Source organism: Drosophila navojoa, chromosome 5 (assembly GCF_054131105.1).
Source record: "Drosophila navojoa isolate 15081-1374.11 chromosome 5, UAZ_NAV_1.0, whole genome shotgun sequence".
Classification (NCBI taxonomy): Eukaryota; Metazoa; Arthropoda; class Insecta; order Diptera; family Drosophilidae; genus Drosophila; species Drosophila navojoa.
This window is the reverse complement of record NC_142893.1, coordinates 7,171,028-7,415,322: the sequence shown is the minus strand read 5'-3', so window position 1 is coordinate 7,415,322 and position 244,295 is coordinate 7,171,028. Positions and strand designations below refer to the sequence as shown.

The 244,295-nt window shown below is 37.0% G+C and overlaps 19 protein-coding genes and 3 long non-coding RNA genes across 42 annotated transcripts; 8 read left to right on the top strand and 14 right to left on the bottom strand.

The window, feature by feature from the left end:
• Positions 1-19,197: 19,197 nt before the first annotated feature.
• LOC108655195 (peroxiredoxin-6) lies at positions 19,198-20,293 on the bottom strand. Its single transcript, XM_018106928.3, has 4 exons — positions 20,116-20,293; positions 19,681-20,055; positions 19,539-19,614; positions 19,198-19,471 (listed from the first exon to the last, which is right to left on the bottom strand). Exons 1-4 carry the CDS (start codon positions 20,196-20,198, stop codon positions 19,343-19,345), a joined length of 663 nt encoding a protein of 220 aa, XP_017962417.1. The 5' UTR covers positions 20,199-20,293; the 3' UTR covers positions 19,198-19,342.
• Positions 20,294-22,329: 2,036 nt separating this feature from the next.
• Positions 22,330-23,644, top strand: LOC108652996 (uncharacterized). Its single transcript, XM_018103218.3, has 3 exons — positions 22,330-22,533; positions 22,597-22,869; positions 22,935-23,644. Exons 1-3 carry the CDS (start codon positions 22,403-22,405, stop codon positions 23,635-23,637), a joined length of 1,107 nt encoding a protein of 368 aa, XP_017958707.1. The 5' UTR covers positions 22,330-22,402; the 3' UTR covers positions 23,638-23,644.
• Positions 23,645-24,785: 1,141 nt separating this feature from the next.
• LOC108653367 (Ran-binding protein M) lies at positions 24,786-31,628 on the top strand. 3 transcript variants are annotated; one of them, XM_089261303.1, is made up of 13 exons: positions 24,787-24,920; positions 25,792-27,154; positions 28,200-28,367; positions 28,445-28,635; positions 28,698-28,879; positions 28,944-29,056; positions 29,213-29,364; positions 29,428-29,657; positions 29,734-29,825; positions 30,705-30,773; positions 30,837-30,970; positions 31,039-31,150; positions 31,210-31,628. In XM_089261303.1, exons 2-13 carry the CDS (start codon positions 25,909-25,911, stop codon positions 31,344-31,346), a joined length of 2,826 nt encoding a protein of 941 aa, XP_089117429.1. In that variant the 5' UTR covers positions 24,787-24,920; positions 25,792-25,908; the 3' UTR covers positions 31,347-31,628. The 3 variants fall into 3 exon arrangements, with proteins under 3 accessions (XP_089117430.1, XP_089117429.1, XP_089117427.1); XM_089261301.1 differs by having other exon boundaries at positions 30,831-30,970; XM_089261304.1 differs by lacking the exons at positions 30,705-30,773; positions 30,837-30,970; positions 31,039-31,150; positions 31,210-31,628 and adding an exon at positions 30,313-30,452 and having other exon boundaries at positions 24,786-24,920.
• LOC149090995 (uncharacterized) lies at positions 31,371-32,463 on the top strand. Its single transcript, XM_089261317.1, has one exon. It carries the CDS (start codon positions 31,371-31,373, stop codon positions 31,833-31,835), a length of 465 nt encoding a protein of 154 aa, XP_089117443.1. The 3' UTR covers positions 31,836-32,463.
• A 273-nt stretch (positions 32,464-32,736) lies between these two features.
• LOC108653377 (succinate dehydrogenase assembly factor 2-A, mitochondrial) lies at positions 32,737-33,540 on the bottom strand. The gene is made up of 3 exons (XM_018103813.3): positions 33,409-33,540; positions 33,171-33,355; positions 32,737-33,113 (listed from the first exon to the last, which is right to left on the bottom strand). The coding sequence occupies exons 1-3, from the start codon at positions 33,424-33,426 to the stop codon at positions 32,843-32,845; spliced, it is 474 nt and encodes a 157-aa protein (XP_017959302.1). The 5' UTR covers positions 33,427-33,540; the 3' UTR covers positions 32,737-32,842.
• A 240-nt stretch (positions 33,541-33,780) lies between these two features.
• Galphao (G protein alpha o subunit) lies at positions 33,781-71,846 on the top strand. Of its 5 annotated transcripts, none has more exons than XM_018103808.3 (8): positions 33,781-33,933; positions 35,310-35,635; positions 49,362-49,546; positions 49,633-49,793; positions 68,404-68,532; positions 69,009-69,138; positions 69,211-69,364; positions 69,443-71,846. In XM_018103808.3, exons 2-8 carry the CDS (start codon positions 35,518-35,520, stop codon positions 69,628-69,630), a joined length of 1,065 nt encoding a protein of 354 aa, XP_017959297.1. In that variant the 5' UTR covers positions 33,781-33,933; positions 35,310-35,517; the 3' UTR covers positions 69,631-71,846. The 5 variants fall into 5 exon arrangements, with proteins under 5 accessions (XP_017959297.1, XP_089117438.1, XP_089117439.1 ...); XM_089261312.1 differs by lacking the exon at positions 33,781-33,933 and adding an exon at positions 34,055-34,152; XM_089261313.1 differs by lacking the exons at positions 33,781-33,933; positions 35,310-35,635 and adding exons at positions 42,565-42,684; positions 44,155-44,549.
• Positions 35,262-36,193, bottom strand: LOC149090994 (uncharacterized). The gene is made up of 2 exons (XR_016196962.1): positions 35,867-36,193; positions 35,262-35,762 (listed from the first exon to the last, which is right to left on the bottom strand). It is a non-coding gene; the product is annotated as an uncharacterized LOC149090994 (long non-coding RNA).
• Positions 50,846-64,684, bottom strand: Cyp49a1 (Cytochrome P450 49a1). The gene is made up of 14 exons (XM_089261310.1): positions 64,377-64,684; positions 59,021-59,301; positions 58,821-58,966; positions 58,572-58,737; positions 54,137-54,217; positions 53,943-54,059; positions 53,809-53,885; positions 53,512-53,707; positions 53,259-53,433; positions 51,942-52,111; positions 51,774-51,852; positions 51,593-51,692; positions 51,399-51,523; positions 50,846-51,333 (listed from the first exon to the last, which is right to left on the bottom strand). The coding sequence occupies exons 2-14, from the start codon at positions 59,245-59,247 to the stop codon at positions 51,220-51,222; spliced, it is 1,773 nt and encodes a 590-aa protein (XP_089117436.1). The 5' UTR covers positions 59,248-59,301; positions 64,377-64,684; the 3' UTR covers positions 50,846-51,219.
• On the bottom strand, positions 65,751-66,423 carry LOC149090993 (uncharacterized). The gene is made up of 2 exons (XR_016196960.1): positions 66,087-66,423; positions 65,751-65,983 (listed from the first exon to the last, which is right to left on the bottom strand). It is a non-coding gene; the product is annotated as an uncharacterized LOC149090993 (long non-coding RNA).
• A 2,111-nt stretch (positions 71,847-73,957) lies between the features above and the next one.
• LOC108652716 (putative ATP-dependent RNA helicase BoYb) lies at positions 73,958-76,278 on the bottom strand. The gene is made up of 3 exons (XM_018102910.2): positions 75,430-76,278; positions 74,895-75,365; positions 73,958-74,624 (listed from the first exon to the last, which is right to left on the bottom strand). The coding sequence occupies exons 1-3, from the start codon at positions 76,276-76,278 to the stop codon at positions 73,986-73,988; spliced, it is 1,959 nt and encodes a 652-aa protein (XP_017958399.2). The 3' UTR covers positions 73,958-73,985.
• Positions 76,279-76,284: 6 nt separating this feature from the next.
• On the bottom strand, positions 76,285-78,934 carry Caf1-105 (chromatin assembly factor 1, p105 subunit). Its single transcript, XM_018103805.3, has 2 exons — positions 78,220-78,934; positions 76,285-78,157 (listed from the first exon to the last, which is right to left on the bottom strand). Exons 1-2 carry the CDS (start codon positions 78,813-78,815, stop codon positions 76,438-76,440), a joined length of 2,316 nt encoding a protein of 771 aa, XP_017959294.1. The 5' UTR covers positions 78,816-78,934; the 3' UTR covers positions 76,285-76,437.
• A 13-nt stretch (positions 78,935-78,947) lies between these two features.
• Positions 78,948-79,821, top strand: LOC108653376 (peptidyl-prolyl cis-trans isomerase-like 3). Its single transcript, XM_018103812.3, has 3 exons — positions 78,948-79,052; positions 79,106-79,342; positions 79,398-79,821. The coding sequence occupies exons 1-3, from the start codon at positions 79,050-79,052 to the stop codon at positions 79,641-79,643; spliced, it is 486 nt and encodes a 161-aa protein (XP_017959301.1). The 5' UTR covers positions 78,948-79,049; the 3' UTR covers positions 79,644-79,821.
• whd (carnitine O-palmitoyltransferase whd) lies at positions 79,671-89,991 on the bottom strand. 3 transcript variants are annotated; one of them, XM_018103802.3, is made up of 8 exons: positions 89,786-89,991; positions 83,478-83,646; positions 82,473-83,410; positions 82,067-82,405; positions 81,542-81,607; positions 80,651-81,032; positions 80,231-80,590; positions 79,671-80,170 (listed from the first exon to the last, which is right to left on the bottom strand). In XM_018103802.3, the coding sequence occupies exons 2-8, from the start codon at positions 83,616-83,618 to the stop codon at positions 80,048-80,050; spliced, it is 2,349 nt and encodes a 782-aa protein (XP_017959291.1). In that variant the 5' UTR covers positions 83,619-83,646; positions 89,786-89,991; the 3' UTR covers positions 79,671-80,047. The 3 variants fall into 3 exon arrangements, with proteins under 3 accessions (XP_017959291.1, XP_017959292.1, XP_089117435.1); XM_018103803.3 differs by lacking the exon at positions 89,786-89,991 and adding an exon at positions 86,264-86,477; XM_089261309.1 differs by lacking the exons at positions 81,542-81,607; positions 89,786-89,991 and adding exons at positions 81,259-81,318; positions 86,264-86,476.
• A 122-nt stretch (positions 89,992-90,113) lies between these two features.
• Positions 90,114-91,340, bottom strand: trsn (translin). Its single transcript, XM_018103810.3, has 5 exons — positions 91,208-91,340; positions 91,059-91,146; positions 90,902-90,998; positions 90,708-90,823; positions 90,114-90,632 (listed from the first exon to the last, which is right to left on the bottom strand). The coding sequence occupies exons 1-5, from the start codon at positions 91,280-91,282 to the stop codon at positions 90,304-90,306; spliced, it is 705 nt and encodes a 234-aa protein (XP_017959299.1). The 5' UTR covers positions 91,283-91,340; the 3' UTR covers positions 90,114-90,303.
• Positions 91,341-91,358: 18 nt separating this feature from the next.
• Pef (penta-EF-hand domain containing protein peflin) lies at positions 91,359-93,150 on the top strand. The gene is made up of 4 exons (XM_018103811.3): positions 91,359-91,506; positions 91,569-91,788; positions 92,151-92,294; positions 92,355-93,150. The coding sequence occupies exons 1-4, from the start codon at positions 91,498-91,500 to the stop codon at positions 92,579-92,581; spliced, it is 600 nt and encodes a 199-aa protein (XP_017959300.1). The 5' UTR covers positions 91,359-91,497; the 3' UTR covers positions 92,582-93,150.
• Positions 93,151-93,850: 700 nt separating this feature from the next.
• Positions 93,851-99,325, bottom strand: pre-lola-G (zinc finger protein pre-lola-G). The gene is made up of 4 exons (XM_089262084.1): positions 99,320-99,325; positions 98,846-98,904; positions 96,475-96,581; positions 93,851-95,873 (listed from the first exon to the last, which is right to left on the bottom strand). The coding sequence occupies exons 1-4, from the start codon at positions 99,323-99,325 to the stop codon at positions 94,489-94,491; spliced, it is 1,557 nt and encodes a 518-aa protein (XP_089118210.1). The 3' UTR covers positions 93,851-94,488.
• Positions 97,887-171,196, bottom strand: lola (longitudinals lacking). 11 transcript variants are annotated; one of them, XM_030383706.2, is made up of 7 exons: positions 168,676-168,993; positions 158,930-159,390; positions 158,381-158,813; positions 157,648-158,313; positions 157,476-157,559; positions 119,367-119,465; positions 116,465-118,558 (listed from the first exon to the last, which is right to left on the bottom strand). In XM_030383706.2, exons 2-7 carry the CDS (start codon positions 159,101-159,103, stop codon positions 117,048-117,050), a joined length of 2,967 nt encoding a protein of 988 aa, XP_030239566.1. In that variant the 5' UTR covers positions 159,104-159,390; positions 168,676-168,993; the 3' UTR covers positions 116,465-117,047. The 11 variants fall into 11 exon arrangements, with proteins under 11 accessions (XP_017959272.1, XP_017959268.1, XP_030239566.1 ...); XM_018103772.3 differs by lacking the exons at positions 116,465-118,558; positions 119,367-119,465; positions 168,676-168,993 and adding exons at positions 126,074-128,200; positions 129,137-129,463; positions 170,520-171,196; XM_018103770.3 differs by lacking the exons at positions 116,465-118,558; positions 119,367-119,465 and adding exons at positions 126,074-128,200; positions 129,137-129,463.
• Positions 100,608-101,483, bottom strand: LOC149090991 (uncharacterized). Its single transcript, XM_089261319.1, has 2 exons — positions 101,460-101,483; positions 100,608-101,167 (listed from the first exon to the last, which is right to left on the bottom strand). The coding sequence occupies exon 2, from the start codon at positions 101,160-101,162 to the stop codon at positions 100,773-100,775; it is 390 nt and encodes a 129-aa protein (XP_089117445.1). The 5' UTR covers positions 101,163-101,167; positions 101,460-101,483; the 3' UTR covers positions 100,608-100,772.
• Positions 107,977-113,947, bottom strand: LOC149090990 (uncharacterized). The gene is made up of 2 exons (XM_089261315.1): positions 113,813-113,947; positions 107,977-113,567 (listed from the first exon to the last, which is right to left on the bottom strand). The coding sequence occupies exon 2, from the start codon at positions 113,506-113,508 to the stop codon at positions 112,621-112,623; it is 888 nt and encodes a 295-aa protein (XP_089117441.1). The 5' UTR covers positions 113,509-113,567; positions 113,813-113,947; the 3' UTR covers positions 107,977-112,620.
• A 17,205-nt stretch (positions 171,197-188,401) lies between the features above and the next one.
• Positions 188,402-242,671, top strand: psq (BTB-domain-containing protein pipsqueak). Of its 3 annotated transcripts, XM_018103769.3 has the most exons (10): positions 188,402-188,676; positions 188,746-188,910; positions 236,312-237,172; positions 237,462-237,600; positions 238,363-238,911; positions 238,998-239,207; positions 239,262-239,651; positions 240,775-240,877; positions 240,951-241,134; positions 242,034-242,671. In XM_018103769.3, the coding sequence occupies exons 1-10, from the start codon at positions 188,527-188,529 to the stop codon at positions 242,397-242,399; spliced, it is 3,117 nt and encodes a 1,038-aa protein (XP_017959258.2). In that variant the 5' UTR covers positions 188,402-188,526; the 3' UTR covers positions 242,400-242,671. The 3 variants fall into 3 exon arrangements, with proteins under 3 accessions (XP_017959258.2, XP_017959257.2, XP_017959255.2); XM_018103768.3 differs by having other exon boundaries at positions 238,998-239,651; positions 242,049-242,671; XM_018103766.3 differs by having other exon boundaries at positions 238,998-239,651.
• Positions 209,666-210,156, bottom strand: LOC149090989 (uncharacterized). Its single transcript, XR_016196961.1, has 2 exons — positions 209,796-210,156; positions 209,666-209,713 (listed from the first exon to the last, which is right to left on the bottom strand). It is a non-coding gene; the product is annotated as an uncharacterized LOC149090989 (long non-coding RNA).
• On the top strand, positions 242,421-242,671 carry LOC108653381 (uncharacterized). The gene has a single exon (XM_018103816.3). It carries the CDS (start codon positions 242,421-242,423, stop codon positions 242,613-242,615), a length of 195 nt encoding a protein of 64 aa, XP_017959305.1. The 3' UTR covers positions 242,616-242,671.
• Positions 242,672-244,295: the final 1,624 nt, after the last annotated feature.

Sequence of the window (244,295 nt, the reverse complement as noted above, 5' to 3'; positions counted from 1 at the left end):
GCTTTTGGAAAACTGGAGTCAGGGCCAAATATGTTTATTAATATATCTATTTATGTATCTGAGAATCTTCTTTACAAGTTCCTTTATATATGAAGATTATAATATAGCATACTTTTTAGAGTATAATATAGCATACATTTCCTTTTCAATTTTTATGAAAAAAATATTGTAATTTTTTTAGATATTAATTTACAAAAATAAAATATATATTGCTAGTAAAGAGGTATTTGCAAGTGTAATACACAACAAAGGATATCATTTCTATGACTCAGCAATATAGAATATATATATTATAGATTATCGACACGTAAATTAATTAAGAACGCAGCCCCTCATACTGCAAAGAAAATAACACAGCTACTGATTGTACAGCAACTCGAGGCTATGTACGTGGTATGAGTCAGTCGTCTGCTTTCCACACTCTCCTGCACAATATTTGTTTTATTTTTTGTGTGTGTACATCTTCGGGTAGCTAGGCACACGGCAGCCCAGCGAAGCGGATATCCTTTTGAATTCGAAATCAAACCGAATCAAACCGAATCAGGCCAAGCCAAGTGGAACTGAAGGATACTGTAGCTGCTTGCTAGACTGCCAGACTGACTGACTAACTGACTAGCTGATTGACTGCCTGACTGAGTGCGTGACTGACGTAGGGAGAGCCGCACTGAAATGGATCGCTCACTTTGAGTCTGGGCAGACTTATTGTAGCGACTGTGGTGTGCAGTAAACATAAACGCCGCACTTGATGCGGGCACGATTTATGCAAATTTTATGCGCAACGCTAAAACTCTTTAGTCCGCAAATAGAAAATTTCATTATACCAAAGCGAAGATTTTATGGCTCGACAGAATTGTCCGCCGCAAATGCTATTAAAATGGCGCGTGCTCACCTGGGGGCAGCTGAAATTCCATATTGTTGAAATATCCAGCAATGTTATAAGCCATGGTTGTGTTTCCGCTTGACCGAATTCACCCGATTCACTTTGAGCACTTCACTACACACTTTTAGCATTGCAAATTGATCAATTAACGAAAATTTATTAAGTTTGACGCGCCGGTTGCAACATATTTTTCTCGTTGATGATTGCCCAACTATCGATATCCGTGATCCATGTTATGCTCAACAGGTGATGTGAGAAATTCCAGTCACTGCTAAGTTATGCAGTGGAAGATTGTGAAGCTGAGCTTTAGGAGCGGCTGTTGGAGTTGGAATGGGCCTTAATGTTATGTTATGTTATGTTAACAGCGTAGAGCTGTTCAAGCTGACACACATATGCGATAATTTGTATGTATATAACAGTAGCCAAAGAAATATATTGACTGAATAACTGCATAATTCCATTAAAAAGTTCATCAACAGTCAATTTAACACACATTGTTCAATGCCAAAATGCCAGAGGGGAAACAGGTAAGAAGTTAATTAAGGCAAAAATATAAAATTCATTCAACTGGATCGATGAAAAACCAACTGCAGCAGCTCCACAGCTGTTAATTCGCATTGCTGACCCCCCCAACAGCTATATATTGTGTAATTATATACCATCTACACATAGTTTGGGGCTGAGCTGCAAAACGCTGTGTATATCAGCTATAAATAGAATTTAATCTATGCATAATACAACATTTTGTCCGCTTCCTCATCGAAGTACACGCAGACACGCACACACACACACATAGACTTACGCATGTAAGCGCCCACACACACATGCCAAATGCAGCGCTTTTGAGGGGCGTGCGTGCGAGCGAGATAGTGATAGTGCACTTCCAACTTCCCATCGCCATTACCGCTTGCCCACTTAAAGCTCTGCCTTCAAAGCGCAGAAATGCTTGTGAGAATGTGTGTGAATTTTGTATTTCATTCATTATTACTTTATAATTATAGCCTTGGACGTACTTGGGATTCGCAACTTAAGCGTGTTCTCGGCACATCAAAGGAAAATAAATGTAATAAATATTGGAGATGGGGGAGGGTAATTTTATATAGGTAAATAATTAATTTCATTTTATTTATTTATTTTTTTTGGCGAATGGGAAAAACGTTTCAAAATGTAAAAATATAATTATTTTGTCTGTTTATTATTTGAGGCCTTAAAGGGTATATAGAACATGCTACAAAGCTGATATTTTATAAATATGTTCACCTAATCTGCACCTATATTATTAACAAATATATGTATGAATATTACCTAAAAATATTGTGTAACCTGCTCCTCAACTATACATTTAGTTGGGGCAACTGAAAAACACCATCTGCCAGTGAGCTCACATAATGCATTCATTATGAATAGACAGCGGGTATTACTGAAGGGATTACGCTGCATGTTGTCCCGCCGTAGGGTTAAAACAAGGGGGGGTCGAAAAGTCGAGAGCTATGCAAATGATTGACGCAGCCCCGAAGTGTTCAAAGTTTTATGATTACACGAGTGCTCTGTGGATTTGTGAAATTAACTGCGAATGTCTGGCTCAAACACAAACATACACACACACACACACAAGCCCATATGGCTAAGAGTATTCCACTAACAATAACAAAAACAGAATAACTGTCAAAAGTTGGTAGTTTTTGGCTTGCATCGCATATATAAAATTCAGAATTTATATGAGCCAAGTTTCAGTTTTGTCGGATGCACAGTGGCCAAACTTGAAGCCACTTTAAGACACGCTTATGGCCAAGTCCCATAAAACCAAACAGGAATACAAACAAATTGCTGGTTAGTGGTGTCAAGTGCTGGTTTATCTTTACAACCTTTTAAACACCCTAGGTTCGGAATATAAGAAACGTTGTTCTGACATAATTTATAATGAAATAATATATAATCAAATTGCCTTTAGATATTTTATTACTATACATTAAAAAGCTATATTTATAATGTTAACATTGGCATTATTTATGAATGTGTTAACATATATCAGCCTTAACAGTCAGCTATCTAAAATTACATTGCTCTGATGCAGTGCAGCCAGCTTAGCCTATTTCAGGCTAGATCTGGCCTATTCTGTATATCTGTCTCTCAGTCCGTCCCCCTGTCAATGTCTGTGCCCCAAACTGTCTTTCCATCTGACTCCTTGTTTGCCTAGCAAAATCAAGAGACGAAGAACCACTGAAGATCATTTAAATTGTCTATATGTATGCAGCAGTATTCATTCGGTAGTCATATATAAGTAAACGAAGCTAGAGTGCTTGCAGAAGCAGAGAGAGTTCCCATTGGTCTCTTTATGCTCGACTGAAACGATGTCTACCTGTCGTCGGACTCAACTCTTGAGAGTGACTGAGTTCGAGTTCGAGTGAAGGTCTGCCTATATAAAGGGCAGCAGCTACAGCATTTCTTCAGTCAGTCTTCAAGGTCAAGTCATGCTGTGCAGTAAAGTAAAGTGAATTGTGTGATCGTGCAGCTGGGTATTAAAGTATTGAATAAAATACTAACAGGAAATACTAGCAGGAAATACTAACAGGAAATACTAACAGGAAATACTAACTGGAAATACTAACAGGAAATACTTAGAGGGAAATAGTGAGCGCTGCTCTGCTGCACAACTTAACAGGATTTACATTACAAAGGCCTCTGCTAAGACCTAAGTTAACAGTCTTGCACTGCATATCTTTACAGGGCGACTCACAGCACCTGTTGAGCATAACATCGTTGGAGCAAGTCGATAGTTCCGCCATTGTTGGTGGCGAAATGCAAATTGGCTGCTGCTGTAAAAGTTGCGAAAGTTTTCTAATTGATTAATTTGCTAAGTTAATTTATAAATTGAGTGTTAAGTGAGTCAGGTTAATTAAGTCTCTATAAAAATGCTAGACCTTGTTATACTTTTAAAGCAGTTTTCAGGTCATATCTCCATTTTTAAGTTGTTTTAATGTTGCTGTCGTGGAATTTTCAACAACAAAAAAGCCTTAATCATTTAAAACATCTAAAGCACAATACAATCGCAATTAAAACATGTCTAAAGCACAATTAATAGCTTAATATTAACCCTGCGGCTTAACACGACTGAAAATGAAACGCTGACAGCTTAGCGCTGTAAGATTATGACGAAGCTTAACAGTAAGTACATTGCTTACGCTATGTTAACTAACAGACATTCAGCTTGCAAGTTATTTAAAGAAAATATTGATGCTGCTATTATTATTATTTAGCGGTGTATTTATCTAAAACATAATAACCAAAATCTTATTTTGATTATCTTGTAATATCATTTACCGCAATCACTTTTTTTTTTAAAGCTAGAGCATTTAATCTTCGCCAACATCCGCTTTGCTTTCCTTTTGCTATGCTTGTTTTCCCCTTTCAATTTTTGTTTTTTCTACTTTGTTTTTGCTGCCACGCGCTTGTTTACACAAAATTGTGTTAAACGTGCGAAAAACTGAAAGAAGAAGAGGAAAAACAAGTAAGTAATTTGCCATTACTCAGCCGCAGCATCTTTTACCTGGAAACGCTACCGTTTACCTTGACGGCGATTTTTGCTGGCTTTTGTCTGGCTGGATATACATACTTATGTACGTATATATAAGCAACCCTTACTTAGTTATAATGAGGAAACTTTTCGCTGTATTAAGCAGTGTCTTGTGCTGGGAACCCTTTTTTCCATACTGTTGATCTCTGTATAAAAGCATTTTCTTATTATTTTTTTTCTTCAATTATTTTCTTCATCTCTTGTATAAACCTTAATTGAACATTTGCACTTATCTTGCCAGCAATTTTCCATTGTGAGCGTAAACATATTTTCCAAATCATTTCAAGTGCGCACTTGGCCGTGAAAAAATCTCTTGTGCCACAATTTGTTGGCTGCTAATGAAGCCCAAGTGGAAATATTTCGATGTATATAAATTATAAGAAGCATCAGAAAATTGGGCAAATTAGGATTGACCTTTAAGGCGCAAAAGGTCTGTGGAGATTAATTAGGCACTTATCGTCAGATTTAACAAGCAACACATTTTATAACATTTCATAATTTAACGGCCCGAGTAACCTTTCAGACAGTTGGAGGGGCAATTAAATGCCGGACGAGTGGGCACATTTTGTGCATAGTTTATGTGTTAGGATTAAAGCCATAAAATTTTGCATTTTCCCTGCACATAAATCTTTTGCGCTGTCGTCAGCATCGACGACACAAAGCAGCGCGTTTCGAGTATATAAATTAAATATATGCAGCGGCTTCTTCTTTGCCTTCGTTTCTTAACGTGCCCCAAAAAACAAAGCGCGACAGGCAAAGCCCAAAAAGGGTGGCCACAAAAGGTGCCACAAAGCCTTTAAGCCCACAAGCAACACGGCTTACAGATGTGTGACAACTGCTTCAGGGGAAACTGTGTATACTCTATGTGAGATTGCAAAGAAGAAAATGAATATATAGCCATGTGAAATGTAAAGGATAAAGAATGCTGATGAGATGTATGGAAACTCTTTTAGATATAAGAATATATAATTCTATATCTATTCTATATAATATATAAAAAATTCTATTTATAATAATTTTAATATTAAGTAAACTCTTGAAGTAAACCCTATCTAATTATTGGTAAACGATTTTCTATAGGATTGTACAAATAAAGAAATTAGATTCGAGGGCATTATAAAATATAATCTGGTTAAAGCTTGAATAAGCACAAAAATTATGATTATTTCAACTTTATATACAATATTTTCAATAGAATAACTATTAAGCTTATAAAAAAATATATTAAAAATATATAAATTATTAAAAAAAATATATGTATAATATATTACAAATATTAAATCATATTTAAAATATATAAAAATTATTATAGTACTTTATTTTATGGCTAAAAATTGTAGATTTATTCAAATCATATTCCAGTCTTTATTTAGCTCGCATTGCCAAATTTTCACCAAGTTCTCAGGAAACAAAATGTGATCAGATTGGGACAAGGTATCATTATCGCACAGCGGACGTGCAGGCATTCAGCGAGCCGGCTGTAAGGCAAGTGGGGCATGTGCCACAGCGCAGCGCGGCGAGCAGCTTTTAGTTTTGCGGCAGGCAGCGCGGAGGTATGAAGCCGCTCAAGTGGTTGGGGCCACGACGTGGCATTAGAATGGCAACTGCCACGGCCACTTACGCACGTCGCAGTCAGCTGAGCAATTCGGGGCTTATAAAAAATTAAAATATTTACGCCACATTAAATGCAAAAGGGCGAGCATTGGCAACAAAATATGATTTTGTGTGCCACGACACGCACACACGCACACTGGCATTTTATGGCCAGCACATACGCACCGAACGTTAGCTTATGGCCCCGCTGGGAGCAGAGCAAGGGGGCGTATGCGCAACTAATATTTGCAATATTTAAACAGCTTAAACAATTTACACGTGCCTCAAGCTGTCAAGCACATGTCCTGACCTGCTCCGTGTTCCTGTTGCTGTTCCTGTTCCTATTCCTGTTACTGTTCCTGTTCCTGGTCCCAGGTGCAAGGCCGACTCTAGCTGTCCAACCCAAATGAAAAGGATGTCAATAAATTTATTATTGTCACAATCTCTAGACAATTCAAGTTCAGTTCTGAGCTGAAAAATTCAAGTCCCTGAGATTGAAAACGAACAGGCGAGCACATATTTCCCTGAGGAGTATCGTAGTAGATGTGAGATATAAGGAAGTAAATCCAAATCAACTATCTGGGGATCTGACTTTAAACTATAGGAGCCAGAGTTACAGATATATATGCATATACATACACAGATACGCAGATACAGAGATACAGAGATACACTGGTACAGATACACAGATACAGATACACAGATATAGAGATACACAGATAGAGATACACTGATACAGATACACAGATACAGATACAGAGATACGCAGATACAGAGATACGCAGATATAGAGATACACAGATAGAGATACACTGATACAGATACACTGATACAGATACACAGACACAGATACGCAGATACAGATTCTTAGATATAGACACATAGATACAGATACGCAGATACAGATACAGATATTCGTTTACAGAATCATAATTATATTGTATATATATTTATATATATATATATATATATATCTACACTCATATAGATAAGTATACAGTCAGAGACAATAACATTTTTTCCAGCTACCTGAACACACCTTTTAACGGTTTATTTGAACCATTTCCTTTGGTTCGGCTGCCTGCCATTCAGCCGCCTATCAAGCGCCTGTCAAAACGGAATTGGAGCATTTATAAACTAATTAAAATGTATTCACATTAAAATGATGCACACATGCGGAAGATACACACTTTTGCTGTTCAGTTAATGGCCAAATAATTGTCGGATTAGTTGGGGCCGCCACGCAAATGACGTAAGTTCCTATACAACATATTTTGGGTTTACCAATAACAAGGTAGCTTAGCCGATGGGAATACCAGGAATTCTATATTAAATATCTAATTTATATACAAAAGTAACTGTTAAAGTTCTACGTCTTCTGGAGTGGTAAAATGTCTGTCAAATATTTGACAGGCAGCTCAACTCATAGCCTTGTCTAAAGTTGAGCTGTAACAGTAAACAGAATTTGGAGTTTGTTGACACGTAAAGGTGTTGATTAAGTTGATTAAATGAATAAATTTCATGAGAGATATTCTAATTTTTGTTAGAAATTATTTGATAGCTCACACATTGGTGTGCGGGAGATATGAATACTAAATATACTTAAAGTAGGTTAGCAGCATGTTAAAAGTATGTTAAGAGTATGTTAATACAATTGATAATCAGTGCGAAAATAGTTTGTACAACAATGATAATGATCATATTTATACATAACCCTGATTTACACATATGCTCTTCTTTCACATAAATAAATAAATAATTCAATAATATTCGTTTATATAGACCCATTCAATCACTGTAAAATTTAATTTGTATATTCAAATGTAGGACAGCTTAGCTGAAAGTATTTTTTTGTGTTTCCCACAAATAGATTTTTAAATAAAGCCACTCTAATCTTGACCACCGCAGCGGGATTGACCCAGTCAACAATGCAGCCAACACATATGTGAAAATATAACAATAGGAAAGAGCAAAAATGAATGAAAATGAATTGGATTTTTTTTCGGCGCTTCCCATTGCACTTCTAATTGTTTTTTAGCTTTTTCGTTTTGTGTCATTTCTGGTGACATCGATTGCACTTTGGCATAGAATCCAAATAAAATCTGTGAATATCGATTTGTTTTATGCACACGGATTAAAATTCGTTGAGCTGTCACTTGGTCCGAATGGGATTGGCATGGGAAGTTTAGTACTAAACGTATATATTCGGGTTCTGTTTGCTGTTCCAAAACATACGCGAAAGAGACTAAGCAAACTTGTATCGAATGACAGTAGCTGCAGGGCCAACGACATTTTATATATATATATTTTTTGTTTTACTTTCCTAATTTAAAAAGGTTAGACTAACTATGTTAGACAAACTATTTTCAATGTATAGATAAATAGTTATTTTCAGCCTTCCAGTATTCACCAAATATTTATCTAATTTCCATGTAAATAATTTATTTACTCAACTTATTTTTGGACTTAAATGAAAGCTCTTGATTTGATATCAACAAATCGTTTGCCATTACAAATTCAATTGTTCTCTTTCGTTCATTCATTTCGGTTTCGATTGTTCGATTCGTCTGTCTGTCGGTGCGTGTTTGGTCCGTCATCGGTGAGGGTCATCGCTACGGGTAACGCGTTTTAAGCCATATCAGGCCCGGACACGGCACCGACACTTTTTGCCATTTGCAGTTGGTAAATAATTGATGACAAAAGTGCGCGATTATTGAACCAAGGCGCGTCCACATATTTCACACATACAAAGGGGACACAGGCACACACACACACACACACACACACACACACACACACACACACACACACACACATGTATGCATGCATGCATACAGACACAGACAGTTAATACCTCAATATTGTCCCCGCCCTGTAAGCATGTCAAGTGAGAATCGATAAATCGATCTGAGGCAAAAGTGTCATAAATTATGTATATGAATACTTAGGCTACGCCCAGCCTGCCTGTGCAGTTAGCAAATGCAATTAACATTATTTTTAGTCCGCATTTAATTGCAATTAAGTAGAACGAAAAAGACGCAAAGCAATCGCAGTTAAACATTTATCAAGACCGCAAACCATGTACCCTAAAATTAAGTTTTGTTAGAGGGGAAGAATGAGCTGCGGGTAAGCTTGGCTTTTCGTATGAGAAGATTATAATAGAGTCCGTTTTGGGATAAAGTAATTCATATTCCTTTTGAAATTCTTTTAAATATTATATTAATATTTAGTTTTCATTAAAGTAAAATGTCGAACGCTTAGAGTACCAGAAAGATTTTTCCATGAAAGTTTTTTTTTTTTATATAAAAAGTGTCATAGGAATTTATAACATTTAAATTATTTTAGCTTTATTTAAAATGAGCTATACAAGTTTTTTCCTTTAGAGAAATGGGAAAATATTGAAAAATAATTATAAATTTATTTCTTACTAATTTAATTATTTATTCTTATAAATATTTATATTTTTATAATTATTATATGAAAAAAGGCTATATTTTTTATTTAAAATATTTATTTTGTTTACATTATTTTATATTTATATTATTTTATATTATGTGTACATATTATATTATATATCTATATTATTTAAAATATATTTTTTTACTTTTTTATATATTTTTTATATATTTTTTATTTATTTTATATATATTTTTATATGTGTTAAACAAATATTTCTTGCTCATATATATAAATAGATTTAATAGTAAGGCAATTATATTTTATTAATAATTATTTTTTCACATTTTCATTTTTTTCACAACATTTTATCTTCAGTAATTGATGCAGGCAACTAGCTGCCACAGCCAACACTTGAAGAGACTTGGCCATGGAACTGACCGTAAGTACATGTATTTACTTTATATACCCATTGCCATAAAGATAAATATATTATTCATACAACAGTCTCTGAATGTGTGTTACACACTTCAAGCGCTAGCCATGGGGCTCTCAACAAGCGCATAAAAAGTCGTCGACTGCAGCTGCTGCTGGCACAGCGACGACTCGGCGTATACGCAATATATTTGTAATTACGTGTAGTTAAGCTTTGGCAGAACTAAGTTAGAAGAAGTGCCACACAGCTGTCACGGACTGTGTGTATGTATGTGCGTGTGTGTAATATTATAAAAGTAAACCATCAAGTTGGCTCAATTAGTAGATAGAGAATTTTTTCACACTTACCTTTCGCCATCATCGTTGAATGAGAAATCGCCCAGCAGCAGATCACGAAAACGATAACGAGGCTGTACAATGCGTGACATGTTGTTGGTGTTGTTGTTGTTGTTGTTAATGTTGTTGTTGCTGCTCAAGTTGTTGTTGTTGATGTTTGTGGTCGTTATGCTTGGCACTTGCAATACAGCGACAGGCTGCTCGATCTGCCGCTCAGTTCCAGTTGCCTCTTGACAATCACTAAAGTCCGTCACATTAATTAAACACTCGGAGGAAGGAACACCAACAGCTGAAGCAACTGAAGCTGGAGTAGCAGCCGCAGCACCATTGGCAGCAGCTGCTGCCGCTCTAGCATCATCAGTTTGCCTCCAATCATCGGGCACTATGTCAAGCCGCTTCCGTCGTCCACCTGTCACGCCCAGCAGCTCATCCTCGCGCGCCGCACTTGTCCCCGTCAGCAGATAGCCGCCACCACTGGCCCGATTGGGCCGTGGCGAACGTAGGCGCGTCCACAGATTGGCGAATATCTTGCACCAGGCTTACACCTTGGCGCCTTCGCGTATGCGCTGCCTCCCCTCTCCTCCAATCGAGCCTTCAATCTATCAATATGGCAATCTCCAATTTCAATTTCAATTGCAATTTATTGCAATTGCCATTTGTCAGATTCGGTAGCCACTACGCTTTGAGCACTTCAGTGTGTGTCCTGTAAGTTGGGCAAACATAAAAATTAATTGAAATCACATCATTTAATTAAATATGTCTAATTATTGAGCAGCGTACTACATTTAATGTGATTATGATGAGAATTGCATAGAAAGGCGGTACTTAATAGAAGGATTTGGCTGGAGTAGACTTTGGCTTATGGCCTCTTATTAGCTTTGCAGCTTGCTGAGTTCAGTATTTAGACTCTTGGACTATATATGAAAAGAATAATAGACTTACGGTTGGGTTTTATTACAATTTATATACATATATTTATCAATTTTATAATAATTTCTCAATAATAATAAGAGACGAGTTTCATTTTTACAAATAACCACTTATACCTAATAGTTTTTATATTATTTTTTACTTTATACCACAGACCGAATAAAAACTCTAAGCGATCTATAGAGCAGCATAATATATTTACCAACATTTTAATCTGAATATATGCTAAAAAAAAAACTTTTAACAAACAAAAAAATATATATTTTGCATACATATATTTTATATATTTTTATATTATTTCCATATTTTTTTTTTGTACTATAAGCTATTCATTTTTCTATAAATATTACTGCTGAATTAATTATTTATAATATATTTACCAACATTTTAATCTGAATATATGTTAAAAAAAAAAAAAAAAAACCTTTAACAAACAAAAAATATATATTTTGTATATATATTTTATATATTTTTATATTATTTCCATATTTTTTTGTACTGTCAGTTATTCATTTTTCTATAAATATATCTGCTGAATTATTTATTTACTAAAGTACTAACTCTTATATAAACAACTGCTCTCACTCTATCACTCATCTAAACACAATCATTTAATTGCCAGCGAAGGAAGTTCGACATGCAAACGTTTAGGCAACACGCACATACATATGAACCCATCGATATGAGCACAATGGGATTTGATCCATTTTAATCCTTGAATCTATGGCTAAGCATAAAATCCATTTATTTTTGTGTAAAGCAAATCTTGATTATAAAAAGCAACAACAACAACAACAACAGCAGCAGCAAATTGACGCGGCCAAACAAATCAATGTCAAATCAAGTTTTTCTTGCTCAACAATGCAGACAAAGCAAACTCTCATATGAATGGGCAGACAGACAGACTGACAGCTAGACAGAGAAGGAGAGCGTGAGAGAGTGAGAGAGGGCGAGGGAGAGAGAGAGAGCGTGAGAGACAGATAGAGATAGAGCACAGCACAGCAGCTGACCAAGAGCTGATTTCTTCAATAAATTCCCTCCCCACCTGACACTCTCTCTCTCTCTCTCTCTCTCTCTCTCTCTCTCTCTCTCTCTCTCTCTCTCTCTCTCTCTCTCTCTCTCTCTCTCTCGCACACATCTTCGGTGCTCCTCTGATTGTTTGCTGTCTGCGTAATCAAATCAGCTGCCACAGCTTAGTCTTAGACCGGCTGTGGCACATAAATCGCGCTGCCACGCCCACTTGTTGTGAAAAATTTAAGCAATTACACACACACACACACACACACACACACACACACAGACAGCTGTTTCTATGCCAGCCAGGTGCACGTTTTGTTCTTGGCCAATATAAATTTTTGCGTCCTGCACATTAATTAGATTGTCGCCTTCCGAGTTTCAAGCGTTTCCCTCATTGCATTTCGGCCATAAAATATTTTGCGCCTAAAGCGTTTTTAATTAGTTACAGCAAATTCGCTGCTCGCCATTTGTCTCGCTCTCGTTCTCTCCCCCTCCCTCTCCCTCGCTCTGTCTGTGCAAATTGTGCCTAGTTTATAATTGGCTTACGCCGCAGCAAAATTTTCAAATAAGTTTTTCAATTATATTTATAGTTTGACGCGTGGCATTAATTCACAGGCAAATCTCTGGGCCCGATTTTGCTGTTGGCCACGTTAATTTGTTGGCACAGACGCGTCAAGCCGACACAATCTTTAAAATTTATGCCAAAATAAACAGGATTAGGAAGAATGTTGTATAAATACCAAGAAGAGAAATTTTATTTATGGAAAGAAAATTAACATTTTTATGGGCTGCCGAAGGAATTTAAATTTTCCAATATATAAGCTGTATTATTTATTAAATTCTTATGAATAAGAAATCAAATGAGGAGTAGGATAAACTATGCGCAGCTTGACAAGTGTTTAAAAATCTGTCCAATTTGTTATTTATTTTTATTTTTATTTATTTTATTTTTTTATATTTTTGTTAAATTTTTCTTTTTCTTCAAATCCTTTAACATTTCTACTATTGTAAATATTTATATATACATTTAAGTATATTTAAGGCAAGGGTAATGCCAATAAAAAATAAATATTTGCCTAAAAGCTAGCATTTATTTGTCAAGCAAACAAAACTTAAAAAAAAAATAAATAAATAAATAAAAATGTAAATCAAAGAAATTTAATATGCTAAAACGAAAGAAATATATATAAAAAAGATATGAAAAAATAGATGAAAAACTATATTAAAATAAATATAAATAAGAATGGAAACGCAACTCATAATCAAACAAATATGATCCAATTAAAGGAAAGAAAAAAATGGCTTCCCATATATAATATATTCATTTCGGGTAATCAACAAATATTTGCAGTAAAATCAAATGTAAACAAAAATTTAAATTTATATTAACATATTTATTTATGTATAGTATTTTTATACACATAAAATATATACATATTTGCATATAGCATTTTCTTTAACGCTCATAGCCGTGCATCGATTTAATGAACTCAAATTTAAACACAAATTTTAATTATATTGCGCTCAATATTCATTGTAAATAAAAAAAAAAAAAGGAAATGACAGCAACAACAATGAGTTGCCAGCAATACGTGACCAAATGAGCAACACATGAATTTAATTTCTAAACATTATTTACGATGGCAAAATATGAAAAATACAAAAAAAAAAAAAAAAAGACCAAAAAGCAAATGTGAAAGGGGAAAATGCGGTTGACCCCGCAAAATATGTGAGTAAATGTGTTTTTAGGCCATCATTTGGTCATCTATCTAATGCCTTAATTATGTGGTCTATACACAGACACACACACACACACACAAACACACACACAGATAGAGAGAGAGAAATTTTGATTTATAGACTACTACGTCGCCGCCAGAAAAGGACAAAGGACGTCGCAGGTCTCTGGCTTGCGCCTGGGACAGATAACAAATTATTGTATTTCATGCGGCGCTAACATTTCGAAAATAATACCTTTTACTATCCTCAACCCAGACGCTTACTTTTGCATTGTATATTCAACCTACTATTTGATGTTGAAGCAAAAGTTTCGCGTGCTGGGAGCTTAGCTTAGCGTACTTTTCTCTCTTCTGTTCATATTTTGTAGCATATTCATCAACAATAATTGCCTAGCTGAGTTTTTGTTTTCTCTGCCACAAGCCACAAGCCGCGGATCCCTTTTGGCCACTGACACTTCATCATCATCTCTTTAGCTACGGCTTCTGCTTCTGCTTCTGCTCGAGCTCGAGCTTCTTCTTCCTCATCCACACCCAGTTCATTGTGAGACAACCTGTACCCGTCTCCGGCCCAACTCTTGCCACATGCCCTACACTCGGCTCGTTAGCTGAGCATAGAGCGCGTGTTAAGTGCTCTGACTCACGCCAAAGGGATTTGCTGCCAAAGCTATTGATGTTATAAGAGCGATTTTAATCATGCTCAAACATTGATATATAGACTTAAGAATTCTTTAATTGTATAATAAAATAAATATTTTAAAATCAATTCAAGTAAATTCTCTGCATCAACTGGCACCATTAATGTTATTGAAAATGTTATGTTAATACATAATAATATTTATATCTTATATATTTTTCATAAATTAAAATTACTTGAAATATTTTTTAGAAAAGTGCGACGCTTTCAAAGACAAAAAACAATTTGAAAAAAAAAATAAAAACAGTTTGCTGTTCATATATATTTTTTGTATATAAAAAATATATATATATGTATATAATTGTAAAGTTAAAAACTGCAAGCCATTTTCAAGAATTTGTAATTAAAATCAAATTAAAATAGTTCTTAAATAAATAATAAATAAAATATAAATAAATATTTAACCAGGCTTTTAATTTGTTTTCTATTAATTACAAATTAGAAATGAACTAAATTAATTTAAATTAAAAATAAATTAAATCAAATAAACTAACATAATTAAAATTAATAAAAAATATATACTAATAATTTTTTTTAATTTAAAATTATATTTTTATTACATTATAAATTTAAAAATATAAACTAACATATAATTAACTAAAAGAAATAAAATTAATAAAAAAAAATACACAAAAAAATTTTGTATAATTTAAAATTATATATAAAAAACAAAAATAAAGAAGTAATATTAATAAAAGAAATTAATTAAAATTAACTGAAACAAAGACTGAAAAATATAAAATATATGTATATTATCGTGATTTAATTAAATCAGAATATAATCTTTAAAATTATGCAATTAAATTATAATGCTGCACTATTTATTATTAATAAATATTATATAAATAACATGTTTTGATTTTCCCAATTCTATTTCCTTTATAATTAAGGTAGCGTATACACAGTTTCCCCAGTTGCTTTGCCTTTGGCTGCGACTTTTTGTTTTACTTTCAGACAGCGCTCGGGGCTTTATTATTCTTTGGCTGACAATGTCCCATAAGAAGTCGTCAGTTGTGACTGTTTTTGTGTGCCTTTGAGCAGCATGTTGTTTGGTTAGATTATCCAAAGGCCTCCCTGCCGCCCCTGGCACAGCCAGATGCCTCTAAACCGCAAAGGTCGCCACGCATAGCGTTGCAGCTGGTGCTGCGGCTGCTGTTGCGGATTCTGCGGCTGCTGCTACTGTTGTTGTTGTTGTCTTTATTTTATCTTTTTTTTGGTGACTTGTCAAGCACTTGGAATATTTTATAAGAAAAACTTGACCCGCTTTATGCAACAGCAGTTAAAACAATGGACGCGCAAAATTCGCGCCAGCCCACCCACACTTCCGCAAAAAAAAAATGTGTATGTATATATAACATGCCCCAACACAACCAAATACCCACACACAAACACCTCTCCGCTCCGCTCTGCTCTGCTCGCACGTTTCCCCACCCACACAGCACACCTGTATTTCCTCTCAACCACATTCAGTTGTCCCTCTTAAGCTCTTCATCTTGTTCAGCTGCTGTTGCCCCCTTCGCATTGTTTTTATCTTTTTATCATTGTTGGACGTTTGCTCTCGCGATGTTTTCTTTTTGTGGCCCTCATTCCGGCTCTTAATTAAAATTAACATTTTATAAATCCCACTTTAGACGGCATAATTACAAAAATAAAAAAATAAAAATAAAGAAAAATAAAAGAAAACGAAAGTCAGCATTAAAAAATAAGTTGATAAATATTTAAGACTAAAGCTGTTTACAGTTCTTAGTCCAAGTGTCGCTCTCACTCCATGCCACCTCTCCCTCTCCATCCCTCCCACTCTCTCTGTCTCTTTCACACTGTCTCCTTCTCACTCACTCAATTTGCCGTCGGCTCGACTTTCTGAACTTTTGTGACTGCTTTTCGAATTATCCTCAATAAGCTTTAAATTATATTTAAATATTTATTTATTTAGCTTTTCTGTGTGTGCCTGTGCTTTGGTATTTTTTGTCGGTATTTTGTGTTGGTATTTTGTAAGAGGAACAGCACAAAAAGGTCAAATAGTTTAACCTTTTTGTCTGCCAATTTAATTGAGACATTAAATATGAGAAAGGTCTTCGCATTTGCGGTCCCCGCTCATTGTTGAAACGTTGGCCGAGATTAAAATTACATAGCTCTGGCTTATATTTTAATCAAGCATAATAAATCATTTAGCCTTAATACACACACACGCACACGCATACAAACTGAAAAACTAATTTCCACATAATTCTGAAAAAGTTCACTCATATATTTCAATTCAATTTAGTTGCAGGCAAACAGATTAAAAAATTGAATACAACAATTGGTGTTGGTAGAAAAGCTCTATGGGAGACTTGCTTAATAGTAAATATTCTGTTGCATAGTTTTAGGATTTGTGTAAATTAGTGGCTTCAAATATGTTCAAGATAAAAATAGATAAAAATAAAAATAAATCCTTAAAAATCACAAAATTATTATAAATAAGAAAGATTCTTTATTCTTCAAAAAAAAAAAAATTAAAGTAAATTAAAATAAAATAAATAAAAAATCATAGAAATTAAATATACTAAAAGTTGTAGATAATAATCCGTTTAAAATACACACCTCTTTGTCTAACTTTCTGGTGGTCATCAATATCTCTATTACATATTAATAAAAAAAAAAATTTATCATAATCCAAATCTAATTGTTTATAAAATTTCAACTAATCTCAACTTTATTAATTAAAAAAGTCTCAATAACAAAAAAAATCAATGTAAAGGATTCAGCTTTGCTTTAGTTTTAATTGATTTTTTTTCTCTCTCAAACCCAAATTTCATTAAGTTTATGAAGTGCTCTTCACCTGCTTCAGCTTTCGGTTAATCAATAAACTTTCCTTCGCCTTAACGGTAAATGCAGAAACCAATCAAATATTGTCGCCATCTGCATGCCAAATAAATGGTCTCCAATGCCCCAGAGACAAACGTGGGGCAAAGGTCGAATGCCCAAAAAAAAATAACAAGAAGAAGAACCAAAAAAAAACCTAGAAAAAATGAGAAAGTCAGCAGCTGAATATATTTATTTCTCTATTTAACTTTTGCTTCTGGTTTTTGTTTTTGTTTTATTCTAGTGCGATAATTGAATGCATTACTCAGAGCACATAAGAAAAAGAGAGAGAGAGACAGAGACATAGAGTGAAGTTGAGCATAAAATCTCTTACCTTTTAAGGCTCTTTAACACTTTACTGCCCGAGATGTAAATGTTTTGCAGCATATTTTATGCGAAAAGTCATCAAAACTTTTGACAACACCAAACTTTTTGGCTGATTATTGTTGTTGTTCCTTTCGTTGTTGTTGTTGTTGTTGTTGTTGCATTCACTGCATGGACACAAAACTTTTATGCGGCACACTTAGTATTATATTTCACAGTGTTTTCTTTTTTATTTGGCATCAATAGAGAATCAAGATGAGGAGAAAAAATCACTCACACACATGCACACACTCACACCTACACGGCATACACGCACAAACGATCAGATCACTTAGCAAGGCATTCGATGTGTGCCCTCCCTTTGCTGCTGCTGTTGCTATCTCACTCACACAACACACACGACGCGTACAATAAATAATTTGTGGGTGCCCAGCAGCAGTGACGGAGAGACGGTGAAAAAAGTTTTCGTCAAATGCAAATAGCGTAAAGTTACACACACAAAAACAATACAACGAAGTCCGTGGCCGTTGCCGTTAGCGCAACCGTTACCGTTATATTATTATAGTATTAATTCTTATTTCTCGTTCGACTGCGTTTGCGAACCGAACGCGCGCGAGGCTCAATAAGAACTGAGACAGGAGCGAAAGCCAGCGCCAAGCGGCGTAGGTGAAGAACGGTAAACGGCTGGCGCTGTTGTTGCGGTTGTCTTTCAGCCTGTTACTTGTTGTTGCTGTGCCCGTAGTGCTTATCAGAAACAGCTGCGCGCCAAACCTCACAGCAGTTGAAGCGCCAAGCTTTGCCAAAAAGCTTTACAGTGTGCTCAAAAATATTGAGCATGGTAGGATTATGTGAGGGAATTCGATGCATTTTAGGGCAAATGTGATTGACTTAGTAATGTTTAGATGATTCTAACTAAATTTAAAAGTCTTGTTAATAATTAATATAATTTATAAAGTTTTATTTATTTAATTTACTTATTAAATGTATGTAAAAAAGTAAAATATTAAGAAAATAGTTCTTGCAGCAAATTTAAACATGAAAAAAATATAAAATATATAAAAATAAAAATAACCTATTCTATTTGTATTTTCTTATGCCAATAGTCATTCCATAAAGTTCAATTTGTTTACATTCATAAAACTAGGCACCATTACAGTGCTGTCCAAAATAAACAAACCAGCTTAAATATTAATTGATGTCGAAGCGTAAAAGGTGGATCAAAGCTAATTCTTAATGTTCTAGCTGAAGAGTACATACATAAAAGGCTACTTTTAATAGCTAAAAAGCTAAGCCGGCAGCTCTGTCACCGCGGACAGCCAAATGCACTCCATGCCAAATTCAAAGTCAAATTCAATTTGAATGCACTCTACAGCTCAGCTGTCAATCAATATGCTAATATCGTATCGAGAAAATAAGGAAGGCAAATATTTCCATATACATATGTGTGTATAAAAAGTTAACTAATTTATTCATTCAAGGGGAATGTTAAAAAGCTTTGATATATACTAAAATTGTAAATATAAAAAATATAATTAGTTCGTATTATTTTTGGTCCATAATTGTTGGAACTTAAGAGTCCCCTAATAATTCTCAGTGGTGCGCACATAGTTGACGCCCGATGGCATGGAGACCTTGTCGAAGCCCTTGGGGAACAGTTTGTGGGCGTCCGCGTCGGTGACGGAGGGCAGGATCATGACCTTGGTGCCGGGCTACAGTGGGGGTAAGAATAATAAGTTAAGTTCCAAATGCTATATAGTCTAAGAATTATAGACTTACAGTCCAATTGGCGGGCGTGGCAACCACCTTTAGGCGATCGGTCAGCTGCAGCGAGTCAATGGTGCGCAAGATCTCACTAAATAAATTACAGGGTATTAGATAAGCATGCTTAAATTCACTGAAAGCATTCCACGCCACTCACTCAACATTGCGTCCCGTCGACATGGGATAGAACATGGACAGGCGCACCTTATGATCCGGACTGATGATGAAGAGCGCCCGTATGGTCTTGGCCACCTCGGGATCCTGCTTTTGCTCCTCATCAAGCATGCCCAGCGACACGGCCAAATCGCGTGTGGGATCGGCAATGATGGGATATGGAAACTCGCCGGGAATATCCAGACAATACGACTTGATGTCATTCACCCAATCGACATGGGAGTCCAAGGCATCCACCGAATGGGCCAAGCACTTGGTATTGCGCTTGGCAAACTCCGGCTGATGGACAGCGATGCGACCCAGCTCTGTGGTGCACACGGGCGTAAAGTCAGATGGATGCGAGAAGAGCACCACCCAGCTAGAGAGGCAGATATAGTATTTATAAATATGCAATAATATTAACTACTAAACTACTTACGAGTTGCCCTGCCATTCGTAGAAGCTAATGGGACCCTTTGTGGTCTCCGCCTTGAAGTTTGGAACAGTTGCACCCAGACGCATTTTGATTAGTTTTTCTTATTTTATTATTTAAGCGAAGAGCGAATATTCACTTTATTTGTTTCTCGCTGAACTATCGAAGTCAACTGAATGACAACTCGACTGCGCGGCGGCCTTTTATACACACACGCCAAGCACACACACATACATGCAAACGACGCGAGCATCAAAGCAGCAGAGAAGAAGAGCGAGGAGCAAAGAGCGAGAGAACGGATCAACAGCTCACTAAAGCAAAAGCAAAGCTGGCATACAACTGTAATATTCACGTGTGTTTGTGTGTGTAGCTGTTATGCATGCATAGAATTGATTGTTATACACGCTACAATGCTGTAACACAGCTCTGTTATACAGTTGTTTATTTACAGCCCAAGCAATTCAAAATAATAATCACAAATGCAGCTGCTTATATTATATGAATATAATATATACACATTTTATAATAAATAATTACACAAATCGGTTTTAGGTTTAGCTGATGAAATCGGCCAATTGGACAACACTGTTGCCAAGCTAACTCTAAATGTCCGATTGGATAATTCGATACGTAGACCACAAAAATGAAAACAAAAACCGCAACAAAACGTAAACAGAGAACTAAATGGAAGAGCGTAAAAGTTTCTTTGTTAGTATTGGTGATTGGCCTGCGATTTACAATACACTCACACATTTTGCGCTCTTCTCACGCTCTCTATACGAACCGTGTGAAGAGAGCGTCGCTGGCTTTGAGTGTATTGGTAAGCTGCATAGATTTACCAATACTATGAAACACTGACGCTCAGCCAGGGCTAACTGTGTGAGTTCGTATGGGAACTTCGTGGAATTGAGCGCCTAACGAAGAGCGCAACAAGTTGTTTAGCTGTATTAGTGCCGCCCATAGAAAATACCAATACTAAGGTAGTTTTACGCTCAGTTTCGAGGTGTTTTTCTATCGGTGTAAGCATATTCGGATCGCAGTCAAAGTAAAGCCAAACAGATGCCTTCAGGCTGCCATGCAGTTTAGATCATAGAATATAAAGGCAGAAATAATTCTTGAGGATCAAAGAAAATAACTCTAAAATAATATTCATTTCCAGTACAGTTAGTTCATTTTTGTAGTTTTTGTTTCTTTCTCAAAAAGTCTGGAATCTACGACGCAATAAACTTGCTTCCACTTGAAATTCTCGCTGGTTATTTTCCATTCCATATTTGCTTGTCCATAAAAGTCGAAAGCAAAAACAATCAACAACAGGCAATCGCATTTGTATGCCGGACGATAAGAAAGCCGCAGCTAGGAGTGGGGGAGCAGATAGAGCTGCAGCGGAATGGGCCACGTGTTGAGCTAAGCGTATTCAACTGAAGGCCTGTCAAATCTAATGATATTCATACAGGGTGCCTCAGCTGTTTGTTGCAGCTCAAATAAAGGCCATGCATATGGTAGGACTAAGTAAAGTTTTAGCAAACTCCAACTTTATTCAGTTTGCACGAATGCCGGCTAGCAGCTAGGCCGGCCTAGTCTTATCACAGCTATTTGTCCATGAGCCCAGCTGAGCGTCCAAGTGCCTTTGTATTGGTATTTTCTATGGGTTAATCTAATACAGTTAAACATTTTGTTGCGCTCTGCGCCATTCGCTCAATTTCACAAAGTTCCAATTAGCTCTCTCTTACGAACTCACACAGTTAGCCTCGAGCTGAGCGTAACTGTTTCTTAGTATTGGTAAATCTATGCAGCTCACCAACACACTCAAAGCCCGCGACGCTCTCTTCACACAGTTTTCGTATAGAGAGCGGGAGAAGAGCGTGAGATTGTGTGTGAGACTGTGCTGTAAATCGCAGGCCACTCACCAATACTAACAAAGAAACTTTTACGCTCTTCAGGTTTTAAAGAACGTCTGTGGATAAGTCTTTGCCAAAATTTGCTAAACTAATTAAATCTTTGTTATTATTTTCCGTTCTTAGTCACATTTTAGAATTATATTTTATATTTTAAGCAAGCAGTAATATATGTATTTATAGCAAATATTGCCACGTTTACATGGATAAACATTGCTTGCCATCTTCCATATCTTTTTTACCGCTCTCTTTGTCCCCTGGAAAGTGTATAAAAGCGAATGAGTGACGCCTCTCTCGCTTAGACACAAAGCTTAATTCGCTTAAATCTAGATACAATTTTAAAATAAATATAAAATATATATATTAATATACTATACTTTATATAATAGGATCAAATCATGTCTCTCGTTTGCGTTGCCGATTTTGAGCAAAAGGCCAAGGAGCAGCTGGACCAAAATGTTCTGGATTATTATAAGAGTGGCGCTGGGGAGCAGATAACGTGCGGTCTGAACCATGAGGCGTACAAGAGGTAAAACTGGATACGCAATATTATATGCATACTCAAAATATGTATATTCATATTCCATTTCAGATTACGCTTGCGTCCGCGCTGTTTGCGCGATGTTTCCCGGCTGGACATCCGCAGCAAGATTTTGGGTGCGCAGCTCGCTTGGCCCCTGGGCATTGCGCCCACAGCAATGCAGCGGCTGGCGCATTCAGATGGAGAAATCGGCACCGCACGCGCCGCTGGTCAGGCTGGCTCCATCTTCATTCTGAGCACCTTGTCCACCTGCTCCATTGAGGAGGTGGCAGAAGCTGCGCCAGAGACTTGCAAATGGTTTCAGATCTACATCTACAGGAATCGGTGAGTGAATACACATGCAAATATATAAATAAGCCATTTGTAAACCCTTAATCTCTAATCCCTAGCTCCCTCACCGAGCAGCTGATAAGGCGCGCCGAGCTGGCGGGCTTCAAGGCGCTCGTCCTGACCGTGGACATGCCCACCAGTGGCGATCGTCGCGCGGATGCACGCAATCAATTCAGATTTCCGTCGCACTTGAGTTTGGCCAATTTCCAGGATGAGTTCACACAGAAATCCGTGAAGTACGCTGGCTCTGGGCTGAATGCGTACGTGACCAGCCAGTACGATGCGAGCATCACGTGGCAGGATATCAAGTGGCTGCAGCAGCTCACCCAGCTGCCCATCGTGCTGAAGGGCATCCTGACCGCAGAGGATGCCCGATTGGCCCGTGATGCGGGCTGTGCCGGCATCATTGTCTCCAATCATGGCGGACGACAGCTGGACACTGTGCCGGCCACAATCGAGGCGCTGCCCGAGATTGTCGCCGCTGTGGGCAAGGATTTGGTGGTCATGCTCGATGGCGGCATTATGCAGGGCATCGATATATTCAAGGCCCTGGCCCTGGGCGCCCAGGCCGTGTTCATTGGCCGGCCCGCTCTGTGGGGCCTGGCGGTCAACGGGCAGCGTGGCGTCGAACAGCTCCTGAAGATCCTGCGACACGACTTTGAGACCACAATGAAGCTAACCGGCTGCGCCTCACTGAGCCACATACAGCCCTCAATGGTGGTGCATGAATCCAGCTATTGGCAACCCGGACGATTTAAATAGATTTTTGTATTAATAAAATATTTTTAAGTTTATAAAATATACATATTTCCTGATATACATATACAAAGTTTCGTTGTTAGTATTGGTGAGTGGCCTGCGATTTACAATAAAATCCCACGTTTTACGCTCTTCTCTCGCTCTCTATACAAAAACTGTGTGAGAGAGCGTCGCTGGCTTTGAGTGTATTGGTGAGCTGCATAGATTTACCAATACTAAGAAAAAGTTACGCTCAGCTCGAGGCTAACTGTGTGAGTTCATAAGAGAGAGCTTAATGGAATTCGTGAAATTGAGCGAATGGCGCAGAGCGCAACAAAATGTTTAACTGTATTAGATTAACCCATAGAAAATACCAATACCACAATAAAGTTACGCTCAATTTACAGATGCTCTTCTATACGTGTAGAATCATTCGGATCATGGCAGTAGCCTAAAACTGGCGACTTCTTTAGATAGTGCAAGCCCGCCAAGCAGTAAGGATGAAATTTTATGAAGCAATGCGAGACTAACTTAAAAATATATATATGTATGTACTTGAATTGTTGTGTTATACTGGTGTTTAAACGTGTACCGCAATAGAGCAGCCCAATCTATGACACCTGGACAAAGTGCAAACCCATATACTTATATATACTAAATGTATATGTAAATCTATTGTAAATCTATAATCAACTTTAATATACGCATTTCTAAAGCATTTCTCTATCCAACAATATTTTTAAACTTAAAACGCAATAGCTTCAGAGTCGTTTGCATTTCTCTGGTAATTTTCCATCACATTGTTGATTAACAAATGTGTTTGTCAACAACAACAACAAAACAAGTCATAGTCATATTTGTATTCATAGCGCTTCGTGAAGTTATTTGACAAGCGTAGCCGTAGATAAGAACCGGATTTTTAGCCAATAGAGAGAAAACAAGCAGTACCTAACACGTTTACAGTTTAGATCTATTTCAAAGGTTACAATTTGTAGCAAAATGTATTTATACAAGCCAAATATTTATGAAACAGCAACAATTTTTCAAGGTAATTTCAAATTTCACTCACTTTCTCAAAATTTAAATCAATGCGCCTTATCGATAACATTTCTGTTATTGAGCACAGCTGAAATGGTCACTCTTAGCACACGCAGCACGCGTTACAGTTCAATGTCAAATGACATTGGCATTATTAACATACAGTTGGCTACAATTGTCAGAGTCGGTCACACTGCGCTCAATTCGAGGTAAAAATCTTAAACAAAAGTCATTTGTGTGATTTTAAAGTGCACTGAACTTTCGTAAAGGTAACGCAAATTCAATGTTTAATACTCGCAGTCAGTTAACCAAAATGGCATATTAACAAAACAATATCACAAGCAGACCAAATAAACACCAGACCCAACCATTTGCAATGCATTTATTTGGCCACCAGCAAATTTTTTCTGTATGCATGAGTGTGTGTGTGCGTGTGTGTAGACGACGGTGTGTGTGTGTACGCGTCTAGTGGTATGAGTGTGATTAGTGTATGTGTGAACTGTGTGCGGATGTGTGTGTGTGTATATGTGAACTGTGACTGGCTGCTGCTGCTGCTGCTACTAGGGGGAAAACAAAGAAAACTTCAAAAAAGAACGACGTAAAACGCAGTTGAAACGCATTTTGTTAACTGTAAAAGAAAACGTGAAGTGAGCATTTGGCTAATAACGCAATAGTGCTGCAATTTGGTTATTGATTTTTTATTGCATTCGCTGCATGTAGTTGTAGTTTAATTGTTGTTGTTGTGGCTGCAGCTGCTGTTGCTGCTGCAGTTGTTATTGTGTGCGTCGAAGAAAAAGCTGTAAACTGCTGTTATTTTGCTATTGCTATTTACCGTTGCTGTTGTGCATAATATTGTTGTTGCTTGTGTGGGGGCGGGGCGGAGGCAGAAACTGAGGCATGGCCAAAGGACGTTTTGTTTGTTATACTTGTGTATAAACACATACACACACGCACGCACGCACACACATGTTTGTTGCTGTTGTGTTTTGCTGCTTTGCACCTGCATCTATTTGCCTTCCACTTCATGATGCTCCATCCAGCTCACACCCACACTCACACATACCTCATGCCTGCCCATAGCCAGCACACTTTCATTTGTTTTTCTGTTCGTCGCTTTTAATTGCTTCAAATCTCTCTCAGAGTACGACTCCAACAAGAACAACAACAAGCAAACAAACAGAAAGAAACAAGCAACATTAATAGCAAAAATCTGATATATAGAATACAATAATAAAGAACAAACAGTTAAAGCGAAATATGGATTTTGAGCATGCCGATAACGATAACGATAATGAGCATAATCCGAATTTGTCCATGGAAAACAGCAGCGCCAGCAACAGCAGCAGTGGCAGCAACAATAGCAATTTAACAGCAGCCACTGTTAATGCAGCTGCAGTCAGTGGCGGCAGCACAGCTGCAGCTCTGTTATTTAACATAGAGGCTGAGCAAAGGCTCTTAACAGACACTGAACAAGAACAGCAGCAACAGCAACAACAAATTGAGGCTGATGAACATGAGCATTCACCCACTCCTATTCAACAGCAATTACCACAGGCAGACGAATCACGTGTCGAGGCTGAGCAGCAGGAGCAGGCGCAGCAGGAACAGAATCAGGATCAGGTTGAGCAGCAGCAGCAGGAGCAACCGCAGCCGGAGATAATAGAGGCGGACACCATTGCCGATACGATTGACGCAGGCACCATTGATAACGATAACGACGCCGTCGTGGAGCGCATTGACGATTACGACGACGAGGAGGACGAAGGCGGTGACGACGACCTCGAAGCGGAGGAGGAGGAGGTGCTGGAGGAGGAGGAGGCCGCCGTTGAAGTTGACGTTGACGCTGTCGTTGCTGCGCAGCAGCAGGCAGCCGGAACAGCTCCACCACCAGCAGAAAGCGCTGCCGTAGCAGGAACAGGAACAGGAGCTGCAGTAGCAGTAGCATCAGCATCAGGATCCGGATCAGCCAGTGGTCAGCAGCGACTCCATTCTGTTGCCGTTTTGCCCAGCTATTCCACGGCGCGTGCCCCACTGCCACCATTACTGCGTGCGCCGCGTAGCAATCACAACAACAACAGCAGCACTAGCAATAACAACAACAACAATAATACCAGTAACAACAATAATAACAATACCAGCACCAGCAGCAGCAACAACAGCAGCAGCGCCGCAACGAGTTCACGACACACGCGTCACTTCTACAGCAACAACGGCAGCCACTTCAGCAACGAAATGTACGCCGGCGGCCACAAATCGAGCAGCCAGAGAGATGGGCACAGCCAGAGCCACAGTTCATCTCGGTTGGCAGGAGGCAGCGGCGGAGGTGGTGGCGGGAGCGGCACACGAAACGCAAATCAATCGGGCCATCAGGGCGTCGATCCCTTGCGTCTGCTCTATCCGAATGTGAATGAGAACGAGACGCCGCTGCCACGCTGCTGGAATCCACATGACAAGTGCCTCAACATCGGACTCTCGCACAACAATCTGCGTGTCACCTACAAAGGTGAGTGTTGGCCAATTATAACCAAAAAAAACTCATAATTTACAGACAGAGCATAGCATTATGTTAATGAGCTGCTGGAATTGTTAAGATATGTTAATTACAAACATATATGAGAACAGCTTCAGAATTTACACACGGCGTATGACGTCGTAAGTTAGTTTTACGGCTAAAATATATTAATCTTATAATTCACATGCGAAAACAGCTTAAGGATTTACATGCAGAGTGTAACATTATGTTAGCTTTTAGAACTTAAAATATGTTAATTCATGTTAATAGGAAGCTATGTTAACTCAGCTCTTGCACAAGTCCTCCTATGTTATTAACATAACATAGACGTGTTGAAGAATTCAATTGTTTTTAATTGTCGATAAATAAGTTTGACCGCAGTGAGTCATATATATCTGTTAAACATTTTATACTGATCAATTTTTATTGTATATTCATTCATACATATAAGCACTTTTATGTATTTAAAAACAATTCATCCAGTGCATACAAATTAAGCTTAATTAATTGATACAACTTCGAAATACAGTTTATTATTGTATTTGCTGCTACATCTTCCTCTTCCTCTCGCAACGCAGCCAACAGTAATAACAGCTGCTCAAGCTGCCATTTTTGGGCAAAGCAAGTGAAAACGCCAACGCGCTGGTTTCAGTGGCGACCCCACTGCATGCAAGACGCGCGCACACACACTGGTTGTCTCGCTTGCACTTGTGCGAGTGGTGGTAGCTACTGTTTTTGTTTTTTGGCGCCCACTTCTCACACGCTTATTCGCGTTCTGGCAGACGCTTGTGTGAGTGATTGGCAAACAGCTGATTGGCTGCATACACAAGCCACGCGCTGTGAACTGAGGCAATTACAGTGGGCATTCGCTGATGAAAAATTTGTATAAATAATTGTAAATGTAAAATACACAAATGTATTTACAGAAAATATCAGAAGTACTTTACAGTAATGTTTAGCCCATTTTTATAATAGTTTTAAGTAGTGTTGTGCAGTTAATCGTGTCCTCACTGTACTCACATACATTTCGTTGCAGGCGTTGGCAAACAGCACAGCGAGGCAGCTGGCTCTGTGCGCACCGCATACCCAATACCACCGTCCTGTGGCCTATATTACTTTGAGGTGCGCATCATTTCCAAGGGACGTAACGGTTACATGGGCATTGGACTGACCGCTCAGCAGTTTCGTATGAATCGTCTGCCAGGTACGTATTGTGGGAAATAGAGATAGCGAATTCATGTAGCAAACACACTCATCACACCATTTGATTTGTCTGAACAGGTGGGGATAAACAGTCGTATGGCTATCATGGTTACGATGGCAACTCGTTCAGCTCTTCGTGCAATGGGCAGTCGTATGGACCCACTTTCACCACCGGCGATATAATTGGCTGTTGTGTAAATTTTCTGAACAACACTTGTTTCTACACCAAGAACGGCTTCGATCTGGGCATCGCATTTAGAGACTTGCCGGTTCGTAAACATAAATTGACCTTAATTAAATATTATATAACATTAATTAATGCCCTTTGCAGACCAAACTCTATCCGACGGTGGGCCTGCAAACGCCCGGCGAGGAGGTGGATGCCAATTTCGGCCAAGAGCCTTTCAAATTTGATAAAATTGAGGAAATGATGCGAGACATGCGCGCCACCATCTTGCGCAAAATCGACAGATATCCACATCTGCTGGAGACTCCCGAGAATCTAATGAACAGGCGAGCTTGCAAATATTCATATTGATTAGGTATCAAATAAATAATTGATATTTTGTGTTTTCAGGCTGGTCTCCACATATTTGGTGCATAGTGGTTACTGCAAGACTGCGGAGGCCTTCAATGCCTACACACATCAGCCCTTCGACGAGGACTTGGCCTCAATCAAAACACGTCAAAGTGCGTAGCAAAAACTTGGTTTTTAGTAATAGCTGCCAGCAACTGTATTCATAAATTAATTTATGTATATATATATTTGCCATACACCCAAGGCAGCTGTTACTTAGTTCATCTTAATCTTAGCGTGTAGCTAATTCACATAATGTTCTCTTTCAGAGATAATCAAGCTCATACAGACAGGCAAAATGAGTCAGGCCATTGAGAATACGCTACGCGCATATCCGGGCCTCCTCGAGAACAATAAAAATCTTTGGTTTGCACTCAAGTGTCGCCAATTCATTGAGATGATCAATGGCGCTGACATTGAGGTGAGTCACTAAATATTTAAGCACATGCATTATATAAAACCAAGTCAATTTATATTTATCTAGCACGCCAATAACAAAGTGACCGCCACCACACAGACCATGCCCACAAATCAAACGTCAGTCATACAGTCGACCAAGGCGTTCAAGCACAGCAAATCCGGCGGCAATATTAGCGGCAACGGCAGCGGCAATGGCAGCGCCAGCACCAACACCAACACCAACACCAACCAGCCACAAAACAACACTGCGAACTCAGCTGTGATAAAACCAGGCGATAAAACAGATCCCAAAATGTTTGTATTGCAGCTAAAACAAAATAGCCAAAAGAAGTTCTTTTTTAATGCAATATAATATGCTTGGCATTTGCAGCATGATTATTGATGACAACTCCAACAAGTGCCCGGAGCATGATTCAAATAGCATGGATGTGGAAATGGAGCCTTGCAACAGTCACTCCAATGGTGCGTTTCCATTTAGATAACTAACTATTATTAAGTGGGTGTATGGAATGAGTTTAGATTATTATCTAATCGGGGTTAGCCAAAGTGTTTAGCTGATGAAGGGCATATACTACAGCAACATTGTATATTATACAGTTTATTTTAATGAATATATTTTATGTAGTATATGAAACATTGCTGTATATAGCTTTACTGATTGATAATGATTGAATTTTAGAGCCTGAACGAAAGAAGCCAGACAAACGAATTTTAAATTGGCATTGAACTGTAAACTGATTCAAATTCTATTTAAAACTAGTTAAGAGTAGTTGAGGGGTATTTACAAAAAAAAAAAATTATATCTTGATTTCCCATTTTCTATGGAAATTAAGGGTATAAAAAGGCAAACTTAAATGTTCCGCATTAATTCTATCCATTTTTGAGCTGGGCATATAAATTTAACAATATTATAATTGTTAATTAATTGTATGTTATAATTTTTAAGCAGATTCTAGTTCAAAAAAAAGCAAAGCTGAATGCATATTTATGTATAACATAGCTTCAAGAAATGCAAACAAAACTGTAAATTCAAGAAGACATGGAACCGTGACAAGAATTCAAGAAGAAGTCTAAAATTGGGTACTAACAAACTTAGGCAAAGATGTTTAAGAAATATCAATGAAATTTTGTTCAAGAAAACTGTGTTTACTAACCAAAGAAGAAGACGAAATGTGGACGGTAAGAAAAGCTCATACGATTGTAATTTGCCAAAATGTAGAACGGAGATGTCGAAACGAGTTCAATTTGATAATGAGTGTAGATATATACATATATATATATATATATAAAACTTGAATATATTTAAGCTCACATTAATAAACGCTTCATCCATCTATTCAGGCGACTCCTGTTCAAATGGCAATGCCAGTGTAGCACGTAACTCTCTAGATGCCATCGATGAGGAAATGGGTATGAAGAGAATATCCTATCAAATTAAACAATTTTATATTTAATTATTCTTCCCAGATGTAGATGTATCGCCCTCATCGCGCAATTATGGGCGTGTCATTGAGAAGATATTAGAATTCGGCAAGGAACTGTCTAGCATGGGCCAGCAGCTAGAGAAGGAGAACCTCATGACTGAAGAGGAGCGTCAAATGTTGGAGGTGAGAGAGGAACTCAATAGTAACCAAGAGTGAAATGATTTTAAATTTCAATTTTCTAATATATTTAGGATGCATTTAGCTTGATTGCCTACTCAAATCCTTGGTCCAGTCCCTTGGGCTGGCTATTGTGTCCCTCGCGACGTGAGAACGTTTCCACCACGCTCAACTCAGCCATATTAGGTGAGTAAACTCGAGCTGGATCTAATTGCTTAACTAATTTGTGTTCTATCTCTTTGTAGAATCGCTCAATTTTGAGCGTCGGCCACCGCTGGAGTATTTGGTGGCGCATGCGGCTGAGCTATTGAAGCTCATCGGACAGAATTCGTTGGGCGAGGATGCTTTCATTACCATCGACGATGTGTTCCCGCAAAATTGACCCAGTTCGCCGACGCTGCTGAAGATGTTCGAGACCACGCTGACCTTGCCGCGCACCAGCGTGCTAACCGAACCGCTGGGCAGCGTGCCAACCACATCGACGGCCGCTGTGCAAACCACCAAACGGCGGCGACGGCGTCGCAACAAGCGTCGTCGCAAATCGTCCATGTCGAGCAGCGAGGCGACCTCAACCCGAACCTACGATCCCGTCATGACAGCGACCAGCATACGCGGTGGCAATTCAGCTGGTGGTGGTGGTGGTGGTGGCAGTGGTGGTGGTGTTGGCGGTACAGCACGTCGTGGTCGCCATCGAGGCGTCAGCAGCAGTTCCGCATCAGCAACAGCTGTGGCAGCAGCGGCAGCGGCAGCAGCAGCAGCATCGGCATCAGCATCGGCAGCGGGTTCGGCAGCATCATCATCGGCCATGAGCGGTGGCAGCAGCCCGGCGCTATTTGTGGATCCGCACGACTTCTTCGAGACGCTCGACTAGATTAGGATAAAGATTAACGAAAACGATCTGTGTAATCTGCATCTCTATCTGTATCTGTAGTAGGTTAATTCTGTTGTTACTTTACCACTTTTTTTACACGCATCAACTGTGCGCCTATTTAAGTCCTTCTTTTAACTGATGCCGCGATAATTCATGCAATAATTGTGTTTCTGATTTAGCGAGATTTTTAAATGCAAAACAAAACAAAACTAAAAACAAAAAACAAACGTTTTACAACATATTTTTTATATACATTAGCCTTTCGGATATAAGTAAAAAATGGAAAACCGCAAAAAAAACAAACAACAAACAACAATTATGTGTAATATTATTCTTATGTATAATTAAAATTTATAATTGAAGTCCCCTAATCGGAAATTAACTGGCTAAAGTCGATTGTGTTTGTATTGTTTAAAACCAAAATAATGTTTACTTCTTTATTATTATTTAATTTAAATGGAGCTCTTTTTAAAATATTTAAAACAAATAATAAAACCTGTTCATTTAAATTTAAAACTAGAGTTTAAAGAAATTTAATCGCTTGAATCAACTGCTAATTAACGATATATAGATATATAAAGCTAAACAATTGTGAACAATTCAAATAAAATAGAATTCATTAACTTAATGTGTGATCGATTTAAGAGATCGAATCAATCCGACTTCTATATATGTACGAAAATATTTGGGGCGCAATAGCAAGAGAATATAAATTTCGATCAATTTTTCAAAAAGTGCAAGTTTTAACTGTAATAATTCGCAACTAAAGTGAAACTTATTCGATAAGCATATACATTCAGACATCGTTTATATATATATAATATAATAATATATATACATACATATATATATATATTATCATATCTGTATTACATGAAAATTATAAAGAAAAGACAAGAAATTGAATTTTCCTTTAGTTTTTGCTTTAACACAGAATTGATTTAAGAACATTTATAATATGCAGCATTGCTTAATAGCTTATAGATACTTGATTATATAATAGGAATTTACAAGTCCGGCTGCCTGATGCGCTGCACACGTTCCGTATTTTTGACATGTTGCTTCAACAACTTCATGACATCCGTATCGTATTCCGGCGGCGTTGGCTTCGTATTTGTTGCCCAATAATAGATATCCCAATCGTTGCTTACGCCATTGATGAGCTGATCGTATTGAGCCGTCTCCTCGGCATCGAAGTCCTTCAGGTATTTGGCCACGAAAGTGCTCAGGAGCAAATCATTCTCCAGCATTCCGCGTTTACGCGATTGATATAGGAGTCTGGCAGATGAAAATTGATTAATTTTTTGAACTATACTTGTAGTATAATCTACACACCTTTGCTTGCGTGTCTCAAGCGGCTCATCGGGTCTGATGGGATACTCTGGCACTGGTAAATGGGGCGATTCTTCGTAATCAATTATTTCCGGCGGAGTTGAGTACTCGATCTTGTCGGGCACATTTTGTTTGCCGCTCATGCAGCGTGTGGGTGAGACCAGTAAGCGGCGCACAGATGCAGAGTTCTAAGAGAGGCTATACTTATCTACTTTTTTCGTTAAATTAATTTATAACTTACCAAAACTTGACGTAACATTTTAGTTGTTTTTCTTAAATTCACAAACACGCAATTGCGGTCAGCTGTTTGTTGCCAGGGCTGCAGCAATGCATGCAACTCTTGTGTCAACAGCGAAATGGTAGCAAGGAAAGTCTGTTATTAACAGTTATCATTTAATTTGACTTAAATATCTACCAGAAGTACTTATAAGCTCTTAAATTTAGGTCTTTTTAAAATTTACAATAGCATTCAGTTGCAGTTTAACAAGTGTATATTCCGCAATATTGGTCTCATTTGAATTCCAACTGTTACACCAATAAGAAAGTTAACAGTGCTGCTAATTAGCAGAGTGATGCCACATACAGCGCGCGAAATGTAAACAAAGTGCATGGAGCTAGTGGTCTGGCAATGCCAGATTCAGTTTGAAAGAGACAGCGAGAGGCAGCAAAAGTGTGTTACAAGTTTTTGCACACCCGAAATATTCCAATTAAATTAGAATTAATGCAATTTGAAAGCAAAGTGCTAGTGCTGAACATTGTGCAACGGGTAATTGTGAAATCTAATGTGTTATCAATTTTCAAAAATGCCATGCAATTAAATCTATAAGAAACTGAAAAGCCAACAAGCAAACGGGCGGAACAAGAGGGTGGCCTCCGTGCTGCGCTGCTCTGCTCTGCTCAGTTCAGTTCTGCTCTGCTCTGCTCAGTTCGTGTGTGCAAGTGTTGTGTGTATACGCTGGCGCTGGAAACTAGGCGGTGGTAAAATGTAAAGCCGAAAAAAAAGAACGAAACGAAGAAAATTGCGCTCACGCTGCTCGCCCTGGCGGTGGGTGGGAGAATGTGTGTATGCGTATGAAAGTGTGTGTGTGTGTGAAGAGTGCGTGTGCGTGTGCGTGAGAGCGCGAGCGCGAGCGTGTGAGCAGCGCGGCATGAAACTACTAAATGGAAATTTATACAAGCGCCTAAAACACCACCCCCAAGCAACCACCCAACTATAAAAACCGAAAAACGCGACGCACCCACGCAAAAGCCGCATAAAAAAAACTAAATGTTTCCCCATCGAGTCGCAACAAAACGCAGCATCATCATCAAAATGGGCCAAAGGAGGCGCGGCGACTGGCAGATCGTCTCCAGTGTGACCACGCGTCGTCTTAGCCGGCTATGGCCAGCCGTTTAACACATTTTTTTTGCGCCCACGCCCACATCTTGCAGACACTCACACACACATATATGTATGTACATATACAACATATATGTATATATTACATATACAGAAAAAGCAGGACCTGGCCACACCATGCACAATATTTCCCAAAAACATGATAAATTGCCAAAAAGGCGGAAATTTTTTCGCTCTCCATTTCATATGTTTTTTTTTCGTAGTAAATTTCAATAGCATTTTCTGATTAGATAAATGGAATTGATGAACATCTATATAGATACAAATATATATGTATCTATATTTAGTATATTACATATTTTCCATTCAAGCCATATGTAAATTGGTTAGAGCAGTGCCTGCTGCTTGCTCTCATTGCTGTTGTTGTTGTTGCTGTCCGCTGATAACAGCGTAATACAACAACAACAAAAGCGCAGTTCAATTATAGCTGCACGCGCCCTATTGGACAGACAGACAGTGGCGGCCATAAAATTAGGCGCACTTGTCAAGTAGTTATCTCAATGCCGGTGCGTGGCTGTGGCTGTGTATCTGTGCGTATGTGTGTGTGTGTGTGTGTGTGTGTGACTCATTGGTCATTGAGTTGGTGTTGTTTTTGTTGCTGCTGTCACTTCCCGTGGCCGAACGGCTGAACGCTCAGTTATTATTGTTTATGCAGAACAAAAATCCAATTGGATGCTGCGCACCATTTCCCTTAAACGAATTAAAATATATAATAAATAAATAAATAATACCTCCGTTTGCAGTGTGTATATTTGTAATTTTAAGCATTTTGTAAATAAGACAAAACCAAAATAAATAACTAAAATAAAAGCTGCGCACTTGCTGTCCACCCAATAAGAAGAGATCCCCTTAACATAACTGACAAGTGCTGCCAAAGCCACAACAAAAGAAACAACACAAAATCAACCAATAAGCAAATAATATAAGCTAAACGCAACAAAGTCTAACAAAATGGGCTGCACTACATCGGCTGAAGAGCGCGCTGCCATACAACGTTCCAAACAAATCGAGAAGAATCTGAAAGAGGATGGCATTCAAGCGGCAAAGGACATTAAACTTTTGCTACTCGGTAAGTGCAATTTACAACAATTTATAACAATAACAACAATAATATATAATATAAGAATAACATAATGCAATCATATTTCCACTCACAACTTTCGCCCAGGAAGTCGTCGCTGTGCGTCGTTTCCCTCCTATGTTTTTTCCAAACAAAATAAGAGACAGAAAAAAAAAGAAAAAAGAATGCAAAAGCAAACAATATCATCATCTTCTTCTTCTTCTTCTCTTTGATACCTACATAAATGGAATTTCTTTATCAGTTGCGAGTTGCAAAGTGCACTTGAGTTGTTTAAAGTTCCTCTTCCTCTACTGCCGCTATCCCCCTCTCTATCTCGCACTACTGCAGGCTCAATTACTTTAAGGCCCAGGCACAGTGGTGTGTGTGTGTGTCTGTATGTGTGTCGGCCGTGAAGGTTTTATGGCTGAGAGATAGCATATGTTTTGTTATTAAATGAATGTAAACGGAAACGGCCCATTTTTGATAAATATTAATTTTATTGCCTTACCTTAACATTAAATAAATATATATTTTGAAGAAGAAATTTAGTTGGAATATGTATTTTCGATAAGGTTTTATTATTCCTCCTACTTTACCCAAACTAAATATTTCAAATTCTTTACCTTTTGCCAAATTAAACATTTAAAATACTTTTCCTGTCAATGACTGGCTTTATTCTTGGCCAATAAACTTTGGAGCTGTCAATGACAAGAAACTAAGCCAAAAAATAAAGAATAAATAAATAAATAAAATAAATATAAAAAACACAGCAGGAAAAGTTAAACGTAACTCAAGGCTGATGCATCATCATCCAGTGGCATGATAATTTATTCTTAGCGTGTGTTGCTGTTGTTGTTGTTTGTATTTGTTGCCTTGGCCACGCAACAAAAACGACCAAAAAGTATATAGTATGAGCCGAAAAAGAAACAACAATTGGGTCAAATGCGATGCTTGCATGTCATCCCATTGTCCGGCTCTCGTTTTCGTTTCTCACTCTCAGCTCCAAAACTCATCATTCCCATTTTCTTTGCTCATTTTCGCTCGAGCTGTTGTTGCTGTTTGCTATTGTATTTGTTGTTGTCTCTTCTTCTTCTTGTTCATGTTTTCTGGCCAGATTCAAGTGCTCATACATTATGCATTGCAGTCAAGTTTTCGACTAATGACAGCTGACAAATCGACGGGCATTTAGCGCAATGCATTTTTAAGTGCACTTAGACCACGGTGCAACAGTTGCAACTACAGCAGAGCGTGCCCGCGTGTATGTGTGTGTGTGTGTGTGTTTGTGTGTTTGTCTATGCAACAGACGCATCGCTGTTAAAGATGCGGCAGGCTCAAGTATGCGCCTTTGCCTATAAACAACAGCTACACTGAGAGAAAAGAGAAAAATTAATATTTTAAAATTCATATTTATTGTTAACAGAAATAATTATTTTTTTTTTTTTTAATTTAATTAGAGTTTGTATTCCATAAATTTTAAATAATATTTTAAAATGTTTATTTATTTATTAATTTTTTTTTTTTCAAATTTAAATGCATAAAAAATGCTTAAAAATTTAAATATTTCAAATATTTATAGATGTATTTTTATTATAGACTTTTACTTAATTCCTGCTGCACCTATTTACTCTCATTTCTCTATCACACTTCTTACTTTACTTCCCTATCCTATACTCACTGCATTTCTCTCAGTGTCTTTGCTGTCGCCTGTCTGCATCCGCCAAAACGTCACTTGACACTCAAGCGCCTGCACGTGTAGCTCAACCCGGTGATTGACATGGAACCGCAAGCCATGCGCCATGACACCAAACTAGGGAAAGGTTCAAGTGTGGTGCTGCGGTGCTGCGGTGCTGCGGTGCGGTGCTGCGGTGCTGCTGTGGTGGCTACATGACAACGGGTTCTTTTAAACGGACAACTTACCCGGCTGGCAGCTAAGCACTTAAGCAGTTTTGCAACCCATTGACATTGACATTGGTGTCGCGCGCTAATCCCGTTTACCTGAATGCCACGCGCCAGATCCCACACACACACACACACACACCCAAATAAAGAAGAAGTACGCGTTTCCGTTGGTCGTGCATATGGGTGGGATATCTACATATATAACAATCAATTGGAGTAGGTTCTGGGAAATTGGAGTTGATGGATATTGAAACTAAATTTAGTTGGAAGTAGAAAGTAATTTTGATCAAGTTTAAGTACTTGAAATGCTGTAATAACAAAGCAGATTTTTATTGGGAATCTGACTTATTGGATAATGATATTTATAGGCTCTCTTTAGAGTTCAATGAACCTTAAGCTTGAATGGAGTGATAGAAGAATATATTCAATAGGCCTTAACAGAATTACGAATCGACATCATATATTATAACCAAAATCTGATATTAAAAGAGTTTAGTTTTAGTTCCCATATTATAGAAGAAATTTGCTGTTGTTTTTCTGATTCCTCATTGCTCATTTCATTATTTCTTTTATTATTATTGGCATTGAAATTGCTTGTCAACAGATTTCAATGAATTTTATGGCTACAACTAAAGCCCTTGCTTCGTTTTTACGACTTGCTATGCGCACAGTGCTTAGTGCTCAACGACGTTGATATATAGACACATATGTTAACAGAGAAGATATATAGATAGAAGAGATAGAGTCTATTGCAAGCCTCTTAAACGAAACCAGCTTAGCGTACGTAATGTATTATAGAGAAGGATGAAACTGGCATTGGCTATAAAAGTGAAAGTTAACATTGTATATGAGAATATGATATAATATAAGGAAAGAGGCAGTCCATATTGGACAATAGATGCCTCTTAATATGCATGCTGTGAGTAAAACTGGAAATGGTCTCTACTCCAATAATGTAGAAGAATGTAGAAATATATAATTGATCATTTTATTTGACATTTAGTCAGTTGATACAATCAATAGCTAAACACTGCATAATATTTACTCATATAATAATGTCATATATAATTTGTTCAGCTTCCTTTCTTTATATCTCTATTCACTTGCCTTATCAATTTACTGGTTGAGCAATTAATTAAGTCAGCTCAGCTCAAGGTGTTAGACATCTACTCTAGGTGGCGCTAGCTCTTCAACACTTACTTCTGTATCAAATTCGTACTCTTTTCCACTCACTTTCTCTCACTCTCTCTCTCTCTCATTTGCTCCTTCAACGACCATCGCTTGTTGAGTGCATATTTAATATAACTGCAGGTAACGGCCAATTGCAATGGGGCCAATATAGTTCATGTTCCATTACAGTTATTGTTGTTGTTGTTGTTGTTGTGGGCACTGCACTTTTTGGGGAGCCAGGAGTCGAATGGCAGGCCGGAAGCCTCAAATGGCGGCAGGAAGCCGAACAACAAACAATGAACGACAACACGACAACTCGACTGCAACTGTTGCCAGCTGAGAGTACATGAGCTATGCCTCGACCTGAACACCGCCCCGCCCCACCCAGCATTCCCCCGCGCCGCCCCGCCCCGCCACGACCTGAACTGCTGTGGCATGGGTGTGGTTGGCTTTTCGGTCTGTGGACAAAACATCGATACACAAGTGCCAACTGGTCCTTTAGCCAGCTGCAGCTGCAGCTGCCCCGCCCACTGCCCGACAGCACCTTTGGCCGCCCTCTCGTAACGGATGCTTAAACACTTTAACATAATTTTGCAGGCCAAAAGTGCCTATCGAGGAAACATTTGCTGCTTGTGTTTTATGGCCCAAAGTGCACCAAGTGATGTGTGGCCCGGCCCGAAAACAAACAATATTGTGTTGCCTGAGAAGTTGGCGTTAGTAAATGCTATTCGAATGCAACGAAATGAATGGAAATGTCAAAGGATTCAGATTGAAAGCGGGCATAGATAATGTGAACTGTAAGACTGAGACAATGTGTAGATTATTTAGCTGAAAAGATGGGAAATTAGATAGTGAGGAATGATATTACAGATTATAGTTAAGTGAAAGATATGATAATTATCAATATGATTAGAGGTTAGATAAAGAATAATTTTTGTTTACATAGTTTTACACTATATAAATTCAATTGAAATTATCTCAGCAAAACTAAAAAAATATTCGTTGCCCTAATTTATTTAAAACTAAAAAATATTCTCTGCCTTAAATTATTTAATGCAGCAAAACTTCAAAAATTCTTTGCCTATATTTAATTTTAATTAAATATTTCTCTACTTCTTATCTAAAGAAATTTTTAAATTTTTTGCTTCTAATATATATGCAAATCTGTCACATCATTTTCTCTAACTCTTCCTCTTCCTTGCTTAAAGTTTACTCGTCCGAAAATGACTTTTCCAGCTAACTTATCTCGCTTCTATACAAAAAATTTGCTGACTAAAATCCTTTTTCCACTACCCAACGATTCAATCATCAAAACAAATGAAATATAAATGGAAAGTTCAAGGAAATTGTAAGAGGAATATGAAAAATGGTTTCACAATAACAATACCCAGAAACGATGGTACGAAGGTAATCAGTTCATTTGAGGAAAGCGTAAAATTGATTTTCCAGCTAAAAATGATTCACCGAAATTGCTGCTCGACTGGGCTGAAGTGAATCTTGTTGGCTGCACTTGGCTAAAGTCAATCAATGAGTGCATTTTACGAGCTGCCATTGCCATGGGGAAATGTAACCCCCTCCCCCCCCACTGCTTCGGCACTCGCCTGCTCCGTGCAAATAAACAAGATTCATTAAATAAACTAGGGAAAACATGCCAAATACAATACAAATCGAATTTAATTGACTCGAGTCAAGTGTCGCAAAAGAAAGTCAAAAGCCAACGAAACCCCCTTAAAGAGTGAGGCAGAGAGAGAGAGAGGGAGAGAGAGAGAGAGAGAGAGAGAGAGAGGTATATCGCCTCTTCTCCTTTTTTCTAGTTTTGTCATTTAAAAGAGTTCGCGTGATAATAAAAAAAATGAAAATGAAGCACAGAGCAGCATAGTTTTATAGAAGCACTCAATTTGCTGTTTGTCGTTGTCATTGGCTGCGGTTGTTGTCGCGCTAATTCCCCTGCTGCCCGCTGCCCCCACACTCTGTTAACCCCTTTCGTGACGCCTGTGGCCTAACCCAATTCATTCAATAATTTCATTTGCTATTCGTTCATTGTTTTCATTTTTGTTTTTTCGCCACTGTCCGTCGCTTGCAAATGATGATTCAATTGAATTTGTTGTTTTGCGTAGCCAACCTCCAACCCCAAGCCGAGCACCAGCCCCACCAGCCCCTCTCGACAGTTGCCCTGTTAAAGCAGGGCAGCCATTCGGACTAGGTCTCCAGCTTTAACACGCCATTTGTTCGTTTTGCCATGGAATGCAATTACCTTGCGGTCTCTGACATCGACGCCAATTATCGCCACATTTAACTGCTCCACAGAGAAGGACAGCCAGTGGGTTGAAGATATTGTGGTGTCGTTTTGGCTTAGTGGTTGCAACAGTTCTTGGAAATCTCGACAATGGCTTTGGCATTATCCGAACTACAATTCTCAGAAAGGTCTAATTAAAACTGGAAAAAAAAGGTTGAAGGTTGACTGCAATTCCATTTAATAACATCAACTTTTCAATTAAAGTGTTCAAAATATTAACTAAGAGCAGCAGTTAAGCTAATGCACTTATCAAATCTGAATAATCAGAGATAATGTGTAATTACAATTTTAATAAGCTTTTGAGTTAGGGGGAAGTTGAAACCTTATGAAACAATACAGAGAACTGTGAGCTGACATAATATAATATTTTATTTTATTGTTAGGCATATATATATTCCCTACTATTCTCTACTCTACCTCAGAGCTAACTTCAAACAAATTAAATACGGCATAACCCTTAATTAATAGCCAATAAAAAGCTATATTGTGAATGCTCGGGTCACCATAATTAGCTAAACTAAGGGCCAGGGCACATTTTGCATAATTGTTCGACGAGCCTTTGACGTTTTGCCTGCGCCTTTATGAGCCATGCAATAAGATTAATTGACTTATGTGGCGTGCAGTTGACTGTTGAGTGCTGCGCTCGTCTGGACGCTACCTGGGCATTGATTTGCTCGATGGCAATTCGCAAATTGAAATGCGATATGTGCGCTTGGAGAGCTGGGCAAAAAGCTTTTTGGTCAATTAACGCTGGCAGTCTGTCTGAACATTCAATCAAACAGCCGATGACAATGACTGAACACAATTGGGCCAGCCATCATCAATTGGGGTTCGATTTTCCTCCATTTTTTATCTAATCTGCCGCCGCCGGCATTCAATGTATTTGTTGTTCCCCACTGCTATAGTTTTCCGGTAAGGGGGGGACGGAAAATAGAATGAAAATATACTCATCCTGTCGGCTGTCAACGCTCGTCATTTGATGGAAAAGGTCAGCTCTCGTTGCTTTCAAGCCGTATTCCAGCTAAGGAGCCTAATAGTTAGCCGTTTAAAAGCTAAGCTGCCTAAAAGTGACTTTAAAGTGCTGGTCTGTCTATGGGCCTGCCCATGTGTGTGTGTGTGCTTCACTCGTTGCTGTTGTTGTCCTTGCCTTGTCACACTCGCTGCTTGGCTACTCGCTGAACGAGCACCAAGCCAATTGCAGCGCGCGCTCACTTGCTTTACTCTGCCGTTCCCACTCTCTCCAGCGCTCTTTTTTTTCTACAAACATTCCAGGCTGTCAGTTCACTCACTCTCCCTCTCTCGGTGGCTCCTTGTCATGCGCACGTTTGCCATGGGCTTGCGCGCTCTCTTGCTCTCCCACGCGCACAACGTAAAGCTCTGTCAGCCCATTCACTAATGTGTATGTGTATTTCGTAAAAGCTTTTGCCTCAGCTGTAATTGTTGAGTACGCGTGTGCGTGTGTAAGCAGGAGAGAGAGAGCGAGAGCGAGAGCGAGAGATTGAGTGATTGATTGAGAGTGAGTACGTGCAGGCGCATTTAGGGCGGCTCCGTTCGCCAGTTGTTCGTTTAGTCCAGCGAGTCCAGCGACAGCTCCAGCCAACTCAGTCAGTTGGTTAGTTAAAGAGCAAAGCGAATCGTTCAACCGAAAAAAAAAAAAAATTATATGTATAAAAAGCACGCGTATTTTCGCAACGTAAAGAAAATTAAAATATTAAAAAAAAAAAAAAAAATTATGAAAATTGTTCAATGATTAATAAAACAACAATTGAATATTGCGCGCTCGTTAGATACAGGCGCGACAAGTGCTCGATAATTGCAGCGTTAATTATAAATGAAAATTAAATTCGAACTGAAAAGGAATATTTTTAGCAGCTTCGCCCCGAAATTTTCTTTCATATGAATCATTTTTTTTCGCTGCTGCTGTCTTTGCGCTGCTGGAAGCGTGCAATAACAATAAACAAAAAAGCAGAAAAAAATTATATATATAAAGAAAAAAAATCAAAACCAAAGAAAATTGAATATTTCGTGCTTTTCACAAAAGAAAAACTGTAGCAACAAAAAAAAATAAAAAAAGAACAACAGCAAAAGTACTTCGCGCTCGCACTCGCTATCGCACTTGCTGTTTGCTTTGCGTCAGATCGAGCAACCCCCTTGGCCGCCCAATCAACCACCCCAACACCTCTCACTATCTCTCTCTCTCTCTCTCTCTCTCTGTGTGCGTGTGTGTGAATGTGTTTATGGCCACTTGTAAGACCAGCGCAGCGCTAGCTATTCGGGAAAAACTCTTGGTCATGTCCATGGGCATTTGCAAATAATATGGCTCGCTATTAATTTGTCTATCAATATTATTTATGGCCACGTACAATAATCGACTATGCATATATATAGATTTATATCTGTATGTGTGTGTGTGTGTGTGTGTGCTTATCCGCTATGCAATATCGTTGACTATAAAATAACCTTTTTTTTTTGCTAGCGTGTTATATTGATTTTTTTTGTTGTTTTTGCTTTGCTTGTCACACGCTGCGTATGCGTGTTGTGCGTGTGTGTGTGTTTGTCAAGGCTCTAGCTGCACAGAGATATATATACACTCATTATATATATATATATATATATATATATATATATATATATATATATATAAAGTGTAACACCTGCTCGCCCAACTCCTTTAGCCCAAAAACAAATCCTGCTATCAAGCCAAAAATCTTTATATATAAGCTAATTGTATTATTTTCCATTACAACTTTTATTTCTTAATATTTCCTCTTTTTGGCTAGAAATCAGAAAGCACAAAAAGCTTTTGTGCTCTCTCTCTCTCGCTCTCTCTCTCTCTCTCTCTCTCTCTCTCTTGCTCTACGGTGAGCATTTAATTTGGCCAGCTGGTTTTGTGCTTATCTCGGGGTGGTTGCTGCTGGCCACGAAAGCACGAGGCGCAAAGTTAATCATTCGAATCGGCATCGCATTCATTTCGTGCAGCATCCGCGTGGCAGACGAATGTGTCTCGGCTGTTATCCTGGCATCGAGTCGCCCTGTTTGTCAACAAATGCGCATAAATTCAATTGTTGTTACGGTTATGTCACCCGCTGGCTGACAAGTGCAAATGCAAATCAATTCAATAAATTAATTCTCAACCGAAATCGAATCGAACAATTTCTTGCAGTGTAACGCGTACAAGCCGAAAGTGTAACTGAAGGCAAACAAAAAAAAAAAAAACAGAAAGAAAACAAATATTTCTAAGAAATTCTTAAACAAATAGTTTCGTAAACAAAACTGTAAAGTTAAGGCACAACAGGGCTGTTGTTGTTGCTGCCGTTGTGGGGGCTTTGTTTGTTGTTGGTTAATTTCCGTTAGACTTCTGCATCCCCCGCGTATTCGGCCATTGATTTGGCCGATATCAAACGACCTTCAAAACGTTTTGCGTCGAGGCAATACGCACCATGGGCTGCGCACAGTCTGCCGAGGAGCGAGCCGCAGCCGCCAGAAGTCGCCTGATCGAGCGTAATCTCAAAGAGGATGGCATACAGGCAGCCAAAGAGATTAAGCTGCTGCTCTTGGGTGAGTTATCATGTCTACCTGCCCCTCGCCCATTGCCTCTTCCTCCTGTCACCCCCTCTCTCTCTCCCTCTCTTGCTGTCTTTCTCCGGTTTATCGCTCGTTAGGCTTGCCGTCGCGTAATTACCATAGCATACTTAGCGGCTGCTCGTCTATGCACATCAAGTTTGACCTGCCTGCTAGGCCCTTAACGAGCTGTCCTGCTGCCGACTTGCCACATCTATGACTAATCTGTCCTACATATATACAGCTTTTTTTTCTCTTGTTGTTTTTTTTGATTGTCTGCTTTGCATCGCAAACACGCAGCACATCAACATTCTTCGGCCGTTGCCGTATGTAAATGCTATAAATTTAATAATCAGCAATAATATACATTTCATACTCAGACGCTTGGCGAAAGTTCAAGGTCAGCCAACGAATGTGGGTGTGCAGATCTCCCACTCTCTCTCTCACACACACACACACACACACTCACCACCCTCTCACGTGTGTGTCTGTGTGTGTGTGTGCCTTGCACCGGTAATAGTTGATTGCAAACTGCAATTATATTATGTCCAACTAACTGTGAACGTAATGACTCAAGCATGACTTGTGCAGGACTCGGCAGCTACTGCATAACATTGAAATAGTTCCGTCTCTTATCGATTTTACACCTGAGCTGGCTTCTGCTTCCTTAACTATCTCATTTTACTTTAGATTGTTTTTCTAGATTAACATCTTAACAAGTTGGGTTTTTATTGGCTTAACTGAAAATGAAATGGAAATGGAATTTCTAATTCAATTGAAGTTTAGCATCTCTGGGACAGTAAAATTACTTTGCCACCTCAGCTTGAAGGCAGTAAAAATTGAAGCAGATGTATAATAAATAATAAAAATTAGTAAAAAAAAAATAATAAAAAGTAGTAGATAGTAACAATTTTTGTTTGAATATATAATAATGAAAAATAAATACTTCCAGTTATAGGAAAAAATTAAGCACTCAAATAATAGATAGATATATGTATGTGCTAGCTTTTTACATTGATTTGCCTTGTCTAAATGACACTCAGCACATTCCCATTTCCACTTATAGGGTATCTGTTAGCCTAAGCTTATTTGTGAAATACTTTTCAGGGCTTTCACATTAGCAGCCAAATGAATAATGTTTGTAATTCGAAGAGTTGGTCCTCTGTGCAGTCGCTGCTCTCATTTTGCAGTTACGTATGTATTCCATTTTCCATTTCCCTCTCCAATTTGTATATCATTTTCATTTGCAATTTTGCTGATGTTTACATGTATGTATGTATTTTTGTGTTTCATTTAATTTCCTCTTGCAAATATCAGCGTCCGTCTCCTGGGCAAAAGATTTAATTTCTGACAGTTTTGCGGGCTTGTACAAAATGTTAAAATGCTGCTCAGCATTTCTTTATAAATATGTATAAGTGGGTGGGTGTGTGTGTGTGTGTGTATGTGTGCTTATGATTACTTTTCTCACACTGGAGAACAATGTTTATTTAAAAGAAGCTTCAGTATGCGTGCGAGTTGTTCAAAAATCGAGCACATATTCAAAATAATAATCAAACAAAAACTAAACTCTCACCTCGACCTCATCTCTGCATCTCCTGCTCTTGCTTGTGCTCTTTCTCTTGCTCTTGCTCTGGCTCCAGCTTTCTTTGGCTATTCATGCAATTTACGCAGGCATTAAATTTTAAGCACTCGCCTTCACTTCCCCAATACAAACATCTCATTAATTTCACGTGCCGGCAGTCATAAACAACGTCTTCCACTAGCCGAGCTAGATAAACTTTGCGCTTGATGCCAAAACATTTCTCGTTCGGTTCTCGGTTCCTCAACTCCCAAGTTGATTGTTGTATTTAATAGTTCTTGAATGGATGCATTCACACACACACACACACACACCCACACTTCTAGATATTTATAATCGAGAAATTTTCTTAACAATTACGCTTGGAGCGCATTGAACTGTTTTCTTCAAATGAACAACGGAACCTAAACAAATTTCCATGGCGCATTCTTAATTTATGGACATAGTCCAGCAAGTAAACGAGCCGCAACACGTTAAGCTTGTGCTGCGTGTGCTATGACGACCCTTTCTCAGGGCGACGTCTAACTTGTCTATATATAGAACGTTACAATTTGAAATGTTTAAAAACGGAAATACTTTTTTGTTTGCCATAAATAGCTGAGCGATTAAAAATGTATCCCTAAAGGTCCTATCAAATAGTTTTTATATTATAAAACTCTTTTTTTATAGTAGTTGTTTGTTATAAGTATATTTATGGTCTTTGGGAGAAATTTATAGGTTCATAAATGGCAAAGAGGGAAAACTATACGACATCAGCTGTGAATTAAGATAGACTTTGATATGTAGAGATTGCTATTTATATAGGATACCAGATACTAGATACAGCATACAAGATACAAGATACAGGATACTAGATACTAGATACTAGATACTAGATACTAGATACTAGATACAAGATACAAGATACTAGATACTAGATACTAGATACTAGATACTAGATACTAGATACTAGATACTAGATACTAGATACTAGATACTAGATACTAGATACTAGATACTGAATTCTAGATACAGGATACTAGATACTAGATACTAAATACTAGATACAAGATACAGGATACTAGATACTAAATACTAAATACTAAATACTAAATACTATATACTAGATACTAGATACTAGATGCAAGATACTAGATACTAGATACTAGATACTAGATACTAGATACTAGATACTAGATACTAGATACTAGATACCAGATACCAGATACTAGATACTAGATACTAGATACTAGATACTAGATACCAGATACTAAATATTATTATTATACCAGATACAAATGAAGTTACAGTAGCTATTGCAGTACATAGTTCAAACTTTATACTTTGACTAACCTTAAGATCTTTCACTAAAGTTCCCATTTTAAGTAAATAAATATAAACATAAATAACAAACATTCTAATGCAAAAAGTTCCCCCTGATTAAGTAAACGAATTTGATTGAGCATTCGTACCATAAATTATAAAAATTCTGGGAAAATCGTTAGCAAAGATAATTCGTGAAGCGCTTTAGCAATAATTTTCCAGCTGACTTAAATGCACAGATTATCAACAAGTGCATGCAAATCACAAATACACAAACACACACACACATACACACATACACCAAAGCGCACTCAATTATGGTGAAGAACGAAAGAAAATTAGAATGAAAAACTGGGGGGAAAATTGCACAGAAAATTGTGTAAAATGAAAGCGGCTAAAATTAGACAGCAAATGCAGTAGACAGTAGACAAAGGCGAAGTGGGCTAGTTAATGCAAGTGAAGCCAGGCACAAGGCACCAATTGAGATCCAAATAGAGCAATTTCGGGCGTAGACCACCTAAGTTAAGCAGAAGAAGAAAAAAAAACTGAAACTAGAATAGAGAAAAAACTTAAATCCAACAATTAAGCCTTTGTTATGTTCAGAGCTGTGCTACAGCCGGCGGACAAGTCCGAGCCAAGAGCATAAGATGCTGATGACCATTATGATGATGGCAATCATAATGATGATCATGATAATCATAATCACGATAACGTGCTCAGTATGTGTGTGTGTGTGTGTGTGTGTGTGCTAAAGGCCATTAAGCTCTACTTGTATAATACAAAGCGCACACACTTAGCTCAACAACTACGAACTATGCACTTGTAATCTGTGCATAAATATTTATAACCTCCCTCGCCCTGTCCAGCCCCGCCCGCCACGCCTCGTTGACCGCCCCTGTAACGCCCACAGTGAAAAAGTGCCCCGAGTGCGTTTTGCGTCACTGCACATAATCAGACGCCTTCTGTATTTTGCACTTTACATCTTTGCCACACACACACACACACACACACACACTGGCTTGGGGCGAAAAGATACCCTACACTAGTGCTGTGTGGGGTAGTTTGGCTTTTTATTTTAGTCTGAATTACATAAGATAGTTTTAATTGCTAAAGTTGGGAAGATTTTGAAGTAAAAGTTGAAAAAAAGGTATTTAGTATATGGAAGGAACAGTATAAAGTGTGTAAAGTATCTGGATCTTAAAATTATTGTGCTCATCCCTCTTATAAAAATATATAATATTTAGCAACATTTCCATCAAACAGAAACAATAAAAGCTTAGGCTTGACTTTGATTTTGTAAATAAAATATTTAAAAATAAAATATATTAAAAAAAAAATTAATTTAGGTAGCAATAAGCTTTACAACAATTTTCGCATAATAAGTCAACAGCTCAACAAAAATCAGAACAAAATAATTTTTTTAGCTGCCAACCAAAAAAAAAGCAGAAAATTTTATGCTTATAAAAACTGAAAAGTAAAATTCAATTACTATTTTATTTATCCTAATATGTTGGGCTCAAACTATTTTTTATATTTGTGCAAAAATAAATAATAGTACTACAAACTAAACACATACTACAATTAATCAATCTACTATTCATTAAATATTTATATTAAAAATAAAATATACAAATAAAATCTAAACAATTATGCTAAATATTTCCTCTACAATTTCTTATGCCAAATGACACTTGAGCAAATTTCCATTTAGTCCATTGCTATTTTAAAAATTACCACAAATATTTATGCACTCCATTTAAATTGTAACCCCATAACATTATATGACTCTACATTTTCTATTTACACTAACCCAAGGGTATTTGTTGAGCCATGTTGCAACAGCTTGCAAGGCATTGGCCAAGCGTGATATCTTTGTAGCATGTGCGTCTTATCTGATTTCTGTATATTTGTTGCTTCTTTATTTCCAGGCGCCGGTGAATCGGGCAAAAGCACAATAGTCAAACAAATGAAAATCATTCACGAGAGCGGGTTCACTGCGGAGGACTTTAAACAATATCGACCGGTTGTCTACAGCAACACAATACAATCATTAGTTGCAATATTGCGAGCCATGCCAAATCTTAGTATTCAGTATAGCAATAATGAACGGGAGGTGAGTCGAACGCAATTCCATTCTAATGCATACCGTTTATCTAATCTGAGTCTCTCTCTTTCTCTCTCTCTCTATCTCCTCTTTAGAGCGATGCGAAAATGGTGTTCGATGTGTGCCAACGCATGCACGACACCGAACCCTTCTCAGAGGAGCTGCTGGCTGCCATGAAGCGGCTATGGCTAGACGCCGGCGTACAGGAGTGCTTCTCGCGCAGCAACGAATATCAATTGAATGATTCCGCTAAATAGTGAGTAGCAACTGTGATTTGTAACTATTTATAGAAATTTCCTATAGGCCATGGTGGCGGGGCTGTGAGTGAAGTGAATCAAATTCTCTTGCATTGAGCAGACTTTACAGACTTCCCTTAGCTCTATGCTGCATATCGCACTGCAGCTATAGAATTTTTCTTATGAAGATTGTGAAAACTTGGAGAATTTTTTCTTTTATTACTAAGTAAACATACTTGAGCTAGGCAAGGCTGGGTCCATTTATGAGTAATTCTTGAACTTCTTAGTAAGAAAACGTATAAAGCTCGTTCTATTTATACTTGGATGAAGTTTATTTTTCTTTATAAATCAAATATTGAGTAAGATATATAAAAATCTATTTCCAGTACAGTTTCAGCAAATTAAGTTTATAACAAGATGTAATAAAATTAGCAACAGCTAGTAAATTATTAATAAATATAACATAATATTATTTAATAATTAAAAAACAAATATTTATAATCCAGTTGGGGAACATTTTCACAGCAAATGAATAATATGCTGAAAAATGAATTTAAATATATATGTTTACATTTATAATTTACAGCGCAAAAGCTATAAAAAGTAAATCTAAATCAAATGTTTAAATAAGAAATAAAAAAAGATTTCCAATCAATATAAAGCGCTAAAATCCCAATGCTTTATGCAGTTCATAGGCCATTCTTTATACAAATTGTATAAACATTTATGTACTGATTCATTAAATTTAGTCATGAATCAAAGGCTTACTGCTAAGTCTCATGACCTTGAATATAAACGGAATGCTGCAGCCTCAATTAATCACATATTCATCAAAGGCATTACATGCACAGCATATGTGACACATGATATATATATATATATAGCGGTATATGTGTATATAAAATTCAACATTTACATCACATAAAACAGACTAATCCCCATGAATAATCGTTTCACATACGCTAATGTGTGGCTGTGTTCCACTTCCATTGCATTCCGGGCGCTTGCATGATTAATGTAGCATAAACAAAAAAAAACACACACATACACAGAGACAGAAAAACACGTTGCATACTTTTAGGCTCTTTATTGACTACGACTTTTGGCTGCGTACAGTAAAACTAGAATTGATGACTAACACGAATACATAAACAAAGATATATAGATAGATAGATATAGAGATATATGTACAAAGTTACTGCTGCCGCTGCTGTCAGTGTCCTGCCTGAGATACATTTGCTTAATTAAGAAAAAAAGACAAACGCGTGACAGTCAAGCAAATGGAAACCAAACAGCAAAAGCAACAGCAGCAACAATAACAAAAATATGCGTGCTGCTAAAAATATCACACAGCCGCCACGTTGTGCGACAGCTGCAAATCCTCAGCGGCTACTGTTGCTGCTGCTCCTCCTCCTCCTCCTCCTCCTTCTGCTTCTTCTCCATTGCTCACTCTTCGCGTGGCGTCAATTTGAAATTTAACGGCGATTCAGGTATATACGTGGAATTGACGCGATACACAAATTCGTCGGAATTATAGGATACGTGGTATTTGCGAAAGATCTGCCATAACAGGAGACAATTAAAATTCCATATCACACTGTCCCTGTCTCTCCCTAAGTCCTTACCTTGGCCAACAGCGTATGCAACTCGATTTCAGCGAAACGCCGACCCACGCACATGCGACGTCCATAGCCAAAGGGCAGGCTAACGAAGGGATGTATCTTCTGGCCCGCATGCGGACAGCCCTCAGCTGAAATGAAAAAGTTGTAAATGAAAAATAGAAATAACTACTATTTCCACGTCCGCTTTTCGCACATACCTGCGCCCTGTTTGAGCCAGCGCTCGGGCAGAAAACGTTTGGGTTCCGGGAAATAAGTGGGATCATTTGAGACCACCAAGTGTGGAAAGATGACGTGCGTCTGCAGGGGAGAGATAGAGAGAAAAAGAATAGAGAGTGAGAGAGTAAAAAAGTTTCTTTGACAACAACCACGCCCACTTACGCCCTTTGGCACATGATAGCCATTGATAACAGCATCTGCCTGCAAATTGCGTCCATTTGCAATGACCACCGGCTTCATACTGTAAAGGTGGAGAGAGAGAAAGAGAAAAAGAGAGAGACCATCTATATAGAGCACCTGTGCGTGGGTATATATCACTAGTGGACCTACCGCAGTGTCTCCTTGACGCACGCTCTCATATAGGGCATCTGCTCGAGGACATGCTGATTGATTTGTGCGTCGCGCGTTGGGAACACACGTTTCAGTTCCTCGAACAAACGCTGCTGCTTATCCGGATTCTTGGCCAACTGATAAATGGTCGACGAGGCGGCAACCGAAGTCTGCAAAAACGGGATGAAAGTTAGCTATATATAGATACATACATGTATATATATATATATGTAGACTTATATGTATGTATATATTTCGCAACTTGTGCGTTAATTAGTTAATGAGCTTTATTTATAGCCTGGCGTAATGGCAATAATGATTGTGTCATTCGATTATCTTTTTTAGATTACAGCAAATGTATATAGTACACTCAGCCATTATTTGTCGTTCATTTTGAATGCCATGGATATGATGTGAAAATGTATATGGAAAAAACGACGCCAGCTATTGATAATCTATTCATTTGCCATTTAGTCGGCGTGTTTGTGTGTAAATATATGCGTAAATTAAAGGGGAATTATATGCTGATAAGCCTTTTACAAATGCAAAACAAAACTTTAGAACAGAAAGGGAAAACAAAGTGATAAATAAATATTCATTCAAAGTTCTTTGTATTCATAACCGGAATTTAATTTAAATATTTTATATAGCAGAAGATATGTTATGAAGGAGAAGGGAATATAAAAAAAAATTAGGAATATAAATTTTATTTTTTATGGTAGCCAAAAAATAAATGAATTAAATTAAATAAAAAAATTATAATAATAATAAAATTGAGCTCAATATATACATAAATTACATTATAATAATTTTTTGACTTTTTTAAATATTAAATTTAAATTATGTTCATCATAATAATGCAATTTCAATAGATTTTTGTATAATTTTGCATACCAAAATTTTTATATTATTTAATTTTTTTAAATAATTTCTTTTTATTTTTGTATATATTAATAGTCAATGTATATATTAATAGACATCAGCTTAATCCCTTATAGACACTAGCTATTAAACTGAAAGTAAATAGTATAGTATATAAAATAAGAGCCTAGAATCCTGCTTCAGTAATTACAAATCAATCAAGGAAATGGCATTTCAGAACTTTAGTTTTAGCTGTGCAAACAAAGCCACTTTAAGTATTCAAATTGGCATGCAAATCAGATAGCTGCGCCATTCCAATCAGAATGCAAATACGTATCGAATACCCTTAAGCTATACGGCATACTATATATGTACATATATATGTAGATATATTTCAAGTGGTGCAATTTTGCGAAAGCTTTCGACTTTATGCAACTATTGGCAACAATTACTCACCGTATCGACGCCCACGAGGAACAGATCCAGGGCCAAGACAGCTGCCAACTTTCGATTGCCTGTCTTGCGAACGATGCGCTCCACAATGGAGATGTCTGCCTCGCTTTTGGCTATAGCGCTGGCCTGGTCCGCGTCGGCCTTGTCCATTGTCTGGCTGATGTTCTTCATGCAAATGCTAAATCCATCAAGATATATACACATATATATATATAGATATAAATGTGATGTGAAATGGAGGCGTGTCGCAACCTACGCAGAAAATTGATCCAGGGCGCGCACAAAACTGCGATAGGCCTTTGTGGGATAGAGACGCCACAGGGGCATGCGAAGCTCCAGCTCTGGCACCGCCCAGAAGAACGTATTGATGGCCTCAATAATTTGCTGTGCCTCAGCGCTGCCCTCCGGTGACAAACAGCCCAGTCGTGTGTCCAGCGAAACACGGCCCACCGCTGCAAGGACAAACAAAAAAAAAAAATAGAAAGGAAAATAAGAAAAAAATCCTTTTTTATCTGGCCAACTATTTGAGCCTATAAACATCATTGTGGCTTACATTCGAGCGCCCATTTGTACAGTTCGTGGAGAAAATTGTCAGGCAGCTCCTGCTGCTCGTTGCGCATCTCGTCTATGCTATAAAACGGAAAATGTGAGCTGAGCCTGAGGCTGGGCAGGTGCCAACTGACTTACCGCACCATAAACTCGCTGGCTATATCATTCAGCGGGGGTATGTACTTCTTGGCCGTCTGCGGTTGCAGCAAAATTTGTTGCACCTCCTGGCGAAATGCCTCCCACTTGGGACCGTGCCTAATTGCGAGCAGGTGGGTGGGTGCAGGTGAGTGAATGGATGAGCGAAACGTTGCCAAATGCAACGTAATACTTACACGCCAATTAGACCAGCCACATCGCCAAAGAAGTCGCGGCGCAGTTCACCCTTATAATGTCGCAGCGAGGGCATCGAGGGTCTGCCAAGAAGTAAAAGATGTACATACATATATAAAGTGACAAGCATACATACAAGGGTATATACATATATATATTTGATGAGCCGGCAATGCGGCGTATGCGCAATTTGATGCTTTTTAAGGAACATGATGTCAAATGCTTGACTCTCTCTAAACATGGCTTGTGCCTTACATTATTCAGTTACCAAATGCTCGCGTGAGACAAACAAGCAACAACAACAAGATACAGATACATTTGTGTATCTTGTATAAATTCGCATGTCGCTATATAAATAGTCGCATTTTATTTTGTTTTACGACTTGGCATTTTATAGCCAAGTGTGGGCTGTTGGGCTAGGGTGTTGTCGCGCTTAGTAGGTTCCATTACACACACACACTCGCACTCACACATGTTTGTTTGTCTATTTGCTGTGCTCGTTGCCCCAGGCAACAATATTCAATTAAATGGCATAAAACAAAAGTCATATGACTTTATTTAGACACTCACACACACGCACATTAGGGGCATTCAGGCTAGATTGCGGCTGCCTTTCTTTTCAACAATGTTTTAATGGTATTTCTTGCAAAATTGCGTTTTATAGCAGCTCGTTAAGACTCTTTACTTAGAAATCGTTGGAGATTTTGTTTGTTTGCTTGTTTTTGCAAATCAACTTTCTTTTCAAATTCATTCCCTTTTGTTGTGCGCTCATGTTGGCTGCTCAGAGATAACAAAATCTGAACATAATTGAAATCTCTCTAATTAGATCTCTATTTAAAACCGGAGATTTTTAATTAGATTTCATGCGAGCATATATTAAATCTAATCTATTCACATATTCAATTTATTCTAGACTTGTTTAGCTACATCTAAATTTATATATATTTTTCTATATTGTTTATATCTATCTATCTTCTCTGAGCATATTTAAAATCATTCTATTTTACTTGTTTAAATGCAATTTATAGTCTGAGAACTCTATTCATAAATATTCTGCTCACACTCAAGCACAAAAAAAGAATCGAATTTTTTTTTTCGCTTAGTTTTTATTTATTTTGCTTCTTTCTTTGGTTTAAACCAGTTTTTGATTACTCCTGAAATGTATTTTTATTCATGCAGCAAACCTGTTCTGCCTTGAAATGAGCTCATAGATCAACTAAATCTTTGTTGTCCAGCGTAAATGAGATGAAATTAGTGGAACTTGGAGAGTTTTGTAACAAAAATATAATAATAATTCTCTTACAATATACTGATTATGATTATGATTATTATGATTATTATGATATCATGTTCGTGCTTTTGCTCATTATTGCTGCTAATGAGGCAGCTTAGCAAAGCTTCTATGCACTCACTGCGCTTCAACAGAAGAAATTTAAGAACTCTATAAAATTACAATTGAATGGGTTGACTGACATCTCTGCAGTATCTTCAAGTCGCCCACTTTCCATTGGAATGGTATTTAAAATATTTGTATGCATTTCATTTACATGAATGCCGTCTAGTCGTCGGCTGCCCACTGAAGCGCTATTTAAAATATTTGTATAATTTATAATGTGCATTTCATTTACATTTATGCAACGCTGACAGCTGAGCTCATCAACCAGTTCACTCAAAGGTCAAATGCCAGAGATGGGCGTAAAAAAAAAAACAAATTAATGAAATGAAAAACAATATTATCAAAGGGCTGCGCTGAAATAGATTTAATCGAATTTATATGTTTATGCATATTTTTATGTTTCGTGTTTCTTTTTGCTCTTGAACATGTGTAAGCCGTCGACGTGAGTTGCAGCTAGATTTCGAAAGAGTAGGCCAATAAGCTCCAGCCAGTTGGCCACAATTGGCTAGACAATGTGTCTGCGTTTTGTCTCTTTAACGACTGTCAACAACAATAAGACTAACAATAACAACTGGGCATCTAATCTCGAGTTTATGTATATTTTATATGTCTTACACACACTCGCACACACACACACACACAGACACACACTCTCTAAAGTTATGTGAGACATAAAAAAGCTACAACAAAGATTTTAGCTTCTTGCTACGTTTTCTGCTGCTGTTTGGGGCCATACGCGAGGCGTAAAGTTTTACTTTGAATGTCTTCATCAATCAGTCAGTCACATATATACGCGATATATGTATGTATAAATTTTTGTTTGCTTTCTGCACATATATCAATCAATTAGCGACGCCGCATTCATCAATCTTTCAATCTTTAAACATTTGCTCACCTTAACGCATTTGCGCTTTATGTCAATTTATTATCTATACTTTGTATGTGCACATCTCGCTCGCTCTCGCTCTCTCTTTCTCTTTCTATCTATCTCTCTATCTCTCTCTGCTATGCTCTTTCCTCCCATGATGACTTGCTAAATATAAGCTTTAAAAGTCAACTACAATTTTTTTTTGCAGTTTGTTTTTGACGCGTCTACTGGATGCTTATTATTTTATATTTATCTTTTTTTTGCGCTCTGCACAGAAATTGGTTCATGGCCAAATGAACACGCAAAAAAATAGAAAAAAAATATAAAAATAAAAAGACAACCAACGCGTTGAATAAAAGAAAGTTTAACAAGCTGGCCTCAAGAGCTGGCTTTCTTGTTATGAAAAACAAATTTGAACATATATAAATTCATATTTAAAAGAGAGAAAAAATATGTATTTACATATGAAAAACCAAATGTATATATTTACAAATTCATAATTAAAAAGAAAAAATATATATATTTGTTTGAATATGCCTAGTTTATTCGCATTCAAATATTTTTAGCTTTTTTTTATATTTATGTATGTATATACATATATTTTTATCTTTTTTTTCGTTTTTATATATTCATTTCTATTTTATTTTCTTACAATTTTTTGTAAATATTTTTTTTTTATATTTTTTTGCGGTTTCTTTGTAGGCCTAGTGAAAGTTTTTTTTGTGGTTTTGATTTGTGCTCAAAATTGTTGGCTCAAATATTTCGAGCAGCTCTTAATCAGCTGCCACACTCACACACACACACACACACGCACACGCACATTCTAATTGGCCAAATTGTGCACGTAATTTGGCCAAATGGCATTATAATTACAACTAATTATCAAGCAGAATGGCAAACAGGAGGCGAATCCTTTGCTTCCATGCACACAGAAATAATTTAATTATGAATTTAATGCAATGTGCGCATAAATAATACAAACCCAGGCGCATTAAATCGATGCTATGTAAAAGGATATCGTATGAATACTGAGCGTGTGTGTGTGCGAGTGTGTGTGTGTGCGCTTGCTTGTGTGTGGGCTGTATTATATTACAGTGACGTCTGCTTGAATGCAGCCATGCATTAAATTACGTATGTCAATTAGGCTGCAGTTATTCGAGCCAACTTAAGCTGCAATTGCTATGCTGTAATTTCGCTTTGTCTGCGTAGCAGAAATTATTATGTAATACTACATTTATGTTTGGGAGCTAGAGTCTGAAGTGAAGAGAGAGATTTATATATTCATATACATGTATTGATTATTTTAGTTAGTCTCTCTGTGCTTAGTTTTGCATTATTTTGGTTGTTGCGTGATTAAAATTAAATTGATTTTTATTTTTACCCAAATTAATTATTTTTTATATAAATAAATAAAATATATAATATAAGAAATGTTATATTTTTTATATTATATTTTATAAAAATATATGTATATGAATAAATAAAAAAAAATTTTTTTTATAATAAATAAAAATAAATTAAATTTATAATATAAAAAATAATATATATTTTTAATATTATATTTTATAAAAAATAAATAAATTATTTTTTATATTAAATTTTATAAAAAATAAATAAGTTATTTTTTATATAAGTAAGTTAAAAATATAATATCAAAAAATTCTATATATTTTTTTTTTTATTATATTTTATAAAAATGTATGCATATAAAAAGTAATTAATATTTATAAAAAATATTAATATAGTAGACACCAAATTCAATTGAAATACATATCTTTATTGTCTATGTAAATTCTTTCTCTAAAGTCTCTATCATATGTTTAAGCTCTTTCGTCCGCTAGCCATATTACTTACAGCCCAAAGCAAACTTTACATTTGCTCAGTTGGCAAACATTTGATTCATAGCCATTTGCTTTCGTTCTCGCAAATTCAAATAAGCTTCATTTTAGCCTAAACTATAATTCCATATATACATATATATATATAGACACACACACACTCTTAGCACTGTCTGAAATTGCCATGCTCGTTGCAAGCTAATTATTTAATAATAAGCTCCGTTTAAAGCTCCTGTTGGGGATTTTCAAATATGCATGTGGAAATGTTTGCTCGGCTGGGCTTAACGCCCTCCGCCCCCCTCCCCACACACATTGAGTGGGCATGGCATGCTTACCTGTGCGGCATGGCCTCCTCCTTTTTGAATATGTTGCGTATCTCATCGCCATCGAACACAAACAGCAAATCCGGATGCCCAATGAGTCCGCCCACTTTGGCCATTTTGCCGTAGTTGATATGCAGCTCGTGCATTACCTTGTCGAGGTCGCTAATTTTGTACGTGCCTATGAAAATCGTTTGTATATGTGTTAAGCGATACTCTGTATGTGTGTGTGTGTGGGTGTGCTAAATCGCATGTTTAACTAACCAATTAGTGGCGCAAAGCGCCAGGAATTGCCAATCAATGGCAATGGATAAGGCCCGGGCACCTCCTCATAGGGACGCACAGCAGGTGTTGCTGTCGTTGTTGTTGTTGTTGCTGTGCCTGCTGTTGTTGTTGTTGCCGTGTTGCTGCTGCAAATTATATGTCAGAGCATGCAGCAGGTATTGCCAGCTGTCAAAACTCACCTGCTGATTGCAGTATCGATTCGTTGTTGTTGTTGTTGTTGTCGCTGTCGCTGCATCGCTCCAGACGCCAAAGATTTTTCAATTTCCGTTGCCACGCCCACGCCGTCATGTGGTGCGGCTGCTGCATTGGCCGCACCGCCGCCACCGGCTCGGGGCAACAGCGTCGACGTTGCGGAGTAGTTGGTGCGCTTTATCAGCGCCGCTGTGGTCTTCCTCAAGCTTGACATATTTACACTTGTTGTTGTTGTTGTTGTTCAATTCTCTGTCGTTGTTCGGCTGTGCTGAAAGGCAAAGAGCAGTGGAAGTTCGTTATAAAAGCAGTTGCGAGAAGCATGTGCAATCGCGCAGTAACAGGTAGTAACAGGTTTGAGTGGGAGCGAGCTTCATTTGCATTTTATGAAAATCACATAGAGCGCTGATATAATGTGTTTGACTGTGTTTGCGCAGAGTGGAGTGGGAGAGAGAGAGAGAGGTGTAAGGGATTTAGCACACCTAGTCATCTAGACATCATTAAAATTGTAAATGTATATATCGATATATACTGTTTAGAGATGATTGAAAACTCCTTATAAATGCTTGCTTTATATGAAGTCATGAGAAGTGAAATTAAAGCAATCTTTTGCATTATTCTGTGTAATGTTCTTTAAAGAATTCGATTAACTAAGGCAATAACGCAACGCATATCTGGGACTTGAATCTGAGTTTTAGTTGCCTGGTTTTAAAAAAATAAATATAAGGTAAAAAAACATTGTTAAAAAAACTTGGTTAAAATTTAAAATAAATTTAGATAAAAATATTTGAGTTGAATTAAAAATCTATGCAAAAACAACTATTTATAATATAATATAAAAATTTCAAAATATAATATAAATAAATTTATATAAAAATAAAAATTGTATATAAAAAAAATCTTAAAAAATAAAATTTACAAATATAAATTTAAAATATATAAAATAAATAAATAAAATATGAATAAAAAAAAATTATGGGTACAAAATGCATAATTTTAATTTTATATAAATATAAACGAAATAAAACTAAAAAAGTATATTATATAAAAATAAGAAAATTGTAAATAATATAAAATTGGTATAATATAAAATATACTGAAAAATTACATTATATAATTAATACCCAAATAGCACTAAAACTCTCTCTCATGTTTATAAGCATTTAAACACAATAATATGTAATAGTAATAGTAGAATAGAATAGAATACTACAATATATGTAATATTTCCATAATTCAATTAGCACTCCAACTCAAATAAGCTATATTGAGGTTGTGAAAATTGCAAAGAAAAACGCAATTAGCGTTGGCTTGTGCAATATTACGTCTTTATCTAGAACTTGCTTGTGCTGAAAGCAAATTACAATAGAATTAAAGCCATTAAAATTGATGTTGGCTTAAAACGTGGCAATGGAGACAGAGAATTGTGATTGTCTGCAGCCTGAGTGGAATGGGTATAATCAAAGATTTTATCAACTCAGCTCATTATATAACTATATAAAAACCAAATGGCATATAGAAACGGACCCTAAAACCCTAGAGCACTGAGAGATTACGACTGTAAATGGTTGGAAAATGTTAAGCAAAAACTTGAACAAGTTTCGCAGCCGCCGTCGCCGACGCCATTTGTGCCGCCCACTTGAGTCGAGAACTGGAGAAAACTAGCAACAACAAAAAAACTATAAAGATGAGATGAAATGTATTTCAAGTTGTTTGTTGTGCAAAACTTACGAAAGTTGTTGCGGCTGTCACTTATTCCAGATGAGTTGGCATTATAATTTCCATGCACTTTGTGAAAAACTTTAGCAAAAAGTTGTTCTCTCTCTCTCTTTCTTGCCTTTTTTCAATTATTATAAACACAATCCAACTATGCTGCTGCTCATAATGTTATATAACTGAGTGCGAATAAGGTAGCTCAGCGATGCGAATTGCTTAGGCAAACGGCAATTGTCAAGTTAAATAAAGAAGCGCTGAGAACATGTATTATTTGATTATTTATGAAGATGCTGTGCTATGCGTGCAGCCCCTACACTGTCTCACTGTCCGCATTGTCTCAACGGGCAAACAATAAAGTTAGCTGTCAATATTTAAATAATAGAAGGTTAGGGCTCGGTAAACACAATATTTATGCACGAACATAAATACTGTATGTGGCCATAAATGTGTGGATGTCAACTACAAGCTTGTGGCCCAGACGCGCGACCTAATGTCCCATGAGAGACGCTCTTTTTTTTTTTTGGTTGGGCCCAAATGCAGTGCACTCAACGGGAGCAGGCAAACAATGAACAATTTACCAAAATGCCTATGCAATAATAGCAGCAACAACAACAGCAACAACAATGAAAAAATAAAACGAACTTAATATGCGGCCTAAAAAGCTGGCAAATAAATGCCCAAAAGCTACGCTCAAGCAGTTTACATTTGATTTTAGCCCAAAACTCAAAGACCTAACTCAATACAGAGCAGCAGCATTGTTAAAGTTTGTGTGTGTGTATGTCTGTGTGTGTGTGTGTGTGCGTGGGGCCAATAAAATTCAAGTGGCTAACAAAAGGCATTCAATATAAATGTGTGTATATATATACATATATTATATACATACATACATACATCTAGATATTTGCTCATATATACGCGTCTATACACATCAAAGCGTGATTTGGTGGCACGCTGCGTATGAGAAATATTGAGATATTGCTCATACGCCGCGTGTCGCTGCCACTGTCGCGCGCGCTCTCTCTCCCTCTCCCTCTCCTCTTCCTTACTCATTCTCGCTCTCTTTCTCTTTCTCACGCTCTCTGCGCCTGCTCCTAACTTGCAACTTCTGTGCGCTGGTAATTTAAATCCCATTTGCCACACACAATTTTTATAGCTCAATCTCTATGTGTGTGTTGGTGTGTGTGTGTGTGTATACACACAATCTTGGCATTATGCTTCTGAGCTCATATCCTTGCCCTTGCCTTGACAAACGACGACCTTCAGCTCAGCCGTCCAGCACTTGAGCTGTGTGCACCACAAGCTAGTCAACCACACATACATCTTATCGGGGCATGCCTCATAATGAACTTGAGTGATAATCCTTGCGCTTGCCCCCCAAAAATAGAAGCAAAGCAACAAAAAAAACACACCAAGCATATAAGAAAAGAAAACCAAAATGTCAAGCAGCCTCTGCTGCTGCTGCTGCTGCTGTTGCTGCTTCTTCTTCACACAGCTGTTTAAGTGCTTTGTCTCCTCGCTGGGCTGAGCCGCGCCGCTGCTTGACTTTGACTTTGCTTAGCCAATGCGCCAGCAATTTCAATTGTCGCGTCTTTATTATTAAAAGAATAAACAACGACGACTATGCACTGCAAGAAATTGTGCTTGAGTTGGCAAAGCATGAAAGTTGGAATGGTAGGAAATTATTTATGAAGAAAAGCAAATGACTTTTAAGCTGAGACAGTTTACATAGATATGTAACAATTATTGTGTATATAATTGCGTGTTTTATGCAATAAGAGTATTATTTAAATTAGATAGTAGTATTTAAATTAGTTTACAATATCATGATTTAATGCAACTTGAACAATTTTGTTAACTGTGATTAATTAAACAATTTAATCACAGCCTTGTCAGGCGGTAAAGCTGCATAGCTTTATATGTATTATACATATATGCGTATGTTAAATACGTATAACAATTGAAAATGTATATAGACGCTTTATATAATTTTCTAGTATTTATATAAGCCATTTAACTACTATCTTATATATATATAAATATATAATTATCACTGAAAATTTATACTGATATTGTCTACAATTTTATAAAATTTAAAAAGCATTTTATAAAATTCTATTTTATTTTTTTATATATATTATTTTTTATATATATTTATTTATTTATTTATATAATTTACTAATTTACTGTATAATTTACTGATATTGTATACAATTTTATAAAATTTAAAAAGCATTTTATGAAATTCTATTTTATTTTTTTATATATATATTATTTTTTTTATATATATTGTTTTTTATATATATTATTTTTTATATATATTTATATATATATTTGTTTTATATATTTATTTTATATATTTATTATATATATTTATTTATTTATAAAATTTACTAATTTACAGTATAATTTACTGACATTGTATTCAATTTTATAAAATTCTGCACATATTTATTTAATTATTTTATATATTTATTATATATACATATATTTATTTTTTATATTTAATATATATATATTGATTTATTTATATAATTTTTAATATCTCTCTAAATTTCCTTCTATTTATTGCCACCTGACTCCGTCTTGAGTCAGCCAACTCAAGTCTTTTCTAGCATGAGTAAAATGTATGTTTCATTTCACTTATTCATAATTTATTCAAGTCTCTCGCTTTGGAGCAAGCAAACTGTACCATGGCTTCGCTTGAAAGGCTACAAGCTTTTAGTTTCCATTGAGTTGTCTAACGTTAGTTTGTTTTCTTTCCACTCCCACTGGCAGCGGCGCCCTTAGCAGCCACTTGTGGCCCACATTGTTCTAGCTGCTTTTCAAGGCAACGTTGCGCACGACTGAAGGCGAAATCGAAATCGAAATCGTCTTTTTTTTTGCGCATTTTGCAAATGCAGCAGACACACAAAAGATTCTATTCATTAGCGCACAAATGTTAAATATATATATATATATATATTGTAGTATTTACAGCTAAAGCTCTGTAGAAAGTTGCGGGACGCATAAATTATGACATTTGATCAAATATTTTAGCAAGTCTTTTATGTATTGGCGATTTCGTTTTCATTTTTGAATATTTTGTCGATATTTTTGTTTTGTTTTGTCATTGCAACAGCGAAGCGATTGATATCCAATGCGAGATCTATAAATTATGCGAATTGAGGTGTGGCAGTTGAGGCGTTACGGTTGCCGCAGCAGCTGCTGATGCTGCTGCTGCTGCTGCCACGCCTCCATTTGTTTGCTCTGCACTTGTCAAAAGCCTTTCAATGTTGGCGTTTTTAGCTGCCTTTTCACGCCTCACTTGCAATGGCAAATAACTGACAGCGGAATGAAGTGCATTGCACTTTAACTAGTTTTGTTTTGTTAGCGTCTTTGTTGTTGTCATTGTTGTTGCAGCATTTGGCCAAGTTTTCGGCGGCCTTTTTATGGCCTTTGCCAGCTTTCAGCTTTGGCTTCACTTGTCAACGCTTACAGCATTTGTGTTCAATTTATCTTTTGTCCAAACTAAAACCCGGTTGCGATTTCCTATTGTCATTTTCACAAACACACACACACACTCACACACAGTCTCACACTCACTTATAACAGATATGTATATATGTATGTCTTGCTGGTAGCTTCACTCACTTGGTGTGGCACTTCCACTTCCACTTAAAACATCAAAGCGTCACGCTAACTTGCAAACTCGTTGGCGAATAGAAACCGAAAGTCGTAGCTCCGCTTTTGCCAGCTGCCTCGTAGAGCAAACGCGACGCACTAAACGCGATCGCAGCGCTTCTTAGTCTACTTATAGGATTGTCGAAAAGCTCAGGCCGTCCCGCAGCGCAGCGCAGAGCAGCGCACCGCATCAATTCCGCTCCGGTCCAGTCCGGCACGGCGGACTGGTTAGAGTTTGGTCTACGTGCGCCGCCAATTGGAGCTGTGTGCGTGAGCAATTCCAAGCTGAAGCACAAGCTATTGTTGGAATACCCTAGGCCAGTGTTGGGGGCGTCATTGTTGGCATATGAAATGTGTAACGTTATCGAATAATAAAACAAAATAATAAATATATTATTTATAAGTAAATATTATAATTCTAATAATATTTATATATGTATATCGACATACTTTATATAGATGTTTTTATATTTGTTTTTTGCACTAGACAAAAAATTAATTTATGCATTGTATTTAAATTATAAAACTATGAAAGTTAATTCAATTTAATAATTTATTACCTTTTCATTTAAAAATTCTCTCTCAATTCGCTTTTTTATACATAAATGCAATTTTTTCATATATTTTTATGATTATAAGTTTTTAAATATATTATTTTTTACGTTTAAATTAAAAATGTAACATTTTACTTTTACTTTGCCAATAGTTTTCCATAAATTTTTGTTGTTGAAGTAGATCAAATTAATTTTAATAGACATTTTTTATTTATTATACATTTATCTATATAAATATATAGTACGTACTTTTCTGTTTTATATATGTCGATATTGTTTATATATATATTTTTTTATGCTATTATTTTATAGCATAATATTTAAATATAATTCATATGGCGGCCTTGATGCTAGATATACACAACGGTTAAATTATTAAATAATAGCAAATATATATTAAACAGCTTCTGCTTTATTTGAATATTTTTGTTAAATATTCTTGGAAATTTGCAGGGGTTATGTCATATATTTGTTTACTATTAAATCAACAATTAACCAGAAAGAGCAGCTAGACTAAGGCGATAGCCGATGGCAAATAATATGGTTAGAACTTCTCTGTAAGTTCTTCAAATACCTAAACTGACATTGAGTGTATTGAAATTTGCTAATTTATTGCTTAGTTATAGTCAACAAATACTCTATCTAAAGCTTGCAAAATATATATAAATTAAAATATAGAATGCTCGCTATATATCAAATTTAATATTATCAATCAAATTAATTACCTTTTGAATATATAAATTGATGTTTAACAACTCTCTTGGCTGCCATTCACAGACAGGGTATCAGAGCACTCGACTCTTAGCAGTTTCGTGATTTCAGCCTTTTTTTTTTTAATTTCGGCTTCCACTGTTGGTTTTATTGTTAAGATACGCCCGCTAATTGTCATGTCTCTCTCGCTCTCTCTCTGCTGCTCTCTTCCTCTTTGCCTCTCCCTCTCTCGCTCGCGCTCTATCTTTCGGCTGGCTCTTTCTTCTTCGCTGACCATTTGAAACTGAAAGTGTTAGCCGCTAATCAATCTGACTAAAAAGCAAAAGTTTGTTTCCAACATTAGTTCGTAACGGTTATTTACGCGCTTTAAATCATTTTAATCAATTTGATCAGTGTTTTATCTACTTTTATTTACTTTTAATTTCGTGTAGGCCCAAATGTCGGGCGGCATTAGGAAATTGCCTAAAATGAGCAATAAAATGAAAATGAAAATAAATCGAAATATACAAATACAGAAATTTGCATGAAGACTAACGATGCGTTTATGCAGCCTATCTGTCTCTGTCGTTTTCCCATCTGCCATCTCCCCCTGGAAATTGCATAAGAAATTTACTTAATGCACTCAGCCATAAAGCATATTAAGTACCCTTAACAGTTGGCTGCCTTTTTGTCAAGGCGAGAATTTCAGCATCATAAATAGTAAACTCGTTTTTTTTACTGCCATTTGCTTGGATTATGTTATTTAAATTGAATAAAAAATAAAATACATTTAAAATATATTTGTAGAGAATTTATACTATGCGGCTGATTAAACTAATTTATTAAAAACTCAAAAATATATCAAGGAGAACAACTAATAAAAATGTTAGAAATAAATAATCAAAATAAACTATAAAATATATATAATAATATATAATAAAATATATAATAAATAAACGATTATTTTATTTCAATATTATCTTAAGAAATTAATTATAATAAAATATATAATAAATAAACAATTATTTCATTTTAATATTATTAAATATTATTTTAGGGAATTGACCAAAATTGACATTAAATATATTTTTTACTGTATAGTTACATTTAAAAAATATTTAAAAATGATAGATAAAATAATATCATTATTTTGAGCTAATTTTAAATTGTTTGGCATAAATAATGGAGTTCAAATTGAAAAGTGAAGACAAACAAAGTTGAGCAAACAAAAGCAAAAATAATTTAATGAAAACAACTAAAAATACAGTTTCATTTGCTCTGCTATGCAGGGCTCGTTAAAAAGCAGCCCGAGGTTAATCAATTTAGAATGGTTATACATTTTAGACCTATGCAAACATTATTTACAGCCAGTTTCTATTTTTTGACCTTTTTAACTTTTGGTCGCAGGCTTTTTTCTTCTTCTCTGGTGAAGCCAGAAACTTTTTATTATGTGCTTCACTCTCACTCTCTCTCAGGCTCCCCCTCTCTCTCTCTCTCTCTTTCTCTGTGGCTACAGTAAGTGCTAACTGAATGGCGCATGATGCAATATATATGTATATAGACCGAAGGCATTACGTAGATAAGACTCGAGCGTTCGCCGATCATCGAAGAGTGAAAATTGTGAATAAGTTTTGATTAGCGTGTGCCATATAAATGTAACAAATGTTTACAGTGCCTCTAAGGCTTACGTCTGGGCATGCACAGTAAACATACATACATATATACTATATATAGGTTTATTTAGAGTATTATGCAGTAAAGTTTTCCGCTTGAATGGGTCGGTCGTGTGGCCGATGTTGCGGTTATGGCAAACATATTTGGAGCATGGCAAGCGTGACTTGGCTAATTTTCCCCCGGCCATCCTTGGCTGTTGCATTTGCGACAGCGTTGCCAGACTTTGTTCCACTATGATCAATGGGGTCCACTAAAAGAAGCAACAACAACAACAACAACTACAAAGTTGAGCAAGTCGCGTTAATCAAAAAATACACAAGCAACCGAGTTGGCCACAAAAGCAGTTGTAATTGCCACAATAACAATAAGATTCATAGAAGACAAAACGCACAAGAGCAAGAAATGAAAAACTTATTTACGACCCATCTAAAAAGACCTTAGACAACTGGGCTTTTCGGTTTACCTGCGCCAAACACCTGCATTTAGTTTGCTTTTGTTTTGTGTGTGTGTTTTTTTTTTTTTTTTTTGGCAATTTATTGCGTGCGTCGCCGCAATTACGGCCAAGATCTGGACTCGCTGGCATAGCCGAAGTCGGACTTCGACTTCTGCTGCCACATTTCACTTTATGTTGTATCATATGTATGTATATATTTTTTTTCTTTTCTAATTTCTATTTGGAGCTGACCCACTTGTTGAACACGCAACCTTTGACTGATTGAGAGTCACAAATCAAGCTAATTATGTGGCCGCCAACAAAGATTGCGAGACTGTCTATATATCTATCTGTGTCTCTTTGCTCACATTTGTATCTGTCAGATACATTTGTATCTATGCGTGTGCCGCCACTTGGCAGCGCCTACATTTTTGCTACATTTTAATTGTTTGCACAGCGCTTCGCCTGCGCCCTCAAATTGCCTCTGTGTGTGTGTGTGTGCGTGTGTGTGTGTTTGCCCCGCCACCAGCTGCAGCTAGTCAAACACTTGAGCCTGCCCCACCACCCCATTGCCCCTTGCCCAACCTACCCATCAAAATGGCGTAACAGCCCTTACTAATGACCGCTGTCTGTTTGCTCTTTGCAGTTTCCTGGACGATTTGGATCGGTTAGGCGCCAAGGACTATCAGCCTACCGAGCAGGACATCTTGCGCACCCGAGTCAAGACCACCGGCATTGTCGAGGTTCATTTCTCCTTCAAAAATCTCAACTTCAAGTAAGTTGAACAACAAATTCAAATTTACTAGATAAATATAATATTATAATATCGTAGTCTCGATAATATGTAAACCGCTAAACATAGAAAATCGAGATAAATCATGAAACACATTCCATCCCCTTAAAAAATATCGAAAACTCGATAATTCTCGATAATTTTTAGTTTAGTGTAAATAGAAAAAAATACTTTTTCGCTAGCCATTTCGAATTGTCGGGACTCGACTGTATATTATGAAAAAGAATGCTATCTGAATGAATAGAAAATATAACACATAAACCATATATGTATATAGAGCATTGAGAAAAATGTTTTGATGAATAGAAAGGAGAAGCAGGAGAAAAGAAGCTTTTTAATCACATTAAACTATTAAGAGTAGGTTATCATTATGGATAGTATTCATGAGAATAAGATGGACTTTAGCAGTAAAACTCTGTTACTTCTCAATAAAAAAATCGCCATTATATCTTTTCTAGATTGTTTGATGTGGGCGGCCAGCGATCTGAGCGCAAGAAATGGATACATTGCTTTGAGGATGTGACAGCGATTATTTTCTGCGTTGCCATGTCCGAATACGATCAGGTCTTGCATGAGGACGAAACTACGGTAACTACAAACGCGCTCAACTATAAGACTAAAATAATTAAAAATAACAAATCATTCTCTTACCCACTGCAGAACCGCATGCAAGAGTCGCTGAAGCTGTTTGATTCCATTTGCAACAACAAATGGTTTACGGATACCTCGATTATATTGTTCCTGAACAAGAAGGATCTGTTCGAGGAGAAGATACGCAAGAGTCCGCTGACAATTTGCTTTCCCGAATACACAGGTGAGTAACTGAGATGGGAGGGAAGGAACGAATGAGAATTCTGATATTAATTATTATTAATTTTCGTTTGGCTTGTAGGCGGTCAGGAGTATGGCGAGGCGGCTGCCTACATTCAGGCTCAGTTCGAAGCGAAAAACAAATCAACCTCGAAAGAAATCTACTGCCACATGACGTGCGCCACAGATACCAACAACATTCAGTTTGTATTTGATGCTGTTACCGATGTCATCATAGCAAACAATTTGCGCGGCTGTGGCCTGTACTAAGACGTGATGGCGGGGCTAAACGGGAACCGTTACGGTATTACAAAAATAAAATGAATTAAAAATAAAACAAGTTAAAATAATAATAATAATAATAATGATAATGATATATGAAAACAACAACAACAAATTACAGCGCGGGAGCACAACAACCCACCAGCATTGATCAAAAAAGCAAATGATGATAGAACCAACACAACACATACAAATACAAACACACAAACACACACGTACTAAGCAGAAACCAAAGCCCAAAGAACTTTTATTTGTTGCAACACCAACATAAACAAAGAGAGAGAGAGAGAGAGAGAAAGCGCATATGCTTAATATATGATGAGAAATTTAGTTGACTAAAAGAGGAAAGAGTTGTCGAAGAGAACAGAAATATTCAAGCATTTCCTATATTTGCATAACATTTGCAACATGTATGACATGAAACGCACACACAAACAGTCAAACGTACACACAGACGCACAAACATAAACACACACACACACCCACATACACACAAGCATTAATGCATAATATGTAGTTGTTGTTTGGTCTGAATAATTTTATAGAATTTCATAATTTATGTGTAGTTTAGTTTCTCGTGTATTTATTAAACAAAGAAAGAGGACGAGGAAGAGGAAGAGGATGATGATAATGATGACGATGATGAAAACACAAAAAAACTTAAACCAAATGAAAAGTAAAGAATTGAAGTATATATACAGAAATATATATATAAATATACATATGTATGTATACCGGCATCTAAGTATATAAATATTATATTATATATATTAAATGTTTCCTGTTGCAATCTCTTTGAAATTATTCATGCCATCAACGCTGCATTTCTCATGCTTGTTTAGGCTTAAGTTCAAAGTTTACAAACTCTCAGCGCAAATTGAAAAATACAAAAACAAAAAACACAAAAAAAATAAGAATGAAACAAAAAACAAATCCTTGGGCAATGAATTAGCAGAATGCGTATAAATATTATTAAAATAAATTGAGAAAAAAATACAAAAAAAAAAAGATTTACAAATAATATTTAAAGCATAACGTAATGATAAAGCAAATGAACAAACCAAAAAGAAAAGAGGAAACAATTTAAAACGAAAAACAAGCATAACAAATCTAATATCTAAGGCCTAATTTAAAAGAAGAAGAAGAAATTGATAAACGGACAAAAACTGTAAGGAAAACTCTCTAAAATCTATTTGTATTTACTATCAAAATTGCGATCGTTGTTGCAGTCAGCCAGCCATAATTCGATTGATTATATAGATCGATGTAAATTGTAATTTGTTAAAAATTTTGCATGTGTGTGTGTGTATATATAGCATACGTAAACGTATATGCCATGCCCATGCATTTAGAAAGGGGATCGGGAATCGGAAATCGAGAATCGAGTAAAGAGCTGAAGCAGCTACAAATCGCACGCACAAACACAAATAAACACATCACGCACACACACTCACACACACACACACACACAAACTAAGTTTAATTTTTGTACACTAATTTATTGTAATTAATATAATTTTGTTGCATTTATAAAGCCACATACGTTTGTAACTTATATAAAATGCAATTCGCAATTCAAAACAAAAGAATAGAAAAGAAATAAAAATACAGAGAAACTCGCAATAGAAACTGGGAAATAGCAAGGAAACGGGAGGCAACAAATCTCGAAATAGAAAACGGTTCATTGTAAAACGCATTGTATGTAATATTTATAAAGCATATACATACTATATATAATAATAATAATAATAATAATAATAATAATAATAATATTAATTGTAACATTTATTGTATTTAGTGAATGGCATTTAACACTGTGCAGTTGCAGCTGTTAATTTTGTTTAGACTTATTTATATACACTTATTAATGTATTTATGTATATGCATATGCTTATGCAACTTCTTTGATGTATCTATGATTGTGCATTTTGGGTTTACACAATGAATTTATAATTGTTATTTTATAGTATTTTTGTACATTATACAGTCGCTCTCTATCCCAGTTTTATCTTAACTTAACTCCACCTTCCGTATTTCTTTTTCCTTCCCATTCTCCTCTCATTAATTATATATATATAAATACACTAGTATGATTTATGCAATCTTTGTGCTCTTGCTCTATGCGAAATCCATTTATGTTTTATAGTTTTTAAGCCTTATTTATGTAAAACACACATGCAACATGCAACTTAAAAAAAGAAAAACCAAGAAACAAAACAATTTAGTAAGTTTATTAGCAAAATACAAATATCATTTAACATTTGGAAAACATTTTTGCTTCACCACAATAACTCATCAATCAAAAACTGAAACCTTGAAACAATTAACCAGTGTATCGACTAAGCAAAAGTTGCAGATACTTGTGTATCTGTCAGATACTTTTGTAGTTGGATGCCATATTATGAGCAGTTTTCTAAGCATAACACTCCTTACAACTACCTATCCAAATACAAAAACAAAATAAAAACCACAACCACAACAAACACTGTAATATTTATCGTATGTATTTTCCATTCAACTTGTAAAATTCTACCAAAATACAAAAAAAAAAAATAATAAAATATATTAAAAAAAAATCATTTTCAAATAAAAACTATTTATTCAAAAACAAAACAAACAGCAAAACTCTTTATTCCTTGCAAAATTTCTCTTACAGCTGGCTAAATGAGCTGCAAAATGATTCGATAAAAACAATTTTTTAATTGGATGCTGCTTATGAACACACAGACACACACACACACACTCAAGCAAAAAGAGAGAAAGAGAGAGTATAAAACAAGCCGTTGTGAACTCTGCTAAGTTGACTAAAATGTATGTAATTATATATATATAAATATAAAACTAAAATCAAATATATTTATTGAACGTTTAAATTCAAGCAAAAAGCAACTTAAGAATAAACAAATCAAATAAATATTTGTAACTACAACTGATGTAACTTATAAATATTATGGAACAACAACAAAAACAGGAAATTATTCATTTAACTAACAAAACGATCTTGATATATATAGATATATAGTGAGAGACATAGAAGCAAACAAAACATACATACATACATACATAAACATATGTACTATATTTTTCTCGTAAATAATGTAACTATAAAGAACTCCATAAACTATTTAATTTATATTCTTTTAAATATCTTTTTTTTCCTCAACTTTAAGACTCGTCTAGCTCAAGTTTGTAACTTAACAGAATAATACCTACAATTTTGCATACATTTATGAATAAACATAAGACAGATATACAAAATACAAAATACATATTTACATATGCCATAAATAAACAATTTTGCATAAATACAATTTTAAAATAATTAAAAACATAAGAAAACTTTACATACGACATACATTTAAAATTCAAATCATAGCAAAAAGCAAATTTCATATTTTTCTAAAACCGGCTCATACTACAAAGTTTTTGCTCCGATCTAAGATACACACACAACACACACATACACAATTCGCACCACTACAACACTGAAAGAAATAACTATTACTTTAATAGCAGCTAAATCATTTTTAGGATACAAACACTTAAATACAAAAACAACTTTGATTTGTGTGAAGAATAACAAAAATTTATGACATAAATAAAAAGGAAGATTATAATAAATTTTGTATAATTAAACAAGCAACAACAACAAAAATATATTGTTCAGAGTAGTGCTGAAAATTGGCTAGATGGAATATGGAACCAGAGTTTATATAGCTAGAAAAACTTTAGATGTTATATCCGAATTTTTTAGTCCGATTCGATTTTGTTGTTGCGCAAAATAAGTCATAATTTCTTATTTTTAAGCAACACAAAGCGAACTTCAAATCATATTTCTAATGAGCTAAAAAAAAAAAAAAACAAAAAAAAAGTTATATTTTGCATCCTCGTGTACGAACTATGTATGAACCAAGCCCTTGAGCAGCAGTTTTTAAATGTGAAACGAGCAAGTAAACAAAATGGGAAAACTATAAACAAATACTAAAATGACAAACATACTGAAATTGAATCGTTGAATTACAAATTTAATATATATATAAATTATAATTATAATTATAATACAACCGACAAAACCAATACCAAGAAAATAAATGACAAAATAAAAACAGAAACAAAATGTTTGTATGTAAAAGAAACTCAAAATGTTAGATCATCTAAAAATTTAAATAATTAAATAAAAAAAAGAAAACAAAAACAATGAAGCTTTGGGATGCTTTCATTTGCATTGACATATTTTGATTTTTTAATAGAGCACGATGACCACATTGACGTTTTAATGATCTCATTTGTATTGTTATTTATAAATTATTATACCTACATTATTTAATATGTATTAGTTAAATTTATTTATCAGTAGTGCTTACCAACTCTTCCAAACGTTTCTTTGCCTCCACATCGAATCTGCCCAGCTTTAGCCTGTGCAGCTGCTCCGCATAAGAAACTGTCTCCAATTGCAGCTCGTCCACAAAAAGTGTATGGGCTAAACTCGTGTATACTCTGGCTTCATAGATGCCGCCATGCTGCAGTAGATCAGCAATTGCTGCTGTCTCACAGCTCTGCCAAATCTCTTCGCCATTGTAGGGTAACCAACCTATGAGACGCACATCCAGAGCCATGGGCTCGATTTGCTGCCAAGCCAGCGGACAGACAAGTAGCTCTGATAGCTTTGCATGACAGATGACCGTACTCGAATCCAAATATCGAATGCGCACAGTCAAATCACCGCGAACTGGAGGAGCAGCAACAGCTGGCACAAAGGTTACACAGATACGTTCGTAGGAGCTATTTCCCATTCGACGCACACAAATCTGTTGAAGCTCTTCCAGTGTGGGCACAACGCAATGCTCTGGCTTGTCATAGTAAGCGTTTAGTTTCTCTTGCAAATCTGCATACTGCGGCTGAGTAGGCAGCGTGAGCCAGGAACTCTCTCTAGAGGATCTGTGTGCCAGCAGACGACCCGCAAAGTGTGTTGGTGTGCAAATCTGTAAGGGATAATATATTAAAGATCTGTATATAGAAACAAAAGAATATTGATTTGTGAATACAAAAAAAATATATAAAAAAGAAAATAATAATAATTATATTCTGCCATTAAATGCCATCGATAATAAAGAAGATAAGCATAAACCAAAGCTGGTTTCGAAGCTCTTATAAGCAGTATGTGATATCGATATGACCTTATTACAGTTAACCTAATGCACATATTCAATATTTCAACCCTGTGCATCATACCGCATCCTTGGGCAACTCACCTTAAGCAGCTGAAAGCGTATAAGTCCAGCTCTTGGTACAGTCCCACAATTCTTATCTCTAGCTGACAGCATGTGACGATATTGGCAGGTAGGCTTAAGGCAACGTCCATTCAGCAATAACATCGGACAAATGACGCACTGACGCGACACTAGGGTTGCCTCGCGTATTGCTTGCAGCTGCGCATGAGCCGTGCTCAGCTCTTTGGCCACGGGTTGGCCATGTTGTTGCATGAATTCGAGCAATTGCGGCAACATGCGTTGACTTTCCTTGTTTAGCAGAATGAGAGAATGTAATTGCTGCTGTTGCTCTGTGGTGGCTAGGAGCATATTGGGTATTTGATTCTTCAGCACTGCGAAAGACCTTCTAAACTGACTCCAAGTCGCTGGCATGTTGAAATGTATGAGAGACTGCACATTCTCCACGAGCAACTCGGGCGAGTAGGCGCGCAGCAATAAAATTTTGCCCGTTAGCTGAGGGAATAAAATAAATAATATAAGCATATAGGAAAATATAAAATATATATACAATTTTTACCTGTTGCTGCCAGTGCTCCAGACGGTTCATATCCTGGCGACCGCGATGCAACAGGTACGTATCCTTGGGCAATTGCTGCTGCAGCACCTGGAAATCGCTTTCACATGAGCAATAGATTAGCGTGCGCTGCTGTTTAGGAGATGCCAACTTCAAGTACTCCACTAGCTGCTGCAGCTGCTCTGTAAGAGTCTCGCTCAGCTCCACTCTCAGTTGCAATCCGCCATAGACAGCTGCCTCCAGCGGCTCCCTGATCAACACCGAGGGTTGCTTAGCGTGCTGTAAAAGTTCTCTCATCTCAGCAGCTAACCACAGGCTGGAGGTGACCACCAGTTGTGGCGTGCTGCACAGCTTCCATAATTCAAGCTTGAGTGCCTGGAAGCAGCTGCCGCCATAGGCCTGCAATTTGTGCAGCCCATCGAAGACTACAGTCCTGAGGTGAACTCCTTTGAGCAGCTGCTGTGACTGTTCCAGCAATTCAGCAAGCTGTGCCGTAGTCATGATCCACAGACCATTTCGCGTTAACAGCAGCTGTGCTTCATCCACCAAATGCTCGACTTCATAGATCTCCTGCCTGCCGCCAAGCTCGCTCTCAAACTGCCCTCGCAACTCTTGCAAACGTTGACGCGTAGCCACGAGCAGAAGAACGGACTCACTGCTCTTCTCCAGCATTTGACCGAGTGGCTTCACATAGTCATCCAACTTTGCTTTAGCGGCATCAACCAGGACCACCGAAGCTCCTGCAAATATTTGTTTAGCCAGCAAATCTTCGGAGCTGCTAATCATCGGCAGTTGCGCATGGACCAGTCTATAGGTATGATCGTTCATCTGGAAGGCAGGAAACTGCTGCATCAGCTGTCTATCTCATTTATGTGCGTTTTTATTACATATTGTATAATATAAATATTGGATTTAAGAACTATTAAGGTCGCTGAAACCCAATTGTTATATAATCATATACTAATTAGTTCTGTTAAGGCTAAGTCTATATCTGTCGTACGCTAAATAAATCTATTCTAAAATTTTCTTTTTTGACTTGGGCGTCGAAATGGTGCGCAAGGATACTCGTCTCGGCGTCTTCGTGTTGGGCGTGCTCGGCTTTGGCGAGGCAACCAGCGTGGCAGTCGTTGTAGCAGGCGGAGCAGCTGTCGTTTTAGCTGTCGTTGCAACTGGCGTTGTTGTTTCCTTGGCAGGAATCGCTGCCGCCTTGACAGGCGTGTCGTTCACTGGAGTTGCTACCTCCTCTTGTGTGTCCTCGTAGACCAATCGTATATCCTCGGTCCGTTCAGAGGTCACCTCGTTGATAGCTAGTTGCGTAGTTGCTTCCGCCTTTTTGCTGGGCGATTTTTCCTTTGGAAACGGAGTTACACCCTCCATTGCAATCGGCCAGGCATCCATCGCCTCCTCGACGACCACGGGCGCATTCACAACGGGCACATCAATTAGCACCCGTGGCGTACGTCGCACCGCGATGGGCGTGGCATGTTTGGCTGACCCTTGTTGAGGCGTTAGGGTGTTGGTGCTGCTGCTGCCTGGCGTGCGCGGCAGCCTCCGTATCTGAATGGGTGTGGCTGGCCGGGATTTCTTTTCGGGCGACTCGAACTTTTCATCCGAGCTGATGATCTCCTTATCGAGCACTGCCTCAATGGGTTTACCTAGCACAACAATTGCCTGCTTGGCAATGTTCTGCAAAGGCTCGGCATCATCACTGGCTTTTCGCTTCACCGCAATCTCTGTGGGAGCTGCTATGGGCGTGGCTTCTTTAGGTTTTCGACGTATTGCAATTGGTTGGGGCTCCGTCGTCTTGCGAGGCGAACGCCTAAAGGCAATGGGCGTTGGCTTCTCCTCTGTCTTGGTCACAGGCTTGGGACTGCTCGCTAAATTACCTGAGCTACTGCTCTGCAGGGACGAATCATTGTCCGCATCCAAGTCAGTCTCTCCACTCTCATTGCACTCGTCTACTTTATCCATGCCCGGCTGCGTTTCAATGTTATTTGCCTTAGTTTTGTCCTGGAGCGGTCGCCGTTTCGACGATTCATCTGTGGAGGCTTTGCGTAGCTTTTGCTTTTTGATTTTACGATTTCGCTGTGGAAGATTCTCCGATGATTTGGCCGTAGCGCACAGCACTGCGTCCATATCTTCATAGCGCTCGCCCAGTTCGTTTTCGCTGAAGGTCAGCAAGGAACAGAATCCATCGGTGCTGGATACAATCAATATATTGCCATCATTTGACCAGGTCAGATCAGTCAATCGAGTGTAATGAATGTTGGAGACAATGGCAAACGGCACCGCCTGCTGTGTATCGTAGAAGAACACGGAGTTCTTAGTGGCCACCGCGTAGATCATGCGATATGGCAGCGTTATCATCGGCGGGTTCTTTTCCGGATTATAAGGTCGCAGACGGTACAACACGGGTGAGCAACGCACAGCCACGGTGTACTCATTGGGAAAGGGCAACACAAAGGCCGGTTTACTCAGGTCATAGCGGCTGTAGCCATAGGTTGTATGCGTCGGCTTCAACACTCCATCGTAGTCCGTCACTCCTGCTGGCGTGAACAACAGCTTGCCATCGGGTGTGAAGCAGAGGCGTCTGAAAAACGTTTGCAGTGTGCCATCATGATACAAGCGTATACTACGGCCATGCAGCTCATGTCCCTCCCTAACGGGCAGCGTAGATTTGCCTACTCGATGCAAGACCCGTCTCGTATTGACATCGAAAACCCGCAAGTGCCTGTAGAAATTAAGAATTATATATACATTTCTGAATATATTTTATGGTAGACCATCACTCACCTATCTGTGCTCATCGTAGCCAAGTACTGATTGCATGGATCCCAGGCGACGCCCTGCACATATCCCTTGTGGTCGTCTAATATGGCCAGGGATTTTCCCTTGTGCACATCCCATAACATGGCCGTGTTGTCCACCGAGCCGGTGATCAGAAACTGCGAATTTGGCGCCCAGCTCAGATCATAGACATCCTCTCGATGGCCACGCAACACTTTCAAGGTCAGCCAAACTTCACGATCCTGTTCAGAATTTCCATCCGCATCCACAATGTTTACGACTTCGTGCTCTGCTTTCTGTTTCCAGATGAATACAACGCTTTCATCGTCGCCCGATGCGAGAAGTTCGCCGTTGGGTGACCAGCGCACCACGTTAACTGCACGCTGATGCCTCGCCAAATCCGCTGCCAATTCAAGTTCAACGTCCGCGACTTCGTCCTCTTTACTTTGGTTTACGTACCAAATGAGAACGTGAGCATCGGTGCCACCCGAGGCGAGTCGGCATGTTGTGGGTGCAGTTAATCCCTGACTATTTGACTGTATATCTACACTTAGCACGGGATCACGATTGTGCCAAGAGATTTCGGGTATTTTGCACTTCATTCTTATTTATTTAATAAACTTACTTAGTTTTAATTGTATTGCTGTGAATGCTGAATTCTTCCCGCCCAAAACAGCGATGTGCACTAATACAAAAACATTGTTGCATTGTTTGTTACCACTCACTAATCGATAAATAAATCGAAGCAGAGCTATGCCTTCATCGAAACGATATATCGCATGGAATGGCAGCCAACTTAATGTTTTTCGAAGTCGAATAACAAATCAGCTGCTAAAATGGTAAACAAATGCCGCATTTTCTTGAATTTATTGATAATTTTAATATTTTCCAGTCTGTTACCCTGCACACCGACGTAGGCGACATTAAGATTGAGCTCTTTTGTGAAGCATGCCCCAAAGCCTGTGAGAATTTCCTCGCCCTCTGTGCGAGTGACTACTACAGCGGCTGCTGCTTCATAAGGAACATCAAGGGTTTCATTGTGCAAACCGGCGATCCAACAAACACTGGGAAAAATGGACAGTCCATATGGGGTACCAAATTTGATGACGAGTTTAAGGAAACTTTAAAGGTATATATACCAAATATATGTACTATAAATGCTATAGGCTCTTTCTGTATTGCAGCACACGGATAGGGGAATGGTCTCAATGGCAAATAATGGACCCAATGCGAATGCCAGCCAGTTTTTCATTACGTACGCTGCGCAGCCCAACCTAGATTTAAAGTATACGCTATTTGGACGTGTTATCGATGGCTTCGACGCACTCGACGAACTGGAAAAACTACCCGTCAATCCAAAAAACTATCGTCCACATGTGGATAAGAAAATCAATGGAGTAACCATCCATGCCAATCCGCTTGCAGCGTGATAAATACGGAAATGGATTCCACTAGGCTTATATATATAAATATATATATTTTTTAACTAGCATTAAGTTACAATGATCATGTTCTTTTCATTCATTTACAAACTAATTAATTGAGAAACAGCAAATTGTGCAAAAGCTGCTAAAACTAAAACTTATAAATCAGCCACGTTGTCACACAAATCGATCAGTTAATTGTTTACATATATATATGATTGCATTGCTTATTTCGCGTGAATTTTGATTTAAAAGGGTTTTTTATAATTTGTTTCGGAACACTTTTGCGCTTAAATTGAAAACTTATAATAGACAATATGCTTGATGATTGGTAAAACAAGTAACTAGAGAAGTAAAAACAAATGCTAACAAGAATCTCGCAAGAGTTTCACTACAAATAGGACTAATCATTATTTAGAGACGCCATTAGTGATGGACTTGGCTGGCTTCGGATGATCCTTCATGTGCTGCTCGAACATGCTGCGAATGTCGGCCAAAGCCTGGCAAATATTCTTTGCGAACCGGTGCACATCCTGCAATTAAATCATTATTAGTTTTTTTTGCTTCAATATATTATAGTCAATCATACACACCGTTTGTGGACACGTGTTCTTTGCTGAGATATGGAAGAATATTAAATTTTCGCCGGCTATGATATAGGAGACACCATAGCCATCATCGGCGACGGGTCCAAAGCCACCGCCGGCGCTGATGCAATTTGGATGCTTCTTCAAATCCATCTTGGGCGTCTGGCCATGGGGCGTTTGACTAGTGGACAGGCGCCAGGGTTCACTGAGCACCTCGTTGAGGAAGGGTGAATCCACTTCCAGGTATTTTGAGACAACATACAAGCAGAACAGATGGCGATCAATACCATTTCCGCACATGGCATCCTGATAAGCCAGCTGATGGCGCTCGCACGCTTTCTTTAGCAGCTCCACGCGCTCATCGTTCTGTAAGAGATGCAAATAGATATAATATAAGCGATATATAACTTGGCATTGAGCAAATACCGTTGTACTTGGATTCTCCATGGCCTTGACCCACGCGCTTGATTCTATGGTGCAAGGTCGCACAGTTTCAGTGCGTCCCTCGCGGAACAGACGCGTCATGGACGCCTCATAGGTCAGCGAGAAGCGTCCCGCATCCCGATAGTAGGCCAACTGCAGGGCCATTTGTATGAAGGCATCCGGCGAGAGACGGCACTTCTTCATGAAGCCCTTGCCGTACTCCTGGTGCACCAGAATGCGCAGATCGACCTCATTGCACAGCTTCGTGGCACAGATGGTGGCCTCTTCAATCTGTGGCAGGCATGCTTTCAAGTCCCAATGCAGACGCGTGGGCGTGGGCGGTGTGAACTCTGGAATGCCCTTCGTATTGCCTGTCTCATCATATCTAATAAGGTTTATAAATAGATGTAAATGGTATTAGTAAAGCATTTTGTTAGGTTATTGGTTAGATATCAAACATGGTTAAATAAACTCATACAAATTAGTCAGCCTAAGTGTAGGGTTATTCAATAGATCATAGAAAACAACTCGTCTGGCATGTCTTGAATCCATTTTGAGTTATTTTATTAATTGGATTAATAGGCTTTTCTTGTGTTTTAATTAAGCATTACCCTTCAATATCATCACCAAATATATATTCCCATAGATGTCCCATAACCGGTGCGTCCGCCCTATAAAAAATTCATAAATTCAATTGATTAAGCCACAACCAAGGTTAAAATGCAATCAATGATAATTAATTGACTAAAGTTAGGAATAGGTTATATAATATATTATATATGCTTATCTATTTATATACATATGTATATTTGCATCTATATAATATATACAACTGCCAACCGACACCAGCTAATGCTGTATATACAGTATAGATATATATGTCGGTGCATTTACCCATCGCTTTCCAAATCATCAATGATCAGATTCTCCCACATGTGTGAGGCGATCGCAGCGTCAGACCTTTTTACACAATATTTATCAATTTATAATAATTAAAAAATACAAAATACATTTATCTTCAGCAAGCCGAAGTTAATCAATTTCAAGGCTGTTTTCAATATAAATAATAATAACCAAACAGTTTATTGTCCTAGAAATGAATCTACCAAAAGGCATATATCATTATTAGCCATATCTCATTTTTAAAAAACTCGCTAAATATCTTAAACCAAGCAGCTGTAATAAATAAACTGAATAAGAAATATAAATACAAATAAATAAAATACAATATTACAGTAATCAGATCCGCCCAGTTTTGACGTATGTCTTTAAAGATTCTACTAAGTTGGAGACTCTAATTCTAATGTAAGCCAACAGACAAACAATGGAACGGACTTATGCATGCGCTGCATATACATAACTAGAAACTATACTGATAGTGATAGTCTTATGATGATCCTAATCAATCCCAATCCTTACCAAGTATGTTCAGCATTGAAGCCGACGCGTCCATTAGTGCCCACGCAGACGGTGAAGCTCTTGTCAAACCAACGATTGTAGCCGTTGCCATGTAGCAGCTTCTTGCCGAATGAGTCCAGCAATTCGGGACGCTTGAGATCAAACTCGAACGGTTCATCGTCCAGGGACAGCACAAAGGCAGCCGATTCAATGGTACGCAGCGCAATGTGGTTGGTTCCGTACGAGAAGTATGTATTGCGTGTCTCGGCCCACTTGGAGCGATTCCAGGCCGTCAGAGCAGCCAAATGCTCCTCACCCTCCAAGGGAGTGGCCTTAGAATCGAGTATTTCCTGGATTTGACTGTGGATGTACCATTGCAGCTATGGTGAGCATTAACTAATACGCCATAGAGGTCAATTACACTTACAGTTGCAGCTCACAGGGGCGCAGAGTGCGTCCCTTATAGTAGATGAGCATCTTGTAGTAGCAGCCCTTGTGCAGCACCACAATGTGATTGGAATCGCGGTAGTGAACGATGCGATCCGTTTCCAGACCAGGCACGCGTACCGTGTTGAATGTGCGCTCATATTGCCACGAGCAGAGCGGTATCATGCCCTGCACCATGATGGGCTGCAGCTCCTGACGCTCGATCAGACGCCTGAAGTTGAGCAGCAGCGAGATGACATTGGCAGCACGAGCCGCCTGATTGTTGGTGAGATTCATGAAGATGGCATCGGTGCCATAGAAATTGCTGTTCACACACAATGGACTGCGACCGCGCAGGTAAACGTATTCCTCCCACCAATCCGAAACATAGTTCGTGGACGTCCAGCTCTTCAGCAGCAGATATCGTTGCAGTTTCTTACCAATTGTATTCTCGAACTCGTTGGCCAATGCCGTCATACGCTCATAGTTCTCATCATCCAGCAGAGGGCGCACGGAGCGCAAATAACGTTTCATCGTATCGTGCACCGACGGCAGCGGTAGGCGTGGCAGCGAGCCCTGGAAACTGTAGAGGCCCGGCTTATTCCAACTGGAGAGCACACGCACCACAGCCACCCAGAGCATGGTGGGTATGGACACACGGCTGCCCGGCGCTCTCGACTCGTACATCCAGCCCTTGTACATGAGCAGCAGCTTGAGCGTGTAGCGCATCGTAAAGCATATGGAGAGCCACACGGTAAGCGCGGTCAGAAAGCAGGCAGTGATCTGCCAGTTGATCGTGTTGCTGGGCAAATAGACGAGGATTTTGTTGGTCAGGTTGAAGGGCGCCTGATAGCCGGCAAAATGCAGGCCCAGCGCAATGGCCGTGATTAGCCAGAGGCTTTGTATGTGAGCCGGATAAACACCGTTCCGTATGCCATTCTATATAGATATACATATATTACATTTATTTTCTGTAGACTTTCTTATTGATTCTAGTTAATCTTACCCTGGCACGCGCTATGCGCTTCTTCCAGGAGCGCACGCCCGAGGCAAAGACGAGATTGAGCACCTCGTGGTCATAGTTGATGTCGAAGCCCTCGTGCGTGATCGCAAACGAGAAGGCGACGGCCGAATGGGCTTCAGCCATACCTGCTGATGGTCTCTAGCGAATGGCGCTGCAATTACACCAAGATATATACATACATATATAAATATGGATTAGATTAGATAGCGCAGAGTGTTAATCATAAAACGTATTGATTGTACCTATTTGTTTTTAAACGCCAGCATTATCGACTACATTATTATTTAGTTATTAACTCTGCTCACGGATTTGGGCAGCTAGTTTATTGCCTGCTTTCGGAGTTAATTAATTAAACTGATAAATGGGGTTAATCTACTGAATCGTCAGCACTCTTTATATATGAATCAGTTTATATTTATTTAATTGCTGGATATATATACTAACATCGTTGAGCTGTAGTTGATCATTAACTGTTTGCGACTGACGAAGCTAATAACAATTCGCTGAGTAATACATTTTTGTTTTATGGAGCCAATGACTTTTTTAAGCCTGAGATTTGCATAGAACGGCGATTTTTAATAGCTAATAATAAAAATGAGTAGAGGAAGTTGGGAAGTCAATCACATCTAACTCCAACAATTGGATATTTAATGGATGAGACACATTTGCAGGCAAGTAAGAAGACGTGAGTATAAAAGAAAGACTAAGAAACCAGATGCGTGGGATTTACGTAGAAGAGCGCTAGAAATGAAATGAAAATAATTACATCCTACTCTAATGATGAGTAAAGAAAATGATAATGGATCCCTGAGATTTTAATAGATTAGAAGAAAAATTATCAAGGGAAGTTATTAAGATATTTACATTTTGCTCTAATGCCTTGAAGACAAGAGAAAGGTTGACAGAGGAAGGCAAAGAAAATGGCACAAAAAAAACGTAAGATAAATGTTGACATAAGGAATTAAGAGCCTAGTAAAAGTTTTATTTCAGTTGCATCTCACATAAGACAAATAGAAAATGGCAGAGAAATACGATACAGATGTGAGCATAGGAAATTAAAAGAGTAATAAAAGCTTTATTTGAGTTGCCACTGGAACAAATTTAATAGCTTTGATTCTCTTTTGAAACTATTTCTATTATGTGATTCTATTTAGATAGGCTTATGCATATTGCATGATCGCTACGCTTCACCAAGTCAATGACCACAAATTAAACAACATATCTGATTTTGTTTACTTTTTTCAAGTCGCTTCTAAAATATTTACTACGATTTGTTACTGTAGCATAGCAAATCTCATCGATCTAGGGTACGTAAATAGTTAAATGCAACGCAGCTTCGTCGCAGTTGTTCGCCTCTGAATGCTGCACTTTGATACTGCACAGGGCTCAGGCAAGTGTTGTGCGATCCTCGCTCATTCTTTATTAATTATAGGCTGCGGGCAGCAGCAGTAGTACTAGCAATTACGATGTCATAACAAATGTTGATTGACGTCACGAACAGCCAAGCTAGCGATAACCCCCCACATGCACACAAGACGGCCTCAGAGAAAAAAAAAAAAACAAAAAAAAAAAAGAGTCTGTGGCGCATTGAGCGAGCAGGCGCGTAATCATTAGCTATTGATTGTTTCGTTGTCTAAATGTCTGTCTATAAGTCTGCTGAGCACATCCATTGGCACTTGATTGAAGCAATAAATGAAAAACCGCAATCACATTTTGTTCTAGAAGAGGACTTGATTTATCAAGTGCTTTTTATTTGCATTGTTTGTGTGCATACTAATTGCTTATGGAAAAATATTTGATTGTGAGACTTATAAGGCAACTTCAGGCGTATCTGATAAGTCATTAAGTTTATGAGTTGCTTGCGCATATTAACTGGCAAACTGAAAAAGTTGTTTTCTGTCTAAGCGTAAACCTTGACTTGAACTCAACACAAAGAGCGGACCGCAGCTGAAGGCCAATGCATGCAGCACGAACAATAACAATAACAAGCCACAACAGCAAAACAACGATCCCACACTCACTCACACACACACACACACATATGTATACACATTCACACACTATTATTTATATGACCCACTTTTGATTAGGCGTCTGCGTGCTGCTACGTATGCGTATGCGTATTATTTCTACTAGGCGATCGCTACCGGCTTTTGCATATTTATGTCAGCACATAATATATGGATACACTTCAGCAAACTTGTTGTTGTTTATGAAACCGAGGGACACACACTGCCAAGTCAGATATATAAATGTCTTGCCGCTGTTAATTTTAACTGTTTAATTTATTTTGCGCTGGTCACGAAGGTACAAAGTCCACTTTTTCAATTTTGTTTGTCTTGCGCTGTTTGCCATTTTATTTCTTTACTTGCAATCTTTTTTTTATTTATTATTATTTTCATTTTGAGTAGACTCTCTGTAAAGCGCTTTTTTATATAATCAAGAAAACTCAAACTATAAAAAAAATCTCAAAGTGCGCTGATAAGAGTTCTGTGTCGTGTCCATGTGGGGACTCTTATCAGACAGTTGAAACACACATACACACACTCGAAAGGGCGAGAATATATACATACATGTATGCAACGTCATTGTAGACATTCTTAAAATAAAAACAGAGAACAAAATCGAAGACTGCAACGTAAGCCGCGAGAAAATGCAATGAAATGCAGAAATTCATTTGGGCTTTTGTTTTTCTTGTGTTTTTTGCATTTTTGTGACCTTCAATTCGTCGAGGTGAAAAAAAGAAAAACATTTATTCAGAAACAAACCTTTATGTGTATTGTTGTTGTTTGTAATATAAATTAGCAAACGGTTTAATTCAATTACATCAACTAATTACACTTTTCTCTTGAATGGCAAGAGTGAATTACGTGGATAGTTTTTGAGTGTTCGGTTTTCAGATACTTTTCGAGCGTCACGAAAATGGAGAAGATGAACAAATCAACTTGATCGCTTGAGCGCAGAGCGTCAACTGATTCAACTGCGTGGCGAGCGCTGCGCATGGGGTCTCGAAAAAGCAAACAATCGTCGCCGGCATTCACAGATACACTCACAGCTACAGCTACAGCTACAGCTACAGATACAGATACAGATACATATACATCTATAGCAACAGATACAGATATAGCTAGACTGGCATATAAGACATTGCTAGAGTTTGTCTCTGCTGCGTCACAGCGAAGAAAAAGAAAAACATTTATGAACGTGGGAAGTGTGCAGCCTGTCGATACTCTGTACTTAGCACCGAGATGATCATCCATATATTTTTAATAAGTATAAACATATTTTTGTATAAACATTACACCTGAAATATAATCGAATACCATAAAGTATTATTACAACTATTTAATTTAATATAAATATATTACAAAATAAAACATTTTTATATTCTTAGTCATTTTGTAACAAATTAACATATTGTCGAAGTCAAAATACCTGTGCTTAAAATTCTATAATGAGCCCTTAATGAATTAATTATCTAGTCCAAACAATCAATTTTATACTATTGTACTATTGGACTTCTATTCTAACGTGAATTCTTAAAGAACTAATACCCTTTTGTGAATTAATCACAGGGTATGAAAAGGGGGGCTCGCAGCGCTCAGGAGAACGTCTGAGAGACACTTAAACAAACCGGCGAAACGATACAAATTTATCAATAACTTTACATAGTATATACACAGATGCCTCCAATATACATATGTATATACTATATATGCATGTTATGTGCGTATATAGAAATATATAGAGATCTGTAATGCCCTTTGCATTTCAATCTCATGGCAAGCACACACGCCTACTTCTGCAACTGGGAATCTACAAAATACATTTAAATACACTCGTACATATTTTTATATGTAAATATCTATATGTATGTGTATGTGTGTGTGTGTTGTTCAACTATAAATAAAATATATAAAATAGCACTGACTGCTGCGGGTTTATGGAATAGCGCGAGAACTGAAATGTGGCTTGTTTGTGCCGGGTTTGTCGAGCTAGCCGGGAAATTATTGCGACACATACAAATATAAAACATTTATCACACTAACTGATTGAAATGCTACAACTAATACATGATGTTGAGCTTATTTTTAGTATATTTGCACTTTGAACTGTCGCCCGATAGCATAGACGTGCAGTGGAATATATGCATATACATATATTTATCTATATGCATATATTTATTATTCCGAAAGCAAAACGTTTCCAAGGCAGACAGGTAGAGCATCAATACAAATGTATTGTTATACCCTATACCCTAGGCTAGGGTATAATATAGATGTACATATTTTTCTAATAGGCCACAGGATGATTTATATTTCTTAATAATTACCTATGATATATCACCTTGCATGAATTGATATCGAATTCCCTAATGCCCCTATATATATTTCAGTTATTGATCTACCATTAGATACAAACTGAAACGACTTAAATAGATCTATATATTTTGGAAACTGTCAAGTTCTAAATCAAATAAATGCAAACATTTACTTAACTATGACAGGGTATTCAATCATTGTCAATTGTTAATCTAACTATCCTATAATACTAACAGAATAGTAAACAATTCAATTAACGCTTTCCAATTGAAGAGTTTTGCTTTTTCATAGACACACACCCATATTTATATTATCTAGAGAAATATAAGCCTTTCGCCCTTGAGGTTTCGTTTTTCTGAACTGTAACTGAAGAAACCTACACAGATAGGGGATTTCTTGCTATGTTTATCAATAGTTGAGCTTATCAATAGTTTGCTTATATAAGAGAGTTCGGCTCTGCTATAGGCCCCTTTTTGTGATCTGATCTTTTGACAATAAAAATAGTTTTTTAAAAGGTAGCGATAAGATATTACTTTCCCCCTAGGTGTGTTTTTTTATTGCATTAGCAGCCTGTCTAAAGTTCAATTGAATTTTTGTTGTCTTGCAAATTTAGCAAGTGCCATAAACTAGAACGCAATAAACGTGAAGATAAGCGGCGGCACGCAATTTGATATGCCTACTTCTAAGATATTGCCAAAGGTGTCCTACGAAATCAACTTCAACAACAATGTGACGCACTGGAGTCTAGTTAGAACTTCGTCGCAGACAACAAAAGCAGGTTATCAGGCCGAATTTAGCCTTATCAAAAATTCGTGGGAGCCAATGATAATGATAAATTATTTTAAGTTGCGCCCCAAGTTATTGAACGATAAAGGGAAATATTGCAAATTATAGGGGATTTTTATAGTTCAACCTTGACTGAACGTAAACATGTTAAAGTCTTATAATTGGCACATGCCGCAGCACAGCCACAGCCACATAAAAAACGATTGAGCTTGGACTTTGAACTGTGAGCACAACTTAAAATGCGAAGCGAGAGAACCGCGTCAGACACTGAGGGGAGTGAACCCGTTAAGCCAATTTCGAGCTCGAATCTGCCACGCTTTCGTATATCATTCACAAGTGGTTGCTGGAGTGAGTCCAAAGCGTAAACAGGCGTAAATAACGAATTACAATAAATACAAAACAATTGTTGCTAAATGTTAAATGTGCAAAAAAAATTAAATACAAACTAATTAAACTTTGATAGAATAACAATTGGTTTTGAGTATTGTGCATGATATTTACTACAGGTCTAGCCACTTGTTGTTGTATTTTCAATCAGCCTACTGAGCTCTGCACACGCACACATACAACAGCACCTGCTTGCATTCCAGTTTGCGTGTGTATGTGCGGTTGTTTTCTATGTGTGTATGTGTGCATTTTACAGATGTTTACAATGCTTTGCTTGAGACTGTGTCGCTCGCCGAGCTTTCGCGCTCACCCACTCAACTGAGAGCGAGACGGATATGCGGTTTTTGGACTTTGAACCTGGTTTGGCGTACAAATCAGCAAATAAAATTCAAATAAACAAGAAAACAAATATCAACAGAAACAACAAGTTTTGTAATAATTGTTATTATATTTGCGCCTATCTATCTCTCTCTCTCTTCCTCACTCACTCTGTTTTTCACAACAAGTTTCCAAGCGGCTGCGCATATGAGCGGAAAATAGAAAAGAGGGGCTTGCTTGTGACCCAAATTACAGAAACAGGTTGAAGCTGTTGTATTTGTTGTTATTATTGCTGGTATTAAGCAATGCAGCTAAGAGTGGGTTGCTAGGCCAAAACATAATTTTCACGTTAGCAGCCAAGTCAAAGGTGAATGCACGGCGCCTGCGTGAGACGAGACGTCTTTTGTTTTCGTTTTATTATGTATACATACATGTGTGTACATACAAACACTAGAGCATAAATAATCCTTTACTTACATATGTATGTATGTATTGAAAAAAAACTCGTTTCAGTAGCTGGTTAAATATACGCGCTTAATCCAATTGCGCTTAAAAGTAAAGCGGAACGAAAAAAACACAAGACGCAAACACAAACATAAAAGTAAAATGTCGGCAACGGCAAAGACGCGCGCGCAATGTTGCAACCGAGCCAACGACAAGAAAGAGACTGAGAAGCCAACGGAACTCTCCAATTGAGAGCTGTAAATGGTGCGAAGCAGAAAACATTACAAAGAGCGATTGGAATAATTGAAATTGGAACAGCAACCATATGATCGCTACTCGTGAGAGAATGTGTATGATGGGGTGGGTAGAATAGGGTGACCATACGCAAGCAATCATTTTATTTTTTGAACTCGACTTCATTTGATATAATATTTAAAGATGAAAGACCACTTGGTAACTTACTATTAAAGTTAAAGTTGTACTTAGTATGATACTGTCTTTTATGGTGTCCTGTGTTTAATTGAAGCTTAGACTACGCTTATATGCTTAAGTTATTCGGCAGACTCCACTTTAGGCTGTTCCTTGCTTTCAGCTGAGTTGGAGAGACCGCGTATGCTGACATCATAGACAACCTCTTCGATCTTCTTCACATCATATTTCAACGCATCGAAACGCTTGCGCAAACCATCATTTTTCATATTGAGCAAACGAAAGCCCGTATTTAGATCTCCAATGAAATGGGAAATATTCAAAGGCCGCTCGTAATCACCCATTGTAACGGAATTTGTGGCAAAGCGAGATAGTTCCGAAGCAAGCAACAAAATTCCCAACAGATAGTCCTCAATATCCAAATGGAAGCCATCCGAATGTTTGGTTTTTACTAATTGCAAAATTAAAATCAAATACAATAGTACATATAATCGAGTAGAATATATAATGTATTCAATTTACTTACAACCAAGCATCTCCGCCGCCGTTTCGCGGGTAACCAAAAAACCTGCCTCCAGGTAAATGACAAGCGCAATAAGAAAAATCAAGCGCTGCGTAATGTATGTCCAATGATCGGAGTAGCTGTGTGTGTGTGCAGAGTCATAAGCGAAAAATGGCACAAGGGACGCCTACACTGGGCTGCATGAATCAAACTCTTACCGGTAATATTGGCCAGGTGGAACCAAGGCAGCTAGTTTCTGATACTTTTCAGCACAGGCTTCAATTTGTTTGCGCGCTGAACTGCAGGCAGCATCAACTGCAAATCAATAACGCATGTATTAAGGAGTATTTCATGCTGATAATAAAAAGCACTTACTTTTGCTTAAATCACAGTGTATAACTTGCAATTGTATTGTCGCTTCCTTTGCCAAGTGCTCGATTTCCCGCACCACGATGCGTATATTCTGCGGAATACATTTAATTCAGTACGATTGCTATATGAAATTATATAGCATTGCTACCCACCTCACGCAACTCCTGTTCGTTGTCTATATACTTTTGATAGTTTGAGAAAACTTCCATATTTACAAAGTGCGACATTTTTGCGAAATTTTCGTTGTTTATGCCGGCCTCTCGAAAACAAGCGATTTGCAAATATATCGAATAGTAGTGTTGCGTCGCAAACAATTTATCGATATCTACATTACGTACATATGTATATATATCGCACATGTATTTACAGCTGTGCTTTCTCTAACGTGTTTTGTACTGCTGGTCTAACTAATTAACATCAAAGTCTAATTCCATCAAATAAAATGTCCTACGTAAGTTGAGATATTCGCGTAATTCTAATTGGAAAGTCTTCAAATATACTATTTTCATAAAGGGCGGTGGTTACAATCCTTATGGACAGCAAGGCGGTGGCTATGCTGCCCCTCCAGGAGCCTTTCCGCCTCAAAACGCACAAGTTTCACCACAAGCTCAGCAATGGTTTGCCATGGTGGACAGGGATCGTTCTGGTCATATTAATTCCACAGAATTAAAGGCAGCTTTGATCAATGGGCGTGGCCAGAATTTCTCGGACAACGCATGCAAATTGATGATAAGTAAGTTCGCCTGCGATATGAAATAGGGAAATGAGTCAGTGAAAGATGTATAAATGGGATGGGAATTCTTATTTGAATAACTGGGGTAGTGGAAAATATTCTTTGTTAAACACAGGGTGGTGTTTGAATTGGTAACGGCTAAAAGTAGATTTAAAATAGACTTAGTTAATTGCGCATTTAATACAAATAAACATTTCTGTGTAGGTAGTAAAATATTTTCCAGCTGACCCTCAAAGTCTGAAGACTTGTATATTTGTTTAGAATGACGAATAGAGAGCTTCATACTAGACAAACATTTTTGGATTGTTTATTTAACGGTTTATAATGTTTATCACAATTTTAATGCGCTGCCTTCCTTGTAGGCATGTTCGATAACGACGCTACTGGCACCATCGACGTCTACGAGTTCGAGAAGCTCTACAACTACATAAATCAATGGCTGCAGGTGTTTAAGACCTACGATAAAGATGGCTCCGGTCATATTGAAGAAAACGAACTGACGCAAGGTGAGTTTCTGGAGATCCTATATATAACATACTATGTTATTTAATATGTTTCTTTTACAGCATTCACACAAATGGGTTTTCGCTTTACGCCAGAATTTATAAATTTCCTAGTGAAGAAAAGTGATCCACAGAATCATAAAGAGGTGTCTGTGGACCAGTTCATAGTACTCTGCGTGCAGATACAGCGCTTTACTGAGGCCTTTAGACAACGCGATACCCAGCAAAATGGAACCATTACCATTGGCTTTGAGGATTTCCTGAGCGTCGCCATTGGCTGTTCTTATTAAAGATGACTTGAACTATTTAAAGCTCTTATGACCACTCTTGCACACACGCACTCTCAGAGCCTTTCGAAGATAAATTATTCCGTTTACTTTTGGTGCATTTGGTTTAAAATCTACTGTTACTTTCCCCCGCTCGCCAATCACATCGTAATCTCTGACACATCAAGTATTGTTAATGCAGTTATAAAGTACAAAACAGCATATTAAAATCAAATATATATTTATAGTTGTAAAAGCAAAAAATTATCGTGTTTTATTCAAAGTGTGAGAATATATATATATATGTGTATGTGTATATAGTTTAATGATAATACATGTCTTAGCAGATTTTCTCTTCACTTTTTATGACAGTTTGACTGCCAACAAATTCTTTAAAAATGTCTTCATGGAGAAATTTCAATCCATTCGTTGGAAACTTTTGTATCTTAATATTTCTACTCAAAATGACAGTTAAAATATATATATATGCATATTTAAAACTTTATAAAAATACATTTGTGTATAAAAAGTATTTGTGTTTCTTCTTTCTTTTTTTTTTTTTTTTGGTTTGGGAATCATATTAAAATTTTCAAGTCAGTTGTTTTTTTTTTTTTGTTTTTTTTTTGTCATTGTAAAATAAAAACCTAAATATAATTGCTTTCAGTCTTAAAAAGTCAATTTATAATATATAAGAATTTGGTTTTTTAAATAATAAATTTGCAGAATCCATAATCAATTGACAATTTTTTTGATATATAATATATAATCTAAGATATATGAATGAATAATCAGTCAAAATGGTAATATAAATACCTAATATGGCATTGATCGAGGAGATCGTAGATTGGGCAAAATTTAAGGATAAACTAAATAAATAGTTACAAAACAAAAAGATCTTTGGGACAAGGTTTGTGATGATAGCGAAGTGTTGGGCAAGATTTGGATATGATGAGTCTCGTGTTTTCTTATTTTTTCTTTTCCGGATACTTATAGATAGGGTTAGGAATAGATATACCTTGAATTTTTGTATACTGGATATGATATGTTAAATTACAACATAATAAAAGTTGGACAGGACTCCTATATGGGATGTCTCTTCCATTGTTTTTGTTTTTGTGGAGTATTTAGAACTAATTTTAGAAGTTTTCTATAGATACGATAAGGCAAAATTCAAATATATAAATAGAGAGATCTTTGGGCATGGATAGTATTTTCTTTTATAGTGGAAACTTGGATTTTGATATGGTATTTCTCTTAAGTATTTTGTTTCCTATGTCGAGTCGAATAAAACGCTTAATTTTTGGCATTTTATTATTATAGATAAGGTGGGTTTAACTTTGAACGTCTTTCCATATGCGGTCCAAAATTGAGATAAAAATCGATTAGTTAAAAGTCCATACAAAAATACTTAAATGTTTGCTTAAGACAACTAAAAATATCAATTTGCAAAATATCAACGTCGACTCTCTGCTTTTCTTCTTCTTAAATTTGTTTTTTCTTTTTTTTTTTTTGCTGGAAATACATTTTCATTAGTCTATAAAGAATTGTGTGTAAATAATACGTTTGAAAATGTCATTGACTTAATACTAAATTGGTTTAATTTGTGATTTTGATTATATGCTTGATTAGAATTGTTTGCACTGCTTACAAAAACATAAATTATAATATTACAATTATACATAAAATAATTAATTTTTTTTTCAAATTTTTTGTTGGGGATGACACACAGTATGACAAGAAATAGTTGATATAAATTTGTGTTCATTCCATAGACAAATTAAAAGTAAAACATAGACACGCTTTTCCTGTTCCGCAGGATGCAAAGTACAATATCAATTTAAGTGGAAGTTACAATTGTTGCCCCCGTCGTTGACCCGCCCACATTAGTATTTGTTTATTATTTGGTATGAATCGTAGCTTGTTATTCGCAATCACTTATTGCAGTCAATGATCAGCTTGCCCTGTGAGTCGTCCGATATGGAGCCACTGAGGCTTAACGCACTACCTCCACCGCCCATTCCGCCGCCGCCACCCTCCATTGTCATGGAGTACTTGGAGCGCCGCTTGCTGGGCAGCTGAGGCAAATCCGTATGATGTTTGCGCACATGAACGCCCAGATTACCGCGCTGCTTCGACTTGTAGGGGCAATAGGGACACTGATGAGCCGGCTCCTTGCCACCGCATTCGACATTCTCGTGGCGACGCAGCGTCGACTTCCAGCGGTACTTCTTGCCGCAGTGACGGCACTCGTACACGGGCTCCCCATCCAGGCCAATGCCATTGGGGCTGGTGGTGCTGCCATTGCTGCTGCTGCCTCCGTAATCGCTCAACGTGAACTCCAGCTGGCGAAAGGCTTGCGCCTGTGCCTCCTTCATCGAGCCCGCTGAGCTATTCGCATTTGAGGTGAACATATTCAGAGCATAGTTGCCAAATTTGCCGCCGACGATATTGACGCCGCCAGCCGACTGATCCATCAGTTGTATATCATCAAAGGCACCGTAGCGTCCATCGTCCTCATCCTCGGTGGAGGAGCCCGGTTCGTTCTCGCACTCCGAGTGGCGCAAGTCGCGCTGCTGCTGCTTACGCAACAAATTCTCCAAGATCTTGGTGGGTGTCACCTCGTTGGCAGTGCCATTGCTGTCCGGCTCCTCTTTCAAGCGATGCTGCGGCGTCTGCTGGCGCAGAATCTCCTGCGCCCGCAGCTGCTGCTGGAAGCTGTGTAGCCCGTTGCGCATCAGGGCCTCGGCTATGGCCGCAGCTGGCGGCTTATGAACAGGTGCCGTGGCTGCTGCTGCTGCTGCGGCAGCGGCTGTATTGGCCACCAGCACGGAGGTGGGTATGGCCGTAATGCCGCTGGACATATTGAGCTCGGCGGGCACCGCTGTCTTCAGTGAGTATTTAAGGCGTGGATGAAATGGTCCAGCGCCAGCGGCAGCGCTCAGTTGTTGCATTTCATCAGCCATCAAGTTTTTTGAAGCCGTCTCAGAGGCAGCTCCATACACAGCGATCGCAGCAATGCTCGATGGCTCCAACGTCTCCGCCGATGTCGGCGACACCTGACCGTACTTACTCAGCTCGACGGCATCCTGTGGCAGCAGCTGCTGTGGCTGCTGTTGCTTCGGCGCTTTGGCCGACTTTGTCTTGTAGAATTCGAAGAGCATGTCGGACACTTCGGAGACCGACAAACGCTTGCGCCGCGAGCTCGGCAACTGCAGCTTCTGCTCATCGCGCTTCACATTGATAATGCTGCGCTGCAGTCCCCGTTGAATCTCGCCCGCTGCCAAGGCGGGTGCCGTGTTCTCCTTAAGACTGAGATCTGTAGATGAAAACATATTCGATTAGTTTCAAATTTTAGCTACAAATCCGATACGTAACAGCTTCAAATATATATATTTATATATTTATACACACGTATATGTATTCACGATAACACAAATGAAAAAGCAAGTGATGAGTTTTCAACAGAGCCTGGATTGCTTGGGTTAGATGCAGCAAATAAAATTTTAAATGTAAATTTATAAATAATAAAAATTTTGGTTAGTTATGTAAAAAAGCATGCAAATTGATTAATTTAAAAATATATATAATCAAATTGAAAATTATATGAAAACATAACTTTTTGTTGATAAATAATTATATAAAGCTAAGTACACATAATTAAAAAATTTATTAATAATTTAAAACACATTAAATAAAAATGAAAAATTTATGGCTGGTTTTCTTTTCTGTATTCCGGCATGTTTATTTGCAAATGAAAATGAAAATGAAAATGTTTGTGAATGTTTCTTTTTTTCTTTTTGTTTGAGTTGATGTTGTGGTGGTGGTGGTGCTTGGTGGTGCTGTTGGTGTTCATGATGGTGGCTATGATTTGTTTGTACCGTAACCATAAAATTTTGTTTTTAACACGTTATCTTTACCTGCCGCATATCTAAAAAGATAGAGAAAATAGATTAGTGTCAATTTTCTTAAACATTTTCCAACTTTTTTCGTCAAGTTTTTAGATCCATTCTGTCCGCAAGGCAAGCTGAAAAATACAATAGAAAATTGATTAATGACTTGTAAATAAACAGGTGCTCAAGTGCCGTTTGGCTTTGTGTTGCTGTAGCTTTTATGAGGGCGGAGCTTTAAGAGAAGCTTTAAGTTTACACTCTGCACTATTGCACTGCTAGCCAAAGCTTGCTTGAAGCTCACTTTGCCTAGCTAAAAGCAGACGCCCACGCGCAAGCGCGCGGAAAAGCGTCCACACGGCAACACAAACGAAACTGCACTAGTCGAGAGCGCAGCTTAACAATTTTCCAAGCACCACAAAGCAGGCAAGCGAAGATCCTCAAATCCCGATGGCAGCGCTGCAGCTGCAACCAATGGCAGGCAAACAAACGCAGCAACTGCAACTGCAAACAGCAACAAATAAAACATTCGGGAAAAATCTAGTTTCGTGTGGCCTGCCTGCCTGCCCTTGAATGTCGATGTGTGAGTGCGAGCGTGCGTGTCTGTGTGTGTGTGTGTGTATCTGTTGCTGCTTGCACAGCAAGTGTACCCAAGGCTTAAGGCCTGCTTGATCCGGGTCGGAGTTCGGGTCCTTGATTTATTTTTACTCTTTGCTCATTTTCTCATTTATGTGTTATTCTATTTTCTACCTAACTCGCATTCCTTCTATTTCTGGGCATATTCCAGGCAAAACTCTCCCACCAGCAAAACTTTCTCTACAAGCAGAGCGTGTGGGCTGTTCGAGAGAGCGAGCGAGAGGCAGACAGTGAGAGCAATGGAAAGCATTTGCGCAGGCGCACAGTTTCTATATGTGTATGTTTATGTATATGTTTTTGTGTGCGTGTATTTGTGTATGAGCGTGCTCAAGAGCAGCTTCCGGTGGTGTTTCGGGTGTTTTCTTTCCTACAGCTGTAAGCAAATGCCCATATACATACATAATATGCATTTCAAGGTCAGCATATGGCTCATATAGCACTGAGTGATAAAGTTAAGGGAGGGCTTGACAACAAATTAAAGGAATTTCGCTTTTGATACGCAGTTTCCATTAGCTGAACAAATAAAGTTGATAAAGGAGGGCAAATGTAAAGCAAAGTATAATCAGCTTTTATAATCGCTGACATGTAAACATATGTACATATGTATGGGTGTGTATGTAAGGATAGATCTCATCAGTTATCAGTTAATAATTTACTTAGGAATCTTTATTTACTTAGGAAACTTGAGAAGTTCTTAAGACTCATTGAGTTACTTCAACTATGATATACATACATATATAGATATATGAATATGCTAAAAGATATAAATAAATAAATATAGATTTTGCATATAGGAAAATATATAGTTTATGCTATACAGCTTTCAAATTCAGTTGTGCTCAATTTATCTGTAATTACTAAAGCCCAAATTATTTTATAATCGTTCAGGTATTGTATAAGAATCATTTCTCAATAACAGAGAAAGCGAAACAAATGCATCTCTAGCTTCTAGGAATTTTGAATTGAAATGCGTGTGTATAAAAATAGCTTCAAGACAATAGAGACTAGGCTAGGCAGACCTTTGGAAGTTCCAAATATACATACATACATATACATACGTATATGTGTGCATGTGCGTATGTTTAGTGTGTATCCTGTTTACTGGACTTTGCGAAGGCAAAGCCCAAAAGGAAATGAAGAAAATGAAAATGTATAAAAATAAAATTCAGGCACGAAATTGCCAAATGGAAAATTGTTTGGAAATGCGCCGTGGGAAGCACAAAAGCAAAAGCAAAAGCCGCTCGACAGGCAGCCGAAAAACAGCATATAAATAAAACACAAGCCACACAAACAGCGTAGAGTGCTAGAGCGAGAGAGGTAGAGAGAGGAGAGCGAGAGTAAGATATGTTGAGGCTGTGAAACTTATTTTTAGAGTGAAGCCGAGTTTGGAACGTGATTTATCTGCGCACAAATGTTTTTCAAATATTTCCTATGTGGGTGTATTTGACAGACAGAGAGAGAGAGCGAAAGATAGGGGGAGAGAGAACAGAGATCCCTAGATATAGATAGGCAACTGCGGCAGTACAGTCCAGTTAGTTGCGCTTTGTGTGGTTGGCCAAATTTGTAATCTGTAAATTGTGCATTCCATTTCAAGGGCAGAAACCACCCCGAACCAACGACAATAGCTGCAAACCTGTTTTGGTTAAAGGATTAGCCTCAATTCCATTGAAATGCGAAACGAAATGGAATTATATACATATTTCTTTGCTCTGCCTGCGGAATTCAATTATTTTCAAACTATTTTATTTTAATATTACATATTTACCTGTTACTCCAAAAATTAAAAAACGGTTTCCAGCATTCCCATTCAAAAAATAAATAAATCTGTAAATAAAAGATATTTTAATAAATTATATAAATAAAAAAAATACAAATGATACATACCAAAATAAATATAAGACAAATTAATGATACAATTTTCTGTCACATGAAACTAAATATGAGGAATAAAAAATAATTAATAACATAATAATAATAAATGTAATTTAACAAATTTAAATTTTTTCAAATTTTGTTTTTATTTTGTATTTTCCTTTTTCTTTTGGCATGCGCTTTATCATTTATTTAATTTTAATTGTATCAGCAACAGGTATAAAAAGCTTTGTTGGTCCACACTTAAGCTGGCTAATTAAGCGTCTAGCTCAGCTAAAATTTAGTCACTTATTTCTAGGCTAACAAAATAAACTAAACTTGTTCAACGAGAAAATGCTTGAAAAGAATTCAATTTTTCAAAAAATACATCCATTAGAGTTATGTTTGATCTAAGCGAGTTTTGGCCTTTGCCCAACTAGAATAATAACAATAATTAGCAGAAGTATATTATTTAGCAGTACTAACTAGTTACATACCAACTTTATATGAGCTGTTGCAGTATTATATATATAATTTTTGGTCTCAATTTGGTAAATATATATAGTATATATATATATATATTTTTGTTTCTTTCCTATTTCAATTTGAACTGTACGAAAACTTGGAATCTAAATTTCACTTCGCAAATTCAGCCTTGGCTCCTTTTATAATATAATAAAAACTTGCATCTTTAGATTGAACTCTATTAATTCTTAATATGATGATGATGAGAATTTATAAAATTCTTATATAAATTGAATGAATTATGAAACTACAAATATTATAGCAAGATTTCCGTTTGCTGTATCTACTCTATTATCAAAATTGTTCATTGATATGATAAGACTATATAGAAAACTATATGTATATAGTCTCTAGCTTAGCTGATATATTTAGAAAACTCTACGCTTCACTCAAGCAAAAGGCTGATATAAATCTATTCAATATCTCATATTCATCTATAAGCTCTCTTATATCAAAACCGAATGCTCCTTGCGCATATGCTCGTTGAGGAAGGCCTGCGAGCGATAGACGCGTGCGCACAGCGGACATCGATTCGACTCGTATTGTGGTGTGCGCTTGGAGCTCTGGCGGGGCAACTTGCGGCCCGCTACGAGGCTGCTGGTGTCAATGTGCAGGTTCTGTGGCAGGTGCGGCACCAGGTGCTGCAGCGAACGGGCCGTCGATATGGAGGCCAATTGCTGTAGGGCTATCAAGGCGTCTGTATTGTTAACCAATGGTTTCTTAACATTGTTGTTGTTGCTGTTGTTGTTGCTGCTATTGTTGTTATTGATCGGCGATTGGCGTTGAGCTGTCGAGGGTTCCTCGTTCTCACTCCTCGTTGTCTCCTTGACCTTGGTCAGCTGCTTCGATGTGCTGGGCGTGGCACTGTCCTGGCCGCGTAAATTGTACTTCCTCACCGGATTGCTGACTGCAAAGAGAGAGAGAACATTTTTGGGGACAAATCAAAATAAAAATATAAATCATAAATCCAAACTAATCGAACTAACCAAAAGTTAAGCAACTTTTTACAGTAATTATTGTATATAAATTAATGAATAAATTAATTAAATGCACATATGCATTCACACACACACATATACACAAAGTATTTACAGTTGCTCCAAGTAGAAGAAAGTGAAAAAAACAAAAGAAAAAGAAATGCATGTTCCAAATGCGAGTTTCTTTCTTCATTTTATTTACATACACAATAGAAAAAAAAACTAAGAATTTGGCATTAACGAGAAACTTGGCTAATATAATTACATCAGTTTATAACTTATAGAGTGAAAATAATTAACTACAACAAAAACATATATGGGCCTGGCCACAAAATACGCTTAACTTAAATCGAGATCAGTTGCTTCATATTCCACTTTGATTTCAGTCGTATATAAAAACATTGGATCGATGGCGCTCAATAGGCGACTCGATCTTCTGCTTGCTGCAGTCGTTCCTGATGCTGTTGTTGTTGTTGTTGTTGTCGTCGTCTTTGACTGTTTGTGTTGCTTTTGATTTTGTCGCTGATTGGGATGCCAGCTTTCCTCTGCCTGATGCAGTTTCTTGTGCCGATTCAGATGGGATCGTCGCTTGAACCACTTGAGACAATAGTCACACTGGAAGCGCTTAAAGTCCTGGCACTCCTCGCTCTGATGCAGCATCAGGCGATTCATTGTGTTGTAGTATCGTCCGCACTGGCACAGCAGCTGATTCTTTGGGCCATGTCGCATGAAATCTAAGCAGCATACAGATGAATAGAAATGACAACAAATGACAATTTTTAAATGTGAATGAGAAACAGCAGCAATCGTACACACATATATACATAGATTTTATATGCCAGGAGATAGATGAGAGTTTGCTGTATGAATACACAAATTTGTTTGAATCAACAATTTGAATTTTTTATTATGTCTGTTTTGTTTTCACTAAGATGGCGCAAAATATTTTGTTAAATGATTTAATTTTTCTCGTCTTTTTTTTCTGGATTAGCTACTTGAACAAAAATATTTTGAGTTTCTAAAGACCTTTTTGAATACTTGGGGCCAGTTTTTAGCAACAATCAGCGGCACCAACGGCAGCAGCCAAACCTACAAAAAAGAAATTCATATTAATAATAGGCATAGAAACAAATATTTAAAAAATATTTAAACATAATAAATTAAGCAAAAATATAAATATTAAAATTATTAGTAAATTGTACAACGCGCATAAATTGAAAACATTTATTAATTTAATTATTATCATATACAATTTTAAATATACTTCAATTTCATGTTGTTAGTTATTCTCTATCATAAATACTTATAGATAATAAATTTTTAACGAAGTATTTTACGTATATTTTTGTGTGTCTGTCTACATATACTCAAAACTTGTTGAGCAAAAATTTAACTAAAATGAAATGTTTTGTAAAAATTGGTTTGCTTTCTTTTGGCTAACGAAATTCGTTTAAAACTTATGTATCTAATTTTAATATTAATAAGTTTAAGTTTGAGATCATATCTATGGCTATGTTACAAAATACTACTACACACAATTTGCAATAGTCAGATTAAAAACTTCTTTTTATATATATAATATATAATAAGTACCTAAAAGTAAGACAACAACGAATTTTATATAATATATATGTATAGTGTAAATATAGTTTTGGACTTTTTTTAAAGTAGGACAGGCCCTTGGAGAGCATAGAAACTTGGCTTGAATATAATATAGATAGTAGAATAAGTAGTTGAAGTAGTTAAGCTAAAGGTTACACCAGATTATAATAAATAAGAATAATAGATGATATACTTTTACAAAAAGAAAAAAGATATAAAATTAAAATTAAAATAAAATAATAATAATATAAAATAATATACATTATAAATATATTAAATAATAAAATAAACCTTTTTTAAAAACATCCAAAATATGTTTCTCATAATTCCTAATAGATTCTCCCATATTCTGATAGCTTCTTCTACCCAAAATAATTTTTTTTAAAGATGTACTTGCGAAAACTTCTAGGCCTGTCCATCTTCACCCTTAACCCATCATCTGAATGTGGCTTTAATTGCTCAGTAGCAGCGTATCGCCCGATTCCGAGTGTTTTTGATTCATGTGCTTGCGCAAGTCGGATTTGTATTTGCATTTGTGCGGACAATGGGGACACTTGAGTGTGGGCTCGACGCCGCACTCGTAGTTCTTGTGGCGCTTCAGGGAGCCCTTGATCTTGTAGGTTTTGCCACAGACATTGCACGCGTATTTGGCATCATCGATGGCCAGCTCGTTGCTGACCTGGTGCAGTGCCATGGTGGCATGCACCTCGCTCAGACCATTCACATAGAGTTTGTCGGCCTGCTGCGCAGCGTCGGCCACGCACGGCAACTTGTCCACATAGTCATCGTCGTCGTCGTCGCCGGGCAACAGCACCTCATGCTGATCATTCTTGATGACCGCCAGTTCGAGTTCCCGTTCCGCCTCGTCCGCGTCAGTCAGCAGCAGCTCAGACTCGTGGCTGGTGACCACCTCGTTGGTCGTGCTGCTCGTCATGGAGATGCTGGTGGCGCCATACTGCATCACATCACGCAGCAGCAGCTTATCCTCTAGCCGAGATGTGTCTATTTTAATGTACTCTTGACGCGTTTGCGTTTGCTGCTGTTGTTGCTGCTGCTGCTGCTGCTGTTGTTGGTGTTGCTGTTGTTGTTGTTGCTGTTGTCGTACATCGATGCATTGCTGCAGTGAAATTTGTGGCCGCTGCTGGTGATGCTGATGCTTCACAATTTGTATGGTGGTTGCCTGTGGCTTGTGCAGGCTGGTGGTATTCGTATTTGTGGTGGCATTTTTGGTCAAACTTGGTATCGTATACTGTATATTCCCCACGGGATTACCCAAATCATCGTGCGGCAGTTCGACAACAACAGTTGCCCCCGACAGCAAATTGCTGGCATTGGCTGAGCTCAGAGCAGGCGCCGTGCTCAATGTTTGACTGTGGCTCGTTGTGCTGGCTATGGAATAGGGCACAGTTTCCAAGATGGTCCAGTAACCGTCTGTAAAGAGAGGAGAGAGAGTTGCCAGCGGCACATTAGACAGGCAATTGAATGTTTGTGAAAAGGATATTGATTATATATTTTGATATAATTACTTGCATCATAAATATCCAATTGTTGTGTGTATGTTTGTGTGGGTGTCGTATAGAACATGTAGTAAATGGGGGCCAGAGAATATTAAATGGAACAAAACTTTACATTTAATACATATATGCTAAAAAATAAATAAATCAAAAATTGAAGTAAAAGAAAATTCAGAATTTATAGCTACGAAATTGCAGATATTAATGGATGTTATAATTATTATTATTATAAGTATGCTTTTATTCTTAATCGCTTTCATTTACATACAAATATATATTTATTTAATATTGGGCATATAAAAAATGTACACAACTTTCACTTAATTTTTAAAAATTGTCAACTACAATGGTGCAGTTTATTTAATTTATTTTTGTTGATAACACCAAAAAATACAAATTGTATTTTAATATGCGTATATAGGTGTATATATATATATATATATGTATAACTGAGGAATATGTGTAGTGGCAAATAATGGCGCTTTAAGTCTTTGTTTGCTTTACAATATTTAATTTGTAATAAACTTTTATTTTTGGAACTGATGCTGGCAAGATTTTATTTGAGAAACAGCGAGAGAGAGTGAGACAGAGAGAGAGGGTTTTGGAAGTTTCTAAACACCAAAAAACACCCACCACAGACATATTAACAAATTAAGTGTTTTCATTTGGATATAAATAAATCTGGTCTTGGACCGATCTGCTTAGGCTACGGGATAGGCACACGATTAACAAAACTACAAAATTAATAAAGAAATAAAAATAATTTTTAAAAAAGTAAACAAAACATTAACGGAATGCTCACAAATAATTGAGTTTAAGTTTACACGTGACAGTTAAATAAACAAAGCTTTTGAAAAAATTACTGTGATTATCTGATTAAATTTGTTATTATATATATTGTAATTGGTTAAATTTTACTATTCTCTGTTATATTTTACTTTTATAATTTCAGTTTATTATAACTTCTGCTATAGTTTTAATAATAATTTTTTTTATATATATTCTTAATCATTCTACTTTATTTTCTTTTATATTTCTGTAATATTTATATTATGTATTATACTTCTAATATTTTTTTTTTGCTATTATTCCTGTTATATTCTCTATATGACTGAACACCTATAATTATTGTAAAGAATTGTATTCGCATTGTTTTCTGGTTCTTTCAATTACGGCTCTTGTCTCTCTCTTTTGTTTTGAGTTTATATAGACCCATCAGGAAAATATTTTCAACTGAGCAAATAAAAACAAAGTAACTAGGATACGTGATAAGTACATTGTTATAGATATACATCATCTGCCATTATATGGCTTAAAATTGAGTTATATAGGCTACGCCTTATAGACAACTTTAATGCATCTCCACTTTAATAAGAATAATATGATGATTTATCATACAAAAAATAACATCAGAAAAATCCTATCAAGTAAAATGAGCAAGAAAATTTTGAGATATGCAATTAAACCTTAATTTTGATTTACATAGATTATACAAAATATACAAATATTAAAAAAAAAAAAACCCCAGCATTCTGTTCTCTGGATGTTTTTAATGCTAAAAATGAGTTTAAGAACTTAAGAAAAATCATTTGTCACGTGTAAACTCAGATTTGCAGTAAAAATTCCAATATTCATATATTGCTTTGTTTAAGTAATTTGTGCGTTGTGCGCAGGAATGTGACATGCTTGAGTTTGCCACAACAACTGGCTATAATGATAGACTATAAGTATATATATATTTCTATAACTGTGTATATAAGTATGTATATGTTTAATATATGGATATAAGTGGGTGTGCTACACTCTAAAAAAAAGCTATGAATTTGCTGCTGCTGCTGCTGCAGACACACACATCTGGAGGTAGTTGTAGCTAAGACTGCCACAGGCCGAACGACCCGTACAGTAAAACCTAATGTGTATTCATTTGGTAAACATTTCAAATTACGCCTCACGGTTCAAACACACACAAACAGGCACGCACACACACTGAGCGAGTGAGGGGGCAGCGAGAGAGAGAGAGGGGGATAGAGAGAGAGACACGCAAAAAAAGAGTGAGAGCGTGAGAGAGGCAGAGGCTTTAGCCATCCTCATCATAGTCATCATCGTCCTCGTCGCTCTCCTGCAGCATGGGCACAGCCGTAATGGTCAGATCACGTCCCGCAAAATCGAAATTGATTTCGCATAGGGCGGCAGCAACATCGCTGTCCATGCCACCGCCATCGGCATCCTCGACCTCATTGTCATTGTCATTGTCGCCATCGTTATCGTTATCATTATCATCATTGCTCTGATCGTCCTCGTTGCGTATGAGATAGAGACTCTCCTCGTCGTGGCGCAGTCGCTCGTAGAGCATGCAATGCTTGCGCTTCGCATGCCGCAGCACATGATCCTTGCGCCGCGAACGATACTCGCAGGACACGCACTTGTATTTCTTCTGCTTCAGGCAGTATTTGCGCACGTGCTCCTGCAATTTCTGATGCGACTTATAGTAGCGATTGCAGTGCTTGCATTGCATAAACGAATCACGCGACTGACTGCTGGCGTGTCCTGGACGCAGGACATTGCTGCTGGCTGCCGATGCATTGGAGGCCGATGCTGTGACATGTATGTGAGTGCTGCTGCTGTTGTTGTTATTGCTGCTGCTGTTGTTGTTGTTGTTATTGCTGTTGCTGTTATTGTTGCTGATGTAGCCATAGAAGTCGCCAATGGATGTGTCTAGACCGCTGCTGGCATTCACATTCGTTGATGTGTCCACGCCCAGCAGACTGCCCAATATGGGATAGATGTCTGCTTTTTGGTGGCGTTGTCGAATGTGTGTGCGATGAAAAATAAAAATAGAACGAAACATAACAATAAACAAATTAATTAATTTAAAGGCAACGCAAGCAAAACATGAAAAATAAAAACAACATAAACTAATCAAAAGAAAAGCTAAACTTAAACAAATTATAAATATATAAAAAATTATATATATTTAATATATATATCTATAGATAAAAAGAGTGTGAAAAAGGTACTTAGTGTTATGTCAAATACCGCTAGATACAAGTATTGCGTTGTTTTTGTTGTTGTTGTTGTTGATGTAGTTTGTGGTTTTTTATGACTGAGATCCCAAAACGTGGATGAGCACTTGACGATGACGATGATGATGATGATGATAGTAATAATAATGGTGATGATGAAGAGGCGGATGATTGGCAGTTGATGCGTTTGCTGATTACGATAAGCACAATTAGAACCCCTTTAGCTAAAAAGCGCCAACAAAATAAATTGTATTAATTATGTACAGTAAGAGCAGAGAACAAAGTGAAACAACTAGTTAACGGAAACAATAACAAAAACAATTTTCTTACAATAGTTACTCAAATGGGGCGTGTGTTTGTTGTTCTTGTTGTTGTTGTTGTTGTGTCATTTGGTGCATTCAAAGACTATAACAATACAGCAATATAATTACATAGGTTTATCAAATATATTTAGTAAGATTTCTTTCATTATTATAAATTCTTTTGTTTGGTTTTCTTCAGCTCTTCATCTCAATACAAGAATCTAAGCATCAAATGCTGCTGAAGCGGATTCTCACATTATAGCCATATCGGAGGTTGGGTATGACGGTTCCATCCAGTGCGAGTGCATCTAGAAGAAGAGAAAGATTGAAGTTAGTTTTGATTTTTACATAAAAGAAAAATATACATCGAAAACACAAAAGCTGAAAGAAAAGAGTTTTTTTTTTTTTCTTTTTATTGTAAGTAAAGTCATTTTGGGTTTTTCTTCTTTTTTTTTGGTTTTTTAATATAGTATATATATTTTTAAATTTAGTTGTTTTTCCTGTTTTTACTTATAACAATTAGATCGTTTACTCGTTTTACATTTTCACATAGATTTTTCATTTATTTTTATACCTTTTCTTTTTCTATTATACATAATAATAAAATTGTTTCACAAAATGTTTTAAGGCGTTTTTCGGCTCTATACACACATATATATAAATATATATATAATTATTTATTTGTTGCTAATCGTTCATTTTGTTTTTGTTTTTCTTTTCTTTTTTGCATTTATCAATTGTTTATAATTTAAGCACACTTTTTTCAAAAATATTCTAACAACTGGCATTTCGAATGCTAATTTGTGTTAGATAATAGTTTTTATATTTTTAATTTTTCAAATTCTGTTTTAAAAATTGATTTTTCAACTACTCGCAAATGTGTGAAAGCCGAATTTTATTTTTAGATTTAACAATTTTTGTTGGGGTTTGTTGTAAATTTTGTTATTTGCATAAACTAATTCTAGATTTTATTCCCTTTTTTTTTTAATTTTTATAATAGAAAAATGTTCTTTCTGTTTGCAAAATGTTTAGAATTCCCTATTATTTTACGTTTTATATATTTTAGTTTAGTTTTTAGGCAAATGACTCTTGAGTTATGTAATTTTTAGCGTGCGTGAACAGCAATTAACAATTATTTAATTTACTATTACAAAGACACATACGTCTGCATGTGTGTGTTGTTTGTGTGTAACTTAAGGCTATTTTCTTGTTATTGTTGCATGTACAATATAAAAACCCCATCTGACGTTTTTCTGTAAATATGCTACTACATGATTTGTATTAGTTTAAAGAGAAAAATATAAACAAGGAAGAAGTAAATTATTGGATAGCTAAATACAAACAACTTAAAAGTTTGTGTGTGTGTAGTGTAGTGTAATTGTGTGTGTTCTGTATTCTGTGTACTTTTTTTTATATTTTTTTATTTATTTATTTTTATTTTTTTTTTGTAAAGAAAAGCCCGTTCAATGTTATCCAAACCCTATTGCCCCGCTTGCCTATGCCGTTCAAATTCAATTCACATAACTATCTCTTGCTATTTTCGTTTTTCTCTTAACAATCACAATTGATCACATCGATTTTGCTTGTTTTTTTTATGTATGCATATGTAACTCTAGGTACACAATTATATATTATATATATATTATGTTGTTGCTTTTAATATTTATAATTTTACATTCACAGCTCCTTGTTTACAACGTTTTGTGTGTGTGTGTGTGTGTGTTAAGTGTATACATGTGTTTCTGTATGTGTTTAGTATTAGTATTAGTAAACTCTTTGTTACATATGTATGTGTTTTAGTTTAGTTACATAGATACATTCAATTCGTTTAAGGCTTACCAAAAAAAAGATTGTATATAAATTGAAAATAAAATAAGACGCATATGTTAGCATATAGTATATTAGAATTGTTTTCCTTTTTAGTACAATTTCTCCAAAAATAATCTGTTGCTATTGTTCGGGATGGTATTTGAATTGGATTGAATTGGACTTATTTATCCATTTCATATCATTTTATTTATATACGGTAAAAATATCCAAAGCACTGTGCATAAAAATATTTTTTTGTTTCAGATTTTGTTTCTTTTTTTTTTTTAAGAAATTGTTATTATATACTAGATGATCTAGGTGTGTGTGTGTGTGTGTACAGTTGCATAAGCGCTACTTAAATTTAATTACAAACATACATAGCATTTTCTCTATGTGTGTGAGTGTGTGTTAGTAAATTGGTTGTTAATCAAAATTATATTGAATTTATCACATGCTCTTCATTATTTCCATTGTTTTCTTCTTCTTTAACACTTGTTTAACTATATGACTCAAAGTCCAATGCCTAGGCTTGTCTAGTATTAGCTACATTTACACATACATATACATTTATATGACATATGTATATACTATATGCTGGCCCACTTGATCAACTTTGAGTCCATCACATGCGCTGTTGATAAATTAAAATGTTGCTTAACTTTTTCCTTTTTTTTCAATTTTTTTTTTTTTTTTTTTTGTTTTTTTGCTTAGAAAAGTAGTAAAAAAAATTATTTAGATGTATAAATAAGAACCACAACCTTAATAGACAAAGTTAAATAATTGCATTAGATTATAATTGTTTCGAAAAAAGGACACACAATAGCATATCATATAGATGGTGAAATTCTACCTCTCTTTCGCTCTCCTATTTTCATATTATTTTTTTCTCTTTTAATTAAGTATAATAAAAATTTAAAAAAGAAGCAAAGCAAACTCACGTAATTGACTAGCGCAAAAGCAATGCTAAGTTCTTGTTAGCAAATATATATATATGTATATACATATATAAATATATATATTTTTGTTTCTTTGTTTTAATTTGTTTCAATTTTTTTTAAATTTGTTTGCCAATTAGAAAGTTGCCCGATTGCTAACACAAAAAAACATATGCATATAAAATAACAACAATTTAAATATAAATTTTGTTTCGTTTCCTTTTTCTATTTTTTCCTCACGTAATTCGAATACTGACCGACAAGAATTTTGCATTTCTTTTTTTTTTCCTTTGCACAATTTATATTAAATTTTATAATATTCGCATGTTTTATGTGATGTTAATTATACATCAATTTTGTTTTAAAGAATTTTTATATTTATATATATATTTTTAATAATTTCTTGCTAGAATTTGTGCCAATTTGTTGTTTGTTTTTTTGTCTGTTGTACAAATTAAATTGTTATCACATATTTTGTGGCACAAACTGCTAACGAAAATTACATTGCGCCCCTCCATGTGTGTATGTGTGCTTGTGTAGGTGTAGCTGAATATATATATATATATTTTTCACAATATTATTGTTTTTAAAGTACCTAAGCAACGAGTTTTTGTTAAGCTCATGATTTAAACCTTTTCTTAATGTTTTTTTGTAACAATTTAATAATTTTTTCTTTTTAACTATGTTAAATTTTCTTTTTTATAATTATATTAACTTTTGTTTTCAACAATTTTACGCGGCAACATTATGTGATTTACTTGGTTTAAAATAAATTTGGAAAAATATTTAAAAATAAATAAAGTAACGTTTCTTGTGTGTGTCTGTGTGTAGGTTCGTGTCTGTGTGTGTGTGTATTAACAACAAGAAAAATTAATAATATTATATTAATTACAATGAGGACTATATTCATTATATCACATACCAATTATTTCTCATTTACTTGACTCTTCTTGACTTCGTTTCCAACCTTCTTCTCCTCCTCCTCCTCCTCCTCCTTCTCTTCATCCGCCTGCTTCTGCTTCATCTTTGACCTATTCTCGTCTCTTGACTGTGACTCGATGCGAGTTTTGTCCCTAACATTAACTTTAACTTTAACTTTATAATGCCAATTGATTTGCTCACACTTGTACATGTTGCTTGCCATATTTATGCAGATATATATTTATAATATTGTTTAATAGTTCGTTTAATTGTTTGCGCGCGCCATTTGCAGCCACAGGCCAAATTTTTGTTTTATTTTATATTTTTATTAATAATTTTGCTTAGCATTTTTTGTTTGTTACTTTTTGGTTCAAACTTAAAAAATTGCCGCCTATCACATTTTGTGTTCGATAAATAAATAATTATTTAAAAAAATAAACGAATTTTGTTTTGTTTTTTTTTTTTTCATGGAATGAGCACAAGATAAACTAATAAATTTATTTTTGTATTTTTGAAAAGTTTTTTTTAGAGATCGTTGCGTTGCACTAACAATAATTGTTTTTTTTTTTTTTTTTTTTTTTTCTTTTTTTTTGTGGCTTTGATGGCGCGCAGCTAACAAACAAATGTAATGTGAATAAATTTGAAAAATAAACAAAAATAAAACTTGTGTATATATATAAAAAAAATCAATATAATAACATTTACAACTTGGTTGTGCGCTGTGATTTTTCTTTTTTTTTTTCGTTTTAGTTTTTCATTGGTTTTGATTTTGGGATTTTCGTGTTTTGCTTATTGCACAAGATTTTTTAGTATTTTGTTTTTAGTGTGGTTTATGTTTGCTGTCTGTGATTTGTTGTTGTTTTTAGCTTATTGCACATGTCCATTTAGATTTAGTTACGCTTTATCGTTGCCTTAAAGCTTATGCTAACTTAGTATCTAAATTATTATTTCTTTTTTTTGTTTTTTGTTTTGACTGACTAAGCGATTGACTGTTGCTATTTCAATACATACATACATACAAATATATGCTGTTATATTGTAATCGTTATTATTGTTTTTACATTATTTACATAGATATATTTTTGATATATGCAAATATGGTTTTTCCATTTTAAGTTTATTAAGTTTAACTATTGCCCAAAAAAAAAAAAAAAAATAGTAGAAATATATTTAAAAGAGAATATTAATTAAAGCAAGCGCGTGAGAGTGTCTTTGACTTGAACTATATAAACTGGATCGAATTGGATCGATTCACACTCAAGTTTCATATATTTTGTTGGTTTTTGTTGTTTTGCTTGTTTTCGTTTTATAATAAATAAATTACGCTAAAATTAATGTGAATGTTTTGCGTTTTTTTGCTGCGTTTCTCTTTAACTCGGACTTGCCTTACACACCTCGATTACTCCTTCAACTTCCTTCATTTTTTCTACACAAATGCATTAATTTTTCCTTGTTTCTGTTTTACACCACAATAAAGAAAAATTCATTGAGATCATTGAGTTTTCTAAGGATGTTACACACATTTTAACAATAGCAACAACAATAACAAAATATTCCCACTCTCACGCGCCGCCCTCTTCTCATATATACATATATACACGCATGTATATGTATCGAATATTATATGGAAAATTGAATATCGAAAGAAAAACTATTAAGAACAAAGAAAAAGATTTGATATACATTTATATGAAACTAAGGATTAGAATTTGTTAATATTTCTTTCACATTGACGGCTTTTATGCATATTGTATAGATCTATATATATCTTTTATATATATATGTATGTATATATATATAAAAAAAACGACTATGTTTTCAAGATCATTTGAAAAAAAAAAAAAAACAACGCGCACTCTTCTGTCTCGGTTTGTTTTCTCTTTGTTGTTGTTGTTGTTTTTGGACTGAACTGAACTGAACTGAACTGAACTGCAGTGAAACATGGCTAACTAACTAGTGGCAACAGCAGCTGTAGCAGTAGCAGTAGCAGCAACAGTAGCAGCAGCAGCAGCAGCGGCAGCGGCAGCAGTGCCAGCAACAGCAACCAGTTGCTGGCGTCATTGCAATCGCTGTCGATTGTATCATCGATGTTGGTGCGTGCGCATGTGCAGCACGAGATTGTGTTTGTGCTTGGACTTCTTGTGACAGATGGGGCATTCGAATTGTGGCTCTACGCCGCACTCGAAGCGCACATGTCGATTGAGGCTGTGCGGCCGGGCGTAGGTGTTGCCGCATCGATCGCAGGCGTAGGCGCCGCCGCCAGCACTGCCACCGGCACCGCCACTGCCGCTGCCGCTAACACCGCTCCAGCTACCGCCACCCGGTGGCACGCCAGCGCCGCCAATTGCTGCGGCAGCATTGGATGGGACGAGTCCGGCAGCTGCAGCTGCAGCAGCCGCTGCTGCCGCCGCAGCCGATGTCGAGGCACCGACGCTCGTCGAGGCACTTGTATTGTTGGCAGCCACAGCAGCAACGGCAGCCGCCATCACCGCCTTGGAGTCCACCAAGCTGCTGCTGCTGTTGCTGGGCAGAACGGTGGGCGCAATGCCGACGCTGCTGCTGCTGCTGTAGCGGCGCAGCGGCACGTCGGAACTGGACTGATGGATTAGCTGGGCCAGCGGATGTGTGTGCTGTTGCTGTTGTTGTTGTTGCTGCTGCTGTTGATGTTGGTGGTGATGGTGATGGTGAAGGCCGCTATGCGCCTGCGCAGCAGCTACTAGCACCTTGGCAATGCCCATGCGCAGATCAAAGGGCTTATCGCCGCTATCGTCGCGATTGTCCTCATCATCCTCGTAGTTATTATTGCTGTCATCGTTATCCCTATTATTGCCATGCCGTCCATGCCGAGTGGGCGTGCCCGGTCCACTGTCAATGCGCAACTCGTGCTCGTTGTCATCCATTAGACCATGTTCGGATTTGATAATTGGCCTGGGCGAGGCCATGGGACTGGTGCAGGGACTGCTCTTCATATTCAAATAATATGGATGCGGGCTGCTCACCCTGGCTCCCTGGCCGCAATGCGCAAATTCTGCAGACGAGGAAGACAAGAAGAGTCAAAATATAGATGCAATGTTAATCAAGTGTTTCACTTCAAACAAAACGCTGCTCATAGTATTTACTGTTTACTTTTTCAATTCTTTTTTTTTTTTTATCAGAGATAAACAAATTAAAAGTCCTAAGATCTAATTGGAAACGTAATCGAACCAAAAGAATATAGTTGATAGTTATATATATATATATATTTATAAAAAATATTAAAATTGAATTTATTACCGTGAGAAGTCGTTAAAAATGTTGCGTTTCATTTTACTTTTTGAGTGATTTTTTTTTTGTTTTTTTTTGGTGGTTTGGTGCATGGTAATAGGTGTATGTGTATGTGTATGTGTGTAGAGTGTATGGTGTGTGTGGTGTGTGTTTGTGTGCGTGAGTGTAGGCGCTGCTTGTATCTAGAGTAAAATGTTGAGATGTATACGATATAAATATGTTTATCAATTGTGTGAAACGCTGCTTAAACAATTTTCAGAAAAATAAATATTATAAAAATTAACAAAATTTCAATGAACACAATGATTATAAGTATAAAATGTGTGTGTGTTTGTGTGTGTGTAAACAACATTAAATCGAGTGTAAGTTACATTAAATACAAATTGGGCTAAGCAAAAAAAAAAAAAGTTACAAATGAATTTAAATAGTAATTTTGTTGCTTGGCTTTTCTGTTAGTCACAAATATATGTATATATAAAAAATTATTATTATTAAATATTATAATAGATAAAACACATATTTTTTTTTACTAATTGTATAAAATGTTTGTGTACTGAAGAAGGGACGCAACGCTTCGACACTTAGAAGAGAACTTATAAATCCATACGAGCTGCGCCCTATATACAACTATATAGAGCCAGCTGGATCCTAGACATTGATTTTTATATATATAAAAAATACGCATGCATAAGTTTACGAATTGTTCATTTTTTTTTTTTAAATTACATTTACTACAAATCTAAAATCTAATAGAAAATTAAATATTTATAAAAACATTTTTAGACTTTGTTTTTACAAACTAAATTGATTTCATCACTTTTCATATTTTTGATAATAATGGTATAAATAATTAAATGCTATTTATATTAAAAAATAGATAGATATATTTGTATAGATATAGACTAGAATGAGCGCAAAGAGTTCAACTTAAAAGTAACAGAAAAGAATTTCAAGAAAAAATTGGAAAAACAAATCTACAAATTGTCTAGTAAAAAGAGGTTTTCATACAAAGTTGAGAGTTATATAGATAGATGTATAATTTAAGATATGTTCATGTACTAGTTATTAAACAGCATCATCAATATAGGGCGTTCCATTGGGTTCGCCTTGTCTTAATAAAACATGTACATACACATACGTAACTAATAGTTGATTTAATAGGTATATATAGTATATAGTATATGTATATAGAGGATATCTAAGCAGCAATTACACTGTTGTCTAGTTATGTAGAGTTGTAGTATAGTAGGTTAAGAGAGCATGCAAACAACAATTAGAGATAGGGCTACACCATAAACTGCATTCTTGTATGGATTTGTTGTGCCAGCACAGAGATCTATAAACTCTCGCTCTCTCTTTCTCTTTCTCTCTCTCTCTCTCTCTCATCGATTCGGACAACATCCACCTGAAATAGAGAGCTGATTAGTATTGATTCTTAGCTAATATAGTTTTATATATATGTATAAATATATATATTTGGACGATCATCTTGGGAATTGGCTGGATAAGTTTTGTGGGGTAGATATTTGGGAAGCATGAATTGTATATGAGCATATACAGTATATAGATATATCGATTGGATTCATGGCGGATGAGTTTTTTGATGACTGGGAGAGAAAAAAGATTGTAGGAGGATTTTTTGGTTTGCAGATTTTTTACAATTAAAATAAATACAACATTGGTTTTTTGGTTATTTTTTTGTTTTGACATTTGCTTTTAATTGTATTTCGAATTTTGTTTTTATTTAATACATATAGCCGGCAATAATTACGATATATTCATTTCATAAGGAATACATAATAATTGTAGAATTTTTACTTTGCAATTTGCATGTGTGTGTGAGTGTGTAGGATCTTAAATGTATTATTTTATATATTTTCTGATTTTTTGTAGGCATTTTAAATTTTGTTCTTTTTTTTTACATATGTGAGTGTGAATGTATGTTTGTGTGTATGTGTTACATTTTCATATGGCCGGGATTTTTTTTATTTTTTTATTTTTATTTTAAGTCTAACAATTTTGTGTATTTTGTAATTTTTTGACAATTTATAGAAAAGCATTTGCTGATATTTTTAATAATTAAAAATTAAAACATTATTTTAGAATTAATCATAATAATTTTTGTCTAATTTTCAAATTATTTTTATAGATATTTATTATATTAATACATAGTTTCGTATTATTATTATAATATAGATATTCATGTCTTTTTGTTTTGTTTGGTTTTTGACTAGAAATTGTTCTCATTATCATATATGCGTATATATATATGTATGTATATATATTTAAAGCAATTCTAACATAGGTAATGCCCGAAGATTGGAATGTAGTTCGAAAAATGTTTCTAATCAATGAATGAATACATGAGAAAAATTCGATTGCAACTAAAATAAAAATTAAAACTTTCCAAATTTCTCAATTTTGTTGATGTACATACATGTAGTATATGTGAGTGTTTTTGTGTAAATGTGTGTATAAGTGTTATATATTTTTCATATTTTTCTTTTTTTTGTTTTTTTTTTTTTAATTATTATTTTTATTTATATTTTTTTTAGTTAGGGGCGCGTGTTCATGCCATGCATAAGAATTTTTTGGTTTAGATTTATTCACTTTAAAATTAATAATTAATACAAAAATTATTTTTGGTATAAGTTTTGTTCGATTTTTGTTTAAACAATTTTTGCTGTGACTAGTTATATAATTTCTTGCGTCATGTGTGAGATTTTTCTCGGAAAAAATTTACACTTTATATATTTGCGTTTCGTCTTTCTTTTCTTTCTTTTTGAGAATTCGCTAAAACAATACAAAAATTTCGTCTTTTGTATTGCCAACTAAAACTAATTTTTGTCCATTTTTTGTTATTTTTTCTGATTTTTTTTTTTATTTATTTTTTTTATTTTTTTTTTTTTTTTGAGGGGCACTTTTGCAACTGGCAGGCATACGTGGCATGCAACATGGTACTTAAGATATGTTAAAATATATTTGAATATATTTTAACAAAAAGCGAATGGGAAATGCCCAAGTGTTTTCTCTTCTTTTTTTGTTGGGAATGACAGCAACAAAGATTGCACACAAAATTCTTATTAAAAATGTAAAAACAAAAACTTAATTCGTACTAAGTGAAGTTTGTCTTGTTGCATGTTGCGTGTGGCATGCGGCATGTTGCATGCCACTGCTGTAGCCATTTTCCAGCTGCTAGCTACCCGTAGCTTATTTGTACAACATCTCCATATGCCTCGAGCTTCTATTCGTTCTGAAAGACCAGCGTGTAGGTGCTGCTGTTGCTGTTGCTGCTGTTGTTGTTGTTGGCGTTGGTGTTGGCGCTGGCGTTGTTGCTGCTGCCATTGCCCGCCAGAGCACTGTTGCTGTTGCTATTGTTGCCCAGGTTGACATTCACGGGCGCCAGCTTCCTATCCTTATCCTTCTCCTTCTCTTTCTCCTCCTCGTCCTTCTCACGATCCCGACACTTGGTATTCAAATGCCTCTTCAGATTGCTGTGCACATTCGTCGCATAGCCGCACATCTTGCTGCAGAAGTAGCGCGGCGGCAAGCCGCACTCGTTCTTCAGATGACACTTGAGGCTGTTCTTCCACTTGTAGGTGCGATTGCAGTTGCGGCACACCCACGGCTTCTCAATGTCCGCATTGTAGATCATATCGGCCGAATGCTCCAGCGACTCCTTACGCATGCGCTTGTTCTGCACCAGAATGCGATACCGATTGTCGTCCGTGTGCGACCAGTGCAGATTCAAGTTCTGTGGATCCATGCTGAGGCCCAGCTTGCTGGATAGCAACGTGGAATTGGCGCTGGTTATGTTGCCGCTGTTGCTCGTGCTGGCAACGGGCTGCTTCTGCTGTGGTGCTGCGGCCGCAATGGTGGTTATGGTCGCCGGTATGGTGGGCAGCTTGATTTGCAGCGACTGGCTGGTGGGTTGCAGCTGTAGATGCTGCAAGTGTTGCTGCTGCTCCAGCAACAGTTGTTGCTGCTGCTGTGTGCTCAGCACGATTTTATTGCTGTTGCTGCCGTTGTTGTTGTTGTTGTTGTTGCTGCTACTGTTAATGCTTCTCTGTTGCTTCTCGTTCGATTGCTTGGCATGCTTCTGTGAGGCAGCGGCCGTAGTCAACAGATCGTCATCATCGTCATCGTTATCCATCAGATAGCTATCCTCAAACTCTTCGTTCTCAATCTTGACCGCATCGTAGGTCCAGGACAAGGGACTGGCCAGCTTTAGATCATAGTCGAAGGTATTCTCATCATCGATAGCCTCATTGCACACAGCCTCGTCGCCGTTGAGCGACACATTCTCCGGATTCTCAATCTTCACTATCACCTCGGTCATCGTATCATCAATGCTATCCAGCTCCACGCCTGCAGCGGCCAGCGCCGCAGCCGAGGCGGCATCCACATTGCAATTGTTTGAGCTGTTCTTCAAGCTGGATGCCGGCGTGATGCACGCAATCGTTGTGCGTCCAATACTTCCAATGCGTGTCACCGTTTGCGTCTTGGGATCCAGAACGGGCAAACAGCTGCTGCTGCCGCCGCCGCTGATTTTATCGCCGACAACATTGTTGTTGTTGATAATGCTGCTGCTGTTGTTGTTGCTGCTGCTGCTGCTGTTGGTGATGTTGTTGAGCGTTCTCGTCGTCGCGGACGGCGTTGTGCTGATTGTTGCGGGTGTCGTTGGGGCCTTGGTGCAGGCATTGTTAGTGTTTTTAGCTGCGTTTATGTTTGGCTTTTTGCTCGGAGTTAGTTTATCTTTTTTTTCGGTTTTAGTTAGTTAGTTGGTGTTAGCAATGATGTGGGATCATTTTGAATTTTTTTTGGATTTTTTTTTTTTAATTTGCCGCATGAAAATAGAAATTGTATTAAGGAAATGTTAGAGGTCAGTTATTTTTAGTGAGAAATATTTGCTTCAAGTAAGAAAACAAAAGAAAAATGTGAATATATGAAATGATATGAGTATTTGCCGCAGGGTGCACAGGGCCCTTACAAAACAAAATGTAAATTGTATTGCAAAATTAAGACTGTAAAAAGAAAACGAAACATTATTCAACAACAAAAATAAACGAGTTTCACAGCAATAATAATAACTGGATGTTGATGACACTACGGCTAGCCGAGGCATTAAATAGCCTGACAGAGTTATAAATCGGAAATGCTGCTGGCATTATTTATTGCTTTTACTTAAATTTGTATAATTGTTATTATTTTCATTCATTTATTTCCTTATTATTACTATTATTATTTTTTATTTTTATTTTATTTGTTTATTATATTATAAAAATGTTTTTTATTATTTATTGTACAAATTAGTTCATGTTATTCAATTTCATCTCCATTTGAAGCAGAGAAAATAACGAGAAATTCAATTTTGAATAGAAGCAGACAGACATAGGCACAATAGAGCAGATTAAGAAATCTTACATTAATTACAAAACTCTGTCAGGCTTTACAAAACTTATAAATGAATAAAATTCAATAAATAATATATGAATATAAATAAATAAAATAATATGATACATAAAAATAAATAATATACAATATGGAAAAACTGTCTAAATACCTGTCTCGTCGTTCTTTCCAATCATCGACTGATCTGCCAGCATGAGCCAATTGCGTACGCGTATACGTGATTCTCCCGACTCCTGCTGCCCGTTGTCATCTGAAAAATTTTACAAAATACACACATATTAGTGAATGAATTACAACAAAAAATGTACAGCATCAGATGTGGCCTAGAAATGAGTGTTTCGACAATTTCGTTATTTCTTATTCAATGTGCCTAAAATGTGTGTCCTATTCATTATTCATTATTTATTATTATTGTAGTGAATTTCATTTCATTTGCACTTGCAAAATTAGTTTTTTAAAAAATATAAAATTTTCTTTTTTCAATGATATGAAATAATAAAATAAATAAATATACTTACAAGCAGTACGCTACATAAACTAAGGGCTGCATAAGAAAATCAAATAAAATAAGAATATTCATAATAATAATAAGAATGATAATATTAATAATAATGACTATTCTAAACGCACAATAACAAACAAGTTTCTGTCTTTTTGCGTTTTATTACATGAATTTGTATATTTCTCACATTGATTGTATTTCGTTTAATTTTTTTTTTTTTATAATAGTAATATATAATTATGTATATATCAATTTACAAAAATGTTTACAAGCGACGCATAGAAAAAAATTAAATATAATGTCATATAATAGGTATATTAATTATATATATTTAGATATATATATAGTTTTAACTATATAGAACTGTTACTATACTTTGCATTAATTTGTAATGAGTATTTGTGTTCTTTTTAAGTGTTTGCATCATAAACATAAAACTTTTAATTTTAATTAATTAATTTTTCTTTATAATGTGTATCGACATTTTTTGTGTGCCAGTTTGTAACCAAAAATTGTTCAACAATATATTCTTTTTATATATGTAGCATATTTTATTTTTTTTTTTTTTTTTAGAAAATTTCGAATTTTCTCTTTGCCTTTAGAGGCGTTTTATTTTATCGCTTTTTTAATTATTGCTTAAATTTCAATTCTTCATTTAATAAAGAAGCGCTAAACTTAGCCCCAACACCGCTTGAATATAACCAATCGATTTTTTGTTTTAATTTCTTAGCAGAAAATTAGAAAGTTATATTATAATTCGAGATTTGTCTTCTTGTTGTAAATGTATTTTAATTAGTTGTAATTTAGTATTTCAAGTGCACAGTTTGACTGGCAACGTGTTTTTATCGCTGTTGCGCTGTGAATGTTTGTAGTTAATGTTTTATGTTTTTTTTTTTTAACTTAACTGTTTATAAAATCATCTATGGAATGTATTTGTTGTTGTTTATAAAAAAAATAGTATATAAAGTTGTATAAAATAAATTACGCTTTACTAGCAAAAAGAACATAAAAATAATAAAAAATATTATAGTTTCATATATATCGATATATATATATTAAATTATATACTTCCTTTTATAAATATTAAAAATAAATAAGTGCATGTGACGTATTGTGGCGGTGTTTTTGTTTGCTTGTTTGTTGTATTTTTATCAATTTTTACTTTTATTCTTTCATTTAATAATGCTTCAATTGTCAACGTAGCTCAGCTACGTTCGCCTGTTACTCTCTCTCTTACTTGGTTTCCTGCCTAAATGTGAAACACAAAACTAAGTACCTGAGTTTAACTGTGTATCATATTTGTCTTGCAAAAAAAAATAAAATAAAATATTTACTCGTTCCATTAATCATACTAATTATTGTAATAATAATAATCATAATAATAATAGAAATAATATTCTTGACACTTTCGTTTGCTGACTTGGCTTACAACTAACTGATATGGCTTTTAAGTGTTTTTTTTTTTTTGTGTTTATTAATTTTTGTCAAATTAAATTTTTGAATTAAATTTTCCATTTCAAAAGGCACTTTTTAAACTTCTTTTCATTTTGCTTGACTAAACCATTAAAAAAATATTATAAAAAAATGAAAAACCTAAATCAATTTTTGAGCATAGTTTTTAAAGCCTTTAGACTAATATATTTTTGTTTTCTCTGAGGTATCTTGTTGTTGTTTATCTTTTATGAACTGTAATGGTAACTGTAACTGCTGTTTTTATTATACCCTGAATAGGAAATCCTGGTATAATTGTATAGGTATCTTCTTTTTAGTTTGTTTTGGCACTGAAATGTTTTTTCTTTACTTAGTTTTGTGAATATCTACTGCTCTATAGCTCTAAAAGTTGTATTTATTTATTTATTTTTTTTTTTATTTTAATATTTATCGTTTCGTTTAACTAATAACTTAATATGCTCTGAGTTCGAAAAGCTTTATTTAGTATAAAAAGACTATCCACTGAGTTGACTGCTCGCACCGCGTTTGCCTTAAGCCCTATGATATATATATTATATATATATTTGAATATATATATAATATCTCATTTATACCTAAATCTAAACTAATTAAATGTTTCATTGTACAATTTGTGTCTTTTTTTGTTGTGTGTGTGTGTGTGTGCTTTTTTAAACTTGTGGAATGCTGTGTTAAATTGTGTTTCTTTTTCGTTTTTTAATGTAAAATCATTTTACTGATCACTTTGCTGTTTAATGTAACAAAAATATTTTTAAAAAAAATTTTTGTTTGTGCACTTGACTCTTTTTTTTTGTTAAAAAATTAATAACAATAACAAAAAAAATGTTTATGCAAAAAAATGGCTCAATTGGTTTTGTTTGTGCTTTGCAACAAATTGTTTTTGTTTGTTTTTTTTTTTTTTTTTTTTTTTTTTTTTTTTGGAAAGTTTTAGTTTTCCAGTTTTTCTTATCAATTATTAATTTTGCTTGGTTAGGCTTCCAATTTTTTTTTTTTTTTTTTTTAATATTAATTTGGCACACTGATTCCGTATTCCGTATAAGAAACCCCGAGAGCTAGGTGTGTGTTGATGTAGTTATTGTTTTTTGTTTTTGTTTTTTTTTTAGCGTAATTTCATTAATCCTTGCTTGCTTTCTCATCCGCTTGTTATCCCTGATATTTAGTTTTTCCATTTAAAACAATTTATACACGAATCCGATTTCCATTTTCCACTCATGTGAAATGCGTATGAAGTTCTGGCGCATTGGCCAGAGCCGCTGCCGCAGCTGCTGCTGCCACTGCTGCCGCGGCGCTGCCAGCAGCGGAGTCCGTCTCCAGGGCGTTGGCACCGCTCGCACCACCAGTGCCGGCACCGATGATGCCGCTGATGAAACTCTTGTCATCCTCCAGCTTGAATTTCTCCTTGTGCATGCGCTCCATGTGACGGCCGATGTGCATCTTTTGCTTGGCCCGATAGACACAGAAGGGGCACTGGAATTGCGGCTCCTTGCCGCATTCCCATTTCTGATGATTGCGCAGCGACGACTTCAGCTTGTAAACGCGTCCACAGACGGGACATGGGTGTCCAGCACCGTTGTCAGCGCCAGCCATGTTGCTGTTGTTGCCATTATTGTTATTGTTGTTGTTGCTGCTGCTGCTGCTGTTGCCGCCGCCAGCTGCGGCGCTCAATGTAACGCTACCGCCCCCAGCCGATCCACCGCTACCAGATCCAGCTGTGCTTCCGCTAATGAGATTATTCATGGCGCTGATGCTATTCAATATATTGATATGGCAGAGACCGGCCGGGCCCACATCGGCCAGCGAAACAGCGCCAGTCAGCGTTATGGGATAATCACTGTTGCTGTTGTTGCCATTGCCACCGCTGACGCTGCCGCCGCCAGTGCTTAGATTCTCCTCCCCATAGCTCAGATCCGCGCTGCTATTGCCCGCTGCCGCCGCCGCAGCTGCGGCTGCTGCTGCCGCGGCAGCGACTGCCTGTTTCTCGGCTACGGCTTTCAGCATCAGCGACGTGGCCTCCTCCTCGGACAAGTGCTTCAGCTTGCCACCGCCAGGATAGATCTTATGCTGTTTTTCGCTCGTGTTGCACGGCGTAGACGTTGTGCCCGGCTCGATCTTTAGCCGTATGCAATCTGTTGGCGTTTTCCGTTCAATGGCATCCGCAGCGGCGGCCTTGATGCCAGTCATATTCAACTGCTTGTCCACCGACAAATCGGTGGGAAACACCAAGGGCTGGACGCCTTCGCGAAGCGTTACCAGCGGCATTGCCAAGCGCGCGTTCCATTCATTCCAGGTGAGACCCGCAATGCGCGTAATACTCAGATCTGATTTATTTGTATTATTTTTTATATATTACATTTATTTTGTGATTTGTGTTTTAATATTGGTCGTATTTGTTGTAGGAGGGTGCACATATATGTTGTTGTAGATGTGGTTGTTGTTGTTGGATTTATTGTGTGTGTCGAGAAGATTTGGTCAGCCATACAACATATGAAAATAAAACAAGAAAAGAAGAAAGAAAAAAAAAACAAAAGAAAAGAAGAACGAAAATCAATAGCATTACTTTTGAGACTGGACACAATGCAACGCAAAAGTTAAATTAACCGAACAAGTAAATAATTTAATAAATAAATATGCATAGAAAAACTCGTAACAAAAACTTAGCATTAACAATAAACAGGGGACGGATATATATAGAGATATATATGTGTGTGTATAGGGGAGGGACGGTTCGGTTAAACCAACGCCAACAACAAGAACACAAAAAAAAAAATTAATATGAAACGTAATAAGAAAAACTAAATGAAAAAAGATAAAACAAAATGTTGATGCATGAGAGATAACTGATCGAAAAATAGTAGTTAACGATTAAAAATGAGTACACAAACATTTAAGCATTTAGAATAAAATAAATATGATATAGATTAGTGAAGCAGCAAAAGCCTAGAAATTTAATTAAAAGCATTAAAAATTATGGTATAAATACACAGCAATATATATAAATATATATATATATACAAAAAAAAAAAAAAAACAATAATAATAATAATAATAAATACATACATACATAGGTGTATATGTATGTGTGTGCATATAAAACAAGGTAAACTTAAAAAAAAAACGCTGTCATTGAGAGCCAATTAGTGCAGGGTGTATATTTATTATTAAAATTTTAAAAATTAAAAAAAAATTATAAATTAAAACGAAGCGCGGCAAGCCGCTAACACTATAAAACCTTTGCAAAGACGTTAAAAAATCATTATAAAAACAAAAAAATAACCAAAATATTATAAGAAATTATATTAAAAAAAAAAAACTAAACTAGCTTTAATTTAAAGAAAAAAAATAATTTCCTTTGAGTTTATCAAAATAATCAGTCAATTATATCTATGAATTTTCTTATATATCAACAAGACTTCTGACATGAAAATATTTTACATATTATCTTAAAGAATATATATTTCTCTTTATAAATCGGGGCTAAAATCATGATATACTATAAGTAATAAGCTACAGAACTGAATCTTATGAAAAATATATTTATACTATTTATTTCGCGTTTACTTTTTTTTTTATTTTATTTTTTATTTTTAACAGAGCTAAGATATTCAAAGACAGACGGACTCTTATATAAATATCTATATATATTTATATATAACATCTGCAAAGGTTTTGTGTTTTACCAAATTTAATAAAACTTTGGGCATTCCTGATTTGGTTGTTTGTTTTTGTTTGTTTTTTTTTTTTTAGGTGTTTTAAAGTGTAGCAGCTGGGAACACAACAAACTCACGCACGCACGCGCATACACACACACTAACGGGCGGGCGGGGAGTAAAAGGTTTGGCAATTGCTGGTTATTATTATTTTTGTGTTTTTTAGTGGCATATACAGAAAACAATTACTTAAGATTTAGGTACTTATATAGAGCTTGCAACGGGTGCGCAAAAGTTCATCGCATTTGAATTAGGCAAGATGGAAATAGTATTACAATTAGTAGTTGCATCCCATTTGGCCATTTATTCCATACGCTTATCCACGCTTACCTACAAAAAAGAGAAATATATTAATTGAATTTCATAAATAAGAGGGTAAAAAAAAATATGAATAAATAAATTCGGCTCGCTGCTGGCTTCGTCTACCTGCAAAAAGAGAAATATATTAGTAATGTTCAGTTTACATTAATTTTTTATCATTTTTTAATTTTTTATTTTCTTTTCAATAAATTAACGAGCTGGGGTTTTTTTTTTTAATTTTTTATTTTACTTTTATTTATACAACTAAATTCAAAATATATAATTTCTATATATACTTTTTATATGTATACATAATAAATGTTTAGCAATGAATTAAAATGTTGTACATACAATTTGTTTTTAATTTTTTTTTTTTTTTTTTTTTTGTAAATTATGTAAAATATTTGAATTAATATTGAATTTATTTTTTGTTTTGCCAAAATATAAATTTATGTATATGTATATATACTCATAAAAACTGTTTTGTGGCTTAAGTTTGTCATATACATCAATTTTACTAAGTTTTTCAATTTAAATTTTTAATATAATAATTTTTTCTTTTTTTTTAGTTTTCCACATTTGGTTGCTTCAATTGCAGCAACAATATTACACACAATATTTGTAAAGATTTGTTTTTCGTCATATTAATGTAAAATATTTTTCACTACATATTTGTTATTTAATATTTTATATATATATTTTTTTCCTTTTTGTTTTGTGAGCTGTAAAACAACATGTGACAACTATATGAACGTAATAAGCCTCCAATTCAGACAGTTTTCGTAATCATATTTTTTGTGTAATTTTTGCAAAGTATTATATTAAAATTTGTGAAATTTTATGTAAAAAAAAAAATATTACACACTGTGCACTTTAACATTGTTTTATTTTTTGTTTGCATTTTTCTTAAATACTTAAAAATTTCGCATTGAAAAAATGGGTTTCTGTTTTTATTTTTTACACATATTTATAGATTTGCTAGGTACTGTACTTTCTGCGAAGACATTTAGATGTTATGCGTTAAATGTATATTTGAAATGTATTTAAAATTTAACCTACACAATTCTAAACTAAATTTTTTTTGTAACTTTTTTATAATATTTGCTTTGAATTTTTTTTTCATTTAATTAAACAATAATTCTTTGTGTTATTTCCATGAAAATACTTGCACATGATTTCTGGTAGATTTTTGTATTAATTTTTCGAACTTTTTCACTTAAAGATTTTTTGTTTTTGCAACACTTAATAAATGTAATTTTTAAAATTACGTCAAACAATATGAAAATTATACGCAAAGACGTCAATTAAAGCCCAATAAAATTATAATAAAATATTGTTTTGAAAATAGTTTGCTGAATTTTTAGTTATTTTTGAAATATTCTGGTAGTGGCTTTTTAACTTTACCTTTAAACTTAAGCAAATAATCAACAAATAAACGCAATTGCATCAATTATCAAAATTGATGCTCGAGAAAAATAAGAAATACATAATATATATGTATATGTGTGAATATATATAATAGTTTAGATGTGGGAGAATAATGTAAACTGGTTTTTTGTTGCTGCTATTCTTTGTGTGGTACTCACTGCTGCGGCTCCTCCTCCTCCTCCTCTGCATCGTGTACCTTCTCTACTCCTCCTCCCCCTACTGCTGCTGCTTAGATCTTGCGTCCTCGCTTGCTCTCCAGCTGTGGCTTCTCGGGATGATGTTTGCGCACATGTACGCCCAGATTGCCACGCTGTTTAGCCTTGTAGGTACAGTAGGGACATGGATGACACGGCTCCTTGCCGCCGCACTCGACATTCTCGTGGCGACGCAACGTTGACTTCCAGCGATACTTTTTGCCACAGTGACGACAGACATAACGCGATTCGGGATCATCGCAGGGACCTAGCGATGAGTCGCTCAGCGATAATTCGTAGGTCATGCTACTGGGATCACCGCCAGCATCCGATTCCTCTTTCATTGGTCGTGTGGTTAGAATGGTATAGCTCTTGCTCGAATCATGCACGCCTAGCTCTTCGGGTATTATGGTCTCAACACCATCATCATCGTCCGCCTGCAGCTGGATGTGATGATGCTGATGCTCCTGCTGCTGCTGATGATGATCCTCCTCCTGCTGCTGTTGCTGCACCACTGTCGCCTGATGTATGTGATGCGCTTGCAGCTGCGAGGCGTGTATGTGATGTGTCTGTTGCTGTGGATCATGCTGATGCACCTGCAGCTCCTGCGGCTCATGCTCAATGGTGGTAATATGCGTCTCGCCCGCTGACGTCTGCATATGCTCGGTGATCTCGGAGGGTGCAAAGCCAATGCCAATTTTGGTGCCATCCGGCAGTTCGATGTCATCGATCTCGGCATACTTGACCAAATCGCTAATGATGGCCGCCGATGCATTTGGATTGTTCAGATCGATTTCGCTAATCTCATACTTGGTGCCATCTGCCAGCTCATGATGCTGATGCGGTATGGCCTCATGTGTCTCCACAATCTGCAAATTGCTAACGCTCGGCGCTATTATTTTGCCACGCGAGTAACGTATGCGCGATGTAATGTTTGGCTTCTGTTCGGCTATTTGCACATTGCGCAGACCCACCAAATTGATCGTCTGTCCCGGATGGGCTGTAATGATGCTTTGTACTTGCTGAGCACCCTGGTGCAGCTGTTGTTGATGATGGTGCTGTTGTTGTTGTTGCTGCTGCTGCTGCTGTTGTTGTTGCTGCTGCTGATGATGATGCGAGCTTTGTGGCACCTCCTCAATGTGCAACTGTTGTTGTTGTTGCTGCTGCTGTTGGTGATGATGCTGCTGCTGCTGTTGATGTTGTTGTTGCTGCTGCTGCTGATGCTGTTGTTGTTGCTGATGCTGCTGTTGTGTCTCCTGTGTCACATGCTGAATAATGTGATGCGGATGTATTATGGTGGTAGTGGCGGTGCCACCACTGCTGCTGCCACCATGCGGGGCAAGTGTCGTTGAGCTGGGTATGATTTTCTTAATGTTGATTAGTTCTGTAAGTGAGAAAGGGATTTTTTTTATTAGTATTAATGCTAACTTTATAAGTATTAGTATCAGTATAGCAATGAGAATGAGTATGAGAATGAGTATGAGCATGAGTATAAGTGTGAGTGTGTGTATGAGTGTGAGTATGAGTATAAGTGTGAGTATGAGTATAAGTGTGAGTGTGAGTGTGAGTGTGAGTGTGAGTATAAGTATTAGAATAAAAATAAATATGAGCATAAGAATAAGGATGATGTTCATCATGAATCTCTTAAATATTCAATATAAGAAATAATGCGAAAATGTCATCACTATTATAATAATAATGATGCAAATGATGATGATGACGATATCGTGTAACTTTACATTGAAAATTTACAGTCATTGCATTAGTATATCATCATAATAATCAGTATACTAGTGAGCATCATTATCTGATAATCATTATCTAATAATCATTAGCCTAACACAATTTATTATTATTTAAACTAATAATATTTCCCATACAAATATAAAATATATTTAGCTAATTGCCCGCTGCTCCCCCGCTTCACTGCTCCATCCAACTGATCCCCGCAAAGTCAGTCAGGAGACTGAGCAAAGTCTTCAACTAGCTCGCCTTTATATAGCAGTCGCAGCCACTCAACACTCGGAGCCGAGCGAGAGCCTCGTTCAGAGGTCGTTTTATGTATGCAATTTATAGCTGAGTAGAGAGCTAGAGAGCTTAAATGCTCTGTGAGAAGAGTAATTGGCAAGCGGACAGACTACTGAACTATCGGTAATAGATCGATGTATTGGTTTATTGATTTCAAGTCACATTTTCATGTCGCATTAGATCTTTAATTATATATAATGTATATAATATATATATAACCTATTATTGAATATTTATGTGATTCTTATAAGTATATACTTAGTAAGCTTAGAGAGAAATGTCAAAAACTCACCACATTCAGAAGAGGGCAATTTGATGGGCGTATTCGTCAATGTGGTCAGGGTGGGTTTAATATCGGCGCTGTGGGCCGCTTGGCTGAGCAGTTCGGTGATCGTTTGGGTTGGCTGGCCGGCGGGTCCTGTCACGGTAACCGCTGCTGTTTGCTCTTCCGCAGTGCTGCCCATCTTGGCCGTCGTAATGTTGCCCAGCTTCTTGACATGCAGCACAAAGCCATCCTTGTTCTGGGTGATGACAATATCGTTGCTCTCCAGCAGGCAATCGTCCAGTTCGAACTCATCGTGGGCGCCTTCCGTTTGTTCGCCTTTGTCCTGCTTGGCATCTGAAACGAACAATTCGAAAGAAACGGGGCCAAGGGCGGGAGTTGAGGGCGTGACGACAAAACAATACAATTACATTATTAGATATAATTTTATTTCTTATACATTTATTTTATTTTTTACCGCTGCTTCACACACACATATATAGATATATATACATTCTCTTTCTCTTTTCATATTGTTTCTTTCTTGCTCAGCTCATAAACGTGTCCTGTCTGCAATAATTTCCTCTTCACACAACTTGATAAAAACAAGCAAACAAATGATCGCCGCATAAATTAATATTTATAATATTATATATTTATAAATTTATAATATATATATATAAACACTTTGTGTGCTGCTGTATGTGTACAAAAAGAATATATATATATATAAAAACACCAAAGCCATAAACAGAAACAAAACGAAACAACAGAACAAAAACTTTCAGATTATGTTTTTATAATTAAAAATCCGTGCCCCTAATTAAATATTATGTAAAACTCAGCTTAGGTTCTAAGAAAATTCAATAATGACACATTTCAATTTTGTTGCAAAAACTCAGTTTTTATTAACAATTTTCAAAAAATATTTATGTCAATTTTTTATTATGTAATTGATATTTTTTTTTTATACACAATGTTTGCGACGTTGACTTGAACTTACCTGCTGCTAACACCCACACATATACACAAAAATATATAATTATATTTCAGTTATATAACTGAGATCATATCACAGAGTGTTTCTATTTTTAAGCCAACTTGCCACGCGTCCTACTCTTGGTCTCGAAGAGTCCACGTGCCACGCCAGCCGCTGCTTGGTCCGGATGCTGTGTCTTCATGTGCATATTCAGGCTGTGCTTATAGCGTGCCACATAGTGGCAATGCTGACACTTCTCCGTTGGCAGACGGCCGCACTCGAAGCGCAGGTGGCGCCACAGATTCTTCTTATACGTATAGGCCTTCTCGCAGCGCGGACAAATGTGCTGCGAGCTGGCCAGCTGCGGCGACTCGGCGGCAGCCAGCTGCAGCGTTGTGGCAATGTTGTTGAGCGATGTCACCGATTTCACAGACAGCGTCCAGCAGGTGTTCTCTACAACAGGATAACACAGAGAGAGAATAGGTTAAAAGAGAGTTGACAAAGATTTGCAATATTATCAAACAAATTATAAAAGGAAAACCAAAATACATTGGATAGAGACATGAAATTGATGATATGAGAGAGTTTTAGCTAAATAAGGCAATAGGAAAGAAAAATACATATTTATAAATATATGTTGATGCATATAGCGTACTACCGGGCAACCACTTGGCAGAGGCGATAGAGCAGAGCTATTATATATTCTTTTTTTGGTTTGGTGGCCACCATTACTGTAAAGCTAACAAAGTAAAACATACATACACACAAAATACATATATATATATAAAATTAATAAAAAAAATATATAATAAATTACTCAAAAAATAGAGCTAAAATCTAATCTAAGCTAAGCTTTAGATATACCAAACAAATAATAATAATAATAAATATGAAATTAATATTAATACTCTTACCCGCCTTCCAAAGCTCAGCTTAAAGTATACACTTAAAGAAATTGCATTAACAGCTGTTAAATGCACAACTATGTTAAAGAAAAATTTCAGTTCGAACTTAACATAGCTGCAGGTAGTACCGTCTACTATGCATATAACGGTAGCAATTGCTTAGCTCAACAATTGACCTGACTTTGAACTTAAATAATAATTGCAATTAAATAACAATAACTTAATCCAAGCACACACACACACGCACACACTTGACAGCAGCTGCACAGTTTGTTAACATCTGTAAAAATAAAAGAACATATTAGAAATTTTATTTAACATTTTTATAGCTCCTCCATGTTAACCCCCCATTAGCAAATAAATAAACAGTTTTTTTTGTTTCTTTTTTTTGGGGTTTCAACATTTCAATATCAATCTTTATTATGTTTTTTCATTTTGTGTTTTTTTTTTTTCTTTTATGTTTGTTTTTTTTTTTTCTTGTTACCTTCATGCATTAAATTCAAACATGTTGTGTATATAAACAATGCATATATAATGCCTTTTCTTTGTTCTTCAGTTTTTGCAAAAATAACAATGTTTTTGTTTTTCAATTTTTTGGTTTCTTTCACAAATTGTCTAAAAAAATCAAATAAAAACAGAATCTCAAATGTTGTTTACATATCTCTTCATTTTTGAGTTTACTATTATTAATTTTTACTTTAATGCTACTTTGTTGTTATTATTACAATTATTAATAATATTAATTCATTTTTTTTTCTGTTGTTTTTCATTTTTATTTTTTATTTAAGGTACTAACAATATCAGCTTCGTCAATGTAAGTTTTTCGCTTTTAATATAAATTTGTTTCATAATTTTTTTTTTGTTTCGCCTTTTCCGTGGTTTACGTTAACAATAAATATATGTATATATATTTATATAAACACTTTTTAATTTCTTTACGCTTTTCTGTTTCTTTTTTCTGTTTAATATTACGCTACAAAAAATAAACAACATTCGTTTTGTTACAATTATATATATATATATATATATATATATATATTATATATATATGTTTGTTGTTCCGTTATTGTTTTTATATATCTGCTCTTTTGGTTTGACTATATATTTTTCGATATATATATATATATATAATATACATATATATATTATTCATTATATGGCAATTTTGTTCCAAATACACTTTTACTAAAACTTGTTCTGGGGGTTTGTTCATTTATTTTATAAATTTACTTTTTGTTTTCTTTATGTATATGTCCTTGTATATATGTATGTATATATATGTATGTGTTGTTGTATATATATTTTTTGGTTGGTTTCTTTGGAGTATATTTTGTTCATTATTTTGTAACTTATGCTTTTGGGCTAACATTTTTATTTTATGGTTTTTAGACTATTTTATAAATATTAATTAACAATTAACAAGTTAAAACTTAGTTGTTAAATTAATGAACAAAAAATCAAAGACAACTATATAAATTTTGTTTCAGTATTTATATGTGTGTGTTGTGTCTATATCTTTATATATTAAAAACGATGCAACAAAAAATGTGAATGAAAAACAAAAAACATTTAATGTTTCTTATTTTTGCTGTTGTTTCTTACTTCATCAATTAGTCTAAGCTTTAACAGCGCAACAAAACAAAAAATTAATAGTAATAATTTAGCTAAATCAATGAACGTGCAACAAAAACCTTAGTTAATTAGTTTAACAAATTAGTTTAGTATAAGATAAATATAAATATATATATTTTCATATAAAATTTCAACTATTTATTCAATTTTTTTTTTGTTGACAATTTGTCTTGTTTTAAATTGTATTTTGTTTTGATTAGATTTTGTTTTTAGTTTTTTTAATTTAGTGTTTTTTTTTTTGGTACATTTGCAATTGACACGAATTTTCTGTTGGCACACAAGACAAATTGCAAATTGACAATAAAAGAAATAAAGAATTTTTTCATTGGGCTAATTTTAAATGAAATCAAAAAAACAAATTGACAATAAAGTTTATGAAAATTTGCATTGGTATTTGTATTTTGTTTTAGTATTTCTGTATATATATGCATGCTTAGTATATTGTTTAGTATTTGCATTAACTAAGTATTAACTTGTCTAGTTTCAATTCGAGCTTTTACTATTTTTCTTGTTATTTCTATTGCTGGGACTGGCTGATGTCGCAGCCGCGAGAAGCGTCAATGAAACTTCTTGCTTTGCTTCTATTTTCCAATTTTCTGTAACTGCTGCAGCATTGTGGCACTTGATAAAGTTAATTAACTTACTGCTGCGCTTCTCTCTCACTGCTTTCATTAATCCTAATTTAACTTCTCCTTTTTGCTTATGGCACGCTTTATTTTCGCTTCTTTCATGCTTCTCGCGGCCAATTCAACATCAGCCATAAATATTTTCTTTTCTTTTTGTTTTGTTTAATATCTGACTACAACAGAGTTATAACAAGCCAACTATTAAACAAATATTTTAAAAAATTAATAATGAAATCAAATTAGTTATGTATTAATGCTTGGACCTAACTAATACATATATATATGAATAATGTATACATATATATATATATATATATATATATATATATATATATAAGTGTTTTTAGTTGCACTTTAACTGCCTGCCTTAGTAAGTTTTGTTATACATGTATATATTTATCTTTTCAATTATCATATATGTATATTAATATGTATAATTTCAATAATTTATTACATTTAAATTGTTTTAATGGCACTCTTAGCGTTTTCATTTACTTGTTATATGTTTTATATATGTATATATATATATATATTTCTTCATCATCCATAGACTGCATTTTTTTTACCTATGTTCGGTATATGTTATTTCTTAATTATTTTAATTTTATTGTACTTGTTAAATACAATTTAGTTTTTTTATTTTTTATTTTAGATTGTACTAAAATTTTAACAAAATAGACCAATAAAACTAAAGAGTTCTATGTGTTGGAGGGGGAGGCGGGTTTTTGACAAAAATATATATGTATAGTTATGCACATACACATATATATAATGTTCATGAGTATATGTATATGTATATATGTTTGATCTCATCTCGCTTCTATTTCTCAACTGGGGGCAGCATTGAATTCTAATTTCATTTGGTTACGACTGAGTGAAATTTCTCTCTATATATATATGTATATCTGCTTTCTAGATCTCTTTTTGTTTGGAGTTTTCCAGTTGTATAATGGCACACATGTTCTGCACACAAATCCAATGCTGCCACACACACATACACACTTCCACACACTCCTAAAACATAAGTTACAAAAACAATTTTTGTAATAACATTTTTCTTTTGCAACAACAGACAACAAATTTGCTAACATAGCATTTTCTTTTTAATAGATGTGTTTAATTTCTTCTTGAAATATGTGTGTGTATGTGTGTGCATATAAACTGTTCTGTGAACCAACAAATCGTTTGGCCTCTATGCAACTTTAGTTATATATAAACTAACTAAAAACAAAATATCTCATTTTAACTAGCTGCAACATATATATATATATATATAATATATAATTCAACACAACATTTTGATATACCCTTGCAGCTATTGGGATGAGTGGTATTAACTAAGCATGAGAGTCTTTTGGCTTTGTAATTATTGAGTTGGATAAAAACGGATAGTTACGGATATGGAACTATAGCTGCCTCAGTTTGATATCGATAGATTATACATTTATATCATTTGCAAGGGTATTTTTTAGTTCGGCTAGCCGAATAAGCTTCTGTTACTTTTTTACTTTGTTTTATAACAAACATTCACATTTTGTTCTTTTAACATATACAATACGCATGTGTGAGTGCATATAACATATATATACACATATATATGTATATATATGTGTCTATAACAATATATATATATAACGATAAACGTATATAACATAACATACATATATATGTTTTTATTTTGTTTTGTTTGTTTGTAATTGATTTAGTTCTCGGCTTAGTTGTTCTTGTTGTTGGCTTTTAGCTTCTTTCAAATATGCAATTAATTATAATTTGTTGTTTATATAATTGTTTGTTTTACACTGCTTGGTTTTTTGATTCAATAACATATTATAAATATATATCGATATATATTTGGCAACAAATAAACACAGTACGTTTTTGTTATATGTATTTTCGCTTTCAGTGTTCCTCATTATTTTTTCTGTATGTATATATATAATGCAATTGTTTCTATAGGTTTACTGTTATTATTATTATTTTATATTATTTACTTTCTTTGTTAATTTCACTATTTCTTTTTTTTTTCTTCATTTTTTTGTTTTGTTTTCTCTTTGCACTTTCGACTAAAATTACGTAGTTTTGGTTAGTTTGACTAAAATGTTGTTGCTCTTAGCTTCCTTGCGTCTCTTCTTCTTCGGCTACATCCTCTTTCTATTCCTTCTTTCCTGTTCTTCTATAAATCGTGTGTGTGCTTTGTTACGGCCTCTCAATACAATTTCTTTTAGCTAGCTCTGCTTCTTCTTCATTATATATATTTTTTTTGTTCGTAATTTTTTACGAATTTTTTCGTTTTTTTTTCTTCAATTTTACTAAAATTCTATAAAATGTTGCACTGACTGCATCTATACATATGTATATATGTATGTATATATATATATTTCTTGTCTAGCATTTTTTCATTTAAATATTTTATAATAGCTACGCTTTGTTTGTTTTTCTTTTTTTACTTCTGTTACTTTTTAATTTTTGTTAATTTTAACTAATTCTGGGTTTTAATGCTCAGTTGTCAACAATAATAATTCTCAACTTGTTCTTGTTCATATTACATACATATATATATCATAATATGTAATTTGTATATAATCGATATATATATATATATACATATATATCTATTCATGTATATGGGCTTAACATTTTTTCCTTTTTTGTTTTTTGTTTTTTCTTTATAAATGATGTGGCATCCAATAAATTCGTTTTGTTGTTGTTATTTGTAATTGTTCTTGGTTTAGCTACTTGTTCTCTCTATATATATATATATATATGTGGTATATGTATGTATGTATATATATATTTAATTGCTTTCTTCGACTGTTTCTTGTTATTTTGAGTGTGTGAGTGTGTTATTGTTGTTTGTTATTGTTGTTGTTTCTGTTGCTTTGTTGTTTTTGGTAGTTACAATTTTTGTAAGTTATTATAATTATTATTTTTACTTCTTTTTTTTTTTTTGCTGTTTAAATTTTCCGGTTTTTTGTTTTTGTTTGGTTTTGTTCAACAAAATGTTGCACTTTGCCTATGCGGATAACGCTTATTCTATTTGATTTTAAAGAAAACATTATCTCATAAGTAATATTTGACACAGACACCGGACTCAAGGTGCCTCTTTAGGTGGGAGCTTTGTGAAAATGCTTTGCCGCACATCAGACAGCGAAATTTTTTCTGTCCACCACATTCATATCTATAGAGAAAGATTTTGTATACATAGATATATTTTAGTTTAAACTGAACACAACAGACAGACGACTAGACAGACGTATTTATCTACATACGTATAGAATTTCATATACAATTTATTATAAACTCACCTGATATGTCGTTGCAATGAGCTGGCATCCTTGTAGCTCTTCAGGCAATTAAATCTGGGGCACTGATAGCGTCCATCGGGATTTATGAATTTGAATAAATCCGAAAACTTTAGCTCGTACCAATAGTCACGGATCAGTGATTGGGCCGTCGAGCCAGTTGGAGGCGGTGTTTGGCTGGAGTTGGAGGCGTAGCTGCTGGGCGCTACAATAATATATAAAATGCAAACATTTTTAATATTTTTAAGACACAAGAAACAAAATTCATACAAAAAAAAATATAGCAAAAAAAATTTGAACAAAATTTAGAAATTCCTCTTAAGCTTAAACAGCTAGACAAAAGACATATATATATATTTATTTGTTTTATACTTTTTAAATAAAAAAAAAAAAAAAAAAAGTAACAAGATTTTGTATTTTCTTTTTCAAGTTAAAATTTTAGAGCAATTTCCTTTCCTTCTTTTTTGTATTTTTGCAGTTAAAAGTGTTGAAAATTAAAAAAAAAAAAAAAAAATTATAGTTATATTATTAATATTATTAATTATAAGAATAATAAGAAAAATGTGATATTTACAGTTAGTGTGTAGTATGCAACAGTTTTGTGTGTTCATTTTGCTTGTTGGCTGATTGATTGATTGTTGGTTTTTTTTTTTTTTTTTTTTTTTTTTGATGAAGCTGATGCAGAGAGAGCAGTTGCAGTGGTTGATGATTTAGGCAGCTTGATTACAATCTATCTATATATACATATACATGTCGGATATATATGTATATAGAGGAGGCGATAACTTGCGATACTTGAAATGAGGCGCTGAGTGAATGATGATGCATAATTCTGAACTTTTTTAAAATTTTTTTCTTGTTTGTTTTTTTTTTATGGCAGCTGCAATGAAACAGGTTTAGTAGTTGGCAAAAAATAATAATTTTAAGATAAGAAACAAAAAATATATAAATAATAAAAAATAAATAAATAAATATTAAAAAAAATAAATAAATATTAAAAAATAAATAAAAAAATTAGCTAAATAATAAAAAAAAATTACTAAATTTAAAAAAATTAACATATATTAATTTCTAAACAAATCCTAAAAAAAATACTTATAAAATATCGTCTTAAATAATTTAAATAATTTTTATAAAATAAATAATTTTATTATTTAAATAATAAACTATTTTAATAATAAATAATTTTGAAAAACATAATTATTTTAACAAAATTATTAAATGAAATATAAATTATATATTAAAAATTAACTAATTTAAGAATAATTTATATAATCAAACTTAAAACACAAATGCAACCCACTTAATTTTTAACTTTAAAAATTAATTTAATAAAAATATTACTTTGTATAGTAAATAACAGTTTAAACAGTTTCTTTTTAAATTTATTCAGTTACATACAAAAATAGCAATATTTATATATATATATGTATATATAGGTTATATATATATATAAAAAATATCTTAATTATGCTCTTTGACAATGTGTATAAAAATAGTTGATTTGGTTTTTCGTAATAGCATAAAGTTAATATAAAAATACAAATGTTGTTGTGTAAGTGTGTGTGTGTGTGTAAAAAGTAATTCAATTGGACATTTTAGAAGTTAATATTTGTAATGAATATGTTTGATATGAATATATGAAATGAATGTGAAATGAAATGGAGACATTCAAAACTTGCTCTCATTATATAGGAGACCTGCAAATCATTTAAACATCATTTAAAACATAATTTTAGCAGTTACAATATTTTAAAGTATTTTCATATCATTTGGTACATGTACATCACTCGAAACATTCCATTTTTACAAAGATCTTCCCCTTACAACTGAAAACTGTATGGCATAAAATAGTTAAACTAAGCGTGATTGAATAACGGTTTCTATTGACCAAGTACACAAACTGAGCAATAAGTGGATCACACAAGTTTCAGTTGGCATACCAAAAACTTATATCATAGATTTATTTGCCAGCTTTAACTTGGCCAGCTCTATGTGCTAGGCTAGGGTTTTTGTTTTTTTCTTTGGCTGATTATCTTTTCTTGTAAATACATTTATATATATTTGAACTATTTGCTGTTAGTAATTGTTGTCGGTTTCTATAAATTGTACTGTTGGTTGCATTCATTTGTATATTTGTTTCTGAGATCGCTTTGTTTTAGTTTTCGTTTTGCTTTTTGATAGTTATATGATCATAAAAAATATATGTATATATTTATAAAAGTATTTCTATGCTAGCAAGGAACTTACATTTTACAGCTCTCCAACTAAGCTATGTATAATATATATATAAATATTTTCTTTTTCTTTTTTTTTTTTTTTTAGTATAATACTTTTAAATTTTTTTCGTTTGGCGTTGCCTTTGCTTAACTACGTTTATGAAACATGACTTGATTTGGGCTTTAAAAATAATTTTTTCTTTTTTTTTTGTTGCTTAGGAATGCGACGTTACGAAATTGCCTCTTAGGAGCAACCCTCACTTCTCCTATTGTTTAAAAACCTGTCACTACTCTCAGTAGTCTAGTAAAATATTTATAACTTTTTGCTTTTTAGTTTTGACTTAGTTTCGGTTACATTTATCTTTGAACTTTTGGCTTAAAATGCTAATAAAATATATATCGATTTAAATTAAACTTAAATTTTTAAATAATTTTTTGTTTTTCATTTTTTTTTTTTTTTTCAACTTAAAACTAACGTTAAGATCAAAGTTAAAGTTTCAATTTTTGGCTTTTGGGACTTTACAACGCACAAAACTTTACTGCACAATGGAAACTAATTCAAATAAACATTGTTGTTTTTTTTCTTATTTTTGTCGCATAAAGTTTACATAAATTATAAAAATTTATGTAAAATGTGGTTGAAGCGACCTTTTTGGCATGCAAATCTGACACCACAAAGTGAAAGTTTAAATATGCAAAAATACGCTAAACAAATATACTTAAAAGGGGAGCCAGAGAGACTGAGAGAGAGAGAGGATAGCAAATGTTGTTATCAAGTGCGATTATTTTTGTTAGATAGAAACAATTTGTGCGTTGCGCTGCCCGGTTCTTAAAAATATATAGTTGACAACTTAAAGAGATCAAATAAAGATCTATTTCTTTGGAATACTCTTGCAGCAGGTTAAAATTCTGATACTCAGTTCTACTACAGCAACAGCTTTAAATGATATAGTGATATAAAATGAGCTCTTGAGAACTTTTAGAAAGAAACTGAAGAGAGAGCAACTAAGCTCTCACCTGAATGAATATATCTCCTAAGAGTTTTCACATCTAAATTCAGTGAAATTTCAATTTTATGTGGAACATGTATACATAAAATCAGACAACAGTTGAAATTTATGGCACTCTTCGATTAGAATTCTATTTAAATGAGTTTCAGCCCACGGACTTCTAGTAATATATTGAAGTCGGCTAACATGGAAGCTGATTAGGGATCATAAATATTACCAGAAAACTCTATAACCGATGCTTATAAATCATATAAGAAAAATTTAATCTTTTACTTGGAATATGTCCTATCATTTTGGATTCTTCTATAAAGTTTACGAAGCCTTTTTATAACTTGAAAAAAAACTTTACAAGAACTATGGTATATCAAAGTTGTATCTCAGCCTAACTGCAAGAGTATTTCAAGCCTCGGTCAGCCGAAGCTTAGCCGTTCTTCCTCTGCTTCTGTTTTGTTTTCCAGCCTTTTTTATGCCGTTTCCCATTTGGTTTGTATGCTGGCTGCTTGCATTTGAAATGCCAACGGCAGGAATTCCTTTTTCATTTTGGCAAAATGGGTTTTAATGTGCTTGGTTAGGTTGTCGCTGCGCTTGGCCGCATAGTTGCAGCTGGGGCACTGAAAGATCGGACGCTCTGTGGTAAATCGGCACTCGAAGCGACGATGCCGACTCAAGCTCTTGCGTGTCTTGTAGGATTTGCCGCACTGATCGCACGCGTGCTGATACCAGGTGAGTACGAAATCTGTAAGAAATGCGTTTGTTTTTTTGTTTTCGACCCATACACACAATACGCGACAGAGAAAGCGAGTGTGCCAGAGTAAAGGAAGAGAGAAAGAGAAAGAGAGAGAGAGAGAACAGCACACAACAACACAAATGAGTGAATGAAGCGGTGAAGCGCGCGAATGTGTGTGTGTGTGTGTGTGTGTGTGTAAATGTTGTTGATGAATTTGATTTGTTGTTGATATTTGTTGGGTGTTAAATATAATACTAGAGATATAGATATATGATATGATATATAATTCTTCTTTTTTTAGTTCTTTAGTTTGGCTGATGACTGAATTCTAAAACTGATTTTGGTTTTTGTTTTTGAGCAAGTCAAACTACATGAAAGTCAACATAAAACTTAAGGCATAAAATTATAAATAATTTTTATATACATACATATAGGCATTCCATGTAATTAGAAAGAACTAAAAGACACATAAAGCTTAAAAATATTTGACGGGTAAAATAATAAAATATATAAATATAAAAAAATATTGAAAGATAAAACACACATTTGTCTTATAAGCTAAATAACATCAGGCACGCCCACAGATATATATGATAAGAAAACCCACATATAGAGCATAGAATAAAACACAAACAGCGCCAGCTCTGAGCAGAAACTGGCAGCCGTCTGTCAAGAGAGGCTGCATAAGAAAAAACATCGAATGTTAAATAATTTATTATTATTATTATTATTATAATATTTTTGAAAGACACAAATACAATAGAGATATTTATATATAGAAAGATGTATAGATAAATATATTAAAGAGTAAATTTTTATTGTGTGAGTAGCGCAAGGACAAAACACAAAAGCATAAGATATCACACACACACACGCACACACACATACATAAACCAGTTGTGAATTACAGTTATCAATATGCATTTCATGTAGCATACAAACAGGCGCTATATGCATGCTATATAGATAGATAATTAAATATATCTGTAACTGTATGTGTGTGTGTCGGTGTATGTGTGTGTAATATCATAGATATGTGCAGCTAGAACAAATAGAACCCATTTATATATATATACGTAAATATATATAGAGAGAGAATTTCCAGAAATAGACGCAGACAGCATAGATCATATATATATATAGTATATATGTATAATATATCTATATGCAAGTGACAGACTTTTGATATTGTGATGTTGTACGTGGTTACGCATACAGTTACTGGACTGATACTGATAGTTGGGGAGTACTGGGTGGCACTGGGTTATAGATAGACTCCTAGAACTGCACAGCCACAGTACCGCGAGTAGTAGTAGGTAGTAGTAGTAGGTAGAGTAGAAGAGTTTATCTAAAAGAAATTTAGTAATAAAAATAGGTTAGTGAAATTCTCTGTACAACAAATTTGTATGCGCTTACGCAACAAAAACAAAGCGAACAAAATAAGCCAAAAAAAATATTTGTTGGGGATATAAATTGGGTGGGAGAGCGGTGTGTAGAGTCGCAGGTGTGGATCACACGTAAGGCCAGCTAAAAAAAAAGTTTAGATAAATGCTTAAAAAAAAAAAAAAACTTTTCCAGCAACAAATTATGTTTTCTTGTTTTTGTTTCTTTTTTTGTTTTTAGTTTTATTCAATTAATAATATAAATTTTTGTTTGGTTTTTGAGGTTTGTGTTTTTTGTTTTTTTGTGATCCAATATATATATAGTTAAATATATATATTGTTTTAAAACTAATTTAAATAATTCACATACACGTCTAAAATTATACTTAAACATTTAGGTATACAATTTTTGTTTGTTTTTTTTTTTTTTTTTTTGGAATAAGTGCTTAAATTAAACCTACACAATATTCTTTAATGCAGTTTTTAGTTTTGGAGTTTTCTTGTTTTTGGAATTAGCTGAGTATTTTCGCATTTCTCACTTGTCTTTTGAGTATTTCTTCTTCCTCCTCGGGTTGCTCATCAAAAACCTAATTTTGATTACAATGGCATCGTTTCATCACTTATACAAAAATTTCTTAAATTTTCTTAAAATTCTAACAAAAATGTGTGGATCTCTGGTTTGGGGACTTAGGCAATAGAAATTCGTGACGGTTTTGAGTTTGACATAAATAGTTGATATTCTTCTTCTTCTGCTTCATCTAGTTGTTTTAGGATAAGTAGTACCGCAAAGTAACATTGTAATACAGTTATTTTCTTTCTTTTCTTTTTTAAGACACGTTTCGCTGACTAAGGAAAGCACGCAAATAAAAAAATTTTAAACATTTTTTAAAAAAATTTAAATATAAATAAAAGTTACATAAAATTAAAAATTTAAGCGCTGGAATGTCTAGTTTTGAGATTCAAGATTCGATACATGGAATATATTAATCATATGTGACTCGTTTAAACATACAAAAATGAGAGACAAATTAAAATTACGAAACTTAAGTAGAATATATAAGACTTGGCTTTTTCTTCATCTTCTCTTTGTTGTAATAATAAATATAAATAGATATTTTTTTTGGTTTTGTTTTTTGTTTTCTTTTTCGTTGTTAAGCAAAAATATATAGATACTTTGGTTTACACTTTTAGGCATTGAGAAAATGAAACAAAACTCGTTCAGTTATTGTTGTATGCAAATGGCATGGTATTCATCAATCGCTCCTTGAGCAATGAATTCGATATGATCTGCAGGCCGAGCTTCATGTTCCACTCCTCGTCGAGCAGATGATGCGGCTGCGCCTTGCCTGGTGTCACTGGCTCCGCCTTGATGCCCAGCTCAGCGGCAGCAGCCAACTCATCAATGGCTCCAACCGTTGCCGTTGCCTTCTCGCCATTGTTATTGACAGCTGCTGCTGCGGCTGCGGCTGCGGCTGCTGCGGCGGCTGCTGCAGCTGCTGCTGCCTGCTCCTCGACAACTGCAGCTGCTGCTGAAATAGCTGTAATTGCGCCCGTCAACCCGTACGTGGGTATGGGCATCATGTGTGGCGGCAGTGGGCTGGTGCAACGCGAATTGCCACCACCACCCACACTGGCGCCTCCATTCAGGTTCTCATCACGTTCGTAGTGCTCCTTGCGCAACGACAGATTCTCCGGTATGGGACTCTCGCAGCCATTGTGCGAACCAGCGCTGCCCACGCTGGCGCTGTCGCTGTGCACAACTCCGCCACCGATTCCAGCACTACCACTACCGCCACCACCACCACCACCGGCACCGCCACCTGCACCGCCGCCCATGCCAGCCACACTGGCCATCACAGCGGCGCTCAGTTTGATGTCCAAATTGTTGACACTGCGCGGACTGCTCGTCCTGGAGCCGCTGCCCGTCGTCTGCTGTGCAATGGCCGGCGGTATGCCATGCTTGGAGACCAAATGCCGCACCATATGATATTTACGCCGGAAACGAGAGCTGCAGAATTCACAATTGAAGCGCGGCGGTATGCCGATGCATTCGTCGCGCATGTGCCGCTGCAGGTGACGCTTGCGCAGGTAACTCTTGCCACAGACAGCGCAGGGGAAACGCTCGTGTGGATCGCCGCCACCGCCGCCGCCAGAGATGTCCACGTCGCTGCCAAAGACGCTGTGATTAAATTCATACTTGCAGTCTATGCTCTGGCCAACTGAATGATGATCGACGGATTGATCGATCGATGGATTTGCTGAATGTGTGTTGTGCTGATCTGTGGTTGTTTCGTTTGTTGTTTGTGCATTTGTTTTTAGTTGTTATTAATTTTTAGTTTTTAATTTGTAATTTTTTTTTTTTTAGTTTTTTTTTGTGGTGTTGATTTGATCGTGTTGCATGTAGATTATGATGTGATGGATTTGTGAATTGGTTTCGGGTATTTCGTATATTTTTAGTTTAGTTTGATTTGTTTTTGGTTTGTGTTTTATGAAATGAAAATGAAAAGAAAAATAAAAAATATTGTGTGAAAAATCATAAAACGCAAATCCCTTAAATGGTAGATACTCTTTCATTGCATTTGCTTTTATGTTGTGTGTTTCTGTTGTCCGTAGATGGATGATTAAACTAAACTTAAACTAAACTTAAATTTTGTGTGTTTGTTTCGATTTTCGTTTTTAACTGTTTTTGTAAGTTGAAATTGACTAAAAACTAAAACTAAATAAATACCAAAATAAATGACAAATTTTCTAAACAAACAATACAATACAAATTTTTGTTAACTACTTTTCGAATTGGAGCTACGACAAATTTTTAAAACAAATACAAAGTTCTTTTTATACAAAAATAAATTCAAATTTTACAAACAAAACAAAAGCAATTAATTTACTTAAACATTAGAAAAAATAATTTTTGTTTCGTTTAACTAAGAAATACTTTTACAAAAAGAAATCTAACAAAATTTACTTAATAAAATTATAATATAAAATTTGTGTTAAGAAATATGAAACATAGGATATATATAAATTTAAATTAATGTTTTTTTATTGTTTTGGTGTCTTTTTTAATTTTTAAATTTAATTTATCCACAATGAGCTGCTGCAAATTTTGTAGATTTTCTCAAGGATAGATTTCATTAACATTAGATATTTAAGAATTAACAACAAAAACCCAAGTTTCGTTTCAATAAATAGTTGTACACATATATTTAACTTCTTTTCAGTATTTTAGCTTAGCTAGAGAGCAGTTTAACAACATTAAAGGACATTTTCATTTCGCTTTTTATGTACAATTCGAGGATGGTTGGGGGGAAGTTTTAAGGTCAATATGGGTGTGGAGGGGTGACGTTTGATCAACAATGGAAGCGTTTCTATGATTTCTTTAGCTGATGTATGCCATGTTTCTGACGCAAATGCAACTTTAGATCGTAGCGCCAGCTGCAGCTAAAATTACAAAATTCACAATGAAATTGCACGCTCGAAGATTTCTTCAAATTGTTGCTGCTGCTGCTGCTGCTGCTGCTAGTGCCGGCAGCGACAACTGCTCCTGCTCCAACTCCTACTCCTACTCCACCTATTGCTCCTGCTGCTGCAACTCTCAACTGACTGTTGTTGCTATTGTTGTTGCTGCTGCTGCTGCTGCGCATCGGTTTACTGCTTACTACTGCTGCTGCTGCCGCTGCAGCTGCTGCTGTTGGCAGCAACATGCTCGAATTTAATAAATTGGCCAATTGAAATGAGGCAGCAGCCGCTGACATTTGACAGCCGCTGCAATTGCTCGCCTTGCAGTGTTGCTGCAGCTTGTTGCTGTTGCTACTATTATTATTGTTGTTGTTGTTGGCAATTGTTGCGCTATTGCTGCAGTTGTTATTGTTGCTGTTGCTGTTGCCGCCGCATTTGTACATTCTGCGTATCGTTACCTCCGGCTCAAAAACTTCAGTCACACTTATTGCTTGGCAATTGCTGTTGTTGCTGCTGCTGCTGTCGGCAATTGTTGCTGCTGGCGTCTTTGTTATTGCTGCTGCTGCTACTGGAGTTGCTGTTGTTGTTGTCTTGTTGGTGGCAGCCGCTGCTACAACAGCCGTCGCAAAATTACAGTAAAGCGTCCTTAAATCTGTAAAAAGTTTTGGATTGGGTGGTTTTTTGGGCTCAAAAATAGTTTCGTCTTTGTTTTTTTTGTTTTTTGTTTTTGCGCTGAGTTTTCTTTACGATTTTTCATGTGAAAGTAGTGTGTGTGGATGGGTGGGTGTGTATGTGTGTGTTGGTGTATTTTATTTTCATATAATTTACAGCTACTTAAATGTCTAATGATTAGGCGCAACTCTCACACTTTAAGATTAGAGTTAATTAAGGAGCAGAAATTAATTATATATTAAACTTATTAAAAAAAAATAAATAATAAGGTAAACAAAATGCACACCGCGCCACGACCGCCACTCATAAGAGAGATAAAAACAAATAGTTACATTAAATTCGTATTCATTAAGGGATTTTTTCTGCTTTTCTTTGATTTCATTATTATTCTCTCATTCGCTTTTTTCACACATACAAATTAATGTAAGAAATATATATATATATAGGTAAAACTTAACTTAATTACACAAACTTCGGCACCAAAATTTTACATAAATCTTTTTAGGTATTTTTATAAATTAAATGTTATTTACCAAGAGTTTTGAAGACGAAAAAAAATTATTGGGAATAAAAACAAATTAAATATTCGTTTTTGTTTTCTTTGGGTAAATTTTGTGTGAGTGTGTGAGAGAGATGTGGGTGTGTTTGTGTGGGTGTGTATGTGTGTGTGTTGTGAAACATGCAGTTGATAATTGAAAAACACATTTTGTGGCTTCTGTATATAAAAAATTTCATTTATTATTATTTATATATATATACTGTTTTTTTTTTTTTCATTGTTATTTTTAGTTTTTTTAGTCACTTAATTTGTTGGATTTTTTTTTTTCTTTATGCTACATTTTAATTAAAAAATAACTTTTAGTTCAACTTGAATTTTGATTTTCGTTGCTGGAAATAAATGTTTTTCATTCAATTTTTGATTTTTACGTAAAAATGTTTATAAACAGACTCAAAACGTTTCCTTTTGTTGTAGAAAATGCAAATACCGTGTGCATAAAGCAATTCGCCCGCCCAGGTCAAAGGTCAACGGCTTAAGGGCCGCTGCACCTCGCCAACGGCTCCTCCCGCCCAGCTCCCACATATCTTTGGTTAATTTGATTAGTAAAGTTCAAGAGTTGCGCGTCTTTTACTTGGCAATTGCAACACCCCCAGGCCTTGGGCCCCGCCCCCTAGCCCAGCCTCAACAATTCAGCGTTGCCGCATCGCTGCTGCTGCCCGATGATTTGCTGCTGGCTTTGGCCACTGCCGCTGCGGCAGCTAGCACATGCAACTGTTGCTGCTGTTGCAATTGCTTTTGCAGCTGCTGCAAGGCCTGCTGATGCAACTGTTGCTGATAATAGCCGTCCATTTGTGGCGGCTGCTGCTGCTGTTGCTGTTGCTCGTCGGCTGTTAGACCGCCGCCCTGTTCGTGTTCATTATTATCCTCATCATCATCATCATCGACTATAAACGTTTGTGGCTGTCGCAGTTGTTGCTGCTGATGCTGCGACTCCTCGGCCAATTCATCTAGGCCATCATCCAACATATCCAAGTCAACAATATCCTCGCTAGCTAACGACTGCGCAGTCGGCTGCGCTGCCTTGGCCGCAGCAGCACGCTGCTGGCGCTTAAAAAGCGAACGCATCGCAATCTCTGGATGCTTTTTACGCACATGCTGCCTCAAGTGATCCGCACGCTTGGTGCGATGACCGCATACCGAGCAGACCATCGACTTGCCCTTGCCACACTCCTGCCGCAGGTGGCGACGCAGTGTGCCGTGCCGTCTATAGGTGCGATAACATTGCGGGCAGGTAAAACTCTCCTCAAGCGGATTGGCTGCCAGCGCCGCCGTTGCGGCAGCAGCAGCAGCAGCAGCAGCGGCAACACCTGAGCTCAGCATTGACTGAAAATTATCAAATTGAGGCGCTTGAAAGTGATGCAAAGGTGTGGCTGATGCCGATGATGTTGTTGTTGTTGTTGTTGCTGCTGCTGCTGCTGGAGTTGTTGTTGTTGTTGATCCTTGATAAGATAAATGCATATCGCAGCTGTCGTCCTGTTTGTAGCTGCTATTGCTGCTGTCTTGGTGTTGTTGTTGCAGTTGTTGTTGTTGTTGTTGATAGCCTGAAATTTGTTTTTGTTTTGTTTGTTTGGGTTGATATATCTCATAATTTGAAATAAATTGTAATTTTCATAATTGCATTGGCTCAGAGTACGTTAATAATTCTTTTAAAGGGCTTTTGTCATGCTTTTGTTTTTGTTTTTTTTTTTTTATTAATTATTTTTATTAAATTTTTAGTGTAAACGTTCCGCAGTTTCATCAAGGCACAAAACAAGCAATGATTAGTTGTTATCAAAATGCCATTATCAATTAAAAAATTTCATGATAAGCATTATTTTGGAAATTTTGTTAAAATGATTTTTTGTTGCAATTAATTTGGTTTCTTTTGTTTTTGGTTTTTAATTGAAATTAATAAATTAATGCTTTTTGTTGGGTTTACGCGTAGGTTTTTTTTTTTTTTTTTCAAACAAAAACAAATTTCAAACAGGCAAAATTAATTTTAATTGTAAAATGCACTGCAGCAGCGCGCGCACAGGTGGTTAATTAAAGTAATTTGAAAAACAATAAATAATGTTAAAAATAAGGAGAACAGAAGGCAGAAGAACAGAGCAGTAGATAAGTAGAGAGAGAGTGGAGTAGATAGAGCTGCACATTTCAGTAGTTGGGACAAAGAGAGTGAGGGAGGCGCATATTGCTCAAGTCTCTCGCTAAATCCCAATTGTTAAAGAGCGTAAAAGTTCAATTATGCAAGAGAGAGCGAAAGAGAGAGCGCGCGCGCTTGGTTTTAGTGAAGTTTTTAAATGAGATGAGTATATGCATGTATGTGTGTGTGTGTATATGTGGGAGCGAATGTGAGTGTGAGTGTGAGTGCAGGACGAGCTTACGGGCAGGCAGAAATTTTAGGAGACACACAAACGACGACAACACACACGCACACACACACATTCACACACCCACACATATACGTTAGGCAGGCACGAGCATTAAACAAATTTGGCTTTCTTTTCCTATTGGTTGATTGGGACTTTTTTGGCACTGTACGTCTGTCTCTGTCCGACTGTCTGGCAATGGTTTAAGTATAGGTATAGGTATAGGCATAGGTATATGTGTATAGGTATAGGTGTATGTATGCAATCAATGAAATCCTTGAAAACAAACACACTGACAACTAAATTGACGCTCTTTAATCAATTCGATTCATTAAAAATACTCTTAGTTAAAAATTAATCTACTCGGTAAGAGATCGAGAGATTTGTTGAGATCCTAATACAAATATTTGGTAATATGCTTCTTAACCTTGCAATGGCGATTCAATGAATCTTTGCGCTTGAAGCCCGCATCACAAACCGAACAACGAAAATTCTCCAACTGGCCGCACTCGAACTCAATGTGACGCTTCAGCGCCGACAAACGGGTATATGCGTTCGGGCATTGCGGACACTGCAATTTCCCATCGTCCCGTAGTTCGGCATTGCGCGCCAGCGTCGCTGCCGAGCTGCTGCGCTCCAATAGAGGCGGTTGCGGTATTGCCGGCTCCATCAGTTTTTTAGCCGCAGCCGCTGCAGCTGCTGCACTACTATTTCTCCTCTTACGTGTTCTCTCTCTCTTGCCGCGTCGCAGCGTTTGCCCCGATGCACGGGTCGTCATTGGCGGCGGCGGCGGCAGCAGCGACGGCGACGGCGACTGCGGCGGCGGTAGCAGCAATGCAGCTGGCTCTAGCAGCAACGGTATTTCGGGCTCATAGTAAAACGAAGAGGATTGATTTAAGCTCAATTCGAGCAGACCTGCAACGAGATGTTTGGCAAGAGCGAGAGAGAGTGGGAGATAGAGAGAGAGAGAGCAAGGTAAAACTACGTAATTGTTGTTGTGCGCCTGCACGACGACAGACAACTTTGCATAAAAAATTTCAAAGGCAAGCAGAAGGCAGTGAATATTACTAAGACAACTGTGCATTCTCTCCTCTCTGAACTTACTAAACTTCCTATCGTTACTATATACAGCTGTGATCATAAAAATAGTAGTGCTACTGCTATAGTAGTTGGTAAAATAAATTCTACAGATTAACTGAAAATAAACTTTTTAATTTATGTTAATTATTTTCAAAATACTGATTTTTTTTTTTTCAACATTTGGTCTCACTACTATTTTAATGACCGCAACTACATATAGTCGTCCTGCTTATGCACACATGCATTACACTCTCTCTGCATCTAGGCTACTCTCTACTCCTATTTCTACTTCTATCCTCTGCCTGTTCGCACACACACACAAACAGACATTCACACACACATACAAAATTGAACGAAACAATGTCTCTCTGTCTGCTGCTTTATTAGCACATTTTTGATTTTCATCGTAATTTACATAGAAAAACAAACAAACAAATTTTATATGTGTACACACTGTGCTTAGGCTAAGCTCTCCGTCTCCTCGCTCTTAAAGTCTCTCTTGGACATGCCCTTGTGCACGTAATAGTAGTGATCTTGCAGCTTGAAATTATAGTGAAAGCCGCGTCCGCACATGCGACAGACATATTTCTTCGGCTGATTGCACTCTTTGCGCATGTGACGCGTCAGTGTGCCCAGCACCTGATATCTGCGACCGCATGTCTGGCATACGTAAGGCGCTGACGCCCCCGCCCCCGTTGCCATAACTGTTGTGGACGACGTTGTGGTCGATGCTGTGGCTGCTGATTCGCTGCTGATGCCCGATGCATTTCTATAGAGAGAAAACAACAACAACAACAAATTGGACGAAAAGCTATGTTGACATTTTTGAGAGCCAAGAACAAGAACACGAACAGGATCATGTTTTGTTCGATTGGCTGGTGAGTGTGTGTGTGAGAGAGAGAGAGAGAGTGAGTGAAAGCACACATTTACCTGCGTGTCGCAATCAGTTTACCGCTACTGCTGCTGCTGCTACCCAATTTACGCTTACGCCTGGACTTGTTGCGCGTGGCAGCCATCGACTGAGAGGAGCAGCTGGCACTGACACTGGCGGAGGAGGAGGTGGGCTTTCTTCGAGCATTGCGACCTGAGCGCCCGCGAACGGCTACAATTTGTGGCATGATAATGCCAGAGACGGCGGCTTCGGCTGCACACAACACAATGCAAAAAAAGAGATGAGAAGAGAGGAAGAGATAGAAGAGAGAACATGGCTCAGGCTTTGGCAACAACAACAACATCAACAACAACAAGAACAAGAACAATTCAACAAGTACTAAAATAGACTAGATAAAATTCTCTCGCTAACGGTGAAAAAAGCTCTTAAAACGCTCTCGCTCTCGATCTCAAACTCGAATGCCTGACAAAACACAATTGAAAGCTAATTAAATTGACTTTTGATGCTTAGTTAAATAATTTATTTTGATTATTTTGTTTCTTATATTTTCTATAAACAAAATTATGCAAGTGTGTAAATTTAAAAAAAAAAAAAAATTAAATAAGTTTATTTTTATATTCATTTCTTTTTCTCGTTTAGGATCAGGCACTGAGCCGGTGGTGTGTGTGATTGTAATGATGCTGCAGCTTGAAATTATAGTGAAAGCCCTGACCACACAGGTGGCATATGAAGAGCTTTGGCTGATTGCACTCTTTGCGCATGTGGCGCGTCAGTGTTGAAAGCGTTTGATAAATGCGACCACAGGTCGGACACACGTGCAACGGCGACGACGAGGACGAGGACATCGATTTAGCTGCTGCTGTTGCTGCTGCTTGTTGGCGGCGTTTTTGCTGTTGCATCGCCGACGATCGACTCGACTTTCTTCTGGGCTTTAAGCTCTGTGGCAGCATTAGCATTTCTACGCACATACCACAAATGAAGAAAGGGAGAGCGTGCGAGAGAGAGAAAGAGATAGAGAGGGAGAGAGAGAGGAAGACACACAAATTGAGAATAGTCTTGGCTTAAGCAAAAGCAAAAACAAATTAAACTTCCTAACTAACTTTTCTCCTCTATGTCTTTTGATCTCTTGAAAAAAGCTCTTTATCATTGCAACACTTTGATCTCGATATATCATTTAGTTTAGAAGAATAAAATAATATTGGCAATTGTACAAGTTGAAAGCAAAGAAAAGCCCAGGTTTTAAAACTATTACCAAACTACAAAGTAAATAGAAAAATTGAGAAAAGTTTACTACAAACATACATATACATATGAAAGCTTATTTCAATTTGGATTATATGAATAAAAAATTGTGTACACACTTGCATTCAAATGTTTTGTTTAGATTAATTTCTTTTTTCTTCTTTATAGGTATAGTTATAGATATAAATGTAAACTATTTTCTAGGCCAGTTTAACTACATTCGCACCCACACATATAGAGAAAAATAGAGAGCTAGAGAGAGGAGCAAAGCGCTGTGTAACTGTGTGTGCGTGTGTGTGTGTGTGTGTGTGTGTATTTGTGTGCGCGCGCTTGTGTGTACAGTTATCACAAAAAGCTTCATTGACGACGACGTTGCAGCAGTAACCTAAAAAGCATTTGATACTTGTGCTTTTTAATAGGCCAAACCAAAACACATGGCTCAAGAAGTGGGTCAAGGCCAAACAAAGAGCTTTCAATGCAAGTAAGCGCAATTATTCTAGAGAACAGTCTAGTAAAAGAGTGCCGAATATTTCAAAGAAATACTTTCCATAAATTCCAACATTGATTTCAATTATCCTCTATTAATATTACTTCATGATGACAGAATCGAATTTAAATAAAAATCAAATACACTAACTGCCATTCGGCATTATACAACCAAAATTATTCTGTATGGTGGGAGAGAGACATTAAGTTTAATGTTTTTAATCACTCGCTTTCGAAACTGTTTTGTAGACAATAATATGCTAATGAATTTGGAAATACCCCATTATCGAAAAAAAAAAAATAAAACACTTGAAAAGAAACTCGTTTCCTCCTGCCTAATGCAATCCATGCAAACGAAATACACGATCATCATTAAGAACTTTATATAGCTCATGTATACATTTTCCTTCAGTGTGAAACAAAGACGCAACAATCTCAGCCACACATAAAGCTGATTTCACAAAAGAAAAAAATTATATATATATATCATCTCTCGCTCTCTCGCATAAGCGTAGAAAAATTTTTGTCCGACCTTGAACTTGAACGAATCTTTCAAGTTGTTCGTTGTTGACGTTGATCAACAATTAACAGCAGCAACAGAGCAAGCGAATGACAGATAGAGATAGAAATAGAGCGAGAGCGAAGCAGAAATTGAGACGGAGCGAGAGAAGAAACCAACCAAGGGGCGCGCGCTTATAAATTATGAGAAAACAAGCTTTCAAAACAACACACACAAACGGAAGGTCTCAAAAGGGGTAGCTAGAGCCAGCGGCAAGTGGTTTGACCAGCCAAATGACGCACGTTCCAGATGCATAAAGTATATCTAAATCACCATTGAAAACTAACTTGAAATTCCAGACTCGTTGCCCACACAATTCTATTACTTTCCAAAAACATGTTATCAACTTGAATTTATTTTTAGCCTACGTCAAGTGTGCAGAGTTTCTGCGCCGATCCAATCTCCAATAGAACAAACACAGAATCTTATTATATATATTTTTTTTTTGAAACAATGGAAACGAAACAGAATCAACAGCACATTGAAAGCGTAAACAATAAATAACTTTGAAAACAAATTAGAAGAACAAAAAGAAACATTTGTTATGTTTGTGTTGTTTTCTTTCATTTTTGTTTGTTTAGTTTGTTTGTTTTTATCTGTTGAGGAAAATATCTGTGGGTATTTTGTTTTTTGTGGTTTGGTAGCGAGATTCATTGTTAAATATATTTGTATAATCAAAAATCAGAGTCAATAAACAAGTTTGGGTTGGTTTGTTGGCACCGCTTCAAGCAATTTTTTCTGTTGCAGGTTGTTGTTTTATAAAAAGTATTCAAACATAAACAGAGACTCGATTGGTCGGAGCGTAATGCAAGATAAATTGACCAAGTAAATAAATTATAATTGTAATCATAAGAGATATGTATAGATATATACAATAAATATATATATATATATATGTATATATGTGTGTAATTTAATGGGTATACACTTAAGAATAATGCAGCGTAAAGTATATAAATGATGTATGATTATATATATATTTTTGTTGTTTGCGGATTTTAGATAGGTTCATAGCTTACCCTGGCCGGCGCTTTTTTTAATGTAAGCAATATTTGAACAAAAAAAATTGCTTCACAAAGAGTTGCAAAAGCACCAGAGCTTTGCACCCTGTTTGCTACATTACCTGAAAACGCTGGAAAATTATGGTTTTCTTTTTTTTTGGTTTGATGAGTGAATGGTTTTGTTTTTCAGATGAGTTGGAGTTGGCGGGGAAAGCTTTTGGGATAGGATGTTAGGAATATTGGCATGGATTTTGGTTTTTTGGGCTCAAAACAAAAAACGAACTTAAAATATCAAAATTTATTTCATTTTCTTGGCACTTCGCTCAACCGATACCGTCGAGCGAAGCATACTTACCTGGACCCAAGCGTGTGAAAGATGTCAACTCGCAGACAAACCAACTGTAGATGGCGCGCCACGATGCAAGTACCAGCGCTTAGCGAAAGCAACAACTGTACCTCACCACCCACACTGGATGGCTACGTGCTTTGGCATACGCGGCATTAACTTGATCGGGCGGAGATGCAGGCGAGACGGCGAATTTGTAGACATGATGCTCCGTTTCGATGCCTCATCTACTGCTGCTGCTGCGCTGCTGCTGCTGACGCTGAGTTTCTTTGAACACTTTTGCACTTAACTCTTTAAAGTTTTTGTTTAAGGAATTACCGACGCGATTCATGCGCAATGTGCTCTCAGCTCAAAGTAGAGAGGGAGCACGCGCTGCTTTAACGGTAAAAAAAAAGCTCGAAAAGCTACGCGCACGCGCTCTCTGTTCGTACAAAAGAAAAGCTTTTGCCAAACAAAAGATTTTTCGAAACGAATTCAACGTCTTAAGAACTAGCATAAAACATAATGGATAACACAAATCAAAGTCAATAAATAAAACAAAAAAAAAAAAGTCCCGTCAACCAAAATAAAGCAAAATTATACATATATATATATACATAGATAGTGTATGTATAATATATATAGGATAAATATACATAGTACTAAAATTACAATTTAAAAACTGCATGCGTATTTTTTATATAAATATTTATATATATATATATATAGTTTATAAGGAACGGAAAAAAAATCAACTAAAATCGTGTAATAAAACATTAGCTCGCGCTGGAGAAAAGGGGAATTTATATAGGTGGAAGAGTTCTAAACGAAGACGAATCAACAAATAAAACGTTGGCATTGAATGAATATGGCGAGAAAAGCAAATGTGACAAAAATGATAACAAACAAGTGCCGAGAAATGGAGGATTGTGTGTGTGTATATGTATTGATGAATGTGTATGTATGGATGATGTGTGATTATGTGAGTGTGTGTGTTATATGATGTTTAACAAAAAGAAATCATGTTAAACTTGATAACTTGGTTATTTGAATGTTGCTGGTTAAAATTGCTAGAAGTGGTTTACCAACAATAACAACAAAACTGCTGATTTTGACAGAACTGCAGCAGCACTTAAAACAAACACTAAGAGAGCTTTCAGTGTGAGAAAGAGTGAGACAGAGAAAGCAACCTACGGCATACACGCGCACAGCTCGCACACTCACTCCCTCGCACACACATACACACACGTAGGGGTAGAGCAAAGTCACACACGCACAACGTTTGGTGTAGTAGCTATGAAACTTTTGTTGTTATCAACTCTCGCACACGCACGCACACACACACGCACACACACACGCACACACACACGCACACACATACGCACGCATAAAACATAATTATAAACTAACTTAATACAAACACAATCAAACTTGAAGCTGCAGTGTGTACAAGATGAATGTTCATATGTATGTGTGTGTGTGTGTGTGTGTGTGTTTGTGTATGGAAAGTGTGCTGAGTGTATCAGGAGAGAGCGCAATTGAAGTGTCTTCGTTTTCGGATACTCTCTCTCAGCAGCAATTGATTTCAAAAGAGAGAGCGAGTGAGAGAGATTTATGTAGCAGCAGCTTGCGGCTTATGTTATGAATTAATGAAAAACTATTGAAAAAATACTATATGTGTATATGTTTGTGTATGTATATGTGTATGTGTCTGTGTGTGTTAAATAAGTATAAATTATATATATACATAAAATAATAATAATGTTAAAAACCAAATGCGGCACAAAAAAACACCAATACATAAGAAAACCAAATGATTACCAAACATAATATATATAAATCTATATATGTATATATAGAAATTAAAAAAATGTATAGATATATATATATAAATATTAAAAACAAATCATACATAGAACACATTTCATAAAGCGCAAATGAATTGATGGTAGTTTGAGTGAGTTATAATAGTTAGAGTTAGTTAAATAGTTGTGGAGGATAGCAATAATCAGGTCTTTTAGGGGGTAGGGTATAGTAGCAAATGTTTGTTGGTGGTTTTGGTTGTGTTTTAATTTCTTTTGTGATAGATTGTGTGTTAAAAATTAAATTTAAAGTAGTTTAATATAATAAATACAATAAATATATACAGAAAAAAAAACTTGAGTTATACGAATTATGTGTGATCAAATCAAAAAAAAAAAAATTATATAATTGAAGTTAGTTGTAAAAAAAAAACTCAAAATAAATAAATAGTAGTACTTTCAACTTGCACAAATTATTATCTGGTTTTTTTAGTTTTTAATTTTTGGCTGTAACATCGAGAGCGGAGCAAAGCAAAACAGAAAAACAAAACACAAAAACAAAACAAATTAGAAGAACTCAAATCAAGGCTATTAATTTCATTTTTTTTTTTTATGGTACTTGAAACATTTGTCATTTGGTTTCTGGTTTTTCAGTTTTTAAAATTTTTGCTGTTCTTTTATTTTTCGTTTGCTGTGCCGCCGCTTCGAATTTTGTTTCTTGTTTTTTCTTTTTCTGTTTAGTATTCTTTGCATTTTTCTTGTTGCTTGTTTTTTTTTTACTTTCTTTCTATGCTTTTGGCTACCTAACAAAAATTCTTGCTGAAACGTTTAAGAGCTTTTTTCGGAGCACGACCTTTTGCAGTTTTATATTAAATATTTTCAAAAAATTCAATTATTATGTGGTATTCTTTCTTTTCAAGTTTTTGAACGAAAAACAAATTATGTGAATTAAGAGTTGTGTGAGAAAAATTGGTAAAAATCATTTTTCTGCTTCTACTAAAATTTGCATTTGAAATTTTTAGCTGGTCGTCGTGCTCGGCTGGTCCTAACCATAATTGATCTAAACTGTTTTTGCTTTTTCATTTGTATTATATATATAACTTTGTATATAGTTTTTCTTGAACTATCTTTTCGAGTATAGAGTATGCAAGGAAAAACTCACCTTGTGGATCCCGTTGCTGTGCATCCTGTGCGGCCATTAGTCCAAGTTCATCCTGAGATCTGTCGTGTTGCCATGTTGCATATGCTACAATATCGATAAAGAATTTACACAATTAATATTCAAAATATTTAATACATTTGTGAATTTAGATGCTTGTTGGGCAAAGACGCACCTTGACTAGATCCTTCGCCACCCTGACTGGTGCCGGCCGCTTGGTCCAGCTCCTCCATTGTCATATCCTCCTCATCCAAAGTCAAATCCTCAACATTCTCATCGTGCGCATCATCGTCGTATTCGGCCTTGGGCTCGATGACCATTTCAGTTGTTGTTATGCTATTATCTTTGATCTTTTGTTTATGATTCGACTTGTCGAGCGTTGTTAATTGCTTAACGACACCGGGATGCACGGCAACAGCGCCACTTGCAGCACCACCGCTTGCCACATCCATCTCTTCGGCCTCGCCTTGGGCGCCTTGATTCTGCTGTTGTTGTTGTACATTGTCGGTGTTAATGGCATCGCTTGTTGTTTGTTGTTGCTGCTGCTGTTGCTGTTGTTGTTGGGCGCCCTGGGCAGCTGCTGTCGATGTTAGTTTAGCGCTTTCAGTCTTTTTGGTAACGTTACTGCTGCTGCTGCTGCTGCTGGTCAATGGCTGGTTGATTACTTGGCTTCCGGTGCCGCTGCCTGCGGCAGCAGCAACCGTTGCACTTGCTACACCGCTGCCGCTGGCCAATTGAGTGCTGACCAGAGCGGAGGCGGCTAAGCCAGCGCTTGTTTGTTGGAGGATTGACTGATTGGAGGCGGCGGCTAGCACAGACGAATTCGAGTTGTCGTGCATATCTGCAAAAGTAAACAGATTTATTAATTAACAACATATAATTTGCAACTATTTATTTTTGCAATTTACCATTTTCCATGCTACGGCGTCGCACTTTTCGACGACGACGCGATGGACTGGAGGAGCCTTCACGCGAACCGGCCACATCTCCAGCATCGACCATGCCCCCAACACCCACAGCTGCACCGCCCGTTGTGATGCGCGCACGCTTTGTCTGCTCGAGTGTATAGGGAGCGCTCAGCTTAACGCGATGATGTGTATCGGGCTTGGGTGCTTGCTGTTGTTGGGCTGCAGCGGCAGCTGCTGGCCCGGTGCCGCTGCGATTATCGGATAAACCTTTAATCTGCAGCGATTCGGCGGCTTTTAGCAGTGCCGTCAGTTGATCCTGCGAGATGTTCACCTCGCCGCGATACATGTAATCCATCATGGCGCGCAACTCCTGGTACTTGACATCCTTGAGTATGAAAATCGGATGCTTGTCGTACTGTTCTTGCAGCAAAGTCTACAATATTAAATAGAATGCAAATTTGTTTCAATTTAGATTTTTGTATTTTCGTTTTAAATTTTTTGTTTTTATTTTATTTTTTTTTCTTTTTTTTTTTTTTTTTTTTTACTTACCGCAAAGTAGGGACTGCATGCTGATAACACCACCTTGTGGGCCTTGAGAAATTTGCCCTCGGCGGCGAGCGTACAATCGACTAGTGTCTCATTCTCCAGCAACGTATCAAAGACGCTGATTAACGTGCTCTGATGGTTGTTCCAGCGCAAACAAAATTGTTGATCGTCATCCATGTTTGCCGAAAAGTTTCCAAAGGATAGAAGAGGAGGAAGGGAAAAATATTGATTTTGCCGACCGTCGCGTCGTTCGACGTGGCGATGCGCGCTTTGGGTTGTGCTCTCTGCCTGGCGCGTTTTTCTTTCAGCAGCTTTCAGGAAATTTCAATATATCATGCAGTTGAAAATATTATTTTGCTTATATGTTTTCTAAGCAAGGTTTCGTTTGGTTTGCTTGTTTTATCTTTCACTTGTTGTTATCTTCCTTCCTTTTTTGTCAAATGCTTGTAGTTATGTCAGTTAAACTGCAAGTGCAATGGAAGAAAACAAAAATACAAACAAGTTAGTTAAGTCGCTAAGCACAAAATAATTACAAAAATTAACACATATGTATATATATTCACTTGCATACATCAAAAGAAACCAAACAACAATGGCAATTAATTACTCGCTTTTATGTTTTGCCTCTAGCAAGCTGTTCAAGGTCAAGTTCATGTTTTATTTCAGCAACGGCAAAATAAAAGCCGCCTAGTACACACACATTCAAATGCATTAACGCTCAACAGAGCTCGAAATTTCAGCGAGATTATTATTATTATTTGTATTCTTTGCACACATTCGTATATATACGTATGTATGTATAAATATTTTATCTACATATGCAAATTACACTGCTCCGCAATTGCTTCATCAACACATCAACAAATACACCAACACATGCGAAACATACTTTTTCAATACACTGAAAGCGCCATCTATGACGCTCAAGCACACAACTGCAAATGCAATTTTTTTTTTCTTTATGTCTTGTTCCGTCGCTTGCTTTCAAATACTTCTATCTTTGCTTTGCTTCCTTTTTTCAACTTTGTTCATTCCAACGGCACCAGCCACCACACCACTTACTCTCACTCGACATGAAATGAGCGCAAGCAGAGCGATAGCAACGAGAGCGCAAGTACAAATACTCGGCTAACGGATTTTGTGGCGATGTTACAGTTGCTAGTGTTGGAGATCGATGGAAACGATAAATGACGACAACGAGACGTTGCGACGACGACGTCGACGCGTCGCTGTCAGCTAGCTAACGAGGAGGCGGCGGCGGCAGCAGCAGCAAGCAGCATGAAACATAAAGAGGGGAAGTTTCTCAGTCGCAGTCGACGTTCGCGTCGTCACTGCTGCATGCACAAACGCACACACTCTTGCACACATACGCACTCTGTATGTGAACGAGACGAATGTGTGTGAGCGTGTGATTATGTGTGCGTGTTCACTGTGTTTTTTCCTAGTGGGATTTTCGCTGTGGAAAATTTCACAAGTACCCACACACACAGAGAAACGTTTATGATTTTCTGATAATTTTAAAGTTTAAGTATGAAGCAATCGCTACAAGTCAGTCACATAGATTTCCGTGTGTGAGTGTGTAAGTCATTTGCTTTATGATGCATTTAAAAATAGAACATTTTTCATTTAAAGGAACACACACACAAACACAAGTTCACATAAATATTAAAAATGGGGGAACTGCATATAAAAACGATTTCACAATTGTGTATGTCCATAATTTATTTATACTTTTTCCCCACTTCACAAACTTACTTTATTTATTTATTAATACACAAGGAAAATGATTTTCTTTTTGAGTGTGGTTTTGGCGTTGGTTGTTGTTGTTGCTGCTGTTTAATGTGTGTGTGTGTATGTTTAATATACGAGTGTATGTAATTTTTTGTTGGCCAGCACTCCGCACGCGTCGCGATCTGCCGTGCACACACTAAAACCAAACAAAAGCTCCAAGCGCACGAAAGCAACTGAAACGACGTAAATGTGCTGGCGACTGAGAGACCCTTTTTCATTTTCGCCGCGACGCTTCGTCGACGCTCACTCACTGCTCTCGCTCTCTCGTCGCGTTCGGTTTGGCATGCTCGCTCGCTCATTCGCACACACCAAAATGGCCGCCCATGGCGAAGTTGATGAGAGCGAGCGGTGTAGCTCTGCGAGTGCGAGTGAGAGTGAGCCTCACATACTTTGGGGGCATGTTATGAAATTGCCAAGTAAGCAGCAGCAGCAGACGACTATAGGCAGGTAGAGGACAGGCAAAAGGAGCCTTTTTTGAAATGCATTACAGTGAGCGTGCCAAAGAGCAAAGCAAATATAACGGGAAAACATCCCATACACGCACACAAACGTAGGCAGGTAAACTGCCAAACATAATTCGAGCAGTCCAATTCGCCGCACTGACAAGAAGCAAACCGAGTGAAAGAGAGAAAACGTGGCAGAGGTTTTTGGAGTCCGGCGATGATGCCGTCGCCGTCAACGTCGCCGCTTGGCTACATTTTCATTTTTCAAAATGGAAGCGAAAATTATACGAATAAAAAGAAATTAAGAAAGAGGATTGTTGCCTCTACGGCGAATTGTAATGGAAAGGGGAGCGCACACAGTTGCATCTCATATGAATTCTTCTTCTTGATGTTGTTGGTTTTGTACGTCCGTTTCCTGCCGTAATTTAATCATCAGCATAAAAAGAGGTGGAAAGCAGTAGCAGCGGCAACGACAGCTGCAACACGCGCTCGTTTGCTCGTTCGTTTTTATGGCCCCCGTCTGAAGGCAGACAGGCATGCGATGCGGCGAACAGACCGACATAGAGAAGTTCTATAGAAAACCTAACTGTGCCCATGTACAATTCTCTAACCACAATGCGCGCAACAGAGATAGCAACATTTGCGCTATGTGACGCACAACTGAAGACGATGTTGGCTGGCGTTCGGTTCGGCTTTTCGGTTCGGGCTCCCTTTTTCACAAGTCGCTTGTCGCTGTTTTCTTTTTTTTTTTTCGCCAAGCAAAAGGAAGCAGCCGATCAATATAAAATATAATGGCGAAAAACACATGCTGTGCTTCATGTTGTTGTTGTTGCTGAGAAGTTGATGGCCGAGCGAAGGCGAAAGACGAGCAACGAAACGAACAGAAGTGCAAGCGCAAGAGGGCACCGTTAGGCGGACGGTTACTTTGTGTGAGGGATCAGTTTTTTCTATTTACATACATACATGCATTTCTTTTGTATGTATGTATGTATATATCGTATGCTCTTGTGTTGTGTGAACTTGTGTGGCCTTTGTACATAAGGTGCGAGACATGCGCAGTGGCGCCATCTGTTCTTAGTTAGGGCAACTCTTACCCCAAATGGCATAAACGTCGACGTTGACGCTGGCGGCGACAGCGACGTCGACGTCGAGAGGAACGTTGATGATGCATTGGCTAGACAATGTCCGCCGCCTCAAGCTGAGGGTTTTTCCTACGCACACATACACACAATTACATGGAAAAGGGGATTTATAATAGTTGTTATTGTAGTTGAGCAGCAGCCGACTCACACACACACACACAAAGCCCGACAAATATTCGCCGTGGAGTAGTAGGTAAAATCGGGCGGAAGGGCGGCTCGCTGCCAACGCATGCAGCGATTGCAGCAGCGACAGCATAGAAAAGGATCTCTCTCGCTCTCCCGCCGCTCTCTGCCTCACTCCTCTCTCCCTCTACCTATCGCTCACTCTCTGTTCCACAACTACGTTTCGTGACGCACGCTCTTTGCACATGCAAGGTTTTATTTTTGCGCAGATGGTGGAGGATTATAACGAAAATTGGGATCCTTTTTCCCAACGCAGGCAAAGAGCAAAGCGCTATTGTTGTTGTTTTTGCTGTTACTGCTGCTGCTGAGCGGGTTGTTGTTTTGCATGGAAAAAGTACAGTTGGACCCCACAGAAAAACTTTGTAGATGACGCGCGCGTTCATATTATTATTATTTTTTCGCTTTGGGGTTCTCGCAACGGATGTGTGGCGAGAGCATACATATAGTCGAAAATTGTGCCGATTGTGAATGGGAATGAGAGTATGTATGAATATGTGTAAAAAAAAAGAGTACATGCCTATATACATATGTATGTTTGTATTGAGGTCTACTATCAAACGACGTTCAAATAACAAATATTTTGTTTACGAAACGTGGTTAGCGAAAATCTCAACTTATTCATTTGTTTATTTTAGCAATTCGCAATTGAAATGCAACGGAATTGCATTTTCCGAAACATCGTGTTAAATGCGATTGCCACCATAATAATAGATAGTGTGAATAAACTTTATATACTAAAGGATGTATGTGAAAGAGTGATTAGTTTAGTGATATTTTTAATGTATTGGGATCTACTATCAAACGACGTCCAAAATTACTCATATGCGGAACGTTGTTAGCGAAAACCCCAACTCTAGATATTGATTTAGCAGCTGCCGTTCATAGGATATCAAGATATAGATAAAAATATCACTTAACACCTTCAGTTAGGGCAATTGCAAATTTTAATTGAATTATATATGAGAGAACTGAATTCCGCACCTAAACTCCTTCTATTTAACTATTGTGGATAGATCTACTATCAAACTAAAGCGCTATCAAAATGTCACGCAATGTTAGCGAAAAACTCTCCCATCAAATGATATTAATCTAGGCACTTCAATGCATATCGCAGTTGTAACGGCACAGGACCTCATTAATTCAGGGTTTCAAATGCCAACAACTTGAGTGCCATCATGCCCTAATGCAAATCGGGTATTAAAAAACAAAAAAACTAAATAAAATAGAAAAAAATAGGATAAGGGCATAAAAGGTTGCAATATGAAGCACGCGCCAGACGTTAGACCAGGTCCCACCAATGTTCTGGTCCCAGGATCTCCGAGCAACCCCGAAAACTGGTTAAGCCTGTTTAGAGACAGAGAGCAGGAGCAAGCGAAGGGTCCACGGGCAGAGGGTAAACTTTTTTCCTGTTGGGGGTTGCAACCCCTAAATGTACGCCGGCCACCGATCCCCCACCCTCTCTCTCTCTCTCTCTGGCGAACGGGGATCGTGGTTAAGGCACAACTGCCGTGCCCTGTTTCCACAGGAAGTGCGCGCGACAACATCAAACAACAGGGGGGCACAGAGCGAAAACAAAATGGGACTCCAAATAAGACTCAAGAAAATTGCTTGGGAGCCAAGAAAAAAGAACTTTCAATACGTGTTTCAGCTGTGCCTACTGCTGCCGCTGCCGCTGCCGCTGCTGCTGCCACTTCTTTCTTTTATATTTTCTGTTCGGATTTTTATTCTGGTTCTAAAAAGTCAAAAGAAAAACCGGTTTAGCAAAATATACAAGAACTGTGCCATTTCGAGCGAGTTGGCAGAAAAACCAGTTTGAAGAAAAATAAAACACGCTCGCAGAAAAATCAAGAGACTGAAAAACAAATTTAAAATGGAAATAACTTGAAAAATACAACACTAAAATAAGAAAAGAGATGAAGAAAAAAATTAAAGAAAGAAGAGTTCTTGCTAAAAGAAATAAGAAAAAAGTTCCCCCCCACAAGATTTGCATAAAGTGGAATTTATCTTGTCGCTTGCCAAGCTGGGCTGCTGCTCACACACACACACACGCACACATACGCAGATACAGGCAGCCACACAGTTACAAATACAGACATAAATTTGTATATTTACGACGTAAAAATAAACGCCGTCGCCGTCGTCGTCGTCGTCGACTTTCAATAATTTAATTTGTGGCAGCAACAACAACAACAGCAGCAGCAGCAGGAGCTATACGGAGTTTGGAGCAGAACGGAATTGAGGGCGGGAGGGGGAGCAGAGGTAGGCAGACAGAACTTGTAGCATTCGCAACAATCTACAAAAATAAAATAAATAAAGAGAAAACCAAAAGAAATCGCGTTAAGAACAACGTAGGCGGCGGCGGCTACGTCTACAACGTTGTCGTCTGCCTTTTTATGAAACGGATTTTTATTACTATCTATATGTATGTATATATACATATATATTTATTTACATTTATATGTTTTAAGAGGTATGGATATGTCTAGCAAGGAGTGTTCTATTCTATATCCTATATGCCAGCAAATTTCTGGATCCTCTTAAGGTATAATACTATGTAAAATTTTCCAAAAAAAAAAACATATTATTATTATCATTATTTATTTGTAATATCTTTATTTTCTTCCTCATCTATCATCTAGTTAGTTAGATCGCCATTCATCTAATATAGCCCTAATCGCTATATCAATACGTCATTAATATTTATTTACATTATAATTTAATACAGAGTGCAAAAATTAATGAGAAACCCTTTAAATAAATCATCAATCTCAATGTGTGCATCATCATTAGCATACGATTAAGAATACACGAATGTATGTATGTATCTTGTATAGAGATAAACGCACACATACATATTGATCAATTTTTCCATTTACAGGTAAATTCCAAAGTCGTTCACACAATTCGTTTTTCATTGCGATTCCGCAAAGGCAGAAAATGTCGTTTTTGCCATTAAAAGCGGCCAACAGAGAAAAACGAAAACTCGTTTTTTTTTTTCTGTTTGTATATATATTTTTTTCAACAAGCTATTTAAAGTGAATGTTAAGGGCTTGTGTTCTGTGGCTTTGAGCACACATACTCACACACACACACGTATACATACGAGTTTGTGGAGTAAAGGGCGTACTCTGTCGCTCTCGGAATCAGTTGAAAATTTAAGCGTCTAAATGGCAATGAGCAAACGGTTTATGGAGCTAAAAACTGGACAGAGGAGGGGCAGGGCAAGAGAACAGCAACAGCAGCGAGGCGAGGGCAGACAAGAGAATAATAAGCAATGGCTTTTATCTATCAGAGTCCGTCTGTTCGACCGTCCGTCCGCTCGTCTGTTGCTGAATTTGGCCTGCGGCATTGACTCGACTCGTTGATGCGAATGATGATGATGTCTGCTGACTGTGCCCACTCTCTGCCCGCTGTTCCCACTACGCCCTCTCTCTCTCCCTCTCTCTAGCTCTATATGTTTCTTGTCTCTTCGATCACTTCATCTACATCTGTCGGCGGTTTTTGGGCAGGCTGTAATTTGAAAATGTGGTCACGCCGTCTTTTTTTTTTTTAAATAGGTGTGTCGAACGTTTTTTTCTCTCTCTCTCTTCAGTTCTCTATTTATGACAGGTGATGTTTGGGGCGTTATGTATTTACATATTAATATTTGCATAGCTCTTTGCTTAAACTTAAAAAACAAATAAGTTTATAATTAATGAAGGCATTAAACAGAGGAGTAGCAGATAGATAGATCTTCAACATACGAGTTCTAAAATCTTTTTGAGGTTATTTTTGCTTTAGATATATTGACAATCTCTTCAGTTATACGCTAAACTTGAAACATTTTAAAGTCTTGAACACGTTTAAGTCTTTAATAACCTCTCCAATTATTTTGTTTTGCTTTGTTTTTCCTCAATTATGTTTGACAACAAGTCAGTAGGCCGCGTGAAAGTGAAATTGCGAACAGACTAAATGAAGACACCAAATAATCAACAAGCCAAAAAGTAAATAATAAAACAAAAGTTCAATGAACTTTTTGGCCATTGGCACTGGCAAAAAATAATAATAATAACAATAGAGACAAGAAACTAGCGAGAGAAAAAAATAGCCAAATAAAACCAAAAAGCAGTCAACGATAACGGCCTACAAAAGTCTCGCATATTATTTTCCCTCGCATTTTGCACGTTTTTATATTTCTGTCTACTACAACAGAAAATAATAATTATTATATAAAGAAAAAAAAAACCGTGTAGGGCAAAGAATGTATGGCACGCGACAATATTAAACGTGTAGGTCAGTGTAGAAACTGAAGAACACCCAAAAGAAATAAAAACAATAATCAAAATGCAAGGTCGTTTGGTCGTTTACGCTCAAGACGTGGGTGGTACAAAATTTCCGAAGACAGACAAAGAATGTAAGCAAATACACGCACACAACAAAAGCATGAATGATCTAAAAATAATAATAAAATAATATAAACAATAATAATAGAATAAATAATAAACAAATCACAAGTACTAAACAAAGATACTTGAGCATATTTTTAATTTTGTTTCGCTTCGGGTATTCTTCATCTCTTATTCTTTCATTTGTGCACTTGTTGCGCAAAAGCTTTTGTTATTTTTGTTGCTTCCCCCCGTCTTATTCTGCTTTTCAGCTTTTTGTGCGTGCTGCTGCTGCTGCTGCTGATGGCTGGCTCTCATTATTTTTGTTATTATTGTACTTTTGTTATTCTGCACATGTGCGTAGAATGTAAACAAATGAAACTTTTAAGCTGCACGACAAAAAGTTCAGTGCGCGCGTGAAATTTGGCAACGTCGCAGCGCAAGCATATACAGCTATACGTATTAAACATGGCGTGTGTGCACATAAAGTGAAAGATTATAAAAGCGACAAAGCAAAGTATGTGTATGTATGTATGTATGTACGTGAGAGTCAAAAACAGGCCGAAAATATGAAAAATGAAAATGTAAACGTGTCTGTAGAGCACGTACATACATACATAAGTATGTATGTACATACACCAGCAACAGCGACGGGAGCAGCAACAGCAGGCAGCGAAGTAGAAGTGTAGCACAAAGTGGAAACAGAAAAATATGTGGCGGGCGGTCGAGTGCGTCCGTCGGCTACAAAGAGAGCGCACGAAGCGCCAAAGCGCCTGTGAGCACTGTTGCTATATGAGTGTGAACGTGGCTGTGACTGTGTTTGTGTGTGAAAAGTGCAGAGAGAAAATTTCACGCTTTTTTTTTTTTTTTGTCGTCTTGTACAAACATAAAACGAAAAGCAAACGAAGTCAGCAGCCGAAGAGCCAAAGTGAGAGGGAGTAAAAAAGAGAGCGTTACCAGCCAGCCAGCCCGCCAGTAGCATTGAAAAATATTTTGTACTGTTGTTGTTATTATTGTGTGATGGTGCTGCTGCCACGGCTGTTTCGACTGGGTTGCCCATAGGGGGGAAAACCAAGATGGCGGCTACACATAGAGCTCAAAACAGCGACACATTTTTTCTAGATTGTACTTATTTTTTCGACAACGTGCTTTTTTACAATTACATGTAAAATATGTTTTTTTTTTTTTTCCCCAGCGACACGTTGTTTGCTTGTGCATTGAAATGCGCGCTTTAGAAGTTTATGCTGCCGCTGCTGCTGCTACTGCGCATATATTCGCCAATTAGAAAAAAGCTTATGTAACGAATGCTCGTTGTCATACTCACTCTTTCACACCAACGTCAGGCTGGCTGACTGACTGCATACAAATGGAGAGAGAGAACGTACAATTTTTCCCAACGACACTTGACCTCATTTGCATGCGTGTGCGTTTATGTGTGTTCATTAAATTAATGAAAATTGTTCGTCATTACTTCAAATTGCACACACACAAACACATGCACATGCTTCTACATGCATGTGTGCAGTTGCAAAAATGCTGCTTTAGAAAAGCTTTACAATGCAGCAAAAGCTTTCACAAAAACGCATGAAAAATCGATATGAAAGTGAGACGCTCACCAACACTCACACACGGATACACGCTTTGCAAAAACCGTTGGAAATATTGATTTTATATGCAAAAACACACACATACAGCAGAAGAGAAAAAGAGACAGAGAAACAGTAAATCAATCGCACAAATTAGAAAGTACAGTTCTAAGTCTATTTAAAAATATATACATATAGATCTAATGCATTTTTAGTTGCTTGTTTTTAAGGTATACACACCGAAATAGAATCACAGGCAGCACATAGTCGTCGTGTCGTTTTGATTAGATTTTTTTTCTTCTTTCAAGAGCTTTGCACATCAAATTATGTTAATACACACACATATATAAAGAGATACGCACGATTTGTATATGTGTAAAAGCGCGCGGGAGAAAAAGCAATAAAATTGAATTTATTTTTATTAAAAAGCCAAGTTTTTCAGTTGTGTGTATGTATGTATGTGTAGTTTTTCTGCTGCTGCGGAGTAGCAGCCCGCACAACAAAATGCGAAACGCGCGGAGCCACTGAAGAAAAACTGACGACTGACGAGCGTGCACGAAAACTTTTCTGGTCTAGCCACCGCGCAGCCAACGAAGTTCCGAACGAGAGCGAGCGAGTGAGTGAGCGAGCGAATGAGTGTGACTTCGACAAAATTACCCAGCTGCGGCTGACTGCATGAAAAGAGTACTGCTCATCGCCTTATTTTGTCATACCCCACATTGCTTGCAAATTGTCATGCTCTTAAATTTGTCATATGCCTTTCAAGTTTTCGATTTCTTGAAAACAGCTTGTGTATAATTAATTATTCATCTCTATATATATTTTATTTTACAATGAAATTTACTGATGAGAATTACACCCATAGAGTTCCATCCTACTAGGTAACTTTGACTCTCATGTATGTGTGTGTGTGTGTGTGTGCGTGTTAATATGTGCTTTGTATGCTTGGCGCGCGAGCAGAGTTGCCAACACTAATACGAAAAATTCAGCGGCGCATGCAAATCAGAAAAGTTGTTAATGTTTTTCTTTTCTTGTTGTGCCTGATAAAAAGCAGGCTTGGTTGCTTAATTGAAGCAGCTTTAACAGCTAGTGCCTATTGATATAAATAAGCCAATAATTATACAACATACATTCATAGAAATGGTTGTTTATATATATGCGAATGTATATGTGAGCTAGCTGGCAACTCTGTCTATGTAGTGGAGTTAAAAAATATCATTCGTTGTGGTCGTTCGTTTTTGTCGTGTTGTTGTTGGCTAGCAGCGTTGCTCGCTCATGTAGGGGGCGAGATTTTGTGTATGAGTTTTTGCCAAGGCGAAGCCATAATGTTCACAAGAACAAAAACTGCCGTTGCTGAGCTGTCTCTCTTACTCACACACTCTCTCGTTAGCTGTATTTCGCTCTCTCCATGTCTCCTTTTCTATGGATATTGACTCTACATGTGAGTGTGAGTTTGTATGATTGAAACGGATAAGAGGGGAGATAGAGCATGTAAAATGTATTGCATTTTGTACTTAAAAAGTGCAAATTATTTTGTGAGTGTGTTTGTTTTTTTTTTTTTAATGATCGTTCATGCACGCAGACATACACACAATTTGCTGATTTATTTTAGGTTCCAGCATGACTTCATCGGAACATTTTCGTGCACCCTTGCTCCCGTCATAGCTTTTAAAAGCATTTGTATGTATGTATGTATGTATGTGTGTGTAATTATGTACTTCAATTTTCAACGGTGTTGCGTTTATGCCTTATGTATTTGCAATTAACGCTTTTATGTGAAATTCTACACGCTTAATAGAAAAGCTCTAAGCGATTCTAATTGACGAAATGGAGACAGTTTAAGGTGCAAATTTTATTTTTGGCATTAATATTTTTTTCACTTTTAAAATAATTAGCGATCAGTTGCTGAAAGGATAAAGGAAAAACGAACAACGAACGAATATACATACATATATACATATATGTATATTCTCGTATATTTACAATATATATGTATGTACATACATACATGCTGCGTAAATATACCTGATATACATACATACATACGTAAAATAGCATCACGTTTCGCATAACAAGTAGCTCACCTGCATTCAATGAAAAGCTCTCTGCATCTTTATGTCCACCTCCCCACAGTTAATAAGCGAAAACTTCAAATCGGTCACGTAGAAGCTTTTTCCTTTCGTTTTACATTTGCCTCTTTTGTTACATTTGACAAGCGGTGCGACGTCGGCGTGAGCGTCGACTGCAGCTGCACTGTCACCTAGGCCGCCGCCTGCTGCAATGACAGCTGCGTCACACCAACACAAACACACGCACACACACGTTAGTACAAAGGCTCGCAATTGCACGAGAAACAAACACACAAGACAAGTGAAAACCAAACACTGTCAATTATCTACATACATACAAACAAATGCATATGTAGAGGTATATTTATGTTATTTGCTCGTTGCTGATTTTTAATTATAATAAATTATATTTCAACAGCAGCCTGGGGCCATAAACCAAATCGAACGACTTTAGTGTTTGTTGCTTTGCGCATTCTATTCTCAAAAGCTCACTTTATTACAGTTTTGATTTTTATTTTCTTGGATTGTTTATTATTATTTAGTTTTATATTTTTATGTAAACGAGCAAAAAAGTGTGCTTGGGGGTGGGCAAATTATTTACGTTACGTTATGTGCCATAAAAACGAGCGCACGAAGCGACAAACGCGTTCTTCCTGAGAGTTCAATTTGCTACTGCAATGCGAAGCCAATGGCAAACCAAAAAGAATAAGAGTAGAAAAGCTACAGCAAAATCCAAACACAGAAAAAGCACAGAGCATGTCTGTGCATACACGAAGCGCAATATTTTTGTTGTTTTCGTTGCATACACTAAAAAAAATAAACGAAGATCGCTCGTGCTTGGTGGCGCTGACTTTGCCTTGTATACCTTTTGCATAGTGTGTGGATGTGTGTTTGCATGTGTATGTGTGCGAAGTAGCGACATTTGCTTGCTTAAAAAAGGAATGTGGATGTGCTGCTAAATGAAAAAGTAAAGAAAAATTTTGGTGTGTATGAGAGTGAGCACACATGCGAATGAATCTACATATGTACATACATACATATGTATGTATTTATGTGTCTGTATGAGCAAATGTATTAACATGTACATACATATATACATACATACATGTAAATGTATGAAGTATAAAAATATGAAAAAATCCTGGTTATATTTCTCAACTATGTATGTATGTATTTTTAAAATGTTTTCTTATTTAATATGTACACACTTGTTAGGCTATATACACATACATATATATGTATGTATATAAGTTTTTAATGCATTTTAATACAAAGGTACGTACATACATATGTTTGCCCATTAATTTTAAGACAATGTTGTATGAAAAGACAATGTTGTCATATGCATCTTTGTCCACTAATCAAATAATAAACATTAAGTAAAACAATAAAAATTCCGTTGTAGAGAAGGTGTCAAGCGAACCATCAACATTTTGTTTTTGTCAGGTACGGATTTTACACATGAAGGGCATCAAGATACATTTAATGTTAACAACGTAACAAGATGGGATTTTTATTTTCCCTTAAATTACACCGCTGACAATTGAAGTAAAGTAAAATTTCCCTATCAACCACACGATTGCCGGCATATTTTACCCGACCATGGCACAAGCCGCTCCTGTATATGCACAATTATCTACATATGTACTTATATGTATGTATGTATGTAACTACTTATCATATGAATCTGTTTGTTTCTACACTTGCGACTTTCTAATGGAGCGTCTAATGTGCCAACACACACACCTATGTATGTAAGTTGCATGTATACACGTCAAAATATGCGTGTGTATGTGAGTATGTATGTATGTGTATATTCATATGTACAGTATAAATCTTTCTACTTTTTCTGACATTTTTTTCGGATTTTTTCCTTTTTGCATTAACAATTGCTGAAACTTGATTTGGATGCTTCTTAAAAATAAATGATTACTTGTTTAAAAGCGAGAAAACAAAGTAACAACAAAAAAAAGCAAAAACCAACAACAACAAAATGTTAACCATAATTGCGCTGAGCTTCTAAAAGTTGTGCACATTATTAGCAACTGCGTCGCTCTGCTGTTGTTTCTGTCGCAGCCGCTGCCAACGTCAACATTGGCCGCGCCGCCCGCGCAGCTTGAATTTTTATTTATTTTTTGTTCTTCTTTCTTCTTAAGATTTGGCGCGGCTTAAAAAGCTGCGCTGCAAGAAATTAACAACAATAAAGTTGAAAATTGTTTGCCATGACAAAGAAAATAATCGTTAAGCTCAAGTTTTGCGGTCTGAAGGCGAAGACAGTCGACAGAAACTCGTTTTGCCTTTGGCTTGATTTGTTGTTATTGTTGCCTCTCTTTTATTTATTTTTATTTTTTCGGCAAAACTCTTTCGCTTGCCCATTCAGCAGCAGGCAAAGTGAAAATTGCCGCGCCCTGTCGACAGCAGCAGCAGCAGCAGCGAATACTTTAGAGTGGATTGATCGCCATAGAAATGACAGTTTGAAAATCAATCTTTAGTCTAATTTTATAGCTGGCTCAATACTTCAATGATTTCCGATGCGAACTTCGAAATGAATCACCTGCTAGCCCAATGCGTGCGTGGGAGTGGGATGGCTATGCAAACACATGCACAGTAACATGCATATACGAAAATACACGCACACATACACATGCGCATATTTATGTTTTTCGTGTGTGTATGTGAGATTTTGCCTGTTGCTTTATTCTTGAAACTTCGCTGGGTTTTTACGTCGCTGTTTGGTGCTCGATTGCTTGCTTCTTTGCCTCTTCTTCTTCTTCTTTTGGCGCACACAGCTGTTCCATAAAAATTCCTTAACGTTTAATTTTAGCAACAGAAATTGCACGAGAGGGAAAAATGTAAGAAAAAAGTTTATTTTTATTATTGTGCAAACTCATTTACATGCACACATGCACAGACCAATACCAATAACAACAACGACAACAGCAGCGGAAGAGCAGCAGCACAAGCAAAAGGAAGCATCCAAACTTTAAGAGCGAGCGAGTAAGTGAGAGAGCCGCATGTGAGAGCAAACGCCAACGGCATGCGTGGGAGGGGAACGTCAACTCTACTCTCGGCTATGCTTAACCTTGAAGTCATCTTTTCTCTGTTTGTTCTGTATTCGCGCGTTCGCTGGCGTTCCCGTTGTTGTTGTTTTTGCTGTTGCTATTGCTGTTGGCTTAGCTATTGCAACGCACATGCATGCAAATGTAAATTTCGAAATGCGAAAGCCTAAGAACTACAGCAACAACAACAAGAACGCCAACATGGCTGCGTTTCTACGTGAGAGCAGATGCCATACGTTGTGCTCGGCTCCCCTCTCAATATTTCCCTCTCTAAATTTCCTTTTTATTTTTGTGCACAGCCTGTTTTGGTGCTGTCGTTGCTCTCTTCTTCTTGCTTAACATTAATCTGTTTTTCGTGTGTGCTCGTGTGTGCTATCTCGCTCGCTCCCTCCTTTTTTCGCATTTCATGTTCATTTCCTTTTGTCAATTGAATTTAATGGAGTTAGGACTGAAAAATGGGCGTCTGCGCCAAGGGTAGCGAACTGATCGATCAACTTGATCAGAGAAGCATGCAAACGGGGCCGTGCCTTAGGGGTTGCTCGTTTGGCCACTCACCGAAACGGAGGGAGCACCGCATCTGTTGTGCTGCTTGGCTGTTGTTGCGGCAGCTGTTGTATGCTTGGCTTTGTATTATTTACCCTCTCTGGGGGTAGGAAAAACCCAAATGCACCAAAGGTCCATGTACCGCCAGGACACAGCGCCATGGCCGGCTGACAGATACTGTGGCACACACACATACACATGCATAAGGTCGTAAGCCTAAGCCAGAGGCACAACACTCTGCCGGGTATCCAATTAAGGATGTTGATATCATATAACGTATATCGTAAAAAATGTTTTGCATAGAAATTGCAGCAAAAATAAATACCGAAAACTATTTTCCCTGCCTTTGTGTGAAATGCAGTCTACACTTTCTAACTGCAAACTGATCTGCTTCAGCGAGCATTAGCTCTGTTTTTGTAAATATCGTAAATATATTTCCTTCAATACGATAACGATATTTTGCAAAACTCGGGTCGCATTTGGCGGAACTTTTTGCTTGCACTTTTTAGGGGTTGAAATGCAACTTTTTTTTATTATATTTGTTCCTCTTCTTCTGCCTTTGTTCTTTCGCCTGTGATCAACGGCAGCTGGCGCACGGCTTCGACTTTTTTTTGCTGCCGTGTGGAGCCCTTTTGAACAACCCCCGTTAGCGGATCTCCATGTGGTAGCTTTCCACCCCAAAAAAAGGTTAATGCGTTGCAAAAACTGGTCAGGGCCACCCTCGCACCCTAAACAAATGGCAACAGCCCTACGAAGGACCACCCGCCAGAGTCTGCTTGTGATCTGAGGTTGCTGAGGCTGCTGTTGCTGCTGCTGTTGTTGCTGCTCCACGTTAGGGTTGTTTGCTTGGTGCGTGTCCTTGTCAAACGCAAAAGCTCATTTCCGTTGCTTTAGCAACCCCCCATTTGATGAACAGGGGTTGAATTACGGCTGCAGCCGCAGAGGGGATCATGCTTGGTTGCCGTCGCCGCCAGACGACTGATGCCCGATGCCCGACGTTCGACGCCCGACGCCCGACGCCCGTCCACCCCCTAGCACAGTCACGTTCGCTCCCTCGCATCCCTTTTTCTCTCATTTTAATTCTTTTGCCATGTAGTTGCCCTTGTTTTGTGTGTGCGCATTATAGAAATTACGCTTCGTTTTCCATAGTCCGCTTTAGGGCCGGGGTCAATCAATAAACTGGGCTGGATCAGAAATAGAAATGTGCGCAGTTGGCAACGCATTAAGAAATCCTTGTTCCCTGCATCCTAATTTAGTTGTATACGATTTTAGTTAACATTTATATAGGTAAAACGTCTCGTATAGTCCATTTATAGGCCATCAATTGCTGTTTATCGATAGTTCGTATTTATTTACATATACTATTAGAACAGTTCTTATATATTAATAACCATATGGATATTTATATTTATATGTCTGTATATGGGCAAAATATGTGTCGTTCAACGATAGATATCTTATGGGGTCCTACGCTTCCCGATAATATTATAGACCAGATAATAATCAAAGTTTAATAGTCCCCATAAAGTATGTTATTACGATAATAGCTAAAAATTGTATTTCCTGCAAACATAGATAATCTACATACATACATATGTATGTATGTACCTGTTTGAAAAATACGATCATTGTTATTTAACATCGATTATCAGTATAACAGTTTCCATAGAAAATTTCAGTTATTATAAAGCTCTCTGAAAGTTAACGTGCTTCAATATGCTGGCCTATGTTTGTATGCATGTACATATGTATGTATGTATGTATGTATTTATGGTTATCTGCATACTTTCCAATCATTTGACAATTCCCACGTATTTATGCACCTAATCCCGCACTATTGAGCGTCTTCCTTTCACTTGATTAAGAAAAGAAAAAAAAACACTCCGCACAGAACTTTTTGTTAAACATTTTCTCGTATCGACCTCAAAAGCAATACCTTTGTATGTACATATGTACACATGTATATGTATATACAGTGGCTCACACCTTATTTCGTGCAGCAGCATAGTAAAACTTTGAAACCGTATTCCCGCTAAACCAGTAAAGATATCCTAAAAATTTAAATGAGGTCTTATTTATTGGTTATTCATTATGTATTAACACTTTCAATTATTTTTATATTATAATTAATAAGTTTTAAAACTAAAGAAAACTAAAAAAACAGCCCTTTTCCATGTCACAGCTTATTTCGTGCACTTCACTTTCAATGACTTTATTGTCCAAAAATTCTTAAATTAGGATAATTTTTTAACTCATTTTTGTTTAATCACCACTTTGAATAGTGATTCCATCGAGTTTACTCATTTTCGGGTGATTCCGCTGGAGATTTTTGGCCCATCCTCCAACACGGCCGTTTTGAGGTCATTTTTATTGAATATTGACCATTTCTGAATGGCCACGCCCAATTTTGTCCACAAATTTTCTATAACGTTCAGGTATGACCACTGGGCCAGCGGATTTACCACATTTGGACTGTTCCAGATCAGCCAGGACTAGTCAATACCCGGTTTATTGTTTTGGTCATTTGCCTGATGCAATCGGGATCGCCCTTCTAGACCCAGTTCTTCTGCATTTTTGAGCAAATTCTTCTTCAAAAAGGATAGGTACATGTTATTGTTCATATTACCATCAATGAAAACTAAGTATCCAACTCCCAAACCCGACTTGGAGGCCCAACCATGCAACAGCCACTGCCATAGGTCATATTTGGTTTTAGGTGCTGATCTTGGAGCTCAGTATTTGCTTAGCGGCAATCATATTGGAACCCATCCGACGCAAATATATTAAATTTCGACTCATGTGCATATATATGGACCGGATTGGAAGCAATATGCCTGGCGCCCACCAAATACTGAGCTCCAAGATCAGCACCTAAAACCAAATATGACCTATGGCAGTGGCTGTTGCATGGTTGGGCCTCCAAGTCGGGTTTGGGAGTTGGATACTTAGTTTTCATTGATGGTAATATGAACAATAACATGTACCTATCCTTTTTGAAGAAGAATTTGCTCAAAAATGCAGAAGAACTGGGTCTAGAAGGGCGATCCCGATTGCATCAGGCAAATGACCAAAACAATAAACCGGGTATTGACTAGTCCTGGCTGATCTGGAACAGTCCAAATGTGGTAAATCCGCTGGCCCAGTGGTCATACCTGAACGTTATAGAAAATTTGTGGACAAAATTGGGCGTGGCCATTCAGAAATGGTCAATATTCAATAAAAATGACCTCAAAACGGCCGTGTTGGAGGATGGGCCAAAAATCTCCAGCGGAATCACCCGAAAATGAGTAAACTCGATGGAATCACTATTCAAAGTGGTGATTAAACAAAAATGAGTTAAAAAATTATCCTAATTTAAGAATTTTTGGACAATAAAGTCATTGAAAGTGAAGTGCACGAAATAAGCTGTGACATGGAAAAGGGCTGTTTTTTTAGTTTTCTTTAGTTTTAAAACTTATTAATTATAATATAAAAATAATTGAAAGTGTTAATACACAATGAATAACCAATAAATTAGACCTCATTTAAATTTTTAGGATATCTTTACTGGTTTAGCGGGAATACGGTTTCAAAGTTTTACTATGCTGCTGCACGAAATAAGGTGTGAGCCACTGTATATACATACATACATATGCATGTATGTGTATGCTTATGTACATATTGTATGTACATAAATTTGCAAGCCCAAGAGCCAAAGAAAACCAGAAAGTTCCATTAACGAAAATATTTTTGGCAGCCTCATTTGGACAGCGGCAGCGCAACAGCAGCAGCAGCGGCAGCCGCAGCCTCGTCTTCGCTGGGGCAAACATGAGGGCGCGAAGAGAGTGATAGAAAGAAAGAAAGAAAGATAGAGAGAGGGATGTAGAGCGGGAGCGGCGGCTGCCGATTGCGAGCGTTCTTTTGAAAAATCCGAGAGCCATCAATCACTCACACACACACTCACACAGGCACACGCATACACTCACACATGTAGAACGCCAGCCATGCTAATGTGTTTTTTCGAGTTCGAATGAAAACGAAGCTCAGCGTTTGTGAAAAAGAAGCGCAATCATAATGGAAATCAAAGCTGAGTAAAAACATGCACACTCACACATACGCGTACACACACGCACACACACAAATACTCGCGCACGCCATCTGAAATGAAGTGTGTAGAAAACAACAACAAAACTATTTTCGGGGCTTGGGCTACGAAATGCGAAAACACACACACATACGCATAAAAGCTTTCGAAGTTGGCGACGGTCAACGAAAATCGTTGAAAAACGAAAACATCAAATAAAACTCAATTACATATTGAATCTAGTTGCTGTTGTTGTTGTTGTTATTGTTGTGGTAGTTGTTGGCGGCTTTGAAATGGAATGGAATTTGTGTAGCTGTTGCTACGAAATCACGTAGCGAGTGCGAGTCGCTGTTGTTGCTGTTGTTGCTGTTGTTGCTGCTGTTGATGCCCGTCTTAAGTAAGCGGGTGCGGCATAAATTTTCACTTTGCCCGTTCGAAACAAAAAATAATGTTGCCAAAAAAATCCAAAAACCCAAAACGAGTTTTGTGGAGCTGCCGTCATTTCTTGGGGAATATTTTCTTTGTCATGGCGCAAAATTTTCAACATTGATGATTGCTGTTAATGTTAAGCGAGCGGGCAACGGGATCAAGAAGAGGGATGCGAGCAGGGAGAGCACGCACCGATGGAGCGAGCGAGCACAGTGCAGAGAGGTAGTGGGCAGAGGAATCAAGAGGGAGCGAGCCGAAGAAGAGAGCAGCATGCGAGCACAAACGGTAGTAGAGGCAGCGACGCATTTGCTAACATTGTGCACAATTTTTAGAAGCTCAATTATGGTTGCCAATTCGCTGTTGTTATTGTTGTTGTTGCCGTTTTGTGAAACAGGCGATCGTAAGCGTTTATTTTTAAAAATCAAGTTTTGCAAAATGAAAAAAAAAAAACAAAGTAGAAAAAGTTAATTACATATAAAAAAGATTTATACCCACATAGAAAGTTGCATGCAAAAAAAATTAATAGTAAAAAAAAATCAAAATTGAAAAAAAAATGTATTTTCATGTTGGGCCGTATGTGAGAGAGCTTTGACGATCCCATGGTAATGGAGTGTATGCGTGTGTCTGTGCATGTATTAGTGTAGTATGTGGGCGCGCCCCGAGGGCGCATCCAATAATGTTTGACATGAAATACGCGGACAGACAATAAAGTGAATTTCACGTTGTCATGTCAGCCCACAAAAACAACAATAACAACAACATCAATAGCAATAACTAATGCTACAACAATAAAGCCGTAATAGCTGCAACAACAATTGTGAAACCCTAAACGCAACGTTCGGGCTTCGGCTTGGCTCATGTGATGATCCGACACAATTTCCACCCTAAATTGTGGGGTTGTTCGTTGGCGCGGGGCGGCATCGATTGAAGCAAATAAAGCTTCAGGGCCAAAATACAACAACAACAACAACAACAACAATGCACAACTAAACAAGAAAAACTACCCTAAAAACGTAGTCGCCGCAGCGGATCGAGCGGAGGGCGACAACGTAGCTGGCTGGGTGAGGCTTAGACTTAGGGTAACGTTGGCGACGACGTCGACGTCGACATCAGCGCTGGCAGCGCTTATGTATACGCATTGTTTCAAGTGGGAGGCAGTGGGCCACACATAAGATCCACATGAAAACGGACGAAAGAGAGAGAGAGAGAGAGAGCGAGAGTGAGAGAGAGTGGTGAGAGTAGGAGCGAGACTAAAAGAGCGCGCAGGCTGCGAGCGCGCCAGTAAGTATGTGTGTGTTTTTTTGTTGTTCTTCTTCTGCTGCTGTTGCTACGTGTACTTTGCGCTGCGTATGTGTGCAAGCAAGAGTGGGACGAAGGTATTATGTATTTGCTTGTGCAGGCTTTGCAATTGCTGTAATTAGCATACGCTACTTAATTAGGCCCAAGTCGACTTACAGTTAAAAAGCTTTAGAATGAGAGCACAAAATAAACCGCATAAATTGCAAATGGACTTCAACTCCAAATACATGCATTATGTCATGTGCAAGGCGAACAGCGGTTGAAGCTAAATCCGATTTCATGATGTGGTTAACATGATGAGTGACACATCTGCAACAACAACAGTTGGTGGTTAACACGATTGTAGTGGGGGGAAAAAAAAAACGCTGAAGCTGGGTTAAGCTGAATCACACTTGCTAACCGTTGCAATGCAATAAGAAGCTTTTAGCTTGTTCAATGTTTTACTGTTGCACTCAGCAAAAATCTCGTTATATAATAAAGCCAATTATATTATATTTTTAACAGTTTTGTACATATGTTTGTACATATTTTATAATAAATAATTGTTTTACATTTTCTTTATAATATTATAAATATTTTTTATATTACATATTTATATAAAAACAAAGAATTTCTGTTACTTATTTTAATTTTAAATGCATAAAAATTAATTGCACTTTTCCCTTCTTTAACCAAGGTCAAGTGTAAACTGTTTTATAGCAGAAATAAACTTACAAGCACATATACACATATATGTAAATATGTACACACATACATATGCATATAATTTGCTCGCTCTTACTTCTGAGTCGTCACGTTAGCCCTTGAGTTTTTCTAGAAGTGTCTCTTTTGCTTAGTCGTCTGCCTTCTTGTCCCTTTTTCACTTATGCATGTGGCTCACGTCAGTTGCAAATGGACGCTAAAGCTAGAGCGAGCGATAGAATAGATAAGCAGCTGCACGGAAAAACCATTTGGTTGATCATAAATACTAAAAAAAAAACTAATGCACACAAACACACTTTTATCTACATAAGTTTGTATGTATGTATGTTCATACATTTACAAATTTGCGAGCTCTACTTTAGTACCATTCGTCATGTAATGCGCTAATGATAATGAGCTGCATGTAGAGCTCTAATTGTTTCAACTGTAAATTATTACACATGATTCATAAGCAGTATCTAAAACTACATATAATATACATACACATACATACATACATATATGCATATATTACACGTTGCAATCTGCAAGCCATAAAAATTATCTATTAAAAAAAAAAAAAATAACAAAAACAACGCAGAAGAAACAAGTAAACATTGAAAATTGCTATTAAAACATCCGTTACACACACACGTGCGCTTACAGCCCATAAAGGTTTAGGTTTCATTAGCATCAAAAGCTCCGAGTCGTTAAGCGAAAGATCAAATAGCAACAACAACAGCCAGGCAGATCGCATCACATGCTAGCAGCAAAAAAAAGCTTTCCGCGTAGGCGTTTGCTGTAGTGCTGCTAGCACATTCCATGGCTAGTTATAAAGAAAAAGGGCGAGGGCGTGCCAGTTGCTTGAAAGCCAACACTTGGCAGCAGCTTACAATTTTTTTTTTTTTGCATATTAAGGTTTCACCGCGTTGTAACGAAAAAAAAAAAAAATAGTTCTAGGGCAAGTTGTCACGAGCGCAACGAAGAGAGAAGAGAGTGCATGGATATAGCACACGCTATGTAAACACACACACACGCATAGATATACATACATAGCTTCAAATATACAAATAGATAAATCCTATCATGTGTATGCTTGTAAGTGTTTCATGGTTGCAATTTTATGCATTTATGACATTAAATTCTTATGTACTCACACATACAGAGGCACGCATGCACTGCCAACTGCCAGGTACTCTCCCGCTCTCTCTTTGGCAAGCCAGCAAGGGGAGTGAGAGTGCGCATGGAAAGCCTAAACAAGAATAATGCACTGCACACATGTCCCACAACACGCGTACCAATACAACTAAGCATTCTGCCCACTCGCACACACACACTCGCACTTCAAATTGCAAGTGCATATCGCATATTTAGCATGAGTGCGAGCAGGCGGCAGTTCCATAGAAAAGCGTTTCAATGACGTCAATTGCCGCCCAATAAAGTGCCTACTTTTGTTAACTTTTTGCTTCTCTTTTCAACATGCTCATGTATGTATGTATGTGTGTCATTATTGCACATCATATTAGAGTGCTGCTACACTAATTTTCAAGTAGGTCTGTAAGAATGTGTATGTACTTATGCATGTGTGAGTCCAAGAAAATGTCAGCAAACGCGCTCATTTCGACACTCGTGGCGCCATCTAGCGGCTGAGTTTGCCTATAAAGGGCGAACGCTGCCGCAGTCGCAGTCCCTAACGCTGCTGCTGCTGCTGACCTTAATATGCATTAATTGTTTCAAGCAGCTGTAAACTAGGGGAAGCTTTTGTGTGCATGTGTATGTGTGTTCTAATGTGCTCACATTTCTCGTTCTCTTATTTGGTCACGCTCACGCGCATTAAATATGCACAGCTTTTGTTTTATGGAGCACGGAGCATTGGGTGCTTTAGTTTTGATCCCAAACACACATACACACAAACACATACAAAGCTGCGCTGCTAACGTCGCTGCTTTGCTGGCGTGCCTTGGTGTGAGGGATCATTTGTTTTGTTTGCTCAATGCTCTAACTGTGTGCGACCCATAGGGGGCGTATGTGAAGTGTGGATGTATGCATGCATGTGTGTATTTGTAGTACATAAATGCACACATAAAAAAAAACATACGAGGTCGCCTGACTCTGCCCCTTCTAATGTCTCTTTCTCCACGACGCGAGCCTGCGCATTCGGTTGAAATGTGAGTTTCAATTTTCGATCGATTTTTCCAACAACATGTGAAAAGCTCGCAACAATGTCAATTAATGTTAGCTAATAGCTGAAATTAATCTACTGCGACGATCAATGTAACAATTATGCAAGTCAAACACAGTGGTTGTTGTTGTTATTGTTGATGTTGTTACTTAGAGCTAGAGCGAGTAGTGAGAATATGCAATTATTTTAATGTATTCAGCCTTGATGCTCATGAATGTCAATTAGCTTAATTCATATGAGAGAGCGAAATACCCATACTCCAAATAGCGCTTTTACCCGCTCTCCACACACGTCCGTCACATAAGTTTTCTTGCTCACTCACCCGCTCGCTCATGCAGTTGCTCTCCCCCGCTCTCCCTCTCTTTGTCTTGCTCTCACAGCAAATGAATCGCTTTGTATGCGCCAACAGCCCATCCATCGAAAGCTTGAAGCAGCGTTAGTTGAGCGCGGTTTTATGGTCTCGCCACCCACTTCCGCACCCACAAGTACATATATACACAAACATACATATGCAAGTCACTTTCGCATTCAACAACTGAAAATTGCAACTCATTTGAATTGTTTCGCCTTCATTATGCAAATGTCGACTTTTGGCTACGAATATTTATTTGCTTATTATAAATACATAAATATAATTTGACAATCCCAAGACTTTCCATGACAGTATTTTGACATAACGTCATTCCGTACATAATTTGGGTTCAAAGTAAATTTATAAGTAAAAAAATTTCAACTGCAGCTGTTTCAGATTTTAACAATGGGTTCAGGGTATAAAAATGTATATACATATATCAATCAATTAATTACTTATATTTAAATTCAAATGCTAGCGCCAACATATCGATAATTGTCATTAGTGACATAGCATTTAGCTTTCGTACGGCTGCATATAGTGGTCTGTCCATCTGGCAGTGCTGTTGAACAGTGTGTACACTCCACATTGCTGTTGAACTTAAAAAACCTTTTTTTTGTTAAATAACTTCAAATATATATTCATTTTACGTTTTATTAATAGTTTTTTTTGTGATTGCTCTACACGTTATTTAGTTACATTTGTTTTGTTTATTTTCAGCTTAGTATTCAAATTGTGCGCGCGCATTTCATTCCAGCTGTTTCTGGTGCAACGCAACAGCACAAAAGTAAATTAGGAAAAACGATGCGAGCAAAAGAGACAAATGGTTTCTTATAATATAAAATGTTACCAGCTGCTGGAACGGCTATCGCGAAATAAATTATTTATGGAATTTGCCAAGTGAATATTATATATTTATGTAAAATAAGTTACAGACAAATATTTTAGGTGAATTGTAACTTTACTGGTCAATCAATAAGCTAATTATATTGCATATCTGTGGCATCGTTCGTGATGCGCAACAGTCTGGCAAGGCCAATTGAATACGAAAATGGCGAACACGAGCAAACCTCCGATGAACGACGAGTGGAAAAAATAATTATTATTTTAAATTCCGTTTTGCCAGCGAAATTCCAACGCGAGTGAGCTACCAAAAAAAAAAAAAAAAGAAGTGCGCAAAACAAAAAGCAATGCTAATTTAAAGTATGAAACGAGCAAAGTGCGATTCGCTGTGCAGTGATACGGCTAGCCAAATAGAATAAATTAACTATTTGCAAATTACGAAAAAGCAGCTGAAAAACCAATTGAGTCGAATGTGTGGCTACAATCGTGTGCGTACGCGAGTGTGTGAGTGAGCGGGCAAGAACATCGGAAAGCGGAAAGGTAGCGGGACGGACGGACAACAGCGCAAATAAACGAAAGGAAATAAAAATAAAACGAAAAGTTAACAGTCAGAAAGAAAAAACGAAGGTAAAATATAAGAAAAGACAAATGCGAAATAAAACTTGGCGGTAAATGCTGCACACTTGCATATGTATGCGTACGTCTCTCTCGATCTCTGTGTACGTGTGTGTTTGTCAGTTTGTTTGCGTATGTGTGTGAGTGCGCGCGTCAAATGTGCATAAAAATAACCAATAAACTGCGCCACAACAACAACATCAGCAACAACACTAACGCACCGTTTACTGTAATCGCGATCTCTATGCGTGTACACTACGTAATATAGGAACACGTAACTCTTAAAACGTAAGGCGGCAAATAAAAACAACAAAAGCTGAAAAAAATTGTACAATTAGACAACGTAATGCGTGCGCCATGTGTGCAACCAATTATGCAAAAGAGGACCAACAAATTGAACGACTGTGGCAACGTCAGCGCTGATGTGCACTTGCAACAACAAATTGCAAAGCTCTAAATTTAAATAGAAATAGCAACAACACCAAAGGTAAATCAACTAAAAATATAAATAAAAGCAATCAAAAAGAAGAAAAAAAAAAAAACAGAAGCAACACATTTCAATTGATGTCAATTGCGGCAATGTTAAGCATTACACATTTATTTACATGGGCAAATATAGTGGGGGACATACGACTTATTCGTATATCGTGCAAATTTCCATGCCACCTGCACTTCGGCCTCTCGCATTCACACTCGCGTAAACACACACTCACACGCCCGCTCTCTAGTTTACTTTATAAGTTTTGCCCCCATCGTTGCTGTGCGACAAGAACAATAATAATCAAAACAAAAATGTTTAAAATCCATTTTCTTTGCTTCTTCACCCACCGCATCAGCGCTGTTTTAGTCTGTCATTTGTCTTGTGCTTCTTCTTTATCTACTTCATACACACACACATACGCACGCACACATATGCATTCGTCAACGTGAAAATCAGCTGTCTCGCTTGCTCATGCATAATCAAAGCGCAATGAAGCGGCTGCCCAGCCTGAGTGTACAGTGGGATAAAACCAACAAAGTTACTTAACGTAGAAGTATTTAATAATAAATAGTTATTATTTGTCACAAGTCAGCTGTGATGATTAATTACTGTATTTACGGTAAAATGAGTCTTGAATAGCATATGTATATTATTATATACATAAATGATATACATTTCCAGTACATGTATGCCACTGTGCAGTTCGCACAATTCAAAAAGTGGACTGAAAGCATATATAGATAAAACAAAAATAAAAGTCTCCAGACGAAAGGGAATTAAAAAGCTTTTAAAAAGTACCTAATGTTAGTTTACGGTTCATTTATATACCCAAAAGAAGAGTATGCAGGGCACACAACAAATATTCAAGAGCAAACAAAACGACGAAACGTAGGCATGTGAGAAACAGAGTAAACGAAAAGAAAAAAATCTATTTAGCAAACAAACAAGCAAGCAAAGGAAGAACGCCAAAGCAAGCAAAGGCTCCAAATGGCGGCAACTTGACTTCTACGAAGTATGTGTGAGTGTGTATTCGTAAGCGTGTGTGTGTGTGTATGAGAGACGAACACAACGAGCAACAGGGGAGCAACAAACAATAGCGCAAAGAAAAAAAACGTGGATTGGTCGCGTAAATGGTGAAGAAGGAGAAGAACGGCATCAAAACAACAAACAGGCCGCATAAAATGCACGACTGATTATAAGCTCACTGCCTCTCTCTGTCTCCTTCTCTCTCTTGACTTGCCGCTTTAATCCAACACGTTTTCTGGAGTATGCAAGTGGGTGGGTGGCAATATTTGCTTCTTTATTTTCTCTCTGCTCTTCTGCTTTTTTTGGCATTCCATTTTGGTGCGCGGTTTATTGTTTTGATTTCGAGTTGCTTTTTTTTCCCTCCATATCTGCTTCTTTGGTTTGCTCTGCTCCAACTGCATGCAAAGCAGCAAAGCAATCACATTGCACAGCTAAACGCACCCCGCGCAGCACTAAGTTATTGAAGGCGCGTATGCAGCTCATATTTTGCTGAAATTTTAATGGTTTATTAGTGAACATTAATTTGTTAGAGCAATAAAGAGTGGTAAAATTTTAACTCCAGCTATGATATATAAAGTTGCAATATAAAATAAAATATGTACATAATATAATAACATATAAAAATATATGAAAAAATTTATTAAAATAAGCAATTAATTTTAAAATAATGTCTTATTTAACCAAGAAATAAATAAAAAATGAGGTTGTATATAAATGCTATTTTTTATTTATTTTAATTTTTGTTAGCTTTATTGAATTGCATACCATCCTTGCTGAAGTTAAGATTGCAGCTTTCGTTGCGGTCGTTAAAGCTGCAGCTCCATGTTGGCATTGTATGCGGTTGCCGTCTTCTTTGCTGTTATTGTTGTTGTTGTGTCTATGCCTAGGTCTGGAGTCGTTGCTGGATCCGACGCTCTCCTCACCTTCTGTTGTTAATAGTATTGGTTGGCTGCATTCACTCCTTTCAGCAGCATCCTTTTCAGCATTCCTATTTCACTTTTTTGTTTTTTTATTTTTTTATTTATTTGTTTTGACAATGCCAATGGAGCAAGACAGCAACAACATGACGTTGTACGTGCCATTGAAATAAAAATAAATGAATAAAAAACAACAACTAAAAGTAAAAATAAATGTAAAGAGTGTAAACTTCGGGCCTGAAGCCTGAAACTGGTTTCGGTTTTCTTTCTTTTGGCCTGGGCCAGAAGGCAGCGCCGCATTTTACATTTTCATGCACTAAACTAAAAAACTTTTCTGAATTGCCAGCCACGCAACGACAATGGGCCGCATGCAGAAAGTTTTATTGAAAAAAAAAATTAATGGAATTCGAAAAAAAGCAGGCTTAATGTGAGGTGTTTGCCAAGGGTTAAGCATGAAATTGGATTTGTAATCAAGCTATACTGTATATGGATAATAATTGTAAGAAAAAAAAAAAACAAAAAAAAAGGATACTCATTGATTTGGAGTAGATAAGAAATGGTATTATAGGGAGGAAGAGAGAGAGAGAGAGAGAGAGAGAGAGAGAGAGAGAGAGAGAGAGAGAGAGAGAGAGAGAGAGAGAGAGAGAGAGAGAAAGAGAGAGAGAGAGAGAGATAACGAGTATAGGTTAGGCTGTTAAATAACTTTAAATCTTAGCTAGCTAACATATGTATATGTATAGGATTTTATGTATTTATAAAATATATAGAAGTATACATATGTATATACAGAGTTGCTGTTTATCAGATATAAATAAATAATAATAAATAATATTAGTTTAAAAAGAAACAAAAAATTTACAGGGTAGTAATAAGTCGAGGCTTAAGCACTTGCAACGACTACCTGTTTTATTTTTTTTTTGGGAGACTTGCATAGTTTGTGCTGGGCTTTGCGTTGGTCGGCGTTGTAATGCGCCGCACAATGGACTCCTTTTACATGGCTTGCCACAGCAGGCGGCGTTGGCCTTTTGCATCCGTGACTATGCCACAAAAAGCTGGCTCAGTCGCAACTTGCGTTGCATTGCGTTTGGTATAGAAGCTGAGCCAAAAACAAAAAGAAACAACCGTAGCACTCGCTTGTTGTTGGGTATTGTGCGTTTATTGATCAGCTTTGCCGTGTGAATAATTGATAAATGTGCATTAATTATGCGCAAAGCAAATGCAAAATAATTGCAATATGCTCTAAGCGCTGTCTGCGCAGGCGCAAATCTATTTTAAAACTATTCAATAATCAACAACTAACAGTATTTGTACTTGCATTGTGATTACAGCGCTGCCAACAGCAGGACGGCAACGCCAACGTCTGCGCCAGCGTCGTCGTCGTAGCACTGAGCTTTTGTCACACTGCGCCTCAGCGAAAGTGAAGGCGTACCAGCTAGAGGAACAGAGCGAGCGAGAGACAGAGAGAGAGGGACGTTAACAACAAATAACTGCAATTAAAAGTTAAGAGAGCAACACTTGCTCATACATACAAAATGGCCGCCGTGCGGGGACATCAATACTTTAGTCTGCGCTGGAATAACTATCAGAACACGATGACGTCAGTGTTTCAGCAGCTGCGCGAGGATCTCTCCTTTGTCGATGTGACCTTGTCCTGTGAGCATGGCTCGCTTAAGGCCCACAAGGTAAGCACTTGATGGAATTAATCGAGAAATCAATAGATTAATTATCGATAATAATGCATTTACTTTTAGGTCGTCTTATCCGCCTGCTCAACGTATTTCCAAAAGCTGCTGCTCGAGAATCCGTGCAAGCATCCAACGATTATATTACCCGCCGACATCATATTCACAGACCTAAAGACAATTATCGATTTTGTTTATCGCGGCGAAATCGATGTTACCGAATCGGACTTACAGGTGAGTGCGCCTGTCCCCCTTGCCCGGGCAACACCTTCAATAATTGAATATGTAATTGGCCAACCGGATTAAGTTCAAGTGAACGCAATTTCCCACGGACCAATTATGGGGCCTATAGAATTTTATAAAATAGGTCCTTGAACAAGGTTTTAATTGCCAATTGTTTATAAGGGAAAATCCATATGAGTATTAGCTATGGGTAAAGGATGATAGACTGTGAAATACCCTGCAAGAAATTTCTTGTGTGAAAATTCTAGAGAGAGCTAGAGTTATTTATTGTATTATTAATAAGAATGTCGAATATATCATAGGTATTGGCTAGATATATGTAGGTATATTTCTATTGAGATACCCCTCTGTATATAATATACTATAAATTTGTTTTAAATTGGCAATAAATAGATTATATAGACAAGTTATTATTTACCTTCAATAAACCCATATGTATATACATATATATATATAGACTAATATTAATGATAAGCGCTGATAATTTAAAATGGGTTTCAAATTGCTATCAAACTTTTTTTTATGGTACTTTGAACTTTACGCGTAAATCGTTTATCTTAAATAGATTGCTTCAATACGGGAATGTTGGAAAATTATATGCTATAAATTTTGAATATGAGATAGTAGTAGTGCTAATGCTGTGACACTAAAAGTCATTTGGTGATTGATGGATTGATTAGATTGAAAGCCTTCCTGATATGAGCTCATAGATATTTCCATGCAACTTGCATAGTTATTCTGTCAGTGTATTTAGTGATAAGTTGTTGTTTTCAGTCTATTTCAAGTTATCTATCAGCTATCAGTTTTATAGATGTTCCCATTGTAATCACTACCCATTTCTCTAGGTGTACTCGCAGTAATTGCTTTGTACACAGTTTTCTTTGGCTGCTTTTCCGAGTGAAAAGCCTGTGGCAAATGCAGCAGCCGCACCTTTGACACGCATTTGCTGCGACGGCCGTTTATCTCGTATAGATTTTTATTATAGATATGTATGTATTTGTATATATGTATGTATGTGTATGTGCTTATTATTTGTATAAGCCATTCACATGGATATTCCGCACCTTTGGCTCAGCGCAAACTGATTGAGAACAACAACAGACAGCAGTTAGTATATATGTGTATGTGTATGTGTGAGTGTATTTATCTCTATTTAAATTGATCAGCAACACAGCTACACACACACACGCGCACGCTTTCTCTCTTCCTCACACACAAAATACACCCACAATTATTGCTTGAATTCGTTATCTCGCAGGTTTTTGTCAGTTCTCCTGTTGCGCCTGCCTCTCGCTCTCCCTGTCTCTTCTCTTTCTCTCTCTCTCTCTCTCTCTGTCTCTGCGCTGCTTTGCATTTGACGAACGCCATTGTAATTGTTATTTGTGCGCTTCATTAACCGTTGATTGCTGTTGTTGTTCCCGTTATTGTTGCCTTTGATAAAGAATGTGAGCAGATTTTAATTAATATTGATTATTTATGCAGTTCCCCTGTTCGCAACGAGTATTGCAAATATTATTTTATTATTGTTTTTATTGCTTTCCATATGGTGAACGTAGCAAAGTTTAAATTAATAATTCATAATTCAATTGAAATTTAAACTTGAAAAGTATGTGTTTTATATTTATGCCGATTTTTTATAACAGGTAAAATAGTCCAAATATTTACCTTAAAAAATAAAAAACGAATTTCACGCAACTTAACGAATTATCCAGCACTTAACGCATTAACTTATTTACGCAGCAACCATTTGTGTTTAGCCAAGACAGCAACCTTTTGGTTACACTGGTGGCTGGCATTAATGTGCCAGAGCCACAGCTCCTGGCTCATCGTATTAATGCTCTCACTCAATGCAAACACGATGCCGGCTTGAGTCGTTGGCCAGCAACAACAGCAACACACACAGAGAAAGCAAAATAAAAAACGCTCAAACTCAAGCTGACGCAACACTCAAACAGTGGCCCACCCTCTCACTCTCGCGCGCACACACACACATACACGGTGTCCGCTGAGCGCGCGGCGCTGGCTCCAGACGGCGGGCAGCCAACGACAGCGACGACGACGACGGCAACAACTTCCCATTCATGCTGCAAGTTTTGGTTTTGCTTTTGCTTTTTGTTTTTGTCACAAATGTGCGCTCCATTTTTATTTTCGCTGCAAAAGTTTGCCGGCCATCTGTGTGAGACCCTCGCTGCCGCCGTCGCCTCTGCCTCTGCCTTTGCCGCCTCCTTGCACAAATTACCAATGAGCGGAGAAAAAGGTGGCAACTATACACAACTATACAGCTACATATACTACAGCTTGTGTTTGTTTGTATCTCTTTCGTCGTCATCGTCGTCGCCGTTGTTTCTGCACATGTTCTTGGAGTTTCGTGCTGTGACTCTCCTGCCTCTCGCTCCTGTCGCGCTTGGCCGTCACTTTTATGTATAAAACTTTTTCGCCCATTTTTATTTTCTGTCTCGTTGCCGTTCTTGTTGTTGCTGTTGTTATTGTAGTTGCCCTTGTACTTTTGAATGTTTTTGCCGTTGTGCGTTGCGACTTCGCCGTCGTCGTCGACCGCAACTTCAATGGCGTCGCTTTGTATGTGAAGCTTTGTGGACGTCAACGTTGACGTCGCCTCGTCTTGCCCAGCGCCTGGTGCGTCGTATTTTGACGTTGCTGCTGCTGTTGTTGTTGCTGCTTTTGTTTTTGTGTGATTTTGCATGGTGGCCCCCTTTTTTTTTGGCGCGTCTGCATCGCCTTGAAAAATGTTGTATGGCTGCTGAGTGCGACTGGACCTCAAACTGGACTTTGTATCTGTGTGAGTATGTTTGTATGTATGTTTCATATTGGTTATTGCTAGCTCTTTCATACACGGCGCTGGCAGTGTTGCCACTTGGTTTAGTTTTTTTTTTCATCGTTGCTGTTTTTTCGCGTAGAGCTTAGATTCGATTTTTGCTAAGCGTTAATTATGCTGGGCACTGTGTGGAATGCTTTTAGCGAATGGCTCGCTCTTTCTTCCTCACACTCATTGAAGCATACACGCATGTAGATGATTAACTGCCAGACAAATGTACATGTATGTATGTATGTGTATCGTAGCAGACATAAAGTCGTTACAAACATTTACACAGACTACATGTGCTTGAGCATATGTATTAATCTGTGTGTGAGTGTGTAAATATATACATATGTATTTGTGTCACACATGCATGCATATGCCGCGACAACAGCGCCGCCATGTGCTTGGCTATATTTATTGTTTTTTCTCTTTCTTTCATTCTTTATTTTTTTATTTTTTGCATGCCAACACTTGAGGGTCTTCCCATCGCCAGCACCCTATCCTATCCCATCCTATCCTACCCTACCCTGCGCCTGGTTGGCCCCATTGCATTGCATTGCTTCCCCCCGGTGCCATCAACGTCACCTTTATCTTCGGCCAACTATGTGAGCAGCTGAAACTGACACACACGGGCGCAGCAGAGCAACAGCAGACGTCGACGGCAGCCGCAGCCGCAGCAGCACCAGCAACAGCAGCGAAAGCAGCGGTCGGCGGTGACGGCGACGGCGATGGCAGCAACCCAGTTAATAGGGGGGTTGGCGTTGGAGACATAGCGGGCACACCCAACAGCCAGCATGCTGTTGCCTTCCTTCCCATTCACTCTCTCCTACCCTCCCTTTGCGCCCAGCAACCACTTGGCTTGCATTTTTTCCGATTTTTTCTTTCATTCTTTCTTGCAAACAATTTTTATTTTCTGTGCAGAATTCGTTTCGTTTTTTTTTTCTTCTGCTCTGCTTGCTCTCTGAGTATTTTTTTTGCCCATAGCACGTCGCCAAAGTGTCTCAGTGTATATATGTATATGTGTATGTGTGTAAGTGAGAGCGCGCTTTGGCTTGCCACTTTGAACTTTTCGAAGGAAACAGCAGTACAGGACAATCGCTGCTGAGCGAAAAGGAGGCAAAATAAAAGAAAAAATTGAAATTGAGTGAAGCGCAAAGAAAAAATGCTTCACACTCACACACACACGCTCACTTATATAAATATGTGTGCGAGTGTCCGCCAACAATGGCCCAGCTGCTCCACACACACATTTGCAGCTGCCTGTGAGAGTGGTTTGAGAGTGAGTGCGAGCATGAGCGCGAGCTTGGACTCTTCGTACACTTTCATTCTCAGCCCTCCCACTGGTCCAAGTAGTTTCTCTTTCCGTCTCGCGCACTACCTTCGCTGCTCCTGCTCCAATGAACGACGTTGCGTCTGTCCAGTTCCGTCATGCATTTTTTTGCGTATTTTTCGTCCTGTTTCTTGTCTTCAGATTCGTCTGCTGGCCAGGGGCCCTTTGTTGTTGTTGCTGTTCGAGAGAGCATTTTTTCTTTGCGGCGCATTGTTTTTGCCCCACAGTGGAACGCAATAGATTCAGTCGTAAGTGAATTTGTTGAATTAAACGCGTTGATATAATGATAAAATATAAATATTTGTTCACTAATGATAATTTCGATTTTCTAAGTTTCCCCTATCTATAGACTTTTACTTTTATTATTATTTATTGATCTTGTTTATTGCATTAATTCAAATCATTTAAAATCTAAAAATCGCACTTTAAATTATATTCTTTTATTTTTCAATTCCTGCCCATTTTCTCAGCGCCTGTCTATACCCATTGGAACATCTATGTTGCTTGTTCTCGCTTGTAGCCAAACTACTAGTAACAAGAAAATAGAAAAAAATGCTGCCCATCAATTGCTGCAATTCTATTTCTTTTTTCTTTTGTTGCTCAAAATGTTCCATTGTTTTTACTGGTTCCGCTTGCAACGACTAAGTCTGCAGCATCATTCCCATCCGACAGGGTTCACCCACTTGGGTGTCAACCCAACACAAATCATGGCCAAGCGAATTCATCTCCAGTTAATGGGCGTACATCGTCGCATTTGGTGGCCTGGTCAGTGTTGGTCATTTTCTAAGGGTGTTATATACTTGGCACCCGCCATACAAACAACCACCCAACCACCCACGTACTCAGCCCCGCGTGGAGGTCCTCTTATGTATGCGCACTGTCTCACTCATTCGAACACACACACCTATACATAGACACACACACACTTGTAAGTTTGCCGCAAGTTTGTTAAGAAATATATGTGTGGGGTTGGATGGGTGGCGCCTACGACCGACTCACGCTGCTTATCAATAATGCAAATTGTTGTTGTCTGCAAGAGTTTCGTTCACGTTTTGAGAGAGCGCGGCCCACGGTGCGCGTGTTATGCCGCAATTTTTTCAAGCTTTCTTGCTGAGCTCTTTGTGGTTGTTGTTGGCGTTGCCGGCGCTGCTACTGCTGCTGCTGCTCTCAGTGTTTCTTCTCATTTTTTCGCTGCTTCGATTTTTTTTGTACTGCTTGCTGCTTATGTTGTTGTTGTTGTATGCTTGAGTACGTCTCTGTCGGTTGGGTGTGTGTGTGTGAGTTGCGGCTTGCTTATGTTTTTTTCTCTTTTTATGTGCAGAGAGCGGCTACGCTCTGCAATTTTTTCCGATTGCGACCGATTTTTTTTCGCTGCCGCTGCTACTTTGAGTGTATGGGTGTATGGGTGTGTGTGTGTGTTTGAGTGTTCCTGAGCGTGTGGGTGTGTGGTTGTATGTGTATGCTTTTGCTCCTTGCGCCTGGCTGTTTGCTAATCGTTGTCGTCGCAGTCAACGTAGACGTCGTCGTCTTTTGGCATCATCTTTTATTTGTAATTCGGTTCATCATCATCGTTCATCGTTCTGTCGCATATGTATGTAACTGTATATATATGTGTGTGTATGTAGTATCGGCGTGTCGGAGAGTGTGTGTGTGTCTGCATTCGCTCACACGCTGCCGCTGCCGCCGCCGTCGCTGCTGTTGCCGTTGCCTTTTCTTGTGTTTTTTTTTTCTTTCTTTCTTTGCGCCGCAGCGGCAGCGACGACGGTCAATGCTGCCAACTTTGCCGTTGCCAGCCATCAGACAACATTTGTACTCGGTGGGTCTTGCTTCGATCGGACACTCGGTCGCCGCCACGTTGCTGTAATTATCGCGTACTATTTGCACCGTCCGCCGTTTGCCGTTTGTCGCTTGCCTTCAGCCGTCGTCGTCTGTTCGTCGCCGTCATTTCCAATTGGACGTACATACATCGCCAATTGGACCTCTGCGTTTCAGCAACCCCAACCTACCTCCCCCTCATTTCCCATATGTAATCAGTCCCTTTAATTATCCGAAACGTAAATTCTGCGAGTTCCGCTGCAAGCAAATCAAATTTAAACTGGCCGAAAAAAGTGCTTAAAAATAAAACTCGGTCCCCAGTTCGTGTACCGTTAGTGTGTCGCTGCCAGCGCCTCATGTGGCAGCCTCTTTTAGCTGCTTATTTTTGCATAAATTCAAGTTCGCGCGCGTATGCACATATAAATATTTACACACAAATACAATAACACACACCTACACACATTTGCAAGCACAAAATCAGCGCAGACAAACCGCTGTCTGGCTTCCCCCAATAAGAACAAACAGTCTGTAGTAGGAGCATCAGCAGCAGAAGTCCAATAAGAAATAACAGCAGGCGAAAAGAAATACCGCGAAACGTATAAGAGCTCGACTTGGGGCACAGCTTAAGCGACTTACGTTTCTTTTCGGCATTACGTAGTAAACGTAAAGAGGCATTCCCTCAGACACACACACACACGCACATACACATACGGCCTGGCTGGCTGCATACATCAAACACATGTCGCTGCCGCAACATTCCTTTTCGTATGACGTTGACGTTTCGTCGCTGGCGCTGGTACTGCTGCTGCTGCTGCTTTCGCTGCGCCTTGCAAGTTTTTGACATGTGCTGGTATGTGTGTGTGTGTATGAGTGTGACAAGTGCCGCCGCCGCTGCTGTCGCCTGCTGACTGTGCGCTTTACTTTTTATGATTATTTTTCTTTATTTTTTATATACATATTTCGTATTTATTTTATGTGCATTTGCCTTTTGCCGCGTTATTCGCGTGTGTTTTGACTTTGCGCGCCGCTCTCCAGCTCTCGCATTACGGTTTATTGAACTAACTAGGCGCGCTCTATTTATGTTTTTGTTGTATTTTTTTTCTTTTTTGATTTGCCTGCCAGATGGTGTCGCAGCTTTGTGCAGCATCTCTGTCTCTTTTTCTCTCGTTTTCTACAGTTAATATTTTGCCTTTTCAGCATTTCTCATTAATTCAATTTTCATTATAGCAAGCAACAAAATAACATAAGCCAATATAAAAACAAAATCTTGTGCAAATTAAAGTCACGTGTTGACAAACATTCAACTAAAACAAACCAAAAAATAAAACAAAATAAAATACAAATAAAATAAATCCCCAAATACTAAACGTTTCCACTTCACTTACACTAAAGCTCTTACGCACATTCTTACACACATACAGACAGTCTTTTTACAACTAATCGCAACGATTGCGTCCATTTTGCTCTCCATATCTCTGTTTTGTGCGCGCGTTCTTATAATTACATACATACATATATTATTGTTTATTATTTAAAAATACATGCATATAATATATATTTTTAATATATATCCATATATATCCATATACATATATATGTAAAGAAGCAGAAGTTTTTGGTGTGCATATCTATATATTTTCTCTTTCGTTTGGGTCTCACACAATATATGTATATCCTTACACATACAACGAAATCAGAATTTAATATATAATTGTATGCAATTGATTCCGTCACGTCGTCTACTACAATTTGTCCAACCGACTCTACAACAATAAAACTACGTTATTTAACTCACAAGAGAGAACGACCACAAGAAAAGCTGCGCACGCGGATTAATTGGTCTGATTGCCTAAGGTATGTTTTTTTTTTCTCGCTTGAATCTAATTAGAATTTCCTTTTGGCATATGCTCAAGGCATATGTCCCTTCAAAAGGAATTTTTGTTTACGTGCAAATTGATTGGGAACTTATACATAAGCAAACTTTTGGGAATTTGTCAAAAATGTCCCTTAAAATGTTGCCTATCCGCGGGCGCTTTTAATGTTCAACTTTTTGACTTTCTTTTATTTTTTTCTCCATTTTTACGCACCTTTCCAAGGGCTTGGCATGCCTTGTCATGTCCCATCAAATAATGCCATTAATTAGGCGCACACACACACATACATACACACACCACACCCTTAATAGACTTTACGTCTCTCTCCGCGTTCCTCGCCCTCTCTCGCTCTTTTGCACGCACGGGCCTCCGTTGCCAATCTCTTAGTTGCGCTCGTTCGCAATTAGCGACCATCAGAAACAAAACTGAGACATAATAACGGACAAAAAATACCAAAAAAAAAAAGTATATAAATATATACATGTTTATATACATAAATATATATAGAAGAGCTTAAAAAACGTGAAAGCCAATGAAACTGAGCGATTTTTTGTTTTGTTTTTGTTTTTGGTCAGTTTCTCCCTTCATTTTTCTTATTGGGCGGCTTTGGCACACCCAAAAGTTAACTTACAGAGCCGTTGCCTGTTTGTATTCATTTGTTGTTGTATTTTTCTTAAGGTTTTTCCAATAGCCACCAATTGAGGTCTCGTTTTGGACGTTTTCGTGCCCATAATGTGAAAGTTATGCTCACTAAAAACCACTAACATAATGCCAAAAAAAAAATCACACACAATGAAAAGCTTTTAGCAATATAATATTTGTTTTTCTTTTACAAAACTTTTGCAAAAGCTAAAGAAAAAAATTCTGTTTGTAGTTGTATTTAACCAAAATTAAAAACAAATTAATAATATGAAGGAGAAAAGTTGTTTTGGATTCTGTGAAATTATGTTTGAAAGAAGAGAGGGAATACTTCAAGCTATTCAAGCGCTTCTTAGGCGAGCTTTGAGATTAATAATTCTTAAAAAATGTTAGAAAATACACATTTTAAATATCTCTGTAATTTTCAGAAATCCTAAAACCCATTCTATTCAAACTAGCTACTTGAACTAAAAAAGCTTTAAGAATAAGATCAAGAAATGAATAAGAAATTCTATTCAATATAAAAGATATCTGCTAGTCTTTCAAACTTTGCTTAAAATTTATCGCATGCCAAAGTGAGTCTTATTCAATATCAAAAGCCTCAATCGGATGCAAACGAATCGATATTTTGCAAAAGCGCAGTGTTGCAAAAGGCAAAAAAAGAAGGAGCAGAATCGATAGAGAAGTTAAGTTGAGCCATCAAGAAGCGTCAAAGTTTACCAAGTGTTGTGCAGCAAAGTGGCGGCAACAGCTGCTGCGAAAAACTCCCAGCTAAGAAGACCTAAGCTAAAAAATAAAAACAAAAATAAATTCAAGAAATTATAAAAATGTGTGTGCGAGGTGGTTTGATTCCTTAGGTGTTATGTCTTTGATGTTGGTTGATTTATTGGTTTTTATTTGTTAAATAATTTTTATAATAATTCATAGAGTATTTGTTAGTCGAGCATTTACGTGGTTTATAAAGTTTTGCTTACCATGGTTCTATTGATTTGCCTTCCACTCTCATGGAAACATCTAGAAATCTAGAATGCTCTGTGTGTGTATAGAGTATTCGCTAGTCGTGCAATTTTACATAATTAGCTATTATGATACTTTTTTATTAGCGTTTGCAATGTCCATATATTTGACTAAACTTAATTCTACAAATATACTGGGTATGTGCTAGCCATACAAGATTTGCCCTTAGCATGTGCAGGGTATTCGCTAGTCGTGCACTGTATAGCAGTAATTATTACAGTCTCTTAGTTGTTGTTTTTATAAATGCTAGTCTTATACATAATTCCAGGGTATCTTCTGGCCGATCATGTCTATGTAACACATTCACCTCACAATCTTTTGCTCGCCTTTAATTCTCTTCTATTTACTGTAAACTGTTGCAACTCTCTAGCTTAAGCACAAGTTTTACAGGGTATGTAATTCGCGAGCACAAATCAAATGATCACCAAACAACTACAACAACAACAAATGAATATATAAACAAAAGCCAATGGGTTTTCGGAACGCCGCAAAGCCAAAGCCAAAACCAAAGCCAAAATCGGTTTGTCTGAGCTGACATGAATTGACATGAACGAGCCTGTCCGAAAGGGGCCATGGGTGGCGAGGAGGGAGGTAGGGATAGAGTCAGTACGTGGAGGGGTCGTAGCTGGGGCCACAGCTGTGCACAAGCAAAACTATGCAACAACAGCAACAACAACAACAACAACAACAACAATGGAAGCAAAAACGCTTAAGTTGAGCAAGAAAAATCAAGCCCCAAGCCCCAGAGTCAGTGAAGAGGCAAAAGGGTGATTGTAGGCAATGGCAGCGAGAGGGAGCAGGAGGGATACAAACACACTCACACACACACACACACAGAGGGGGAACGATTATGCGCCGGTTGCTCTACAGCTTTTGTGTATACAATAGCGGGTTATCAAGTCCCAAACAGCGAATCGGCCGGCCAGTCAGTGCGGGTGCATTGTGCCCCATGGCCAACATAAACCCCACCCCTTGTAGATGGGTAGATTGGTGTGAGGTGGGGTGAGTGGGAGGGAGGGGAGTGTGCAAAGCGCTTATCACAAGGCCTATTGAGCTGTGCGAATGGAAATGGAGCTCACACTGTGTGTGTGTGTGTGTGCAGTTGTAGTTGAGTGGGGCGGCTTACACTTGAGCACACACACACCCACACACACACACACCCATACACACACAGGCAGCTTACACAGATAGCGTAATCAGGGTATTTCCGAGGCTGTGATTTTTATATTTTTCAATTTGTTTTTCTTATTCTTATATATTTTTTTTCGTTCTTTCTCCATTTTTATTTTCTGTTTCTTGTTTTTGTTTTTCTTTTGCATTCATTTGCGCTGCAAACGGCGGCTACTTCTTAATTTCTTTTTAGTGCTTAAATGAGTTGAGGGTTGTGCCCAACCTAACCCCCCTTCCCCCTTCGCCCTCCCCCCACACACCGGCCGACACGCACCAGCCCCATCCACAGCCCAGGCGCAGGCAAATTTATTTAAGAAAATCACAAGAAATGTAAAAACAACTGGGCAGCGCGAGACTTCTCGCTCTCTCTCTCTCTCTCTCTCTCTCGCTCTCTCTCACTGTCTCTGCCATTTCTTTTATTTGTTTTTTGTATATTTTTTTTTCACTTTTTTCTTCTTCTGCCTGAGATTTAACAATCCCCCCCGCAGCCCAGAGGCGACTTGGTTTCTTTTACTTTTCTTTTTTTTTTTTTTAAGGGTGGCTTTCTGTAAGTTTCCTGTTAAGGTTTTACTTTGGCCTTTAATCGATCGACTTTGTTGTGGGCGGGCCGTAGTGGGCGGTGTGTTTGAGCAGGACGAGCGAGGGTGGGGGTGCGTTGGCGGGTGCGGGCCGTACGGGCACGCGTCCAAGAAGAACATCAATCACAGTTCCGCAGTCACAGCTCGATGGCAGCTTCAAAGACGAGCACACATCGAGAGTTGGGTGGAAATTCCTCAAGTTTACGTCAACATATTATTCAATAGAACTCCGGTCCGGTTTATCACTTGGAACATCTTTTAAATGCAAGTTTATTTATTGGACCTTGAGAGCCACTGAAAGTTTTTCAATTCTCCAATTCATGTAACTTCCGCAAAGTTGCCAAAAAATTTGTCTAGAATGTGTTTCGTCTAAGTCCTTAGAGTTGGAAAACCCGATTTTCCGATTTATTTGCAATTTATTGAAAAGTGTGGCAGCTATATTTAGTGGGAAAAGGTATTTTGAAGGAGAGTAAAATAGCAAATATTTTAAAGGAATCTAATGTATAGTAAGCTCTGATTTGAAGTTCGTGAGAATTGCAGAGAAAGGTAAAAAGATAGTATTATATTCTAGTTTACAATAGTTCGTTTTGAAATCCGAGCACCAATCTGCATAAAGTCAAAGCAAAGTATTGAATTTTCTGTAAAGTTCACATACACAGAGAAGGGAAAAACTAGAAAACTAACGGTTCTATAGAATCTTCAATAGTTGAAAATTGACAATTGTTAGTTTGGTCTATTGGGTTTAGTGTGATGCTCGACGTTTGGTTGGATTTTGATACAGTTGTAGTTAGTGCAACATAGAAAGAAAGAGAGAGCGAGAGAGAGAGAGAGAGAGAGAGAGAGAGAGAGTGTAGCTCGTAGGGCGCAAAAGGATTGCTGGGAGGACTTTGGCCAGTGAGCTAAATGAAGCAAAGCGAAAATGGGGCGAGAACAAAAAAAAAATAGAATCGAAACCAAAACGCGAACCTTTTTTTTTCTACTCTAGATACATATAGCCATGTGGCTAGCTATATATATATTAAATATATATAGCATATATGTATATATATATATATTTTGGAGCTGAAAACAACACAAATGTAATCTATATCTTTTTGCCAACACCAACAAAACCAACAACAACAACAACAACAACAGCGACAAAATTGTCGACGTTGGTAAAAGTGGGCGCGGCATTTGGGAGGCGGGCGGCGTCACGAAATCAGAGAGGGTGTGCCCCGAGACGCGACGTCTGCTGGGCATGGGATTAGTTGAGAAATAAAAATCCACCCAAGCAACAACAACAACAACAACAACGAAAAAACTGCTGATGAGTTGAAACGTTGCTCAAAAACAAAAAAAAAAAAGTAAAAACGAAAAAAAAATCGGTTATTTAGTAGTTGTGAGTGGGTGGTTGGGTGGCTTGGGTCCGCTCGAGGTTGCTTGCTCGCATTTTTCTCGCTCTGTTTCAGTTGTTCTGCTTCTTCATGTTATTGTTGTTGCTGTTTCTTTTTTTTTTTTGGGTGCGCTAAAGAGAAATTAAAACGAGGGATTTTTCCATTTGGCGCTTAGAGAACTTGCCTGGGCTGATGGGGGTTTTACTCCTTTTTTTTTGCAATAGCTTCTGACTTTTATGTAATTATATATACTATAGGTATACATGTATGTGTGTGTGTGTGTGGGAGTGTCTATATAACATTGTTCGCTTGTCTGTTTGGCTAGCGGTAAAGGATTGTAGTGGAGGCAGAATGGGGATTTAAAATTGTGCTCAGCGCTCATCAATACAGCTGAAATTGACAAATGCAAGCATTGAGCAATTGAGCAAAAGCTAACAATTAAAACGTTTAAGAGGTTGGCACAAAGAAACAGAATAAAAAGGTGACTAAAAGATAAAGAGAGGGATAGAAAGAGATATAAATTAACATATGTACAATATACATTTTTAAGCTTTGATTTTGTTTATTTAATATATATTTTTTGTACATTTTAAATATATTTTCTTACATTTATTTATATATAATTTTTCTGTTATACGCACGAACGTAAATCAAGTGTTATCTAAATATCCCCTGAATTTTGGGACATTATTAATTACCAATACAGCTGCTAAAATGTCCCTTTAGCGCTTTTGGTATTTTTCTTTGGCCGTTGTGTATAAAATTTTGCCATGAGTAAAGAAAAAGAGAAGCAAAATGGTCAGCGCAGTGTTTGAATTCTCGTTTTCGCTGATGATGTTAGGCTGTCTCTTTCTGTTTTTTACAGTGGCGCCTGGCAGCGATTGTTGCTTGCGTGGAGAAGCTTTTTTTCTGATTGGATTGGGCGTCATTTTCTTATGGGCAACCCTATTTTTTTTCTGTACATAGGCAGTATTGTGTGCATTGCAGATGTTGCACACAAGTTAATTGCTATGAAAAATTATGAAATATTTAAATAATTGCAATCTTACAAATCTTTACTATATGTGCGCCTGTAAATAGGCAATGGCAATATTATGAAAACGAAAGCGTTGCGACTCGACCTACAGCAATAACAAAAACATGAAGAGAGAAGATAAAAACCTACAAAAGTAGCTTGGAATCAAAATAAAAGACTCGAAAATCAAACTCAACAAACACTCACACATACGTGGCGACGCCGACAGAGTCAAACATAGAAAGCGCGAAGAAGAAGTAGCAGAACAAGAAGCAGAAGTAGCGGCAGCGACAGCAGCTGTAGCAGAAGCAGCTGTGGCAGAAGCTAAAGTAAAGTAACGTAATGTAAAGTAAAGTGGCAAAGTGAAAGACGCGAAAAACTCGCTCATGTGACCGAGCGACCGAGTAATAAAATAGCAAAAAGCGACAGCGACGTCGACGTTGGCTGAGACTGAGGCTGAGCAGCAGCAGCGTCTGTGGCGTTGCCCGTCGTGCAATGTAAATAAAAGTATAAAGCGTGTAAAAGCAGAGTTCAAAAAAGCGAAAGAGCGCAAAGCGAAAATACACATAACATAACATATAATAATAATAATAAAAATGCCGGCCGCTTTAGCGGCTGATTTTCAGACACACTCTCATACACACACACACACACATTGACGAATATTTTGCCATTTTTGCTTTGGTTATCCTATCGCCGCGTACTATTTTCGTCAGTCAGCTGCTGCTGCCGTCTGCCGGTCTCCTGCTCTCCCTTTGCTCATATGTTTCTCATTCGCTATCTGGTTTGTATGAATGTGTGTGTGAGACTGTATGTGAACGTGTTGTCTGCTGAGTATTTTGATAATTCAAACTTCCTCAATGTGCAGCAGCTGCGACGCGGCGACTTCTTTTTATTTCGCTGCTCTGCTTTACCTACGCGTTGCCGTTTTCTGTGCAACTTTTGCTGTTTGCTTCTTAAAGTTTTCATTTCATTCATTGCGTGCACTCTTTTAGCTTTTCTTTTATTTTAGTTTCTTATTTCTTTAGCGTCTTCAAGTTCAAATATGACGTTTATTTTTATTGCTTTGCTGTGTGTGCGTCGCCTAACGGATTGCTTTAAGTAGGAGAATGCGAACATTGTGATGCGTAGTTAAGAGTAAAGAGAGCAGCACTAGCAAAGAGAGCAGCTGTTGTTTAGTTTTAATTGCCATTAAGAGCTGGCGATTGAAGTAGCTCAAGAGAGCGCTTATTGGGTTTCAATTAAAATGAGATCAATTGGAATCTCTAAGAGCAGTCTTAAGGAGAAAGTACTTCAGACTTAAGGTAGTTTGATTAATAGCAGAGTTTAAGAAGATTCTTTGGGATAACTTTAAGCAAAGTATTCAAGTTTTTGTTTATAATGCTTAGTCGGATGTTTTTTTTTTCTTTGCTGTTTTATCCTGCGGCAAGCTTTGCAACTGGTCAAACGTTGTTGCAGTTAAATTAAAAATATGTGGTCTACTTTTAGGTGGCTAGCAACAGCAACAGCAGCAACAACAACAACAACTTGAAGGATATTATTGGTAGAGCAAACGGGCAAACACAAAGCAAATTTTTGAAGAATTTTTAATTAAAATGCAAGCAGCTACAACTACGCCAGCAGCGGCGTCAGCGGCGACGCGTCGTCCACATGTTGTTGGCTACGGTTTTTTCTTGTTTTGTGCTTTTCTATTTTTTTGTAATTGTGTAAACATGGACGAAGGCAGCATAGAAGAAGCAGCAGCGTAAAAGGAACGGCGACAAATGTTGCGGTTTTTCGCAAAGCTGAGCGCGAGCGCGCGTAAAAGCAGTTAGTAAATTGCAAACACACAAACACACACACACAAAGTTAGACACCTGCATCATATGCAAAAAGAAAGACACAAGAGAAGAGAAAAAGGGGGGAGGAGGTGGGTAAAGAGAGCGAGAGATTGGGCAGCCTGATGGTCACGTAGCAGGAAGCTTTAAACCCAAAAGCCAAAGTCCAACGAGTGTGGGCTGTGTTTTTTTTTTCTTTTTTAGTTTTTTTTTTTGTTTGTCGTATATGGACTTTGCATGACAATGCGAGTGCAAGCGAGATGGCAAATATGGCAGTCATGCATACATATAGAGGACGGTAAGCTACAGCTGCGTAGCAAACAACATGGCGGACAGTGCTTTGTGCGTGCTCTCCACGGCAATGCCATTTAACCTAAACATCATTCAGCGTACATGGAACGTCTGCCAAGCATGTTGTTGTTGTTGTTGTTGTTGATGCTGCTGGTGCTGGTGCTGCTATTCCTTTTACTTCTTCTTCTTCGACGACTGTTGCTACGCTTTGGCTATGCAGGCGGACAGCAACGCCCAATTGCTCAAATGGCTGCAACAGAGGCCCCGGCTGACTGCCTGACTGCCAGCCTGCCTGACTGGCTGTGTATTGTAACTGTAAATGTAACTGTAGCTCGGTAGCTACTCCTGAGCCCAAACACACACACACATACACACATACACAGGGACACAGAGCTATGTTTCGTTCCGGCGCTGGCTGCTCGGAGCCCGGCCTGACGTATCATTTCCGTAACTCAAATGTTGCTCAGTTACTTTTGTTGTTGTTGTTGTTGTTGCAGCTGGCGCTCTTGTTGCACAGTGGAGACACTTTATAGCCGGAGAATCTTCATTTACTTCCGCGCCCAGGCAATTTTTTGTTTTATTTTTGGCTTTTTTTTTTGTTCTCTCTATTCTTTCCTGCTTCTTTTTGTTGCGCATACGCCTCGTGTAACGTCGAAGTTGAAAACAGCCATTTCGCTTCTTTATTTTTTAGATACTCTAACTCTGGGATAGGGTATGTGGCAAGAGGTCATGTGATTTGACAAATTTAATAAGTGAGGGAATTTCAGAAACTAGGATTTTGCCTAAAACTTTAGCTTGGCATTAGAAATTTCCCCGTATATCTCAATATCTATGGGAAGTCATTAGGTATCCAAGGCATAAAGCAGAATAATATGTTGTCTAATATGTCTATGTATTATCAAATTCTGGACTCAGAGTATCTCGCGAGTAGAGTTATCCTGTCTGTTAAAGCTCTGTGAAGTGCATTAAAAGTTGAGCTATATTTTTTGGATGAAAACTCAAATAACTGTAACATTTCGCTTGGCCCAACTGGCAGCTATTGTGAATCTAAGGCCGGAATCATCATCGTCATCTTGATTATGATGATGATCATTATTAAATTCATTATCAAGCTGACTATGTCGTGTGCCCCCGTTGTTCATCTTGGCTTGCAAAGGCTTGTGGCGCCACTGCCTCTGCCTCTCCCCTTCCTTCTCTCTCTGTGTGTGTGTGTGTGTGGCTGCCACAGCTGACAATCAATGTTTGGTTTAGCTGCAAAAATGTTCCTTTTTAGACGGGGCAGAAAAAATGATAGAAATAACAAAAAAAAAAAAAAGAAGAAGAAAGAATGAAAGCAACAGAAACAAAACATCGAGTGGCTATGGAAGAACAAGAAATGTGCGAGGCGAACAAAAAAAAATGAAATTAATTTCTTTTGTGTGCTGGAGCGGGCAGGTAGAAGGGGCAGCCAGATGAAGACGACTATGGGGCCAAAGGGGAGGGGAGAGGGGGCTGCTGCTGCTGCTGCAGCTGCGACGTTATTTAGTTGGCCGGAGACTGGGTCGCAACTCCAATGTTCATTTCCGGCAGTCAAAGCTGCGTCCTGTGCGGCGCTGCGCTCAGGTGCGCATCTCGGGAGTTTGAGTTAGTTGGCATCTTGCAGCAAGCCGTGGCAGCCAGGCAGGCAAGCTGCCACATTGCAGCGCTCTTCATTGCGCGCTGTCTTTTCATACGCCCAGGTTTTTTTTTTTTCTATGCGACTTTTTTGCTAGAATTTTTATTCTTACTTTTTTTTTCACCGCATTCTTCTTGGCGTTTGTTCATTTGCCCGCAACTGTATCCATGGCATGTGGCATGGGCGCTGGCCGTAGGCGTGGCACATGCATATAAGCCGCCCGCAACCGACAGAAACGTTTGTCTCTTTACATTTTTTCTATTTTCTATTTTCCATTTTTTTTTTTTTTTTTTAGAGTGAATTGCTGTGTATGCTAATGAAGCCTCTTCTTTTGGGGCTGCAGCTAGTGAGGGTGAGTGGGGTTGCGCTGAGTGTGTCTAGCAGGAGGCGTAAGACTAGCGCACTGGGTCCGAGCTGCCGCTGCCGCTGCTGCTGCTGTGGCTGCGGTCTAAGCTGCTGCCATTTGGCTCGCTTTTAATCCCTGCCACTAAAGACCAAGAACGACGCCCACTTTGCTGCGCAGGCTCGCCGCTGAGCAGGACTCGCAGGACTTCTAGCTGTCCCTGGGTGTGCGCGTGTGTGTGTGTGTGTGTGTGTGTGTGTGTTGCCTGCAATCTGCACGCCTTGTTGCGGTATTAGTTTGCTTTACGTGATTTCGTTGCATTCGTTCCTTTTTGTTTTTTTCCTCTTCATTTCTTTTACTCTCTCTCATTTTGATTTTTTTTTTCAGCATTCTCACATTTTCTTTGGCTCTGTGTGTGTGTGTGTGTGTGTGTGTGGAGGAAAACCCCATAGATTTAATTACAGTTTTCCTCTTGCAGATAATCGAATTTTTTTGCTTGCCACGTCCACGTCGACGTCCTGTGTTGCATGCAACTTCCTTTTAATCTGCATGTCGATTTCCTTTGCACAGATTCTTCTCTTACTCAACAACAACAACAACAAGAACAGCAGCAACAAGAACTATGCTCTTCTTCTTCTTCTTTGTGTACTTTTTTCTTTGCTCTGCTCGCATTTTTCTCCCTCTCTCTCTCTCTCTCTCTCTCTCTCTCTCTCTCTCTCTCTCTCTCTCTGTGCTGTGTTTTTTTGAACCAAGTTTTCACATAAATTTCAGTTCAGTTGTAATTAAAAATTGCTTTTGAGGCGAAAGCGAGGCTTCTGCTGCGTTTCTTAGTCAAAATTAGTTTTCATCTTTCAGCTGCTGCTGTTGCGTTACGTTTAATCCGAAAACTTCAATCGCCACATCCTTCGCCTTTGATGTCCTGTTCGAGATTTTTCTCCATTTGCTTTTATTGATTTCCACACACACACACAAAAAACACCAAAAACTGACTTGAAATTATTTACCAGAAATGATTCCTCGTTTGACTGCAGCTTAATAAACTTTTTTTCCTGCGACTTTCATTGTTTAATTAAAAATTGACAAGGAATTGCCAGTTGGGATTGGATGTAGAGGAACAGAGAGAGAAAGAGATAGGTAGAGAGAGTTTTGTAACTGAAATTGGGTAATATTGATGAGAGTTAATGTGAACTGGGGCAGAATATATGGGAAACTCGAGGATTATTTGCTGGATATCTTTTATATAAGAACTGATATGTATTTCTGATTCAACATTGAAGAAATAGAATTGTTCTAATTGAAATCATAAATGGATTATGCATTTTCGATTGGATTATTCCTATCTATGCTCTGAATGTAGCTTGTATATATACTTATAGCTGCTCTGGAGGATCTCTCATTCATTTATTACTTATATAAATGTCTAAATATTAGACAGCAGGGGATATAGATGATTGTATTATTGAGTTGTATTGTACAAATTTTAGTATTTAGTAGGGTAAATCCAGAGAAAAAGTGGAAAGAGAATATTTCTATATATAAATATTGTATGGATCAAGAACGGATCTTCAACATTCCTCTATTCGAATCATGTATTTTCCAATTAAAATGTATAGTAAATACCCGCATTTCTAATAGGATTTTGTTCTCTACAAAATTGCAATACTTAATCCTACAAAGGGTGCAAAATTTAAATTTTTCTAGTCTCAAAGAGTAATTGAATTGTTTCACTGAGGGGCTATACAAAAAATGTATATATAATATAATATGTAGTTAATATAAGTTAATATAATATAATATATATTATATGATCTATAAAATAGGAATTTATTTGATAGATCTTAGCATTAAAAGAAGAAGCTAAAATAAATTTCATTGTAGCTTTAATTGACTCTAAAGTAAACTTTGCTGTAAGATAGATATAGATACATATTTATACATTAATATGTATAAATCTAGAGTATATAGTAAGTACTTTAAGTGATTTTCCATTGCAGTTTTCATGATACCTTTTACTAATGACCCCAATTCGCTTTGCTCTCTTTCTATCTTTCTCTTTGACAGGTAAGCAAAAATCGTGACGATGTGAAACGACCCACAACAACAAAAAAAAAAAAAGAGCCCCAAAAACTACAACAGAAACCTTCCACAATATGAATACAAAAAGAAAAAAAAAATCAGAAAAAAAAACTGCAGCAATGCAAGAAAGTAAAAACTGTAAGTTTCACTGCGATCTGCCAGCAGATTGTAACGAATATTAAAGTAACTAAAAATGTATATATATATATATATATCGATACATTCATATATGTATATCATATATACCCTAATTTAAATGCGTGTGTGTGTGTGTGCCCACAAAATATGCAAACTGAATCACAATGCAAAAATGTTGAACTGACTTGAATTTTATGTCAATAATAAAATGTGCAAAATATGAACAGATGCAATACGTAGTCGACTTTGAGATACGCTATAAAATTAGCAGATTTAATTTTTTTACAATACGCAGAAATTTATATATTTATAATTGTCCCAATTTTGAGGAAATATTTTTGGAAAATTCGGGGAATATTTTATTTTAATGCGATAGTTTTTTATTTTTCGATAGTCAGCTATGCAAAAAGCTAATTAAATCTATCATAATACTTAAAGCTATCATAATACAAAGGTTTTCTTTGACAAATCTAAAGAAAGTTTACAAAATAATTAAGCTAGCAGCATTTATTTATAGTGTAATATTAGTAAAATTTTGTTCAGTAAGAGAACGGAATGTATTCTTGACAAATCGATATAGCTATCGATATATGCATACAACTCTAGTATTGAGTTGGATTCTAGAATATTCTGGTTTCTCAAAACAAGTTACCCTGCAAGCATTCTTATACATATATAACCCTTGTATACCCTTCAATATCCAATTGTCGATCGCTGAGCGCTCACTCACGAGCACTACAATATGAGTCCGTTGTTTGACTGACGCCGCCGATCAGAGTTTTTGAGAGCTGCGGGCCCAATGCGCGCGCCTCTGTCCTCGTGATGGCAGCAAAGCGTGATACACTGTCCAAAAAGCATGAGTACAAATGCACATATGTATACACATTGATGTATGTATATAAATATATATGTATGTCAAATTTACCTGTGGCATTGCGTTGGTATATCAGGGGCGTGCCGCTGCCCTGCTTTGGTTGCTTGCTCCCCTTCTGGCCACTTGCCACACTCGTCGCACTTGCCGCACTTGGTCGCTCTACTTCGTTTCGTTTTGGGCCTGAGCACGATTCTCGAATCGAATGGGGATCGAATGGGGATCGTCGTCTGAGCCCGTTTCCTGGAATCGTTCGAGCCAATTGACTTGCTTTGTTGTGGTTGTTGTTGTTGTTGTTGTTGTTATTTGTTGTTGTTTGAGCTCCTGAACACATGTAGTGTGTGTTGAGTGTGTTGAGTGTGCCCTGGCTCTGTGTGTTGCATGTCAGCCCTTGTATTTGCCTGCCAAAAATACGGAATACAGCAACCGAACTTTTAACCAACTGTTGTCTCTTTACGTTAGAGAGGAGACAGCTTGTGATTTAAATATCGATTCACGAGTAAGACATGGCGATAAAAAGATGATGGGAAACTGATATGATTTTTATAAGGAAATATCTCTCGTTTTTGATTGATAATAATAATGCCTATGTAAAGCTCATGTTGATGACAATGTTAATGCTAATGTTAATGCTGATATTAATGTTAGTCGTAATGCTAAATTCCCGAAGTAATTTTAGTAAAAACTTGACTTTTTTTCTATTTAAATAAAAAGTCAAAATAAATACAGAGAGCATAAAAGGCAAATGGGAATTTCTTGAAAATTCTAATATAACTACTGTTGTATAATATTTTATTATATTACTATATACTATACTATACTATACAACACTATATAATATTATATTATATTACTATATACTATTAGTGTTGGTTGTATAATATTATTAAAACATCAATTGCATTACATATGCAATTCGTGTCACGCACGCATCCCTAGCATATGACAATATCACAGAGCACTGAGAATAACAACGACTACACACAAACACACACACACACTCACACACACTCTGAGGCACACCCACACTCATGCACCATGTGCTAATTGAGTTAGTACTCGCTCACATGCAGCCAAAGTAGATGAACAAAATACGAAATAAAGTGAGCTAAATAATGTGTGGACAACACTTATGACTCGTGAGTGGCGAAAAATGTCGAAATATATAAGTAGCCAATGAAAGACAGAGAGGGGAAGAGAGAGGGAGAATGGAGAAGAGAAGAGGCAACAGAGAGGGGCCAACATATTGTGTCTACTTAGCAACTTGATGGAAAATAACACCCCCAAAACATTGGGGTCCCACAGTGCACACACACAGACATACACACTACGGCTATGGTGCTGCACTGAGAGAAATGATCGAGAACAGTTTACTTTTCTGATCTGTTCGTTTTATTGTGCCAAAATGTTTTATGTAATCTTTTAATTTTGTTGGCAATTTGTGTTTAATTCTATGTTATTGATTTTAATTTAATTTGTGTGTTTTTTTATTTCATGTATTTGTTTGTATTTTATTTATTTTTATTTTATTTATTTGTTTTTATTTTATTTATATATTTTTATTTTATTTATTTGTTTTTATTTTATTTATATATTTTTATTTTATTTATGTATTTTATTTATTTTTAATCTTTATATCATTATTTTTATATTTAAGTTTAAAATTTAATTTACATATTTTATAATTTTATTTGATTTATTTTTAAGTTAAAAAATGTAGCTTTCATATTTTATTATTTCATTTATTTTATTTTTATTATATTCTATTTTTACTATATTTGTATTTGATTTTATTATTATTTTATTTGATTGTAGTTTATTTTATTTTATTTTATTCTATTCTTTTTTATTTTTTAAAAAATAAAAGAAGTGTTATTTTTAAATTATATTCTATTTTATTTTTATTTTTTTGCTCTCATTTAATTTTTGTTTACATTTTAAATCTTAGACTATCGTTCAAATTCGTGAAAAAGTTTGCTGACCATTTGAGAGTATTGGCTTAAACATAGTTTTCTCTCAGTGTACTTATTGTTAAATGGGCTTAGGGCTGGCTGCTGCACACCTAAACGATAAGCGCTTCGATAGTTGTTGCTGCAGTTGCATGCTTTGTGCTCAATTCCGCATATGGCATCGAAAACCGATAATTACCAAAGCCAGTCCAACACATACACACACATATGTACATGCAGTAAAGTGTGCATGTGTGTGTGTGTGACGGAGCTCTACCTGCAGCGGAAGCCTCACAAGAGACAACAACAACAACGACAACAACGTGTCTCGTTTATTATTGTTGTTGCTGCAACAAATTACTCACGCGCAAAAATTGTTGTTGCCATGCTTATTTTCTACTGTTGCTGCTGCTTCTTCCTCCACATATAATTTCACTATATGTATATATGTATATACATATGACGTATGCTTTCTGGTGCTATATGTCTGGAATATACATATGTATATACATATGTAAAGTTACCTATAGATATACTCCTGTGTATGTGTATATGCGCTCACTATATATATTTGTTGATTTGTGTGTATGGTTGTGCATTGGCTTCCCAATATGCATAATACCTTTATTTTACCTGTACGTAGGCATTAGGGTGACACAATTTGATCGATGTTGTGAAAAAAACTAAGTTGATCAATGATTTGTTCTATAAGTCATATGAAATATATTAAAATATATTATTATTGTCTATTTACATCTCTAACTAAACTCAACTTTCAATATGATCCTCAATATCAATATATCATGAGATAAATAATATTTATTGATCATAACCTCTAGCTGAATATAAATAACATAATCATGATATTTTGAATTTTAAATATATATATATATATATATATAAATATTCTTTGTTTATCGATCATATTCATTTATATAAACATAACTAAACTCAACTTTTATCATTATCCTCTCATCGTCAGATCAGCTCATTATCACGTTAGATCTTTAAGGTAATCAAATATTTTCTCTCATATCTTGAAACACCCTAATGCTGATATCGTGGCACTCTCTCTGTATAAGTGTTTGTATCTCTGAGTGTGTGTGTGTTTTGTATGTGTGCGCTTAAGCCGCAAAAACGAAGTCAGCGTTTGCGACGACGCCGTCGTCTCAGTCGCTGCCACCGGCATCGGCAACAGCAACGGCTACGGCAACGGCAACGCGGCACCGGCAATGATGACGCCGTCATCGGTCTACCTGTTCGCAAAGTTGGACACATTTTCTTTCTTCCACAACATCGCTTACCTAAGGGACTCATACATTTACACCCTACCTGAGCACACACACACATATACGCTCACATGAGCTGCCTGTGAGTGCGACAAAGATCTATTGACTGGAAGAGACTGGCTCGCGCTCGTGCGCTCTCTTTCGCTCTTGTTGCTGCCGCTGCGAAAGTCAAGCCAAGCTGAACGAACGGGCCACGCTAAGCTGCTGTTGCCGCTCCGCCGGCGGCGTTAACCAACGACGACGCAGCCGTCGCCGTCGCCGTCGACGTGTCGTCGTTGAAAGTCTTCGCCGTCGTCGTCGTCGTCGTCAGACGCCGCCGAACAGAAACGAAACGGAAAAAAGTTGGGTTTTGGAATTTTTTTGCTCTTGCTCTTCTTTGGTTTTCAGTTCAGTTCGATTTTAATGCACAGTCGCGACGTACGTGTGTACCTGTCTTGTGTCTTGTGTCTGACGCTTCGTCTTCTTTCTCTTCCTCTTGCGCGCTCTCCTTCTTAGCGGCGCTGTGCGTCTTTTCAAAAAGCAGAAAAAAATACGTCGCGGTCGTCGCGCGAATACACGAAAAACACCTTAAACAACAACAACAAGAAGAAGAAAATAATAAAAAGTAAAGAAAAGAAAAAGTGCAAGCAAAAGCAAAATATGCAACAACAACAACAAGTGCAACAAAAGAAATAGCGCAAACAACAACAGCAAGAGTTAAAAGTGCGATCAAAAGAAATTCAAAGAAAGTAAGTTTGCTCGCTCAGTTGTTTTTCTTCTTCTTCTTCCTCTGCCTCTTCTTCTTCATGTAGTTTGCACAATATTCCGTTTATTTTTGGCAATTCTGATGTGGTGCAATATGCAAACGAACGTTCTACATGCAGGTAGACAGAGTGAGAGTGAGAGGGAGAGTGGGAGTGGGAGCATTATTAAGAGCGGGAGAGTTAGCTTTGGAGAGAGCGCACTTGAGCTTTGCTTAGAGCGCTTTGAATTGCTTTTTTGAGTGCAGAGGGCGCGCGCACTCTCTTCTGGCACTTGTGTGTGACCCAACCGATCACCGGATGTGTCCGGCTAATGTGCCGGCCATTTTGTTTTGTGCTGCTCATTAGCTCGAGTGTCGCTGTCTCGCTCGTACTCGCCGCTAAGTATGTGCGTGTTTGTGTGTATGTGTGTGTGTGTGTGCCTGGCTCAATTATTGATTGATTAATTATTGCTGACGCGTATGCGTCGTCCGTTCGACCATTCGACCCTTTGCAAACCGGTTCATTGACGTTGACGTCGACGTCGCTGCCAATGGCTGTTGCTGTTGCTGTTGCTGTTGCCATTGCTGCCTGTGGTCTGCGTGTGGCGCACTCTCTCTTTTCTATATACATGGCTTAGGCGAACCCCCCACTACTGGCCCCTTTGCCCCATCTGGCACCTAGTTGTTGGGGTGCCTAACTATAATCCAATTGCTGTTCATTTGGCTGTGCTCATCGATTACCCGCATCTACTGCTGCAGCTCTACCTCTCTCCCTCTCTCTCCTTCTGCCTATCTCCTTCTTTGTTTCGCGGCTCATCTTCGCTATGGCGCCTGCGCTGACAGCCTCCCAAGCCGCATTTTCAATCAACAACAAGAGTCCGTAACGGGGTTGCACATGGCAACCAAACCCCATCGCTGCTCCTCTGCCATTGCCTCTTCTTCTTCTTCTTCCTGACACTCTTCTGGTCATTTGCAATTAACACTTTTGCGTACGTGCCACAGGCGGCTGCAGCTTAATCAGTCAAATGTAGCAGCAGCTGGCCACATGGGCCAAGCTTCCAAGCTTCCAGCTTCCAATTGGAAATTTCCAGTATTAGCAACAGTTAATGCTGCTGCCACACCACAAAGCTAATCAGCGTGCAACGACTTTCTCGTTAATTTTGTTGCTGCTGCTTGTTGCTGCTGCTGTTGTTGTTGTTGTTGTTGCTGTTGCTTTTTCTGTAATTATTATTTTATAATCAACTTATTAACGCTGCTGCTGCTGCTGCTTGCCCCCTCAGCCACATGCCGCAATGCGTGTTGCCTCTGCACCATAGACTAAAATTCAATTAAAAATCTCTAGTGTGTGATGGTTTTTCTTTCTTTCTTTTTGTCTTATGTTCACATTCTATTTCTTATTGAGGTCTGTTTCTCTCTCTCTCTCTCTCTCTCTCTCTCTCACTCGCTCGCACTTAGCTGGCCCCAAAAATATGTATGTGCGCGTGTGTGTGTGTGTGTAATCTTTGGCGCAGCTCTCATATGTTTTCGCCATTTGTTACTATGCTGACCGGTAATTAGTCTTTGAATTTAATACAAATTTCATCAAATGCGTGCCGTTAATGGTGTTTAAGTTGGCTATTCGCTGATGGCCAAGTCGATGAGCCAAGTTAGAGCAGTCCATAAAGACGAAGACTTAATATAAGAAAATAACTATATATGCATAAGTGCCTAAGACAACTATGAAAACAGTAAAAGCTTTTAAGAATTTTATGAAAAATAAGAAGATAAATAATAATATAAAAGATTATTTATATAATAGATGCATAAATTAAAAACCAGTATTTAGTAAATCAATTAAATAGTTTATTAGATGATATGTTTTGTACTAGACATAGTAGAGATATTATATGCTTCAAGTAAATCTATAATATTACATATAGCAATCATAGATGGAATATCCTTCATTTGCTGACCCCACATAAATAATATAATGTATATAATATATATTATTATGTGTGGCATATCAATAAATATCAAATGGGCAGACTCAATGTAAGTATTTGCCGTTCCATATTTCTTTTCCTCAATCTTTCTACATCTTATCTTTATATAACCAATTTGGGATCCGTGGAAAGTTGTAGAAATTCAAATACCATATACATTCTTCTTAATAAATACCAATTCACAAAATATATTGATATATGTATAAATATGTTCATTTTATCTATATATTGATATATGTATAAATATCTTCATTTTATCTATATCTTTTATCAACCAAATGCAAATCTATTTCGATTTATCAGTCATTTATCTAACTTCTTTCGTTCTGCTCTTATCGGTCAGTTCTATATGCAATCAACATTCCTAAAATACTTATACGTATATGTTTGTATATACGTATATACCCCTATAATATTTCAATAATCAATTTGTTATGTGTATATGCCCTGAAACCAAAATGAGCTCATCCCAAAACACGTCAAGTCTCAGCCCCCTTGCCACCGCCTCTAAGAGCTGCTCCCAAAAAAGAAAAAAAAATACCAAAAACAATCCACAGATTTGTGTGAACACAAAAAGCGATTTCAAGCGAAATCAATTCATAAGCTTATGTAATCGTTTTACAATTTTTGTTTCGATTTTCGAGTCGAGATTGTATAATTTTTACGAAACATTTTTATCTTTGGTTCCAATACATATAGATACGATATATAATTAATACTAATTAATCACACGAAAAACGTTTATTTTTTTTATATTTTTGGCGAAATATTTAAGTTGTGAAATGCCAAAATAAATCAATTTGCAGCAGAAACTATATAACTATAGTTATATATATATATTGTTAAAAATATACGTATATAGTTAAGGCCTTGAACTTGTCTTGTTACCCAAACTATGATCATTAACTATATAATTCACTTCTTCATTTATTACAATGATGCTTATAATTTTGTTAGTTTTCTATAGGCTCAGATCTCATTATATACAATGCCAAGAAACTCATTAGACCTTGAAAATCATATATATATATATATGATGTATATGTATATATCCAGTTGAGGCCTGAAATTATGGCGATACGTTGTGCAAGTGCGTAGAATTAATTACCAAAAAAAAAAAAAAAAAACGCACAAAAAATTAGAAGAAATAAAAGTTGAAATAGAAATAAAAATAATATAAAGTGCGGCTCCCATGACAATTAAAGTCCTACGCTTCTGGGTAGGCAGCATTTAAAGAGCCAAGTTATATACATATATACCCATATATATATATGTATATATACCTGTCTTTATGGCCCGGCACATTGACTTTACAAGCCGCTTAGGTGCTAAAAAAAAAAAAAGAGACAACAACAACAACAATTTATATAAGAATTGTGTAGAACCTTCCGTGTTTTGTGTCTTTTGTGTGATTGCGATCGCTTTTCAAAAAATAAAAAAAAAAAAGTAGTAGAAGCAGAAGAAGCAGACACAAATGACTTTCAATTTTACTTGCCACAGTTTTCAGCTTGTGGTTGCAACAGGTTGCGGCCAGTTGAAAATGAGGCAGGTAGCCAAACTGCTCTTTTTTTTTTTACACACATTTCTTTTCTTTTCATGCTTGAAATAACACTGTGCAACAGGTGAGGGGATCTTGCATTGGTTCAAGAGGAACTTTTCGAATAGAATTCAAAAAATATAAACTATTAAATATTTAAAATATAGAAAAGGGAGTTTTATAAAAATGTAGTTTAATTTAGTTTTAGTTTTAGTTTCAGGAGAGCCATTTCTACTACCTACTACTATTTAATAGATACTATTTGTACATTTTACTACTCTACTCTTTTTATAGAAGTAGCTGAAGCTACTACTAATTATACTACGTTTTACTACTTTCAACGTTGCTATTTATACTAGTTCCTGCTACTACTTTATGTACCTTATTTGGTGCTATTTACACTATCTACTACTACTATTCTTTGTACTTTATCTGGTAATAATTATAGTACTACTACTACTACAACTACCAATACTACTACTACTACAACTACCAATACTACAACTACTACAACTACCAATACTACTACTACTACAACTACCAATACTACAACTACTACAACTACCAATACTACTACTACTACAACTACCAATACTACTACTACTACAACTACCAATACTACTACTACTACAACTACCAATACTACTACTACTACAACTACCAATACTACTACTACTTTTTAAACATTGTATGATACCTTATCTGGTACTATTTATAGTATTGTTAGTCAGTTTGGTACCTTCTATGTTACCATTTATCCGGACTTCTGTCAGTTAGCTACTACTAATATTTTCTTTACATATTCTAATGTATAGTACTTTTTACAATAGCCGTTACCATTTATATTAATTTTTACTGAACTCTACTTTACTCTAAAGTCCATTAATTTACCTATAATTAATTATGCTACTTTCTACTACTTTAGTTACTACTATTTATACTACTTTCTACTACCTTTTGTGCATCTGCAACTATTTAGACCATTTTCTAGCAGTTTATTTAATACCTTTATTCTGTATTGTATTCAGTATGTGATGCTATTTTTACAGTTACTACCTTTACAACACTCGCATCTTTAAGTACTCCAACTACTACCATTTGGGGTGCACTTTACGATCCTTGCAACTCCTACTGATCTCCCCTCACTTTACTCAAGTACTTTGGTATTTCTTCAAGCAAATCAGTTTTATTGAACAGTTTAGATGCGTAATGGCGATAACATTGCAATATCTTGTTGCACAGTGTCGGACGAGGCCTTAGACTGGAAATTAGAAGTCGCCAGCAGAGGCAGCGACCCGCTGCGATATGTGTATTAAAAGGCTGAAGAACCTGTTTAACAGTCGGGGCCAAAAACACGTTTTCATTGCTCTCCTCGGCGCTCAGTCCTTGGTCTTTGGGTCTTAGATATGGCATGGAGGTACCAAGGCCTCCTGCCTGCCTGCCTGGTTGCCTCTCCTGGTCGTTTGGCCATTTGTCTGGCTGCACTTTTCAAGGTTATTTTGATATGGCTACGCAGACGCGCAATTTACGAGCAGACCTTGACCTTGTCTGGCTGGCTAAAGGCCTAGTCGATCCTATGCTCGTTACCTTAACATCTATATATATATATATGTTTTTTTTTTTCCCCTATTATTGCAGCAGCAGCGCCTCGTCTCCTTCTGCCTTGGCCTTTGCTAGCTGCTCTTGCATAATTTATGTCTGGCAAACTAGGTTACACACATGTGAGTCTATGTGTGTGTGTTAGTGTGTGTGTCTAGGCCCTGTTATCAAACTGGCTCACCATATGCGCACGTCTCTCTTTCTCGCCTCCTGCTCTTTCTCACTCTCTCTGTCTCTTTCTCTTTCTTAAACCCCTTTTACAACTTTTACTACTTGTTTAGTTGTTGTTGTTGTTGTTGTGGCTTCTGTTATTCGCGTGCTTCTTTCTTATTTGATTTTTAGGTTTTTCCCTTGTTCTAGTTCGTGTTGCTCCTCTGCCCCTTCTGCTGCTTCTTCTTTGACTTTTTGTTGCCTTGACGTTTGGCGCATTTTCAAACGTTTTTCTTGCTCTTTTGATTAAATTTTATGTGCACACACTTACCTATATTTAAGTGGCTAAGAGCGGGCGCGACGCGGGGGCGTGGTCTGGCCAACTGTCTGCGTCTTTACGTATGTGTGTTGGTTGGTAAGTGTGTGTGTGTGTGTGTGTGTGTAACGTATATTCCTGTTGCTTTGAAACGAGTTTTTCCTGCACTTGCTTTTCCACATCTCCTTTGTGTGTTTGTTGTTGTCGCGTTTTCTTTAACAACGTCGTCATCATCATCGCCGTCGTCCGTTATTGCCTTTGTTGTTGTACTTTTACTTATTTACTGCTCTTTGCCTTTGCTTTTCGCTGCTTTCCACCTTGTTTCTCCCTCTGTCGCTCTCTCTCTCTCTCTCTCTCTCTCTCCCCTTTTGCTTTTTGTCTGCTTGCGTCTCGCATATGTTTACCTTGAATACGTCCTTGAAGATTTGTCTTATTTTCGTTTTATATTTTGTTTATAGCCGTTTGCTGTTGCTGTTGTTGTTGTTGTTGTTGTTGTTGCTTCGTTTGCTTCTTCTTGCTCTGCTCTGCTTCTTCTGTTGTGCCTTGTCGCCCAGTTCAGCTGCTTGTACTTTAAGTGGGTCGTCGAGATGCCCCACATCTTAACCTATCTCTCTCTCTCTCTCTCTCTCTCTCTCACTCGCCTGCTCCTTGTCTCTTATGGGGGGCATTCTTCATAGTTGAAATTCCTGTTGGCATTATTAGCGCATGCTGCACAGTTGTTGCTATTGTTGCCGTTGTTGTTGCAGGTATTACTACTCCTTAAGGTATTCTCTTCTCGCATTTCCTGCATACTTCAAATATTTCTAGTTTGTGGAAGTCATGAAACGTTTGAACGTCACCTGTTTATCTGCTGTTGATTCTTATCTTATTTGTCTTTAATAAATGATTTAAGAAAGGAAATCAGAAATATTTTATGATTAAAATATTAATTATGTGATGCCTTATTTAAAATGCAACTTATTTGTATAGTATGTATACAGTTTATATACATATTATTATATATAATTATTTAGTTATTTATTAATTTCATTATTTTGTAAAATATAATATTTTATTTATGTGATACTTTTTATTTGTATATTATTTATAAATATATTTTCTGATTTTTTTCTACTGCTTTTATTTTTTTTTTAATTGTTTTTGTTTTAATTATTTTTTTATATATATATATATTTTTTTTTGCTTTAAATATTTTTAAATTTGAAATATTTTTCATATATGTATACATATTTTTATTTATTTATTTATTTTTTTATTTTATTACGTATTTTTATTTATTTGTATTTTTTTTTAATTTATTGATATTCTTATTTATTTATTTTTGTTTCTTTATTTTTATTTTTTTATTTTTATTTTTTTTTTTATTATTTTATTTTTGTTTATTTATTTTTTTAACTATTTATTTTTTTATGTATTTTAAATTAATTATTCTTGGCTGACAAATTTTGGATTAGCTTGCACGAAAAACAAGACTTAAAAAATATTATTCATTTATAATCTTAGCCTAAGATATCTTCTTTAATGAATGATCTTTCTCTCTCTCTCTCTCTCTCTCTCTCTATCGCTCTATCGCTGTCTTTGTATGTTTTGTTCAAATACCTTCTTTAAATTATGGAGATACTTGCTCGAGGGGCCTATTCGAAACACTTCTGAGTCCATTCACTCTATGCTCTATGATTACTCAATTGTGGCTTAAAAGAATTAACAACAAATGCTATAAATAACACTTTTGCCGGTTGCTGTTGTTGTTGTTGTAGCTGTTGGCCATAATGTGTAAGCCAACACTTGAGAATCATAACAAGGGAAGAGAGAGAGAGAGGGAGAGAGAGAGGGAGATGGAGAGGCGGAGAGGAGAGTGGAAGCATTATAGTAATGTGGTTAAGAAAGAAAAAAAAAGCCAGTAAAGTTCTCGTGTTCGACTCTTGGCCATTGCGCTGGGCTCTGCTACGTAGCTGCCTATTATTAACTTGGCTACTTGGCTTGGCTACATTACTGTTTTACTGCTGCCTGGCCATAACCATGACTTCGACTTCAGCTGCTGCTGCTGCTGTTGCCTTTTGCTGCTTTTGTTGCTTCTGGCTGCTTCAGTTGACTTGGCTCTGACTTTGAGGTCAACAAACAGCTGCTGAGCTGGGAAATCGACTCGCTGTGGTTAGCTCAAGTCATGCGTTTTAGCCATAGTCACACACACTCACACTCACACACACATATATATACATACACATATACGCAGCCGCTTCCAGCCGGCTTCGACAAACTGGTTTCTTATGGCCAAAAAAAAAAGTCAAATAAAATAAAGTTTCTCAAGCGCTTGTGGCCGGCTTTTATTTTTAGTATTTTTTTTTTCGTTGTTTCTTGTTTTCCAGTTTAGTTTGCACGTTTTTTATCCGCATTTCGTTATTTTTTTTTTGTCGCTCTTTCCTCTGCTCGTTTGGTATTTTGAGTGATTTCTGAATCTGATTCAAACAAAAAGTAAAATGTTTCCGCTCTTCATAAATTGTATTGAAAATAAGTCTATTAAATATTTGCCACAGCGGAAGTTCAACATCTATAAGCTGATCTCTTTTATTCCAATATATATATATATAACTTTGGCTTATATGTATCATATGTATCGTTTGTATGTACATATATCTTTATCAATTTATTGTATTACCTTGTGTGTGTGTTGGTTTTTCCTTCATCGGGCTCTGGAATCGTAATGTTCTTATTTTGTGCTCGCACACCAAATGAATTTCAATTTCTTGCTCAGCTCAGTTCAGTTGAGCTTTACATATATGTACATATATAGCTATATGTCAGACAGTTATGTACATATATATAGGTATACATACATATACACATCTACATATATTTAAATGTAAATATATAAATTTTTCCCCAGACCATATTGTCTGCATGTATTATACATAAGTTCAAATTATACACTATAAAGGTATATTTAGTTAAGGGAAGAATGTGCAGAGATTGGGAGATCGATTAATAAAACTGTCGATAACTTTGTTATAGTGAATAAATAAATGCTCAAAACGATTTAAAGAATTTGATTTAATTATCTTTAAATATCTTAAAAATATACCTAAATTAATAATAATTATGTCGAACGATATATCGCTGCTGATACGCAAATATATCAATTATCGATAAATAAATGTGATGTAATTAAAGGGTATTTCTGCTTCGTTTCGAGTCAAGATTTTCTCTGCTAGGAAATTGCTCTGTGGACTGTGTTGGCTGATTGTGTATGTGTGTGTGTGTGTTGTCGCTTTGGTGTGACTGTCAAAGAATACAATTAACATAATTTACTTACCAACGCAACAGAGACACGTGTAGCTGAAGAAGTCGAGGAGGAAGAAGAAGAAGCAGCAGCAGCAGCAGCAGCCAGCACGACAGCCTCGTCTTGGGTTTTGCAAGTTTTAGCAAATTTAGCAACAAAAATTTTCTGGCCCTCCAAGGGGGCCAGCAGCAGAGGCAGGTGAGCGGCATAGAGGGGAGGGTGGGTGGTTAGGTCTGCTTGTGAGATGTTGCACAGTTTGTGGCAATTTGTAGGTGTTTTGCAGCTCGTTATAGCTGACAGCTGTTGTGGTTATTTAAGTTGAGAAATCGATTTGGTAACCCACAACAAAAAACAAAAAAACAAAAAAGAAACGAAAAAAATAAACCCAAGAAATAAGAAAAGTTTCGGTTTCTGCTCGATTCTAGGAACAGCTTTGACTTTGTATTACAAGTCGAAAAAGAATCGCTTTTGCATAACCGATAAGCAGCTGTAAAGTTGCTGCAAGCTTATCAGCTGCCACAGGAAGTTTGCATTGTAATCAGGGGGAAAATAAAATATTAAAGGGATTTTAAGGAGTGAACGAAATGTGAATGCCCTAAACTTAGAATATTAGAAACGTTAATATATCGGGACTTATTATATATATTATAATATTGGATACATGTCGTAGAGTATTATTATATTTAATTATATTTGTTTGTCTTATATTATTTTATTTTATTTTTTTTTTATTTTTTTTTTATTTTTTTTTTGTTTTTTTTATTTTTTTTATTTTTTTTTTATTTTATTTTTTTATTTACCCTTTTTTTATTTCCTCTTTTTGTAATTTTTTTTTTTCACTTATATATTTTATTTTTGCTTTTTTTAATTTTTAAATTTTTTATTTTATTTTTACTAAATTTTTATATTATTTATTTTTTTTTTTTTTAATTTTATTGTTTTATTTAATTTTTTTTCTTTATTTTATTTTTATTTTATTGCATTGTTTTTTTTTTTTTACATAAATCTTCGACAGTTTTTATTGAAATGAAAAAAAAATTGAATTTTATTTTTTTATTATCATTTTTTTTTCACCAAAAGTTTTCTTGAATGATTAACCATTTAGCCATAATCTGGAACCTTCTTTAAATGCATTACGTATTTGATATGGAAATGATTATACCCTTTGTGAGAGTATTTGAAAATTTCTTTTTATAAATATTTCATTGGGTTCGAGCGCAATCTGTTTAGTTATGTGGGGAGATATCGCATATAAAAATCAACAAGAAAAAGTTCCAATCACTTTTATTTTTATATACATATATAAATATACTACACATACAGACAGGCAGACATACATACATATGGATATGTATAGTAAATATATGTATTGCTTTTGGATTGCGTGTTTACTTTCAAAAAGAAAGAAAGTTGTTGAGGTATACATATATACATGATGTATATACATACATATATACTATATTTGGTTGCCCAAAAATCTGTTTGGGGCACATTGCAAAAAACTATAATTTGCAATGCAAAAACCCTCAAAAAACGAAATATACATATGTATTTATATATAAGTACATATGTTTATATATGTACATAAAGGGACATTTGGTATACACATGAAACGCATTTGGATATATTTATTTGGTTTGTTTTTCTTATTTTTTTCGAGTTCAGTTTTCAGTCTGTTGTTTTACATATGTAAATTTATGCATATCTAAGTTTTGGTTTCTATATACAACATATATATATATATATAAGTATATATACATACATATATAGTCTGCACACACACATAAACTGTCGTTGCCATATCTCTGCCTCGAAATCTGCATAAATGATGATGATTTTATTTTTATTTCATTTGTTTTTTCTTTCTTTCGCTTGGGCTTTCGTCATTTGAGCTGTTCGCTTTTTTGTTTTTATCCAACTTCTTATGAATGTGAAATGTATATGTCGCATACACATACATATGTATGCATGTATGCATGTATGTATATAAATTGTGCTCCAGAGATTGTGATTGCTGCTGTGTGAGGTCCTCGCTGTTGCTGGCAGCCCGAGGGAGAGTTTTGCTTTAGCTTTTGGATTTGGACTCGAATTGAAACTTTTGGTAATTTATGTGATTTGTTGTTGTTAAGGTTTTGGCTTTGGTTTTTTTTTATTATTTTTTATTTTACTCTGCTTTGCGCCTAGCCATAGATAGATTGAAGATTGAATATAAGTAGCTGAGATAGAGACAGCAATTATATTATTTTATAATTACTTATGAAATTAACTAAACAAATAAATCAAGACTCAAAATGAACAAAAATTGATTAAAATGATTTGCATAAAAAATCATAAAAGTATTTAATATATTAAATTTATAATAAATATCAAATTATTTATTAAAATATAATAATTTTACTATATTTGCATAGCCTACTTTTTAGGCTTTGCAAATACAGGGTATGTCGCAGTCCATCAAGCACATGATTAGTTTTGATTTATACTGTTTTGCTTTTTGCATAAACAGCGCCTGTTCAGTGGATTTCCAGTCGTGTTCCAGTCTGGAAATATTTTTTTTTATTATGTAGTTTGCTTTATGGAATTTTTCGCAAGCATTTTTTTTTTTTTTTTTTTTTTGGTTTAAGTTGCTGGATTCTATTTAGGCTAACAGCGGCTATCCAAAGGCATGAAACCATAAAAATGGCAAATTAACCGTGTGCCTGTATGTGTGTGTGTGTGTGTGTGTGTGCAAAACCTTTAGCTAGGGAAGCCACAGACAAAACAAAATAACTACAACACACATACAAGGACAAACACACACACACACACACACACACACACAGTCACACACACATATCAAGCTGAGCCAGCTTGGAAATGGCACGTTTTGAGGTTCGTCCAAGTCCAATCAAGCAGCGACGCCGTCGTCGTTGAGTGACTGACGCTGACGCTGAAGCTGACGTCGCCGCTGCGTCGCACTCGGCGCCCCTCAACAACAGCGAGGCCATGCTGGCCTGCTGGCGTTGCTTCAATCAGCGACAGCGACAGCGACGGCGTCGCAGGCAGCCTAGCAATTTATCCAGCCATGCATATTAAGCCTCACGATTTGTATTTGCCCGTCTCTGTCCCTTTTTCCCTCTCTCAGTCTGTCTTCTGTCTCTCTGTGTGAGTCAGCCTGTGCTGCATTCGCCAAATCCCCTTTTTGCCTGTCACACGCTGTCGTCGATGTCGCCCTCTCTCTCTCTCTCTTCTGTGGCGTAATGTGTGAGCATATGTGTGTATGTGTGTGGATATGTGAGAGTTCAATTTCAGTTCAGTTCAGTGCGCCGCACAGTTCTATTTGAGTTGATATTGTTTTATAAGTTTTCAATTCAGGCTTGTCGTTGTGGTTAGTCTACTGTTTCTTCTTCTGCTTCTTCAATAAACATGCCAATATGTCCGTCAGTATGTCCATTGTCCGACTCTGTCCTATCTAAATGACCAAATGACTAAATGACTGGAATGGTCAGCATTTCCTGTGGGCGTCATAGCGCCGTCCCCCTCTCTCTCTACTGCTGACCGAGGTGTTATTGTCATTGTTGTTGTTCTCTCTCTCTCTTGCTCCTCGCACTGAGTTTGCATATATTAAGCTTTGCATAATTGAAGCTTTGATTCGAAATCATTGAAAACGTTTATGGAAATGGATGGGCGGGCAACACTCTCCTATGATGGTTACCTTGTCATTTTCTTTGAAGCTAAATATTTACTGGAAAGGTGAAATTTAATTTAAGGAGAGAATGTTGGATGATGAAGTGAAAAATTTTATTTAAATTATTTAGTGTGAACAAAAAAATACAAAAATATGTAAATTTTGTAGAAAATATTGTTTTCTATTATTTAATTATTTTTTTTATTTTTATTTTTAATATATCTTCTATTAAAAATTTATTTAAAATTACCAATTTACTTCATTCTATTTGCTCAGATTTAATATCTCTCTGCTCCCCTATCTCCGTATTATATATTCCCCTCTCTAAAATGTGCAGAGTTCCAATTTAAAGTGAACCAACTGCTTTGATGCTTATTTCCTGTCGCCAGCATCAACAAGTGAAGCTCAACTCTTACAGCTCTCCCTCTTTTTCACTCAAACACACATACACGAGCACAGAGCACACACACTCTCATATGCTTAAACGGTAAAATGCTTATTTTTGGTCGTGAGTGGCCGTTACCGTTATCCTACGTGGGAGCAGCTGCTACTGCTTGTCTGGCTAGCCATTTAACAGCTGCTTAACATACATTTGCACTGCACAAGTTCACATGTGGCTGTGTGAGTGTATGTGTATGCATGCGTGTGTGTGTGTGTTCGAATTAAATCGGCACTTGTGCAACTTCTCATCTGGTGCCCGCTTTAACTCCACATGTTGTCTGTTCTCCTCTGTGGCCCCCGCCCTTCCGCACTACATTGTCCGTTTTACTTTCTGGCTGCGTCTTCCTGTCTGAGACGGCAACCAGCGTCTTATGTGTCGTATTTTTTTTTCCTCTTTCTATATTTTCTTTTGCTCTCTTAGACAAGGCTATAAAAATTGCTTAGTTCTTAAAGCTTTTTGCGCCACGCTTTGCGCGCTGCCGCTGCTGCTGCTGCTGCTGCTGCGTCTGTTTGTCTGGCGCGTAGTTGTTATAGCTGCCTCTCTCTTACCTTCCCACATTTCTGTCCCCCCTCCCACTCTTTTCTTATGTCTTTATCACATCTTCTCGTATACGCTTCCCACACGTTATTTGTTTTGTCGACGTTGGCGTCGCAGTCGGCGCTGCTGCGGCGGCTGCTGCTGTTGTCGCTTTGCTTTTTCTCTGCTTGTATTTTATTATTATTATTTTTCGCGTGATTCTGTGTTTTGCTCGGCAGTTTCTTTGGAAAAATTCAACTTTTACTTTTTTGTTTTCTTTTATGTATTTGCCTTCTGCCGGCTTGTGTGCGTACGTATGTGTGTGTGTGTGTGTTTGACTTTGAGCATTTTTTATGATTATATTTTTGTTGCTTTTTATATATTTTTCATAGCGTTTTTTGTTTTGGTCGCTTCGTTTAGTGCTTGTTGCGCTTTGTGCCTCATTTTTGTGCCGGCAAGTGTTCTTCCTCTTCGCCCTCTTCCACTCTCCGTTCGCCGTCTCGCTGTCTATCAATTGAAATGCTTTTTTTTTTATTATTTCTGTTTAACATTTTTCTCAATATCAAAAGTCGCGTTTTACGTTTACGTTTTACGTAGTGCTTTTGTTTGCGTTACGACGTTACACACACTCACTCATACGGCTCAACACTTGATTCATTCATACATTTTCACTTCTTGCGCGCATGTGTGTGTGTATGTGTGTGAGTGTGTGAAGCATTCGCCGGCCGCTTTCAATCTAAAATTGCGTTTTTCCCTTTTTATAATATGTATGTAAGTTTCTGTGTGTGTGTTTTTGCCAACGCTTTCGTTCGCTTGACTTTCTTTATGACTGTGCTCTGTCGCTGTTCCCTCTGCTGCTGCTGCTGCTTTTGTGTGTTGATGTTTTTATTGCTTCTCATTTTTTATGATTGAAGGTCGTTTGTTGGCGTTGCCCTGCTTTTGACTTTACTTCGCATACAATTTGCTGTTTACATTGCTAGTTTAGTCTGTTAACAGTTTGACATGAATTGTAACTGGAACTGGGATTTACCACACTATTTGTTTGCCGCACAATTATGTGTAGTTAATTGCGCAGCTTTGAAAGCTTTCAATTTGTACAGTTGATGTTGATTATGTGCTTTCAATACAATTTCTTTACCGGCACGCTACAATATTCCAAGTCTGTTAATTTATTACAAAAATACGCGCAGACATCTATGTATGCGTGTGTATGTATGATTGTATATAAATACATACGCATACAAAACTCATTAATATGCGTTTGTAGTTTTGTACACCTTTCCAGTCGCAACAACAGCAACAAAGGCACATAATGAAGCTATAAAAGCAAACGAAACGTCGAAAAAAGTTCAATAAACTTTTTGCTGCTAGCGTCCACTGTAGCTGCTGCTTCTTCATCACTTTTTTTCGCTTGGACATTAGTTGGGCTCAACTCTCTCGCTCTCTTTGCTTGAAAGCACCCGCCGCAAAGCTACGCTCAACACTCTGCACTCTTCACTCCCTACCAGTATTCATTCGCTACACTCACTCGGCACTCTTCACTCTACCATTTACCATTGGTTTAATTCGCTTCGCGTGTAAGTCTCAATCAGCACTTGAGCAATTCCGTAATTTACTTGCGCACCAATTTTTCGTTGTTCGTTTGCCATTTTACTTCTTTCTTACTTTTTTTTTTTTTTTGTGAATTGCAATAGATTTGCTGTTAAAAGACGCTTCCTCGAAAGGTCGCTCTTTATCTCAATTGTTGTGTGCCGTTCTAAGCAGTTGTTTAATTTAATTAACGCTGACCATCGCATTTTCCCAGCCAATACACACACACACACACACATAGACACACTTGAGAGCTTTCAAATTGCTACAATTTTCGTTTTGTCATTAGGATTGATTTCTTGTCTTGCTTTGGTAATTACCGTTCAAATTGTTGCTTCGCCTCGTGCGCTCTCGCTATCCATCTCTTTTGCTCTCTAGTGCTAAATACTGACGATCTCTGTCTGTCGCGTGTTGATGATGAGCCATTCACATCATTTTAACAGCATCTGAGCAACTCAACTGGTTTGGTTCCGCTTTCGAAAAAAGCTCCAAAAGCTAATAGCGTGCACCTCTGGAATTCTTTAAATACCCACGCGCAAACACGCACACACAAACAGACACGCACACCTAAATATAAATACATATATAGTATATATTATATATTATTAACAAACACGTCTCAAGCCTCTTTTTATTGTCTTAAAATTAATTTATACATTTTTAACTAATTTGCAAATTTTCTCTTTTCTGTCTCGTTACAGGTAAATATATCGACAACAGAGCAACAACAAACAACAAATACCACAAAAACCACAAATATTTGTCTAATTGGCTTATTTGCAGTAAATACTTTTTAGCTGTTTTGAAGCTACAAATTTTAACATTTACTCTAAGCTATTTTCTTGTCTTTCGTTGATGAGCTCAGCTTTGTAAGTTGGAGTCCAATTAGAGTGTGGTGAGAATGCCAATTAGAATTGTTAAGGGATGTGAAATAGACGCTTTGAATAGCTTGCTGCCGTCTTGTAACTGTATTATATTGAATATAAAAGAAATAATTTCTATTTTAGATGTTTTAACATATCCTGAACCGATTAATAATGGTTTGCTTTGGGCTCTGGATTTTTTATAGTCTAAAGATTAACCAGTTTCAAATTTACTTAAATTTAAAATCTAAATTAACAAATTTCCAGAGTTGAGCATTCTCTCTCTCTTTCTCACTTGCTCTGTCTCTCCGTTCACTTACATATGTGACACGCAACAATTGTGTTAATATGCAAATGTCGTAGATATTTTGCTCAATGTCTTTTACGCCCCCAAAGAACAGCTCCAAAGCTCCCACAGGAGTCGAGCTCGTTGTTTGTCCTATAGATGCCAATAATCGCTGCTGTGTGTAAAGTGAAAAAAAAAAAAAAAAAAACGAAGTAAATTCAACGTTCAAAAGCAGCTCATTTGCATGCAATTATTTGACGTTATGACAAAAGCTACAACCCCTAAAAAAAAAAATAAAAATACCGTAACTGAAAGCTAAAAAATGCGACATGTACTCGAATTTCAATATTGATGCCCTGTAATTTGCTACAAAAATCAGCATCAATGGACATTTCATCAGCACAAAGCAGCAGCAAAAGAAAGCAAAAATAGGAAAATGGAAAAACCTTTTGGAAAAAATTCAAGCACATAAATGACAAATGCACGCAGAACTCGAACTCTAAAGGAGCGAACCCAGCCGAGGAGCCCAAGCAAAAAAATGCTAAATGAAATGAAATGAAATTACGCTATGCTCCACAGCTCTGGCTGTCGTCCTCACTCGCTCTCGCTCTCGCTCTCTCCCCTTGCCTGCTCTCTCGCTCACTCAGTCGCGCTCTATGTGCATGCAAATGCTGAAATTTTAAACCCTTGAATGTGGCCATTGTCTTTGATAGGTCTGTGCAGCGCGCTTCCTGGGAACCTGCTGCCCATGTTTACCCACCCCTTCCACCTCTTTGTCAACCCGTCCGCCCCCTGACAGCCACTGCCCATTTGCCAACTGGGTTGTAAGTAAGCGCTTTTAACCATTTTTTTGTGTTTGGTTTTTTTTTGTGTTAATTTTTTTGTTAGAATTTATTTTTTTATTTTTTCCGTGCCGCGTTTCTTTTTATTATCATATATTTTTTTGTTTCTTGTCATTCTTCCGCTCATTTGTTCGCTCGCGATTTTTTCGCTTGTGTGTCTGTTTTTTTTTTGTTAATTGTATTTAGTTATTGATTTTCTTTTTCAATGTAGTTTTATGAAGTTTATAAAAAATTAGGCGCATAAATAAATTATGTTTTGATATTATTAGAGATTTGGATGTTGATTGAGGAAATGGAGTAGAAATATCTGCAGGGAACAAGATATATTGTGTTAAAAGATTAAGAATCTTTGGATTTATATTAAAGAACAAAATAAAGAGTACATATTTATGTACATCTTGAGGCCATGCCTATGTTTTACTGTAGATCTTTAAGGTCATATCCGTTTCTAATTCTATTCTTAAGTCTTCCACAACCCCAATTCTTAAAATAAAAAACAATAGGACCTATTTCTTTGCTTATATTCAAAGGAATCGATAGTTTCATTCGTTTTGGCCAGCAAATGCAATAGTTGTCAAATTGTGACCTTTTGTCAGGGCTGACTGCCCGGTTGGACTGCATTTATGGCTTAGACAGCTTTGTGCCTTTGGTCAATTCTTTGCAAATTTTTGCTTCCTTCCTGACAGTTGAAGCTGCTGCCTCAAGTCCCCAGTCCCCCGGGCAATTCCTCTGGCCCTGCCACATTTGCAGTCATTTGTTTTTTTCCCTCCCCACCCGCTTCAGCTGCTGTCGCATAGCTCGGTTTTCAGCTCAGTGTGTTGGCTTTGTTCCACGCTCTGGCCAGGCTTTGGGTTTGGGCTTCTGCTTTAGCCATTGTGACATTTAAGCTATATATCACTCATACGCAGCGTTGGCGCTTCATTTTCATGCACTAATTGCGTTAGAATTTCAATGGAGATTTGTGCTTCAGTTAGTCCCAGTCAGTCCTTGTCCCTGCGCTGGCTCCAGCTGCAGCTCCAGTTCCAGTTCCAGTTCCCGTGCCCGTTCCCATTCCCGTTCCAGCTCCAGTTGCTGGTCTCTTAACCCGCTTTGATTTGACTTTGGTCACATGCAGATTTTTCTTCTTCTCCTCTCTTATTTTTTTTTTTAATTGGAACTCGCTCGCAGCTCGATTCCCATTGCTGATAATCGAAGCCGGTCGGGCGGTGGGCGTGGCTCTGCGCACTGATTTTTGTTTCATCTTTGTGTGTGTGTGTGTTGGATTTTTTTTCTCATTCTCTCAACGCCCAGGCAGGGTTGCTAACTGCCATTTGTAACAGTTTTTTTTTGTGCCTTGCAACCTTTTTTTTCCTCCTTTATTTTTTGTGTACATAAACCCAAGTCCAAGTTTCTCTTTGCCCCGTTGTGACCTGGCCATTAGAGCGTCAGTCGACGTCGACGTTGACGTCGGCAACGTAATTAAAAACAAGAAATGCTAAACAAGAAAAGAAAAAAAAAAAAGAAATTCATACACAACTAGAAAATTACAAAACAAGAAGAAGACGATGACGGAAAGAAGCAGCCGAGGGAGAAAAAATGTGCCAAGAAACTGGGCGAGTCCTTCGAGCTGGCATCTTGGGCCGAGAGACCCGTAAATTTATTTAAATTTTGTGCGTCGAACTCTTTTTTCTTATCGTTGATTTTGCCACAATTTGTGTGTGTTTTTTTTAAAGAGTACTCTGGCGTATATAAGGGTAGATGGAATAGGTGACTAGATTTGTGGCAGAATTAGAGAAGGGAATAGCTAAACAATTTTAGGAGAGAGGATATTATGGGTTGAATGGATATTTATTAAAATAAAATAAATATAAATGAATATATCAATATAATAATCAGTGGAGTACATATAAAAATAAAAAATATATTGAATTAAAAAATATAATGTGCCAAAAAGTATTTAAATAATATTTGCAAAATGGAAAAATTACAAAATAAATATATATTTATATTTTCAATATTTAAATATATATATAACAATATTTTCAAGGAAAAAAAAAAATAACAAACATAAATATGAAAATAAATAAATATTTTTTATAAAAATATTCAATATAAAAAATATATATACATATATATTTTTTTTTTAATTTTTTAATTTTTTATAAAAATGAATAATATTTAAAAAAAAATTATATATTTTTACAATTTAATTTACTTTTTCTTCAACCCGAACTATCCGATCCATTATTATGATTTGTTTGTATTATATCTGTATATGCATTTATTTGATTTACTTATCCTTAATGAATATATATATACAGATATATAAATTCATTTCGATTCATTATTCGCATAGCTTTAAATATGATATGCTCTTCTATCATACTCTAACTACCTTTGAAGCCCTTTGACCCTTGTCACGCCACAAATCCTCTTGTTGTTGAAGTACATGAAACGAAAGAAAAATCCGATTCTTAGCGCCAACTCAAAGACTGAGCAAAGAAGCGAAAGAAATGGGCGGAGAACGAAATAAAGCCTGAGCAGAATTTTACCTTAGTTAAGCTTAAGGGAAATAGACATTAGATTAGAAAATGATGTATAATTATATAAAAAATTTCTAAAATTAGTTAAAAATTATAATCTAAAATCTATAAAAATTTGTATAAAACTTCACTTAAAAATCTGCTAAACTCTTATTGTAATATAGAATTGACGCCCTTAAGTCTTTCTCACTCACTCTCCCTTTTTTTTCTCTCTCCATCTCTCTCTCTTTGTCGATCTCGCGCTGTTAAGTAGATTTTCATTCGACTCGATCAAAAATTGTTTGGCTCCTATAATTGTGTATTTTCTTGTTATTTTTAATAAAGTGCCGAGCGACGTGAAAAATAAAAAATGCCAAAGAGGGCAAAAAGAAAAGCCAAAAAAAAAAAAGAAATAAGAAAGAAAAAAGTGCGAGTTGCTGCTGAAAAAGTTGCGTAAATTTGTTATGTGTTTTCTTATTATATTTTTTTACAATATTTTTTTTTTGTTACCCTTTTTTCCTTATGCTTGTCTTACTTATCGTTTTGCTGTTTGTTTTTCTTTTTTTGCTGCTTATTTTGTTAACTTTAATAAATAAATAAGGCGTGGGCATTGCCATGACCACAAAATACAGTAGGACGAGCGGCTGTGGGCAGTGGGCAGTTGGGAGTGGCAGGGGCAGGGGCAGCGGCAGCGGCAGCATCCATCCGCAACCCTTGCCAAGCAATCATGCATCCTTTACATGCGCCGCCACACGACGCCGCAGCGCGCTGCCAGCCTGCGCTCTGGCCCCGTAGTTCCGTTTCCGGCGCCAGCCATTTGCATCTACAGAAAGACGCAAAAAAAATACAAGAAAGAAAAACAACAACAACATTTTCTTTCATTTATTCGAAGGTTCTGCGACACCCAACCACCCACGCTCCTCCTCTCCCTCCCTCTCTCTCTCTCTCTCTATATATACGCATACATATATTTATGTCGTGTCGAAGAAGAAGAAGAAGCAGATGAGATTTCTTTTGCTTTTTTAAAGAAGAAAACACACACACACACACACACACATACACAACTGGCAACTGGACTTGCAATGGTCAGGCTATTGCTGGTTGGGTCAAAAAGAGAAAAAAAGAAGGAAGCCTCCTGCCAAGAGTGGGAGGAGATGTTGGGGGCCGGGGGTCTGGTTGGCCGGTTGGTCGGTTGGCCGGTTGGCCGGCTGGGTCTCTGCTGTAACGGGTACACAAATTTTTATTCAACCTACTCAATTTTTCGCCTTAATTTCTTTTTTGTTTCTTCGACTGCCAAGGGACACCGCAGCCAAGAGGCGGTAATAAGAATTTTTTCTTTAGTTCTTCTTACTCCATCTCGCTCTATCTCTCAGTCGTGCACTCTCTCTCTCTCTCTGTCTCTCTCTCACTTGCTGTTGCTCTTGCTCTGTCAGCCTTTCTCTCCACCCTTAAGTTTGCCTACCGTGCCCCCCTCCTCACCGAGCTCCGCTTCCACTTGCCGCCTTCTGTGCGTGTGCGCCGGAGTGTTTTTTCCGTATTTTTAATTTAAAATACGAAGCATAAAAAAAAATGTAAAAAAAAATTTTGCTGAAGAAAATATCAAATGCGCTTGGGGTTGAGTGCGGCTCTCTGAGGCTGGTAAAGCAAAAAAAAAAAATTGAAATAAAAAAAAAAATATATATATATGTATATGTATATGTATAAAATGAATCCCAACGAAACGAAACGAAACGAAAAGAAAAGCATCTCCGTCGCACTGCTTAAAAGAAAAACTTCTGAAGTAAATATTTGTCTGTCCAATTGCTGCGACGGGCAACTGCCAACTGCACTGCCCATCACGGAATGTGCTTGGCCAGAGGGGCGGTGTGGGCGCGGGTCAGCCGAGTGGGCGTGGGCCAACTGGACTCAGTTAGTGACCATGCCAAATGGAGCCCGAGCCCGAGCCCGAGCCCAAGTCCCAGCTCCCCTCAAAGACAAACGCCAAACGTAATGACTGAACCCAGCCCCATTTTCAGCTCTAGTTCTAAGCCAGAAAAAAACAGTCCAGCTTTTTTTTTTTTTCTTTTTTAACTACTGTCTGTCTAACTGACTCTTGTTGGACAGTGTAGGTGCCAAATAAAATGGGCGTGGCTAGATTTAGGCGACACTTTGAGGCGCATGCAAATATATTCGGCATTATTCCAGCAAAAATGGGCTAGGGATTGTAACTATCTAGATTTGGAATAAACCAAGTTTAAATTTGTGTTAGATAAAGAACTGGGAAGATGGACAGATGAGATGATAGAATTAAAGAGATACGGTGACAGAGAGAGGAGAGAGCAGAGAGAGAGAGAAGATGAACAGAAAGACAAGCTCAAAACAACAAAGACAGAATGAAAAGCAACAAAAGGCGATAGATAGAGAGTAAAGGTAGAAGGATAGAGAGCGAAGATAGATAGGAGATAGATAGAAGGGTAGAGAAGGGATAGACATAAAGCAAAAATAGAAAGAGAGGTAGAAAGTAGGATCGTAAGTTGTAGGAATGTCAAAGGATGATGTAAAGTTGATCTATGATTAGAATCTGTTGATTTTTACATCTATCGATGACTCTCTCTGTTTATATTGCCTTGATTTTCCTGTCTACCATTACATTTGTTCCTTCCTAGGTATACGAAGAGATGCCTAGTAAAAGAATGAAGAAGAATACATAAGAAATAGTAGAAGACAATTGGAAATACGGAAAAAAGCTCAGAGAAAAGATTAGAGACAAGCAAACAAGAAGAAAGCAAAGGAAAATATGAAACTAGTAAAGTTCTGAGATGATGTTTAAGCGAATGGAATTGAAATGAAGAGAAATGAAAACAAATAGAGCAAATGGCCGTAAGAATGAGAATGAGAGTGCGAGAGACTAGCTTGAAAAGAGATAAGATAGGAAACTTGAAGGAAAAGTAAAATGGGATAGATTTCTAACGCTTTTCTGCATTTCAATAGACTAAATTAAATTTCATTGCAAATGATTTGCCTTTATCCTAATTGATCCATTTTTTTGATATGCTCATTACAGGGTCTGTTGCGCACCGCGGAGCAATTGAAAATCAAAGGACTGTGCGAGCCGGCCGAGAATGCGGACGATTTGAATGACGCTGCATCGGCGATAATCACTGTATCGGAGAACATACAGCAGGCGGTCGTTGGCAATATTGTGAATGCGAGTCTAGTGTCTGGTGCTCCGTCGCCCACACTCGAGCAGCAGCAGCAGCAGCAACATCATCAGCAACAGCAGCAGCAGCAGCAACAGCAGCAACAGCAGGAGCACCAGCAGCAGCAGCAATTGGTGAATAGTGCGCTGCTGGCCCAGCATACGCTTGCAACCAGCAGTGGCATACAGTTGGCGGCAGGGCAACAGCTGTTGAGCAATACAGCTGGTGGCGGTAACAGCAGCAGCAGCAGCAGCACTAGCCTGCAACAGTTGCAGCAGCAGCAACAGCAACAGCAACAGTTGCAGCCAACGCCGCGTAAATCGCGACTGCGTAAACGCTCCAAATCGCCAGATTTACAATTGCAAACACAATCGCAACAGCAGCAGCAGCAGCAACAACAGCAGCAACAACAGCAGCAGCAGCAGCAGCAACATCATCATCATCCACAAACGATACTCATCCAGGGACAGAATCAAACATCGATCGTGAGTCTGCAGCAAACGGCCGACGGCAATTATATACCAGTTGCAACAACTGGCGACGACTCCGATTGCGATAATAAGCCGCAAAAGATCTGCAAGACAGAGCAGTCGGTGGCCTCGCCGGCATCCAACTCGTCCACATCGAATAATGCAGCGGGCGTGAGCGGCCAGGCGATTGTGACACAAATTGTAGTAGCGCGCGACGGAAAAGATAAAAATATGACTAGTTTAGGCATGGGCATGGTAAGTGTCGCCGCAGCGAGTACAAAGCTGCGTGCCGCGTCGCGTCTCTCTCTCTCTCTCTCTCTCTCTCTGTCTTACTCTATAATTGTCTTAGTCTCAATTCAAATGAACAATCAATCAATCAATCAATCACTCAATCAGACCCACATAGAGCACTCTCGTGTTGCTCTATCTCTCACACACACACACACACACATCATATATTTTGCGAGCCTTGTTTTAACATATTTTATCTCTTCTCCTCCTCCTCCTATTACCCTACCCCACTCAACCTCCTAACCATCTGCAGAACGGCGGTCTGTTGGGCGTGCCCATGGGCTTTCTGGACTTCACACCGGAACCACCAGCACCATCGGCCACACCAGTCACCGTTACGGAACACGTCGATCTATCGTGCAACCCCAGCACCGACACACGCGATCTATCAAGTGAGTTTCTGGTAGAGTTGTAGAGCTACAAATATTCATAGAGTTTACTATAAGTGCTGAACAGTTGGGGAAAACATTTTATAAGTATAAGTAGTACTATAGTATATTATGGATGGTATTGTATGAAAACGTTTATTATTATACTATGTATATTGCATGTATATCTTAAAATACATCGCTAAAAATTTATAAGTATATGAAGAAATCTAAGGTTTAAAAAAAAAAATACCAATATTAAATCTAACAACAAATATTATTGAAAAATACTAAATATTATTAAAAAAGAATAAATATTATTAAAAAATAATAAATACTGTTACAAAAATAATAAATATTATTATTTATTATTGGATAGACCATAGAAAATATCGATATAAATTTATAAAGATTTTTTTTTATTTTGTTTATTTATTTATTTTTTTTTTTTTTGGATAAATCGATTAGTATTAATTAAAGAAAAATTACAAATATTAAATCTAACAAAAAATATTATTGAAAAATACTAAATATTATTGAAAAATAATAAATACTGTAAAAAAAAAAATAATTATTATTATTTATTATTGGATAGACTATAGAAACAATCGAACTAAATTTATTCCCAGACTTCCACTAAATAGATTTTGATTTATTACATAGAAAACTTGGATCCGAAACCTTACATATATCATAATATCATAAACCTAAGCCTAAATTAAATAGTTTAACATATTCAGTAAAAAATTCAATCATAATAATTGCTTTTCTTTCTTTCTTTTATAGATCCCACCGAACAGCTCGACATAGACAATCATTTGGCTCAGCAAATCCATCGGCTCGATCAATCTCCCATGCACTCGATAGCGCACCATCATGCCACCGGGGACGAGAGCAACTCGAATCTGGTGCAGCATATCAAGAGCGAGGTAATCGAGGCCAAGCATCTGGCTCATGTGCAGGCGCAGCAGCAGCAGCAGCAACAGCAGCAGCAACAGCAACAGCAACAGCAGCAGCAGCAGCAACAACAGCAGCAGCAACAGCAGCAGCAGCAACATGCAGCACATCATCATCAGCATTTGCACGCTCAGCAATTGTTGGCGCAAAGTCAGCAGCAGCAGCAGCAGCAGCAACAGCAGCAACAGCAGCAGCAACAGCAACACCAACAGCAGCAGCAGCAGGCGGCGGTGCATGCAGCACAGCATGCAGCGCATGCCACGCATGCGGATATTGGTGGTGCCACAGTCATGGAGATTGATCCGAGCCAGATCAAGCACGAGCCGGGCATGATTATAACGCCAGAGATTGTCAATATGATGTCCACCGGGCATATGGGTAAATAAGCAATTAGCAGCAGCAACTCCCTTTTAATATTCATTTAATTAATTATAATTTTATTTTTCTGGTATTTTTTTTTTTAGACATGTACAACTCGGATACGAGCGAGGACTCAATGATGATCGCCAACGGTTCGCCGCACGATCAGAATGAGCCGCATTATACGAATTTGGATCAGCAGCACGGCGGCCTGGGTGGCAGCGTTTGCGGCCCCGGCGCCGGTGGTGTTGGCGGTGGTGGTGGTGGTGGTGGTGGCGGCATTGGTGGTGGTGGTGTTAATGCTGGCGAGAAAGGTCAGTTTAATGGTCCCAAAGCTTGGACACAAGATGATATGAATTCAGCTTTAGATGCATTAAAGACCCAAAACATGAGCCTGACGAAAGCATCTGCCATTTATGGCATACCATCAACGACCTTATGGCAGCGTGCTCATCGTTTGGGCATCGAAACGCCTAAGAAGGAGGGTGGCACCAAATCGTGGAACGAGGACGCCCTACAGAATGCCTTGGAGGCATTGCGTTCGGGTCAAATATCGGCTAATAAAGCATCGAAAGCGTTTGGCATACCCTCATCGACGCTCTACAAGATAGCGCGTCGTGAGGGCATTCGGCTGGCGGCGCCATTCAATGCCGCACCAACCACATGGACGCCCGAGGACTTGGAGCGTGCATTGGAGGCGATACGCGCCGGCAATACGTCTGTACAGAAAGCAAGTGCCGAATTCGGTATACCGACAGGTGAGTTTCAGTCGTTGCCCACGAAGTCAGGCCAACAGCCAGCCGTCTGCCGTTACGTCTATTTATGGGATCCTGCTAGTGGTTCGTTTTACTAGCGACTCTTTCAAGTGTTTTCTATATGTTTCATAGGCATTTCTGTGCCAATTGTTGCTTTCTAGAGCTTCTCCAATTGCTTGCTCGTTACTTTCCATGGGAGTACTAAGTGATATACTTTATAATCTACTCCTTTGTGTTCCTATGTTCGTTGACATTTACCTCTCTTCTGAAAACTCCATTTTGTAACTTCTGTTTCTGTGCTCTCCAATAACACTCGATACGTTTTATCGTATTGACCTGAAGACTTTGACATTAATCTGTCACTCGCTGCTTTCTGTAAACTCACTCTATAAATATGTTTGTCTATGTTTTCTTTGTACTCTCTGAGGAAACTTTTTCTGTATTTTTCTGTCAGATTTATATATGATACTCTTTACTGACAGAGCGTGACTATTCTGTGTTACTCGTCACTTCTGTGCATTCTCATTCTCCAATGTACTCCCTGGTGTATCTTCTCTTAGACTCACTGTTGATCTCTGAATTGTTTTCTCTTAGCTCGATATTACTTCTATATTACTTACCTCTATAAACTCGATATCCTCTTATATTATTATACATATATGATGTTTATATATACACTCTATCCACAACTTCTCTCTTTTCTACCTCTGGCATTCCCACGTGCTCGTGTTTCTTTACTAGATATGATCTCATACTCTTATACATACATATATGATGTTTCTATATACACTCAATACACAACTTCTTTCTCTTCTACTGCTGGGTTTCATTCGTTGCTCGTCTCTCTTTACTAGATTACATCTGTATAGAAGCCACACCTTGGCTACATAAACTCCCTTGCTATACCCTCTATATATACACATGTCTCTCGTTCAACTTGCTCCATAATATATCGATTTTCACTCAGTAGAGCAACTCTTTTTCGAGTTACTCTTAGATTCTTCTGTTTCCTCTTGCCTTCAAGCCAATTTCTCATTCATTTCTCTGGCACTACCTCATCGTTGTTTACCAATTTGCCATCTTTGTTCATCTCGCTAATTCTTCTGCAATTCTTACAATGCCAAAGGAACACTTTATGGACGCTGCAAACGGGAGGGCATCGAACTGTCGCGTTCGAATCCAACACCTTGGTCCGAGGATGCTATGAACGAGGCATTGAACTCGGTGCGGTAAGTGCGCCATCAATTTGAATATAATTCGCTCTGCCATGCAACTAATATTGATTTCACTTTGCTTTTATAGCGTCGGTCAGATGTCCATCAATCAGGCGGCCATACACTACAACCTGCCCTACAGCTCGCTCTACGGCCGCTTCAAGCGTGGCAAATACGATGTGGTGGCCAATACGAGTGGCATCTCGATTAACAACACGTCCGGCAATACGACCGGCAGCATTGAGATTATCGAACATAGTCAGGAGAATTCGGTAGGTCTTATTTCTCCTTATAGAGTAAAGATGAGGAGGCAGATGCAGGCTGAGTTATCACTATAAGAGGGAGTAGAGTCGGTGGGAAAACTCTGAAAGGTTGAAGAAGTATAGATATATATCTATAGTGAAGTCTTCAGTTGGTATAGCTGGCAGAGATAGAATAGGTACTTAAACTCTTTCAGTGATGCTGTATGAATTTAAAAAGTTTATTGTTAATAATATACCACTATCTATAGACATTTTTTGTATGTTTACTATAGCATCTGATGAGATCAGTATTTAATCCTATATTATGTCTATATTTTTTTCAAGCTGTCAGATTCTAGACTGTCTCTTAATGTAAATATTAAGTAAGCTAAACTAGGCAAAGTTTTGAAATATTTTTTTTACTAAGTCTATTATTATTATTATTATTTTTTTTTTGACTAGTACTTAAACAATTAGTGCTTCTATTGATGCACTTTCAAGTAAACTTAAAATAGGGCAATTTGAGCGTCATTATGCTTCGAAAAATAAACATAAAGGTTAAATAATTGTAGTTCTAGACTCTATATAATATGCCTTATGATTAGGCTAAGGAAATTAGAACTACAAATGGTTTCAATTTTACATTCTACTTAATTATCTAGGTTAGATAAAGATGTAAGCCTTTCAAGTCTATGCTATATGAAAGCGATCAATAGTTAGAAGGTTTCTATAAACTAGTTGTACTATCTGTTATAATCCCTATAAAGTGGGGAATCGAAGCAGATTATTATCATGGCATAGTTAGATGCATATATCATATGGTATTGCCTATTAATATATACATATACACACCTACACACACCTCCACACACCCACACACATACAACTGGCAGCTTTGACTAACCGTTAACAAATTTATTTATGCGTAGTTGCATATGTTGCAGCATCAGTTCCCGTACAGTCCGTCGCCGCATGCGCAGACGCCGCAGCATCATGGAACGCCGCAGCATCATGGCACGCCGCTGCATCACAGTACGCCGCATCACAGTTCGCAGCAGGGACCGCCGACGCCGCAGGGCATGCAACAGCATGTGGTGCATATGCAACAGTCGCCGCATCAGGCGCATCATCAGCAACAGCAGCAGCAGCACATGCAACAGGATGTCGTCACATCGAGCAGCCAGGTGGTGCACAGCCAACAGCAGCAACAGCAGCAGCAGCAGCAACAACAACAGCAGCAGCAGCAGCAGTTGCAGCAGATCTATCAGCATCACGGCACGCCCGAGCGTAGTTGAGAATCACTGCACGCCGCGGCTATGTTGGGCGGCGGCGGCAATATCAGTGGCAACACGGCAGCAACAGCAACAACAGCAGCAGCAGCAGCAGCAGCAGCAGCGGCAGCAACACCTTTTGCCAGCATATCGGGTCTGGGCAGCGGTGCGACTGCGACGCCAGCGTCGGCAGCGGGCACCAGCAGCAAGCGCAAGAAAGCGACCAAGCAAAAGCGTTGAGAAAGCGCCGCTGATGCAGCTGCCAGCTGCAGCAATAGAGAGAAGCAGGAGAAGATCGAGATGGAGCAGGAGATAGAGAAGATAAATGTTGTTAACACTGTTAACGCTGCCACGCCCACCAACACAAATGCCACCGTCGCCGCCACCATTAAATTTCGCTTTAATGCGAAGCATTGGAAGCGCAAGTTGAAGCAGTTTCATTTGTTATTGTCGAAGCCAACCTAAGAACCAACTGAAGAGAGGGAGACCGTAAACGAGAGAGAGACAGACGAGAGAGAGAGAGAGGATGAGCCAGGAACGTAGACATAATGAGAATATATATAGATTACAGAGAGAAGACAAAGAGAATGTCACTTTATTTTCAGGAATTCAACAAAAATGAAAACCAATCAAAATCCAATAAGAAATTTCAATAATGAAAACTGAAGCATTAATTACACAATTTGAAATGTGTATCAAATGTAAATAATTATTAAATAATTTTAACTGTATATGAACCATTATGCTTTACATTACACTACACTACACACGACACGACTCGAAACCGTTAGAGCAGCAGCACTTTGTTAGTTATTTAAATGAAAAAACAAAAAACAGAAAAATTATTATTATTACTATTATAATGGGACAAATAACTTGGACGTGTGTTATATTTTGCATATATATAGTCATTGATTTTCTTTGTACGAAACATTACATAAATTTTAAGAGCCAAATCGTGGTCAGTGCCCGATTTATTGTTTTGATAGCAGAATTCTGATTTTTTGTTCACTTTTCTATTTAATTTAGTGTGAGACTGAAAGTGCGCCCAAAAACAAAAACAAACCAGAAAACACACACACACACACATACATATACACAACTATGAAAGAAGAAATGCTTTATATTTTTTGTTTTTAGAGAAAGAAAGAAAAAGAAAATACCTTAAAACTTATAGAATTAAACCAAATTCATCAAGGTCTTAGCAATTAAATTCACTTAAAGTAAGTAAACGTAAAGAGAGCAACAGCATAATAATTTGAATTTTACAAAAGCAAAAGCGTGAAGTAACAAAAAGGAAGTATATATATTTATATATATATATATTTCAGATAATATATCTAAGGCAATGTAGCAAATATAATTGAAGTCACATGAAGAGATATGCACATGAAATGAAACAGCAAGAAAATATTATTTTTGATAAAAGAGAAAAAGAAAACCTTGTAAACAAAAATATCGAAAATACAAAATTATCAAATTTTGTTAAAATTAGAAAATAAATTTGTCAAAAGCAAAGCAAACTAAATAGACATTGTAACTAAACTAATAGCAATACATACACACACACACTCACATATTTAGTAACATGTTGGCTAGTGTAGACGAGTGTCAACTATATATATACATATATATATTATATACGAAAATAAAGTCCAAAAACAAACTGCTCTATCACAAAACCCATGGAAAATACAATATGAAATAGTTTTTATTTTTTAGACGTTAGAGGGCGCCACACAAACCATGCATATAAAACTCTATAAGTGTTTAGACAAAAATCTATCAAAAAGTGGAAATTGTAAGCAAAATCAAATGAAATTCAAAAAGTTAAATTTTACAACATTTATGAAAAAAATAATGTAAAAAAAATAAAAGCAAAATTTTAAATTGACAAGAACATTTATATTTAAAAAAAAA

What these genes read in the sequence shown, in the direction of transcription:
- LOC108655195 (XM_018106928.3), bottom strand. Translation starts at nt 20,198, where the DNA reads ATGCGTCTGGGTGCAACTGTTCCAAACTTCAAGGCGGAGACCACAAAG. An exon ending in TACGAATGGCAGGGCAACTC is followed by an intron (nt 20,056 to 20,115) that starts GTAAGTAGTTTA and finishes CTGCCTCTCTAG; the next exon opens with CTGGGTGGTGCTCTTCTCGC. An exon ending in TCGACGGGACGCAATGTTGA is followed by an intron (nt 19,615 to 19,680) that starts GTGAGTGGCGTG and finishes TAATTTATTTAG; the next exon opens with TGAGATCTTGCGCACCATTG.
- LOC108652996 (XM_018103218.3), top strand. Translation starts at nt 22,403, where the DNA reads ATGTCTCTCGTTTGCGTTGCCGATTTTGAGCAAAAGGCCAAGGAGCAG. An exon ending in AACCATGAGGCGTACAAGAG is followed by an intron (nt 22,534 to 22,596) that starts GTAAAACTGGAT and finishes ATTCCATTTCAG; the next exon opens with ATTACGCTTGCGTCCGCGCT. An exon ending in ATCTACATCTACAGGAATCG is followed by an intron (nt 22,870 to 22,934) that starts GTGAGTGAATAC and finishes TCTAATCCCTAG; the next exon opens with CTCCCTCACCGAGCAGCTGA.
- LOC108653367 (XM_089261301.1), top strand. Translation starts at nt 25,909, where the DNA reads ATGGATTTTGAGCATGCCGATAACGATAACGATAATGAGCATAATCCG. An exon ending in CTCAATCAAAACACGTCAAA is followed by an intron (nt 29,057 to 29,212) that starts GTGCGTAGCAAA and finishes GTTCTCTTTCAG; the next exon opens with AGATAATCAAGCTCATACAG. An exon ending in TTGCAACAGTCACTCCAATG is followed by an intron (nt 29,826 to 30,704) that starts GTGCGTTTCCAT and finishes CCATCTATTCAG; the next exon opens with GCGACTCCTGTTCAAATGGC.
- LOC149090995 (XM_089261317.1), top strand. Translation starts at nt 31,371, where the DNA reads ATGTTCGAGACCACGCTGACCTTGCCGCGCACCAGCGTGCTAACCGAA.
- LOC108653377 (XM_018103813.3), bottom strand. An exon ending in CTTGAGACACGCAAGCAAAG is followed by an intron (nt 33,114 to 33,170) that starts GTGTGTAGATTA and finishes TTCATCTGCCAG; the next exon opens with ACTCCTATATCAATCGCGTA.
- Galphao (XM_018103808.3), top strand. Translation starts at nt 35,518, where the DNA reads ATGGGCTGCACTACATCGGCTGAAGAGCGCGCTGCCATACAACGTTCC. An exon ending in ATAGCAATAATGAACGGGAG is followed by an intron (nt 49,547 to 49,632) that starts GTGAGTCGAACG and finishes TCTCCTCTTTAG; the next exon opens with AGCGATGCGAAAATGGTGTT. An exon ending in TTCAAAAATCTCAACTTCAA is followed by an intron (nt 68,533 to 69,008) that starts GTAAGTTGAACA and finishes TATCTTTTCTAG; the next exon opens with ATTGTTTGATGTGGGCGGCC.
- Cyp49a1 (XM_089261310.1), bottom strand. Translation starts at nt 59,247, where the DNA reads ATGTCAAGCTTGAGGAAGACCACAGCGGCGCTGATAAAGCGCACCAAC. An exon ending in GCGCTTTGCGCCACTAATTG is followed by an intron (nt 58,738 to 58,820) that starts GTTAGTTAAACA and finishes CGATTTTCATAG; the next exon opens with GCACGTACAAAATTAGCGAC. An exon ending in GTACAAATGGGCGCTCGAAT is followed by an intron (nt 53,708 to 53,808) that starts GTAAGCCACAAT and finishes TTGTCCTTGCAG; the next exon opens with CGGTGGGCCGTGTTTCGCTG.
- LOC108652716 (XM_018102910.2), bottom strand. Translation starts at nt 76,278, where the DNA reads ATGCAGCAGTTTCCTGCCTTCCAGATGAACGATCATACCTATAGACTG. An exon ending in TGGAGCACTGGCAGCAACAG is followed by an intron (nt 75,366 to 75,429) that starts GTAAAAATTGTA and finishes TTATTCCCTCAG; the next exon opens with CTAACGGGCAAAATTTTATT. An exon ending in TACGCTTTCAGCTGCTTAAG is followed by an intron (nt 74,625 to 74,894) that starts GTGAGTTGCCCA and finishes TATCCCTTACAG; the next exon opens with ATTTGCACACCAACACACTT.
- Caf1-105 (XM_018103805.3), bottom strand. Translation starts at nt 78,815, where the DNA reads ATGAAGTGCAAAATACCCGAAATCTCTTGGCACAATCGTGATCCCGTG. An exon ending in GCTACGATGAGCACAGATAG is followed by an intron (nt 78,158 to 78,219) that starts GTGAGTGATGGT and finishes TAATTTCTACAG; the next exon opens with GCACTTGCGGGTTTTCGATG.
- LOC108653376 (XM_018103812.3), top strand. An exon ending in AGTTTAAGGAAACTTTAAAG is followed by an intron (nt 79,343 to 79,397) that starts GTATATATACCA and finishes TCTGTATTGCAG; the next exon opens with CACACGGATAGGGGAATGGT.
- whd (XM_018103802.3), bottom strand. Translation starts at nt 83,618, where the DNA reads ATGGCTGAAGCCCATTCGGCCGTCGCCTTCTCGTTTGCGATCACGCAC. An exon ending in CGCCCCTGTGAGCTGCAACT is followed by an intron (nt 82,406 to 82,472) that starts GTAAGTGTAATT and finishes GTACATCCACAG; the next exon opens with TCAAATCCAGGAAATACTCG. An exon ending in GATGATTTGGAAAGCGATGG is followed by an intron (nt 81,033 to 81,541) that starts GTAAATGCACCG and finishes AAACCTTATTAG; the next exon opens with ATATGATGAGACAGGCAATA.
- trsn (XM_018103810.3), bottom strand. Translation starts at nt 91,282, where the DNA reads ATGTCGCACTTTGTAAATATGGAAGTTTTCTCAAACTATCAAAAGTAT. An exon ending in ACGAACAGGAGTTGCGTGAG is followed by an intron (nt 91,147 to 91,207) that starts GTGGGTAGCAAT and finishes TGTATTCCGCAG; the next exon opens with AATATACGCATCGTGGTGCG. An exon ending in GGCGGCGGAGATGCTTGGTT is followed by an intron (nt 90,633 to 90,707) that starts GTAAGTAAATTG and finishes TTTTGCAATTAG; the next exon opens with TAAAAACCAAACATTCGGAT.
- Pef (XM_018103811.3), top strand. An exon ending in CGCATGCAAATTGATGATAA is followed by an intron (nt 91,789 to 92,150) that starts GTAAGTTCGCCT and finishes CCTTCCTTGTAG; the next exon opens with GCATGTTCGATAACGACGCT. An exon ending in AGAAAACGAACTGACGCAAG is followed by an intron (nt 92,295 to 92,354) that starts GTGAGTTTCTGG and finishes TTTCTTTTACAG; the next exon opens with CATTCACACAAATGGGTTTT.
- pre-lola-G (XM_089262084.1), bottom strand. An exon ending in TTTAATTTTTGGAGTAACAG is followed by an intron (nt 96,582 to 98,845) that starts GTAAATATGTAA and finishes TGTATTTTTCAG; the next exon opens with CTTGCCTTGCGGACAGAATG. An exon ending in TCTTTTTAGATATGCGGCAG is followed by an intron (nt 95,874 to 96,474) that starts GTAAAGATAACG and finishes TTTCATCTACAG; the next exon opens with ATCTCAGTCTTAAGGAGAAC.
- LOC149090991 (XM_089261319.1), bottom strand. Translation starts at nt 101,162, where the DNA reads ATGCGACATGGCCCAAAGAATCAGCTGCTGTGCCAGTGCGGACGATAC.
- LOC149090990 (XM_089261315.1), bottom strand. Translation starts at nt 113,508, where the DNA reads ATGAAGAGCAGTCCCTGCACCAGTCCCATGGCCTCGCCCAGGCCAATT.
- lola (XM_018103772.3), bottom strand. Translation starts at nt 159,103, where the DNA reads ATGGATGACGATCAACAATTTTGTTTGCGCTGGAACAACCATCAGAGC. An exon ending in TGGCGAAGGATCTAGTCAAG is followed by an intron (nt 157,560 to 157,647) that starts GTGCGTCTTTGC and finishes TCGATATTGTAG; the next exon opens with CATATGCAACATGGCAACAC. An exon ending in ATTGCCCTCTTCTGAATGTG is followed by an intron (nt 128,201 to 129,136) that starts GTGAGTTTTTGA and finishes TCTCACTTACAG; the next exon opens with AACTAATCAACATTAAGAAA.
- psq (XM_018103766.3), top strand. Translation starts at nt 188,527, where the DNA reads ATGGCCGCCGTGCGGGGACATCAATACTTTAGTCTGCGCTGGAATAAC. An exon ending in GCTCGCTTAAGGCCCACAAG is followed by an intron (nt 188,677 to 188,745) that starts GTAAGCACTTGA and finishes ATTTACTTTTAG; the next exon opens with GTCGTCTTATCCGCCTGCTC. An exon ending in AACATAGTCAGGAGAATTCG is followed by an intron (nt 241,135 to 242,033) that starts GTAGGTCTTATT and finishes ATTTATGCGTAG; the next exon opens with TTGCATATGTTGCAGCATCA.
- LOC108653381 (XM_018103816.3), top strand. Translation starts at nt 242,421, where the DNA reads ATGTTGGGCGGCGGCGGCAATATCAGTGGCAACACGGCAGCAACAGCA.